Source organism: Pongo abelii, chromosome 1 (genome assembly GCF_028885655.2).
Source record: "Pongo abelii isolate AG06213 chromosome 1, NHGRI_mPonAbe1-v2.0_pri, whole genome shotgun sequence".
In the NCBI taxonomy this organism is placed as follows: Eukaryota; Metazoa; Chordata; class Mammalia; order Primates; family Hominidae; genus Pongo; species Pongo abelii.
Window position 1 is genome coordinate 58,898,225 of NC_071985.2, and position 288,358 is coordinate 59,186,582.

The window sequence follows — 288,358 nt, forward strand, 5'->3', positions numbered from 1 at the left end:
CCTATAAACTTAAAATGAAAATAATTGCCATTGGCTCAAGTGTAACAGCAGGAAGTGCGGGTCACCCTTCTAGCACCTTTGACTTTCTACAGTAAAGTCAGGGGCAAAAAGTACATGTGACTCTTAAATGTGAAAATGACTATATTATTGATGTTTCACTTAAAACAAAACCAGAAAGGAACCTTAAAAGTGCATTTGTACCTTCGGGGACTGTTGTGGGGTGGGGGGAGGGGGGAGGGATAGCATTGGGAGATATACCTAATGCTAGATGACGAGTTGGTGGGTGCAGTGCACCAGCATGGCACATGTATACATATGTAACTTACCTGCACATTGCGCACATGTACCAGAAAACCTAAAGTATAATAATAATAATAATAATAATAATAAAAGAAAAAAAAAGTGCATTTGTAAAAAAAGTTTTTTTAAAACTTTTAACAAAGTGTTCCTTAATATTTTATCTCACGACAAAAAAAGTGTTAGCATTTTTATCACAAATTTATTTAAAATAACAAAACCATAGGCTACTACTAGTAGAAATCATACATGCCACATACTAAATGAAATTAACCTTACCTTTTATAGATCATGTACCTACATTTAAATCTGATTAAAAAATGTATTAATTGCTTAATTAATATAATGATTTTTATATTCTCTGTGACTTTATAAGCAAACAATATATCAGTAGAGGCCTGCAAATACTTTTAATCATTCATACCTTATTTATACAACAGTAGATTAGTGATTTAATTGACTTGTTATCTAGAATTAACTAGGTCAGTGGTTTTAAACACAAATATTCACTCTTTTCTGGCCAGTAATAATTATTTTACTACCATTAGATAGTCCAGGCTTTGGAACATAAAGATGAGTATTTATGTTTGCAATAATTCTTACAATTATAATTTATGTCTGATCTATATATGAATCTTGAATTTTAATGGTTATAAATTTAGTAATTTTTTGTTAAGTTGAAAAGTTTTGGTAAATGTAAATGCACAGAGGCCTGGGGTATGTTTTTTACCTAATTATATGGTTATCCTACATTTAAATGCAAATGATTTTTCACAAAACTATAAACTGTCAGAAGTAGCTTTTATGATTTTATATTTCTGGCACCTAGCATAAACCCTAACAATAGTAGATTTTCAATAAAGAGTTGCTTTAATTAAAAATAGTAAAAGCACATGGAAAATGTTCAGCTTCATCTATAATGTAATTGCATGTTAAAATAAAAACAATAATATTTGTGTTTTTTTAACCAATCAATTTTCAGTAAAGGTAAAACCAACTTGGAATGAATGATTGCACTTCAAATTATACTACAGAGCTACAGTAACTACAATTTAACAAATTGTAGTTAAAATTATTGGTGGGGAATATTAATCAGTTTAGTACCAGAGGGAATGCCAGCCACATGGGAGGATGCAATAATACTCTGGTTAAAAATTCAGTCGAGACCAGGCACGGTGGTTCACGCCTCTAATCCTAGAACTTCGGGAGGCCAAGGCAGGTGGATCACCTGAAGTCAGGAGTTCAAGACCAGCCTGGGCAACATGGTGAAACCCCATCTCTACTAAAACTACAAAATTATCCAGGCATGATGGCGGCTGCCTGTAATCACAGCTACTCAGGAGGCTGAGGAGGGAGAATTGTTGGAACCCGGGAGGAGGAGGTTGCAGTGAGCCGAGATCACACCACTGCACTCCAACCTGGGCAACAGAACGAGACTCTGTCTCAAAACAAACAAAAAAAAATTCAGTGGAGTGAATGGATAAATAAAATATGATATGGTAAGAAAATATACCAGACTTTTTATCCCCTCATACATACCAACACTGCATACACAATGCAAAATTGAAGGAAGGAAATACTGGAGTGTGCAAACATCGATGAACCTGGATGACATTATGCTAAGTGAAATAAGCCAGACACAGACACAAATAGTGCATGATCTAATTTATATGTGAAATCTAAAAATGCAGAGAGTAGAATAGGGGTTACCAGAATATAGGGGGCTGGAGGAAATGGAGAGATTTGATCAAAGGGCACTAAGTCTTAGTTATACAAGATGAATAAATTCTTGAGATCTAATGTACAGCACAGTAAGTGTATTTAACTGCCTGGCATACTTTCATCACACAGTAAAGTGTGTTCTTACCACACAGTAAAAAAAAAAAAAAAAAAAGTAATCATGTGAGGTGATGGATATGTTAATTAGCTTGATTGTGGTACTTATAGCACAGTGTATACATATAACGTAAACATCAAAATATTATATTGTACAACTTAAATATATATAATTTTAATTTTTCAATTATACCTCTATAAAGCTAGGGGAAAATATTCAGTAAACTGAAGTTTAGAGCAGAAATAAAAGATCATGCAGTGTGGAAAATAACTGACGATTTTATTTTCTTTTGGTCTATTCTCATTTAAGATCAAAGTGTTAAACATGGCAGTACATAATTTTGGAAAACCCAATGAGCAATGATGAAGGTTCTAAGAATAACGGGAGAGGAAAACAGTCTGAATTCCTGCATGTTCCTGTTTATCTTTTGTTTGAATCAAGAGAAGCTAACCTGTGTGAATCCTTTAAGTAATTTTAGAGTGTTCCCTTAAATATTCTTAAGAGACTATGGAAAAATACGTTGTCATGTTACAGTCTTATGATTGCTACTTCCTGAAATCTCTGGTTGGCAAAGACTTAAAGGCATGCGATGGGGTCTGATTAATTTGCATGGAAATTCAGTCTTAGCTAGAAAGAATATATGGGTACTATACAAAATTCTGTGTCCTGGGATTGAATGTTAACTTAGAACTGGATGGTCTCCATTTAGGCACAGTGTTAAAGGTGGACAACAAATCTCTTAATATAAAATTACCAAAGAAAGAAAGAAATGTATAAGCTTGTGATTCTAAGCTAAGGTAAGAAGCCAGTGATCTGAGGAGAATCACATTTGGACACAGAAAATAACTGATACAGAAAACTTACTCCAACCTTGTCATAGGGCAGAAATCCTGTACTTAGAAATGTAATGGTTAACATGAAAGATTCTTGAAGCATGGATCATTTTGGTGTGACTTTGGTGTAGAGGACTGAAATGGTTCTTACTCAACTATAGCTCTCTGTGCAGGGAATATGCAATAGTGAGGTATTGCTATGGGATAAATTGGCAATGACCGTGGAGCTATAGATGAAAATATCATGCAGTGTTGACTAGGCAAGTCAGAAATACATTATAGAAAATTTGATATTAGTTACATTGTAAATAACAGAAACTGATTTTGCATAGTAAAATAAAAAAAATTTATTTGTGTAGTAAAAATAATTGCAAAAAAAAATTGAATTACCAAGATTCTAGAATGTAAGTAGTCATGGAATTTTAAGAGGCCTCAGAAGCCATGTTACTGAAGTTTATTCTAGAATGTTAGAGGATATAATTTTCTCATGTTATTATATTTTGTCTAACAGATTATAACTTAGTAATACTATAATTATGCATATCAAAACGGGATAAGGATTTATATTCATGAATTGATTTTCTGGATACATATAAATACAGATCTAATTTGGCTTTCAGATGTGTACATTTAATTTTATAAAATATTTATTGTGATATAATCAATGTATCTTAAAATACACTCTTTTAGAGCATACAATTCAGTGGTTTTTAAGATAGTCGCAGAGGTGTACAACTCTGGCAACTCTAAAATTTTAGAATATTTTATCTTCCAAAATAGAAATCTTGTACCCATTACAGGCAGATTCTGTTCTCTTCAAATTTCATACCCCTGGGAACCAGTAGTCAACTGTTGGTCTGTATGAATATGCTTATTTTAAAAATTTCATAGAAATGTGATCATACGATACATGGTCTTGTGTCTTCTTTCAATCAGTCTATTTTCAAGGTTTATCTATGTTGTTGCTTGTATACCACTTCATTCTTTTCATTGATTAATGATAATATATAGATATGTAATATTTTGTTAATTCATTAATCATTTCATGAAAGTTTTCATTGTTTCCACCTTTTGGCTATTACAAAAAATACTACTAAAATCATTAGCATACAAGCTGCACACAAGGACATTATGAATTTCTCTTGGGTATACGCCTAAGAGTGGGATAGCTGAATCACAGAAAAGTCAATCCATTGCAGTAAGTATGTTAACCAACTCTAACTATCATGTAGTTCTGATGACCATAACATTATACATATACTTGGAAAAGCATTTTGGTAGATTCTTACAAAGTTGAATATATACCCACATATGAACCAACAATTTTGCTCTTAGGTATTTAAGATAAATAAAAATATATGTTCACAGATTTTTACACAAATGTTCACAGCAGCATGATTTATAATGGCCCCAAGTAGAAATGCAGTGAATTGACTATTTATGTCCCCTAAAGTTCATACATCGAAATCCTAACCCCTAAGGTGATGGTGTTGGGAGGTGGGGCCTTTGGAAAGTGATTAGATCATGAGGATGGAGCCTTTATAAAAGGTCATGAGAGTGATGCTTTTATAAAAGATCCCAGAGAGATCCCTTTCCCCTTCTGCCATGTAATATTATAGCAAAAAGACTGCTGTCTAGGAAATGGGCTCTCACCAGACAATAAATCTATCTTGATCTTTTACTTCCCAGCCTCCAGAGCTGTAAGAAATAAATTTCTGTTGTTTATAAGCCACCCAGTTTATGATGTTTTTGTTATAGCATCTCAAACAAAGAAAGACAAGAAGCAAACTAAATGTAAATTAATAGTGAATGGAGAGGACACCCTAGAAGCTGGGAAATGACGGCTGACTAGAGACATCAGATGCCAGTTCTTCTAAGAAAGACCCAACTTCCAAGTGAGCAATCATGGTCCAAGTAGACTACTGAGGGAAGAATTCCAGAACCTATCAGAGAATCTGCGGGAAGAAGCTAGGGCATAAAATACAAGGAAGCAAGAGTTTTGCAGAGATTGAATCCCAGGGAGCTTGAAGCCTTGTGAAAGGGGGGTGGGAGTGATTTTTGCTCCCTCGTCCCTGTGGCAGACTGCCGACTGCAGAACTGTTGGAGAGGCCCTCTTCCCTTGTAAGCTAAAGCACTTTTGTGGGAGGTGATGTGGGAAATTATTGAGGACAAAGCACCATGTGGCCGGCTTACACAGGTTCACTCACAAAATACCCAGACCCGAGCCAAGGCCACAAGTGCCATACTGGGTGTGCAAGCATTGTGGAACTTTATCCTGCCCAGGGAGTCTCAGCCCGTGTGTCTGCATCACTAGATCCTTGCAAACATTCCCCAGATCCTGCTCAGACTGCAGCAACCACAAATCACTGGGACCCTGAGGAGCCACAGGATTCCCAGATATCTGATTCTCAGGATGGGCTCCTTTTAGGTGAAGGGAGAGTGCAGTGCACTGAAGTGTCCCATGGGACAAAGGAAAGCAGATCATATACTCTTCTCTGCCCAAGAGCTCCCTGCTAGCGAGCAGAAGTTTACTGTGCCCTTCCTCGAGAAGATGCAGGTGTGGTGCTAGATTCTGTAGGGAAGGAATGTGGTTATGTCCCAGCAGACAGGTGGCACTGGTGCCTGGGAGCATATCTGGAGAGAGGAGTGCATATCTACAACAGTGGAGGCAGCTACCCCTATTCCTGCTGGAGCTTGGAACTGGTGTGCCTAGAGACAAACTTTCCAGGACTATTGGGAGCAGCTGCACCTCCACTGACAGTGGGCCCACTGGCCTGGGCTTGCATGAAGGGTGGGGCCAATAACTCTCACTGCATGGAGAAGCAGCGTTCCTGAGTAGAATACAGGCAAACCACAGAGCTGTCTGTTTTGAGCTGAGGAAAGAGGTCCTGCCTCAAGGCCAGTTTGGTGGTAGCCACAGGGCAGGTGTTTTCCATGGCCCTCAATGCATTGCAGCCTAAAGATAAAAGAGTTTCTATCTGAACCAAATAAGTTAAGAGACCTGGGACAGGGGTGCGATAATAAAGCAAATCATGTTCCCGCCTGCCCAGAACATGCAGCTGGTATAGCCCCATGCACTGAGAAGGGTTATTTTTACAAGTTCATAGGCTTGTTTGGGACCTAGGCATGTCTGTTTCCAAAAAGCTGGTCCAGAAATGTTGTGACCTATCTCCCTAATTGGACCTCCTCCCAAGGGAGTCCCATGGCATGAAACACCTAGAAACAACAATAACAACAAAATAACAACAACAAAATTGTTGGCACAGTGCTAGTGATCACAAGTAGCTTGCCCACTGCCCAGAAATGGACTTGATGAGGAGTCTTCTATCTCCCCCTTGCACCATGGAACACAGCTGCAAACACCAGGAGACACAAAAGAGCCAAGCAGCTAAGGGCCTATCTATTGCCTATTGTTTTCAAATGCCATCTACTGGATCACAGTTCAAATGACAACACTCAAAAACACTTGACTGATTCCACCTTCTGCAAAACCAAGGTCAAGAATTCAACAATGAATAAAGACCCTGTACAGAGGCTTAGCTATCTGAAAATTTTCAGAAGTGAAGCCAACTGATTATATTCAATTTACACCACAGTTAAAGCAATACAAACCCTCCCAGATGGAAAAGAATAAGCACAAGAACTCTGGAAATTCAAAAAACCAAAGTGTCTCCTTCCCTCCAAACAAGCCTACTAGCTCCCCAGCAATGGTTTTTAGCCAGTCTGAAATGAAGGACATAAAATTCAGATTCTGGATGGCAAGGAAGCTCTTTAAGATTCAGGAGAAAGTTGGAACTCAATTTAACGAAGCAAGGCAATTCAGTAAAATGATTCAAGAGTTGAAACATGAATAGTCATTTTTAAAAAAGATACAAACTGAAATATCTGAGCTGAAAAATTCACTCTGGAATTTCATGCTTCAATCACAAGTATTAACAGCAGAATAGACCAAGCTGAGAAAATCATCTTTAAGACCAGGTCTTTGAATCAACTTAGATAAAAATAAAGAAAAAAACCACTTAAGAAAAAGGAACATAACCTCTAAGATATACGGGATTATGTAAAGTGACCAAATCTATGACTTATTGACATTCCTGAGAGAGTAGGAGAAAGAGTAAGTAACTTTGAAAATGTATTTGAGGATATAACCCATGAAATTTTTTCTAATCTCTCTAGAGAGATTGGCATGCAAATCAAAGAAATACAGAGAACCCCAGCCAGATTATATACAGTACAACCATCCTCAAAGCACATAGTCATCACATGCACCAAGATCAATGAAGAAGAAAAATTCTTAAAGGCAGCTAAATAGAAGGTACCCTATGAGGCTACCAGCAGACCTCTGAGCAGAAATTTTAAAAGTTAGAGGAGATTAGGGACATACTTTTAGCATCCTTAAAGAAAAGAAGTTGCAAACAAGCATTTCATATCCTGCCAAACTAAGCTTCATAAGTGAAGGAGAAATATTAATAAAATCTTTCTCAAACAAGCAAATGCTGAGGGTATAGGTTTACACTAGACAAGCCTCACAAAAGGACCTTAAGGGAGTGCTAAATATAGAATCAAAAGAATGACACCTTCTACTACAAAAGCACACTAAAACACATAGCCCACAGGCACTATAAAGCAACCACATGATCAATCCTACATAATATCCAACTAACAACATGATGACAGGATCAAATTCACACACGCCAATATTAACCTTGAATGTAAATGGGCTAAACTCCTCACTTAAAAGACAGAGAGTGGCAGGATAGAAAAAAAGACCCAATCATGTGTTGTGTTCAAGACACCCCTCTCACATGCAATGACACCCACAGGCTCACACAAAAATGGTGGAGTAAGATCTATTATTGCAAATAGAAAACAAAAGAGCAGGAGTTGCTATTATTATAACTAATAAAACAGACTTTAAGACAATAAAATTAAGAAGGACAATGAAGGGCATTGCATAATAATAAAGGATATAATCCAACAAGTCTTAATTATCCTAAATATATATGCCCCTAACATTAAAGCACCCAGATTCATAAAACAAGTTTCTGTTGGCATACAGAAAGACAGACAACTATACAGTAACAGTGTGAGACTTCAACACCCCACAGAGAGTGTTAGACAGATCATGGAGGCAGAAAACTAATAAAGAATCCTTCAACTTAAACTTGACACTTGACCACTTGGACCTAATAGACATCTATGGAACACTCCACCCAACAACCACAGAATATACATTCTACTTATCCACACATGAAACATAATCTAATATGTATCACATTCTCGGTGTGTTAGCCTGTTCTCACAATACTACAGAGTAAAACCTGAGACTGGGTAATTTGTAGGGCAAAGAGGTTTAATTGGCTCACAGTTCTCCAGGCTATACAGGGAGAATAATGCTGGCATCTTCTCAGCTTCTGGGGAGCACTCAGAGAATTTACAATCTTGGCAGAAAGTGAAGGAGAAACTGGAATATCACATGGCCAGAGCAGGAGTTTGAGAGTGAGTGGGAGGTGCTATACACTTTTAAATGACTAGACATCATGAGAACTAACTAACTTTCTGATATGTCTTGACTGTGTCCCCACCCAAATATCATCTGGAATTCCCATGTGTTGTGGGAGCAACCCAGTGGGAGGTAATTGAATCACGAAGGCAGGTCTTTCCCATACTGTTCTCATGATAGTGAATAAGTCTCATGAGATCTCATGGTTTTAAAAATGGAAATCTCCCTGTACAAGCTCTCTTCTCTTTTCTGCCACCATGTGAGGCATGTCTTTCACCTTTTGACATGATTGTGATTCTCCCCAGCCATGTGGAACTGAGTGGCTTAAACCTCTTTCTTTTGTAAATTCCCCAGTCTTGGGTATGTCTTTATCAGCATGTGAAAATGGACTCATACAGTAAATTGGTACCACAAGAGGGGTGCTCCTGAAAAGATACCTGAAAATGTGGAAGCAACTTTGGAACTGGGTAAGAGGCAGAGGTTGGAACAGTTTGGGGGGCTCATAAGACAGGGAAATGTGAGAAAGTTTGGAACTCCCTAGAGACTTATTGAATGGCTTTGATCAAAATGCTGATAATGATATAGACAATGAAATCCAGGCTGAGGTGTTCTCAGATGGAGATGAAAAACTTGCTGGAAACTGGAGCAAATGTGACTCGTTATGTTTTAGCATAGAGACTGGTGGCATTTTGCCTTTGTTCTACAAATTTGTGGAACTTTGAACTTGAGAGAGATGTTTTAGGTTATCTGGCAGAAGAAATTTCCAAGAAGCAAAGCATTCAATATGTGACTTGGGTGCTGTTAAAGGCATTTAGATTTAAAAAAGAAATAGAGCATAGAAGTTTGGAAAATTTGCATCTTGACAATGTGATAGAAAATAAAATCCCATTTTCTGAGGAGAAATTCAAGCTGGCTGAAGAAATTTGCATAAGTAACAAGAAGTCGAATGTTAATCATCGAGATAATGGGGAAAATGTTTCCAGGGCATGTCAGAAACCTTTGCAGCAGCCCCTTTCATCACAGGCCTGGAGGTTTAGGAGGAAAAAATATAGTTTCCTGGGCCAGGTCCAGGGTCATTCTGCTGTGTGCAGTCTAGGGACTTGGTGCCTTAAGTCCCAGCTGCTCCAGACATTACTAAAAGGGGCTAAGGTCCAGCTTGGGCTGTTGCTTCAGAGGGTGGAAGCCACAAGCCTTGGCAGCTTCCCTGTGGTGTTGAGCCTGTAGGTGCACAGAAGTCAAGAATTGAGGTTTTGGAACCTTCACCTAGATTTCAGAGGATGTATGGAAATGCCTGGATTCACAGGCAGAAGTTTGCTGCAGGGGTGGGACCCTCATGGAGTACCTCTGCTAGTGCAGTGCAGAAAGGAAATGTTGGTTTGGAGCCCCAACACAAAGTCCCTACTGGGGCACCACCTAGTGGAGCTGTAAGAAGACCAAAGTTCCCCAGACACCAGAATGGTAGATACACTGTCCACTTGCACTGTGAACCTGGAAAAGCTGCAGACACTCAACACCAGCCTGTGAAAGCAACCAGGAGGGGGTGCTGTACCCTGCAAAGCCACAGGGGTGGAGCTGCCCAAGGCCATGGAATCACCTCTTGCATCAGCGTGACCTGGATGTGAGACATAGAGTCAAAGGAAATCATTTTGGAGCTTTAATATTTGACTGCCCTGCTGGGTTTCAGACTTGCATGGGGCCTGTAGCCCCTTTGTTTTGGCCAATATCTCCCATTTGGAATGGCTGTATTTGCCCAATGCCTTTATTCCCATTGTATCTAGGAAGTAACTATCTTGCTTTTGATTTTACAGGCTGTTAGGCAGAAGGGACTTGCCTTGTCTCAGATGACACATTGGACTGTAGATTTTGAGTTAATGTTGAAATGAGTTAAGGCTTTGGGGGACTGCTGGGAAGGTATGATTCGTTTTGAAATGTGAGGACATGAGATTTGGGAGGGGCCAGAGTTAGAATGATATGGTTTGGCTGTGTCCTCACTCAAATCTCACCTTGAATTCCCACATATTGTGGTAGGGACCCAGTGGTAGGTAATTGAATCATGGGGGCAGGTCTTTCCCATGCTGTTCTCCTAATAGTGAATAAGTCTCATGAGATCTGATGATTCTGTGAGGGGATGCTTCTCTGCACAAGTTTTCTCTTTGCCTGCTGCCACCCACGTAAGATGTGACTTGCTCCTCCTTGCCTTCTAGCATGATTTTGAGGCCTCCTCAGCCATGTGGAATTGTAAGTCCATTAAACCTCTTTCTTTTATAAATTGCCCAGCCATGGGTATGTCTTTATCAGCAGCATGAAAATAGATTAATACACTATCATGAAGACAGTACAAGGAGGGATTGTGGTAAACCATTCATGAGAAATCTGCTTTCGTGAATCAATCATCTCCCACCAGGTCCCACCTCCAACACTGGGGATTACATTTCAATATGAGATCTAGGGAGGGACACACATTCTAACTATATCATTCTGCTCCTTGACCTTCCCAAATATCATGTCCTTCCCACACTTCAAAATACAATCATGCCTTGCCAAATAATCCCCAACATCTTAATGCATTCCAGCACTAAGTGACAAGCTCAAAGTTCAAAGTCTCATCTGAGGCAACGCAAGTCTCTTCCACCTATGAGCCTATAAAATAAAAAAGAAGTTAGTTACTTCCAAAATACCATGGGAGTACAAGCATTGTGTAAATATTCCCATTCTGAAAAGGAGAATTTGGCCAAAAGAAAGGGGCTACAGGTCCCACACAAGTCCAAAACCCAGCAGGGCTCTCAATAAATCTTATTTATAAATCTATAGTAATATCATTTGGTTCCATGTCCCAAATCCTGGGTACACTGATGTGAGAGGTAGGCTCCCAAGGCCTTGGATGGCTCCACTCCTGTGGCTTTTCAGGGTTCAGCCCTAGAGGCTGCCTTCACAGATTGTTGAATGCCTGCAGCTCTTTCATGCAAAGAGTGCAAGCTGTCAGCAGATCTGCCATTATGGGCTCTGGAGTGAGGTGGCCCTTGTCTCATAGCTCAACCAGACAATGCCCCAGTGGGAACTCAGTGGGGATGGGGGTTCTGGCCCCACATTTTCCTTTGGAATGCCTTAGTAGAGGTTCTATATGAGGGATCTGCCCCTAGAGCACACTTCTTCCTAGACATACAAGCTTTTACATACATCTTCTGTAATCTAGGCAGAGATTCCCAAGCCTAATTCACTCTTGCACTCTGTATACCCGGAGGCTTAACACCATGTGGAAGCTTCTAAGGATTATGGTTTGCATGCTTTGGAGCTGTGGCCCCAGCTGTACTTGGGTCCTTTTGATCTATGGCTGGAGGTGGAGTGGCCAGGATACAGAAGGCCATGTACAAGGCTGTGGAGGGGTGAGGGTTCCTGCGACTGGCCATGAAACCATTCTATCCTCCTATGCCTCAGGGCCTGTGATGAGAAGGGATGCACCTTAGATTGCTGAAATGCCTTTGAGACCTTTTCCCCGTTGTCTTGACTATTAGCACTTTGCTCCTTTTTCTTATGCAAATTTCCACAGCCTGCTTGAATCCCTCCCCTGAAAATGTGCTTTTCTTTTCTACTACATGACCAGGCTACAAATTTTCCAAACTTTTATTCCTTGTGTTTGTTTTAAATATAAATTCCACACTGCTCAGAGAAATCAGCAATGACACAAACAAATGGAAGAATATTCCACACTCATATATAGGGAGAATCAATATTATTAAAATGGCCACACTGCCCAAAGCAATTCATAGATTCGATGCTATTGCTATCAAACTACCAATGGTATTCTTTACAGAATTGCAGAAAGCTATTTTAAAATTTATATAGAAACAAAAAGAGTCTGAATGATCAAAGCAATACTAAGCAAAAATAACAAAGCTAGAGGTATCACACTATCCAACTTCAAATTATACTACAGGGCTACAGTAACCAACACAGCATGGTAATCATACAAAAACAGACACGTAGACCAATGGGACAGAAGAGAGAGCCCAGAAATCAGGTCAGACATCTGCAACTATCTGATCTTTGACAAAGCTGAAAAAAAAAAGCAATCAGAAAAGAGCTCCCTATTCAGTAAATGCTGTTGGGATAACTGACTAGCCATACACAGAAGATTGAAACTGGACCCCTTGCTTACACCATAAAGAAAAATCAACTCAAAATGGATTAAAGACTTAAATGTAAAACCCAAAACTATAAGAATCCTGGAAGACAACCTAGACAATGTCATTCAGGACATAGTAATGGGCAAAGATTTCATTATAAAGACATAAAAAAGAATAGCAACAAAAGTAAAAATGGACAAATGGGATCAAATTAAGCTAAAGAGCTTCTGTACAGCAAAAGAAACTATCCACAGAGTAAGTAGACATCCTACAGTATGGGAGAAAATATTTGCAAACCATGCATCTGACAAAGGTCTAATATCCAGCATCTGTAAGGAACTTAAACAAATCTCCAAAAACAAAAAATTAAAAAGTGGACAAAGTACATGAACAGACACTTCTCAAAAGAAGATATACATGTGGCAAAGAAACAAATAAAAAACTCTCAATATCACTAATCAATAGAAAAATACAAATCAAAATGACAATGTACAATCTCACATCAGTCAGAATGACTATTATTAAAAAGTTAAAAAATAACAGGTGCTGGCAAGGTTGTAGAAAAAAAGGAATGTTTATACACTATTAGTGGGAGTGTAAATTAGTTCCACCATTGTGGAAAACTGTGGTGATTCCTCAAGGACCTATAAATAGAACTACCATTTGACCCAGCAATCCCATTCCTTGGTATATACCCAGAGGAATATAAATAATTATATCATAAAGACACATGCAAACATATGTTCATTGCAGCACTATTCACAATAGCAAAGATATGAAATCAACCTAAATGCCCATTAATGGTAGACTGGATAAAGAAAATGTGGTACTTATACACCATGGAATACCACATAGCTATGAAAAATAAGATCATGGCCTTTGCAGGAACATGCATGGAGCTGGAAGCCATTATCCTTTGCTAACTAACATAGAAACAGAAAACAAAATATTGCATGTTCTTACTTATAAGTGGGAGCTAAAAGATGAGAACACATGAACACATAGAGGGGAACAACAGACACTGGGGCCTACCAAAGGGCAGAGGTTTGTGGGAGGGAGAGGATCAGGGAAAATAATGAATGAGTATTAGGCTTAATACTGAATGATGAAATAATCTGTACAACAAAACCCCGATGACATGAGTTTACTCACATAGTAGATGTGCACAAGTACTCCTGAACTTAAAATAAAAGTTAAAATAACCAACTAACTAACCAACTAAATAAATAAATATGAGTACCAGCTTTAAGTCATTTCTTTGATGCTGCTTTGAGCAAAGGCTGTCAGAAGCATCCAGGCCACATTTTGAATGTTTTGCTGCTTAGAAATTTATTCTTCCAGATACCTAAATCATCACTGAAAGTTCAAAGTTCCACACGTTCCTTGGACAGGTGCACAATGCAGTAATATTCCTTGCTAAGACGTAACAAAAATTACCTTTGTTCCAGTTTCCAATAAGTTCTTTATTTACATCTGAGACCTCATCATCCTGGCCCTCAGTGTCCTTATCACTATCAACATTTTGGTCACAACCATTTAATCGGTCTCTAGGAAGTTCTAAACTTTCCCTTATTTTCCCATCTTTTTCTGAGCCTTTCAACGACTTCCAACTTCTGCCTGTTACCTAGTTCCAAAGCTGCTTCCATGTTTTCAGGTATCTTTATAGTAATTTCCCACTCCTTAATTCAAATTTTCTGTGTTAGTGCATTCTCACATTTCTATGAAGAAATAGCTGATATTAGGTAATTTATAAAAACAAAGAGCTTTAATTGGCTCGCAGTTCTGCAGGCTGTACAGGAGGAATAACGCTGATGTCTGCTCAGCTTTGGGGAGCCCTCAGGAAACTTACAATCATGGCAGAAGGTGACAAGTGAGCAGGAACATCACATGGCTAGAACAAGAGTGAAAGAGTGAGGTGCTACACACTTTTAAATGACCAGACCTTAGGAGAATTCACTCACCATCATGGGGACGGTGTAAAGAGGGAAGGTAGTAAACTATTCATGAAAAATCTGCCCCTGCCTCCCATGATTCAGTCACCTCCTACAATGCCCCACTTCCAGTTTGGGAATTACATTTTAATATGAGATTTGGGCAGGGACACACATCCAAGATATATCACTTGGTCATAAAGCAAGTCTCTGTAAATTCCAAAACAATGAAATCATAGCAAGCACACTCTCAGACCACAGTAAAAGAAAAATAGAAATCAATATCAAGAAGAAGATCTCTCAAAACTACACAAATACATGAAAAGTAAACAACACGGCCTGAAAAACTCCTGGATGAATATAAAAATTAAGGGATCTAGAACTAGAAATACCATTTGACCCAGCAATCCCATTACTGGGTATATACCCAAAGGACTATAAATCTTGATGATGCTGCTATAAAGACACATGCATACGTATGTTTACTGCGGCACTATTCACAATAGCAAAGACTTGGAACCAACCCAAATGTCCAACAATGATAGACTGGATTAAGAAAATGTGGCACATATACACCATGGAATACTATGCAGCCATAAAAAATCATGAGTTCATGTCCTTTGTAGGGACATGGATGAAACTGGAAATCATCATTCCCAGTAAACTATCGCAAGAACAAAAAACCAAACACCACATGTTCTCACTCATAGGTGGGAATTGAACAATGAGAACACAGGGACACAGGAAGGGGAACACCACACTATGGGGACTGTTGTGGGGTGTGGGGAGGGGGGAGGGATAACATTAGGAGATATACCTAATGTTAAATGGCGAGTTAATGGGTGCAGCACACCAACATGACACATGTATACATATGTAACTAACCTGCACATTGTGCACATGTACCCTAAAACTTAAAGTATAATAATAATAAAATTTAAAAAAGGAAGAAAAAAAAAGTTTGTTGTGTTGTTTGCTGATGATTTGATCCCAGAGGAAAGAATAAAATAACAAACAAAAATTTGTCATACATTTTATAGAATTGCTTCTCATGGTAGTGAACCACAAAAATTAAATATCAATATTTGAAGTTTTCACAAGCCTACTTAAAGGAAAAAATGACTAAAATACAGAAATAGTAATTAAGTTTTAAAATATTTGTTTTAACAATTATTTCATTGTTTTTCTTATAATAAATTAACTTCTTGTAAAAAAAAAAAAAGAAATTAGTAAATATAAAGACCAAACTTGCCAAAATCTCTGGAATGCAGCCAAAGCAGTATTAAGAGAAAAGATGATAGCCCTAAAATGCCTTCACCAAGAAGTTAGAAAGATCACAAGTTAATAATCTAACTTCATCTAAAGGAACTAGAAAAAATAACAAACTAATTCCAATGCTAGCAGAAGAAAATAAATAACTAAAATTAGACAATAACCTAATAAAATTGCGATGCAAAAACCTATACAAAAGACCAATGAAACTAAGAGTTGATTCTTTGGTATAATAAATAAGACTAATAGACCCCTAGCTAGATTAACAAAAACAAAGAAAGAGAGGATCCAAATAAGCACAGTCAGAAAGAACAAAGACAATATTACAACTCATCCCATAGAAATACAGACGACCCCTAGAGACTACTACTGTGAACAACTCTATGCATATAAATTCGAAAACCTAGAGGAAATGGCTAAATTCCCTAGAAGCACACAGTCTCCCAAGATTCCAAAGATTAAATCAGGAAGAGATGGAAACCATAAATAGACCAATATCAATGTGTGACAGTGAATAAATAGTAGAGAACCTATCAACTTATAAAAGCCCTGGACCAGATGTATTCAGAGCCAAATTTTACAGGACATACAGAGAAGAACGGATACCAATCCTTAGAAACTCTTTTAGAAAATAAAGGAAGAGGGGCTCCTCTCTAACTAATTCTATGAAGCTGGCATCTGTCTGATACCAAAATCTGGCAGAAACACAATAAAAAAATGTAAACCTAAGACCAATAGCCTTAATAAATATAGACGCAAAAATCCTCATCAAGACATTACCAAACCAAATTCACCAACACATCAAAATTTAATTTACCACAATGGAGTAGACTTTCTTTCTTTGATACAAGGTTGGTTGAACATATGCAAATGAATAAATGTGATTCACCACATAAACAGGATTAAAATCAAAACCATATGATCATCTCAATATATGCAGAAAAAGCTTTCAATAAAATTCAATATTCTTTCATTACTAAAACATACTTGAAAGTAAGCACCATCAATGACAAGCTCACAGTCAACAGCATACTAAATGAGCAAAAGTTCAAACCATTCCCACTGACAGCTGGAACAAGACAAGGATGCCCACTCTCACCACTCTTATTCAGCATAGTACTTGAAGTCCTAGCAGAAGCAACCAGGCTATAGAAAGAAATAAAAGACATCTAAATAGGAAAAGAAAAAGTCAAACTATCTCTGTTTGCTGATGATATGATTCTCCATACGGAAAATCCTAAACATGCTCCCAAAAGACTTCCATAACTTGTAAATGACTTTAGTAGAATTTCAGTATACGAAATCAATGCACAAAAATCAGTAGCATTTCTATACACCAACAATGTCTAGGCTGAAAGTGAAATCAAGAACACAGTTACCCATAGAATAGCCATACAAAAAATGAAACACCTAGGAATAAAGCTAAACAAAGAGATAAAAGATCTCTGCAAGGAGGATTATATAGCACTGCTGAAAGAAATCAGAGAAAATACAAATAAATGAAAAAATATTCCATGCTCAAGGATTTTAAGAATCAATATTGTGAAAATGGCCATACTGCCCAAAACAATTTACAGATTCAATGCTATCCCTATCAAACTACCAATGGCATTCTTCACAGAATTAGGATAAACTATTCTAAAACTCCTATAGAGCCCAAAATGAGCCTACATAGCTTAAGCAATCCTAAGCAAAAAGAAGAAAGCCAGAGGCATCACATTACCTGACTTCAAACTATACTACAAGACCACAGTAATGAAAAGAGTTGGTATGTGTATAAGACAGAAACATAGACCAAGAGAACAGAAGAATACCCAGAATAAAGCCATGCACCTACAACCATCTGATCTTCGACAAGTCCAACAAAAACAAGCAATGGGAAAAGGACTCCCTATTGAATAAATGGTGCTGGGGAAACTGGCTAGCTATATACAAAAGATTGAAGCTGGACCCCTACCTTTCCTCCTCCACAAATTAACTCAGAATGGATCAGAATTTAAATGTAGGACCTTATACCATAAAAATCCTGGAAGACAATCCAGGAAATACTTTTCTCAACATTGGCTTTAGCAAAAAGAATTTTATTAAGTCCCCAAAGTCAATTACAACAAAAATAAAAATTGACAAGTGGGAACTAATTCAACAAATGAGCTTCTGAACAGCATAAGAAACTATCAACAGACTAGATAGACAACCTAAAGAATGCGATAAGATATTTGCAAATAATACATCAAACAAAGCCCTAATTTCTAGAATCTATAAGGAAGTTAAACAAATCAACAAGCAAGAAAAGAAATATCCCCCCCAGAAGAAAACGGGCAAAGAACATGAAAAGACACTTCTCAAAAGAAGTCATACAAGTGAGCAACACACACACTGAAAAAATGTTCAGCATCACTAATCATCAGAGAAATGAAAATCAAAACCACAATAAGATGCCATTTCACACTAGTCAGAATAGCAATTATTAAAAAGTTAAAAAATAACAGATGTTGAGAAAAGGAAAAGGGAAAGGTAAAGAAAACACTCATACACTGTTAGGGGGAATGCAGATTATTAGTTCAGCCACTTTGGAAAGCTTTCTGGAGATTTCTCAAGAAACTTAAAACAGCACTACAATTTGACCCAGGAATATTATTACTGGGTATACACTCAAAGGGAAATAAATCATTTTACGAAAAAGACACATGTACTCATGTGTTCTACTGCACCATTCCCAGTAGCATACACGGAATCAACCCAGGTGCCCATGAACAGCAGATTGGATAAAGGAAATATGGTACATATACACCACGAAATACTATGCAGCCATAAAAAGAGCGAAATCACGTTCTTTGCAGCAATATGGATGGAGCTGAAGGCCATAATCTTAAGAAGATTAACACAGAAACAGAAAAGCAAATACCACATATTCTCACTTATATGTGACAGCTAAACGTTAAGTACACATGGACATACATATAGAAACAATAGACATTGTACACTACTAGAATGAGGAGAGGAGGTAGTGGGTTAAAAAACCACCTACCAGGTACTATTCTCACTTCTTTTGTGATTCATACACCAAACCTCAGAATCACACAACAGTCTTGTGAAGAAACCTGTGCATGCACCCCTGTATCTAAAATAAAAGTTAATTAAGAAAAGAAAAAAATGTGGCGCATATATCCCATGGAATAATAGTCATTAAAATAGCATGAAAGCCTGTCTTTTGCAGCAACATTGATTGAACTGAAGGTCGTTATCTTAACTGAAATAGCTCAGAAACAGAAAGTCAAATACGGCATGTTTTCACTTAAAGATGAGAGCTAAACCATGGGCACAAATGAATATACGGTGGGGAATAATAGACACTGGAGACTCCAAAATGTGGTAGGGTGGGAGAATAATAAGCAATAAAAAATTACCTATTAGGTACAATGTACACCATTCACATGATGGATTTATTAATAGCCCAGACTTCACCACTACACAATATATCCATGTAATAAAACTGCACTGGTACCCCCTAAATATATTTAAAAAATTGAAAGCATGCATCAATTCCGTCCAAAAAATATATGGTGAATGGATAAGCAAATTGTGGTATATGCATAAATTAGAATATTAGTAATAAAAACGTCCAAAAGAAGAATAAATGTAAAAACACAGATGAATCTCAAAAGTAGTATGCTGAATCAAAGAAAGTAGAAACAAAGAATCCACACCTTCTGATTCCATGTATATTTGAAATTCTACATAATGCATAATAATCTAAGGTCACAAAAAATTAATGAATCCATATTGCATGAGGTTGGGGTGAGGGAAAATTTGCATCTAAACAATCATCTATCATCATTTTGGGAAGGTAGAAACATTCTAAATTTGATTGTCTTTGTGGTTAGAAGGAAGTATATATTGGCAAAATTATTTAAAACGCCCATTATACATGTGTGCAGAATATTTTATTAAATTATACTTCAACAAAGTTGATTAAAATCAGCCAACTAATATCAAAATAACATAAAAAAATAAAACTAACAGTTTGAATACATGCAGGGGAGGCATTTGTAAAATTTAAGATAATTTTAACAAATTAGTGGATAGTGCTTGTTGATAAAAACTAGAAGAAACACATTATTTGGTGATATTTAATATAATTTCAAGGTAAAAACTAACAGTGAACTATAAATATAAAGGCATATCATATATAAAGGACAATTATACACAAAAAAAGACAAAATACTACACTTATTAAATATTGAAAATATTTTTCCTGAGATTAAATAAAACAGGCAAGAAGGTTTTACTTTGATTGCAATACCTCCACTTCTATTCAAGGCCAAAATAGTTTATGTAAGTAAAAAGATGGAGCATGAAGAAGGTATAAAGTGTCCTTCTCACTGATAGAATTATGTTTGTAAGAAATGTCAATGAAATCTATGAAAACTCCATGAGAATTAATAAATAAATTAAGCAAGGTATATGAATGTAAGATCAATACACAATAATTAGTGTGCTTCTATATACCAGCAATGAATGATTACAAAATCTACTATGAAATTCTCACAGTTATAAAAATTATAATTTTCAAAATTTAGGAATAAATATAAATATATGCAAGTTCACTAGATAGGGTCACAAGATATCATTAAAAGAAAATTTTTAAAGGCAAATGAAAAGAGCTATAACATGTTTGAAGTTTAGGGTGACTGATCATTTTTATATTAGGAAATATCCTTAAATTGATATATTAGATGCAATGCAATTTTAATCATCATCCAAGTAGGGTTTCATTTATGGGGTGTGTGTGTGTGTGGGTGTGTGTGTGTATTGCAAACTGACAAAGAAAATTAAAAATAAAGTTGAAGATGAGAACAAGGTTAGAGGACTTACATTTGCCAATCTCTAAAACTTGTAATATTGCTACAGTAATTAAAATTATATAGTATTGGTAGAAAGATATCTAAGTGGACCCATGGAAAAGAATGTTGTACAGGAATATATATATATTTACCTGATTTGTGCAAAAAAGAGCCATTGGAATCCAGAAAAAAGGGAATCATATTTTCAATAAAAGCAGTTTGACAATTTGACTATCTATATGCAAAGAAGGAAAAATTAATCTCATTTCCTAGGATCTTATACTGTATATGAAAATCAATTCCAGATGAATTGTAGACTTCATGTGAGACATAAAGTAACAAGTTTTCTAGAAGATAGTATAGAAAAATATGATCGTGAACTTTACATAGGCAAACATTTCTTAAACAGGAGGAAGCAAACGTTAATGCTGAACTAAACATTGATGAATTTTACTTTATTAAAATTAATGACCTCTGCTCCTCAGAAATCATTATTAAAAGAAAGAAAATGAAAGCCAGAAAATGGCAGATGATAGTCTCATTGCATAAGGCAACAAAGACTAGTATCCAGAATATATAATGAAGAGTAAAAACCTGTCTAGAACTGAAGGAGTGAAAATCAACTTGAACTGAAAGCAGAAAAAGCAACTTTACTATTAATCACTACAGAAGGGCAGACCCAGATAAAGCCAGCACAAAATTAACTGCAAGTGCTGTTTGTCCCAAAGTCCTGCAGCAGCTGTGAAATGCCGCAATAATCCTTTCTTTAATGCCTAATGCTTTTTTTTTTTTTTTCTCAATGACATCTTAGAGCCACTTTGCCAGTCCCATCTAATACTGGTAATACCTAATCACTAAGCTGTCCTTGCCTCATGACAGTACCCAATCCATAGTTAATCTCTGCTTCTAAACCCACCTCAGGTACAGAGACGAATCAGAATTGACTCTTACTTTCCTTAGATCCTCCTAAGAATTATTTGGTGAGAAGCCAAAGCTTACAAAAGAGGTTTCCCTAATCCCTCTTGTGGAGTGGGATTTTGTAGTTCCTCTGGAATTCCCATCTTGCTTTATCAGGTCAGTAAATCTAACTTTGTCAGACTATGTTCTTGTCTCTTGTGGACTTTGATTTATTAGGCTTTTGCAAATAATAATCACAGAAAAAAAATCAATGATAAAAAGTGCAGACAACTAGAGATATATTCATTACTCATTAGGAAAGCGTAAATAAAATCCACAGTAAGATACAGCTATGCACTCCCTAGGATAGCTAACGTTTAAAAGCTGAAAATACCAAAAGTTGGAGGGAGTGTGGAATAACTGTATCTTTCACACTGTTTTGGGGAATGTGAATTCTCGCAGCCTTTTTGGAATGTTGATTAGTATTATCTTCCCAGGTTGAATATAGGCATGCCCTATGATCAAGTGATTCCAGTCCCAGCTATACCTCTAATAAAATTCTCTCTCTCTCTCTATATATATATATATATGCAAAAAATATATTCATGTAAAACAATACTTATGACAGCAATAGTTATAATAGCCTCACACCAGAACAACCAAAATGTCCATCAATGGTAAAATGCATAACTACATTATAGGATATACATAAAACTGGACAATAAAGGTCAACGAACTGCTGTTACTTGCAGCAATGTTAATGGATATCTCACATATTTTAATGAGTAAAAGAAGACCAAAGTAAAGGTCTACTTTATTCCTAACAACCCAGTAATCAATGTTTTAATTGCAGAACAGGATACCATGGAGAATGTATAGCTCCATTTATATGAAAGTTGATAGCATATAAATCATATTTATGTTGATATATGTTTGGTTCAATAGTGATTATGAAGAAAAGCATGACTTGTGAGGTGCTGATTATCTATAACAATCTAGGAAGTTGTAATAATGATGTCTTTACTTAGTGACAATTCTTTGAGTTTGACATTAATAATTTGACAATTATCTGAAGTTTAAGCATGTAAAAATACTTGTGTTACATATTAAATAATAAAATGAGAAAGATTTAAAAATTATTAGATGGTAGCTACATGATGAATAAATAATACAATGTTTTGGAGTTTCATAAATGATGGCAACTTTATTGTTTTCTTTTTATTCAAATGTCTCACCTATTCAATGTATTATAGCAGGTATTTAACTTTAATAAGTATAATGCATTAAGAAATAAAACGCAGCATGAAGTTTTCATAAGTTTCATCCATGAAACAAATTAAAGTTATTTTGTTAAAGGCTCTTACAATAAATTATATAATAGTGTTAAAGGGAAGCATACACTTAGGGAAATTTGTTATAATTCACGGCATCAGGAAATTACAAGGCAGAATTTTAAAACATGTCACTCTAATCTTTATTATTATAGCCATTAAATATTTGTGATTCTGAAATTCAACTTTATATTTATTTATTTATTTTCTTTCCAACTTTTATTTTAGATTCAGGAGGTACGTGTGCAGGTTTGTTGCATAGGTAAATTGTGTGTCATGGGCTTTTGCTATACAAATAATTTTATCATGCAGGTAATCAGTGTAATACCCAAGGGGTAGTTTTCCAATCCTACCTCTCTTTGCACCCTCCACCTTCAAATAGGCCCCAGTGTCTATTGTTGGGTTCTTGGCATCCATATGTACTCAGTGTTTAGCTCCCCCTTTAAGTGAGAACATGTGGTATTTGATTTTCTGTTCCTCAAAGGCCATGATCTATTTTTTTCTAATACTTGTGTAGTATTCTGTGGTGTATATGTACATTTTCTTTATCGAGGCCACCAGTGATGAACATCTAGGTTGATTCCATGTAAAATGCCGAATAGTGCTGTGATGAACACACACGTGCATATGTCTTTATGGTAGCACGATGTCGATTACTTTGGTTATATACTCAGTATTGGGATTGCTAAATGAAATGGTATTTCTGCTATAAGTTATTCGAGAAATCTCCAAAACTGCTCTCACCAGTGGTTAAATGAATTAACATTCCCTCCAACAGTGTATGTTTCCCTTTTGTCCACAAGCTGTCCAACATCTGTTATTTTTTGACTTTTTAGTAATAGCCATTCTGACCGGTGTGAGATGGTGTCTCATTGTGGTTTTGACTTGCATTTTCCAACTGACTAGTGATATTGAGCATTTTTTAGTATGCTGTTGGCCACGCATATGTCTTCTTTTGAGAAGTGTCTGTTAATGTCATTCCCCCTTTTTCTTTTCCTTCCTTCCTTTCTTCCCTCCTTCCTTCCTTCCTTTCTTTTTTTTCTTTTTTTTTTTTTTGTGACGGGGTTTCACTCTTGTTGCCCAAGCTGGAGTGCAATGATGTGATCTCGGCTCACTGCAACCTCTGCCTCCCTGGTTCAAGCGATTCTCCTGCCTCAGCCTCCTGAGTAGCTGGGATTATAGGTGTGTGCCACCACACCTGGCAAATTTTTTTCATTTTTAGTAGAAACGGAGTTTCACCATGTTAGCCAGACTGGTCTCGAACTCCTGACCTCAGGTAATCTGCCTGCCTCGACCTCCCAAAGTGCTGGGATTACAGGCATGAGGCACCATGCTCAGCCCATTTGCCCATTTGCCCATTTTCTAATGGTGCTGTTTGTTTTTGCTTTTTAATTTGTTTTGAGTTCCTTATAGATTCTGAATATTCAACCTTTTTTGAATACATAGTTTGCAAGTATCTTCTCCCATTCTGTAGGTTGTCTGTTTACTCTGTTGGTAGTCTTTTGTTGTTGTTGTTGTTGTTTGTTTTTGCTGTGCAGAAGCTCTTTAGTTTAATTAGTTCCCACTACTCAATTTTTGTTTCTGTTACAATTGCTTTGTAGTCTTCCTCATGAAGTCTTTGCCTGGGCTGATATCCAGAATGGTATTTCCTAGGTTATCATCCAGAGTTTTTATAGTTTTAGGCTTTACATTTAAGTGTTTAATCCATCTTGAGTTGATTTTTGTAAATGGCGAAAGGTAGGAGTCCAGCTTCAATCTTCTGCATATGGCTAGTCAGTTATTCCAGCAGCATTTACTCAACAGAGAGTCATTTCCCAAATTCCTTGGCTTTGTTAGCTTTGTTGAAGATCAGATGTTTGTAGGTGTGAGGCTTTATTTCTGCATTTTCTAACCTGTTCCATTGGTCTATGAGTCTGTTTTTGTACCAGTACCATGTTGTTTTAGTTACTGTGGTCTTGTAGTATAGTTTTAAGTCGGGTAATGTGATGCCTCTAGCTTTGCTCTTTTTGCTCAGGATTACTTTGGCTATTTGTGCTCTTTTTTAATTCCAAATGAATTTTAAAATGTTTTTTTTTCTAATTATGTTAAAAATATTATTGGTAGTTTGATAGGAATAACATTGAATCTCTAAATACCTTTGGGAAGTAGGGCCATTTTACTAATATAAAGTTCAACTTTAAAATAATAAAATTTTTGTATGTATTTGGTTTTATCTAAGTGAGAGTAACTAACAAAACTTAGAGAGGGAATATATATAATAAGTCAAAATAATGCAATATTTTACTAAACTTCTTGGGGTAATATGAAAAGGAATTTATTGTCATATTCTACAATTTATATTAAAAGATAATCTCAAAGTTATTTTTTCAAAAAAGCTTTTACAATGCTGGTGGACATTTTTTGGGGAAACATATTCTATATTATTCTTATTTTAAAAGAACAACTTTCATTTGCTTTATTCAAGTAAACCATGAATACTACAATATATATTCTCATTTTGCCATTTTATTTTATTTTATTTTATTTTTTAATTTTTTTATTATTTATTATTATTATACTTTAGGTTTTAGGGTACATGTGCGCAATGTGCAGGTTAGTTACATATGTATACATGTGCCATGCAGGTGCGCTGCACCCACTAACTCGTCATCTAGCATTAGGCATATCTCCCAATGCTATCCCTCCCCCCTCCCCCCACCCCACAACAGTCCCTATAGTGTGATGTTCCCCTTCCTGTGTCCATGTGTTCTCATTGTTCAATTCCCATCTATGAGTGAGAACATGAGGTGTTTGGTTTTTTGTTCTTACGATAGTTTACTGAGAATGATGATTTCCAATTTCATCCATGTCCCTACAAAGGACATGAACTCATCATTTTTTATGGCTGCATAGTATTCCATGGTGTATATGTGCCACATTTTCTTAATCCAGTCTATCATTGTTGGACATTTGGGTTGGTTCCAAGTCTTTGCTATTGTGAATAATGCCACAATAAACATATGTGTGCATGTGTCTTTATAGCAGCATGATTTATAGTCCTTTGGGTATATATCCAGTAATGGGATGGCTGGGTCAAATGGTATTTCTAGTTCTAGATCCCTGAGGAATCGCCACACTGACTTCCACAATGGTTGAACTAGTTTACAGTCCCATCAACAGTGCAAAAGTGCTCCTATTTCTCCAAATCCTCTCCAGCACCTGTTGTTTCCTGACTTTTTAATGATTGCCATTCTAACTGGTGTGAGATGGTATCTCATTGTGGTTTTGATTTGCATTTCTCTGATGGCCAGTGATGGTGAGCATTTTTTCATGTGTCTTTTGGCTGCATAAATGTCTTCTTTTGAGAAGTGTCTGTTCATGTCCTTTGCCCACTTTTTGATGGGGTTGTTTGTTTTTTTCTTGTAAATTTGTTTGAGTTCATTGTCGATTCTGGATATTAGCCCTTTGTCAGATGAGTAGGTTGCGAAAATTTTCTCCCATTTTGTAGGTTGCCTGTTCACTCTGATGGTAGTTTCTTTTGCTGTGCAGAAGCTCTTTAGTTGAATTAGATCCCATTTGTCAATTTTGGCTTTTGTTGCCATTGCTTTTGGTGTTTTAGACATGAAGTCCTTGCCTATGCCTATGTCCTGAATGGTAATGCCTAGGTTTTCTTCTAGGGTCTTTATGGTTTTAGGTCTAAGGTTTAAGTCTTCAATCCATCTTGAATTGATTTTTGTATAAGGTGTAAGGAAGGGATCCAGTTTCAGCTTTCAACAGATGGCTAGCTAGTTTTCCCAGCACCATTTATTAAATAAGGAATCTCTTCCCCATTGCTTGTTTTTCTCAGGTTTGTCAAAGATCAGATAGTTGTAGATATGCAGCGTTATTTCTGAGGGCTCTGTTCTGTTCCATTGATCTATATCTCTGTTTTGGAACCAGTACCATGCTGTTTTGGTTACTATAGCCTTGTGGTATAGTTTGAAGTCAGGTAGTGTGATGCATCCAGCTTTGCTCTTTTGGCTTAGGATTGACTTGGCGATGCGGGCTCTTTTTTGGTTCCATATGAACTTTAAAGTAGTTTTTTCCAATTCTGTGAAGAAAGTCATTGGTAGCTTGATGGGGATGGCATTGAATCTGTAAATTACCTTGGGCAGTATGGCCATTTTCACGATATTGATTCTTCCTACCCATGAGCATGGAATATTCTTCCATTTGGTTGTATCCTCTTTTATTTCCTTGAGCAGTGGTTTGTAGTTCCCCTTGAAGAGGTCCTTCACGTCCCTTGTAAGTTGGATTCCTAGGTATTTTATTCTCTTTGAAGCAATTGTGAATGGGAGTTCACTCATGATTTGGCTCTCTGTTTGTCTGTTATTGGTGTATAAGAATGCTTGTGATTTTTGTACATTGATTTTGTATCCTGAGGCTTTGCTGAAGTTGCTTATCAGCTTAAGGAGATTTTGGGCTGAGACAATGGGGTTTTCTAGATATACAATCATGTCATCTGCAAACAGGGACAATTTGATTTCCTCTTTTCCTAATTGAATACCTTTTATTTCCTTCTCCTGCCTAATTGCCCCGGCCAGAACTTCCAACACTATGTTGAATAGGAGTGGTGAGAGAGGGCATCCCTGTCTTGTGCCAGTTTTCAAAGTGAATACTTCTAGTTTTTGCCCATTCAGTATGATATTGGCTGTGGGTTTGTCATAGATAGCTCTTATTATTTTGAGATACTTCCCATCAATACCTAATTTATTGAGAGTTTTTAGCATGAAGGGTTGTTGAATTTTGTCAAAGGCCTTTTCTGCATCTATTGAGATAATCATGTGGTTTTTGTCTTTGGTTCTGTTTATATGCTGGATTACATTTATTGATTTGCGTATATTGAACCAGCCTTGCATCCCAGGGATGAAGCCCACTTGATCATGGTGGATAAGCTTTTTGATGTGCTGCTGGATTCTGTTTGCCAGTATTTTATTGAGGATTTTGCATCAATATTCATCAAGGATATTGGTCTAAAATTCTCTTTTTTGGTTGTGTCTCTGCCCAGCTTTGGTATCAGGATGATGCTGGCCTCATAAAATGAGTTAGGGAGTCTTCCCTCTTTTTCTATTGATTGGAATAGTTTCAGAAGGAATGGTACCAGTTCCTCCTTGTACCTCTGGTAGAATTTAGTTGTGAATTCCTCTGGTCCTGGACTGTTTTTGGTTGGTAAGCTATTAATTATTGCCACAATTTCAGATCCTGTTATTGGTCTCTTCAGAGATTCAACTTCTTCCTGGTTTAGTCTTGGGAGAGTGTATGTGTCGAGGAATTTATCCATTTCTTCTAGATTTTCTAGTTTATTTGCGTAGAGGTGTTTGTAGTATTCTCTGATGGTAGTTTGTATTTCTGTGGGATCGGTCGTGATATCCCTTTTATCATTTTTTATTGCATCTATTTGATTCTTCTCCGTTTTTTTCTTTATTAGTCTTGCTAGCGGTCTATCAATTTTGTTGATCCTTTCTAAAAACCAGCTCCTGGATTCATTAATTTTTTGAAGGGTTTTTTGTGTCGCTATTTCCTTCAGTTCTGCTCTGATTTTAGTTATTTCTTGCCTTCTGCTAGCTTTTGAATGTGTTTGCTCTTGCTCTTCTAGTTCTTTTAATTGTGATGTTAGGGTGTCAATTTTGGATCTTTCCTGCTTTCTCTTGTGGGCATTTAGTGCTATAAATTTCCCCCTACACACTGCTTTGAATGCATCCCAGAGATTCTGGTATGTTGTGTCTTGGTTCTCATTGGTTTCAAAGAACATCTTTATTTCTACCTTCATTCCGTTATGTACCCAGTAGTCATTCAGGAGCAGGTTGTTCAGTTTCCATGTAGTTGAGCGGTTTTGAGTGAGATTCTTAATCCTGAGTTCTAGCTTGATTACACTGTGATCTGAGAGATAGTTTGTTATAATTTCTGTTCTTTTACATTTGCTGAGGAGAGCTTTACTTCCAAGTATGTGGTCAGTTTTGGAATAGGTGTGGTGTGGTGCTGAAAAAAATGTATATTCTGTTGATTTGGGGTGGAGAGTTCTTTAGATGTCTATTAGGTCTGCTTGGTGCAGAGCTGAGTTCAATTCCTGGGTATACTTGTTGACTTTCTGTCTCGTTGATCTGTCTAATGTTGACAGTGGGGTGTTAAAGTCTCCCATTATTAATGTGTGGGAGTCTAAGTCTCTTTGTAGGTCACTCAGGACTTGCTTTATGAATCTGGGTGCTCCTGTATTGGGTGCATATATATTTAGGATAGTTAGCTCTTCTTGTTGAATTAATCCCTTTACCATTATGTAATGGCCTTCTTTGTCTCTTGTGATTGTTGGTTTAAAGTCTGTTTTATCCGAGACTAGGATTGCAACCGCTGCCTTTTTTTGCTTTCCATTTGCTTGGTAGATCTTCCTCCATCCTTTTATTTTGAGGCTATGTGTGTCTCTGCATGTGAGATGGGTTTCCTGAATACAGCACACTGATGGGTCTTGACTCTTTATCCAATTTGCCAGTCTGTGTCTTTTAATTGGAGCATTTAGTCCATTTACATTTAAAGTTAATATTGTTATGTGTGGATTTGATCCTGTCATTATGATGTTAGCTGGTTATTTTGCTCGTTAGTTGATGCAGTTTCTTCCTAGTCTCTATGGTCTTTACATTTTGGCCTGATTTTGCAGCAGCTGGTACCGGTTGTGCCTTTCCATGTTTAGTGCTTCCTTCAGGAGTTCTTTTAGGGCAGGCCTGGTGGTGAGAAAATCTCTGAGCATTTGCTTGTCTGTGAAGTATTTTATTTCTCCTTCACTTATGAAGCTTAGTTTGGGTGGATATGAAATTCTGGGTTGAAAATTCTTTTCTTTAAGAATGTTGAATATTGGACCCCACTCTCTTCTGGCTTGTAGAGTTTCTGCCAAGAGATCTGCTCTTATTCGGATGGGCCTCCCTTTGTGGGTAACCCGACCTTTCTCTCTGGCTGCCCTTAACATTTTTTCCTTCATTTCAACTTTGGTGAATCTGACAATTATGTGTCTTGGAGTTGCTCTTCTCGAGGAGTATCTTTGTGGCGTTCTCTGTATTTCCTGAATCTGAATGTTGGCCTGCCTTGCTAGATTGGGGAAGTTCTCCTGGATAATATCCTGCAGAGTGTTTTCCAACTTGGTTCCATTCTCCCCGTCACTTTCAGGTACACCAATCAGACGCAGATTTGGTCTTTTCACATAGTCCCATATTTCTTGGAGGCTTTGTTCATTTCTTTTTATTCTTTTTTCTCTAAACTTCCCTTCTCGCTTCATTTCATTCATTTCATCTTCCATCGCTGATACCCTTTCTTCCAGTTGATTGCATCGGCTCTTGAGACCTCTGCATTCTTCACGTAGTTCTCGATCCTTGGCTTTCAGCTCCATCAGCTCCCTTAAGCACTTCTCTTATTGGTTATTGTAGTTATACATTTGACTAAATTTTTTCAAAGTTTTCAACTTCTTTGCCTTTGGTTTGAATTTCCTCCTGTAGCTCAGAGTAGTTTGATCGTCTGAAGACTTCTTCTCTCAACTCGTCAAAGTCATTCTCTGTTCAGCTTTGTTCCGTTGCTGGTGAGGAACTGCGTTCCTTTGGAGGAGGAGAGGTGGTGTGCCTTTTAGAGTTTCCAGTTTTTCTGCTCTGTTTTTTCCCCATCTTTGTGGTTTTATCTACTTTTGGCCTTTGATGATGGTGATGTACAGATGGGTTTTTGGTGTGGATGTCCTTTCTGTTTGTTAGTTTTCCTTCTAACAGACAGGACCCTCAGCTGCAGGTCTGTTGGAGTTTGCTAGAGGTCCACTCCAGACCCTGTTTGCCTGGGTATCAGCAGTGGTGTCTGCAGAACCGCCGATTTTCGTGATCTGCGAATGCTGCTGTCTGATCATTCCTCTGGAAGTTTTGTCTCAGAGAAGTACCCGGCCCTGTAAGGTGTCAGTCTGCCCCTACTGGGGAGTGCCTCCCAGTTAGGCTGCTCGGCAGTCAGGGGTCAGGGACCCACTTGAGGAGGCAGTCTGCCTGTTCTCACATCTCCAGCTATGTGCTGGGAGAACCACTGCTCTTCTCAAAGCTGTCAGACAGGGACATTTAAGTCTGCAGAGGTTACTGCTGTCTTTTTGTTTGTCTGTGCTCTGCCCCCAGAGGTGGAGCCTACAGAGGCAGGCAGGCCTCCTTGAGCTGTGGTGGGCTCCACCCAATTCGAGCTTCCCAGCTGGTTTGTTTACCTAAGCGAGCCTGGGCAATGGTGGGCGCCCCTCCTCCAGCCTCGCTGCCACCTTGCAGTTTGATCTCAGACTGCTGTGCTAGCAATCAGCGAGACTCCGTGGGCGTAGGACCCTCTGAGCCAGGTGCGGGATATAATCTCCTCATGTGCCGTTTCCTAAGCCTGTTGGAAAAGCGCAGTATTCCGGTGGGAGTGGCCCGATTTTCCAGATGCCATCTGTCACCCCTTTCCTTGACCAGGAAAGGGAACTCCCTGATCTGTTGCACTTCCCGAGTGAGGCAATGCCTCGCCCTGCTTCGGCTGGCGCATGGTGCGCTGCACCCACTGACCTGCGCCCACTGTCTGGCACTCCCTAGTGAGATGAACCCAGTACCTCAGATGGAAATGCAGAAATCACCCGTCTTCTGCGTCGCTCACGCTGGGAGCTGTAGACCTGAACTGTTCTATTTGGCCATCTTGGCTCCTCCCAATAATTAGATATTGTCTTGCATTTAAGATTTCATTCTAGTGGGAGGTAGAGAGAAGATACATTTTCTGAAATATAACAATAGAAGACAGTTTAATTCATATGGACAATAAAAAGGATATAACAAATTTTCTAGGGATTTCAACAAGATAAAAAATTAGGTGAGAATGAGACAAGAGATGTCTGATGTTTAACGATGCATAGAAAATAGAAAAGAGAAGTCCAATAAGCTAATAAATTTGAATTGAAAAGATAAAATATTGTTACAAATATTTTATACTGTGTGACATTTAACATTTTTATTGTCATAGAATCAAAGCACAGGTCAACTTTTAAAAATTTTTTGATATAAGCAAAGAAACACCCGCTTTTGCCATTTTGTTATTTGGACTTGAAATCAAATTAAAATGTATCCATATAAATATACAGACATTGATACAGACAGAAATGCACATAGGACATAGATATTGTAAGAGATTCATTGCAAGAATAGTCTATTTTTCATTCCACCTCATATCTATACCACTTGACACTATCCACCCACACTAATTCTGGACTTCATTATTGAATTATTTTGGCCAGTCAGAAGCCTGATAAAGCACTTTTGCTTTTACATTTTTTTTTCTTTTTGAGCTCCTCACAACACTATGAGTACCTACTGAGAGCAGACTAATGGAGGAATGTGAGCAACAAGTGGAGTCATTTCAGCTAGGTCATCCTAGAGCAACCAGCCTACGCCAAAGAGTCAACTTCTGCAAATAACTGAATGAGTCTAGCCAAGATTAGCTGAGTCCAACCCATGCCACTGTACCCTCAGAGTCCACCAAGGCTCACGTGTAAAAATAACTTTTGTTGTTGTAAAGCACTAGGTTTTAGGTGGTTTGTACTATGACATTATTGTGAAAATTGATAAAGTAGTCCAGAAGTGAGAGCAAAAGTTCAGCAAAAAATGAGCTGGCAGAAGAGTATGCTAAGGAAAAGAAATAATGTTTTGTAAAGACTCATGTGGAGGAAAGCTTAGTTTGCTGGAGGAAACCAGACCAAGGTATGTGGACCATGTTATGTGATTTGAGATTGGGAGAGATTCATTACTTTCCTGCATAGGTGCCATTAATTTACAGATTTAAAAGCCATTTTTGATTCCTGGAATATGATAACCTGTTAATTGTTTGAATCCCAAGTTGTTAGTAGTCACATGATTTAAATTTTCTACCGAAATTTCAAATGTGATAGGAATCTCCCCAAAAAGTTACATTACTGCCTCAGAAAACTGTTCTCTGTAATTGGGTTGTCAAATGTAGGAGGAATAATTATTTATAAAGTCTCTTGGAAGCAACGACACTCCTAAATGAATATTTGAAATTCTCATTTGACTTTGCAAACTTCATACAGTCACAATAAGCTCAGGAGTCCTCATAAGATATTGAAGAAAACAAAATGTCCAACAAGATTTGAAACTGTATATTCTTTAAGATGAATACACTGAAGTTTCAAAAATAAACACAAATTTATTCATTCACTAACATAATTTTTTAAAAAATAATACTTTTTTATGCCTTTGTTTAACTATTATTCATTTATTCTTACATGCTTAGGCATTATGGTAGCCACTCGAAATATGGTGATGAACATAATAAAACACTGACAAGAATTTACCATGAACAGCATAATTACATGCATATTGTCTCATTAGTCATGACAAGCAAAATGTGGCTGTAAGTGGTTGTAAAGTCCTTAAAAATGCAAATGTAAAACTTAGATTTTTAGGAAAAAAGACAATGTAACTATTACCAGATTAAAATATGCATTATCTACTATAACTGTACCCTGGCCACAATAATTATGGAATTGTTGAACTTTAAAAATTATTTTTAAGCAACACATTTAGTATTTAAATTGATAGTGTAGAAATGTAATTATAATTTCCATTAATATGTTGGAATATAAAACTTTATGTCTGTGCATTCTTTCAACATCAATGCAAATAAAACACACATACCCACAAATGTCAGGACCTCAGCTAAATGTCCACTCAGAAAAGAATATGTCTACTTTTATTTACATAGAGAATAATCTGTATTGTTATAGGCAAAAGTTTTATCCTGTCAAACATGATTTTGAATGGTGTTCTTCATTGTGAAAAATGATAGGAGACACAAAGTTCAATACATGTGTTTTATGTGAGAAAAAAGCAGAGAAAGAATTAAAGAAAAAATTTTGCACTACAGCCAAAAACAGACTAATAACCCCAAATCAGTGAAAAATTCTGGCAACAATGCTAACAGTATTAATCAATATTATGTGCAAAATATATTAATTCACCTAATTCTATGTGTTGGTGTTTTATCTCATTGTATATTTGAATAAGCATTAATTTTTTAAAAAGTGTGCAAAATTGTATTATAATAAGGTTCAAATACGATTTTTTTATGCTGCTCTAGTCTATTTGGAACAATACAGTGTAAAAGAGGCCAGAATAAGGATTTATTACTTATTATCCATTGCTACTTTTTTAAGTTAGCCATTAGCATTTGTTCTTCTCAATATTTTTACAAAAACTAAATGAAATGATAACGAGAAGAAATGTTTTTGTTTTGATGCAATACTACTTAGAACTGTAAGATTCAGGATACGTTTTTGTATTTTTTCATTTCTTTCTTGAGGATAGTTGTTTATAAAAATAAGCATTAAAATTTTAGAACAATTTTATTTACAGATTCAATGCAATCCCTGTGAAATTACTAATACTATTCTTCACAGAAATAGAAAAAAGAAACAGTTCTAAAATTGCATGGAACACAAAAGACTCTTAAATGCCAAAGCAATTCTGGGCAAAATGAATAAAACTGGAATCATCACACTATCTGACTCCAAAATATACCACAAAGCTATAGTAACCAAATTGGCATGGCACTGGCATAAAAATAGACATATATGCTCAACATCACTCATTGTCAATGAAATGCAAATCTAAATCCCAAGACAGCATCTTACCCTATTTGAATGTCAATAATCAAAAAGACAAAAAAAATGCGATACGAATGAGAAAAAGAGAAAAGGGAATTTTATATACTGTGCTTGAAATGTAAACTAATAGAGTCATTATAGAATACAGTATGAAATTTCCTTCAAAATTTTAAAGTAGAAATACCATATTATCCAGCAATCCCATTACCCAGTACTGGGTACATATTCAAAAGAAATTAAATTATTATGTCGAAGAGATATCTTCATCCCCATGTTTATTGCAGCAGTATGCATGACAGGCAAGATATGGACTCAATCTAAATATCTATCAAGAGATGAATAAAGAAAATGTAATATATATGCACAATGGAATATTACTCATCCACAAAAAAAGAATGAAATTCTGTCATTTGAGGCAATGTGAATGAACCTGGAGGACATTATGTTAGGAAAAATAAGTCAGCCACGGAAAAATAGATACCAAATTTTCTCATTCATGTGGAAGTTTAAAAGTTAATCTCATAGAGGCAGCTACTAGAGGCTGGGAAGAGTAGTAGTAGTAGGAGGGATAGGAACAGATTGGTTAACACACACGAACTACAGCTAGATAGGAGGAATAAGTTCTAGTGTTGTATAGCACTGTAGGATGAGTATACTTAACAATAATTCATTATGCATTTTCAAGTAGCTAGAAGAGAGGATTTTGAATGTTCCCAATACAAGGAAATGATAAATGCTTTAGGTGATATGCTAATTCCCTGATATGATCATTTCACACTGAATATATTAATATGTACCAAAATATCACACTGTACCCCATAAACATGTATAACTTGTCAGTTAAAATAATTTACAAAAATAAAAAAGAACAATTTTATATTTTTGTGAAGATAGCACAGAGTTATCATACACACTGCATCCAGTCTCTGTGATATTATCTTACATTACATCTTACTTTAGTATGGTTGATTTGAAACAATTAGTGAAACATCAATGAATTTTTCTCAACTAAAGTTCATACATTATTCAGATTTCTTCAGTTTTATTCCATAGTTTAAAGCTAATGTTCATTTCCTGTTTCAGGGTCCTATCCTAGATACCACATTAAATTTAGTCATCATAACTCCTCAGGCTCTGTTTGGCAGTGACAGGTTCTCCAGGTTTTCTTTCTCTTTGATAGCTTTGACAATTTTGAGTACAAGACCGGTATTTTGTAGACATATCAGTGATTTTCACTGTTGGTGTTTTGATTGCCTTGTGGAGGCAGGGTTTGTCAGGTTTCTCCACTGTAGAGTTATTCTTTCTGTCCACAAATTGTACTTTCTGGAAGGAAGACACTAATTGCAGCCCACACAAAGGAGCATGCAATTATGCACCAGCTCCTTAAGGGTGAAATTTCCTCTTGTTTGGAATTCCTCTACACAGCAGACTTGTGTCTTCCTCATTTATGTATTTACTCAATCATTTATTTATATAAGTATGAATTCATGAGTATTTATTTTACACTTTGGGATACAAATCTAATACTATTTTAAAATTATATCTTAATTTGTATAATTTTAGGGGAACAAGTGCAATTTGGTTACATATGTAGTTTGAATAGTGGTGAAGTCAGGGTTTTTAGGCTATCCATTGCCCAAATAATGTACTTCGTACCCATTAGTAATTTCTCTTCATCCACACCACTCTCACTCCCTCACACTTCTGAATCTCCATAGTCTATTGTTCCACACTCTATATCCAAGTGTACACATTATTTAGCTTTCTCTTATAAGTGAGAACATGCAGTATTCATCTTTCTGCGTCTGACTTTTGTCACGTAAGATAACCTCCCGTTCTATCCATGTTGCTGCAAAACACATGATTTCATCCTTTTTTATGGCCAAATACTATTCCCTTGTGCATATGTATCACTTTTTCTTCAGCCAACCATGTGTTGATGGCAATTTAGGGTGATTTTATGTCTCCACTATTGTGAATAGTGCTGTGATAAACATATGCGTGCAAATATCTTTTTTATATAGCAGTTTCTTTTCTTTTGAGTAGATACCCAGTAGTGTGATGGCTAGATCAAATGGTAGTTCTATTTTTAGTCCTTTGAGAAATCTTCATGCTGTTTACTGTAAAGGTTATACTAATTTACATTCTCACCAACAGTGTATGAGAGTTCTCTTTTTGCCACAATTTTAATTTGCTGTTGTTATTGCTCAGATTGTTCTATTGTTAACCATTGGGTGAATTTTCAATTGGTTCCTGTGTCTTTGTGACATAACCTTATTAATATGGGTATTTTATTTATCATTTTCTTACATTCCGGTACTACAAGGTGCTCTAGTTTCATCTAGTTTCCAGTGCAGTCTTATAATCAGCCATTTCTCTAAGGAGCCCTATTTCCTTTTATTAGAAAATGGTATTAGAAACCAAGAACTGGGTGCTATTGTGTTCATTGTTTTTGGAGTATTCTTATATCTTCTCAGTCTAAAGAAAAAGGAACTCTATGTGGGTATACGAACTCGTGCATATGCATACATCAATAAATAGTTTTATATGTAAGCATCTCTATTCATATTAAGCTAAACATAAGTTTATTCTGTGGTCTCCAAGTAATCCGTTACTATGTGAATTATTTTAGCTGTTTCACTTGACATTCATTTACTTCATTGTTCCATTCCAGTATGCAGCTTTGGCAGCCTCAGAATTGTTAGGCTGAAATCTCCTGGAAAGCAACTTGATCACCTAGAGTTTCATACTTCTGTTCAGGTTTCCTTTTATCCTAAAGTTTTACAGACTCCACTTATTTCCAGTTACTTAGAGATCAGTAGTTTCATAAATTTGTAATACACATAGATTTTCTTGTCACAGTCTACATTCCTTTCTGGGATATTCAACTTCCTGACTTTAAAATTTGCATAATTAAAGCTCAATCTTTAACTTGTAATATACTATGGGTTTTAAGAAATGCGTAATATATTGTATCCACCATTATAGTACCATAAAGAATAATTTTGCCTTCTTAAAAGTTTTCCTGTGCTTCTCAACCTTCTCTTTTCTGCCTAACTCCTGGTTACCACTGATATTTTTACCATTGCCACAGTCTGCCTATTCCAGAATGTTACATCATTGGAACTGTACAATTAACATCCGTTTTAAACTGGAGTCTTTCATTTAGCAATACGCAATTAAGGTTCATCCATGTCTTTTTGTGGCTTGAGACTCATTATTTTTTTACTGCAGAATAACATTTTATTTTATGGCTGTGCCACAGTTTGTTTGTCCATTAACATATTGAAGGCTATCTTTGTTACTTCCAGTTTTTGGATACCATTAATAAAGCATCTATACACATTTGCATGCAGGTTTTACATTGATATAAATTTTAAAAAATCAGTTGGATACATACCTAGGAACATGAATATTGAATTGTATCATAAGAACATGTTTTACTTTAGAAGACAGTGCCAAACTGTTGTCCAAGGTTATGGTACCATTTTGCATCTCCACCAGCAATGAATGAGAGTCCCTGTAGTTCTACATTCTTGCCAAAGACTGGTATTGTCAGTGTGTTATTTTATTATTTAACCATTCTAACAGGCATATACTGAACTTTCACTAGAGTTTTAATGTGCAATTCTCTAATGACAAGTGACGTTCAGTATGACTTTGTATGTTTATTTTCTATTTGTTTATGTAAGCTGAAGTGTCTATTTAGATTTTTGCCCATTTTTAAATTGGGTTGCTTGTTTTCTAATTGTTGAGTTTTACAATATTTTTTGTATATTTTTGATTCAAGTCCTTTATGGGATATTCGTTTTGAAAAAAGCTTATGCGTCTGTATTTTAAATTTTTTAAACAGCATCCTTTGCTACTAAGATGCGTTATGAGCAGTAGTTTTTAATTTAGTAATATCTAGTTTATCACTTCATTTTTTCTGCCATGGGTTATTCATCTAGAAATATACTTAAAAGCTCATACAAATCTAAGACCACCAACATTTTCTTCTGCAATTTTTTTTAATTTTATGTTTTACATTTAATCTGACAATCTACTATGAATTAATTTTAGTGAAAAGTATAAGGTCTTTTTCTAGTTTTTTGTTTCTCTGTTTTGTTTTGCATAAGGACACCCAATTATTCCAACACCATTTGGTGAAATGATCAGTCTTCTTTTATTGAAATGCCTTTCCTTTTTGTCAGGTGACTGTATTTCTGTGGGGCTGTGTCTCAACATTTTTTCCTGTCTTAATGCTTTATTTATCTGTCTTTTCACCAGAACCATGCTGTCTTGTTTGCCTTAGCTTTGTGGTATGCCTTGAGATTGGGTAGAGTGTGTCTTCTTTGTTCTTCTTAAGCGAAGTAGTATTGATTATTCTAGGTTTTTTGACTTTTCTTATAACCTTTAGAACCAGTATGTCTATACCAAGAAAAGTACAATTTGATGGGATTTAGAGAGAGATATTGTTGAACATATGTATAATTGTTAAGAGTTGATATCTTAACAACATTGGGTATTCTGATCCATGAATAAATTATTATCTATTTATTTAGATTTTTGTGTATTGTTTTTATTAGAGTTTTATAGTTTTCTACATGTATATGCTGTACATATTTTGAAAGACTTATACCCATTTCCTTGTAATGTAATGTATTTTTAAATATCAAATTATAATTATTCATTACTGGCATATACAAAAGCAATTGACTTTTATATTTAAATCCTGTACCCTGTGATCTTGCTATACTCAGTTATTCACTCCAGAATTTCTTATTGTCATTTCTTTGGAGTTTTCCTCATTGATGTTCATGTTGTCTGCAAACAATGCAAGTATTTTTTTCTTGCTTTCTAATACGTAACCTTTATTTTTTTTCTTATATTGTACTATGTAGGACTTCCAGAATATTATTGAACTTCCTTCCTTCCTTCCTTCCTTCTCTCTTTCTTTTCTTTCTTTTTCTTCAGAGTCTCACACTGTCATCTAGGCTAAAATGGTGTGATCTCGGCTCACTGCCACCCAGGTTCAAATTATTGTTGTGCCTCAGCCTCCTGAGTAGCTGGGATTACAGGTGTGTGCCACCACACCCAGCTAATTTTTGTATTTTTAGCAGCCACGGGATTTCACCATGTTGGCCAGTCTGGTCTCAAACTCCTGACCTCAGGTGATCCACCCACCTTGTCCTCCCAATCCCATGCTGGGGTTACAGGCATGAGCCACCATGTCTGGGCTCATGATCTTTATAAAGCTGAGAAATCTTCTCTCTACTCACAGTTTACTGAGAGTTTTGTTTCTTTGCTTGTTTGTTTGTTTTGCATGATTGAGTGTTGGATTTGCCATTTTTTTCCTCTGTCAATTGGTATTGTCATATGATTATTCTTCTTTGTCATGTTCGTCAGTGGTGGATTACACTGATTTTTAAATATGGAACTAATATTGCATATCAGAAATAAATCACACTCAGTTTTTTTGTGTGTAACTCTTTTTATATATTGTTGAATTCAACTTGCTAATACATTATTAAGCATCCTTGCATCAGTATTAATGAGACATATGGGCCAATTGTTTTTTTTTATGATATCTTTACCTGGTTTGGATATTATAATAATATTGACTTTAAGAATCAGTTAGTAAGCATTTCCTCTATTTTCTTTTTCCGGAAGAGATTGTGAAGAATTGTTATCACTTCTTCATTTAGTGTAGGTAAAATTCAACAGTCAAATAATCTGAATCAGGTGCTTCCTTTCTTAAAATGTTATTAATAATGGAATCATTTTCTATAATATTAATAAATCAATTCAGATTACCTATCTTTTCTTGTGTGAATTTTTGTAATTGTTTTTTCCAAGAAAGGTGTACCTTTTATTAAAATAATCAGATTTGAGTGGACCAAGTTGTGTGTGGTAATTCTCTTAATATGACAATTCCTTTAATACATGAATAGTGATAACCTACCTTTCATTTATGAAAGTGATGTGTGTTTTCTGTTTTATTTTTGTTTTTAATTTGGTTACTTTTGCTAGCAGTTGCTTTTCTTAATCTTAGTAAACATATAATAGCCTCAAAAATTTATTTGTTATATTTCTGTTTTGTTATTTATTTAATAAAAAATTAAATACAATTTTTGTTTACCTCTAATATTATTTATATTTATTTTCTGCTGCTTAATTGAAGGTTAATTTTCTCCATTTTCTCTAAATTCCTAAAGCAAAGCTTATATTATTGATTTGAGATATTTTTTCTTTTCTAATGGAGTTTATGCATTCGACGCTATAAATTTCTAACTAAGTGCTTTTGTTGCATCTCTCAAATTTATGCAAGTTAAATTTTTATTTTTTGGTAAATTCAAACTGTTTGAAAATAATTTTTGTGACTTACCCTTTGACTCATTTGCTATTCAGAACTTTGTTGTTTAATTTCAAAATATGTGTAACTATGCATTTCAATAATATTTCTTTTTTCCATTTTTAAAATTAATTTTTATTTTTAATGTTTATGGGTACATGGTAGGTATGTATATTCATACGATACATAAGATATTTTGATACAGAAACACAATGCACATTAATCACATCAGGGCAAATGGGGTATCCATCAACAAAGCCTTTATTCTTTCTAGGTCCTAAAAACAATCAAATAATACTCTTTTAGGTTATTTTAAAATATACAATAAATTATTGTTGACTGTAGTCACCTTCTTGTGCTATCAAATACTAGATATCATTTGTTCTATCTAACTAGATTTTTGTACCAATTAACCAATTAACCCTTCCACCCTCCAACTAACCTTCCCAGCCTCTGGAAATTATCATTCTACTCTATATCCATAAGTTCAATAGTTTCACTTTTCTTTTTTTAGCTCCCACAAATAAGTGAGGACACGTGATGTTTGTCTTTCTGTGCCTGGCTTATTGCACTTAACATAATATCCTCCAGTTCCATCCATGTTCCAAATGACAGGATCTCATTCATTTTTAGGGTTGAATTGTATCTGTTGTGTATATGTACCATATTTTCTTTATCCATTTCTCTGCTGATGGACACTTAGCTTGCTTCCAAATACTGGATATTGTGAATAGTGCTACAATAAACATGGGACTGTAGATCTATTTTTGATATACTTATTTTCTTTATTTTGGGTATATACCCAGAAGTGGAATTGCTGGATCATATGATGGTTCTATTTTCATTTTTTGAGGAAACTCCAAACTGTCACCACAGTGGTTGTACATTGTTTTTACATTGTACATTACATTTCATTTACATGATTGCACATGTAATTTACATTCTCACCAACAGTGTATGAGAGTTCCCTTTCTCAAAAACCTCACCAGTATTCATTATTGCCTGTCCTTTGGGAAAAAAAAAAATGTCATTTTAACTGGGGTAAGATGATTGTAGTTTTGATTCTCATTTCTCTGATGAACAGTGATATCAAGCATTTTTTCATATATCTCTTGCCATTCATATGTCTTCTTTCGAGAAATGTCTATTCAGATATTTTGCCAATTTTTAAATAAGATTATTAGATTTTTTTCCTATAGAATTGTTTGAGAACATTATATATCCTGGTTATTAATCTCTTGTCAAATGAATAGATTGAAAATATTTTTTCCTCTTCTGTGGGTTTTTGATTGTTTTCCTCACCCTGCAGAAGATTTTTAACTTAATGTGATCCTATTTGTCCATTTTTGTTGTGGTTGCCTGTGCTTAGACCAATGTCCTGGAGAGTTTCTCCAATGTTTTCTTTTAGAAGTTCTATAGTTTGAGGTCTTAGATTTAAATCTTCAATCTATTTTGGTTTGAAAGTTGTATATAATGAGGGGTGTAGTTTTATTCTTCTGCATATAGATATCCAGTTTCGCAGCACAATTTATTAAAGAAACTATCATTTCCCCAATATATGTTCTTGGCATCATTGTGAAAAGATGAGTTCACTGTAGATGTGTGAATTTATTTCTGTGTCCTCTATTCTGTTCCATTGGTGTGTGTGTCTGTTTTTATGCCAGTATCATGCTGGTTACTACAGCTCTGTAGTATAATTTGAAATTAGAAAATGTGAATCCTCCAGTTTTGTTCTTTTTGCTCAGGATGGCTTTGGATATTCTCGGTCTTTTGTGGTTCCATACACATTTTAAGATTGTTTTTTCTATCTCTGTGAAGATTGTCATTGGAATTTTAATAGGAATTGCATTTAATCTATACACTGTTTTGGGTAGTATGAATATTTTAACAATATTAATTATTCCAATTCATGAACATGGAATATATTTCAGTTTTTTGTGTTTGTTCTTAAATTATTTGTATCAATGTTTTATAGTTTTCACTGTAGAGATCTTTCACTTCCTTGATTAAGTTTATTTTCAGATATTTTATTTTGTTTATAACTATTGTAAATGTGATGACTTTCTTGATTTCTTTTTCGGAATTTTGCTGTTGGCATATTGAAATGCTACTGATTTTTGTATAGTGATATTATATCTTGCAACTTTACTTAATTTGTTTATCAGTTCTAATAGTCTTTTGGTGGAGTTTTTAGGTTTTCCCAAATACAAAACTATACCATTTGCAAAAAAAGATAATTTGACTTCTTCCATTCCAATTTGGATGATCTTTATATCTTTCTCTTGTCTCATGGCTCTTGCTAGAACTTTCAGTACTATGATGAATAGCAGTAGTGAGAGTGGGCATTCTTGTCATGCTGCATGTCTAACAGGAAAGGTTGTGAGATTTTAGCCATTTAGCATGATACTAGCTGTGGGTCTATCATGTATACCTTTTATTATGTTGAGGTATGTTCATTTTATATCTACTTTTTTGAGAGTTTTTATCATGAAGGGATATTGCACTCTATCAAATGCTTTCAGCATCAATTGAAATGATTACATGGCTTTTATCTTTCATTCTGTTGACAAGATGTATCACATTGATTGGCTTGTATATGTTGAATCATTTTTTCATCTCAGGGATAAATCCCACTTGGTCATGATGAATATATTTTTAATGTGTTATTGAAGCTAGTATTTTGTTAAGGATTGTTGCATCAAAGTTCATTAGGATTATTGGCCTACAGTTTTTTCTCCTTTTTTTTTTCTGTATCTTTGCTTTTGGTATCAGAATAATACTGTCCTGGAGAATGAGGTTGGAAGTACTACTTCCTCTTCTATTTTCCAGCATTGTTTGAGTAGGACTGGCATTAGTTCGTCTTTAAATGTTTAGTAAAATTCAGTAGTGAAGCCATTGGATCCCAGGCTTTTCTTTGATGGAAGAATTTTTTATTACGGTTTCAATTTGATTACTTGTTATTGGTCTGTTCAGGTTTTGGATTTCTTTATGGTTCAATCTTTGTAGGTTATACATGTTTAAAAATTTATCTATGTCTTCTAGGTTTTCAAATTTATTGGCATATAGTTGCTCATAGTAGCCACTAATGATCCTTTACATTTCTGCAATATTGGTTGTAATATCTCCTTTTTCATCTCTGATTTTATTTATTTTGGTCTTTGCTCTTTCTTGGTGTGGCTAAAGATTTGTCAATTGTGTTTCTTTTAAAAAAGCCAATTTTTTGTTTCATTCATATTTTGTATTGTTTTCTTTGTTCGGTTTCATTCACATTTGCTCTGATCTTTATTATTTCTTTCCTTCTGCTAACTTTAGGTATGGTTTTCTCTTGCTTTTCTAGTTCTTTAAGATGTATTATTAGGTGGTTTATTTGAAGTTTTTCTTCTTTTTGATATACATGCTTACAGCTATAAACTTTCCTCTTAGTACTACTTCTGGTGTATCCCATAGATTTTGCTGTGTTCTGTTTCCATTATCATTTGTTTGAAAAATGTTAAATTTTCTCCTTAATTTTTACATTCACTCACTGGTCATTCAGGAGTATATGTTTGATTTTCGTGTGTTTGTATAGTTTCCAAAAGTTTCTCTTGTTATTGATTTTTAGTTTTATTCCATTATAGTCGGAGTAGATGCTTGATATTTCAATTTTTTGAATGTTTTAAGACTTGTCACCTGTGATTTCGGAAATCACAATTTCTAACCACATTAGTAGAGATGTATCAAGAATAATTTCATCAGCATGTAATAACAAAAATAAATAATATTTCTTCAACTGTGACTTATCTATTGCTTATATACAAAGAGGTCATCAGTTAGGCTGTCCCAGTTTGACTAGGAGGTTCAATTGGGTTTTTAACAGCCCAGAGTTTTTCAGACTTCTCATTTACAATTTTTATTGATTTTACATCTTTTCCCATTAAAACTAAAAAAGAAAACCAATGCATATAAGTAGAGTTAAAATATTTAGAGCTATAAATGTACTTAGCAGAAGAAACAGTTAATAGAATGGAATTTGTTTAACATTAGCTAATGGAAATTATGGGTAGGGAGACCAGATTGAGTGAAATATTTTCTTAAATGTAAACACTTTCAAACAACTTTGCTTTCATTTGTGCACATTATATAATTGTAATACAATAATTACTAAGATTAAATAAAAGATCTATAGCTTCAGTGAGAGAAGCAGGACCTTGGATCTCATTCTGCTTGTCTAAATAAAGACCCAGATGTGACAAGCCCCGTCTATTCCTAGCTCAAAGTACATCCAAGCTCAGTGTTTAGAGTACTGAAATTCTTTGATCTTTTTAAATTATTATTTTAAAAGTAAATACTTTTAAAAAGAAAAGAAATATGGTGTGGGTATTTAAGTCATCCCTAATTCTGCTATCTAGCAGGAACAACAACACATATATTACTGTATTTCATTACACACTCTCTAACTAGTAAATACATATGTACTATGTAGGTAGGTAGACAGAATATACTAAATCAAATTTTATTTATAATATTTAAATACTTTAAGGTTTATCACATATAATCAAATATTTTAAATAGTAGAGCATGCAGCCAAAAATTAGATCCACATATAGTCAATTGATTTTTGACAAAGGGATAAAGGCAATACAATGAAGAATAGATGGTCTTTTCAACAAATAGTGCTGTTAACAACTAACCATCCATTTCTGTGCCTAGATTCATTTGTTGCAAAACAAATGAATCTAGGCACAGACCTTATGCCCTTCATAAAAACTAACTCAAAATGGATCACAGACCTAAATGTAAAATGTAAAACTGTAAAACACCTAGAAGTTAATTCAATATTTATTATTTAAGGATAATTTTAGGATTATTAAATATTTGTAAAATATTATCCCAAAAGTTTTATAATGTATTAAAAAGACAATGTTTACTATTTTTAAATACTCCCACTTCAAACTTGTGTTTTATTTTAAAGCTTCACAATTATTAGAAAATCTGGAATTAATACATTTGTATAAAAGTGTTGAGATTATTTTTCTCCTTAGGATAGATTTTTAGAAATATTATTAGTTATTTGAAGGATAGTAACACCAGCCTCCAGTATATTTTACGGTCTTGTTTTGCCACCTGGATACTGATGTACCTACAGCTGGATATATTAGAGACCTCACAAGATAAGTAATTTGCATTGATAATTGGATGTCATCAAATAGTTTGTACATCAGAATGATGAGATATGAATGATCCTTACATTTTTAGCCTAAATTGTGACCAATGTTTGGTTGTTTAAATTGGCTGAGGGAAGTCAGCACAGGCCTGAATGAGCAGCTGGGAAGGCTTAATTGGAGCTAATTGCTGATTGGAGACTGGCAATTACTAACTACTCTCACCTGTATAAATTGGCCTATTAAAAAATTAGAAAAGTTAAGTAGAAGAATCCAATGTAATAGCCTCTTACAGCGAATCTTTGAGCAGACAAAGCAAGTGATTTGAACCTAAGGGAAGAAAGAATAGAAAAGACAATAGTAAACTTGAACATCTTCACTTGATGGTATATTAGCTGAGTCTATGCTTATTGTTGCCTGTAGGGTAGGCTTTTGTTATGGCGCACAAACCAGTTCCAGTTGTGTGCTTACTAAAAAAAAAATTACTCTAAGAAAGAACATTTCAGAAAAGATGAAAGCTTTTAAGATGTTTTTAATAAAATAAAATTATAAAAGAAAAATTAACACAAGCATGATTTGAGATAGACATATTTTGGTAATGTCACTTAAAACTTAGTTTTGGAGAGAAATTGATTCCTACTATTTTTTTTTTTTTTTTACTTTTATTTTAAGTTCGGGGTACAGGTTCAGGTTTGTTATATAGGTAAACTTGTGTCATGGGAGTTTGGTGAACAGATTTTTTGTCACCCTGGTATTAAGCCTATTATCCATTATTTTTTCCTGATCCTTTCCCTCCTCCCACCCTCCACCCTCTGATGGACCCCAGTGTCTATTGTTCCTCTCTATGTGGCCATGTGTTCTCACAGTTTAGCTCCTAGTTTTAAAGAAGAATATGTGATATCTAGTTTTCTGTTCCTCTGTTAGTTTGCTAAGAATGATGGCCCCCAGTTCCATCCATATTCCTGCAAAGGACATAATCTCATTCTTTTTTATGGCTGCATAGTATTCCATGGTATATATGTACCACATTTTCTTTATCCAGTCTACCATTGATGGGCATTTAGGTTGATCCAATGTATTTGCTATTGCGAATAGTGCTGCAATAAACATACACAATTTTTATTTCTTTTGGTATATAACCAGTAATGGTATTGCTGAGTCAAATGGTAGTTGTATTTTCAGGTTTTTGAAGAATTGCCACACTGTTTTTCAGAATAGCTGAATTAAACTCCCACCAACAGTGTATAAGTGTTCCATTTTCTTTGCAACTTTGACAGCACCTGTTAGTTTTTGGCTTTTTAATAATAGCTATTCTGCCTGGTGTAAGGTGGTATCTCACGTGGATTTGATTTGCTTTTCTCTAATGATCAATGATATTGAAATTTTTTCATACGCTTGTTGGCTGCATGTATGTCTTCTTTTTAAAAGTGTCTGTTCACGTCCTTTGCCCACTTTTTAACAGGGTTGTTTGTTTTTTCTTGTAAATGTGTTTAAATTTCTTACAGATTCTGGATATTAGACCTTTGTCAGATGAACAGTTGCAAAAATTTCCTCCCATTCTGTGTGCTGTCAGTTTACACTATTGATAGTTTCTTCTGCTGTGCAAAAGCTCTTTAGTTTAAATAGATCCCATTTGCCAATTTTCTTTTTGTTGAACTTGCTTTTGGCATCTTCATCATGAAAGCTTTGCCTGTTCATACATCCAGAATGGTATTGCCTAGGCTGTCCTCCAGGTTTTTAAGGTGTAGGTTTTACATTAAAGTCTTTAATTCATATTGAGTTGATTTTTGTGTATGTTACAGGGAAGTGGGACAGTTTCAATCTTCTGCATATGCTAGCCAGTTATTCCAGCAGCATTTATTGAATAAGGATTCTTTCCCCATTGCTTGTTTTTGTCAGCTTTGTCAAAGATCAGATGGTTATAAGTGTGCAGCCTTATTTCTAGCCATTCTATTCTGTTACATTGGTCTATGTGTTTGTTTTTGTACCAGTACCATGCTGTTTTGGTACTGTAGTATAGTTTGAAGTTGGGTAGCATGATGCTTTCAGCATTTTTTTTCTTAGTATTGCTTTGATTATTCAGACTCTTTTATTTTCCATATGAGTTTTAAAATAGTTTTTATTTTTAGTTCTGTGAAAAAGTCCTTTGTAGTTCGATAGGAATAGAATTGAATCTATAAATTGTTTTGGTCAGTATGGCAATTTTAACAATATTGAATCTTTCTATTCACGAGCATGGAATGTTTTTCCATTTGTTTGTGTCATCCCTGAGCAGTGTTTTGTAGTTCTCGCTTTAGAGATCTTTCACCTCCCTGGTTAGCTGTATTCCTAGGTGTTTTATTCTTATTGTGGCCATTGTGAATGGGATTTTGCTTCTGATTTGGCTCTTGGATTGACTGCTGTTGTTGTACAGGAATGCTAGTGATTTTCGTACATAAATTTTGTGTCTGGAAATTTTGCTAAAGTTGCTTATCAGTTGAAGGAGTTTTTGGGCTGAGACTATGGGGTTTTCTAGATATAGGATTATGTTGTCCGCAAACAGTGATAGTTTGGATTTCTCTTCCTATTTGAATGCCTTTTATATCTTTCTCTTGCCTGATTGCACTGGTTAGGGCTTCCAATACTAGGAAGTGGAGAGAGACATCTTTGTGCCAATTTTCAAAGGGAACACTTCCAGCTTTTTCCCATTTATTATGATGTTGGCTGTGGGTTTTTCATAGATAGCTCTTACTATTTTGAGGTATGTTCCTTCAATAACTAATTTATTGAGAGTTTTTAATATGAAGAGGTGTTGACTTTTATTGAAAGGATTTTCTGCATCTATTGAGAAGATTATGTGGTTTTTGTTTTTAGTTCTATTTATGCGTTGGATCATGTTTATTGATTTGCATATGTTGAAACAACTTGGCATCCCAGTGATAAAGCCTACTTGATTATGATGAATAGAGTGTTTGATGTGTTGTTAGATTCAGTTCACTAGTATTTTGTTGAGGATTTTTGCATCAATGTTCATCAAGGATATTAGCCTCAAGTTGTTTTTGTTGTTGTTGTTTTATTGTGTCTCTGCCAGATTTTGATTTCAGAATGATGCTGGCTCATGGAATGAGGTAGAAAGGAGTTCCTCCTCTTCAATTTTCTGGAATAGTTTCGGTACGAACAATAATAACTCTTTCTTATACATGTGGTAGAATTCAGCTGTAAATTCCTCTGGTTGTAAGCATTTCTGATTGGTAGGCTATTTATTACTGATTGAATTTTAGAGTTCATTGTTGGTCTGTTCAGGGATTCAATTACTTTCTGGCTCAGTCTTAGGAGGACATATTTGTCCAGGAATTTATCCATTTCTTCTAGATTTTCTAGCTTGTGTGCATAGAGGTGTACATAATATTTTCTGATACCTATTTTTATGTTTCTGGGGTCAGTGCTAATATCTCTTTGGTTGTTTGTAATTGTGTTCATACGGATTTTCTCTATAGACCTAGAGGTCTATCTATTTTATTATTTTTTTAAATAAATCAACTCCTGTAATTGTTAATTTTTTAAATGGTTTCTTGTGTCTCTATCTCCTTCAGTTCAGCTCTTATTTGGCTATTTCTCATCATCTGCTAGCTTTGGGATTGGTTTCCTCTTGGTTCACTAGTTCTTTTAGTTGTGATGTCTGGTTGCCAAATTGGGATCTTTCTAACTTTTTGATGTGGCTATTTAGTACCATTAATTTTCCTCTTAACACTGCCTTAGCTGTGTTCCAGAGATTCTGGTATGTTTTATCTTTGTTCTCATTTGTTTCAAATAATTTCTTGATTTCTGCCTTCATTTTATTATTTACCCAAAAGTCATTCAGGAGCTGGTTATTTACTTTCCATGTAATTATATAATTTTGAATAAACTTTTTAGTCTTAATTTCTAATTTTACTGCTGTGGTTTGAGAGAGTGCTTCTTATTATTTCAGTTCTTTTGCATTTGCTAAAGAGTGTTTTGCATCTAATTATGTGGTCAATTTTAGAATATGTGCCACATAGTGATGAGAAGAATCTTTGTTGTTTTTGTTTAGAAAGTTCTGTAGATGTCTGTTAGGTCCATTTGATCCAGTGCTGAGTTCAGGTGCTGAATATCTTTGTTATTTTTCTGCCTCAATGATCTGTCTCATACTGTCACTGGGGTGTTGAAATCTCTCACTATTATTGTGTGAGAGTGTAAGTCTTTTTAAAAGCCTCTAAGACCTTTATTAATTTGGGTGCTACTGTGTTGGGTGCATGTATATCTTGGATAATTCAGTCTTCTCAATGAATTGAACTGTTTGTCATTATGTAATGCCCTTCTTTGTCTTTTTTGATCTTTGTTGGTTTAAAGTCTATTTCATCTGAAATTTAGAATTGCAGCCCATTTTTTTTTCTGTTTTCCATTTGCTTAATAGATTTTTTCCATCTCTTTATTTTGAGCCTATTGTTGTCACTGCATGTTTGATGGGTCTCTTGAAGACAGTATACTAATGGGTCTTATTTATAACTTATCCATCTTGCCACTTTGTGCCTTTTAGCTGGGGCATTTAGCCTATTTACATTCACGGTTAGTATTGACATGTGTAGATTTGATCCTGACATCATGATGTTAGCTGGTTATTATGTAGCCTTGTTTGTGTGGTTCCTTTATGGTGTCTGTGTATTTCAGTGTTTTTTTTAGTGGCTGGTAACAGTCTTTTCTTTTCATATTTAGAGCTTCTTTTAGAAGCTCTTATATTCCCTTAGCATCTGCTTGTCTGAAAAGGAGCGCATTCTCTTTTGCTTATGAAACTTAGTTTAGCCAGAAATGAGTTCTTGGTTGGAATTGGATTTCTTTTAGAATGTTGAATATTGACCCCAAATCTCTTCTGGCTTGTAAGGTTTCTGCTGAGAGGTCTGCTATTGGTCTAATGGGCTTCCCTGTGAAGGTGGCCTGACCCTTCTCTCTAGCTGCCTTTAACTTTTTTTTTTCGTTTCAACCTTGGAGAATCTGATGATTATGTGTCTTAGGGTGATCTGCTTGTGAATTATCCTACTGGGGTTCTCTGCATTTCCTGAATTTGAATGTTGGCCTCTGTAGCTAGGTTGGAGAATTTCTCATGGATAGTATCCTGAAATATGTTCTCCAAGTTGCTTAAACTCTCCCAATCTCTTTCAGGGACACCAGTGGGTCATAAATTTGGTCTCTTTACATAATCACATATTTCTTGGAGGTTTTGTTTGTTCCTTTTTATTCTTTTTTCTCCATTCTCATCTGTCTTATTTGAGAAAGCCAGTCTTCAAGCTTCGAAATTCTTTCCTCTGGTTGCTCTATTCTGCTGTTAATACTTGTGATTGTATTATGAAATTCTTGTAGTGTATTGTCATGTATTTTTCAGCTCTATCAGGTTGGCTACATGATTTTCTATACTGTCTATTTTGTCTGTCAGCTCCTGTGTCATTTTATTTTTCAATGCACTCCTGCATCTCAATGATCTTCAGCCTATCTATATTATGAATTGTATTTCTTTCATTTCTGCCATCTCAGCCAAGTTCAGAACCATTTCTGGAGAGGTAGCGCAGGCATTTGGAGGAAAGAATGCATGCTGGCTTTTTGAATTGTCAGTTGTTGTGTGGATTCTTTTTCATTTTGGTGAGCTGATGTTTCTTCATTATTTGAAGTTGCTGACGTTTGGATTTTTATTTTATTTTATCCTATGTCATGACCTTGAGTGTTCGATTGTGGTAAAAGGTAGGTTGACCTGAAGAGCTTCGTATCTTGAAGATTTTAGGGGGCCAATGCCCATTCTCCTCGACTCCATTCTCTAACTCTGAGAAACTTGTATCAGGCCACGACTTTGTCCTTTGACTCCTCTAAGTTAAGAATCCAAGGCACTCGGGTGCAGAGGAGTTTCGGGACCAGTAGTAACTATACTCTGAAGGTTACTGTCAGCCCATCAGAGTAGTGCGTTTCATAGTGCGATGGCAGGAGGATCCATCCTCTTTTGCACATGCCTGATGCAGTGGCAGTGGCAGTGGCAACACAATAGGGTGTACATGTTGGCTGCAGCAGGGTGCTAGTAGGTGTCAGCGTGCCTGCCTCTGTGCTGATGTTCACCACAGTGGTGGAGGTAGCACAGGTTGGGGGGGTAAGGAGAAGAGGGCCTGCATGGTTGCACTAGTGATGGTGGTATTGGGACGGGGGTGGGGTTCTGGTGGGTTCAAGTCTCTGTACACTCTCAGTGTGCCATAGGCAGGCGAGGTGGGTCATGATGAGGAAGGGTCCGCTGTTCTTTGTGCATTCCCTGTATTTTTGGCGCAAAGACAGGGTGCTGGCAGAAGTGGGGCTTGCTGGCTCTGTATCTGTCAAGACTTTGACTGCAATGGTGGTCTGGCAGCGGGAAGAAGAGCGGAGTGCATTCCCACCACAGCAGTGTCAGGGCAGGGGGCTGGGCACACATGTGCACTGGTGGGGCAAGAAAGGCAAAACCTGCCATACACACATGTACTGGAAAAGTGATGTTTGGGGTGGCTGTGGGACTGGAGGAAGCTGCAGTGTTAACAAGGAGCCAGTGGGCTAGTGTATGGTCGGGGCCACCCCGCTGGAGCTGTCTGCTGGTCAGGCATGGTCCTCCAGTGCAGTAGCTATGATGCAGGCCCCCAGGGTAACCAAGGCTGTCCTTCAAGTAGGTGGGGACAGGAGACGTCAGCAGCCCAGGGGGTTCTCAGGTCAGACAAGCCAGTCTGATGGGCAAGACCACTTTCCAGAGTTCAGGTCCACCAGTTCCCCTGGGACTAAAATATCCTTCAAGAGCAAATTGAGTCCATGGGTATGAGTATCCCTGCCCATGCTCCACTATAGAAGCTCTCTCACCAAATCGTGTAGGCTCCTCATCAGCTAGTGTACTGCCCATACCACTTTAAGCAGCTCTCCCTGTCAACCTGAGTGTCTGTGGTGGTCAAGGGGTTTCCTCCTTCTGCAATTCTAGAAGCCCATGATGAGAGCAGGTTGCTCTTGCCAGTTCAACTAACCTATTCCCCCATAGTCAGGAGTAAGGAATGAGTTCTGGTGCCAGGCAGCCCCATGCAGGGTTCCCAGCTTCCTCCTCCTTCAGCCCAGCTTCTATGTCTTCCCCTCAGTACTATCCTTCTGAAGCTCTTTACGAGTGCCCCAGTCATCTCAGTCCCTTACCGGCAAGTGAGGTTTGGGCACAGCTGGGGCCTGGATTGCCGATTCCTACTAAAATTTTTAAGCAAATTTTCTTGTTTTCTAAGAAACCTAGTTATATGCCACCAAGCTGTCAGGAATCTTACGATCTTTAACCATATATATTTTGTCTTATAGTTAATGTAATAAAAATATTTAAATACTTTCTCTGTCCATATAATGACCTAGAATATTGGGTTTTTTGAACTAACTTATTCAGAAGGTTCTTCTCTTGTACCAGTGTGCAATAGGACTTCGTCTTATGTTTATCGTTTAATTTTCCAAAAAAAAATGTAGTACTCAAGGAAACAAAAGTGTAAGGTACCTAATTCTATACAGAAGGGCACATTGGTGATTAAAAAAATAGTGAGTAAAATAATACCCAAGAGGAAAGAAACTGTTAAAAAATTAAGTAATTATTGAAAAATGTAAACACCTTCTTGAAAAGAGACACATTTCCATGCTCTAGAAATAAAGAAAAAAAAATCTAATCAGTAGCACATTTGGGAAAACATTATAGATACCCTGAAGAAAAATAAGGGTGGTTGGACAAATTAAATTTGTTGTGGAGAACATGATTTTGGAAAATATTACAATAATGTTTTGTCTAAGAAGAAGTAGATTTTAATTTGACTGATTGAAATGTCTCTAGTTGCAGATGTGTGTGTATATCCAATAAAAAAGTATTCAATTTTTTGTGGAGGGTAAGAGAGAATGATGAAATAATACTGTCAACTGCTTATTATGAAAGATAACATTTTACAGAAAAGCAAACTTATCATGATATATATTTGGTACCATACAGGAGAAAAAAAATTGAAAGAAAAAAAAGCAATTAGTATTTCCTCACCAATGCTATACTAACAGGTCATCGGTCATAATATCATCTTTAAAAATCAAAACAGGTAGTTAAATATTTCTCCCAAATGGCTGGATTTCTAGTGAAATTACTGCTTTATGATTAAGGAGTTCTATTTGAAACAGAAGAATGCTCTATGTATTCAAAAATTAGCAGAATTGTGTGAGCATGTGAATGAGCATTTAGATAAGAGTAGATGTCTAAACACAAAAACTAAAATATTTGTAAGTACATATTGAAGGTCATTTGGAAGAAATGCCAGAAATGGGTACTGTATTTTTTAACAATGATCTCAAGTAACCACAGAAGAAAAAATATAGTAATGATGGAGGTTGTTAGTTATTAATTTTTATTCAACTAGTAATACTTCAGCTAAATATAACCCATCATTTACCATGTATTTAATAGTCCCATAAAATTGGCTCAAAGCTTCATCCTGAGCATGTGAGGAAATCCAGTGCCTCTCTGTTTATCATTCAATTTCTTGGCAAGTGGCAAACATTACTCAGCTATTTCTCACTTCATTTTCTTTGTTTCTCTAAATCCAATCCAGTTATACCATGATAACTGAAACTTTATTCTTAATCACAGTGTTCTGACACAAATGTTCAATAGAATGTATGATTTCAATGTTTCTTAAAAAGAGCTCAAAAGAGTTACCACTCAACAAAGCAGAGGAACAGAACCCCTGACTGTACCTGTAGGAGTTTTACTGATACTCATTTTTATCACTTGGCTGCGCCCTTCCAACCTTTTGCTCTTCCCTTTTCTTTAAATTGTATTTAACTTTCGATCTGTATTTTCGTAGCATTCACTGAAATTCTTTAAGATGACCATTATGGATCCTTTGTCAGTAATCTTATAGATCTCCATTTCATCTAGGCACTTTGTTGGAGCTTCATTAGTTTATTTTGTTGTTGTCGTATTTCCCTAATTTTGAAAAATAATCCCTGTTTATTTATGTTGAGGAGGTAGCCACTTCTTCCATTTTTTGCAAGTGTCTTTTGGAGGCGATAAACCTTTACTATTTAGTCTAGCCTGGGATCACGGATGGGCTGGCTGGTAGCAAGTCTGGACAGCAGACCTTACTACGGAGTCCTCTTGTTAGACTGGGTTGCTTGTGAGCTCTGAGGTCAAATGGTACTATTAACTGTGCTTCACACTCTAATGAGACCAGTAGCTGGACTCTGCCATCATGTGGAGCTGCTGGCTAGGCTCTGTAATTTTCTTTAATTCAGCAGAGCTGTAAGTTATTTCCTCTAGCTAGATAATATTTTTATTTAAAATCTGTATTTGAGCAGAGCTATGTGCTGGGCATCAGGGTGGGTGAGGTCTCTGGGGTTGCTTCTCAGCCACACGGGGGTGAGTAAAATCAATGGCTGTGCTCATTGCTATGCATGGTGTTGGGCTTGCTTCCTAGCCTGAGGTAGACTTAAGCAGAGCAGCAAGGTTTGTTACAGTCACCACTCAGCAGCTAGGGTTGGGTGGGACAAAATTCTCTCTCCACGGGTAATTGTTGACCTGCAGTTGCCAGCCAGTCTGGGGAAGATTTAAAGGGAGACTTAGTTGGTTTACTTATTTCTGTCTGGGTTTAGGCAGGGTAAATGCGCACTCTGCAGGTAATCACTGACCCGCAGTTGCTGCTCAACCTGGGAATAGCTGGAAGATGGTTACAGATTGATGCCTGAAAGACCTGTGGACTATGTTTCCTGCAGTATGATGTTGGCTAGTTTCTCTGGTGTGGAACCTCTGTTGGTTCAAGTGCAGAGAAATTGCCATGGTCTGCACACTGGTCACTGTGAACTGCACCTTCATTCTTTGGTTCTAACTGACCACAGTTAATCTAACCCTGTCAGTATCCCAGTGTTTCCTGTGGGATGAGACAGGAGTGAAGTGTTCTGTGAAGGGTCCCAGAATGGTGGAGAAGCTGATGTCTGTCTCCAACACACTTTTCCCACTGTACAAACCATGGATCCAGGCTAATTTTCTATGTGTGGTTCAATGCCAATTTGTGAGAGGGGCTGTGCAATCAAAGAAATCCATTTCTCTTGCCATTGGATCTAAGAGGGAGTGAAGCCTGGGGACTCCTATCCTGCCCTCTTGCTGATGTCACGCCCCATTTCTTTTAACTTTAAATGAATGGCAAATTATTTATTTAAAAAATGTTTGACATCACTGAATTAAGATAATACAGTATGTGGAGCATTCTCTTTGTCTTTCTTTCTGAAGCCAACCCAAATAACAAAGTGATTGACAAAATATTTTATATGTAATTAAGGAACATCTATACTCTTTGAATACAACATGTAAAGTTTGGCTTATAGTTTGGGTAAAATCGGATTGGGATAAGGTATATACTTACGAGTTCATTAGGCTTTGGAAAGAGCTAAAAGCATTCAGACTTTGGAAAGAGAAAGGGCAAAAGTTATCAAAGCAGATGGTTAACTCTTAGGTGTAAAACCAATAAGCCCTTATTTTGGAACAAGATCAATGTTTGACACATTAGTGGGAGAGAGAATGTGCTTGAATCTTGATTATGTAGTGACAAAACCACCTTTGAAAATAAAAAAAAAAGATAAAGATACAGTGTCAGGGAAAATATGTCGCAAAAAGCTCAATAATTGTTTTCTGTCAGAAAACAGAAAAAGGAAAGACTAAATTAAGAACACAAATTCTATATGATATGGAGTTTACTGAGCCTAAAAAATACCTTGCAAGATTGCCTGTGAGTTATATCTGCAGATATGGCAGTTGATAAGAAAGTTTCCTATAGATTACAGCTCAACCCTAATGCATGCCCAATATAAACAGATAATGAATTCACAATATTTCACAAATAACTTGTACAGGAATAACTTATAATATGATTAAGAATCACAACAGACACTGGGCAAATCCAAAAATGCATGAAGAATAAAAATAAAGGGAAAATAATTAGACTAAGAAAAGGCAAAAGAAGAACATTAAAAAAAATGAACACATCACAGTGCAATACAGCGTCTTCCATACAATTTAAAAAATACTCAAATGAAATCTGGCTTTTCTGATATACTGCTAATGTCAAAAGATCAAAGGACTCAGAAACAAAATGCTGTCAGGAACAGATAAACAGCAAACTGGCAAGGATTGGTGGGAAAATAGAAACACAAAAAGAAAATGAGGTTTGCATCATAAGTAGTAAAAAAAAATCATAGGCTGCTCAAAATGTGGCAGGGTCATTGAGGACAGTGTCATAAAAATTGATCACAGTTATATTAAAGATAAAAAATAAAGGACAATTTTACTTTTTATGAACTACTCAAAGGAGAGATCCAACCTGTTTAGTGTTGCTCTTAGAAATGAAAATGGCCTCACAACTGTAATCTCAGCACTTTGAGAGGCCGAATAAACTTCTAAACATGCACGTGATGAATTTACCTGAGTCTAGTAGTTCCCTAAGTTGTCCGTATAAAATGTACAGATATATAGTTATAGTAAAGACTATATCTATTTATAGTAATTTTAAGAGGAATAATATGTATACTTTTTCTAAATTGGTTGGCATGTGTAATTTTTGAATGAGCTATTGCGGCTAGAAAGAGAAAACCTATTATGGAGTCATTTGAGTGTGTGATAGCCACCTTCCTATATTAAAACTTCAAAATAATGAGTGATTTATGAAGATTCTAGAGGAACACCATCTGTAGATTTGAGAGGTCACTTATGCTTTTTTGTCCATTAGCTTTGTCGCCCTCTTTTGCACCTAAGTACATCATTTTTCTTCTTTATCTCAACCTTCCATAAAAAATCATGATTTTTATCACCATTTGAAGCATTACACTATGGGAAATATCCTACAAAAATTATTTTAAGAAAACTACCAAATTTACTTAAAATTTTTATTGGAAAGAATAATGTAGCAATAGATACACTGAAGTTTTGCTCAGCATAGAAAGGCTTAAGTAGAAATATTGTTTGATCAATTGAAGTTCACATGTATTTACACAAATTATAGCTAGGAAATTATTTTTCTCTTTCATTACTTTAAAACTTGCTTTATCTATATGAAAGCAATTACTTTGATCAAGATATATAAGTAAAATCTGGCTCTGTTCATATTTTGTTTTTCTAAGGTAGCATATTTTTAAAATGAAAACTGTGTTGCTCGCTAATGGGCTAGACATATATAACTTTATCCTATCACGGATATTACTGTATTTGTTATTTTTTTGGTTTTGGTTTCATTTAATTGTCCTTAGTAAGTGAATTCTGTAATTTCTATCATTATCTTAAATTAATTTTTGAAATTGTAAATATATGTGTGTAGGGGCATAATGCATGCATTTTTACTTTCCCAATAAAGAGAAAATTAGTAATTATAACAACTGAATTTGCTTTTCATTGTAATATCAGCTTCCACCATCATTTGTGATATACCTCTGCAGGATTTGGAGAGAGCACTTCAAAATGTTATAGACTGAAGGTTTCTATTTAGCCTATTTAGTAGGTTCTCTGAAAGTAAAAATACAAAAATTCTTACATTTGAGCTTGTGAGATTCCCAGCAAAATTTTATTAGTTGTTTGTAATTCTGGAACAAGAGACATGTAATTATTAACAACTTTCATGCAGACTTGTAACATTTGTGAATACAGTCACAAATGAATAAAAATTAGTTAAATAACTTGAAATATTTTTAATAAAAAAAACTCTTCACAAAAATTATAACTCAAAGTAAATATGTTACCTTGTCCCTATTTTCTTAAAAAAGTTATTCTTGAAAATTCTACTATTTTATATTTTATTTATTTTTATTGATATCTAATATTTGTACATATTTATGGGTTACATGTGATATTTTGTTACATGCATAGACTGTGTAATGATCAAGTCAAGACATTTAGAGTATCCTTTACCTCTAGTATGTATCATTTCTATACGGTGGGAACATTGCAAGTCCTCTTTTCTGGGTATTTTGAAAGATTAATACATTACTGTTAACTATAGTCATCCTACTCTGCTGTTAAACACTAGCACTTATTCCTTCTATTTAACTGTATGTGTTACCTATTAACCAATCTAAAAGGCATCTCCTATTATTTGGCTACTCCTATTATTTGGGGAATAGGCTTCACCCAGAGCAGACGCAACAGAATGCCTAGGAGTAGAACACAGGATCAGTATGTGGAGAGCTGGATGCTTCCCTGCTTTTTGTGAAGAGCCACTTTGCCTTTACATCATTCATTACCAGTGGAGTTTGAATCATTTGGTTAAGTTTCCCAAAGTTAACATGTGTTCATGCTTGACTGCTTGAGATTTAGAAGTAACAACCCCTAACTGAAATTGCAAACATCTATCCTTAGCTTTGTCATCAAGGTTAATGATGACATGAAAATATGAAGTATCCAGTTTTAAGAAGATGGAAATTCAGGATATGTTTATTTTGTGCTGACTTGTTCAGAAGTATATTTTACAGAAGGCTTTGTCTCACTTTTTATTGTTGTAGGGAAAAACTATATGAATTGCTTTAGTTTGAATACACAATAATGTTTATTTATTAGGGTTTATTTTGAAAAGTTGAGTCAGGTTAAATAACAGCCAATAACTGTTAGAATGAGATAATAGAGATAGTTGTTTCTGATCAGAGAAAATTTCTTCATTATTCACATTTTAAGATTCTTTATTAATAACTGTCTTTGACTTAAATTTAACCAGAAATGTGATGTTATCTGCCAAAACTATATTAGCATCAAGAGCATGAATTTTCCTAAGCCAAATAGGAGGCTAGGGGACAGTGAATCAAGCTTCTTATAGAAAGCAATTTTGAATCTTTAATTAATATGTATAATAAGCAATTATACATATTATACAAACATATGTGAGAGCATCATAGTAACATTTTTGCATGTGCAAGAATTCCAAAGGTTTTGTTTTCATATACTTTAGCCAAACAAGTTAATTGAAGGTGAATTATAACAAATAAGGAAGAAAATTGCAAACAAAAAATATAGAAGAGAAGCTCTAATCCATGAGTTCAAGGAAAACAAGTCACAGGAAAAGATATGCATTGCAGCAGGCATATAGAAAACATTCATTCTGAAATAAATAAAAAGCAGTAATTAGAGTGCTTTGACAAAAAGGGAAGTTCTATGTGCTAGATGATAAGAATATGGTAAAAGTGGATTAACCTTAGATCAAGGAGAAAACTATTAGAACTCATGAATGGAAAAATAATAAACTATGAAATAAAATATATCCCAAATATAAAGCAAAATATAATGTGGCATTAGATTGAACAATTTTTTTTTTTGAGACAGGTTCTCACTCTGTTGTTCAAGGTGAAGTACAGTAGAGCAATCACGACTCATTACAGCTTCAACTTCCTGGGCTCAGTTGATTTTTCCACCTCAATCTCCTGAGTAGCTGGAACTACAAGCATGCACCACCATGTCCAGCTAGGCTAATTTTTGTAAATTTTGTAGAAACGGGGTTTAGTCATGTTGCCCAGACTGGTCTTGAATTCCTGGGCTCAAGTAATCCACCTGCCTCAGCCTCCCAAAGTGCTGGGATTACAGGTGTGAGCCACCAAGCCCAGGTAGATTGGACAATTAATTATATACCAGTCAAGTTATTTCTGCCAGTATTGATATTAACATCACTCTCTTTTAAGGTACAAGGAGGTTTTACATGGTATACATAGAGAAGGAATTATAATATAAACACACAATTTGGATATTTATGAAGTCAGAATACTGTTGTTTGTTGCTTATAATATTTTTAGTTACACTGTTGTTGGAAAATATTGATGGTTGATTTTTAATTCTACAACTGGGCTTTAGAATTTTCTTTGGTATGGCTTCCATATTTCTTGAAAATTTCACTGCCTGCCATAACTATATTCGTTCATTCTTCTAAAGAAATATTAGCTTTCTTTCTAGCCACATTTGTTACTATCTTAGAGCTTTTGTGCCAGCTACTCGTTTAGTGTTTAATATTTTTCCTAGATTTGGCATGGCTTGCTTCTTCCTGCCAATCAAGCTTTAAGTTAAAGCATTTTTATACAAACTTTCTCTAACAACTAGATCAAAAGCAGAGATTCTTTTTTTCCATTGTGGGGAATGTAAGTTTTGTGTGGATATAAGCTTTGTATGGATATTTTTCATATCTGCTGGGTGGATATCTAGGAGTTTAATCACTGACTGTTTATAACTGTATCATTAACTTAATAGGAAACTGCTGAACTATTTATTTCCCAGTTGATTGTAGCATTTTATATTCCCACCAACAATGAATGAGAGGTCCAGTTGATCCACACTTTTAACAACTCAAGGTATTAACAAACTTTGTAATTTTAGCCATCTTAACAACTATGTGATGGTGTATTCTTATGGTTTAGTTTGTATTTCTCAAATGATTAACAATTTTGGGTATATTTCCACATGCTTATGCATCACACACACATACACACACACACACACACACCATATTTGGTGAAATGCTGCTCACATTTTTGCACATTTCTTTTTAATCAGGTTATCTTACAAATGAGTTCAAAAATTAGCTATATATATAGGATACACAACCTTTTCCTGATACATGTTTTGCAAATATTTTCTTCCAGTCTGTTTCTGGTCTTTCCATTTTTGTATCATTGACCTAAAAAAGAAATTTGTTCATTTTAGCATTTGTAGATGTCAAGTATCAATATTACTCTTTCATTGTTTCTACTTTTGTGTCGTATCTGAAGCATTTGCAAATATTTTCTCATATTTTCTTCATGAAGTTTTACAGTTTTAGTTTTTATATTTAGATCTTTGATCCATTTTTAGTTATTTTCTGTGAATGTTAAGAGGAAAAAAATTATGGTTTACTTTTTTCCTACTGTTTTCTACTACCATTTGTGCATATTAGGGGGCCGTTTTGCAAAAATAAAGCAACTTCCTTTTCTGTTTTAAACTAGTTTGAATGGATTCTACTGCCTTCAACTAGAAAGTCAGCCTAATAGATATGTTTTACTGAAAAGAGTAAAGAGATGAAGCAGGGGAGGAAGACAAAGCATCCAAGCCAGAAGCCTTTAGTAAGATGGTTTAACTTCATCTTGAAGAAAGGGAGCCAATGAAGAATTTTCGGACAAGAAGATACATGGTTATATTTATACTTTAAAATGTACTCTAGCTTCAGTGAGCAGGAACAATACATATGGCTTGCTGCTATCTCATTTAGAGTGCTAACTATTTATTTGTCCCATAAACACAACAAAGAAATATAAAAGCATTTAAAGAGCCGTTGAAGAACTGATGGTTATAAATGTATCCTCTTATTCTGAGCATTAATCGTTGTCTTGTTACTGTGCTAAATACTCAGTAACTTAGTTCATGTGCTCAAGTCCTATGTCTTCTAGGTGGTAGAGCTGAAGAGGATAAATGAAGATTGCTTTACTAGAGAAAGTAACAGTTAATCACTTATGTGTTTGTTATTGGTAAAATTTTACTTTAATAAAGGATGAACTGCTAAATATAGGCCTTACACTATATATGCATGTGAGTAGGTAAACACTCACAGCAAACTTTTGGTATTTGTGTAAGCATACCATTTTTACTCCTTGGTTGATTTCACATATTTCTTATATATATCTTCATTCATTAATCCATCTAGTTTTTAACGGTTACTCGGTGTCACCTTGATCAGCCAACCCTATTCATAACAAGATTTGTTGACAAGTGCTGGATTTTCTGCAAGAGCTTCTTTAATTTTGGTTGCTTCTCTTGATAGAAGAGAACAAAGTTCAGTAGCAGCTTTCACACTTTCCAATGTCCAAAATCCATTTTATTTGTTTAATTTCGTCTCAATTTCAGGCAGACTGTAATAAACATCTCCCAAAGTTTCCTGTGCAAACCTTCCAACTCCCACCGTTCCAATACCATTTTCCACTGTTACCCATTCATATCGGTCTGCGAATTTATATACTGAGAGCTGAGCCAGGCCATGTACATAGTCAAGAAAGCACTTACCTCACCTTCCAGGGCCACAGTGGGCAGGACAGGGCCAAAGTGGGCAGGACAGTCCCCCAGGGTTCCAGCTACTACCAGTGTCTGGTTCGCCTGGGTGCCAAGGGTAGTTGTTCAGCACCTGGGCAGCCCCAGGTCAGGAGGGCCCCAGGCTGGAGTGAACCAGAACATGTTCTTGTCCGTTTTCTAATTATAATATGACCTGTCAATTTTGAGCAGGAATGGAATTTAATTGGACTTTGAGATTTAGAAAAATATTGGAAGAACTGAGAAATCAAAGTTCAGAAAGTTCACCATTACTATCTCAGCCAAGAGTTTAGAAGCATGTTGTTACCAACAACTCCCTGAGAAACTGCTACATTTCTTCATTTAAAAAACAAAACAAAACAAAAAAACTTTTATTTTAGGTTCAGGGATAAATGTGTAGGTTTGTCATGTAAATAAATTGTGTGTCACAGGGGTTTGGTGTACAGATAGCTTTGTCACACAGATAATAAACATAGTACTTGATAGGTTGTATTTTGATTCTCTCCCTCCTCCTGCCCCCGACCTTCAAGTAGGCCTTGGTGTCTATTGTTCCCTTCATTGTGTCCATTTGCTTTCAAAGTTTAGCTGCCATTTACAAATAAAAACATTTGGTATTTGATTTTCTGATCCTGTCTTAGTTTGCTTAGAATAATGGCCTCCAGCTTCATCCATGTTGCTGCAAAAGATAAGATCTCATTATTTTTTATGGCTGCATAGTCTTCTATGATATATATGTACCACATTTTCTTTACTCAGTCTATCGTTGACAGGCATTTAGGCTGTTTCCATATCTTTGCTATTGTGAACAGTGCTGCAATGAACATACATATCCATATATCTTTATGGTAGACTGATTTATATTTCTTTGGGTTTATACCCAATAATCAGATTGCTGGGTTGAGTATTTCTGCCTTTGGGTTCTTTGAGAAATCAGTAAACTGCTTTCCACAAAGGCTGAACTAATTTACATTTCCACCAGCTGTGTAGAAGCGGTCTCTTTTCTCCACAACCTTGCCAGCATTTATTTTTTGACCTTTTAATAATAGCCATTCTGACTGGTGTAAGATGGTATCTCATTGTGGTTTTGCTTTGCATGTCTCTAATTATCAGTGATGTTGAGCATGTTTTTTTATTTACTTGTTAGGCATGTCTATGTCTTCTTTTGAAAAATGTCCATGTCCTTTGCCCACTTTTTAATGGGGTTGTTTGTTTTTTGCTTGTCAATTTAAGTTCCTTATAGAGTCTAGATATTAGACCTTTGTCATGTGCATAGTTTGCAAATATTCTCTCCCATTCTGTAGGTTCTATGCAGAATCTTTCTAAATGTTCAGAGAGAAATTAGGCAATGACAACATGGGTGGATCTCCACAGCTTGCCAAGAAGCTTATGTCTGATCACAACTACCTCTGAAAAATAATGGCTTATCCATTTTTTTCTACCTTCCTAATCCTGCATTAGTGCCTTTCATTGGCAAATTCTGACCTGAACAGTGTTGGGAAGGATATGGATATGAAGCTCATGCCCTCGTCTCGCTGATGAAGAAGAGATCTTAAAAAATGTGGGTAAAAGAATGTGGTATTGGTTGAAAATGGAAGATTTAAATATTAACTGTTATTTCTGCTTCTAATTAATGGATAATTGAACTAAGTTAACCTGCCTAGAAAAATAATTAAGTAATACTATAAGCAAATATTAAAAACATTATTAACAGAATAATTAAACGTTTAATAATGGTAGTAAAATAGATTATTAAACTATTTTAAACATTTTAATACACAAACGAAATTATCTTAAATTAAAATTTGTCATCAGATAATATTCAAATTATACTAAAAAGCCATTTGTCCTACTTTCTTACACTTATCTCCATTTATATCCTAAACTTAAGTGCTGCCAGTACCAGAATTGCCCTGCTCATATGTTTGCTCATGTTAGTCCTCTGTGTAGATTAGCCTTACAGCTTAATCTCTGAATTTCCAAGTTCTACATTTTATTATTCTTGACAGCCCTGAGGATGGTAAGAATCTTGTTCACTTGCTGAGTCTGTGGCTCTTAAGAGGCCTTCTGGGAATTTCGAAGAGCAAATTCAAATTCTAGACTTTTCAATTGAGTCTATATAAATAAGTCTTTTTCCTTGGTGCACAACCCCCAGTTAGTATTTATTGAATATTTATTACATCTTAGCCATTCTTAGTGGAACTAAGAATTCTTGCCACCAGAATATATCAGCTTGAAGACAACAAGTCAGGGGTTAAATCTAAAATGGTCTTGGTGCATGGCCCTAGACTAGAAGACTACATGATTTTAATAAGGAATGGAGATCTGTTCACTGTTTTATAATTTTCCATTTCATAGACTTGAAGTCCCATTTGCTCATAGGTAGATTTTATTTATTGGTTTATTTATTGGATGTGGTGGGAAATATTTTTCCCAGGGAATTTCAGCTTGGCAGTCCAAAAGATCTTAAGATCTTGAAATGGAGTGAGGTGAGTTGGTAGAAAAAAGCAGCAGGCCCATTTTTATTCCATCCTCTAATTTAGCTTTGTCAGGAAAACAAGAAAAAGAAACGACTGATATTTTATTTTCTAACTGACTCCAGAATGAATTTCTCTGTTAGTTAAATACTTGTAGTTGAAAATAATGCTATTAATTAGCACTCACAAACCTAGCATAACATTCTGTCTTCAGTTACATTTATAATTATGGGAATTATATTTTTTTACTATAGTTACAATGCTTTATGCTGTCTTATTTGCATTTATCTCCAATAACAATTAACATACTGTCCTGTAATTTGTGCATGTAGTATATACAATAAAATATATACTATACATACACATCATATATAGTATAATAATGCGTTATATATGTTACATATATAACGCATTACTATATAGTATATGTAATATGCTATATGATATGTAATAAATTATATATGTAACATAATATATAATACATTACATATGTAACATATAATAATGTATTATATATGTTTCATGATAAACATAAAAAACATATTTACATGTTTATATTCTATGTTCTTTCAGCATATGAGAATGTTCTTAATACATTATATATATGAGTATACATATATAAGAATATTCTTTCAGCACGTATATATGAGAATTTTCTAACTACAGCTTACATAATTGGACAGAAAACCACATTGTGTTTTGCTTATGCAAAGACTAAAATCTTCCAAGAGACCCATGTATTTGGTTGAAAAATTTGATACCTCACTTGAGAAGCGTAGTTACTTATCAGTAGATGGTTGCTGAGCTGCTTTTAAAGGATTTTAAGTTCAACTAACAGAATTTCAATTTTGCTGAATAGAATATGCATGGTATATTTTCTTAGGACAGTACAGAAAGGTGAAGAAATTTGTCTTAAAAGGGAAGGGGAAAACAGAGGTGACATGACTATAAGCCAGTGATGAAATAATTTTATTTTATTTTCCTGAATGTTATAGGACATAAAGTTCTAAGACATATAATGTAAATCTTATGAATTATTAATTAAGCTTGAAATTATTTTTTGTTTCTTTAGTGATAATTGGGGCAAGTGCTAAGGGTAGTTTCCAGGTGGCTGAACTTAGGCCGAACAGGATGCCCACTTAGATCCATTTACTCTCGGTCTAGTCTGTGTGACACGTTTATTGAGCACTCAGAACTTGTTGGAGTGCATATGTGAATGACATTTATTTTTCTCCAATAGCTTCCAACAAATATCTGCTTAATTTCTTTTTAAACCCATTAATACTATTTGAAGTTTATCTCATTAAAACAGATAATTTGCAATGAAAATTGACATAAGGGTGTAAAATATAGCGTATGCAATTTCTAGATCAATCATCCCAATTTAAAACCTCCATTACCTATGCAATCGAACCTTACCTCTCTGTCTGCTTCTAGTACCTGGAGGCTTAGAGGCTTCCATGCATATTTTCACTCTTACTCTTCTTTCAGTCTTCTTCCTGTATCTACTCTAGAGTTAAGAGTGGGGAATGAAAAAATTGGAGAATGTATTAATTTCCTAAAGTTGCCTTAACAAAGCAACTTTGTTAAGCAGTGTACCACAAGCAGTGTAGCTTAAAACAACTGAAATTTGATACGGGAGCATGGCAGGGAAGTGCTGGATAGAGAAGAGCGGGGTCTCTGGCGGGGGCTCCACGCTCGGGCCTGTGCCCAAGAACCTAAGTGAGGAGAAGCACTCCTCTTTTCATGCCCAAATGTTGCACTTTCCAAGATCACCCTGGCCCACCACGCCCCCCATCCTGTGCCCATACAAATTCTGAAACCCTAGTGGGCAGACACAAGCAACTGGACCTCGAGAGGAGCAGAAGAACAAAAGAGCTCACTGATAGACACCAGGAGATGCTGGCAGGCCATCAGATGGCGGGACATGGAATTCTGTTGGGGGCAGTCAGAGGAGAGCTGGCCACTGGGTGGCCTGACTCCAGGGGAAGACCATCTTTCCACTCCATTCCCCTGCTGGCCTCCTCATCCATCTCACTGAGAGCTACTTCCATCACTCAATAAAACCTTGTACCCATCCTCCAAGCTCACATGTGATCTGATTTTTTCCGGCACACTAGGGCAAGAACCCAGGATACAGAAAGGCCTTTGTCCTTGCAATAAGGCAGAGGGTGTAATTGAGCTGATTAACACAAGCTGCCTGCAGATGGCAAAACTGAGAGCGCACACTGTAACACAGGCCTACTGGGGCTTCAGGAGCTGTAAACAGTCAACCCTAAACACCGCCATGGGGTCTGAGCCCCAAAACACTCCGTAGACCTGCCTGTCTGCATGCTCCCCCCAGGGGTTTGAGTAGTGGGCCACCTAAGAGTGGAGCCATACGTCTGTCACATGCCCTGCGAAGGGATGAGGGAACTCCTCCCGTCTCAAATTCACTCTTGCAAACTATTGTGGAAGTTTGATGTCTGAGGCAAAGGTGTTGGTGGAATTGGTTCCTTCTGAGGGCTGTGAAGGAGGTTCTGTTCCTTGCCTCACTTCTAGTTTTGGGTGACAACCAGCATTCATTGTTATTTTCTTAACTTTTAGAGGCAACAGTCCACTCTCTGGTTACACCATCATGAGGTATTCTCCCAGGGGTCTCAGTGTCTCCTTATAAGTACATTAATTATATTGGATTAAAGACTCATCCTCCTCCCCGGTGGTCTCACCTTAACTAATTACACCTACAGTGACCTCATTTACAAATAAAGTCACACACATCCAGAAGTACCGGGTATTAGAACTGCAACATATATTTTCCTAAATACACAATTTAACCCATACCAAAGAAATATACAAACAATGATTTTCTCAATTGATGATGCTTTAGTGCTCTCTTGGCTTTCTGGTAAAAAATATATATGATTCTGTGGGGCAGAATACAGTCTCCCTTCTGTGGCCTGATTCCTTGACACGAAAAATTCATGAACTGACCAATTTCCTAGTCAGCACCCGTCTCTGTGGTCTATGCAAGCCTTTTCCTGTTGGAGTTTCCCATTGAGAAACTGACCTCTCAAATTCTGGTAGGGAACCATAAAGTTAATTACATTTAGCTAATTTTCCACTTAAACTATAGGAAACACACCTATTGCCTGACCAAAGCAGGAAACTATCAGCTGGTTTGTTGTTTTGTCTTCTTTTTGCTTGTCATATTTTTTAGAATTTTTTTCCACTTGCTCAAATTCCTAGAGAAGACTGATCAGCAAATCCATTGAATAATAATAATACATTGGAAATGAATGGCCTGGCTTTCCATCCATCACATTATCTTCAAAAATATTTGTTTTGGAGCCCACCTCTTTGACTAGGCAGTGGGGAATGCTTTATAAGATTTTAAGAGTCTTTTGATGGCATAATACAAACATCAACACTCAATAGATGAAAGACAGGATTTTTATTGTTACTTACAGCTCTGAATGAGAGAAGGCTTCCAGGCAGGGCCACACAAGGATTGCAACCTAGGGACAGAGTAACAGGGAAGCTCATCCATGGACATCAGGGTAGGGTTAGCTAGGTTTTCTGGGCTCCCTATGAATTGGCTAATTTGATAATTTAATAATTTAAGTTGCCTGGAACCTGGCCTTGGGGCAAATAGGGCAAGGGCATAGTAGTCTGGGGTTGAGAGCCCAATAAGGGGAGAGGCTGTTGTAGAATGGGAACAAACTGGCCTCAATACTGGGTCAAAACAGCACAATTAAAAAACAAAAACAAAACCTTATATTACAGGGAAAAACACCACTGTTAACCAGTAAGGAATGATAAAGGCATAATCTCTTACTAAGGTCACTGTACTAAGGTCATTTGTTCTATGGCTTCTGTAATTCCTACGTCTTCTGCTTGTCTGGGATATTTGAGCATATTATATCCCCTCTGAGGTGTATATCTGGTGGCTCTTGGCTGTCTCCAGTAATATTTTGGTGATACTCCACTCCCACTTTATTCAGCTTTGGTGCTTTAGGAAAGAGCTTTCCATCTTTTTGTGACAATAATTAAAATATTCAATTTGATTTTTTTTGTAATGACATTTAGTATGATCTATTTCTTCAGTAAAATAAAGTTATATCAATTAAACCAATATTCTCTGTCAGAACAGGAAATACATACTAATGTCTTGCACACAGATGAATTTACTTCTCTTTAATTTATCTCCTTCAACCACAAGTATTCAAACTCTATTACTCTTCCAGTAGATTGAACAGCAATTCTGGCACACCCATTACTAAATAAATGGTGTGTTTCATTATCTTTGCATGATCACAATTTAAAGCTCCTCTCAGGAGAAGATTTTTTAAATGATTTTAAAATTAGAGGAGGGTATCTCTAAGAATCAGTGAGCATTCTCCAGGAGAAAAAATAAAATACTTAGAAAGGGGTTCCTATTCAATCCTTTGCTCTTATTATTTACCACTACTAGTATCTTAAGAGTTTATATGGCTTAAGAATACACAGGAAATGAATAAATGGTAATTTTTCTTCCTTAACATTAGAACAACAGAGAATAAAAACTAGTATATTCCTTAAATACTAGTTATTTGATTGCTCAAAAAATAAAAATAAAAAGGTATGAGAGAAAGAAAACAGAAATCCCTAGACAGGCAAATTTGTGAAACTCAGCAAAATAAATTCCTCTCTTGCAGCTTCGCAATGTGAATTAACATATCAAAGGATGTGAGGAATTTTGCAGCAAATTAGCTAGACAATATTGATTAATTCACATTTTATTAAAAAAAATTGATCCCAGAAGTTGTTTTCAGCATATAACACTTCAGTGATTCTAGGATATAGTTTTTTAATGTTTAATATCTTTAGAATTGGGAAACATAGAAATTTGTTAAAATCTTGTCCTCGCCTTTGTTCAGGTTGCGATGCAGATATTTTCATCACTGCATATGTTTAAATTTTTTCATGGCTTTTCATGTTGCTGTCACTTCAGTTTGGTTTTGAATTATTGTCACCACATTTGTTAACTTTAATTGCCACTTAAAATGTTTCATTTGCTTTCTAAATACCCATGGAAACCATCTAGTTAGATCAAGAGGTCCCTCATAAGGACCTGTGGAATAACTATCATTAGCTTGAAAGAAGATTTGGAAAACAATAACACAATACTATTTTAAGAAATGCTCAATCACTGGAATTAAACCTATAAAAAATTTAAGAAGTTTTAATATATGGCTATGGTTGTTATTAAAATTGAATTCTCTCTTTCTTTCCTTAAACACATGTGGAATCAACACAGAAATGTTACAGTAAATTGATATACGTGAAATATAAAAACTTCTTAGATTAAATATAATTAATGCAGAGGTCACTTTTATAGCCCATAAAATATCTAAGCTAGTTTTGATTAAACTCATATAGTTAAGCAAGAAAAATAGACACAACTTTATTTTCCACATTGCAAATTACATAACAAAATTTCTTACCACTTTTTCCTCCAAACAACTTTTGATCATGCCTGTCACTTACGCTCAAGGTCCAAGGCAGTGAGTTAGAATTAGAAAGAAGGAAGAAGAGTGGAAATCATTCAAACTGGATGGTCAGAGAGGACCATTGAAAAGTGGGAATTTGAGCAAGCTTGAAGGAAATAAAGGAGTTAGCCACTGAAAATAGCATCGAATGCAACAGAAGAGCTAGTACAAAGTTCTTAAGGTGTAAAACTATTTGACATATTTGACAGAATGCAAAGAGTTCATCATTGCTGGGGTACAGCGTGTGAAATAGAGATTAGTGGGAAATGAAATCAGAGAGGTCATAGGAAACCAATCCTCTAGTGTGAACAACTGTGACAATTTGCCTGCTACTGCACTTGTTTAAGCACTGAAATTCCTTTCTCTCAGGAAACCCCTCAATCTCAGGAAAACTAAGATATCTGGTCACCCTGTAAGAATTCGTGTAAGCCAATTAACAATTTAATAAGAGAAGTCAACAGTATCTTCTGCTTGTTTGGCCTGAGGACTTGCAAGATGGAGTTAATATTACCTAAAATGGACCATGAATGAGATGGGTTTGGAGGAAAAAATTATATTTGGAACATGTTAAAACTGAGATATCTGTAAGCAGTTGGATATGAGTTTAAAATTCCTAGGAATAAAGTTGTCAGTCTTTAGATCAAATGATATCAAAATTATAAAATTAGATATGATAACTAGTGTAGATGTAAAAGAGGGACAAATATTGAGTCCTAGAAGACAGGCTGGAGATAACTGGTGAACTTAAAATAGTGGTTCTAATAGAGTTGGAGATGAAGATTGATTATATTGCATTTAAGAAAGAATGGGGAATGGGGAGAACAACTGGAAACAATCAAAATAAACTATTTCAAGGGTCTTTGCTACAAGTGAAAGAGAGCTATGGGGACATAGCATGAATAAGAAATGAAATAATACATTTTTTTAAAAAGAAGAGAGATAAAAAGCAAGAGAATTCTACACTGAAGGAGGAAAAATTAATGATGCATATTAGAAGAAGAAACTATTGTATTTGTATCCTTAATTTGGAAAGCGGGAATGTGCAGAAATACATTTTATGTAAAAGGATGTTAGTTGATCCTTTGTAAGGTGACTGGAAAAAGTAAGTAAAAAAAGATACAAGTGTAGATTTTAGAAGTTGTGGGTAAATGTGGTGATGAAAATCTATAGAAATTTTTATTATGATCACTTCAAGGCTTTTAGTAAGCAAGGTCATCATCTGAGAATCAGGTTGGGAAAGAAAGTATGGAAAGTTTAAAAGAGATAAAGAAAAAGATGAATTGGTTTTCTAAGAGAAAGAAATATGCTTGAGAGAAACAAATTATTGCCCTTAGGCAGTGCTACAGGTTTATTGAGGTTATATTCATCATTTGAAGTGAGACGAGTCATTATGATTTGGAGTTTTTGTCCAGTTACTTTCACCTACATTAGTGCAAGAAAAGAGTAAATAAATGCTTAGTTTGGTCAGTGTTATTATTTGGGCAAGAAAGCACAGCTACATGAAAAAATGCAAGAATGTTTGAGGGTATATGAGTGTGGTTAAAATGAATGACCGTGAAATGGAAAATGCATAAGCAAGAAAGAGAAAGCATAGAAGTTAGTGAAAACATTGATGAATACACATATTATGGGTCCTGATCGTTTTGAAGGATTCTGTAATGCCAAAAGAAGTCACCTGGAAAGAAGTTGGAAGTAATTAGAAAAATGAGTGCAAAAAATGAGAATATTATAATACATATATAGAGGTTACAACCCTGAGAATAGGTGAATCATTGAGACAGAGGAGATAACAAGATAATGGGTGGAGATAAATTCATGAAAATTAGAGTTTGTGGTGTGTGAGGATTTCTATAGTTCTATAGAAATTGCCAATAATTAAGACTAAATAAGAATAATAAGAGTAATATGTAGACAGAAGCAAAAATAAAGGCCCTTTGCTGTTAGTACATGACACAGAAACAATGAGGTGTAAAGTGTGATACAACATGATGACATAGACTTCAACACGGGAAGTTCGAAAGGAAAGTGAAAAAAAATATGAAGTTGCAATGAGGTACTAAAAAGTCACCCACCCTCTTACAGCCACCCTGACCTGGAGGCTGTAGGAAAGAGAAAAATAACTCTTCTTAAGAAGGGGCAGGATTATCAGTATCCTATGAGAAAAGGCAAGATATAATGTGAAGAAGGCTTTTAGAGCCAAAGTTGAGGATACGAAGTGTTTCCATATTGGTGGAATGTTGAAGGGCTTCCAGAGTCATGGAAAGGCAAGAGAAGGGATGGAAAGGAGATGAACTGTATGGGGTGTAGAGGATGGAGAAGATGATGGATGACCAAGATGACTGTAGCTTCTTATGACAACAATAATAAACAGAGCAAAGGGCATAATCAAATTGACTCTGGTGAACCCAAAGACATTGATTGGTATTAGCAGGCTGGGTCTATTTTCAGGGTAAGGAAATGTAGGGCAGCTTTATCTCAGAGATGTATCCACATCTTTCTTTTCTTCTGCAAATTAAAGAAGTGTGCAATTGCATAATATTTAATTATTAATTTAATAAACATGCTTTAAGGTAAACTGCTATTACCCAAGTCTGAAAATGGCTCTGCAATTATCACTTAGCCTTTTTTGTTATTTTTCCTTTTCCACTGTTTTTTTTTGCTTGCTTTTTGTGTTTTTAAAAATATTTCAAATTTTATTGTAGATTTGAAGAGTACATTGCAGATTTCTAACATCGGTATTTTGCATGATGATGCAGTTTGGAGTATGCATGATCCCGTCGCTCAGGTAGTGAGAATAGCACCCAATAGGTAGCTTTTCAGCCCTTGCTCTCCTCCCTCTCTACCCACTCCAATAGTCCCTGGTGTCTATTGTTCCCATCTGTATGTTCATATGTACCCAGTGTTTAGCTTCTACTTATAAGTGACAATATGCAGTATTTGGTTTTCTGACCATGCATTAATTTGCTTAGAATGATGGCCTCCAGTTGCATCCATGTTGCCGCAAAAATATGATTTCATTCTTTGTTGTGGCTGCTTAGTATTCCATGATGTATATATACCACATTTTCTTTATCCAATCCACCCTTGATGACACCAAAGTTCAGCCTATGTCTTTGCTATTGTGAATAGTTCCGTGATGAATATATGAGCACATGTGTCTTTTTAGTAGAACAATTTACTTTCTTTTCGGTTTAAACCCAGTAGTAAGACGACTGGGTTTACATCCAATCAGTCAAATGGTAGCTCTGTTTTAAGCTCTTGAGGAAATCCACAAACTTCTGAGAAAAGTGGCTGAACAAATTTATAATCATACCAAAAGTGTGTAAGTGTTTCCTTTTATTAGCAGCTTTATCAGCATCTGTTGTTTCTTAACGGTTTTATAAGAACCATTCTGACTGGTGTGAGGTGGTATCTCATTGTAGTTTTGATTTGCATTTCTCTGACAATTAGTGATGTGGAGCATTTTTTTTTCATATGTTAGTTGTTGACTTACATGTATTTTGATGAGCAGTGTCTGTTCACTTCTCATTTGTCCACTTCTTAATGGGGTTATTTGGCTTTTGTTTGTTGAATTGTTTAAGTTCCTTATAGATTCTGAATATAGACCTTTGTCAGATACATACTTTGTGGATATTTTATCCCATTCTATAGGTTGTCTGTTTACTCTGTTGATAGTATCTTTTGCTGTGCAGAAGCTCTTTAGCTTAATTAGGTCCCATTTTTCAATGTTTGCTTTTGTTGCAATTGCTTTTGAGGACTTAGTCATAAATTCTTTGTAAAAGCTGATGTCCAGAATGATATTTCCCAGGTTTTTTCTAGGATTATTATAGTTTAAGGTCTTATATTTAAGTCTTTAATCCATCTTGAGTTAATTTTTGTATGTGGTGAAAGGTAAGAGTCCAGATTCATTCTTCTTCATATGGTTAGCCAGGTATTCCAGCAGTATTTATTAACAGGGAATTCTTTCCCCGTGGCTTATTTTTGTTGACTTTGTCAAAGATCAGGTGGCTATAGGTATGCAACTTTATTTTTGGGTTCTGTATTCTGTTTCATTGGTCTATATGTCTGTATGTGTACTAATACCATGCTGTTTTAATTACTGTAGCTTCATAGTATAGTTTGAAGTTGGGCCATGTGATTCCTCCAGCTTTGTTCTTTTTGCTTATGCCTGCATTGTCTACTTGGGCTATTTTTTGGTTCCATATAAATTTTATAGCTTTTTTTTAATTCTGTAAAAAATGACATGGGTAGTTTGATAGAAACAGCATTGAATCTGTAAATTACTTTGGGCATTATGGTCATTTTAATGATATTGATTCTTCCACTCCATGATGATGGAATATTTTTGCATTTGTTTGTGTTGTCTATGATTTCTTTCAGCAGTGTTTTGTAGTTCTCAATAAATTGTTTTTCTAAGTATTATGTTAGATCAGTATTTTGACATCCTTCTAGCATTTCAATGTAGGCATTTAGCACTATAAACATTACTGTCAGCACCACTTTCCTGGCATCCAATAGATTTTTGTATGTTGTATCTCTGTTTTCATTTATATCAAATGATTTTTTTGACTTCTGCCTTAGTATCATTATTTACCTATCATTTGGCAGCAAATTGTTTTATTTCCATGTAATTGTGCACTTTTAAGAAATCTTCATTGTTTTAATTTTTTTTTCCACTGTGGTCTGAAAGTATGATTGGTATTATTTCAATTTTTTGAATTTATTGAGACCTGCTTTATGGACAAGCATGTAGTCAATCTTAGAGTATATTTTGTTTGAGATGAGAAGAGCGTATATTCTATGGTTGATGGGTAGGGCATTCTGTAGACGTCTATTAGGTTCAATTAGTCAAATGCTGAATTTAAAGTCCAGAATATCTTTGCAGTTTTCTGCCTCAATGGTTGATCTAACACTGTTAATGCAGTGTTGAGGACCCCCCTCTATTATTGTGTCACTAAGTATTTTCTTAGGTCTACAAGTACTTGTTTTATGAATCTGTGTGCTTTACTGTTGGGTAAATATATATTTCAGATAGTAAAGTCTTCTTGTTGAATTGAACCTTTTATCATTATGTAATGCTCTTTGTTGCGCTTTTTTACTGTTGTTCGTTTAAAGTCTGATTTATCTGATATAAGAATAGCAACTCCTGCTCATTTTTGTTTTCCATTTGAATGATAGATCTTTCTCTATCTTTTACTTTTAGCCTATGAGTGTTGCATAGCCATGAGATGTGTCTCTTGAAGATAGCAGGTTGATGAGGTATTTTTTTAACCCCACTTGCCACTCTGTGTCTTTTAAGTGGGGGTGTTTATACTATGTACATTGAAAGTTAATATTGATATGTGCGGTTTTGATGCTATTGTGAAGTTGTTGGCTGGTTGCTTTGCAGTTTCTATAGTGTGGTTGCTTTACAGGGTCTGTGGGCTATGTAATAAAGTGTGTTTTTGTGGTAGCAAGTATCATTCTTTCATTTCCATATGTAGAACTCCCTTAAAGTTTTCTTGTAAGGTTGATCTAGTGGTAAGAAATTCCCTAGCACATAGTTGCCTGGGAAATATTTTATTTCTCCCTTATGCAACTTAGTTTCCTGGGATAAACTTAGTTTGGTGGGACAATTCAATTTTTTTTCTCTTTAAGAATGCCAAAAATAGACCTCCAATCTCTCCTTGCTAGTAAGGTTTCTACTGAAACATCCGCTGTTAGTATGATTGGGTTCCCTTTGTACGTAATCTGCCCATTTTCTCTAAGAGTCTTTAATATTTTTTTTTCTTTAGTGCTAACTTTGGAGAGTTTGGTGACTATATACCCTGGTGAGATATGTTTTGTGTAGTATCTTGCATGTGTTCTCTGAATTTTTTGTATCAATATGTCTACCTCCACCAAGATTAGAAGAGTTTTCTTGAATCATTTCCTCAAATATGTTTTCCAGGTTGTTTGCTTTTTCTCCTTCTCTCTCAGTAACGCCAGTAATTTGTAGATTTGGTCACTTTACATCATCTCATATTTCTCAACGACCATTCATATTCTTAAATTCCTTTTTGTTATTTTTGTGTGACTGGGTTAGTTTGAAAGACTGGCCTTTAAGTTGGGAAATTACTTTTTTTTCTTGGTCTGGTCTATTGATATAGATTTCAATTGTGTTTTGAACTTCCTTAAGTGAGGTTTTCAATTTCAGAAGCTCTGATTAATTTACTTTTAAGATGTTTATCTCTTCCTTCATTTCCTTGGGTGATTTGGAAGTTTTTTTTGTGTGGTTTTTCAGCATTGTCATGGATCTTGTAGAGCTTCTTTGAAATCCCTGCTTTGAATTCTTTCTCTGTCACTTCTGACTTTCCAGTTTGGTAGGAACTGTTGGTGGAGAGAGCTAGTGGGACCCTTTGGTGATGTCACTACACTCATATTTTTCACAGTGCTAGAATTCTTGCATTGGCTCCTCATCTGAAGACACTGGGACTTCCAATTTTTGCAATTATTTTCATGTGGATAGCAAATCATGTCCTTGCCTTTTTCTCTGTGATATTATTGTATTTCATTTCAGTTCCTTGCCTTCCTTCAGGGAGTGACTGTAGAGAATGCTGATTAGGGTCTTTTGGCTTTGCTTCTATGGCCCTATGAACTTCTGTCACCAGTTTTTTACTGGGTTGTGTAGTTTGACCTACAAGCCAATAGATTGTGCTTACAGGTAAGAGTCAACTATGGATAATGGGGCTGGGTATATACTTGATCCTTGTTTACCAGGAGAAGCTCTCTGTTGCCTCAGACAATGGGTTAAGCCATGAAGTGCAAAGTGACCTGAGCTGTGTGCTCAGCCACTGAGTGGGGAAAAGATGGATGAGGAAGGACCATGCAGGCCCACCTACAGGTCCTACAATGGCAGGCACAAACACTAGTGCTGAGGGAGAATCCAGTGAGGGGCCACCAAGCACCCAGAGGTGTGACTAAGTGTGGAGCTGAGAATCCTCCTCAGCCCCAAGTTCTCTGCATAGGGAGGAGGGGCAGCCTAAAATTTATTCCAGGATAATGGGTGTTCAAGATACCTGGAGATATGGCAGGGTGTCAGGTGTAGATAGCCATGCTGCACCACAATCTTTGCACATGAAAGGTGTGGAGGCTTAGCCCGTTGATCCAGGTGAATGGGTATTCCAACTTCCTGGGGATGTGCCTGAGTATGGAATGGTGAGGGCCCTGCTGCATCACAATCTTTGCACAGGAAGGGCAGAGTTGTTCAGACTGCTGATTCAGCCTAGCAGCTGCTTGGAATGCATGTAGATCTGCCTGGGCATGAAGCAGAGGGGGCCCTACTGCACCATGATCTCTGCACAGGAGGGGTGAAGCAGCTCAGGCTGCTAACCCAGGAAAGCAGGTGCTCTGAATGCTTGGAGATCTGCTGGGGCATGGAGTGCGAAGGGCCCCGCTTCACCACAGTCTCTGCCTGGCAATGGTGGGGTGGCTCAGGCTGCTAATCCAGGCAAGCAGACATTTTCCTACTGTTTTGAATGAAGAAATCATTCAAATTCTTGGGCAATGGAGCACAACTCTCCTCTCCCACTCACTTCTATGCGTACAGCAGCATATCTGGGATTGGCAGCACAAAATGAACTATCCCAGGTCACGTAAGAAACCTGGATGTCATCATAGCACTTGTCATTTTTCACTATTTGTCTAAAACATGCTGTTATACCATTCACCTCACGTGTGAGGCTGACATGTCTGAGCTGTCCCTATGGCCACAGAATAATTTGTTGAGAAGCCCCAAGACACCTCCAAATCCTGAGGCTTCTTAGAAAAGAATATTTTAATCTCTTAGCACATTTTTAACATTTCTTCCTTTAAAAAATAATATACTAGGTAATTCAACATTACAGAAGATATATATTCAGCAGAAGAACCAATCTCAAGTTTTAATGGTGTATGACTGATAAAATATATACCAAAATAAAATTGAATTTCAAATTTTTTTTATATAGTCTTTTCATTCTTGTCACATTACACAAATATCCTGATACTTGAAGTAGTTACTAAAATTTCTGGTTATCAAATACACCAAAATGTCCACTGTGTTTTTTTATATTATATATTCTTATTAAAGATGCCAAGCCCTCTTTACTATAAGATTATCATAAAAATAAAATAAGATAAAAGATTTTTGAACATTAAGCACAGTGATTTTTTCTCAATGTTATTTTCTATCTGGAACATTTCTTTCATAGGAAAGAAAACCCCCCAAACAGTTCTTGCTTTGAAATGTGTGTTTAGATATTACAACTTATAAAATTAATGCAATATAATTTACTCATTCTAAAATACCTTAGTTATGCCCATATCTAAAGTCATAAAAATTGTTTCATATACAATTCAATAAAAGGGAGCAGTTTAGGAATTTGGTCTTTGATGGACAGATTGAATAACATAAGATTTATCTTAAATATATGAAAATAGAAAACCAGTGTTACTGATATAATAAAAGAAAAGAACAGGAAAAAAATTATTAGTGAGCAAAGCAGTACTCAGGAGAAAGTGAGAAGAATTGTACTACCATAAAGCATGTTCTTTTGCTTTAGTAGGCACACTAAACATAATATATGGCAGGTCTAGTTAAACACTGGAAGGCATGATTATCAATAATTAATCTACTAAAAATTAGAAATCTTTTTATTCCAAAGCAAAACCAAAATACCCACTATTATAATTTTAGATTAAGATGGAATATATTAGAAAACAATAACTGCTATGGAAATAAATTAAGCAAGGAAAGAAGAGAAGATTGACAAGGGTGTTACAGAGAAGAAAAAGAAAGCCTTCACTGAGAAGGTCCTATTTGGTAAAGATTGAAATATAGTGCTTCAGATGGAGGGGAAAAAAGAACAAGGGTAAAGAACTGAGGGGTATGTTAGGAAAATTGAAAAAAAGCAACAGAACCAAGAAGCTTAGAGCAGAAAAAATAGTCAAAGGTGATGCCAGAAAGGTAAAGGAAGGCCAGACAAAATAGGTTCTATTGGAAGGGCTTTCTTTGCCTGTCATTATGGGAAAACCAGGTGTCACTGGAACATTTTGAAAGGAGAAAGAATAAGATGTATCTTTCACATAAAGAGGCGACAGTAACCTATTAGAGGAATAACACAGGTGAAAAATGGGGTAAGACTTAAGGTTTCCATCAGAGTGCCTGGCATGGGTCATGGTTAGGAGGGGTCAGATTCAAGGAATTTTGAAGAAACAGCTAAGAGAGTTTGCTGATGATTTCATGTGGGGTAAAATAATAAGAGAAGTACAAAATGTCAAAGTTTCTGGCATGAACCACCGGTAGAATACTATTTTTTATTAACTAACAAAGAAACAATCGTAGGAGAAACAGGTTTGGTGAAGCAGGAAAAAAGTAAATCCCAGAATTGTGATTTTTTTAATATATTATATTTTATAAATAATATTTAAGTGATCTTAATAATAATGAATACAATTAAGTCCCAAATTATTTCTAAACAGCTAAATGGTTTCAGAAATTTAATTTCAGGGCTGTCTTAAATTATGTAATTTAGCTTATATCAAAGGTTATAGTTTTCTAATATATAGATTTTCTCTTTCACCTAATTATATAAATATAATTTGCTGAATATTTAGACAGTGAAATACCCACATTATTTTAATTTACTATTATTGCATACCAACTTACCATAATCATAGAGGCTTAAAACAATACTCATTAATAATCTAACAATTTTCATGGGTCAAGATTTGAGGTATGTGTTAACTGCTCAGCGTCTCACAAGACTGTAATGAGGTCTTGACCATACTGTGGTGTTAGACAAGCTGTGGTTCTAAGTGGCTCGACCTGGGAAAGATCCACTTCCAACCTCATTCAAATTATTAACAAAATTCATTTCCTTGTGATAGTATGTCTGAAATGACTGAAGTCCCTGTTTTTTGTCTAGCAGTCAGCTGGAAACCACTTTCAGTTCCCAGAGGCTGCTCACATTTTCACACCATGTCTAATCACTCCTCCCATAGGAAATTTCTAAAATCAATGTTGCTCTCTTTAGGCTACAACGCATATAACTGATGCTTCATCTTTTAAAGCTGTCTTTGATTAAGCCAGATCCAAGCCAACCTTCATTTTTTATTAACTCAAAGTCAACTAGTTAGTTACCTAATCACAAAAATGATATCTCATATATTCACAGGTTTTTTCCCCACTCCGGGGGAGGTGATCACACAGGACATTTACATGGGACCTGTAACCTTGGGGACGATCTAAAAGTCTTGCTTACCACATCTACCACAAAATTTATCATCTTACTCATGAGAATTTAGAATAATGCTATTTGGAACAACAATATAACACACAAGTATATAGGTCATGGTATAGTTATTTCTTTGATTCAATCTTTCTGTAATATTTCCAGTGGTATTAACCAATACTCCATAAATACATTTAGTTGTGAAATTGAGTAAAATAGGTACTTCTTAGAAATCAGAGAAAAAGTTGACCTTTGTATAATTTCCATTGACAAAAAAACAAGCAACATTTAGGACATAATGTATCATTGGTTCCTTCTTTTGTCTGAAAGAACCTAAGAAGGGGATAAAATGCCTTTATTGAAATGCAGTATGAACTTATATTTTTCCTGTAACCTAAGATTAATAAGCATATGAGATTTTGATAAATGTGCCATTAAAACAGAAAAGGTACATAGAAAGAGTGAAAGACAAACATTAATATGAACAAGAAGTTTTTTTTCATATCATAATTCAGGCTTTCATCAGAGACTCCTAATTACAGTCTGTAGACTGGTATTCTTGCAATTCAAACCATTAACCTTCATCTGAAGCACTGGTTTCTGCATAAGGTACATTGTCTTTGCAATGCTCTTTCTCTATGAAAGTCTGTGCTTGCTTGCAGGAGGAAAAGACTACTGAATGGATTTAGGGTTTATTTTCTGTTCCAAAGCAAAAACTGAAAAGATTAAAAAAAAACACTCCCAGAAAACCTCCATTCCCACTCCCCAACAGTTCAGAATGAGGCTAAGCTATTTAGCCATTTTCAAGGAAAAACAGAAATATCTTAATTACAGAATCAGTAATAATGTATTGTTAAAAAATAGTATGGATAAAAGTAAAGAGAAATACAAAGAGAATTAGAGGAATAGTTTAAACAGTTCCCAAAAGAATGATGTACAATTATAACATACAATTAAATTCAAGGCTATTTTTTTCACAAAAGAAAAGAGAAAATGGCATGCCTAAATAAGAGATGCTTTGTTTAAAATGTAGTTTTTGTTTTCTTAATTACTACTTAAGATTCAGATTTTCCTTTTAGTGTTACAAGGGCAAATAATCACTAGGTTCTCTCATTTCTATAACATAAGCTTAATGAGATGGTAGAATATTGCATGTCTTAGCTTATGTGTCCTAGATGAGTCTAAATAAAAGCATTAACAGAAAAATTATTTTATTCATGTAGTCTCTCAATTAACCCTTTAAATACTGTAAGAGAGCTATGATAGCAATGAAACCAAAATGTATTTATATTATTTTCTTGCTAATATAAAGATGTATATATCTTTTCGTAAAACAAATGCATACAATAAAATAATTTTAATAATGCTAATTAAGGTCATAATTTAAATGGAAGTATGATTCTAGATGATTTCTGAGGTTTCTCCTACCTCCAAAATTCTATTTAACTATTTGTAGTTTCCAAAGTATGTATTATCTAAAGGCTTGGTAAATAATGTTTTGTATAAATATTAAAATAATTTTAATATGTTTAAATGATAAAATATCTTCTACATAATAGTTATGATAGAATCTTTCAGTATATTTTTTCCCAAAATGAAGGAGTTTCATTTTAATTGGTTCTTTTTTATCATATTCAAAGTGAAATGCTTTCAGACACCTTTATCCCAAATATTATTGATCACATTATTAAACATTATTTAGTAAACAGCCCTCAGATAATAACAAGTCATCAGATAATAAAGTACATTTGGAAACTACAAATTAGAATTTTAAAGCTAAAAGGAACATCAGAAATCATTTGGAATCATACTTTCATTTAAATTATGAGGTGAACTTGCATCTAAATCAACAAAGTGATTTGTTATAGAAATTACTAAATCAATAAAATAATCTAATTTAAAACCCCTGCTTTTCTAGGGAACAAGTAGAGACTTAGAAAAAACACAGATTCCTGGAAATGAAGTGCAACATTTTTTTATGGCAAATAGTTAAATTTCATGAAGCACTGGCTCTATGATTACTTTCTATAAAGGTTGACAAGCATTATTTTTAAAATACATTTTTAATCTAAACATGTCAGTGGTGGGTTTCTTTTTTTGGTCAAAAATTTAAACTTTATAGGTTATTTCCTAGTGAGATTTAGAAAGGCAGGCCCTAATTTCAAAGGAGACGCAACTGTTATCTCACATGGAAATAAATACTCATAATACCTTTGCTAAAAAATTGTTTATATATTACCTATAATTCTCCCCTCCATATCCCAAACCCTGAGTTCAAATTTTATGAGATTACATTAAAAACAGATTTTAATACCTGCCATTTACTTAGAGTAATGCCTACTTTCAAATAAACTTGGAGAATTAGCAATATTTGGTTTTAACTTTTAGCAGAACAAATCATCATTATTATTTTTGACACTATATCATTTAATATTTTACCCTAAACTTCAAGTTGTAAACTATGTATTTAAATATTTGACAAGTTTATTTAAATCTCATTTTAAGCTTAAAATTTGTACCTGGTATCTGATAATTGGTGACCATTTGCTGGTTTTTAGCACAACATGAGGCAAAGGTAGATTACAGAACAGGATCTCAATTTAAATCAGGATCTCAATTTTCAACTATTTTACATTGTGGCCAGGATATATGCAGAAAAAATAATTACATACAATAAAGAAACGGAATTTTATATTTTTAAATTTAGTCAACAGTAGAGTCTACCTCAAAGTTTGCTGTGAGTACTTAGATAACTAATACACAAAAGCAATTTAGCTCAATGCCATGCATATAGCAAACAATTATATAATCTAGTATAATTATTAAGTCTGATAATGTGGAATGTGATAATGAATAGAATGTTTAGTTTTCCAAGTCCTTTATTATGTGAATGCATTTATTAGTCCTCCAGACTTGAAAAATAAGAGTATATGTTAAAAGCCAAATGTATTTATCAACCTGTTTAAATAAATTTAGTTTAGCTTTTTTAAAGTAAACAACTAAAAGTGTCAATAAATTCTGTCACCTTTAAAACAATGTGTCAATAAAAACAGAATGGCATTGCTTTAAGATAATTGCAGAAGACATTTAATTCCTTCAAAGTACTGAAGTTTTCTCACTTTAATGAATCATGGACATTTCACAGATATCATATTTACTATATTAGGCGACCTTTGCATCAACAAGCAAGAGAAGATTCCTCTAACACAATTCACTTCAGCATATGTAGTAGCAAAGCTATTAACACTAGTGCCTATATTTAATTATCCAATAAATGTGTGGAAATAAGTGAGGATTGAGTGTAAATGTGAAAATAAAAATAAAACAATGCATATTGCAACACAATGAAAAATGATGGAATGAATGAAAATAATGAAGTGTTTTAAGATAATACAACAAAATGGTAATTTTCATAAGCTAGGAAAAAAATAAGTTTTGAAGACACAGTGAAAGAACTTTCTAGAACATGGCAGTACTGTGCCATAACATAATTCTATACCATCCTTCCCTGAAACCTAGAACAAGTGTAAACACTTAGATAGGTGTTGTTCTAAGTGCTTTGCATGTATCTACTTGGTTCATACTATAACCACCTATGAGGTAGGCACAGTTAATACAGCCCATATTTTAAACATGAGGAGTTAAATAACTTACTTAAGGCCACAGAAATTAGAGTTACCAAAATCTATATTCAAACTTGAGCAGTCTGCCCCAAAATTTGAGCTCATAATCACTGTACTCTACTTCCTGTCTAGTATCTTTGTTTTCTATCTGAGTCCTAATATTTTGCAAGACCTAACACATTAAGTCTTCTCAACTACAGCCTATGAATGCAAGACTCAAATCAATACTGAGATACATGATTTTGTCTTTTTGTTTATATTCATTCTTTAATGTTCCCACACACACTCATCTATCATTGTCTATTTTCCTCCTCTTCCTCTACCTCTTCCTCTTCTTCATCGTTACCATTGTCATATATCTATAAGTATTTATTCAAGTGGTCTGGGAGACAAGTGAGGGCAAATAGACTGTCTAAAACTTTATGCTGTATCTTTGTTACCTAATATTTATTTTTGTCATATAATATGCTATATATTTTAGATGAATTATTTATTAGCAGCCATTTTAAATAGACTACTATTCAGTCAAGTTGACACCTAAAATTAAGCTTCCAATTTCACCTCTTGTCAAATTTGCACTCATACACATCTCTTATTCTACATGATTAACAACCATAAAATGTGACTAGTAAAATTTATCTCTATTTAATTTCTAAGAAAATAAGTGTTAAATTAAATTGTTGTCAGAATGTTTATTTTATTTCTGAATTATAAAAAATACATTTAAAAATGTTTTTATCTCTTACCACTTGCATATTAAAAAAACAAAATAATATGTGTAAAGAAATTACACATTCCTCAAGAGAATTCAATTATTCCTATTTCTATCTATTTTATAAATTTACAATTAGGGTGGATGCAGACCAAATGGTGGACTCTTTCCAGTCACAAGTATGTCCTCCACATTTTACAAAATTTCTTGTTAGTGCTCCATTCTGCCATTCCAGAAGCAAGAGCTGACTTCCCTTTTGGTTAGAAATTTAGCTCATCATTTGCATTTAATCGTCTATTAATTCCCTTAAAATGCTAGATGAAATTTACTTTGAGTTTATTGCCTTCTATTAATATTTTCAATTTAATAGTTTTCCAGAAGCCTAAGTGAAATAGACGCATAAGAAGAAAATTTTACTCTCAAATCTTTAAAACTTCCACTATGCAGATGTGAAAGACAGACAGATTCCTGCTGCCTCAGAGTCATAAGTGATGATCAGCCCTGTCTATGAATAATATTGAAATTGTAAACAAAATTAAAACACCACTAACAACAAGACTCACTGAAAATAACCAGGTTTAAAATAATCAACTTGAATTAACAGGAATCTATAACAAACCTTACAGTTCACTGGATTAACAGGAATCCAAGTGATTGATAAGAAAAATACTATGACTAAGAGGAGTTTATTCTGATGGTTTTACTTTCTGTTGTGATTTGAATAACGTTTTATTTTTCAAATTGTAGTTTTCTCTTTCTTCTATGTGTCTTTGTTTCAAAAAGCATAGAAAAAATAAAAACAAAGCAATATAGAAATACTCCTGGAACAATATATTTTAAGTGCTGGATATGCCTTCATAAAGGAATAATAAAGAATAAATTCTTTTTCCCAGGTGAAGCTCTTGCCTGGGGTTTCTTCTCCAAGAGCCAAACGTTATTTTTAAAATTTCAACTGCTTTAGGGAAGTGAATCACTACAGGAGTGCTTGGGTTAGAGCTGATAAGCAGAATGTTACCAGTTATATGCTTGACTTTAAGTCTTAGCCTCCATAAGCATTAGAAGAGAGAATATAGAGACGGGTCATTTGAGAACTCAGGTTTCAAAAGAACAAAAGATACAGCTATTCTCAACAACAAATGGTTCCCTTTCTTAATCCACAAGTGGAAATGCAATTTTTTAAATTTTTTTTATTTGAGACAGAGTCTCACTCTGTTGCCCAGACTAGAGTGCAGTGGCATTATCTCAGCTCACTGCAAATTCCGCCTCCTGGGTTCACACCATTCTCCTGCCTCAGCCTCCCGAATAGCTGGGACTACAGGCGCCCGCCACCACACCCGGCTAATTTTTTTTGTATTTTTAGTAGAGACGAGGTCTCACAGTGTTAGCCAGGATAATCTTGATCTCCTGGCCTCGTGATCCGCCGGCCTCGGCCTCCCAAAGTGCTGGGATTAGAGGCGTGAGGCACTGCACCAGGCTTCGGAAATGCAATTTTTAGGATTCTATATTATGAACAATATAAACAAAACTTAAGAAAGACAAAAGAATTATTGCAATTAATTCCTAAAATCTTCAATCCACTTTTTAAAAGCAAAAGATTAAAGTAATTTTTGCAGGGGATAAATGGTGAAAATATGCAAACTACCAGGCATGGATACTTAACTCTTTAAGGAGGTTTACATAAAAAACCTTCACATTTTAATATGTTGTTTATAAACATTGAACCCTTGCCTTTGTGTATGTGTCTTACAACACACAGACCATGAAAAAATTGTTGTTTTGGTTTACTTCTGAGAAAAAGAAAGGCTTAATTGGAAAAAAAAAATAATGAGTACAATTTACAAACAAGAAATTTAATGTCTTAGATATTTTTAAAATTCTGATGTCACTTAGCACAATTTCTGTTTATATAACACAATTTACAAGGATAGACATTATATTTTAATTGGTAGCATTTTTTGTGTGTAGTATAGAATTGCATCCAAAAGACTTTTTCTCAAATTAAATTTAATTTACAAAATAAATCAAAATATGTCACATTTCTCTTCAAATTCTGCAAAAAACTGACCTTATAGTAATATTAAGTATATCTGTGAATGTTATCTAATTTTGTTTAAATAAGTATATTAAAAATTAGACAATACTGTTTTTAAAACAAATTTATGTTCCACCTATAAATATTTAAATGTGTCTTTTACTACCAATAGGCAAGAAATGCAAATTTTCATCCTAAAAAATTATGAAAACTTAGAAACCAAATACAACACTGCATACACTTGAGAAATTAAAAACAAAACAAAGAAAACCTGTGTTTATGTTTGTGACAGAAATTATACTTCCAAAAAAAAAAAAACTAACACAAAATTGTTAACAAACCACCACAACATAACGAACTACCATATTGATCTTTTTTTTGTTTTGTTTTTTGAGACAGAGTCTCGCTGTGTCGCCCAGGCTGGAGTGCAGTGGCGCGATCCCTACTCGCTGCAAGCTCCAACTCCCGGGTTCATGCCATTCTCCTGCCTCAGCCTCCGTAGTAGCTAGGACTACAGGCACCCGCCACCATGTTCGGCAAATTTTATATATATATATATATATATATATATAAAATTATTATTTTTTTTTTAGTAGAGACGGGGTTTCACCGTGTTAGCCAGTAGCCAGGATGGTCTCGATTTCCTGACCTCGTAATCCTCTCGCCTCAGCCTCCCAAAGTGCTGGGCATATTGTTCTTTTTAAGAATACCTTTCATTGAGTGTATAGTCCTATCTAGCTACTGCTTTTTTACTTTAAACCTCTGGCAAAGCTTCTCGAAAATAATTTTACTATCTCTAAGCGCTCTCAAAATATTCTCCTTTGTTATCTTTTGAACTTATTCTCTTGATTTCCCAAACTTCAGTGAAATCACTCTCATCAAAGTCATTAATGAAATCTATATGGCTAAATCCAACAGCCAACTCTTAGCCCTTATCTTACTAACCTCTTAGTGGCATCAAGTACAGTGCATCTTTCTGGATGTGCTCTTTATTTAGAAATGGCAGACCATAATAGAAACCACATTAGCTTTTCTAGACACTTGTAACATTCTGACTACAGCTTTCTTTCCATATTGAAGAAGTGTTATTAAATTTTTTTTTGGTAGTTTCTTCTATTATTCCTTATCAGTGGCCGCTGACAGTTTAATATTCCTTTCCCTTCTCTTTATATTCTCATTCTCTGGATAATCTCATTCAGACCAATGGCTTACAGTGTGTTCTATATGTTGTATTTTCCGTATATATGCCATATGCCTTGATATTTTCTCTGAAATCAAAACCAATTTATCTGTCTTCCTACTCTACCTCTCCAATTAAATGTATTTATAATATGTGTATACATTATACATATATATATGTGTCATATATAGATTTAGTTCTAAAGATCCATCCGAAAGAAAAAAGGAATATAAAACAGTTTGTTTTCATTCATTAGAAGACAAAAGTGCCCACAAATTCTAAGACAGCTAATGAAATTCCATTAGTTCTCAATGGAGAAAAACAACTAGAACTGAAGAGAAGAAAAAATAACAGATTAGGACAATTAAAAAATGAATACAGGTCAACTTTTAGCATCCATGGTAAATGACTTAATAACCTATTAATTTTTATAATTATTTATGTTTTTCTTAAAGTTGATTAACAGAACACAATTTCAAGCAGATAATTTTTAGTGCCTTGACATGAAAAATATTTTTCCAAATTATTCAAATTAATATCTATTGATATTACTCTTTTCACATTTACATTTCATTCATTTACTTACCATGGAATTGTGTTAAAATAAAACTGGCATAGACATACAGGGAATTAATTATGTCTCAAACTTATAAATGTACATCTCAAATTGTAAAAATAGGATTATACAGGATTTCTAAAATGAAGACTACTAGACACAGGCATTTATTTTGCTGTAGTTGTTTATCAGTATACTTTATATAGGGACTAAAGTCTTGCCTAACAAGACATTGAAGTAAAGAATGGCTAAATAGCTTCTGCAATACAGCCGTTCCCAATATTGGGACAGATGTCACATTCTACATATGTGTTATTTCTTATCTTTAAGTTATTGTAGAAAACAACACACAAAAAAAGAAAGAGAAAAGATGGCAAAACACAAATACGTAACCTGTCCTTTATAGCACCATGCAAATGAAAACAATCATATATATGATAGCTTAAATATCCAATTATAATATTGCTTCATTCTTCTGAAATAAAAGCTAGGACATAAAAAATGTTCCTAAAATAATTAAAATATGTATCTCATTTCTTATTAGTAGAAAATGGCATTAAGGTTAATCAAATATACTTGTAAGGGACTTAAATAGTTTGTGTATAACTCATGTCTTTTGCAGACTTTTTGTTTATTCAAACAGAAGAAAAGTGTTTGTGTAGAATCTTTCATAATTTAAGCCATAAAAATCTCTCCCAGATCAAGATTAAATTGTTCAAGTACAGTGAGATTCATCTATGGGCGATGTCAATAGTGTAATGTCACAAAAGTCCCAATTCTTCTACCTGTATAGTGCACTCGGGAATCCTGTGAATATTAGAACATCTTGATTTCTTCCATCAAAATTTTTCATTCTTACCCTTCTTCAATTTCAACCCCACTAAAATCAGTCTTGCTATGTCTTTCTTCCAAATATTAGTGGACAAATTTTGAAACAACTATCTTTGTTTTTCTTTGAAATCAAATAGATCCCATGCTTTTTCTTAATACTTCTGATATATAGTGTGTGTGCATTAGTACTGGCAGAAATCAGTGCACAGTGTTTCACATTTTATATAAACATGAGTCAGAGTTGCTAAGACTAAATCTAATTCTCTGCACATACTTTCAAAATAAAAATATATGCCTCACAACATTGGTGGAATTTGTTGAGGTTAATAAATAAGAATACATTATAAGTTATTCTAATCTACCTTGTCATTCTTAGCTTTTTCTAAAACTCCAAAACAACAAAATCAAAAATGATAAAAACACTTAGCCAGGCGTGGTGGCTCAAGCACTTTGGGAGGCTGAGGCAGGTGGCTCACTTGAGACCGGGAGTTCAAGATCAGCCTGGCCAACATAGAAAAACCCTCTCTCTACTAAACCACAAAAATTAGCCAAGTGGGTGGTGCGTGCCTGTAATTCCAGCTACTGGATGGCTGAGGCACGAGAATGGCTCAAACCTGAAAGGTGGAGGTTGCAGTGAGCAGGGACCGCACCGCTGACTCCAGCCTGGGTGACAAAGTGAGACTGTTAAAAAAATAAAAATAAAAAATAAAGATTAAAACACAACGGAGTCTCTTTGTAGAAAACAGTGGGTGGGAACTTTTTAAGTTAACTTGTAATCATTTTGTTTTCTGAACTTCACTATGTAATCTAACAAGAGCTTTCTTATACTAGTCTGGTTTATCTTGCAAAAACAGCATGTTGTTCTCTTAAGGCACTAAAATGTTGTATATAATGATGTATTAGTCAGTAACCCCAGAAGCGTAAACTGAGCTGAAGTGCATTTTAGAGCCTCAGAACTTCCTCAGGCAGAGTAAGGTGAACTTCTTTGTGTGAGTTCAATTTATTCTATACTACGAAGTTGGGCTTCATTTTAGAGTATAAATGTGAAATCATCACAAAACAACAATGGGTAAAAGGCCATTTTTCTGTACATAATTATTATAAATTAAAAATGACATAAAATACAAATAACAATGTATTTAAATGAGTAAAAATAATTCTGATTTTTTTTCTTAAATATACATGAAATAATGACTGAAAGTTCCCACCCCAAATTAAATGAATAGGAACAAAAGCTTTAGGGATTTGATGAAAAATCACTAATATTTCAGCCAGAAGAGATATATCAGGGACTAATTTCTTTAGTAGCAAAGTACTTACAAATAAGGGTTTCTACAAAGCTCAAGGGTGCAATAATGCACTACAATATTAAAATTAATTATTTCATTCAAGAAATTCCAGCAAAGCTCTATTAAATTGAATTATGTAATATATTACTCTGTGTTGTCTCTACTTTCTCTTCCTAAATACAAATCTCTGCTTTTTTTTCCTCTACTGCACATATTCAGTTCTCTATTCATCATTCTTACTTAATGTGGTGTAAGTAAACTCATTATTGAGCCTTATGAAGCGCATCTAGGCTCAATAGAAAGACATTTAAAAAACTCTGGGATCCAGGGTTTGGATCTGGACTTAATAGGTGGAAGAGATCTTTTGTTGCATGTTTTGGTGACAGAGGCAAGTAAGTTTAGACATGTATGTTGTACCATTGAATTATAAAAATGGACATATTTTCAACATGTTTACATAAGAAGAAAATATGTTTGAACTTGGGGATCTACTGCCACTCATCTAAAAGTAGCAGTCCGGGGCAACTCGATTTCTTATTCTTATTCCAGTGGCCTGTGCGAGGAACTACTCAGTGATTCCAGGTGTTAGAGGTGACAAAGACCAAAGCCAGGCAGTGCATCACATTTTCCTAAGCCAAGTGGATTTCTTTAGGGACAGACACATAGCCCAAGCAGAGGAAAATAATTCCTGGGACTTTACTTGGGAATACTACTTCAGAGAGTCATCGATCTCCCCACTGAACTTGATGCTGACCACATGAAAAATCTGGGTCTGCTACCACCACCTTAAATACAACATGAGGCCTTAAAATTAAACAAACTTGAAGGGAGATATACTGATGAAGACAGATAAGGTGAGGGTGACATCATTTTAAACCCTGAATTAAGTGGTACTGAAGCCTGCACTATATACTCATGAACTTTGAAGTTTTATATGTCAATATCTGTTTTCCTCCCAAGTACACTTCCTGCCATCTTTTAAGCAAGTTTTTGTTGAGCTTTTTGTCCTTTGGAGCTTAAAAAAGTCTTAATTGATAAAAAAAAAAAAAAGTTAAATCATCTGTCCAGCCACCTCTTCTTTATATACATTGCTAGTTGTGTTAGAGATACTGATTTTCTGATGCAATTGAGTTCAGTAACAGTCTTTCTCTAGGACCTTTTAAATTATAGCTGAGGAAGTCAAGTCTCATTGGTGAGGAGAGTCATCAATTTAAAATTATGATAGCAAGAAACAACTGCTTCCCAATTTGCTTTAAAAGCATGTTTCCAGTGAGATTAGGATTTTTGTTTTAGAAAATGGAATCATGAATGCTAAATAGCAGGATAGTGATTGATAGGGTTTGGATATTTGTTCCCTCCAAATCTCTTGTTAAAATGTGATCTCCAGTGTTGAGATCAGGCCTACTGGGAGGTGTTTGGCTGAAGGGGGTGGATCCCTCATGAATGGCTTGATGCCCACGCCATGGGAATGAGTGAATTCTAACTTTATTAGTTTATGTGAAAGATAGTAGGTTAAAAACAGCATCGCACCTCTCTTGCTCCCTCTCTCACCATGTGATGTGCTCACTCCCCCTTCACCTCCTGCCATGAAGGAGCAGATCAAGGCTCTCACTGGAAGCAACACAAGCTTCTTGTACAGCTTGCAAAACCGTAAGCCAAATAAACCGATTTATTTATAAGTTACGCAGCCTCAGGTATTCATTTATAGCCACACAAAATGTACTAAAACAGTGGCACATGGAAATCATGATTGTATGATATTTGAAAATGGAAAAATATAAGATTATATTTAAGTGCTCAAATAGCAGGTAAGTGAAAAGGGCCTCAAAACCTAGGGAGATGCCAGAAAATAAAAAGGTGAAACTCTCAAAGTTAATTAGATTTTAGAATGAGTCAATTCACATTAGTACTTGAAATGCAATTTTAGATACTGGGCACTGAAGTATTTAGTTATGGGCAAAGTAAATGTGTAATTTCATATGAGATGTGGATATAATTTTATTATGTTGAGGCATAGACACACACTTGATGATACCTTGAGATGAAAACAATGAGAGACATAACAATGACTAAAGATATCTCATTGATTTCTCTAAGTATCTTGTTCATCCAAACACAGGCAATGAAAATAAATTGGTGATTTTAGTAAAAGAAGTTAAACTTCACTTTTCAGTTCCAGTTTGCTGTCTCCTTTCAGTAGCAAAATAGGAATAGAATTACCTGTTGGCTCTCTTGTCTGAAAGAAGAAGTTATGGCAAGATAAAAGAAGACATCACATCTGCAGGAAGAAAATGTAATGCATTCTGTATTGCATTATGATGTTTACTCAGGCATTTACCTCACATTTCAAAGCTGTAAGACATAATAGACATTGCTGTCAGTCATTCAAAAAATTGAGAAGGTCCTTTTAGTGTAATGATTGCACAAGAAAGAGTACTCGCTAGATGTTTATGGGAAACCTATAAGGTTACCTTTGAAATATTTTGGACTCTTAGATGTTCTTCTTCATGTACCATTTTCCGAAAGGGTAGATGGTATTAGATGCTTTTGTGTTCAGAAATATGTGATTGAGACATTTGTAATCATTAATAAAAGTTCCATGATATGTGGTTAATTCTGTAGTAATGATCTGCAGGAAATACCATCAATTACCTTGCTGAACTGCTCTCATTATTACAGGATATAATGAACCGAAAAACTACATTAGTGTTGCTGTGTTTCTCTGCAATTAAAAAATTCTGCATTGAAAAATTTATTTTATAAAGGAAAAATATCCTTTTATCTCATGTATCTGCTAGAGGCTCAGAGCAGAATTTGGGAGGGAAACTGTCTTTGTCGCTTTTTAACTGACTGAACTTGGGCAATTTATTTAACCTCTCTAAGCCTTATTTTCTCTCTTTATAAATATTCCTGATAAAATCTATTTAATAAGCTCATTGAGAAGATTAAAGAAATGACAAAACAATGCTCTTGTTCTGATACCTAACACAGTAATTGCTCAATCTCTTGTGTACAGAATGAAAGTTAATACCTCATAGAACCTGCATGTAAAGAGATGTTTGGTTAATATTTCTAAATAGAAGCCTACATGTATTTAAAGCTATCACTTCTCATTATCAATGGGGTGTGGCCTTATCTTGCATTCATCTTGACTTTTAAAATTTAATTAAAATTATATATTGTTTTAATATAGTTTTAAATCATTAAAAATACAAAGTTTAAAAATTTTAAGTCATACAAAGTTTGGCCGGGCGCAGTGGCTCACGCCTGTAATCCCAGCAATATGGGAGGCTGAGAAGGGCGGATCATGAGGTCAGGAGATTGAGACCATCCTGGCTAACATGGTGAAACTCTGTCTCTACTAAAAATACAAAAAAAATTAGCCGGGCGTGGTGGCATGCACCTGTAGTCCCAGCTACTCGGGAGGCTGAGGCAGAAGAATGGCGTGAACCAGGGAGGTGGAGCTTGCAGTGAGCCGAGATCATGCCACTGCACTCCAGCCTGGACAACTGAGTGAGACTCCATCTCAAGAAGTAATAATAATAATAACAAAGGTTTTTTTTTTCTTTCAGTGTAGTCAATATATGCATTGGTAGTTCAAGAAAATGCAGGCAATAATTTCTTCAATATCAATCAAATGTACTCTCTTTAAAAAATATATTTTTGGCTGGGTGCAGTGGCTCATGCCTCTAATCCCAGAACTTTGGGAGGCCGAGGCAGGTGGATCACTTGAGGTCAGGAGTTCGAGACCAGCCTGGCGCACATGGTAAAACCCCGTCTCTGCTAAAAATACAAAATTAGCTGGGCGTGGTGGTAATTCCAGCTACACGGGAGACTGTGGCAGGAGAATCACTGGAACCTGGGAGGTAGAGGTTGCAGTGAGCCAGGACCGTGCCATTGCAATTTAGCAACAAGAGCAAAACTCCATCTCAAGAAAAAAAAAAAAATATATATATATATATAAAAATATACACATATATATACACACACATATATATATACATATATGTATTTTAATATTACTTCAAGTTCATTCTCTTTTTTGCACTTTAGCAACAAGAGCAAAACTCCGTCTCAAGAAAAAAAAAATATACACATATATATACACACATATATATACACACATATATACACACATATATATATACACACATATATATATATACACATATATATTTTAATATTACTTCAAGTTCATTCTCTTTTTTGGTAACAATAGTCTAATCTGTTTTTCTTTTGTTTCTACCACAAGGCTGACATTGTTGAGGTAAAGGGAATGTCAGTGCATAAAACATAAATTTAATAAGAGCTTTATTCTAGAGATGCTGTTGACAGAATTTAAGTTACACTAGTTTAAGAGATATGACTTCTATGAAATTGCTTTAGGTTTTAGACTGACTTCCCCTATAGTAGAATAAAAGATTCATATTGAGTTCTTTTTGAAGATACTTTAGATTAAACATTATTTTTTTCTCTCTTTTTTCTTTTTTCTTCTTCCTTTCCTCTCTTTTCATGTGGATTTTGGCATAGAATTAACATATTGTTTGTATAACAAACAAGTTTAAGTATATGCTATTTTGTTTATACATTTTAGTTATATTTCTCCTAATTTTGGATTTATTTAACAGAAGTATCTAATTGTCCCATCTTTCCTTGCTTATAATATTTTCACATTTAAATATCATCTTAACTTCTCTGCCTTGCCTTTTTTTTGCTGAAAATATGGAGAATTTTGATAATATAATTGTAATTGACCTGTGATGTCTTTACACATATAAAACAGCATTACCTGAATTATACTGTTATCGTGCTTGAAAGGTCTTTGAAAAGATTTAACTGAAATAGACTGTTAAAAAGAACTAACTCTTAATATTTGCTGGAAGAACGGTGAGACTCTGCCAAACTTCTGTGAAGTCAAATGTATAACTCAAAAGGTAAATTTATAGCACTTAAAGTCGATAAGGCATTTTTAAACTTAAATACATCACTATAGTATCTTGACATTGAATATCATAGTTGACTACTTAAAAATACCCTGCACAATATAAAGCAGGATGTGTCACCTCAGCACTTTGTATTGATTGAACAAAATTTCACTAACTGGAAGTTGAAGCATTTCATCAGGCACATACTGTCCCTATCATGCAAGTTCAATAGACTCACCTGGTCCTATAATGGTAATAGAGTGGCATTTCACCACCTCCATTGTGATGAGAATAATAAAAAGAGTGTGCTACTCAGCTTTTAAAGCCTCTTTCTTAGAATAAGATGAATTTTATTAAGGAGGAAAGTTGATCATGAACAATCATAACCTTTAAAGTAAATAAGAATCATAGATATAGTTGAGCAAAACATATTAAAGATAATATTTTCAAAATGAGGAAAGAGTAATACTCCATAGTTTTAGAATTTTAAGCAAATATCAAATGCTACAATCACATAGAATGATTTAACCCCCAGATGAGGTCATTATGTAGCTTGTAAAACAAGCTAAGCAAATTTTTTTTTTTAAACTAAAACTTTGTATTTTAAACTTTTTTTTTCCTAGTGACACAGTCTCATTCTGCTGTCTAAGCTGGAGTGCAGTGATGTGATCACAGTTCACTGCAACCTCAAATTCCTGAACTGAAGTGATCCTCCTGCCTCAGCCTCCTGATTAGCTGTGATTACAGGCAAGCTCCACCATGCTTAGCTTAAATTGTAACTTTTAATGAGCATTAGTTTCATATTTCTAATGCAATGACTCTGTTATTATGTATAACACTGATGCATGGTAAAGACTGTGAAAATAAATAAAACATAATAAATAATATTGTTCTTTATTTAATTTCCTGTGTACTGGCAAGAAAAAGAGAAAAATTATCCCACAAATATCTATGAATTTATTTTTAAATTCGAATGACCTCAGGCCTTCTAATTGGAATAATTCTTGAGCTGCTTAGCTTATTTTATTCTGTGAATATTTGGATGACTTGATTAAATATAATACTATATTTTATTTGGACCTTATTTAGGCAATGCTTGTGCCTCCTTTTTTCTATCAGTTGCTACTATTCTAATAAAGTTTCCATCCTCCCTCACCTTCACTACCATTATATCCTTTTAACTAAACTCCCTTTCTAATCTTTCCACCTCAGTCCACTCTCTGACGAGTAGCTTGAATATTGTTTTAAATTATTTTATGTGAATTGGATCACTCCTTCCTTACAACCTTTTAAAAACTTCCATTATGCTTACAAAGTTGGGGTTTCTACTTTTAACATAAATAATCCTTAACATTTATCTAATCTCACTGAAGCTTTTCTTGCTGTGTTTTACATTTGCTGCTCTTGCTCTGTCCTTTGAGGTTCTCAAACACACCACGTTCTTGTCTGCCTCAGGAGCTTTATACATGCACTTTCTTGAAGCCTGGTATAGGTAGCTTCTCAGCCTTCTGTTTCCAAATCTTAGATTAATCATCTACCAAGGGATGCCTTCTGAAGATTTTAAATTTAAAGTGTTTTTTTGTACTATTCTTCATACTATTCATGATTTTTCCTTCAATTTATAAAACTAGCAATTAATTTTAATTTTTAGTACATTTATAATTTTTATTTCTGTGCCCCTTCTGACCATAAACTCACTGATGACAAGAAGCATTACTATTCTACCTACATTTTTTCCCCAATCAGCCCGCATCATGGATTATGTGTAGTAAATGCTCAACAATTACTTATTGAGCCAATAAATGATTACTAAATGAATACAATGACATAAGACTACAAGTAAGACAAAGGTAATAAATTTTCACACACAAGCACACACTCTCCAACTCTGCTGGTGTTATATAATTTTAATTGTTCCTATTCAAAGATGATACATTTTATAATCGTTGCAATTTTTATTGAAAGCCTTCTTCCTTGTTGATAGGCCTTCCCATATTATTGAAATAAGAAGTTCTTTTTAACTCTTTTTCTTTGTATATTTCTGTTATCTATCCTTTAAGTTACTAGCCAAACCCCAACTCTCACACCTCTTTCTAACTTATTCTGAATTAATGTTATTTTCATATTTCCTCATGTGTAATGAAGTCCTCCTGTTAGTTTTCCTAACTTTGAATTTTATAGTTTGCCACATACAAAAATTATCATTCCTGACTTTTGATGTAACACTGTCCTAGGTATATATTAATACCCAAGTTCAAATCTATGTCCTGCCACTTACTCACTAAAAGAACTTAGGCAAGTCTCCTGTCTTCCCAGAGTCCTCATGTAAAAGCAAGATAAAATATATTCTATAGTACTGGAGTAAAGAGTAAAATGAGATATCTTATTAAACTACTTTTTAAACTGTCTGAGAAATCGCACCTTCCCAATAAGTAATAACTTGATCAGCTGGGTCTTTCTCTCTCTCTTTCTGCTCTCTGGTATTCTCCTTCCCCATGTGGCCTGTCCAGATTGTCTTTCCACATGATCCCTCCTGAAGACAGCTAGACCTATATGGCATCTCAAGACTCACTAAAGCACAAAAGTGGAAACTGCCAGACTTATCTTAAGACTCAGGCTCAGATCTTGATCTTGTATGGTATCACTTCCACCACATTCTACTGGTTAAAGTGAATAATAGGGCAAGACCAGATTCCAAATAGGAACAGAGCCTTACAAAACATGAATTGAAAGTCATGGACCATTTTACGCTAGCTATTACAAGTCATAATGTTCAATCCAAAGCATAGGCTTTGATCTTGCTAACTTTGTAATAACCCTAGCTTTGCTGTGTGTCCTGCAGCAAGTTGCTCTACCCTCTTTGCCTCTTGATTTCTTTATTTTTAAAGAGATAATGATAACGGAATACAACTGCAAAGTTTGTTATGAGAATCACGGTTGTAAACCACTTAGGTGTTTGTCTGGCACATAATTCAATATTCAGTAAGTGTTAGTTAGCAAATTGCTGTTGTTACTTGCCAGTGAGAGGTTTATACTTGGCTAAGTTACTTAGCCCCTCTTAGCATCAGTTTTCTTTATATATATTTTAATGATGGTTATAATTTCCACCTAATAGTGCGGTTGTGAAACTTCAGTGAGATGTTTTCTGGTTGCCTGGCACAGAATATTTAGATAGTCAATGAATCTTATTTTTCCCTCCCCAGGACTATAAGTCCTGATAAGTTGCAAAACATAAAATAATAATAATAATAATAGTAGTAATAATTTCAAAGTGGAACAAGCACTATATTCTCAATAAATATCACTTAACATTAACAAGTTAAAATATTTTTGAAATGAAATAAATGTTTAATTGGTATAAAAGGTAATAGAATATTTAAATTATTATTTATCAATCAATCAATTTTCCATTTTAAAAATTCAAAAATGTCTCGTGAAAATTATGACTAGTGGTGTAAATTGCCCATAAATTATTGGGAAATTATGAATTTACACTGTGAATAATTGTGCCTTAAATACTGTCACTAAAACTATAATATAAAATATAATTTTTTTGTACTGGTCCCAATTTCATAGCTTTGTCATTTGGATTAAAAGCAATGAAAGTATGCATAAGCCTACACAAAGTAAATTCTTAAGTGTGCACTATGTAAATTCTTAATGGAACTTAAAATATTCATTCAGTATATACTAAATATTCAGTATAAAACCAAGGAAAGTAAACAAAGTTACGTTGAATACTTCTGCCTTAAAAGTTGACATTAAAAAATGACTAGATAGATCAGTAGGGGGACTAGAGTTAACATTAATCTATTGTACATTTCAAAATAGTTAGAAGAGAATTTAAGTTTTCCTAGATTTAAGAAAAGATAAATATTGAAGTTGATGGATATCCCAATAACTCTGATTCCATCTTTACATATTATAAGAATGTGTTACCTAATCATATGTACCCCCAAAATATGTACATTTATTATCAATACAAGCATAAAAATGAATAAATAAAAACAACTTTAAAGTAAGCAGTTGATAGACTTTTCAAAGGAATTTTTTCAAGACGAGGTATTCAATAAACATCACGTGTTCCTTAAATCTATAAGGTACAGATTGACAGAGGTTTTTGTATCTCAGAAAAAGACATACACAAATTATAGTCTGACGCTATATTGAAAATAACATTGGCTGGGAAATCTGATGTATATTTGCAATGGAAATAACATTTTGATATTGGCAACGTTGTGAAACAAGAACATATCATACCTGTTCTCTAGCAAAGCCTCTCTACTGATCGAGAACAGGTATTATATGTTCTCTCAACATTTTTGTCAATTTGTCCTAAATCCTAATCTAGATTACAGAGAGACTTTGTGGCACAGAAATTAAATCTAACAATGTCTGCGTATAATTTTTAAAAAATCTCATACATAAATGAGGCAAAGACTTCCCTAGTGTATTTTTTCTTTGATATTTCCCCCAGTTTGCTTAAACTGGCTCCTTATGGATATATTCCATGCAATGAGCACTTTATTTCTCTACAATGAACATTTATCTTATGTCTTTATTCTTTCCCAGAGCTGAAATTAATAGTGTGTACCATTCTCTAGTGTCAAAATTTCACTTCACATAAAACAGTTAAAAGTAGACATCCTAAAATGGAGAAGTAACACAGCAAAGAGTTATGAACATGGAAAAGAGTATTTCCTAATAACATTTGGTAAGATTTTCCCAATTGAAAACAATCAAAGCCTTTTTTTCTTCACAATTTCCTTGGAAAACATAGCTTGTTAATTAATTTGGCAATTACTTTTCAATCCTCTACTATAACACTCTAGAAGAGACACATAATATAAGCCACATATATGAATCACATATGTAATTTTATATGTTTTAGTAGCCACTTTAAAGATACATGTTCTAAAACAGGTAAAATTAATCTTAATCATATATTTTTGTTTAACATGAAATATTACCATTTTAACATGCACTCAATACAAAAATTATTATTGCGCTATTTTACTTTTTTTTGTATAAAGTCTTTGAAATTGTGCATTTACACTTCCATCTTAATCTTGATTAGGCACATTTCACTTCAAGTGGTCAATATGCTTTCTTAGACAAAAGCAGCCATGGTTGGACCAGAGTTAACAAGAAAGAAATTGGCAGAGAAAGAAATGAACATGACAGGCAGAGGCTAGATCATGTAGAGTTCCATGGATCACATAAGGTGTTTGGATTTTATTCTGAGCATGACAAGAAAAAGTCAGCAGGTAAAGAAGAGAAGACTTATAGGATGACTTGATTAGTCTGACTGCCATGTGCATGTTTGACTGGAGTAGAAGATTGTAAATGTGATGGCAAAGAAATCAGTGAGTTAATGCTATCTATAACACAAAAGAGTCATCACTGTGGCTTCAAAATGATATGGCATTTCAAGATTCAAGCTATAGTTTGTAAATTAGGATTCCTAGCTTGGTTGTTCACAAGCAAAAATATAGTTTCATGTATCCTTACAAGCATTACTGTATTGGTTAGAGTTCTCTAAAGGGACAGAACTAATAGGATATATGTGTAATATGAAAGAGAGTTTATTAAGGAGAATTGACTCAAACGAACACAAGGTAAAGTCCCTTGATAGGCCATCTGCAAGTTGAGGAGCAAGGAAGCCAGTGGTGATTCAAACCTCAAAAGTAGAGAAGCCTACAGCGCAGCCTTCTGTCTGTTGCCAAGGCCCAAGAGATCCTGGTAAACCACTGGTGTAAGTCCAAGAATCCCAGAACTGAAGAACTAGGAGTCTGATGTTCAAGGGCAGGAAGCATCCAGCATGGGAGAAAGATGAAGGCTAGAAGACCCAGCAAGTCTTCTCTTCCATCTTCTCCTGTCTGCTCTATTCTAGCCACCCTGGCAGCTGATTAGATGGTGCCCACCCTGACTGAGAATGGGTCTGTCTCTCCCAGTCCGCTGACTCAAATGTTAATCTCCTTAACAACACCCTTACAAACGCGCCCAGGAACAATACTTTGCATCCTTTGATCCAATCAAGTTGACATTCAATATTAACCATCAATATTACATATTCTTCTATTTCAAAAACTTAATAGCACTTCTTATAAAAATTAAATTTTCTTTCAATCTTATTGTATAGTAGCTTTGGAAAATCCATATACAAGGCCAAATTATAACATTTTATAGACAACTTATATGAAATATATAGATAGATGTTACTAAAATAAAATTGTAGTCATAGTTATCTTATGAAAAGCACTTCTTAAAATTTTTAATATTTTTCCAAACCTGTATACATGGTGTACAAGTGGTGTTAAATTATATTAATGCAATTTATAACATCAACATGTATGTTCAATTTGTTTCTGATTCTCTAATTAACCCTGTAAACCGGGCAAAAATCTAAATCATTTTTCTTATTTTCCTACACAAACATTATTCAAATGCTTGCTTCTTTCTGTAAATAATTTTAAATAAATTGGCCCACAAAACAAGAATTCGAATCCTAGTTTTAACACATAGTAGTTATCCACATTATAATAAACATCTAACGTAACCATGCAGTATACGAGATAAATAATTTTTTTAGAAAAGTCTTGGAACATACTGTTTTAATGATAATTGTATAATCATCAAGTTAAATAATGGATAACTGACTGACTAACAAGTGATATGGATAATTTTAAAAAATAATATACTAGTGAATATAATGTAAAATAAAAAATGATTGTTGAGTGATATGGAGAGAAACATCTTAGAGTCAAAAATTTACCTTAAAAATTCTGGTATATAAAAACTGAAAATGAACTTCTGTGATGATTAAATTTTGTGTCATCCAGATTGGTTTAAGAACAGGATGCTTACATATTTGATCAAACATGATTTCTGGGTGTGTCTGTGAGGGTGTTTCTGATAAGATTAGCATTTGAATCAGTAGGCTGAGTATAGGAGTATAGTAGATTGTCCTTCTCAATGTGGGTGGACATCATCTAATCAGAATAGATCAAAAAGGCAAAAGAAGGTATAATGTATTGTCTCTGCCTGTTTGAGCTTAGTCATTGGTCTTCTTCCACCCTTGGATTGGTACTTACACCACCATCAGTACTCATAGTAATTAGGACTTTATACTCAGACTGGAACTGCACCGTCAGCTTTCCTGAGTCTTCAACCTGCAGACAACAGATTATTGTACTTCTCAGTCTCTATAAATGCATTAGCAAATTCATTATAATGAATCTCTTTGTAGATAAATAGACATACATACACATATGTGCTTGTATATCTATACACATATATACACATGTATGTACATAAACAAATACATACACGCAGAGGGAGAGATTTATAAGATATATAGATCTTTTTGGCTTTGTTTCTCTTGAGAACCCTAACTAGTACAGTTGTCTAAAAATTTTCTTCAGAAAAAAGAATCTCTTGTAGAATAATAGGATTACAAAATTATAATCATATGTGTGTCAATAATTCAAACATATGTATGTAAATAATATTTGAACATGTAGGCCTATATTTTCCCTAAATATACACATATACACAAATCTATGTTTCCACAAATTCTTCTCCAGAAGAGTTATCAAATATTTCAGTAGAAACTCTTCTTGATTCAATAAACTAACAAGCAATAGACTTTTCTGGGCATAGTTCCAAGTAAGTATGATAATGCTGATTTGAAAGATGAAGCCCTCTTGTGGAAAGACAGCTATATACTCATATATTTCCCAATGTCTCATGGAAAGGAAAAAATACCCTAAACATATCTCTTACTGTACTCATTAAATACTGTGAAACGATTAGGGTAAATCATCATTAACATTGCACCTCACTTTGTTTGGCTTTGTTTATAGAATCTATTTAGAAGCTCTTGGAGAAAACATTTGCCAAATTTTTAATCACTTATCAAATTCCTAGCAAGTAGAGTGCTTTCAAATGCTAACAATCTATAAACATAGTTATAAAAAACAAACAAAATGATATAGAATCAAACTGACAACTGGATAAGCACTTCAGCTGCATTTGTTGGAATTATTCCCACTCTCAAATGTTTTCCACTGGAAAAAAAAAAGCACTCTTCCCTTTTATTTGAGCTACTGAGCTAGAAAGGCCAGTCGTCTTAATATCTTACAATATCTTAAAGACTGAAGAATGATAACTGATAGAATTTGACAGAAAATAATGCTTCTAATTTAACATATTTAGGAACCAATTGCCAGAGTAACCAATAACATTAGAATGAACATACAAAAATCGGAACTGTGACAACTGTAATTGGAAAAATTGTGTGTGCAAAAACTCACTAAAAAGTGATTACTTATATTAACCTACATTTATAGATCTTTTTTCATAATTTTAATTATATAAGTATCATATAAGTGCACTGAAATAAAAACAAAACAAGCAAAGAACAATCATTTACACTTATGCATGAAATTAAAAATAACAAGGAAGTTGTGTATCATGAGACTATATATTCTTTTCTATTTTGATTTTTGATAATATATTTTGATCTATTTTGATGATTATGTGGTTATCACATGTTTTGCTCATTTCCTGATGATTATGAAGAATTTCACCCTATTGATTTTCACTATATTCTACTACATTCAGGATCATTTAATCATCATAATTTTGAATAAACATAGAAATGAAAATGTTATCATGGTGTTTTGTAGAGAAGAAATAAACTATCTTTAAGGAGAATTTTGTGGCAATTCTCTGTGGAAAATGAGAGAGTTCTAGATATGAATGATGTCCCTAAAAATGTATAGTCTCTTACTAAAATGGAAACATGTTTCAGAGAGCAATTGTTCCAATTTTGATCTATATTGTTTATTAATTATGTAATAAAGACAACATATAATCAAATACAGTAAAAGTACATATAAAAATAAACATTTAAATTATGTTTCATATAGTTTCATAAATCTCCCAGAACATAAGGAACATTGTAGATATCTTTACATACATTTAATGCAATTCCCAGAAACTATGATATATTTATATATGTGAAAGAGCAAATATGAAATGCACCAAATATATTTTGATGGAATGTCAACTATGTTCAACCTAGCTACAGTCTAGGGAGGCATTAGTAAATTCAGAATTCAGAACACCAAAATCAGACTGTATTTTTAACTTTGTGTTTTAACCCCTGTTCCAGTTGTGCCCTCAAACAGCTGAAAAATATTACAGGTTTAGGCTAGAACCCAAAGGAGCAAATTCTTAATTATAGATTTGGTGCTCAAAAGAAGCAGAAAAATTTTTCTTTTTCATTGAGATCACATTTAGAACAAGCCTGAGACCACTTTGAATAAGTATCCAAACATGCCAGTTTCTTTTGTCTCTAACACCTATATTTCCCTTCTCCCTATTTTAGATTCCGGCGTTCCCCCTGTTCCGCACTTTTTGGTGTTTACATTGGTAGAGCTCAGTTTCAGTCCCTGAGTAAGTCTGAATAAAATTAACAATTAAAAAAATAAATGTTTAAATACCATAACCGGGGAGGGATAGCATTGGGAGATACACCTAATGCTAGATGACGAGTTGGTGGGTGCAGCGCACCAGCATGGCACATGTATACATATGTAACTTACCTGCACATTGCGCACATGTACCATAAAACCTAAAGTATAATAATAATAATAATAATAATAAAAGAAAAAAAAAAGAAAGTAAAAAAAAAATACCATAACCATTATTTCTAAAATAATTACACATATTTTCTAATAAAAATCTACAATCATATGTAGCATGCTATCTAATAATGAATATATCTAAAGATAAATGCAATAGTCATACTATCTGCAACAAATAAGAGTGGCTAAATATGTAGAGGAAGAAACTGATATATTCCTAGAGACCTAGGAAATAGTCCTTAAAATAACTTTTCTGATGAACATTTCAATCTATATATTCTGTTTGCATATATAATTACAAAATTTTCAAGATAAAGCTTTATTTTTTATATATTTTTAAACTCATCAAATATTTTATAGCTATTATGATTTAGAATGAAGTGCTAGAAAAAATATTGACACAACACGGCACAGTATTTCTTGATACTGTCCAAATATAGAGTATCGAAATACATACATTTCCACTGGTCTTAAATTTCCTACCAGTTGGTTCAACCTTAGGAATTTCAAACTGATTAAAGGGAGGAGCACAATATTTCTTGAAATGTGATGAGAATAAGAATTGGCACTGGGCAGCAGAAAAGTGTTGATATCACCATAGGAAGTATTTCACCTGCAATCACGAAATGTGAGCCTGTGGCATGTTAGGTATGGCTGAGATATTTGAGTTTTCCAAGATGAACAGATGGGAAATTTTTTTAAAAAATGTGGCAGAAGGGTACTGCACACATTCCTAATTTGGGGAAAATACTAAGATTATGGTTGTAAAAAGATTTATATACGTTTTTCTTTATTTTATCATCTCATTCAGATTTTAAAATAAAACACTTCAATTTTTCCAAAGAATCTGCTGACTATATAAAATGTTGTCTCAAATCTAGACATCACTATTCACAGAGAATGATCCTCCTTACTAAATCCACAGATTGCTCTTCTGTCTAGTGAATATCCACCCTGCTAGCATGCAATATGAACCTTTGTAACTTTGCTTGACTATTGCTCCGCTGAACTACCAAGTCTTAGAATGTTAGTAAAGAGGAGCAATTTGTCCATATCTAGATCACTGAAGACATACTCAAAGGAAAACCAGGTATCAATATGGCAATTTTTTCTTACATATGCTCCATACATATCTGTCATGGAGTTTAGAAGCAAATGTAAGAAAAAATTGCCATATTGAAAACCTAGCCAGAATTGTTAGGTGACATTAGAAATTCGATTGAATTGCTGTAAAAATAAGGATTATTAAGTCTCTATAGGCTCTGGGGATTCTCAGTGTTCTTGTTTTCCAACTGGATGGTACAATTAGCTTCTGGATGAATAATACATAATTATATGTTGCAACCAACCCTGACACTTACTGTCCTATCCCTAGAATTGACACACCATTAGTAGCTTTGGGAATTACTAGAAAACAGCTTATCTATGGATTTATGTAAGCAGTTTGGCAGCAGCCTTGCATGAAAATCCAGCAAAAATAAAATGGGTGTATCAAATGTAATGCACATGCCAAATAGAATATCTTTAACTAATGACATTCATCATTTTTTCCAAAGGTGGGTTAATAATTTAGACGGGCTTAGAGAACTTCCTTTAAATTTTACTAGTGAGGGTTTTGTTCAGCTAATTTTATATAAACATAAACTACTGTTTATGTTAGTGATGGCAAAATTTACAAAGTTAATATATTTTGAATGAATATTAATGAACCCTAAATCAAGGTTTTAGAATGATAGGATCTAGAATACTAGATGGGAATTTTCTTATGAAAGAAATCACTTATTAGGAATAAGAAATGTGTACAACTGGCCAGGAGCGGTGGCTCATGCCTGTAATCCCAGCACTATGGGAGGCCAAGGTGTGCGGATCACAAGGTCAAGAGTTTGAGACCAGCCTGGCCAACATGGTGAAACCCTGTCTCTACTAAAAATACAAAAATTAGCTGGGTGCGGTGGTGCGCACCTGTAGTCCCAGCTACTCAGGAGGCTGAGGCAGGAGAATCGCTTGAACCCAGAAGGCGGATGTTGCAGTAAGCCGAGATTGCACCACTGCACTACAGCCTTGTGACAGAGTAAGACTCCATCTCAAAAAAAAAAAAAAAAAGGAAAAAGAAATGTGTACAACTAAGTTATATCAAATTATCCTATAAACTCAGAATAATACAGTTGCATGTTATTGTTTTGTCAGTTTTTCTAAAACTAATAAAACAAATATCTCAAATTTTCTTATTAATATGAATTACGAGTTTCAGTTTTGGAAATCCTTTCCTTTTCCAGTTTTTTCACTAGGCTATCCAATGCACTTGCTATCATATTTATTATATGGCTTAAATTTTTAAAAGATTTGGATATTTGTATTAATTTGTATATAACATCAGTACACTGGGCATATTTTTGGTAGAGAAATAAGCATTGTAGAATGTTACAAACTGTTTACACATTGTACAGTAAATTATTTCTTGAAAAGATCGTCAAGATCTAATTTTAATAAATAAGGTGTAGACACTTAAAAGATGTCACAATGATTAATGATGGAACATAATCTTTGTATTTTTGCTGAAATAAAATGTTAAGCATTAATGGAAAATTTTAAAAAAAGAATATAGGGTAAGCAAATGTTAACAACAAAAATTATTAAACGTAATATAAATAGACATATGTTATACATCTGTGCACATAAGCTTGTATAATTCAGCTTAGGCTGACATAGCTCAGGCCGCATGGTGGCATAAACAACAGGAATTTATTTCTCACAATTATGGTACTGGAAATTCTATACTCGAGATGTCAGCCAAGGGTTGTCTTTCTGGCTTACAGATGGCTGCTTTTCTGTGTGTTTGCTTCTATAGCAGAGAGAGAGAGAGAGAGAGAGAGAGAGCAACTCCCTAGCATCTCTTCTTATAAAGGCATTAAATCTTGTCATGCAGGCAGAACAACCTCATCTAAATCTAATTACCTTCCCAGGGCCTCATCAACAAATACCATTATATTGGGGTTGGGACTTCAACATATCAATTTTGGGGAGACACAATTCAGTCCATAGCAATACTAAAATACATTCCAGGATGTTATTTGAAATATAGTATAAGCCTAAATTATGATAATTATTTTCTGGATGAGTTTTTTTTAAACAATTTATAAAGTTCTCTTTTTAAATAACCTTTATTAAATTTAGAGTTGAGTTTCAGTTATCGTTAGAAAAACTTGACAGTCCTTTATAATTACATAGTTAATAGAATAATGAATGGTGTCATCTTTTATACGTATTTGCTTCGTTTATAATTAAATTGTAATATTACTCACACTGATTTTTTAGAAACCATAACAAAGGTTTTTAATTCTTCTCAATTTTTATTCCTTTTATCATGTATGAAAGAGGATGCAGAATTCTTAGGGCCATAAGATACATTTCTTCGGCTGATGTGGATTTCAACTGAAGGCATTCTATACAGCTGTAATGGTCTAAGCAGAACAAATGGAATTTCTGTTGCTGTGGCAGACTGAAGTTACCAACAATTAAGAAAAACAACCAAAATACAATTTAACAATCAGCTGCTGAATGGTTGAGAAAAAAATAAAAAGAAGAAGAAAAGGTGAAAAGCATTTCTAATAGCACATTGATAGAACTATTTGAGCCATACACAAATCCCAGGAATCACCTGAAGTTGTAATAGCTCTTAAAATTGTAGGTTTTAAAACTGTGGGTTAGAAACTATAGAATAAAATGGAGCTCAGATAAAATACTGACACGCAGCCTTTGAGGACAACTTAACAATAATCTAATTTTATTTAGTATATAGTTTTACCTTGCTGTATTAGGGAACAGGGAATGACACAGGTTCTCAAATTTTATTAGAGAAAATTTGTAGGTACTCAAAATTTATAAATCAAGAAATGTGTACTGATGAATATGAAGATAAACATAAAAATAAGTACCTAAGATGTTAAAAGTAGTTATTTCTGTGTTTGTTAATGTAGGATGGGAAATGGGAGACCCAGAAAGGCTTTTAAAAATACAACACTGAGTTACTAATTTACACTTCAATGTCAAGAGTGAATTACATTGACAATATTTATAATTTTAATATAGGAATTATTTTATGTAGCGTTACTTCCCACAGAATGCAATACCTATTAAGCTAAAGTATTTCAAATTGTGTCTTAAAATAGTATTTCAAGTTTCTGCCATTTTGAAGACATCTACACTGTTTGAAATGTTGAATTATTTGATTTTAAAAAACTTTAAAAATTGAATCTGTATATATAATGTAAAATATTTCAAAAATAATATGGATGGGTTCTTGTATAATATATAACATTAAAATTAAACTTTTTAAGTTATTTTAATACATTTATATATTTCTTCTAATTATCTTTGTTAAATATAATTATTATAAATGGGTGTACAGGAGCAGTCATAAATAGAAAGAAATTTTTTCACTATTCAACTGTGCATGTATTAATCAATTGATTTTTAATTTTGGCTACAGTATAGATATTTTAAAACAAAAACAAACTTTAAGTTTTCCCTGCTCCTAAGAAGTGTGTCATCTTGATCAGAAGACAGAGAAATAAACCAAAAATTACAGTGTAGTGTAAGAAGTGCTAAGGTTGTGTAATATATTGGGATCTCAGAGAGGACTGAAGAGGGACATCTAAATCAGTCATGACAACTCCTGTATGACAAACTAAATAGTATTACTATGCATATGTTAAATAATTATATTTTCTAACTGCATTTTTTTACAATCTCAATTTTTTTTGCTTTATACACAAGCAATACACTTTCAATAATATTTTGACCTTCAATAATTAAAACTATACATCTAATAAATAATAAAAGATGTTTCAGTAAGTGATTTTAACGATATTTTCAAAAGAGAGCATTACTGACGTTATGCTCTTAATATTTTTGAAAATACTGTTAGCAACTCAAATGTTTGGACTGCAAAGTAACCTATGACTGAAGAATGGTACTAATTAAATTCAGTAACTCAAACCATGTCTTCACAAAGTACTGGCGGGGTCTTCAGTAAAGAAATAGTTACAATCCTCATAAAACAGAGTTAAGATACTTATAAAGGAAGAGGTGAAGAAAGGATGGTGAGGCATAGAATATAATAGTCCACATTCCAAGTTATGGAGACTTACACACATCATTCAGAATGCTGTTTAAATCAAATGTAAGTGTTTTAGTAGGGTAGCATTAGAATCTGAACTATGCTCAGATATTCTGTTAAGATATTATAACGGTATTCCAAGCAGAGATTTCAAAATCAGCAAGATTTGGCTCACAAATATGTTTCCTTTGGCCAGCACACTGTTTGAATGTGATTTGTTGTTACTGCAATCCCATGCTACAGTTAGTAATTCTTTGTATGAAACTTCCCCTGTTCAAATTACTGTGTGGTTTCTCTCTAGTGATTAGACTTAGATACATTTTCCATTTATCATGGAACGTGCTCTTGATTCCTTTATATCGGACAAATATTTTCCTACAGTATACTATGTCTTTTTTAAAAATGGAAATGCAAAATTTAGATAGACTTGATTTTTTCACTAAAAGTGAGAGGGCATCTTTTCCTGTAGACATACAGTTATTCACACGTGTTTGATGAAAGAAATAAGTAACTATGAGGGAAAAATGTATCTGCCTGAGACCCCAATATAACCCGCACCTGTAGAGAAATATGCTTTTGGGAACACTGGACTGCTAGAAGCAGGGCACTGCTCAGGAATGCTTGCACTCTGATTCTGCTCCCACCTGCCTCAATGCTGATATTATGATCTTACTGCCACTGATTTAAGGTCAATACATACAGGATGCATATTTCTGTAAACACTGTTTTAATGAAAGAAATGAAAGCAAATTGTTGGTTTAACTTTCTCCTTAATATGTGTGTAAGCCTCAGGGATTTTTCTCAGTATAAAATGAAGTTTCTCGTATCTGACAAGACCCATGTTCATAATCTATTCCTGAAAGTATTCCCATTGAGTGGCTTGTGGGGCTCAGGAAGTCTCAGGTGAGCTGCACAGTATTCCTTCTTTGCTTGCATTTCTTACCGGGTATTATTTTTTGTATTTTTATTAAATAGGAAACTTTATCCAGCAATGTGCACATTCATTTTTGCATGTGAGTTTCTTGCCATCACTAGTTAGTTAATATGCAATGCTGCAGCACCATAAGAGGGACCATAACAAATTTATGGAAACAAGAAATGGTGGAAAGCATAATAAACTGAAAAAAGGCATACCTTTTAGTGTTTTCTAAAATGTGAATTAATGGACTTATAGCATTGTGAAATACAGGGATATATAAGGTATAAAAATTGTTTAGAGCCAAATCATTTTACTGGTGGTATATTTAAAATATAAATCTATTGAATAAAATATAAATTAAATGTGGTGAGCCAAAGCAAACATTTTCAAAAGTAATCTAGCTGGAAATAATTGGGGTTACCTGGGTGAAGATACAGCTGAGAACTTAAAGGATGGATGATAATTCTAAAAACCCTAAAACATATGGGTCATATTCTACTGTAAATGACAAAACAACAAATATGCATAAACATTACCCAATTATCTATAGGCTCAATGAAAATATTCATTAGACAGAAGACATTTCAACAGTGTCCATAAGAAGTATATGTGTGTGTACATGTGTATGTGTGCATACACACTGAGAAGAGTTTGAGAAGTTTATAACAGGCTAATTAAAATTAGAAAGCATTGCTATAAAATAAGGCGATCGTTGTGCTGTTTTATATTAATTTTCTACCTGTGAACATTTTTTAATAATATAGTGTGGCAACATTTTTCCAAAGATATGGAAATAAAGTCTGTTTATTTTAAATTAAAACTTTTAAAATAAAAGAAGTCTCAGTTGTCAATAATATATACACCTGTTCTTGTCAAAAACAGAATTGTATACTTCCCAGTACAGTCAAGACAGGTTTTTTTAAAATTCATTTTTAAGTTCAGAGGTACATGTGCAGGTCTGTTACACAGGTAAACTTGTGTCATGGGGGTTTGTCATACAGATCATTTCATCACCCAGGTATCCAGCCTAGTACCTATTATTTTTCCTGATCCTCTCTGTCCTCCCACCCTCCAGCTTTCAACGAGCACTGATGTGCCTTGTTCCTCTTTATATGTCCATGTGCTCTCATTATTTAACTCCCACGTATAAGTGAGACTATGTGGTATTTGGTTTTCTTTTGTCAAGACAGTTTTAAAACTATTTTTTCCAATAACAAGCATACTATATAATCAATGATGTGATTGTTCCTACTTAATAATTTAAGCATTTTCATATTTTTACACATTCTTTATACTTAACACTTTTTTATCTGGATAATATTCACTGGTTTGTGTTGTAAAAAATTATTTAAACTTAACTGTTTAAGATACAAAGTTTATCATCAAGCATTCATTTTTAAACGTAAAACAAGAATTATCATTAATTTATAGAAGGTTTATGTGTACAACAAAATTTTTAGTAGATCTTTACTTCTAGCCAAGGGTATGTATTAATAGTTTTTATCACATCCCTGAGAACAGCTAAAAAAAATGAGAAAATATAAAAATCTATTTGAAGGTCTGTTAGCAACAAAGATATCAGAAAGTCAGGAATTCCTAAGAGGAAAGACTGGTCATTCCACTGATAACATTAAATAGCTAATTCTATGATGAAGGAAAATGATCAAGAAACAAGCCCTTAGGGAAATTAAAACTGAGTCTTAATATAGCTCAAGTGATGATTCAATTGAAGAAGTTTGCCTCTCTTACTGAGACCAGAAACTAAAAATCCAGAACCTTGAATTAACTCTGTAATTTTTCATATAGAGCATCCAGACTTAATTTAAACTTTGCACGTCAGGAGATAAAACCAAACACCAATGAATGAGTAGAAATAACCCCAAATAACACACAGTAGAAATAACCCCAAATAACACACAGTAGAAATAACCCCAAAACAATCCATATATGATTAACATGATGAAGAAAATGGAGAACAAAAAGAGAAAATTGCAGCAAAAACTGGATTCCACAAAAGAGAACTAGGTTTTTGATTCTCACTTCCACTTCCAGTTAAGGGGACACGAAAGTTCTTTGTTCTCACAGTAATAACAACAACAAACAAACAACACACACACAAAAACACCCATGGAAAATAAAAATAGTTTAAAAATATATAATGGTTATGGGCTGAAATGAGTATCCCTGAAATTCATATGCTGACGTCCTAACCCCCACTACATGAAAGTGTGTCTCTATGTGGAGACAGGGTCTTTAAAGAAGTAATTCAGTTGAAATGAGATCATTGAGTTGGTCCTAATTCAATATTGCTGGTGCGCTTAAAGGAAAAGGTGATTAGGGCACAGATACAAGCAGAGAAAGACCATGTGAAGACACAGGGAGAAGATGGCCATCTACAAGCCAAGGAGAGAGACTTAAAAGAAAAAAAACCCTACCAACACGTTTATCGTAGATATCTAGTCTCCAGAATGGTGAAAAAATAAATTTTTATTGATCAAGCCACACAGTCTGTGGTACTTTGTTATTGCAGCCCTAGCAAAGTAATACAATAACCTAGGGAATCATACAAAAGAAAGATTTAAAAGAACTGAATTCCACAGAGAACTGAGTCATTCATAGATGAGTAGGTGTGGCGGGAGCTGTTCCACCTTCCAAAGCTGAGGGCAATGGCTGATCTGTGTATAAGTAAGTCTGACATAGACAAAGAGACTGAAAATGAAAAGAAATCAGTCAGGTCTTGAACAACACGGTGAGCTGTCTAGGCATATTCTAATCTTGAAGAACCAGAAACAAAAGAAAAGATCACTAGATCAAGCAATTATCTTCCAACATCCCCAGTATTGTCAAGAAAGTAGGAGTGGAGGAGGGAGATGGTGGGCAGAGCAGTTATAGTGTTGCTCGTGTTCAGGTGATTATGTTCAGTGGGATTGCAGGAGGAAATGAATATAAATGAGTTGGAAGGGGGTTTCTGGAGTAGTGGTGGTATCTCATAGGTTTTATCTGTGATAGATATTTGAGTGTGCATTTCCTTGGGACATTCATTAATCTACACACTAATAATCTGTGCACTTTCCTGTAGGTAGGCCATACATCTAACAAAATACTACTTTTAGCAACTAATATATTACTCTTTCAAAAGAGGTTTACAAAAATACATATGTGTGGGTGTGTATATATGTATGTTCTTAATTTTGAAAGTGTATTTCTAAATGTGTCCATTTATTCATCTTATCTATTTAGTATATCAATCTATCTTGAAAAACACTGATTATTAACACTCTAAAATATTAAAATGTTATTGCCATATTGTGGAATTATACAATAACCCTCCTTAATAAGTTTTTAGTAATTTCAGTTGCTTACCTGTATTCATTTGAAAATATGACAATTAAAAAATACTTTTCATGATTTTCTATACCTACAAAGTCAGAAGTCTTTAATACAGTCCTCACTTATGGGATATTTTATTCTTTTTATTGACCTCTTTGTATCACTTACCTTTAATTGCTTGGTAACTTCCCTGCTCGGTTTCACAATTACAAAGTTATGTGTGTATTACTCCTCACCTCCTATTCATAGATACTCCTTCACCTATGCTTTTCACTTGCCTAATTATTTTCAACTCATAATGTGTACCTCCTCTCCACTTTTCCCTAATTTTCTATCCCTTCCATATCCCGGAATATGTTAATTATTATATGATCTATATCATAACATCACATACAAGTATCTTTTTTACTATGAATCTTTTTAGGCAGAAATAATCTCTCTCTCTCTCTCTCTATATATATATATACACACACACACACATATATACATACATATACATATATACATATATATATGAAATGTTCATATGTATGAATATATCCTCTCTATGTGCTTAATATAAAGAAAAATACCTTGCAGTAACAGCATATTCTTAAATTCTTTCGAGAAGAAAGAGTATGTTTGAGGGAGGGAAGGAAGGAAGGAAGTAAGGAAGGAAGGGCGGAAGGGAGGGAGGAAGGGAGGAAGGGAGGGAGGGAGGGAGGGAGGGAGGAAGGGAGGAAGGGAGGAACGAAGAAAAGAATAAGGCACATATAAGACCTTTACTTTTTAGATGAGTATGTCAATTCCTTTCTTTGATTTCCGTTTAACAAATTATGAGGTATAAAAAGAAACCATTCTAATTATTTATAAAGTGATCTCAACTTAGTCCACGTGAGTATTGCTTGATAAATTATGGGTCTAGTTGAGTGTATATAGTTATAAGAATATGTCAGATCTTTTTGCATTTTGAGTCAAAAACCACAAAGAAAGTTTGAAAGCTACTGCTCTAGATAACTCTTTTAAAGGATCAAACAACAAACAAACATTTTGGGAATGTAAGTTATAGTCACGTTTAATACTTTTAGTCATGTCTATTATATCTGGATTTACTAATCTTTGCTCATTTTGATTGCTGTTGAATTAGGTCAACTCATAAAAATAGATTCATTGTTCATTGTTAAACAATATTATTTCACATATTTATTAAACAGGCTAATAACAAAAATAATCAAACATATATGTATAAAAGCTCATCTATAAAAAATAAAGAAAAATGACAACTTATATTTACACTATAAAATAAATAACTTTTAATAGACCTATAAGTCATATATACATTCAAACGTGGTGACTGGTTTGGTCATATTACAAATTGTATTGTTATATTTTCTTTTTCTTTTTTTGTTATATTTTGTTTTTACATTTTTATTCCCTTGAAATTTTAATGAAAATAGATTTATCATGAAGTAAAGTCAGGTTTAGAACAGAAAATACATTGAATCTGTTTGATTATTTAATATAATTTACAGTGTCCTACCCTTAACACAATATTCTAAACCTTTCTTATGAAGCCCAGGAGTGAGAATATCTTTTATAGATTTATTTACAAAAATAAACTGAGTGGAAAAAAATCATAAAAAGTTTGAATTGTGGAATATTTAGAGCAAAACACTGAATAATTATTACAAAACCAATGCACTAATTTAAAGTAGACCAATTAAATTTTTATCTAGTTGGGAACTTTAGAGGATATTTCCAAATTAGTAAGTACAGTTCATAGTTGAATTCTTAAATTGTGCACCTTTTATGAGTTCATCTGAAGACATCAAAAATATTTTTTATTTTTCGTGGAGAATACTAATATTTTCTTAGAGAAACTCGGTTTAAAAAAATGGTGAGTGAACAACAAATACTGTAAAGAGAATTGTCACCTAGAACCCTTACTCATTTCCAGCAGGATCAAAAGTTGCTAGGCGCCAAGTGAAAGATAAATATTAACTAGGGCTGTCAATACGTATGAAGGAACAAGAATTAAGACTGTATAAGGTAACCAAGCAGGACTGAAACTTTTTGACAACTATATCATAATTATTTCTTCATTAGCAGTGCAATCATTTCTTCCACGATAGTTAACAAACAAATATTTCTGGTAAAAAATATATCTTTTTTATATATATTCTTTGCAAAATAAGTTATCCTTTCCACTGTCATATAAAGGGATTCTGAATTAAGAGGAAAGGCCTTAATGGCAACATATCTTACTGATAGAAGATGTTGAAACAAATTCATATTTACATAACCTGTATGATAAGTGATGTTTATGTAGGTGCATAGACGAAAGATATAAAATAAACATGTATATATAATTTAAATAATCTACAATAAATATGATAGATTAATGATAAAATTGTTAAGCCAGGCACGGTGGCTCATGCCTGTAATCCCAGCACTTTGGTAGGCCAAGATGGATGGATCACCAGAGGTCAGGAGCTCAAGACCAGCCTGGCCAACATGGTGAAACCCTGTCTCTACTAAAAATACAAAAATTAGCCAGGTGTGGTGGAGCATGCCTGTAGTCCCAGCTACTTGGGAGGCTGAAGCAGGAGAATCACTTGAACCTGGGAGGCAAAGGTTGCTGTGAGCTGAGATTGCACCACTGTACTGCAGCCTGGGCAATAAGAGCAAAACTTCATCTCTAACAATCATAATAATAAAAATAGTAATAAAATTATCTAGGAATCTTAGCTAAGTCTTACCAGGAAGTGTGCTATTGCTTTATACTATTTAATTCTGTCCTCATCACAACTCTCTGAGACTGTTACTAGTATGTCTATCTTACAGGTGAGACAAGGATGTATAGAGAGCATAATTATGTTTTTTAAGATTATGTAGCCGGTGAGATGCACAGATGGGATTATAAACCTGTTGATCCATATCTTATCTGTGGCATATAAATTTACATTAGTTTTTCAGTATGGCAGAGGACATTTGGGATATTAACCATAAAGCAAGCATTAACTACACACCTGTGTGCCTAATAGTAGCAGTGGTTCCTAATATTTATTTTAAATAATCAGAATTGAACAATGAAAGGAAATAAACACAGTTTACTGTTTATATAGTTGCTCTAACCAAGTACAAGCATGAGACTATGCATTTCTATAGAAAAGATTTCAGTAAACATCTTCAAAATTCATGCAATCATGTTCCATATCAAATAGATTAAATTAATCTGTTTGAAAATGGTTAGAGATAGAAAGAACAATAATGCTGTGGTTATTTTGCTCTTATCTATCTCAAGAAAACTATAGCCTTCAAAGAAGAATGCATTGAATCTTTCTTGAAGCATCTCTCTAAAACATCATTTGTTTCGCTTTTTTTAATTTCCATTGTAAACTAATCTTTGCTTTTAAAAACTGTATGCCATGAAAATTAAGCATTTTTTTTATTTTTGTGATCCATGGGCTTTAGATCATGCTATATAAAATAATGCGTGTAATAAAATCATTACTTTTGTTTCTAATCTCTCTACAGATTAAGAGAACAAGAATATCTATTTTGAATGGAAAATTCTCTGTTTTTAAACAAAATTTATAGCCTTCATTTTTTTCCCACTTCAATATAAACTCTACTTTCCATATCCAATACTTTTTAAAAAATCAATGTAAATGAGGTGACTGTGAACACTTGTTTAAAAAAGACCCCTGTAGCAGCCAAGATATCTCACACACTATGTCATTACGTTTAAAAACTGCCTCTTATCTAATCACATTTAAGATGTCACAGAAATATCAGCAAACACTCTTGAAACATTCCCTTAATCGTTTTCTTGCAGTAGTGTGCAAAATGCTGGAAATAATTGAAAACAAATTGTATCTCTCTGAGCAAAAGAAACAATCTGCATGCACTTTATAGCAATTGAAGAACTATTTATTTCCATCAGAAACAAATAAATGTCTGTGACTATCTTAGATAAAGAATTTAGTCAGTTCATATGGAATAAATGATATTTCATCGCCACCAAAAAAGGGAAGAATTTATGTATAAAACTTCCACTTACATTTTTATCAAAGTATACTAGGTTGCATTTAAGCGACATATATAATCATTTTTTATTTCTTTAATAATCATAAATGCAACCTAAAATGTTACTTTTTAATTTTTTAATTGGTAACTTTTAAAAATGTTAAAACTGTGCTAATATATGCAGTGACATAATATAATTATATATTGCTATTAGAACTAGTATGTCTTTATTCCTTTTTATAAAGCAGTTTGACAATATGGATAACGAGCATATTTTTCAAAATTGTACCTGCCATATTTTTTTTTACTAAAGTAGAATGTACAACAAACTACACAAACTATGACCAACCAGGCTAGACAAACATTCGTAAACAAAAGATACCTATATAACCATCACTGAATGGTAAAAAATAAATAAATGAGCAAAACTGTCCAGTTGCTATTTCACCCTTAGAAACTCATACCCTTACTACTTTTAGCAGCATGAACACCACCAAATTATTTTACAAAGTCGATGAAATATTTATATTCCTACCAATAATGTATAAGTCCCACCCTCCGTATTCTTACCAACACATATAATCAGATTTTCTTATTTGAAAATTTGGCCATCCCATTAGTTGTAGCTAATTGAAATTTTATTTTGCATTATTTAATTGAGAACTAATAATGCTGAACATCCATTGATATGTTTTTGAACTATTATGAGTTCTTTATAAAGTCTAGAGAGATAAATCATATATAACCAAATTTATAAATTAATTCAATAAATTTTTCATCTAAAATTATATAAAATATTAAAATTATATTATTCATGTATTTGTAATTATATAAAATCAATAACTATATTATATATATTTTTAATTTCTTTGCTGATTTGCATGGTACATTTTTTACAATCAGTTGCACTACACAAATGTAGATCTCTTTCTGTGGCTTATTATGATTCTTTAGTATTTTTTAATGATTTACTTTATGAAGAGGATATTTTAATGCAGTAAAATACTCCCACTTCATGTAGGTTTTTTGATTGCTTTTTGCAAATACAGAACATGTTACCACAACCACAACCAAAATACAAAATTTTTCCATCATCCCTAGAAGGTTCTTTTCTACCTTTCCATTGGAAAGGTTCTTGAAAGCTTCAAGAACTTGAAATGTTGTTTTCAACCCATCTATTTCCCTGAACCCACTAATCTGCTTTCCATCAAGATTCCATTTTAAAGCGATACCACAGCAAATGTACTGTGGAGAGACCAGCAACGTAAGAAGTAAGTCAGCCAAATGAGGCAAGAGATTCAAGAAGAAAGAGGGCTGATAATTTATGTAAGATGAGAACTGAGTCAGAACTAACCTTTGGCTATATCTATGTGGAATTCATTGCTTAATTTGATGAGTAGTTTCTGTGGCACTGTCGAGGAGAAGGCCTGAATGAAATAATTTTAAGTGAAAATGAGAGGAAGAAGAATGAGGCATAGTGAGTATAATGATGTAACTTTTTGTAGGATATTTTGACTAAGGGAAGCAAAAAAGTTAAAAAATAAAAATAAAAAGGAGGCAACAACTTATCCCAGAATTCATATCCTACTCCTCTTCTCACTTTTCACTGATCACACTGGCCTTCTGCTGTTTCTGTCATGCCAATCATTCTCTCCTATATTGGTTTTTGCCTGTGTCTTCTCTGTGCTTGGAATGTTTTCTTCTATATATCCTTTTCTCTAACTTTCTTCAACTTTGCTTATATATCACCACCTCAATTTGGCTTTCTCTGTCCATTGTTTTAAAAATTCATCTATTTCTCTCCCCTAGCCCTAATTCGTCTGATCGCACTCAATCTGCTCCATTTTTTTTTATTTTCTGAGCATTTACTCTCTTCTAATATACTACAAAATTAATTCATGTATGATGTTTATTCTTGATTGTCTGTCTTCTCCACTAGAAGGTAGCAGGAATCTTGGTTTGGTTCACTGATGTATTACAAGCACCTACAAGAGCGTCTGATACAGGAGGTACTCAAAATACATTTGCCGATTGAATAAAAGGAATCAAGGTGAAAAATAATGGTTTTGAAGAGACAAATAAAATATAGTATTTAATTACAGAATGATAAAAAATGTCATTTGGGGATTCATAGAAGAGTGAATAGGTAAATCTGTGGGGAAGCTATATTATAATTTCTCTTCTTGAAGACTTGCAGAATGAAGGGTATCGCAAAAGAGTCATGCAGAGGTAAGAGGTTCAATTCATGAAGTAATGTTTTTCTATTTGGAATATATTTTTTCAGTTGATAAGCAATTTAATTTGCGGAAATTTAATTTGAAGAAAAATGAACAAACAAAAACAAAACAATGAATTTTAAGAGGAAGACGAGGTAAAGATTAACAAGATTTAGGCAGTGATTCATGTAGAGGCATTTATTCTGCAATAGCACAAAATACATTGATGGGATTAAAAAAGTATGGTTCATATAATAGAAAAATAATGTGTCAGCAAAAATGCTAGAGCAAAATACTATATTCTAACTTCTGTTAGAACAAAGAACAAAGGAAGATTCAAAGAGTGAAGAGCAACACATCAACAAAGTAACAGATACTGCACATTAACATCATGTTCAGAAACAGACATTTAAGCTGCATATGCAAATGGCATATTTTCACATGCCAATGGATATTTAGATTTGCAATTATCTGTTTTCATGTACAAGTATCTCTTTGAGTATGCAAATAAGTGATTTGAATGCATAATGTGGGCACTCATTCTGAATATTGGACCTGTTAGAAGATTGCCAGTGGTAGCAGAAACATCTTACTTTTCGAGAACTGCAAACATCAAAAATTCAGTTTCGTTTTCATGAGAGAAAATGTTCATGACAGAAAAAAAAATCTCAAAATTTTTAAAGTCAAGGATATTTCTTCTTGTGGTAAAATTTATTTTGAGGGGAAAAAATGATCTATTTTGGACAGACCATCATAAATTGTGACAATTATAAACTAAAATGAGTCAAATAAGTCAAAGAAAAATATGAAATTGGTAGAAAGCAAGTAATAGTTTTCACAAATTTGTAAAAAATTATGTATATTATTTCTGCTCCATCTGATTTGTTTGACCTTTTTTGCTTAGTTTTATTACCTGGGAAATTAACAATAAAATATTTAAAAGGAGGTCAATATTTATTTATAAAAATTATGTTTAGGTTATTTTGTGAGCATTGTTATCTAATAAATACTTGTAATACCTAATATGTACAAAAAGTTTTGATACACAATGAGTTTAAAACTAAGCTGTTTCTTCCACCAAAGTGTTTCCCATCTGAATTATGTTATATAGCATTATGTAACTGACAACCACTAAAATAGAAGCATAATGAGGTTGTTCAAATAAGGAAGATATTTCATGTTATTAAGGAGATTAGTAAGAATTACTATTTAAACTGAATCTTGAAGATGCAGATGTTCTTTAGATAATATTTCTTTTAATAGGTTTTCAACTAAATTTCATAAGTAGATGTTTGCACACCATGAAAGGAAACATTTTATGAGAAAATCTATTCATAGGTGATTAACAAGGTGGTATCAAGCCAATAGAAATCAAATTTGTAAGAAAATTAGCATATCATTAAATAAGTATACAAAATGCCCAAATTGAAAACACAAAGGGGCAAATTAGCTAATTTTAACATCATGCTTTAAATTTTTGGTCTGCAGCACTTTTTCAGTGATGTAAAAATTATCAGAAGTATGTCCAAATCTACTTAGAGATAAAGTCCATTTTTAAACTCTCATGATTATAGTTTCTTTGCTTTATATGATTTTTAAGCTATAAAATTCCAAAATAAATATTTTGCTCAATTTCATTACAGCAAAGATCATTAATTCATATGGAGTAAATTAACAAATATTCATTTTTGGCTTATTTATTTCCTTTTAGAAATTTTAATAATAATATGGAATACATTTTATGGACTATTCTCTAAAATTAAAATACATTTTGAATATTTCAAAATAGATATTGTATAAATCAATTTAATTTAATTCAACTAACATTAAAAGGCACCTGTTTGCTTAGTTCTGAGCCAAACAACATAGGAAAAAAGATGTAACATTAAGTCATAAATCTTGACCCTTAAATAAAGTATAATATTAAAGAAGTATATTTATTTTGGATAAAAATATGAGGTTAAGATAAATAGAGTTTTAAAAATCACTGTAGAGGTACTGATTATTCATTTGTTTTACTTTTATAAAAATAATCTGTCTGCTTACATTTAAAACAAAGATATTTGTGCTAGTTTAATAGTGTTTACCTCAAAGAAAAAAATAGTTTATATATTTAAGATCAATTTATATCATATTGTGAATGATTCACTAATCATTGAAAATGAGAAGGAAAACAAATCCATTAACAAAAAAGTAATATTAATAGACTGTATCTTAAAGTTTACTTAGGATTTTTAAAAATTAATTATTCAAATAATTACGGAGACATATTCATTATATAATAATTATATACCTAAACTAAATTCTTGTAAATAAATAGTCATATGAAGCAGTTGAATTATAAAATGATTAGGGAGAAAATATAATATAAAGAAATTCTTTCTGGCTACTGACTTAAAGCACTGTCATGATAATACAAAACTTCCAATAGAATTTTTCTATATCTTAAATACTTAAAAATGAATATATTATGAAAAATGATCAATATCACTAATCATCAGGGAAACGCAAATCAAAACCTCATTGAGATATCATCTCATCATAGATAGAACGGCTATTATCTAAAAGACAATAAATAAATGCTGCTAAGAATGAAGAGGAAGAGGAACTTATGTACTGTTGGTGTGAATGTAAATAAGTACTGCTATTATGGAAAACAGTGTGGAGATTTGTAAAAAAATTAAATTAGAACTACCATATGATCCCACAATTCTACTATTGGGTATTTATCCAAAAGAAAGGAAATAAGTATATCAAAGAGATATCTGCACCCTCATGTTTATTGCAGCACTATTCACTATAGTCAATATATGGAATCAACCTAAATGTCCATCAACAGATTAATGAATAAAGAAATGTATAAAATGGAGTTCTACTCTGCCATAAAAGAAAATAAAATCATGTCATTCACAGTGACATGTATAAAACTGGAGAACATTATGTTAAGTCAAATAAGGCAGCCACTTAAAGGCAAATATTGCATGTTCTCACTAATATGTAAGAGCTAAAAATTAAGGTCAAAGAATTATACAGAAGAATTATGGTTATTAGAGCCTGAGTAGGGTAAATGGGAGAGGAAGAAAGGAAGTTATTTGTTACCAGATAATAAATTATATTTTATTTAATATAATTTTTTATATTAAAATATAGAAATACCATCTTTATATATAGTATTCTATATTTTCATAGTATATAGTAGTCTATATTGTATATAGTATCTTTTTTATATATAGTATTTATTTTAATAGAAATACTACATAGAATATAGAATACTGTATGTAGAAAAATATAGAATAGTACATATAAAGATAGTATTTCTATATTTATAAATATAACACATGAATATAAATATATTTCACATTTTATAAATATAATATTTATAAATTTAAACATTGTATTTAATTGTATAAATATTACTTATCTATAGTACTTCCTTATTTTATATATCATATTTCTATATGTATAGATATTTATATATAAATTTCTACATTATATATAGAAATACTATATATAAAGTATAGTAATATCGATAAATAAATAGATATATTTTATATTAATATGTAAATTTTATATAGATATTAATATAATGATTTATAGATATAAAAATATATCTATATATTTATATAGAGAGACAAAATACAGATTTATATAGTGACATAAATATATTATTTCTATATTTTAATATATAAGTAACATTTATTCATATATAAAATATATACATACTATACATGCCAAAACATTTGTGTAAAGTTTGAGAATGAACATATTATGAATGAGTTAGAGGAAAAAAACTATATAATATTAAAAGGATATTTCCCAGAATATACAGCCAAATTGACAAACAGATTCTGAAGAGCTGCTTTGGGTAAAATTGGAAGGATGGCAAATCTTCTAAATGAAAGTGAGTTATCTTAAGAGTAGAAGGAAAAATTTCACATCTGGAAAAGCTTTCAATGTATTTAGTTTATTTTTTCAAACATTCTGCCTCTAACATGAAAACAAAGATGTATAACTTATTAGAATTTAAACATTTGTTTTACTCCTCTGATGAATAGCTTTTCAAATGTTATTTATAACATGATTTGTCTCTTCTTTTTCTCATAAAAGCTCATACAACAAAATAAGTTTTAATAATGTCATTGATCATATTTTAACTTTTACCATTACAAATTGAGAATACTTGTGTAAATAAAGTAATATTTTCATGTTGGCTTGATACCATTAAGTTAAAGCTGTTAGTTTCATTTTTATTAAATCACAACATTTTGTAAAAAGACTCACATTCCAGCAAGTGTGGAATTGACATTCTGTCTTAGAATTTCAATATTTTTTAAAATTAAAATTCACTTGTAATAAATGATTGGAAAACAACTTAGCAAAGTAGTGGGTTCTTGTACATGAGAACATTGTTGCTAGTCTAATCTTAAGCAATAAGTGACATATATAATGCTAGTAAGCATAAAATGACATATTAAGGTCATAGAAGTCTGGTCCTTGTACAAGATTTAAGTGTTACATTTGGTAAAAATCTTGCTAATATATTAACATACTTATAGTTTGTGGAAAGAATACATCATCAATTGACAATAAAAATTAAATTTATCTGAAAACTCACAGTATTAGGAATCAAACTTTATATTTTACATTATCTTATTCTGTGGTAAGGCAATAACAAGGATAGGGATTGAAATCAAAATCAAATAATAATGTATGGTTAAGTTATTTTCACCTGCATGAAATGTTGAGATGAGGTGTTTACCTGATTGAAAATTATGAGAATTGCTTATAAAATAAATCTGAATAATATTTTAATATTAAAATAGTTGACAAATAGCTAAATTGATAATATTTATGTTGAAGCTTGTTTAAGTTTCAGTTAAATTTAAAACAACAAGATACCACTATTCACATATTAGATTGGACAAAATCAAGAACAGTGATAAAGTAGCCTCTTTGGAAGACAGAGTGGCAGTTTCACACTAAACTAAATATACTCTCACCATACAATCTACGGCCATATTTGTCAGTAGTTACCCATATAAGTTGAAAACTTAAGTCCACACAAATACCTGCCCATGGATGTTTACAGAAGCTCTATTTATAATTGCCAAAACTTGGAAGCAAATAAAACGTCTTTAAGTAGGTGAATGGTTGAATGAAATGTGATGCATCCAAACACTGGTATATTCAGTGTTAAAAAGACATGAACAACTTCCGATTCCCAGTTCCAAATGTAAGGAGCTTGGAAGTTGCCTTTCTATACTACCAATGAGATAAAAGCTGAAAAATCTGCAACTTTTCTTAAATTCATAAGAGAAATAAGTTCATGAGGCAAACTGCTATTCCCAAAACTGAAGAGACAGGCGAATACAGAGAAGCACATGTGGGAGCAGAAACCTCTGTGGGAACCAGTGCTGGGGTAGAAAAACCTGAACTTTAATTTATGAACTGCTAGAGGCTCACAGTAAACAAGTCTGAGAGTTAAAAACTCCAGGAGGACCTCATCAGAGGTTGACCATCACGCTTTTCTGAGTTTTACCTCCAGGAAATTAACTAGGTTCTCACAGTAAATTTTGCAGAAAAATGTTCTTGCGCTTCCAACACAGACAGGGGAAAAAGAGATTATTTTGAAATATGCCAAAGCACTCTGTTCTTATCAAGGTCTGTCTAGGAGAAACTAGTTTACCAAAGCCTAACCTGCTGGAGTCTTATTAAAGCCTACCAGGCCTGGAGGAAGTGAAATACCAAATTCTAGATAGCTTTAGCCGCTCTGTACCAACTTACGGGGAAGAAAAACATTAGAAACATATAAAGATGACAATCCAGAGGCAAAATCTTATTAAAAGCCTGAGACTTAGTCATAGGATGCCTCTTCTCACCCCACACCTTACCACCACATTACTAAAGACCAAGGTACAATAGCTCAGTACCCAGTATATCATGTTTGGCCATCAAGAAACAAATTATGAGGTATATTGAAAGGCAAAAAAACAAACAAACAAAAAAAAACACCATTTGCAGAGACACAGAAGCCATCAGAACAAGACAAGCAAGGTTGTTTGAATTACCAGGCATAGAATTTAAAATAATTATGATTAAAATGAAAAAGGCTTTAATGGATAAAGTAGATAGCTCCTAATAACAGATGGTAATAACATATGGGTAATGTGAGCAGAGAGATGGAAATCCTAGAACAACAACAGCAACAACAACAAAGTGTTAGGGATCAAAAACACTGTAACAAAAATTAAGAATCCCTTTTATGGACTTATTAATAGACTGGACACAGGTAAGTAAAGAATCCCTGTGCTTAAGAGGCATCAATAAAAACCTCCCAAGCTATAAAGGAAAGAGAACACAGAATAAAAAACATAAACTAGAATATCCAAAAACTGTAGGACAACTCCAAATATGTATGATGCATCTAATGGAAATACCAGAAACAAAATTAAAAAGAAGTTCCCCAAATTAATATCAGACACACAACCACAGCTTTAGGAGGCTCACAGAACTCCAAACAGGATTTATGCCCCCAAAACTACATCTAGGCATATTATTTTTGAACTATAGAAAGTCAAAGAAGTAGAAAAACATCCTGAAAGAAGCCAGGGAGGATGGAGGGAAATGCCTTACTTAATAGAGAAGCATCTGATTTTTCAGAGATATGCAAGAAGAGAGTAAATTGAAATATTTAAAGTCTTGAGAAAATAAAAACGCTATAATTCTGTACATTGTGAAATTATCCTTCAAAGTAAAGAAGAAATATTTTCTCAAACAAGTAAAGATTGAGGGGATTTGTTGCCAGTAGACCTGCCTGCAAGGAATGTTAAAATAAGTTACTTAAAAAGAAGGAAAATAACTTAGGCCAGAAATTCATGTCTACATGAACAAAGAGAAAGTGTTGAAGGAATAAGTAATGATAAAATATAAACTTTTATTCTTATAGTCAATAGATCTAACATATAATAGTTTATTCAAAATAATAGCAGCAATGTATTTAACTACATATGTACATATAATACATATGTTTATATGTGTTTATATATATTTGTAAAATGAATGGTAGCAATTATGCAAGAGGCAAGAAAGAGAAGTTAGGATTATTTTGTTGTTTTAAGGTACTCATTCTCCCCTTGAAGCAGTAAATGGTATAGTATTATTTGGAAGTGAGTTTGAATTATTTATAAATGTATATTGTAAACTCTAGGACAATCACTAAACAACAAAAAAAAAGCACAAAGTCTAATTGATATACTAAGAAAAAAAGGAGAGCAAATAATATCATATAATATGCTCCATTAAAAGCACCAAAGGCAGAAAAAGAGTGAAAAATAAAAATTTAAACAAAAACAAGGACAACAAATAAAAAATAGAAACAACTATGTAAGATATTCATTCAGCTATATCAGTAATCATTTTGAATATCGGTAGTTTCAGTGCACCAAAGACAGAGGCTGTCAACTGAAACAACAATGGAAAAGACCCAACTATATGGCATTTATAAGAAACCCATTTTAAATAATAAGGATACATATAGATTAAAGGTAAATGTATGGAGACAGATAAATCATACTAACACTAATTTTTTAAGTAAGAATAGCTATATTAATTAGACACAGAGATATTTCAAAGCTCAATTACCAATGTAATTGTATTGGGAAGTGGAGCTTTTGGGAGATGATTACATCATGTGGTCACAGCCCTTACAAATGGGATTAGTGCCTTACAAATGTGGTCCCAAAAAACTGACTTTCAACCTTCCACCTTCTGACAACACAGTGAGAAGGCACCATCTATAAACCAAAACTGGGCCCTCATCAGATACTGAATCTTCTGGTACTTTGATTTAGGACTTCTAATAATTGACAACCTATGAAGGACATAATTCATTAACACTAAAAGTCTTAATTTTGTAAAAGACAATGTTAAGAGGATGAAAAGATAAGCCACACACTGGGAGAATATATTCACAAAGGGCATAACTGAGAAAGTTATCCAAAATATGCAAAATATACAAAAAATACTCAAAACTTAATAAGAAATCAAACAAGCCAATTAAAAATGGGCCAAAGATCTTAACAAACACCTCATCAAAGAAGATATACAGAAGGCACATAATCATATAAAAAGATGCTCCACATTATATATAATCAGAGAAATGCTTATTTGAATGGCCACAATCCAGAACGCTAAGACCTAATACTAGTGAGGAAGTGGAGCAACAGGAACTCTCTTTTATTGCTATTGGGAATGTAGAATAGTAGAATCAGTTTGGAAGACAACTTGGCAGTGTTTTATAAAACAAAACATACTCTTACATTATGATCCAGCCATCATACTCCTTGGCATTTACCAAAGAAGTTGAAAATTTATGTCGACACAAAATTCTGCATTTGGATGTTTATAGATTTATTTATAATTTCTAAAACTTGGAAGCAATCAAGATGCACTCCAGTGGGCAAATAAACTGTAATATATCCAAAAACTAAAATATTATTCAGCACCAAAGGAAGCACTCTATTAAACCACGAAAAGGCATGGAGGAAATGAAAATATGTATTATAAAGTGAAAGAAGCAAGCCTGAAAAGTCTGCGTACTCTATAATTTCAACTAAATAACCTTCTGGAAAAGGCAAAACCATACAGTAAAGAGATTAGTGGTTGCTAGGAGTTAAGGGGAAGGGAGAGAGAAGTAGGTAGATTTCGGGAGATGTTTAGGGCAGTGGAACTATTCTATGTGATACTATATCTATGTGGATTCATGTCATAATACATCCGTCAAAAGCCTTAGAAAGTACAATACTCTGAGTAAACTTTGATGTAAGCTATGAAATTTGAGTGACAATGTGTTAATGTAAGTGCACAGATTGTAACAAATGTGCCACTCTGATACAGGGTGTAGACAGTACGGAAGGTTGGTGAAGGGGTAGAGAGTATATGGAAACTCTGTACTTTTCATCCAGTTTTGCTATGAAACTAAAAGAACTCTAAAAAATAAATTCTTGCTAAACGAATTAGCACAGTAATGGAAAACGAAATGCTGCATATTCTCACTTATAAGGGGGGCTAAAAACTGGGCACACATGGACCTGACATGGAAACAATAGACACTGCAGACTACTAGAAGGGGTAAGGAGGGAGTGGAACGTGGGTTGGAAAACTACATATTGGATACTGTGCTTACCACCTGGGTGCGATATACCCATTTAACAAACCTGCACATGAACTCCCCTGTATCTAAAATAAAAGTTGAAATTTAAAAGAAAAACAAGTGCTCCAATCTCTCTGATGGAAACAAAAAAAAAATGAAAGGATAGGTAGTAAGATAGATAAACAGGAGCTAAGGAAGCAGAGATGGGCTAGTTTATAACTTTGGGGAGCCTGGCTTAGCAGAAATGGAGATGAAAATAAGGCATTATTTAAACGTTTTCAAAGAGGTCATATATATATACACACGTATACACACACACATATATGTTTTAAACACACACACATATATATGCTTTAAATAAAAATAACATATACTCGTGATAAGAAAAATACTGAAGAACTCAGAAAGCATGGCCACAGCCTCCTGCACTCCTTCGCATCCCTATTAGGACTCAGGCATTTTTGTTTCCTGAACACTGCTCGTACCGTGTTCACCAAGGACCCTTCCTCCCACTTGACAGTTTCCTCCATGATATTTGGTTTTGTTGGTCACCGTTTTTTTTTCTTGAAACTCAAGCTAACTTGGATCCCATGTAACCATTTTCCCTAGAGGAGCTCTTATGCCTCTGACTCCTCTATTCTCCAATTGCTCTCAGGCTCCTTTGCTCCCCAACATTAAAAATATTGCAGCTCCCCAGGCTTTGTCCTCACCTTCTTCCCACTCAGTCTGATTTTCCTGTGTGGTCTTATTTGTTCCCTTGGCCGTAAGTAGCACCTAGATGCCAACAACTTCAAAATGTACAACTCTAATGCAAATCATTCTCCTGAGCTCTAGAACCATCTATTTCTATCTGTTCACTAGACACATGCAAACCCCACAGAAGCTCCAAATTCAACAGGCCCAAAACTAAATTCACAAACCTGACTCCTTAATAACAAAAGCAGACCATGTCATTCCAGAACATTTTATCATAGAAAAATTTCTCTTTTGTAATTGATGAAAAAATAAAATTAAACAAAATATTACCAACTATATTCAATGAAAAGTAAAAAGAATGTAATATGAATAAATTGTGTTTATTTTAGAAAAGTAATATTGATATAACTTTTACAAATCAATTTACCTATGTATCACATTAATTCATAATAGAAAATAATATTTGATTATCCCAATAGAGGCAAAACAATGGATAAAATTGGACAGCTATTCATCAAAATACATTCTAGTTTGCTAGGAATGAAATGGAATTATTCTTAATCTTAATAATCATATTATTCTTAATATGAAATGCTTACATGCCTAATAATAAAGTCATATAAGTCTTCCTCCTGAAATGAAGACATATGAGAAAACTGATTATTCTCACTGTTATTCAATGTTTTACTGGAGGTCATAGCAAAATCAGCCAAGAATAGTTAGAAAACCTAAAAATCTGATAAGCCATTTAAATTGGTAAGGAAATATGGCAATCTCACTGGATAAAAATTTTATATACAAAAATTAATTATTTATCAATGTACACATAAAAAACATTTTAAAAATGAATATTCAGAAACACCAAATATGCAAGAATAAATCCAATGAAATATGTGAGTGGCCTGTACTCTGAAAGTAAAATAAATATCAAAAGAAATTACAGAAGACCAAAACAATGAAGTAGAATGTCACCTTAATGTATTGGAAAACTCAATATTATAAAAATGTTACTTATGTGATATTACTTACTTATATTTAATATTTATATTACATGTAATGCAATTCAAAATTTTAGCACTTTTTTGGTGGGAACTATACAAATTGATTCAAGAATTTACTAAAATTGAAAAATACCAAGAATAGCCAAAAGCTTTGAAGAAAAACAACTATGGAAGATTGTACCACTGTGTAATCCACACTCATTATACAGGTATAGAAAGAGATAACTCAACGTAACATAGAAACAAAAGAGAAATAGATTCGCAGTGGAACAGAATATAGACAGCAGAGAAAGATCCACGCTTGTATGAACAACTCATTTATGAGAAAGCTTCTTTCTTACTTACATCTACATGAAAAACCCCTCTTTATCTCTTATAATATTTCTTGTCTTAAAATAAATTTTGTCTGATATTAACAAAACCACAACAGCTCTCATCCTTAATATTACTATGCTTGACCTTTCCCCATCTTTTTATTTTAAAACTGTGCCTTTATATTAGCAGTGTCTCTTCAATGTATTTTAAAATATCTTTTATACTTTTCCTCGTTTACTTTCATTTCCAGACTTCCTTTGGTTTAACTGGTATTTTGTTTAATATCTATTTTATTTCCTCTTTTGGCTTTTTGCTACATCTATTTGTATCATTGAAATAAAGTTCCTGAAGTTATCACAATCTATTTGGAAATAATTAGTATGTTACAATGTAAAATATGGCATTAAATTAGGATAACTTTATTCTCCTTCCCTTTGTGCTATTGTTTTGTATTTAATTCTATGTGTATTATAAAACACAAAATGTAATAAAGAGCAGAACATTATCACTTAGAAGAAGACGCTTCACAGTATTTGTCTTTGGAAATCCTAGTCATCATGAAGGAATAGACATCAAAATTACGATTTCATCAAAGCATTGCATTGTTTTTTGTTGTTGTTTTGTTGTTGTTTTTATACTACTTGCTATGCTTATAGCTGGAAATTATACTGAAGGAGGAACATCTAAAATGCAGGTTTTTTTGGTATACCTAATGGATAGATTTAGGAGTTTTATGTTAAGTTTGAAAACTTTTATGATTTATCTATACTGGCAGACTAGTTAGTTTGGACAAATCCTTCCACTGAAAATATCTATTAAAACTGGGCAAAGAGTTCAAACACATCTGCTTGTCAGCATTATGGAGTTAAAAAGGAACAAAGCACTTTTGGGTCAAGATATAGAAAAAGGAGGAAACCAAAAGACTGAAAAAAAATAAATAAAAAATAAAAACTGGGCTCTGCTAAAACCTAGATTTTGGACTAGGACCTAAGGGGCTCCACCCAAATATCCGTGTAAATCAGATATGTCAGACCACACAGGAACTGAAGACTAGCAGCAAATCTCAATTTGTGCTTGGATTAAAGTGATTTGGGATTGTCATTGCCACTAGTCAACTCTTGAAGATAAAGGTATAGACAGAATACATGTATTTTTTAGAAAAAACAGAAACTGAGAGCATCTATCACCAACAGTCATACTCCGAATGAAACACTAAAGCTGTTTATTTAGAAGGAAAATGAGTTAACTTGTCCTGACTATGTAATCTTAAGGATTCTACATTCAAATAGGCTTAAGACATATTTATGATTGGTTGTTTAAAGTTTGTCTTTCTCAATATAGTGTAAACACTATAAAAAAGATAGTTTGCTATTTGATTATCATAATATACTCAAATTTTGCCTCATGCTTGACATAATAAATTTCTCAATGATTTTCTCCAGGATAGCTGAATATTAATAAATTTTTTGCTGTGTAAGCATTTATGATTCAAATATTTCATGGCAATTTAACCCTATTAAAGTGAGTTCACCAATTTCTCATTTGATATTTAATTTTTTGACATACAAAATCTGTACATAATTAATACATATAATTTAGTGATTTTGGTGATAAATATGCAGTTAAGCAACCATCACTATAATCTTTGCCATAAACCTATCCATCATCTCTAAAAGTTTCCTTTACCCTGTTAGTTATTATTATTTTGCAATAACACTTAACAAAAAATCTACCCTTTTAGCAAATTTTTAAGTATACAATGCAGTATTTTTATTATACACTAGTTCTCTAAGACTTATTCATCCCACTTTGTTTTACAACCTCATGCCTATTTCAATGCCTAGTTCAACATATTTTAGAATTATTCACACTGTCACACTGTATATTTATTTATTTGTTTATTTAGAGACAGGGTCTCTCTCTATCACCCAGGCTGGAGTACAGTGGCACTATCTTTGCTCACTGTAGCCTTGAACTCCCTGGGCTCAAGCGATCCTCCCACCTTAGCCTCCTGAGTACCTGAGTACTGAGGACTACAAGTACATGCCACCATGCATGGCTAATTTTTTGTAGAGACGAGTTTTCCCCATGTTGCCCACTGTCTTGAACTCCTGAGCTCACACATTCCACCTGCCTCGGCCCCCCAGAGGGCTGGGATTATGGGCTTGAGCCACCGCACCAAACCACACTGGTTTTAGGCTCACTTCTGCTCTTTTCTCTTTCTTGTTTAACTAAATAGAGAGAATTAAAAAATAGCAAGACCACGTAAAGCTAAAACACGTAAGCATTCTTAGGAAGTGGGAGAAGCAGACAAAGAGGGGATTTAATGTTTTAATTTTTATATCATCCATTATATTGTATATATGAGTAATTTATTTTGTATTTTCTGTAATTAAGGTCAGTCTTTGAAAGACGGAAGTAAAGAGCAGCTTTTGTGATGTAATTTGATTGCATGACCAAACGACAGTAAAAATATCCCTTCAACTGTAGTTCATGTGCCTGAAACTCTCTTTTTAGAGAGGCTTGTAGATTTCTTGTATATTATACATTTTTTAAACAAAAATTTTCAATAAAATCTAATCTGTTAATACCTTATTTCTTATTATGCCACTAACAAAGTTTAGAGAAAATATGAACCACCGAAATCTAAAGAATTCTACCAAGTGACTATAATTTAATCTTAATGATTGTATTAGTCCATTTTTATGCTGCTGATAAGACAAACCCAAGACCAGGCAATTTACAAAAGAAAGAGGTTTAATGGACATACAATTCCACACGGCTGGGGAGGCTTCACAATCATGGTTGAAGCCAAGGAGGACCAAGTCACATCTTACATGGATGGCAGCAGGCAAAAAGAGAGTTGATGCAGGGAAACTCCTTCTTATACAACCATCAGATCTCATGAGACTTATTCACTATCACAAGAACAGCACAGGAAAGACCTGTCCCCATGATTCGATTGTCCCCCACCAGGTCCCTTCCACAAACGTAGGAATTCTAGATGAGATTTGGGTGGGGACACAACCAAACCACATCAATGACTAAGGCAGTATCACACAAATAGTATAATTTTGTAACCTTAAATAACAGAATGATCCTTTCCATTTATTTTTTAAGAATATTTTTGGTAGGATTGGGAAAGTACATTTATATATTTTTTGCTTTATTGATTTACCATGCTATATAAAATTCTGCATAAGTGCAATGTTAATGACTGTATAATATAGCAGGATATAAAACTATCATACATATTTAAGTATCTACTTCTCTGCATTTTGGCTATTTTCATTTTTATTCAAATTACTATGCTATGATAAACATTTATGCATATAAATCTGTGTATGAAATCTGTTTCTGTTTTTAAGAAAAATGTCTTTAAGTGGAATAATTTAGTACAAGGGTATAACTATTCTAAATAGCTCTCCAGAATAGCCAAGTTTTTATAATCTTTAGCACTCTAGATTATTGAATATCTCATGTTTTATTTTGTTAGTTTTGTGATTGGGAAAGTTGCATGCTTGTAAACAGACATAGAGTATATATGAGTACTTACTATATATCAGGTAATATATTAGGTATTTTACATTTATCATCTTATTTAATCTTTAATAACACTCATAAATTCAAATATAAATTTATCTGACTGTAAATCTGTGCTCTTTCCACAAGATTATACTTCCTCAATATCTGTATACACACAAATACTGTTGTTTTAGTATTAATGTTATAAATGTTCGCATCATAAATATGCATATGCAATTGCATTTGTAAGTACACCAAAATGGAAAAACATGTATGTGTATATATGTATATGTATATACATAAAATTTTATGCTTAAATTTATTTTTCTTATTGTTTTATGTTTACACGTATTAGTTTTTATGTGAACTTTGGCAGTCATATTATGCTTTTAGGTATTCAATATAATGTAAACACATCAATATTTTAGTAACTATTTAATAGGCATTCACTGACAGCCTTTGTAGTTTCAATCTAATTTGAAAATATAGCAAATGTAGTCATGTTTCCTCAGAGGTTTTGCAATAGAAATAATATTTTATTAAACTTTTGATAATTCTGAGACTGATCATATACTGTGGTGAAACAACATGGCTTAGCGAAGACCCTCAGGTATTTTCAAACAGACAATTCTAGTCCAATGTTTAACTTGACAAACAAGTAGCCTATATGTAAATACTTTTATCTGAATAAAAGAACATCTCAAAATGCAAAATTTTTGCACATATTTAGACATAAAATTTAGCATTAAACTTTGCTGAATTTTTAAATTTCATATGCACTAAAACTGAATTATTTAAAAAGTCTGCAAAGAATCTGAAACATGCTTTCTGAATTTATTCTTAAAGAAATGAAAAATGTATGTTTATTCCATGTAATTACAGACTTTGGTTTATGTCTCATAGTTCAAAGCATATTTATGACAGCTATATCTACCTCATTTGCCACGCCATGTATAGCATGAAACATTTCATCAGTTGATGCTTTGCCAAAAACTATTCTAAAAGTTTATGAGTTTTTCTTCCACTTTCCAGTTCCACCAAGACTGTATTCTGTTAAGATTTTTCTTAGTTCTTGTAGCAGTCATTTCATATAGCCAATCTTGCTTCATATCACCTTCTTCAGGCAAGGCTTTTAATTTTAAAATTAGCAATTCATCTCTTACAGTCATTTTCATGGTTCACACTGTTCAAAACACCCAAAGGCCTGCTTACTATTTCAAACCACAATTTCAAGAGTAAGGATAATTAATAACACTTAAATTCTGAACAGAACCCTAACAAAATTATTTCTTATATAGAAAAAAAGGTAATATGCAGGACATCAAAAATATGCATATGCAACTGTATTTGTAAGTACACAGAAATGGACCCCTTGGTCCATGGCACTTTGGACTCTATCCAGAAAGCCTTAACTATTGAAGTGGTGAAAAGATCTCATTGCAAGATAATTTTACTGTTAATATGGTTTTCTTTCATGGAATTGAGAATATTACATTTCTGAAGTTAGATGTATTTTTTAAATCAAACTACTCCAGATTACAATGCCAATAAATAAATCTAAGGAGGCAAACTTAAAAACTAGCACATCAACAACAACAACAAAAAAGAAACGAGATATTGCACTTATGGTCCAGGTAAAATGATATAGAATCATTGCTTTCTGCCCTACCTCATTAATTAAAACTATAAACCCAGGAAATAATGCAACCAAAGGAGAATTCTGAAAGGTGGAAGTAGGAAAACCAATTGGTTTTGTTCTCTCCAGAACTGGACGAATAGCAAAGTGTTAGAGGCCTTTCATTTCCCACTCAACAGAAAACAATCCAGGCCTGATGTTTCCTGAACCCTAACCTAGCAACAGATAGTGATTGAGTTAAACACATCCCTTGCTAAATGAAATAAGTATTCCACTGACAATGCAAGGCAAAGAGAATTGATCAGGAATCATAGACAATCAGATGATAGGAGAAACCCATTGCTTACCTGGGGGCCTGAGGCACTACATCTCTACCAAGAGGCAGCCTTAGACTAGTGGTACTGGACAGGGAGATTCTGCACGAGAAGCAGAAAATACCTTTATCTCCAGGAGCCCAAGACTCCCCTCCTTCACCTAGTGTCACCAAATAGCCAGGTAGCACTTTCAAGAGGGACACTCCCAGGAGTTCTAAAGGACTGAGAACCTCTTCTCTCATTTTGAACCACCAGGTTGCTTCTCCTGGAGAAAATCCTTGTGACCTCTCAGCAATCAGGATCAAGGAGCATTGGTCTTTCAGCTACACCAATAAACCCAGCAGATAAAACTAACAATGCAAAGCTGCAGAGAACTAAATTTTATTTGAAGTCACAGCCCAAAAAGTAGAACAGGAACCTGTGTGCTGAACCAAACAGGGTGACTGCCAGCAAAACAAAAGATGCAAAGTCTCCTACTGTAATAGAGAAGAGCTAAACAACACAATCAAATAAGATATAATCAATGTATATAAACCACCTCACTAAACAATAGCAAACACCCTTTTTATTTTCAAGCATGTCTGGCATTCACCAAGATGGACTATCCTAGACTATAAAAACAGTGAACACATTGAAAATAATTGAAATTATACAGAATTTATTATCTGACCACAATGGAATCAAACTGGAAAACAATAACAGAAAGATTTTTAAAAATCGTAAAATGTTTGAAAATTAAACAACACATTTTTAAATAATCTAGCTGCCAAAGAGAAAGTCTCAAAGGAAATATAAAAATAACACAGAGAACTGAGTTGAAATGAAAATACCAATGTATCCATCTGACAAAGGTCTAAATCCAGAATCTACCAGGAACTCAAACAAATTTACAAGAAAAAAACAAACAACCCCATCAAAAAGTAGGCAAAGGATATGAGCAGACACTTCTTAAAAGAAGACATTTATACAGCCAACAAACATATGAAAAAAAAGCTCATCATCACTGGTCATTAGAGAAATGCAAATCAAAACCACAATGAGATACAATCTCATGCCAGTTAGGATGGTGATCATTAAAAAATCTGGAAACAACAGATGCTGGTGAGGATGCATAGAAATAGGAACACTTTTACACTGTTGGTGGGAGGGTAAATTAGTTCAACCATTGTGGAAGAAAGTGTGGCGATTCCTCAAGGATCTAGAACCAGAAATACTATTTGACCCAGAAATCCCATTACTGGGTATATACCCAAAGGATTATAAATCATGCTGCTATAAAGACACATGCTCATGTATGTTTATTGCAGCTCTATTTACAATAGCAAAGACTTGGAACCAACCCAAATGCCCATCAATGATAGACTGGATAAAGAAAATGTGGTACATATACATGTGGAATACGATGCGGCCATAAAAAAGAATGAGTTTATGTCCTTTGCAGGGACATGGATGGAGCTGGAAACCATCATCTTCACAAACTAACACAGAAACAGAAAATCAAACACCACACGTTCGCAAGCGTATGTGGAAGTTGAACAATGAGAACACATAGACACAAGGAGGGGAACACTACACTCTGGGGTCTGTCAGGGGGGTGGAGGGAAAAGGGAGGGAGAGCATTAGAACAAATACCTAATGTATATGGGGCTTAAAACCTATATAATGGATCAACAGGTGTAGCAAACCACCATGGCACATATATACCTGTGTAACAAACCTGCACGTCCAGCACATGTATCTCAGAACTTAAAGTAAAATTTTTAAAAAAGAAAAAATATATAATATCATAATTGGTGGCACACAGCTAAATCATTACTAAGAATGATATCACAATCCTAAGTGTATATGTAACAAAAAAAAAAACCTCAATAATGTAAGTTTCTAACTCAAGAAACAAGAAGCGTATAATAGTCCCAAAGGAGGCAGATAAAAAGAAAACCAATGAGCAAAAAAATCCATAAATTGAAAATATGAAAACGAAGGAAAGAAGAAGATGACTCTTCAATAAAATAAAATATAATTGACAAACTTATAACAATACTGATAAGAATGATTTAAAAACAAAAATCTTTAGGGCAAAACATAAAAAGAAAGAAGACACAAATCATCAAAATTTTAAATGAAAGAGGTTATTTTATTACAAATCCTACAGTTATAAAATGGAAGATCAATTCCTTAAAATCTATAAACAACCAAAACACAACCAAAACACAACCAAAATAAACAATGCAAATAGTCCTATAACTTTTAAAGAAATCAAATGCTCCTGAAAAATAAATATCCAGGTCCAGATTGTTTCAGTGGATAATTCTACCAAATATTTGAAGAATTAAGATGAATTTTGTACAGTCTACCGAAGAAAAGAGAATAGAAAGAAACTCCTCTCAACTAATTTTATACAATCAAAAACAATGTCAATACCAAAATCAAACAACAGTAATAGCTACAAGTCAATATATTTTATTAATCTAGACATAAAACATTCTCAACAAAATATTAGCAAATTAAATACATCAAGATATAAAATGACTATACATCAATATATAAATGACTTAAGATTTATTGATGAGTTCATGTCCTTTGTAGGGACGTGGATGAAACTGGAAAGCATCATTCTCAGCAAACTATCGCAAGGACAAAAAACCAAACACCCCATGTTCTCACTCATAGCTGGGAATTGAATAATGAGAACACATGGACACAGGAAGGAGAATATCACACTCCGGGGACTGTTGTGGGGTGGGGGGAGGGGGGAGGGATAGCATTAGGAGGTATACCTAATGTTAAATGAGGAGTTAATGGGTGCAGTACACCAACATGGCACATGTATACATATGTAACAAACCTGCACATTGTGCACATGTACCCTAAAACTTAAAGTATAATAATAATAAAATTTAAAAAAAGATTTATTGCAGATTTGCAAGACTGACTCAACATTTGAAAAAATACTCAAAAAAGGCTAAGGAAGAAAAATTATAAGATTATATTGATTGAGGCAGAAAAGACTTTGAACAAAATCCAACACACATTATGGTAAAAACTCTCAATAAGTTAGAAATAGAGGGGAAGTACCTCCCTTTGGTAAAGAGTATCTACAAAAAAAATAAATAAGTAAATAAAACAAAACTATAGCTAACATCACAACATCGTACTAAATAGTAAGAGACTAAGTGCTTTCCCCCTAAGTTTGGAAACAAGGCAAAGATGTCCTGTCCCATCAATCTCATTCAATATATATTGAAATTTCTGGGCACTGCAACCAGAGGAAAAAAATGCATAACTCAAAATTGATTATGAGCCTAATGTAAAATGTTAAGCTCTAAAACTCTCAGAGAAAAAAAAAATCATAGGAGAACAGCTTTGGGATCTATAGCTAGGCAAAAAGTCATTAGACTTGACACCAAAACACAATCCATACAAGAAAAAATTGAACTTCATCAAAATTAAAAACTTTTGCTTTATAAAAGATCCCAATAAGAAGATAAAAAGAAAAACTATACGCAGGTATAAAATATTTGCAAACACTATATCTAATAATGTACTAATTCCTAGAAAATATAAAGAATTGTGAAAACTCCGTATTATAAAACAAATCAAGTAGAATCTGGGAAAAATTTATGAAGAGACATTACACCAAACAGAATATACAGATGGTAAATGAGCAGCTGGAAAACCCATTCAATGTTATCAGCCATTAGTGAAATGCACCTTAGACCCATAATGTGATGTAATTCTACAAACTTACCTGAATTGCTAAAATAAAATTGGTAACAACACTAAATGAAGCAAGGATGTGAAGACGCTTGATTACTCATACATTTCTGATGGGTATGTAAAAAGGGCATAAGCATTCTGTAAAATATTGTAGTCATGTCTTATAAAACTAAACATCCAACTTCTGTAAGGCTCACCTATTGAACTCTTGGGCATTTATCTAAGAGAAAGGAAACGTTCTATTCATTCACAAAAAAGCCTGCATACCAATGTTCTTAATAGCTTTCTTCATAGCGGCATATAAAGTAAACTACCTAGATGTCTTTCAACAGATAAATCGATAAACTGTGGTACATCCATACCACGGAATACTACCCAGCAATAAAAATGAATGAATTAGTGATCTGCACAAAAATTTTAATTAATCTCAAGAAAATTATGCTGAGTTTTTAAAGCCAATTCCTAAAAGTTGCATACTATTACATACTGTATGATTTCATTTAGATAACATTTAGAAAAGATTAGTGTTTGAGTAAGTATACAGAAAGGAGGTGGTTGTTATAAAAATAAATAAGAGGAATATTTACGGGGATTGCCATGGTCTGAGAGTTTATGTCGCCACAAATTCATATGTTAGTCCTGATCACCAAGGTGACAGTATTAGAAAGTGGGGCCTTTGCGAGGTGATTAGGCTACGAAGGCTCTGCACTCATGAATGAGATTGTTCCCCTTATAAAAGAGGCCCAAGAGAGCCGTGAGGGCAGAGAAAACAATCAGCAGTCTGCAATCCAGCAGAGGGCCCTCACCAGAACTCAACCATGCAGACACCCTGATCTTGGACTGCTCAGCCTCCAGAACTGTAAGTAATAAACTTACGCTGTGTATAAGCTACTCAGTTATGGTATTTTGTTATAGGATGCCAAACAAACTCAAATAGTGAGGGTGATTTTCTATATCTGAAGTGTAGTGGTGAATATATGAACACATGTAATAAAATTGCATAAAATATACACACACACCCAGCACAGGTAAAACAGAAGTATGAAAAGGATTGGTGGATGTAGAGAGAAAGAGAAAGAAAGACAGTTAAAGAAAGAAAGGAAAGAAGAGAAGGAGGAAGGGAGGGAAAAAGGGAGGAAGGAAATGTGAGAGAAAGAGAGGGAGGAGGGGAGGTAGAGAAGAAGGGAAGGAAGGAAGAAGGAAGGAAGGGAGGGAGGGATGGAATAAAGAGAAAAATAAAGAAGGAAAGAAATCCATTAAAATCATATATTATTTCAACAGAACAACAGCGTTTCTTGACATTAAATAATAAAATGATGTATATTTTATTTTCTACAAAAGTTTTTGTAAACTATTCTCTATAGAGAAAACAGCTCATATCTATTTAATCAAATATATATTGAGTATCTGCATTGTTTGGTAGTTTCTTCCAGAAGTAGTTAGGAACACTTAAAATTGTTTCAGTTGCTATTTATTAGCAATGATTAATTCCAATCAATCTACTTCTATCCCCAAAGCCACAAAGCAATATTTGTACTGAAAATCCATTATGAATTTCAGTGACAGAGCAGAATAGTAAACGATAGGGTTATACAAACAGAAGGAGGACTAGGCTGCTCTCAAAGGCAAGTATCAACCTTAATGTCTGTCCTAAGAAGTCCTACAGAAAAAATAACAGGGACATCTTGAAAGACACAAACACATACGCACAGAAATATCTGTACCCACTCAAGCACTAAAGAAAAGAAAATGAATGGAAAAGAAAAGAAGAAGAAAAGGGCAATTCAGGACAAGGCAATGCAAGCAAAGGTGATGAAAACAAATCAAAAGAGCTGAAAGCATTGCTCCTTACTTTATTAGCTTGATAGACACCTTAAAAACTAGCACATTGATTTTTAGAATGCTGTTAAATGATCGCACTGCTGCTGATTGATATGTGGAGTTATGTGCTGCTGGAGTGTTGAGAACAGTCTTGAGTTTCTCCTCAGGGTCTAACTCCATTCTTCAACAGTTTGCTTTCTGTGACCAATACAAGGTCACCCATCTTCTTCAATTCGCTTCACATTTCTACAAATTTCTGCCTATAAATGGCTTCTATTCTCCAAGTCCATCTATTATCTTTGAACTTTCTGACCTCTGAATCACCCTGGCCCCCATACTGTTATAACAACATCATCTAATGAACAATAATTTAGTCCTGCATTCCTCTGGTTGAGTTTTGAAAGGAAACTGGGAGATAAGATACTTGGATATGTCAATCACAGATAAGGGAGAGCAGGAAAGACTTTATGCCATTAGGGTATAGGGTGGGAATCACCACAGGAGAGAGAATCCTGGAAAGGGAGTAGAATTTCTACTTTGCACATCTTGTCTTTCTCCAATAAACAATTTAGAATACAATTATGTGGCAGGTATAGTAAGGTCCATGACCTCGAATAGTATCTGTCACCAATAGATTCCTCTTATGAAAAATTTTAGTTTAGACCACTAATAATATCTTAATTGGTTTCCAAGGCTAGAATAATACCTAGGTATATTTTAGCTGGTACCACTACTTAATTTTTGGGAAACACAAACATTTAGCCCATAGCAGTGAGCCGGGTAAAAATTTGGATAAATGAGGAATTAATTTCCCAAGGTTAAGCTAGGCTGAATTGGAGAGAGAAAGAAGAGAGAGAGAGAGAGAATGGGTTTATGAGAAAGACAATTGTAGGAATTCCCTGCCAGCTTTTCCCACCAACCTTAATACACAAAATACTCTTAAAATTATTTTGTTTTCTCTGACTAATTTCAGAGGTCTAAATGGACACTACATGAAATTCCTTTCTTAGGCTAGGCACAGTGGCTCATGCCTGTAATCCCAGCACTTCGGGAGGCCGAGGCTGGCGGATCATGAGGTCAAGAGATCGAGACCATCCTGGCCGACATTGTGAAACCCCGTCTCTACTAAAAGTACAAAAATTAGTTGGGTGTGGTGTAGTCCCAGCTACTCAGGAAGCTGTAGTCCCAGCTACTCAGGAAGTTGAGGCAGGAGAATCGCTTGAACCTGGGAGGCAGAGGTTGCAGTGAGCCGAGATCATGGCACTGAACACCAGCCTGGTGACAGAGCGAGACTCCGTAATCAAAGAAAAGAAAGAAAGAGAGAGAGATAGAGGAAGGAAGGAAGGAAGGAAGGAAGGAAGGAAGGAAGGAAAGAAGGAAGGAAGGAAGGAAGAAAGAAAGGAAGGAAAGGAAAGAAAGAAAGAAAAGAAAGAAAGAAAGAAACAAAGAAATTCCTTTTTAAAAATGTTTCTTTGTAGGAAGATGAATAAATAATAAATTTCAGTTTAGTACCTAATTTTAACCCCTGCATACTGAGCCTACATATTCTTAACCTCCCTCCTGGGTCCTTGATCAGACCATTACTTATAAAAAGTTTTACTTAATTATTTTGTTTCCCCATTCCACTGCAAGTCTAAAATCAAACCCATTATTTGTCCTTAATATCAACACCCCTTTAGTATTCCTTGCCATAGTTAGTGGCTTTTTTTTTTTTTGCCACAAAAGATTGAAAAATGATTGGAATTTTTGTTAACATCTACTCTCCCTTTCCCCTTGATTCTAATCAATTAGAAAAGGTTTTACTCATAAGTTTATTTCTTCACATATAAATTTTCACTGTATTTTTATAGGCATATATTAACTCTAACTTAAACTACGTCAACCATCTCATTTGTAATCTATTTCTAGTCTCTTTCCCATGAGATTCATCAGACATACTGATGTTGCATTAGGCTTACTATAGTAAAATCTACATCCTCTAGACTGACTTTACAAAGCACTCTGTAATCTGCTCCAGAATTCATATTTTCTGTCTTCTTTTTACCATAGCCAAATTATATCTTTACTCTCCTGTCTTATAACCTTTGCTAGTGCTATTTATTCCTCTTGGTATATCTTGGTTACTACTCTATGACTACAAACCCATGTTTTATTCCAGGTTCAGTTCCATCTAACTCTAGCGAAATTTCCTTGACATTGGCCTATAAATCTTTCATGCTTGTGAAATTCTTCAGTAGAAATGTAGCAAAATGTCCCTCCACATTTGATAATTTTAGAGTACTATATTTTTTATAGTTGAGGACCAGCATTTTCCATTCAACTTTCTGAAATAATTTTAATAGTTACATGCTTGTATATTCATCTCAGCTAGATTTTTGACAGAAATTAATTACTGCACCTAATGTAGCGAGCATTTAGAACAGTAGATTTTCCTAGGTAATTAAGTTAGGATATTTTATATACTTAGAAATACTGATTTAATTATAATTATTTTGATTATCATTATAAAGTTTTATTAGCATCTCTGTTAGTCACTTCTAACAGTTCTTTGTGAGGAGTCTAGTAATAGTCACTTATTTATTTTGGTTTTAGAATTATCCGTGATTTGCCACCTTTTTTTTTATGGAAATCACTTGAAATATATAGACCTTTTCTTTTTTGGAGTTGCAAAAAGACTTTGCTTATTTACTCACATTTTGATATTAAAAATGTTTAATATTTGGGGACATATGTACATATTTGCCTAGTATGTACATCTATTTCTTCTGATGTTATAAATTCTACCCACATTCTAGGTTTGATAACTATCCATTTTTTAAACTTTCATAGGGTTTTTAAATTTGTTTTTTACTCTTTACTCCATCTGGAATTTATTTTTATAAGTGATGTAAGAATATAAATTGACACTTTGTTTTTAGAATAGCTTTTTCAAGCATACCAACACCCTTTGTTGAAAAATAAACATTTTTCTTTTGATTTGAGTTGCCACTTGTAACATACATCAAATTGTTTATTATAATTGCGTCTATAATAAGCAATCAGTTTTCCATGGCAATCTATTTATATTTGAATAAATATTTGAATATTTAGCCTAGAGTAATTGTAAATGTTGGTGATTGCTAACTCTAATACCTTATTTTTCTTTTTTATCTTATTTTTCCACTGCTTAGACTTTGCAGAATATGCTTTTCAAATGCTTTCATTTGATAGCAGAGTCCTTCAAACTAAGCCTGTGCAGCACTCAAAAGTATAGAGCAGATGAAAGCAGAGCTGCTCTGGTTGAAGAAGCCTGGAGCCCTGATTACCAGGATTGCACCGCATCCCATTTGCAGAGTTTTGGGGCTCCTTGAACTCTTATTTAAACCTGTCATTTCAGATTTACACGAATATATTTTTGACAAATTCTCTCAAAATCAAATTTGGATTTAGTTGCAATTGCTTTAAATCTACAAATCAATTTGAACATAATTGACACTCAAAATTGTGCCTATTAATTAATTTATTGCCTCCCAGCTCCAAGCTGACCTTTGCTTCTCCTGCTTATGATACTACAGCATTTCTCCTTTGTCAGTTATCACAATGCTAAGCTTTGTCAGTAAAGAGTGATAGAAGGACCCTGGAAAAGATAAGAAGAGAAGTTTTCTTTCCATTTTGTGTATGCTGTGTTGGCTTGTTCCTGTGTTGTAAAGCACCCACCAATTAACAGAGACCCCAGCAGTGCTCAGCTTATAGCTTGCCACTTACCCTCTGGGTTCTCTGCCTCATCACCCTTTGCCACCCAGCTTCCCAGATGGGGTTTCCTGGCTTGCAGGTCTCCTTTTGCCTGTTTTGACCCAGTGACACCCAACAGACGGTTACCTCCTTGCCAGTCCTGGTCTACAGTTCCCCGTTGACCAAACTCAACTATTTACAATGAGCTGATTGAGGATTTCTGACTGCCAGCTTTGACCTGCCAGCATCCTCATAAGGGCTTTATGTTTGCTGGCCAGTCTCCAGCTCCTTGTCCATTACCTTTAGTCAGATAGCATCCCAGTGGGTGATGTTTTGATTGACAGACCCAACCACAGTTACCCATGCTTCAGCCTCAGTTGGATGTCACACTAATGAGGAGCTTCTAGGTTCAATCCCTGTCCACAGCTCCCTCCTCACCGGGCTCAGTCCAACACTGTGTATACATTCAGACCACCAAGGCAATCCTGCAACTTCTCTGCCATTTAGTAGGCTGCAGTAACATACCCTCCAATGATGGCTGAATTACAGTTTTGAGGAAGAGAGCTTCCTTCCAACTGTTTTCCTTTCTTAAGCCTTGGAGAAATTTTTAGAATCCTTTTTTTTTTCTTTTATTCAGTCTTAATAACCAATCTCAGGAATATGGTTAATATTTCTTTATATAAAAGTTCCTGTCTTCTAATTACTGTGTACTTTTTGTCTTCTAACTAAATATTGATTTATACAAAAAGATATTTTCTCCTTCTTACCTTCTTCTTCTCTTCCTCCACTTCCTCCTTTTCCTTTCCCTCCCTCTTTTTCCTTTCCTAAAGGATACATCTTTCCAGTTATTCAAACCCTTATTCAAAGTATTTTTTGCTTTGAAAAATTTTTGGTTTATTTTTCTTTAGTTAAGTAGCATCCTTTTGTTTTAGAAATACTATGCTGTATTTTAGTCGTTTGGTAGATGAGGTAATTTCCATTATATTATTCCTTGGAATTTAGTGATGCATATGAAGCTAATGCTTTGCTTTTTAATATGTTTAACTTACATCTTGACATATAAGTAAACAGTTTTATAATCAAATGGTTTCATTTTTGAGGTATTCTAGTTTATCAATTTTATTATCTTAAATAATGATTGTTTTGCTTCTTTTTTTTTCACTATCCCTGTATCTGAGAAATAGTCCCTGTCTTTATGAGATAAATCTTTTCTACAGCTATATAAATGAGTAAATAGTAGAGGGAGGGAAACTTCTATTAATGAAAATGGGAGACATCGTATCCCCCAAAAACACTCCTACCACTCTGCCTCTCAAAGAGGACTACACTATTATAAGATCTTGATTAAACTACCGTGTTTAAAATCAAAATTTATTTATTCATAGGTATGTTTGTGCAGCCTGTTGAAGGAAGCCATAAGGAATCCCTACTTCCATTTTTAATTAAGGTACTCACCAGAAATTTACTACCTATCAAGTTTTTCCTAGCTATTTTCCCAGTTGAGCTCACCAGTGTTAAGCATGATAGCAATAGTTCACATTTATTGAGTGCTTATGTGGGACTCTAAGCTTAATTCCATTCTATGTGGTATTTTATATATGTGTACTCGTTGAGTTCCCACAACATCCCTTTTAAATCATACTATCATCTTCTCATTTTATAGATTAAGAAACAGAGAACCAAGAGTATAATTTTCCAAAGTGACACAGTGACAAATCTAAGATTTGAAGTCTGGTGGTTTCTAAAATCTATATTTAATGCTGCTACACATGGCAGCAGAGATCACATTAAACAATGTTAAGCGTATAAATATTCCACAAATTAAGAAACTTTGTTCCATTATTGAGTTTGTGAAAAATTGAAATAGTCAAATTTTGAGGGGAAAAAAAGGGAGAGACCCAAAGAAAATAAATGCTACTCATCTTCCTCCTCCTAAAACTGCCTGTCTCTCATATTTTTATTCTGTTCAATATCAGCAAGAGAGAATCTCCCTCAAGTGTATAGTGGGGATGGTAACACCATAAACAGATGAAACTTGACCTTTCAAAACTGTTCCAAAGTCAATAACACATATTTTATATATTTATAACAACAAAATTTAGCACAAAGTACAATATTTTGATTGGCAGTAGAAAACCAATTGTCTCTGAAGTTGGTTGGAGGTTGGTGATACAAAAAACGGTATACATTTTTAAAAAAGGAAAGAGAAAAGAAAAATCTTGGTTTAAGTTTCCTTAGTGTCCTAGTCAGCCTGATTCTCTGAAAAAAGTGAAAAACATCTCTCATAAGAAAAATAATGTGATATTGTATTTTCTACATGTATTAGGAAGATCCAGTTATATATACTGTCTCATAGTTTGGAGTAGTATTTAAGTATATGTCATAATTTATAATGTAGAAACTTGCAACATACATAGTGAGCCAGTCATACTTCTCTGACTTACTTCTTTCTCTTCGTATCTATCACATTTCCCGTTGAAAAAATATGTTCTAAACAATATTAATGTTGAATTGACATTGGATTATTTCCAGAGAGGCTTAGGAAGGAAATTTATACATTATTGTGATTTTTTAATATATCTCATCATAGAATAAATATGGAAAATGTAGTAATCAAAAACCTTATTAATCAGTTTACTCTTATTTCTTTGGGGAAAACAAGAAGGAAGAGAATATAAGAAAGCTTTCCTAGTTTGCAACACAGGCTAAGAATTCCCTCCACTTATCACTAGGCAATGTCTTCTTTTATCATTGGAAATTTTATTTATACAGACTTTAGTCTATATTGTGTAATTAACATAGGCAGTACAGCTCTCTTTTGATTACTATTGATAAGATACACCTTCTGTTTTCAACCTTTTACTGGTAACAATCTGTCTTTATATTTAAAGTAAAGTTCCTGTAGACATTTTATAGTAGGATTCCGCTATTGTTAAATGAAATCTAAAGATCCCTGATTTTTTACTGTGGTCTTGAGACTCTTTACATTTAATGTAATTGTAATGTAGTTGGAATGAAATCTACCATTCTGAAAATTATTTTCTATTAGATGTATGTTTTCTGTATTATTTTATGTTGCTCTTTTCCTGGCATTTAAATTGAGTATCCTTAATTATACTATTTTATTTTAAATATTGGTATACAGTACTAGATTCTACTTTCCGTGTCTGGTGTAAGAATCTTATGAAAATATACTTCATATTTTCCACTATATTTTATATTGTGGCCTACATTTTATTTCTACATGCATTATTTAAAACCCAGAATACATTATGACAATGGGTGTGCTTCTAAGTAAATTAAAAATAAGAAAAAAGTTCTTTTATTCTCAATTATTTTTAAATTTCTAATGCTTTTTCATTTTTGGATAAATACAAACGATGATCAGATACATGTTTCTTTTGTTTTAGGAACTCCTTCAACATGCCTTACAGTGCACATCTGCTCACAATAAATTTATTATTTCAGAAAAAGACAAATGCTATGTGTTATCACTCATATGTGAAAGCTAAAAATGAACTCATATACATATATGAGTTTAACTTATACTGCACTTACACTGCAAATCTAAACCACAGCTCATAAACATGTGAGTATACATATGTGTGTGAATATATATTCACATTTTATGTTCTTTTCTTTTCAAATGTCTAGTAAACCAACTCATTATTTTAAATCTATAAAATTGAGTTAAAGAATCAAGCATTTATTCTTTGCTTTCGACACAAACTAAGTATCAGTGTAATGAAAAATTCGATGAGGCATAATTGCTCTATTGAAGAATTCTACCTACCAAATTGAAAACAAATAAGTGAATTAAAATATTATGACTTTATTCTGAAGTTTTCAATGAATCAATAAATCCAAGCATTGAACATCAATGGCCACTCACATCAGAAAAGAGAGGTATGTACATGCTACATGTCGCCTGATGAAAGAACATAACACCAACCTCTGAAATTGAATTTGATCAATCTTTTAACTACAATTAAACATTTTCAGAAACAAAACTGATACTGCACAGCATAGATGAGAACCACAAAATTCAGGTTGTGGGAAATTCCATAGTAAAAATAACGCAATTTCTTCCAAAATAAATTGCTAAAAGCAAAACAAAACAATGACATGGAAAGAGAACCTATAGATCAAAAGAGCCACAAGAAATGTCAGCCAATCACAATGTGTGAATATTTTTAAGAATTGCAATCAAAATGAAAACTGTGTTAAGATTTATATACATACATACATATGTATACATGATTTATTTAATTAGAATTTTCATAATTAGATATTTGAAGTTTTTAACAAAAAAATGCTTTTTTGTGTGATGGTGGTATTGTAAATAAAAGATAAATTGATAGATGATAGATAATTATAATAGAATATATATGGATAAAATAACATATCTGAAATTAGCTGTAAAATAATATGAGGGTGGAGAGAAATATAAATGAATTAATTTATCATGACATAATTATTGCTTAATCTAGGTGATACCACATGAGTATTTATTACATTACTTTGTCTATTTCCTATATATCCGAAGGTATCTAATAAAGTGTCAAATGGAAATAATAAGGATATTTTTAAAAAGTGACCCAGCAAAAATATCATAAAGGATATTACAAAGAATTTAGCGAAGAATTCTCTACAAAAAATAAAGATAATATAAAACAACAGCAAGAGTTTGGTATTATAAAATATTAAATAAAAAAGTATCATAGTTCCCAATTTTTAAAACGATTGTGTGATGATGTGTTTAAAAGGTTGTGCTAGAGACGATGGCCTGCATGGAAAAGTTTCTGTTTCAGTTTGTTCTCACACTGTTATGAAGAAATCCCCCAAACTGGGTAAATTTATAAAGGAAAGAGGTTTAATTGACTCAGAGTTCTGCATGGCTGGGGAGGCCTGAGGAAACTTAGAATCACGGCGGAAAACACCACTTCACAAAGTGGCAGGAGAGAGAATGAGTGCTGAGTGAAGGGGTAAGCCCCGTATAAAACCAATAAACTTATCAGATCTCATGGGAACTCCCTCACTACCATGAGAACAGCATGGGAGAAACTGACCCATGATTCCATTATCTCTATCTCATCCCACCCTTGACATGTGGAGATTATTACAATTAAAGGTGAAATTTGGGTAGAGACACAGAGCCAAACCATATCATTCTGTCCCTGCCCCTCCAAAATCTCACGTCCTCACATTTAAAAACACAATCATGCCTTTCCACGAGTCCCTCAAATCCTTAATTCATTCCAGCATTAACCCAAAAGTCCAAGTACAATGTCTCATCTGCGACTATCCAAGTCTCTTCTGCCTATGAGCCTGTAAAATCAAAAGCAAGTTACTTACTTCTTAGACACAATGAGGGTACAGGCATTGGGTAAATATATCTGTTCCAAATGTGAGAAATTGCACAATGCAAAGGGGCTACAGGCTCCATGCAAGTCCAAAATCCAATAGGAAAGTCATTAAACCCTAAAAGTTCCAAAACGATACCCTTTGACTCCATGTCTCACATCCAGGTCATGCTGTTGCAAGAGGTAGGTTCCCATGGCCTTGGACAGCTCCGTCCTTGTGGCTTTCCAGGGCACAGCACCCCTCCCAGCTGTATTCACAGGCTGGCATTGCCTGTCTGTGGCTTTTCCAGGCTCAAGATGCAAGCTGTCAGTGGATCTACCATTCTGGGGTCTGGAGGACGGTGGCCCTCTTCTCACAGATTTACTAGGCTGTGCTCCAGTGGAGACCCTGTGTGGGGGCTCCAACACGACATTTCCCTTCTGCACTGCCGTAGCAGAGATTCCCCATGAGGGCTCTGTCTCTGCAGCAAATTTCTGCCTGGACATCCGGGCATTTCCATACATCCTCTGAATTCTAGATGGAGGTTCCCAAACCTCAATTCTTGTGTTCTGTGCACCTGCAGGACCAACAACACACGGAAGCTGCAAAGGCTTGGGGCTTGCACCCTCTGAAGCCACAGACCAAGCTGTACCTTGACCCCTTTTAGCCATGGCTGGAGCGGCTGGGATGCAGGGCACCAAGTCCCTAGGCTGCACATAGCAGGGAGGACCTAGATTTGGTTCACAAAACCCTATTTTCCCCCAAAGCCACCAGGCCTCTGATGGGATGGGCTGCCACAAAAGTCCCTGACATGTCCTGGAGACACTTATTTCATTGTCTTGGTGACTAACATTTGGCTCCTTGTTACTTATGCAGATTTCTGCAGCTGGCTTGAATTTCTCCTCAGAAAATGGGTTTTCTGCAAATTTTCTGAACTTTTATGATCTGCTTCCTCTTGAACGCTTTGCCACTTAGAAAATCTTATGCCAAATACCCTAAATCATCTCTCTCAAGTTAAAAGTTCCACAGATCTCAAGGGTCGGGGCAAAATGCCACCAGTCTCTTTGCTAAAACACAGCAAGAGTGACCTTTATTCCAGTTCCCAACAAGTTTCTTATCTTCATCTAGGACCACCTCAGCCTGGACTTCATTGTCCATATCACTATCAGCATTTTGGTCAAAGCCATTCAATAAGGCACTAGGAAGTTCCAAACTTTCCCACATCTTCCCTTCTTCTAAGCCCTCCAAGTCTCTAGGAAGTTCCAAACTTCCGCACATTTCCCTGTCTTCTGAGCCCTCTAAACTGTTGCAACCTCTGCCTGTTACCCAGTTCCAAAGCTGTTTTCACATTTTGGGGTATCTTTATAGCAGCACCCCACTTCTGCAGTACCAATTTACTGTAGTAGTCTGTTCTTACAATGCTATGAAGAATTGCCCAAGACTGGGTCATTTATAAAGAAAAGAGATGAAATTGTCTCACAGTTCCACGTGGCTGAGGAGGCCTCAGGAAACTTACAATCATGGTGGAAGGCACCTTTTCTCAGGGTGGCAGGAGAGAGAATTATTATTGAGTGAAGGGGGAAGCCCTGTATAAAACCATCAGATATTGTGAGAACTCAACTATCATGAGAACAGCATGAGGGAAACTGCCCCCATGATCCAAATATCTCCACTTGGTCCCACCTTTGACACGTGGAGATTATTAACATTCAAGTTGAGATTTGGGTGGGGACACAAAGCCAAATCATATTAGTTACTTAATATCCATAAGCTATAGTTTTCTCACTTATAAAATATGAACAATAATGGTACCTATATGAGAGAACATATAATAACCACTGAGAAAAATGTTCAATAATTCAAGTAATGTTTAAATAACTATCACTGGTATTGATATCATCTCACCTCCAATATCAATATCATTATTAACAATATGTGCACAAATGGTACTATTATAATAGTAATGCTGTGTTGCAGTTGTATCTAACTCTTAAAAATAATTGTTTTGTTTTATATGAGAATATCAACAAACTTCAATGATAATGAGGGCCATACAAATAATATTTTTATAAGACTTTAACTTAAATAACATCAGTGTAAAACAATTTGGCCTATGTAATCAAAAGATACTGATCAATATACCATTCATCAATTAGGATGCAGATCAATAAAACATGTAGATTAATAGCAAAAGTATTACTTCTATAATGAATTAGTTATATAAATTAGTAAGAAAAGATGTAGTTATTTCATATAAAATTTTAGATTTATGTATTTTAAAGCATTAGATTAAGAGTTACCTGTTACAGAAATGTTTATTATACAATTAACTACCATTAGATTTTATAAAATAATTAAAAACCAAAAGAATAACGCTGAAAATGTTAGTGTACAGGTGCTTCTAAATGATAGTACAAAGATATCAGTGAACTATGCTTTTTTTATCTGTAAGTCAGATACTGAAATGTAGTCCACAAAATTTTTTTATTAGATGTTAGTATCCATCATAGTATGTACTGCATTTTTATAGTTTATAAAGTTAGTATATACCACAGACTGATTTATAACCTTGTTTGCTCTGGCAGTATTAAATATCCTACGTATGAATAGATGAACATACGGACATACCTTGCATAGTTTTTAAGCTTGTTCATGTGGGAGTGGATGTAAATGTATGGAGAAAACCCAAAATTACAAAAATTAAAATATTTCATTTCAAAACATTGTAGTAAGACTTTAACATTCAATGTAGTTTGAATCATGAACATTAAAATATTATTGCGGCCTGTTCACTTTTGAAAAGCACTTATGGTGAAGCAATCTTCATTCAATTAGGTCTTATTCAGCTTTCAAGCCATTATGACAAAAGACAACTTGTAACTAGGCATAGAAAATAAAATTTGCAATCTATCAAAGGGTGATTAAATTTTCTATCAGACCAGCTTCATTTATCCCTATTCTTCAAATATCGCCATTTTCTTAAATGTAGACAATTGAAAGTAATTTTTTAAATTAGCTTGGTTGAGATTGCTCTAATTTTGACCTTTATTACCTTAAAGAATGAACTATAATGGATGAATTCCATTAAACTACTTTTTTTTTTTCCAATTTTACCTAGTTAAATAGGCCATAAGAAAAAATTATTTAGTTAGTCACTTTACAAAAAACTTTTTACCTTTATGATTCCAGTTTAATCGTATATATGTGTATATAATCATCTATGTCTTTATTCAACATATATTAATACTGTTGTCCTCTCTGTCTCAAATAACACATTTTAGGAAGCTGTATTGCTATTGTTTCTAAAGCTTAAGATAAATAAGTAAAAATTGAATTATCTGAAACATTTCACTCTCAATCATATAAACTGAAGAAAATGTGATAAAAAGTGCTTATGCTGATGAATTACACAATTTTTCATAAGTTCCAGAAAACCTCAGATTTGATTATATGTTTTTTAATATGAAACTTGGATATATATTTGCAAGAACTCACATTCAAAAGATAATATTTTATAAGAATCTATACATTATAAAATTCAATATTAACTATCAAAGCTTAAATTAAATTATGAATATGCTTTAGTTTTTGTTTTATAGCTTCAATATTTAAAACTATATCTTTTAAAATAAATTTATATAAATGAATAATTATTTTTTCAAAATACTATTTTTATTTATAAGTTTATTTTTCCCTGTGTCTTAAGACAGAGATTTTATTTTGGTAAAGAGACAAAGCAAATAGTTTTACTTAAATTTATCAAATGCTGAAAAAACATATCTATCACTTGTAATCTCACCAGGTTGTGATTGACTCGTACCTAGAAAATGATTTTATTTACAGATAGCTAGATATTCTTCAATGATTTTCAGCTTCAGAATTACAACCGTCAAATTCTAAATATGAAGATAATAAGATGGAAACCAATAGAAATAGTGGAAAGGAAGTGTGATCATCATGCTTCATATATATGTATATATATATACATATATATGAACCTGATTAATTAACTCAGATATTTATATATAAATATATCTAGTCTTCTTCCCCTTTTCTTTACATATAGCTCTGAGAATATGTGTAATCTTCAGAGTGATAAGAGTGTCTTTTGTATGCTAGTAAGATGAATGGTCACTGACAGCCCTTTGATAGCTTCAGGATGAGGGCTGGTCACAGGAAATGCTATGGTATGATTAGAATGTTGGGTCAGCCATACCTTCTAACCTTCAAGTAAGAGAGAGAAGCTGAAGTTAAAGTTGACCATTCCATTCATAGCCAATAACTTAACCAATCATGCTTATTTAATTAAGCTTTCATAAAAACCCAAAAGGACAGTATTTCAAGGGCTTCTAAACAGCTGAACATGTGGAGGTTCCTAGAGGATGGTGCTCCAGGGAGGGCATGGAAGACCTTCCCTGCCCCTTCTCCCACACCTCACACTATTCATGTCTTCATCTGTTGTTTATTGGTATCCTATGTAATATCCTTTTGATAAACCAGTCAATGTAAGTAAGTGTTTCACTGAGTCTTGTGAACTGCTCTAGCAAGTTAATCAAACCTAAGGAGATAATTGTGGGAACCCTGATTTATAGTCAGTCAGCCAAATGCACAGGTTATAATCTGTGCTTGTGACTGGCATCTGAAGTGACAGAGTTATAATTGAATAGTATAAGAGGATACCGAGATGGTGTCCCCTGCAGAACTGACTGGTTGCTGATGGAGAAAAATCCACACAGATATTTTGGTGATCAGGGTAATGGTGTTGATTGTTGAGTGTGAAAGTAGAAAAAACTTTTGGATTTTCAATATCCTTAAAGTAAGGTATAAGTATTTTGCCTTCTATTAAATTGTAGTTAATCACCTGTAGACCACAAGTGATTAATGCAAAACTTCTAGTGTAAAATTTTTGTCACATTTAAAAAAATTACCTGGTAGATTTTGAGGGGAAGTTTCAGGGTTATAGAAAAAGTGAGCAAAAAGTACAGAGTTTCCTTATACTACCCTCCAGTTTCTCCTTTATTAATATTTGCATTTGTATGGTACATTTCTTATAATTCATGATCCAATATTGCTAAATTATTATTAATTAAAGTCCAAAGTTGACTTCAGTATTTATTTTTGTGTTGTACACTCTATGGGGTTTAACAAATGTATAATGACACCTAGCAGGCATTACAGTGTCATTGTGCGAAAATGTCCTAAACCTATACATTCTGAGCCAAATTTAGAAATTTGGAGCCAAGGGAAAAAAAAATAAAGCTACATTGTCTCAGCATGAAAATTCCAATCAGGTATCTTCTATTTGCAAACATTTTGATTCCATAACACCAAAGAAGTTAGCAATGTATTTAATTCTTTTTTTTTTATTATACTTTAAGTTCTGGGATCCATGTGCAGAATGTGCAGGTTTGTTACATAGGTATACACATGCCATGCTGGTTTGCTGCACCCATCAACCTGTTATCTACATTAGGTATTTCTCCTAATGCTATCCATCCCCTAGCCTCCCATCCCCTGACAGGCCCTGGTGTGTGATGTTCCCTTCCCTGTGTCCATGTGTTCTCATTGATCAACTCCCATTTATGAGTGAGAACATGCTGTGTTTGGTTTTCTGTTCTTGTATTAGTTTGCTAAGAGTAATGATTTCCAGCTTCATTCATGTCCCTGCAAAACACATAAACTCATCCTTTTTTATGGCTGCATAGTATTCCATGGTATATATGTGCCACATTTTCTTTATCCAGTCTATCATTGATGGGAATTTGGGTTGGTTCCAAGTCTTTGCTATTGTGAACAGTGCTGCAATAAACATACATGTGCATGTGTCTTTATAGTAGAATGACTTATAATCCTTTGGGTATATACCTAGTAATGGGATTGCTGGGTCAAATGGTATTTCTGGTTCTAGATCCTTGAGGAATTGCCACACTGTCTCCCACAATGGTTGAACTAATTTACCCTCCCACCAACAGTGTAAAAACATTCCTATTTCTCCACATCCTCTCCAGCAAATGTTGTTTTCTGACTTTTTTGTGATCACCATTCTAACTGGTATGAGTTGGTATCTCGTTGTGGTTTTGATTTGCATTTCTCTAATGACCAGTGATGATGAGTTTTTTTCATGTGTTTGTTGGCTGTATAAATGTCTTCTTTTGAGAAGTGTTTGTTCATATCCTTAGCCCACTTTTTGATGGGTTTTTTGGTTTTTTTTCCTTGTAAATTTGTTTCAATTCTTTGTAGGTTCTGGATATTAGCCCTTTTCTGGATAGATAGATCGCAAACATTTTCTCCCATTCTGTATGTTGTCTGTTCACTCAGACGATAGTTTCTTTTGCTGTGCAGAAGCTCTTCAGTTTAATTAGATCCCATTCATCAATTTTGGCTTTTGTTGACATTTCTTTTGGTATTTTAGTCATGAAGTCTTTGCCTATTCCTATGTCCTGAATTGTATTGCCTAGGTTTTCTTCTAGGATTTTTATGGTTTTAGGTCTTACATTTAACTATTTTGTCCATCTTGAGTTAATTTTTGTAAAAAGTGTAAGGAAGGGATCCAATTCCTGTTTTCTGCATATGGCTAGCCAGTTTTCCAAACACCATTTATTAAATAGGGAGTTATTTCCCCATTGCTTGTTTTTGTTAGGTTTGTCAAAGATCAAATGGTGTAGTTGTGTGGCACTATTTCTGAGGCCTCTGTTCTGTTCCATTGGTCTATATCTCTGTTTTGGTACCAGTACCATGGTTATAGTTTCTTATGGCATACATAATTGATTTTACAAGATTTAAAACTACAGGTTTAAAAGTTTTTTCCAATTCTGTGAAGAAAGTCAATGGTAGCTTGATGGGGATAGTATTGAATCCATAAATTACTTTGGGTAGTATGGCCATTTTCACAATGTTGATTCTTCCTATCCATGAGCATGGAATGTTTTTCCATTTGTTTGCTTCCTCTCTTATTTACTTGAGCGGTGGTTTGTAGTTCTCCTTGAAGAGGTCCTTCACATCCCTTTTAAGTTGTATTTTTAGGTATTTTATTCTCTTAGTATCAATTGTGAATGGGAGTTCACTCATGATTTGGCTCTCTATTATTGGTGTATACGAATGCTTGTGATTTTTGCACATTGATTTTGTATCCTGAGACTTTGCTGAAGTTGCTTATCAGATTAAGGAGATGTGGCGCTGAGATGGTGTTTTCTAAATATACAATCATGTCATCTGCAAACAGAGACAATTTGACTTCCACTCTTCCTATTTGAATACTGTTTATTTCTTTCTCTTGCCTGATTGCCCTGGCCAGAACTTCCAATACTATGTTGAATAGGAGTGGCGAGAGAGGGCATCCTTGTCTTATGCCAGTTTTCAAAGGGAACAAAAGGACGAGTTCATGTTCTTTGCAAGGACATGTATGAAGCTGGAAATCCTCATTCTCAACAAACTAACACAAGAACAGAAAACCAAACACCACATGTTCTCACTCATAAATGGGAGTTGATCAATGAGAACACATGGACACAGGGAGGGGAACATCACACACCAGGGCCTGTGGGAGGGTGAGGGACTAGGGGAGGGATAGCATTAGGAGAAATACCTAATGTAGATGACGGGTTGATGGGTGCCGCAAACCACCATGGCCCGCATATACCTATGTAAAAAGCTGCACTTTTTGCACATGTACCCCAGAACTTAAAATATATAAAAAAAGAAACATAAAACAAAGTTTTAAAAATATTGTGATTTAAGCACATTATTTTTTATGTATCAGTATATCCAGTTGTATTTTTGGTAATTAGGCGGGCATGAAGGAGATGTGACATCTGGTTGTTTAACAAAGGAAAACAAAAGATGGTAATAAGTTTATTTCTGGGCATAGTAAAGTTATATTTAAGAGCTCTTCCAGCATAGTGGTTCTTAATTAAACATCAATAAATGTGCTCTCCTATAACCAAGAGTTATATACAATGTTACATCCTGTTATATATCAAGTAGATTTATCCACTCGTGCTTATTAGACTTATAGATTATCATGTAAGCTTTGTTAGAATTCAGAATTTTCGGTTAGGTTAGCTGCTTTATAATGGATTATAAATTAAATAATTGCTAAAATCTAATGTGGGAGAAAACCAAGGAAATATTAATATATCTTATTATTTCATCATTCTAGCTCTATTCATTACAGTGGCTTGGAAACATTTCCACAAGTTATACTGATATTTATCTCTAAAACTTAACTTTTTATTTCTAATATTTTCTTCTAAAATGAACCTGAGCTTATCCGAATACCTTACTGCAATAAAGCAAGATTATGTAAATTTTATGAAAGTTTTGTTATTTAAAGAACACAGCTACTTCATCTTCCATTGGTGGGTTTCTGATAAATTTCACTTTAAGAATATCATATATATTCAATTGAAAATCAGTTACACTGGCCACAAACCAATCAAAATAAAAGCTATGTGGTCATGTTACCCCTCAACAACAAAAAAAAAGCATTACTCTACTTTCATAGTACTATACTCAGACTGATTTTACGAGGAATATAAAATTTGTTAATGTTTGTTAGTATTTATCTTTACCAGCTTATAAAAATAATCATACATGTTTACCCTCAGAAACAAACTTAATAGTGTTTCAGACTCCAAATGGTTTTGTCCATCAATTACAACAAAGGCTTATGCTATCCACTCCAACTTGTACAAATGATAGGTGTAGGAAGGATTCTCAAGCATCTCTTTACAAATGAAAAAATAAAGAAGAATGCATTAATGAGGTATGTTAAGACATTTCATTCAATGCTGCAGTGATTAGGGTAGTTCATAGTTATTCCATTTGTTGTCCTCTGGGCTTGTGGTGGATATCCTTTTCCACTTCCTTCCACATAACTTTCCATAGCCAATGATGTGTGTCACTTCTGGAAGAAGCCTTTAAGATCTAGTATGCAATTTGGTGCCTTTGCTTTTATTATTGAGTCAATAATTCTCGGAACATGGGAACAGAACCTCCCTAATTGGAACAGTATGGGACAGATCCCTCTAGGGATGACAGATATGTGTACATTGTGAGTTAAATAAAACAAAGATAAAGTAATTATATTTGTTGCTACAATATAATTTACCCATACTCTCTATACAGTCACATAAGCTAGAGTTTCTACTGGTTAAGTTATGGAGTAAACTGACAACAGTTGGGCTACAAATAAAATCAATATAAGTAAAAGAACAAGCCAGGCTTTACCCATAACAACTACAAAAAAAGTTACGAAGACCTCCCCTCCCAGGTAAATTCTTCACAAAGTAAGAAAATGTCTACTTTAGACAGTGTCAGTTCTTCAAGGCAACTTTGTGGGTGTTCTTTGCATTGGGGTACATCATGCTTTTTTTTCTTGACAATTAGCCAGACTCATCTTATGAGTAATGTTAAAACTGGAAAGATAGAGCAAGGGAGACATAAAGCTCTAGTCCTCAGACAAAACAACAAAAAAATTACTTAAATAACAACCACTCAAGTGATCCATGTATGGTAGTTACTTTCAAGATTCTTTATTGCCGACACCAGTATTATATACTAGTGAAAATATGTGTTTAAAGAACGAAAGTTTGCCAAAACAGAGAAAACTACTAAATTTGAATGCATTAGCTATCATAAATGCTCTGTCTTTTATCTGACATTTATTATCAACAGAGAGACCTAAGTATAAACACGTTAATAATTGAAACATAGTTAAATAAAGGTGACTCCAAGTGAAAAACTATTTTAGTCATGCTAAATATGGAACACATAAATCTTTTTCTATGAAAGTGCTCATACCCACAACAGAGATAACAAAGCCAGCTGTTTTGACCAAATGATAGAAGAAATAATGCAAGACAGTAATGCTCTTTATATAATTTCATCCTGCAAAACAGTCAAACCAGTAAAAATAGGCAAGAACTTTAGCTAAAGTATATAATGTACAGAATATTCTTTTGATTAATCCTCCACATTTTTTTATAAAACAACTATTTAAAGGCAATGTAAAGTAACCCAGAAAAGAAAGAAATTGCCTCAAAAGAAGGTAATCCCACTACATTTATGTTTTTTTCCTCTAAGGAAATTCCCCAGTCAGGTAATGCAAAGCAGCCAGATTGATGCTACACCAGAAAATAATTACATAATTCCTAGCAACCAAAAAAACAGAGACCTTAGAGTAATGTGATATGTTGTCAATAAGACATAATTGCCCTTGAAATATTGGTCATTCTTTTTTATCTATATATGCATGTTTTACGGCTAAATTTCTTTCCCTACCTAAGTAATTTAAATATTTAAGTTAAAGGGGCATTTAAGAGAGGATCAAGATATCATCATTAGTGTAACAAAGATCAAATTGAAACAAGTGGTTTATGTGTAGATCAATAATGGACTAACTAAGTAAGAAGACTTACTCAAGCATTCATTGCAACTCTCTAATACTGAGCTATTCCATGGCTGTAACTAGACCAGTGAATATGTTGTGAACTGACAAAAATCTCCATCCTCCCCGCTCTCGCAAAAAAAAAAGGGTTAAAGAGTGACTGAGAGGGTGAAGTGAGACTCCCTATAATTGGTATAAACATTTTTGCTGAGACACTTTCTAATTATTAATTAAGCCAGTCATATGAAAAACAAATCAGTAATATAAAACAGAGAAAACTTTGCATATATGTACAAAAAATTGTGAAAGAATATTTAGAGCAGATTGTCTTTAATATAAAATATATATATTAACTTGAGAATAGATAAATATACTTAGCATATCTACACAAAGGAATACTATCCACCTTTGGATATATGTGAATAAATAAGTTGTATGTAAATTGAATGTATCTCATAAATGTTATAGAGTGATATAAATAAGTTGCAGAACATAATTGCCATTATTTAATTTACGTAATATATAAAGGAGAAAAATAAAAGTATAGATTGTTTAAGAATACATATATATATGTAATATGAGAAATGCATCAGAATAATCTAAACCAAATTCAGAATAGTGGTTGCTTATGATGCAAATGAAGGAATGAAATCAAGGAAATTTATACAGAAGCCTGTAATGATATTGGAAAGTGAGTACTTCTCTGCTTAATGTTTGTCAGATACATTTTAAATACTCTTTAAAAAATACAAATAAATAATTTAACCAACTGTAAAGGAGAAAGTTAGAGAATATCTGTTATCATAAAATACAAGTTTAAAGCTGTATTTATTTTCCATTTGATAGTGGTTTATTTATCATTTTATGGCAGAATATTTATTTGGGATTACTATTACATAGGTCATATTTTGGAAAACTCTAAGTAAGTAACTTACTCCAGTAAAGTCTTATGAAGTTCTAAAAATATAGGCCAAGATTAGTAGCATATTCTACAGAGAATAGGAGCCACTTAATATAGGAAGAAATGGTCCTAGAAGGCATAATAGCTCCTGAGGGTGTCACTGTACTAAACCATGGCACAAAACTTGCCATAAAACTGACCAGCAAAATATCATGCTGTAAGTTACCTTCTTATGTGTTTCCGAGGGGACATTATAAAAAAGGTATTGGGAGGCAGTAGAAAGTGATGGTTAAAATGAGGATTTTCGAATCACAGTGCTTGATTGTGAATCATGGTTCAAATACTTGTTTGTTTTCTGATTTGGGGAAAGTTAATTATATCGTCGAGCCTTAAATTCCTGAGCAATAAAATGAAGTTAATATAGTCTCTAAGTCATAGGATTATTAAAGGGTTTCCATGAGATAAGACAGAAAATTCTCAGTGCTTCTGAAGGCACTTTAATGAATTGCTCAATACATGTTTATTTTTATTATCAAGCTTCTGTAGAGTTGATCTTTAACATAATTATGTAGAGGTGTTTCACTTTTTTAATTTTAAAATAAATATACATTGTAATTTAATTAAATACATGTTTTACTAAAAATATAGTAATTGTCAGTCTTGGGATTGCTCAAAATGAATCACTTCCTCTAAACGTGCCAACCAATAACCTGCACAAATTCGATCACATTCTGTAAAATGGTAGTATTATTCCGCTTTTTAAAAGTCAAACTTCTGGTCTCCTGACTAGACCAAAAAGGAATCAAGAGCAAACGACTGAGAAAAACTGCATTTGGATAAATAAAGTAGAGAATAGTTAACCGAGAACAATTACCCTTATAGTTACACTCTAAAGCTCCACAGAATTTAATCGGGAAAGAAGAGCTCAGGCCCATACTTTTAGACTACTTATTACATTAAATACTAGCAGGCTTGTTTTTTCTTATTTTACAGTCCTTATATTATTAATAACTGTTCATTATAAGATCACAACCATGGGACATATTTATGGTAGTAAGAAGCTTGATAGATCATACAACAAGATGGATACATACAAAGATAAAAGTTGAGGCCACATTTAATTTGTCTTTCTAGTACCCAGTATTAATTACCTGAAATACATGAAGTATAAGCAAGTATTTTATAAACACTTTTTGGTAAATAATTGTGATGTAAATTTTAAAATTAAAGCAGAGAAAGCCACAAGAAATGATCTGAAAGTAATAAATGTCCAGAAAATAGCAATATATGTTTTTATACCCTGAATTCATCAAAATGTTATATGCAAATAAATATTTAAAATGCTCACATGTTTCAAGAAGTGGTGAAATGGAAGTCAGTGAACTCTGTATTAGGAAGCAATAGTAGTTGTTAAAGAAAGTTTACTTAAGTAATTTATAAAATCTGAAACAAAGTTATCTGAAGATTCTAGACAGCAGAACTTTCATACCTAATTATTTGATTTATAAAACTAATAAAATAAATTTAATATTATGGTATTAAAGTGGCATGACAGCTAGCATGGGGAATAGATTACTATCCTTTCTGCAGTCTTTCAACAGATAACAGTTGTCTTACAGGTAGCTAATGCATTTCTTTCAAGTTAGAAGTCTTTGGTTATGAACAGATAATAAATGAATGCCTTTGATATGAACATTAAGAATAGGCTTCATACTCAAATATCCTTCATTCTTTTACTCCAGTATTTACCATCCAGTAATATAGATGTCCCTTTCTAATTTTCTGAAGACATTACGTTTTTACTTCAAAATATTGAATATAATTTGCCTTCAGTATCAGCTTCCCATATGCTCGCTACAACTGCACTTGGTTAGACATTTCAAAGGTGCTATTATCAGTTTGGACGTAAGCTTGACTTCATTTTTTTTTAAAGAAGAGACCTCTGCTTTCACCTGTGATATACACAGAACTTGAATATCCTCACATAACTTGAATATCATTGGAAATCAGTGAGTTTTCCTGAATCCATTACAGAACTGAGGTTGCAGTGCAAACCTCACTACAAACTCTGGGGAGACAAGTGAATCCTGAAATTCACAGTCAAAATCTGTAGAAAAAGAAAGACCTAAAATCAACTACCTAAGCCTCCACCTAAGAAAACTACAGAAAGAGAAGCAAATATATCCCAAAGCATGTAGAAGAAAGAAAATATTTTTTAAAAAGGAGGAAGTGATGATATTGTAACAGCAAAACAATAGAGACAATCAACGAAAAAAAAGCTAATACTTTGATAAGTTAAATTAAATTGATAAACTAAAATAATAAGAAGAACAAATACACACACACACACACACAATTACCCATATCAGAAAAAGACGTGGGGACTTCTGATCCGTAGAAATTACAAGGGTTGTATGGTAATACTATAAATAATTCCATGCCGGAACTTTTGATAACATAGATAAAAATGACTGGTTCAATGATAAAAAGTACCAAACCTTACTCAAGGAAAAAAGAGATAACCTGAATAGCTTTATATATATTAAAGAAATTAAGAACAAACAATCTTCCCCCCAAAAAACATAATGCTTAAATATTGGTGAATTTTCTCAAACATTTAAGAAAAAATAATAGCAATTTTTTATAATATCTTTCAGAAAATACAGAGGGAACAATTCCTAAACCTTTTTATAAGCTGACATTACCCAAATACCTAAACCAGATAAGCACATTATAAGAAAAGAAACTAAAAATCAATATTTCTCGTGAATATAGAGGTAAAGTTCCTTAATCCAGTATTAATAAACAGAATCTTGCAGTACTTCAAAAGGATTAAATAGCATGCCAAGTGGAGTCATTTCAGAAATGCAATACTACTTAACCATTCAAAATTTGATAAATATAAGATTAATCTCATTAAACTAAAATAAATGATATGCTATATCAATAGATGGAGAAAAAGTAGTGGGCAAAATTTAAGATACATTAATAATAAAAACTCCCAAAAAACTAGGAATATATTGGGAACTCCTTGAACCCAATATAAGAAAATATAAAATGCTACAGTTAATATCATACCTAATGATGAGTTAAATACTTTCACTCTAAGTTTGCAAAAAAGGCAAGGATGTTCTTTCTGATATTCCTCCTTATTTAAAATTGCAATAAATGTTTTAGCTAGTGAAACAGAAAAGCTAAAAGAAGTGAAAAATATACAGGCTGAAAAGGAAGAAATACAACAGTCTTCATGTGTATATAACATGATTGTCAAAATGAATCAGACTTAAGTGTAAAATGAAAAACTATAAAACTCCTAGAAGAAAATACAGGAGAAACTCTATGTAACCTTGTGTTTGGTTATCTTTATTTTTAATCTAAATCAAACACATAAGCTGTGAAAGAAAATACTTCTGAGATGGGCGCTGCTAAAAAAGTCACTGCAGTCTTATTTCAGAAACATAATAAAGAAAAACTAAGAAAACAAACCACTCTTTGTAGCAAAATTTTCCAAAATAATGTCAACATTTATTCCATAGATCTTATTTTAATCTATTTATAATTAATATGCTTATTTATATATATGTTTGTATTTACTCATTTATGTTTGTTTTTCTTCTTATTTCCTCATGTAACTCAGGTAACTCATGTACATATTGACTGACTTCTGATATTAATATGTACAGACCAGTCGTATTAAATTTATTGCTTAGTAATTGTGGTAATAACAAATGCTATTCTTTAACAATTTTCATTCTCCTATCTGTAAATGATAAAAATGAACTCTATACTTGGAATTAATTTTTGGATATATGTCTTGATTTGAACAATGAAATGTAAAAAAATAAACTATCACTTCTCAGTGAAAACTTCAAACACATTGCACAATTAAGTTCTTTCTCTATTGATAACCCAATGTCCTTATAATGTGTACTGAAATCTACATAATCTTGGCCTTCTTATCTCTCTAGTAATATCTGCCAACTGTTCTCCCCCTTGGTCTCTCTGTTCAGCCATATGATTATCTCACTCTGCGTGTATATGAAGTTCTGCCATATCAAGGCATCTGTGATTGTTGTCTTCGCCTCTATTGCTTCCTTCAGGTTTCTTCTGAAGTATCACATTATCAGCTTTATTTTCAGTACCATTCCATGTGTATTAATTAGTGATGATTTTCATATATTTTATTTATTTTTCTCTCTATGTTATATTCTGGGAGAATTTATCAATATTGCCTTCCTAGTCAATACTCCTTTCTTTAACAATGTCTAGCCTTTAAAATTATTTGGTCTCTTGAGTGCTTTTATTTTTTCTTTTTAAATGTCAATGTCTGCCATTTTTATTTTGAAAATTTCTTAGATTATTTTTGTACTGACTTATTCTTGTTACAGCTCTGCCTGTTGTAATTTTTTGTTAATATAATGTCTATTTTAGTGAATACTTATTATATCCCATGCCCCTATCTGAACATCCTAAATATAGTTTATTTTAAATCTTTATCTGAGTGCTATGTAAAATTAATATGATTTAATGTACTAATAACTAATTTTGTTGATTGTCTTAGAAATAAATTTATTTTGGAGTTTAGATATATTTGCTTGGTTATAATTTCATTTTAAATTATGTATTGTTTATTATGTGTAACTATGTAATTTTCTGCCTTGTAGTACCTGAATCTAAGTCGAAGTTCACAAGGAGTTTTAGAGCTCCTTCTCAGCTTGTTCCCAAGAACATTACAGATTCAATCACTGACTCCACAGGTGGTGTGGTAGGCAGAATAATGGCTCCCAAATGATACCCACATCCTAACCTCTGCAACCTCTCATTTTATATGACAAATGATGATTTTGCAGATGAAATTAACGTTGTTAGTAAATTGACCTAAGCAGAAGGAGATCATCCTGGGTTATCTGATGAGCTTAATATCACAAGGCTATTATAAGTAGAAGAGAGTGGCAGAAGAGAGAACCAGAGAGACGATAGTGTGAGAAGGACTCAGCCAATTTTGCCGGCTTTGAAAATGAAGAAATGGTGTCATGAACAATAGAATTTGGCATCTTTGAAAGCCAAAAATTTGGTGGGGGGGGATAAGTTTCTTTCCTAGAACTTCCAGAAAGGAATACATCTTGGTTTTAGGTCAGTGAGACCCATTTTCAGATTTATGATCTCCAGAACTATAAGATAATAGACTTGTATTGTTTTAACCACAAAGTTTACGTTAATTTGTTACAATAGCAAGACAAAACTATTATATTAGATGTAGCATGGTTTAGATTCTGTCTGAAAGGCTGCTCCCTTCTCAGTAGCTGTCCTATCTCCCTAGGTGCAGAGCTTCCATTTTCAATTGTAGGCATCAGCCGATGGCAATTTCCTAGCACCCATTATTTCTCTAAATTCATATAACACTTTCAATTAGTTGTGTACCACTTCTCATATATTATGAATGAAGACACCGAAGCTCAAAATTTCTTGCCAAAATTTCAACATTCAGCAAAGCCTAGATGCAGAATTTTAACTCAGGTCTTCTAATTCCAAGTCCAAGTACCCATTGCATCCATTTCCCTACTTTGCAAAATAAAGTTCCAGCTTGTGCAAAAAAGTTAAAAAAGAAAGAAATTAAAAAGCTGACATTTTTACTCTCTTGTACTTTCTTCATGTTTGTTATCAAATAGCCATACACTTGTGTGTAGCACTAATGTGAAAAACTATAATGTTGTTATTGTGTGATGATATGAATTTGATTAAAATTATTATACATTTATTTTCTTTTTCATTTTTTACAGATACTCAAATATCATTTTGTAGAACTACAACTGTATTCAAGAGGTACCTTTAACATCTCTGTTCCTATTTCAGTGAGCCTCAGGATTCACTATGGACTTCTCACCTCCTCCATTTCAATGAATTTCTGTGATTCGTAGGATGCCCACAGCAACAGATAAGAAAACAGGTGCAGAAACCAAAATACTTTTGCTCTGGGATAAGAAGTCACAATTATTTCTCATCAGTGCTGCTTCGCTAGCTCCCGTTTTTTCCAGAGCTCTGGAGCCTGCTTGTTTACCTGGACTTAGAGGAGTTACAAGTACTTAATAAATTATAAATGCCTGCAGGGAAAGACAACGTGTTAATCAATTTGTATTCTCTGAATCTAGTTCAGTGCTTGAATAAGGTGTCCAGTGAAAGTTGTAAAAAGAATACATGTTGAAATCTTGCTCCTGTGTGTTTTCGATGAACTATCATGTGGACTTCCTGACTAAAGAGCAATATTATGTATAAGTCCCTGGTTACTTAGCAGGACACTGATTACTAACGCTGTGTTTCTGACTATGGCAATATGACCTGAATTTAACTTGTATAATTGAAAATTAATAGCATGGCGTGAAACAATGCTTAAGCATAAACACAAAATTAGCATTTGTCAAACTAAATGGGAAAAGAAAAAAAAAATCTTTTTCTAATTTGTTCTAGTGAACAGAATCCCTAACTTTTCTTTTTCTGCTTTTTCAATATTGCAAGTGAACAGAGATTTCCTAGAGAGCAGCGGGAAATATATAAAATTGTAAAGTTTCATGCTGAATTTAAATTTTGACCAGCTCCTATAATATTTATTATTGTTGTCTGAACTGCCTTGTAGCTATGAAAACTGGTTTCTCATTTGAAGGTAGCTCGTAGTCAGGAGCTGATTTTATGATTGAACGCATTAGGAAATTCAACGTCATTAGTATAATTATGGAAAGGTGGTTCATAGCCTTGGGATATTTTTCTTTGTTCAGAGAAGACAGTGTCTCTAGGAGACAAACATATAAAGCACATAGCTCGTTTTAACGAGTAAATACTTGTGAAATATTGAAAACTGAAAACTTTTGGATATAAGTGTAAGAATTGTTCATTGTGTAAAAAGATGTACTTTTACATCTAATTATTGATATTTTTCTCTAAAACGTAAAATGTGAAATGTGATACAAATAATTTTTTGAAACAATCAATAGTAAGGAAAACACAATGCTTAAAACAGGCAGAGAAACCAAAGAAGTACCTAATAAATTCTCACACAATATCATTTTTATTATTCATTTTCCTCTTGAAGAATAAGTATCATTTATTAAGTATCATAAAATAAAACATTACTTGCTGGCCTGACCCGGTGACTCATGCCTGAAATTCCAGCACTTTGGGAGGCCAAGGAGGGCAGATTCCTTGAGCCTGGGTTTCGAAACCAGCCTGAGGAAGGTAGTGAGACCTTGTCTTTATTATTGTTTTTTTTTTTTTTTTAATTACTTGGAGCTTCTTTCTAATGGCTTCCTTACTTTTAAAAAAGCCAAACATTCCTTCATTTATACAATATGGTTCTAAATTCCTTCTGCAATTTATTTTTATTCCCTAAAAACGTAGATAGTAGCTATTAATAATAAGAAATCTGATTTTTCTTCTATTTTGTATCGGTTAAAAATATCATTTTAAGAACTTAATGAAAGGTATTCAATATATAGTTATCAGAAATTTTTACACAGTTTTAAAATGAACAAATACCATTAGTCTAAACTAGCAGAGGGAGAACAGTATTAGGGGATTAAATTAACATCTTACTTTTCATTATTAGACACACTTACATGAGAAAAGGCAAATAAAGCAAAACATAAGTAAAGAGACTCTTCCAAAAGTCAATGTCTACGACCTAATTAGGATAAGACAAGTGAAGAGAAACAAATGAATATAAATAGCAGTTGTGTGCTTCCATATAAAATATATGGAAACAGATTACTAGTACTTTGCTCTCCATTAGGATAACATGTAAAGACACAATCACCTTCATCACTCAAATAATAAAACCTATATTTTATCCACAGTCAGTTTCTATCAATCCCACTTCATAAATGGATTTCAAACTCTTTCCACCCTCTGTATCTTCACCACCACCATATTCTTAGCTACCATAATTTTCAATCTTGAGTAGTAATGCAGTGCCCTGATAAGAAGCATTTTATAGAGAAAAGGGAAAGGAGTTTGAATAACTACTTATTTATCTTGACAGATAAATAAATAAATCTTAGACAAGGATGAATATAAAAAATAACATCTAAATGTGTTCTTATAAGGTTTTTACATACAAAACCTAAAGGTCTTTTTGCTTAATTCAGTCAAAATGAATATAGATAACACTGCATTTAGTCAACTATAAACGTACGTTTTTCTACGTTTTTAACACCTCTGAAATTGAGATGTGTCTTATAATTAATGCTATTATATTCTGTAAAGTATGCTAACTCAAGTAGTTGCATATCAACTTGGCTCACCTGTTCTACCTGCTAACATTTCCATCTGGAAGAAATATTTTATTGTCAAATGGCAGAAATAATTTTCACAGTGGCCACATAAATAGGCTTTGGATCACAAAAATCATAAATTACTCGCATGTTGACCTTCCACTATCAAAAAAGTTTTAAACCCTCCCAGAAAGTTTAGTAGAAAGAGAAAGAGTCAACAATACGGTGGTAAGAGTATGCACTCTAAATCATGTTGCTTAGAATATATACTGGATGTGTCAAGTGGCAAGGCACTTAACCCTCTGTGCCAACAAACTGCAGATAACAATAATTATTTCAATGTATTTTTGAAGATTAACAGATATTGCATATCACAATGCCTAACGAATAATATGCACTCCAATAATTATATTATATTTTGATGCTGATCAGTCATGTTCAAGTGAGGGGTTAAGGCTTATTAGAAATTAGGCAATTGGTTAATCCACTTCTCTATTCAATCAACATATAGTCAGTGCTATCTATATGTGCTGAAGGCACAAACCACAAGTGCTGAAGGCATAGTATTTGCCCTGCTTTAGAGTAGCAATGTAATGAGGGAGCCAAAGTTAAAAAGCAAACAGAAGTGAATTTTAATGTTGGTAAAATCATGCTATAATAAGAAATGTGCCTATATTAAGGTAAAGTAATAAACTGTAAAGTTGTTTAACAACACTTTCATTCCACTTTTTTTCATTCCAATTCCTTATTGAGTTAAAACTTGTAAAAACTGATAGGTTTGGGTGGCTCATGCCTGTAATCCCAGCATTTTGTGAGGCCAAGGTGGGCAGATCACCTGAGGTCAGGAGTTTGAGACCAGCCTGCCCAATATGGTAAAACCCTGTCTCTACTGAAAATACAAAAATTAGCTGGGCATGGTAGCATGCACCTGTAGTCCCAGCTACTAAGGAAGCTGAGGAAGGAGAATCACTTGAACCAGGGAGGAGGTGGTTGCAGTGAGCCGAGATTGTGCCACTGCATTCCAGCCTGGGTGACAGAGCAAGAGTCCGTCATAAAAAAAAAAAAAAAGTAAAAACTATTAACATAAACTTCATAGTGTTTTTTGAAGAAGCTACACATACAAATTCTTAGTTTTTTCATTTTTAATTTCTGTATTAAAATGCTTTTACACTGCTATAAACAATACCTGAGACTGGGTAACTTATAATGGAAAGAGGTTTATTTGACTCACAGTTCTGCATAACTGAGGAGGCCTCAGAAGACTTACAATCATGGCAGAAGGTGAAGGGGAAGCAAGACAAGAAAGGCTCTCTCGTTTTTAAACCATCAGATCTCGTGAGAACTCATTATCACTAGAACAGCATGGGAGAAACTGCCACCTTAAACCAATCGCCTCCCACCAGGCCCCTCCCTCCACAGGTGGGGGTTACAATTAGAGATGAGATTTGGGTGGAGACACAGAGCCAAACCATATCAATTTCCAAGACCTTAACTTCTCTGTATTTTGCGTAACATATAAGGCGCCCCAATGTTACTTTTAGTTAATGTTTACATCACATAAAAAGTTACTAGTCTTTTCTGAATGTGAACTTTATAAGCATAACATTTTTATCAACTTTGAATGTGCATTTTAATTTTACTAAGAGTTTCAAATACCTTCAGTGTTTCTTCTAGAAATAAGTCTAAACATTTCCACATGCTCACATTTTTATTAAGGAATTAGGCTAAATTAATTGTGTTTATATACTCAAAACTCTGTAAAAATAAGCATCTTATTAGTAATTAGGGTAAAAGAAAACAAGATACAAACAAAAAAGCACATTTGTCATGTCTAAGAAAACCACATTTTCTATGCTCAGAGCCCAGTGATTTTGCTGAGCAAATTTAGGTTTTTGTTGTAATTAGTTTCTATTTTTATTTATTTTGATATTTAGAGTTCTTTTTATCTACATTAAGAACTCATTGAAATCAAATTGTTAATCATGATGTTAAAAAATATGTGAAAAAAAATTTTGTATTCAAATATGGTTCTGCACTAAACTTATGAGGCAACTAGCTTCTAAGAAGCAGGGTTTATGCCAGGCCATTGCTTTGGAGATCATGAATTCAATTGTGAAAGTATCATTCAAATTTAAATATTTAATATTCTTAGTAATCTTCATTTAGTTCAGTATTAATTCTATTGAGGAAAAGTCCAAAAATGTATCTTTATTGTCAAATTAACAGAGCTAAATTGACATATCTAAATAATAATCTCTTAATAAAGCCTGAGGTAATACCTATTATGCCTCAAAGGAAAGCAATCAAATTGAAAAAGGCAATATCCTCAATATCCTCCTGGGAACAACTTTTCTTTTCTTTTTAACCCTATTCCCCAGAGTCTCATTCTTCTTATTATAATGCAAACATAAATTGCATAAACAATAAAGGAATGCATGCTTCCAGAAAAAAACATGAGAATAAAAGAAAATCATGTGGGGATATAAAACATACAAAAACAATATTCATCCTGACAGACTGTTAGCAAAATGGGAGTCCTCCTAGTCGCCTTTGGAACTTAGTATTTGACCATTTTGTTAGTAACTTTTTCACAAGTGTGATGCTTAATACTGAGTGTCAACTTGATTGGATTGAAGGATGCAAAGTATTGATCCTGGGTGTGTCTGTGAGGGTGTTGCCAAAGAGGTTAACATTTGAGTCAGAGGGCTGGTAAAGGCAGACCCACCCTTAATCTGGGAGGGCACAATCTAATTAGCTGCCACTGCCACCAGAATAAAACTCAGGGAAAAGAATGTGAAAAGACTAAACTGGCTTAGCCTCCCAGCCTACATCTTTCTCCTGTGCTGAATGATTCTTGCCTTCAAACATTGGATTTCAAGTTCTTTAGCTTTGGGACTGGGACTGTCTTCCTTGCTCCACAACTTGCAGACAGCCTATTGTGGAACCTTGTGATCATATGAGCTAATAATCCTTAATAAACTCTTCTTTATATACCTATCCTACTAGTTCTGTATTTGTAGAGAACCCTAATACAGATTTTGGTAACAAGAGTGGTTCTAAAGGAACAGAATATTAAGGATGGAATTCTTCATTGATTTGGGAATTTCTGGAGTAGGCTGCTTATTATGATTAGACCTCAAATGCCAAGGACTCTACTTCTAATAGAATGCAGAACACTGATAGTCCTTGGCATAACCTGTTTAGAGAGTTATGCAAAATAAGTGCATATGACATTTCTGATTCACTATTCATGAGAGGTAAGGAGTTTAGTGACTCTATACATAATACCTTTGACTATATATGGAGAACAAAGGAACATAATGAAGTTGGTTGTTCTTTCTAAGTTCTCTAGACAAATTAATGGAAGAAAATGATGAACTCAGGGGTTCTAACTCCCGGCCTTGGAAGCAGATACTAAGCATCAAATCTGCTAAGATTGCCCTGAGTGAGAGTCTTATTGCCTGTAGAGAAAGAGCTGAAAATTTGGAAAATCAGACACAAGCGTTTATCATTCAAGTGGCTGACCTGCAATGAAAGGTGCATGCACACCCTCACCAGGTGTCTACTGTTAAACTGAGGGCATTGATTGGAAAAGAATGGAACCCTGCAACTTAGAATGGGGACATTTGGGAGGAACCTGATGAAGCTGGGGAACACTGAACTTGTAAACTCTGATGAACATTTTTTGCCAGAAGAAATATCTTTCCCATCTCCAATAGTGGCAACATTCCCTCCTTGACCCATGCTGCCATCAGCCTTTCCACATTTGTCTGAGAAGATAAACCCTATGATGTCTGAGGCAACAGTGATGGCCTTCCCTGAGGCAATTGCCAGGCAAGGTAATGTTGGTTCTCCTCAGAAGCCACCCCCAACATCCCTGTTCACCTCTAGAGCTGTAACTAAAGTCCCAGTGGGCCCATAGAGATGAGGTCGAGAGTGTGACCTATGATGAGGTGTGCTACACTTGAAAAGAACTGCTTGAATTTTCTAATTTATATAAGCAGAAATATGGAGAACAAGCATGGGAATGGATATTAATGGTGTGGGAAGATGGTGGAAGAAACATAGAGTCAGATCAGGCTGAATTAATTGATTTGGATCCATTAAGTAGGGATTCTGCATTTAATGTTGCAGCTCAGGGAGTTAAAAAAGGTGCTAATTGTTTATTTGCTTGGTTAGCTGAAATATTAGTTAAAAGATGGCCCACTGTGAGTGAGCTGGAAATTCCTGATCTCTCTTGGTTTAATGTAGAGGAAGGGATCTCAAGGCTTAGGGAGATTGGGATGGTGGAGTGAATTAATCACTTTAGACCTGCTCATCCAAGCTGGGAGGCTCCAGAAGATATACCCTTGACCAATGCATTATGAAATAGATTTCTGAGGGCAGCAACTGCATCTTTGAAGAGCCCTGTAATTGCTCTTCTCTGTATGTCAGATTTAATAGTGGGAACCACAGTCACTCAACTGCAAAATTTAAATGCCATGGGAATAATTGGATCCCAAGGTGGCAGTGTCCAAGTGGCAGCACTCAACCATCAAAGGCAAGGTGGGTGTAGCTACTGTGATGGACAGCAATGGCAAAGTAGCATTCAGAATAATCAGACTCATGCAGAGCTCTTGCACTGGCTAATTAATCACAGTGTTCCCAGAAGTGAAATCAAGAGGAAGCCTACTGCATTCCTATTTAATCTATATAAGCAGAAACCAGCCAGATCGAGTGGAAAAGAGACAAATCTGAATTCTAAAAACAGGGAATTACAGCCCCTCAATCAATTTCCAGACTTGAGCCAGTTTACAGACACACAACTCCTTGAATAAAGGGAAGGCTGGATTCCCTTGAGAATGGACCCCACTACACTACAGACAATTTATGCTGTTACTGTTTTTCCCATTCTTCCTCAAGGAGACCTCCAACCTTTTACCAGGGTAACTGTATATTGGGAAAAGGGAAATGATCAGATATTTTGGGGACTACTGGACATTGGCTGTGAGCTGATGTTGATTCAAGGGGATCTAAACATCATTGTGGTCCTCCAGTTACAGTAGGGGCTTATGGAGGTCAGGTAATTTATGGAGTTTCAGCTCAGGTCTGACTTACAGTGGGTCCAATAGGTCCCCGGACTCATCCTGTGGTTATTCCCCCAGTGCCAGAATACATGACTGGCATAGGCATATTTAGCAGCTAGCATACCCCCACATTGGCTCCCTGATTGGTAGGGTGAGGGCTATTATGGTGGGAAAGAACAAATTGAAACCATTACAGCTGCCTCTACATAGAAAAATAGTAAATCAAAAACAATATCTCATCACTGGAGGGATTGTGGAGATTAGTGCCACCATAAAGACCTGAAAGATGCAGGGGTGGTGACTGCCACCACATACCTGTTAAACTTTCCTATTTGAACTGTGCAGAAGACAGATGGATCTTGGAGAATGACAGATCTGTACCAGATCTGGTTTCATTGCTTGAGCTAATTAACACATCACCTGGTGCCTGGTATGCAGCCATTGATTTGGCAAATTCCTTTTTCTTCATTTCTGTTCATAAGGCCCACCAGAAGCAATTTGCCTTCAGCTAGCAAGGCCAGCAATATACCTTTACTGTCCTACCTCAGGGTTATATCAACTTATGATTTGTGTCATAATCTTTTTCCAAGAGACCTTGATCCCTTTTTGCTTCAACAGGGTATCACACTGGTCCATTACATGGATCATATTATGCTGATTGGATCCAGTGAGGAAGAAGTAACAAACACACTGGACTTATTGGTGAGACATTTCCATGTCAGAGAATGGGTAATAAATTCACATAAAATTCAGGGAACTTTTACCACAGTAGAATTTTTAGGGGTCCAGTGGTGTGAGGCCTGTCGAGACATTTCTTCCAAGGTGAAGGATAAGTTGCTGTGTGTGGCCCCTCCTACAACCAAGAAAGAAACACAGAGCCTAGTGGGACTATTTAGATTTGGAAGGCAACACATTCGTTATTTGGGTGTGTTACTATGGCCCATTTATTGAGTGACCTGAAAGGCTTTCAGTTTTGACTGGGTTCCAGACAGGAGAAGGCTCTGCAACAGGTCCACGTTGCTGTGCAAAGTGCTCTGCCACTTGGCCCATATGATCCAGCAGATCTAATGGTGCTTGAGGTGTCAGTGGCAGATAAGTTGTTGTTTGGAGCCTCTAGCAGGCCCTCATAGGTGAATCACAGTGGAGGCCTCTAGGATTTTGGAGCAAGGCCCTGCCTTCTGCAGATAACTACTCTCCTTTTGAGAGACAGCTCTTGGCCTGTTAATGGGCTTTGGTGGAAAATGAATGTTTGACTATGGGTCATCAAATCACCATGCGAACTGAACTGCTTATTATGAACTGGGCACTTTCTAACCCATCTAGCCATACAGTGTGTCATGCACAGCAGCTTTCCATTATCAAATGGAAGTGGCATATATGTGATCAGGCTTGAGCAGGTCCTGAAGGCACAAGTGAGTTACATGAGGAAGTGGCTCAAATGCCCTGGTCTCCACTCCTGCCACCATGCCTTCTCTTTCCCAGCCTGTATCTATGGGCTCATGGGAAGTTCCCTATGATTAGTTGACAGAAGAAGAGAAGACTAGGGCCTGGTTCACAGATGGTTCTGGATGTTATGCAGGCACCACCCAAATGTGGACAGCTGCAGCACTATAGCCCCTTTTTAGGACACCCCTGAGCAACAACAGTGAAGGGGAATCTTCCCAGTTAGCAGAACCTGAGGAGTGCACTGGTTGTGCACTTTGCAAGGAAGGAGAAATGACCAGTTATGTGATTATATACTGATTTATGGGCTGTAGCCAATGGTTTGGCTGGATGGTCAGGGACTTGGAAGAGGCATGATCAGAAAATTGGTGACAAAGAAGTTTGGGGAAGAGGTGTGTGGATGGACCTCTCTGAGTGGTCAAAACTGTGAAGATATTTGTATCCCATGTGAGTGCTCACCAAAGGGTGACCTCAGCAGAGGATAATTATAGTAATCAATGGATAGGATGACTTATTTTGTGGACACCACTCAGGCTCTTTCCCCAACCTCGGTCATCACCCAAAGGACCCATGAACAAAGCAGACATGATGTCAGGGATGGAGGTTACGCATAGGCTCAGCAAAATGGACTTCCACTCACCAAGGCTAACCTGGCTACAGCCACTGCTGAGTGCCCAATTGGCCAGCAGCAGATACCAACACTGAGCCCTCGATATGGTACCATTCCTTGGGATGATCAGCCAGCTACTTGGTGGCAGGGTGATTATATTGGACCTCTTCCATCATGGAAAGGGCAGAGGTTTGTTCTCACTGGAATATATACTTACTCTGGATATGGGTTTGCCTATCCTGCATGCAATACTTCTGCCAAGACTGCCATCCATGGACCCACGCAGTGCCTTATCTACCATCGTAGTATTCCACAAAGCATTGCCTCTGATCAAGGCACTCACTTTATGGCTAAAGAACTGCAGCAGTGGGCTTATGCTCATGGCATTCACTGGTCTTACCATATTCTTCATCATCCCGAAGCAGCTGGATATATCGAATGGTGGAATGGCCTTTTGAAGTCACAATTACAATGCCAACTAGGTGACAATACTTTGCATGACGAGGGCAAAGTTCTCCAGAAGGCCATGTATGCACTGAATCAGCATTCAGTATATGGTACAGTTTCTCCCATAGCCAGGATTCACCAGTCCAGGAATCAAGGGGTGGAAATATAAGTGGCACCATTCACTATCACCACTAATGACACACTAGCAACATTGTTGCTTCCTATTCCCACGACATCATGTTCTACTAGCCTTCAGGTCTTAGTCTTAGTTCCCCAGGAGACAAAACAACAATTCCTTTAAACTGGAAGTTAAGATTGCTACCTGGACACTTTGGGCTCCGCCTACCTTTAGGCCAACAGGCTATGAAGGGAATTACAGTGTTTGCTGAGGTGACTGACCTGGACTATCAAGATGAAATCACTCTACTACTCCACAACAGAGGTAAGGAAGATTACGCATGGAATACAGGAGATCCCTTGGCACAACTCTTAGTATAACCATTCCCTGTGATTAAGGTCAATGGGAAACTCAACAACAGCTTTATCCAGGCAAGACAACAAATGTCCTAGACCCTTCATGAAGGAAGGTTTGTGTCACTCCACCAGGAAGAAAACCACAACCTGCTGAGGTGCTTGCTGAAGGCAAAGGGAATACAGAATGGGTAGTAGAAGAAGGTAGTTTTCTTTTGTTAAAAACATGTTCGTGCATGTATACACTTGTACTAAGACAATACCCTCATTTTATTTCCTTTTTCCTTTACTGTGTGACATAAGATTTGTTGACTTCGTATCAGCATTTAAGTGCTGTTAACTTTATGTAATAGCATTTAGATGGGGGATTGATGCATTTCTGGTTGTATGAAGAATTGTTGTATTGTGTCAGGCATAATGATCACCTTATTTGAAGATTATGTATTAAAGATTGTATTAAAGATTAAAATTAAAGATCGTCTTTATTTGAAGATTATGTATGATCTCAGGAGATGTGTATGGGTCAAGGTGACATGAGGTGGACTCGTGATGGTTAATACTGAGTGTCAACTTGATTGGATTGAAGGATGCAAAGTATTGATCCTGGGTGTGTCTGTGAAGGTGTTATCAAAGGAAATTAACATTTAAGTCAATGGGCTGAGAAAGGCAGACCCATCTTTAATCTGAATGGGCATAATCTAATCAGTTGCCAGTGTGGCCAGAATAAAAAGCAGGCAGAAGAATGTGAAAAGACTAGACTGGCCTAGCCTCCCAGCCTACATCTTTCTCCAATACTGGATGCTTCCCACCCTTGAACATCGGACTTTAAGTTCTCCAGCTTTGGGATTCAGACTGGCTCCCTTGCTCCATAGCTTGTAGATGGCCTATTATGGGACTTTGTGATTGTGTGGATTAATACTCTTTAATAGACTCTGATATATATATTCTATTAGTTCTGTATCTCTAGAGAACCCTAATACAACAAATATTTGAAAATAATTAAACTTGATTTTAACCAATATTATATATATTTCTATTATACTAAGTATTGATTATGTTATCCTAATTATCTGTATTCTTGCTTATATCTTAATTATTTTCTGTTGATTTATGAAAGTTTTATGAAGTAAATTCATTTTTTAATATATTTCTGTAAGTTCTGACTTAAATATTTAAGTGAAAGTTTTTAATGCCTCAGTATGCTCAACTGTTGTGTTCATGGTGGACTTCTCTTTTGTAAATATAAAAGATATGTGTTGCACTCACTTAATAGATTCATCTTCAATGTTTATTATTAGTATTATAATTATGACACTCCTTATTTTTGCTACCAATTTCATGTTATACATTTTTATTTTTCTATCTTGTTACCTGTTGTATTTAGATATGACACTTCATTCCTTAGAAGTTTTAGTTTTGAGTTTGAAAGTTTTTGATTATAGACATCAGAAATTTTTATTATTTTCTTTTAGCAAAATTATTATTTTATGAACGTTATTTTTTTTAAATAGTGTTCTGATTCTGCATTGTTTCTTTAGTGGTAATTGTTCTTTTTTAAAATTTATACTTTTTTCAATTTATAGTTACTGATTTTCCTTAAATATTTAAATGTTGATGAATATTTTGGGATCTCTCTTATGAGTCAGAATCTGTGTAAATCCCTGAGAGTAAAATGTGCAACTCAAGTGCTAATTTCCAAAGGAGAAAATCTCCAAAAACAGTAGTCCACTGTTAAGATTGCAGGTAATGTTCTAAAAGTGAAGCCAGGTTACTTGTGCCGTTGAGGGAAGCTGCCAACTCTTTCCAGGAACCATTAGTTACCAGGAGCTCTCTCCTCCTTCCCAGCTCTCAGAGAAATGCCTTAAAGCACATTTATTCTCAGTATGGAAATACTGAAGTTTTTTCTTTTGTGTGTTTATTTGATTTTCTTGGTGTCCTTGAGGTCCAGTATTGCATCAGGCTCTGCTCTGTCTCTTTCTAGGGCTGTCATTCAAATTTCCCGATAAATCTTCCAGTTTTATTTACAAAGCAAATACGAAGAGTTAGCCTGTGGATTGGAAATGGGAGGGAAGTGGGAAGAGGAACCTGCTGCTAAGTCTTAGTATGTGTGAGATGGTCTACCAAAAGGGGCTGGACTTACACATTATTCTTAGTATTAGTTGATGCTACACATATTTCATGTGAGTTTGGAAGCTTCTTTGGAAACACAATTTCCTCATTGCATGTCAAGAAGATAATTTTAACAAAGGTAATATACTTTCCACTTATGTCCGGCACTATAGTTTTGTTTGTTCTGGTTTCTCTGTTAATTTAAATCAATTGGCTTTATTATCTTCAGGGAATTTCTTCATTATTAGCCAGTATCATCATAACTTTTTTCTGCAAATTTTTACTTCCATTTCAAGTGATTTCATATGAGAAAGGAAGTAGATCCATGTACAGTGTTTTGCTTTGGTTACCAGATTACATAAAATTCCTGTTTATTTTATTTTATTTTACTTGAAGTTCTGGGATACATGCGCTGAACATGCAGGTTTGTTACACAGGTAGACACGCGCCATGGTGGTTTGCTGCACAAAAATTCGTTTTTGATATTAAAAACATAATACGCTACATTCTTATAAGTAGAATGTAGATATATTTTTTAAATGAGCTAATACAAAATTAAAGTTTTAAAAATATATCTGAGAGTAACATTGAACATACCTCAGAACAGAAATCACAAGTTAATTGCTTTAGGAATTAAATATTTAAAGAAATATAAATTACAAATGCAGATTCTGTTGTTTCAATCCTGTCTTCTGAGAGTGATTGAAATCCAGTATAATTTTTGATTCTTAAAATAGCATATATGGTGTGACAGACACACAGCAAAGTGACCTGAGTCAAGGGCAGTAAGCCATGTCCTTGGCTGTCAATGGAACTAGCAACTCGCTTCTGGCCAATAAAATGAAGATGGTGGAATGTCATTCCCTTGATTAGGCTATGTTATGTATAACCTAATACATAACTACTTTACTGTATGTTATACAGTAGAGTTTATTTAACTCTTGTCACTCCCATGATTATACTACCTCACGTAAAACTTCATCTTAGGCCAAGCATGGTGGCTCACGCCTATAATCCCAGCACTTTGTCACGAGGTCAGGAGATCGAGACCATCCTGGCTAACACGGTGAAACCCATCTCTACTAAAAATACAAAACAATTAGCCGTGCATGGTGGCGGGCGCCTGTAGTCCAGCTACTCTGGAGGCTGAGGCAGGAGAATGGCATGAACCCGGGAGGCGGAGCTTGCAGTGAGCCGAGATCGCGGCACTGCACTCCAGCCTGGGCGACAGAGCGAGACTCCGTCTCAAAAAAAAAAGAAAAAGAAAAAGAAAAAAAAAACTTCATCTTAGTAGACCAGAGCAACAGGTTATCCTGTTAGACTTAAAGAAGCAAAGTTACTTTATGAACTGCCTTGAATGATTTCCTCATGTAATTCCTATTATTATTTGCTGTGAATGAGTAGGTAAAATCAGATTTATTTTGCTTTAATCTGTACCAAGACTTCTTGATACATAAGAAAAACTAATCTACTTATTTAAGTAACTCGAGTGATTTTGTAAGAGGCAGCTTATGTTATTCCTGTTAATGAATTCAGAGCCTGTTAGTAGTGTGCTGCATGTAGTTAACAACTTCAAATTTAAAATGATCTATGTAGAGAAAGAAAATTTAGGCAGGAAAGACCTACTTACTATAAGTCAAAAAGGTGGAATCTCATTTTACACTATGGCACAAGATTTGGTTACGCTATTGCTTGCTGTTTTGTGACTCAGAGCAAATGGGACAAAACATTTAACATTTAGAAAGTTGTAAGCTGTTTCCTTTTTTGTGAGCTTTAAAAAAAAAAAAAAAAAAAAACTCCCATAGAAGATGAATTAACTGACAGTAGAGCTGACTAGTTCATAACCAAAAGATAGAAAAGAACACAGCTATACTAAGAGAATAATTTAACCTTTGTGGAGAGAATGTATATTTCCTCTCCCTTGCTAACCACCCCACAGGTTATACTTTCCATATATAATAAGAAATCTAGAGGAAGAGTTGGTGCACATATTCTTCAAAACCCATCAGGAATTCAGATGCCTTCCATCTTTATGCTCTGATCTCCTTAGTATATGAATTCAATCCTCTTAGTTAAAAAATTAAATATTTTATTCTGAATTCTAGGCAGAGAAAAGAAATAAATGAAAAAAGCCAAAGGATATATGCCTGCTGGGTCAATGCTTTTTAACAGATTTCCCATTCTGCTATTTCTACTTGTATATTACAGGCTAGAAATGCCTCACATTGCTACCCTACTTAGTAGGGCAGCTGGAAACCTGAGCGCTTCAGCCCACAGATATTGTTACTAAAGACTATTGTACGGTTTTGTTAAGGGAAAATGTTGAGAACAATAATTGGACACCACTCTGTCCACAACTTCTAAATTTCAGATTTTTTGTGTGTATAATAAAGGATTGAACTAGAAAACATCTAAAATTTCACTCATCTCTAAAAGTGCATCTTCTAAACATGTGTCTTTAGCATAACATTTATCTTTGAGATAATAGTGAAGAAGAGAAGTGAGGAGATGTAATTTTAAATGACTACAATTGAAGCCATTTGCTTTAGTACTGCTTTTTGCACTTCTGCAGATAACACTCCTCCATGGATTTCCATTAACTTTTTCATTTCCTAAGTTTTGTTATTGCTAATAATTGTGTCACATTTTTTTAAAATCCCAGTTTCAGCATCTCATTTGTTGACCACCACCTTCAAACTTTTCAGCAGACATAATCTAATAATGTTTCTCCAATAATTATTTTACTTCAATCAGCACTTTTAAATCGACTGACCTCATGAAATTATTGTTGCTTCTTTCTCATGAGGTCTCTTTTCTCATTACCAAAGCCCAACATTATTATAATTTGATTGAATTCACCCTTAAGTTAATTTACCTTACCTCTCTCACTTATAGACACCTGGAAAAAAAACCTTACTCTTTACTTCCTCTGAGCATACATTGTTCTGAAACCCATGGTATAGGTAAGCATGGCTGGAGAAAACTTCATAACCATTCTGACCAGGCCCTTAAAGATACACAGAATACTTAACATGTATCTCCGGTGAGTTGTATTTAAGTTAATTATTTCAACATTTTTATTCTGTACTTAAATATTCAACTAATTCTTCTCACTTTCAATGGATTACCTACCATCTTATTTCCCCGAGAAACTAGAATTAGCCCAATTCACAAACCTACTTCTATACCACAATACCCCAAAGTCTATTCTCTTCATAACTGCCAGAGATATTCTGAAAATCTGAGTTCAATAACTCCATATTAAAAACCCTCTAGTTATTCCATGACATTGAAAAAAATGAATATTTATCACTACCACTTTTGATAGCTGCTCTATGACCTCATCTCTGATCATCCATTGCTTATTCTGCCCTAGGCACGTGAACCTTTTTTGTTGTTCCTGAGACAAGCCAAGTTTGTTCAAGCTTCAGAATGTTCATCCCTACAGTCCCTTATGCCTGAAACACTTTTCACATAGACCTTTGCACTGGAATTGCTTTGCCTCATCATTCAGATTTCTACCCAAATGACATCTTCTTCAATGGGTTCTCCCTGACTATCTAATGACTCTGCTGTTTGGCATGTTTTAGCCTTGCATCTGCCTTCATATCCTTTCAAAGTAATACCACTACCTGATATTATTTTATTTTTATTTCTGTCTCACCAGGCTTTAGGCTCCTATGGGTCAGGGCCTCAATCTTTTTCCTCTTATTCTCCAGTTTTCTTAGGAGCACCTGACACAGAGCTGGCACTCAATATATATTTGTCAAATGAATGAATGACAGAGTGAACACCAATAACAACAGTGACTAAGATAAACAGCTTACCATACAGCGTGGACTATTCTAAGACCTTACACGCATCAGTTCACTCAATTTTCAACACCACTTTGGAGATGAGTAATTATTCCTATTTTGTATCTGAGAAATTGAAGCTTAGAGAATTTAAATAACTTGTCCTTTATGAAATATAATATGAATTTGATCATCTGTTACTTAGGAAAACATCCTTATAAGCTTTTTATTATGAAAACTCAATCTCTCTAAACTGGTTCAGTGAGGCAAAGAAGTGAAACAAGGTTTCTGGTCTCTTCAGCATAAGACACAATGAGAACATTTCCTACCAGAAATCTAAGGAGAGATTATCTTGAAATTTGGAGAAGCGCCTGTACAAAGAAAACTGACTCCAGAAACATAATGAGAATGTATATCTGAGCATGGAATGCCAAGAAAAATATCTGTAAAACACTCAAATTTATTTTTTCTCATAATATAATATATAATAACCTTCTATTTCTTTCAAAATTTTAAAGACAACTTTACACATAATATATTTACGTTAGTGGTAATTTGAAGGAAATAAGAAGTAGACACTGACAAGTTTAGAATTGAACATTTAAGAGAGAAATCTTTATTTCTCACCCCCTGTCCACTTTGAAGCCTGAGGCCAGTGAGACAATCTTTGCAATTTATCCTAGGAGGGCAGCTTTCTTGGGTTTTCAAGAGAGTAAAGAGATGCCTGAGGTGGGCCTATGAGTAATGCTTTGAAGCCAGGGGGTTGACAGCAGGGGAATTGACTTTGGAGCAGACACAGAAATTCTTGTATCCCAAATGATTATAGATGAAGATCTTCCTTGAAGGGGGAATGATAGCTAAGTCTCTATACATAATGAAAAGCCCAAACAAAGCCAGACAGCCTACAGTTGGGTTAATTCTATTTAATTAAGGTTGGGGGACTGATTATCTTTACAATTTTAAAACTTCTTATGAAATGTGCCATTCTACCTTATGGTTTTTCTGGTGTTTATCTGAGGGAAAGACAAGTTTGATTATTAAAATGTTGGCAATGCAATCTCATATATAAGAGATAGCAATTTGTGCTAAGATTAACAGATGTGGGGTGACGGCTACTCAAATAGATGTAGCTTCTTGGAAGAAAAGCAAACAAAAATAGAAATGTGAACATGTGCATTTTAGATATAAACTTAGTAACATTTCTCTTTTAAATGCTCCATTAAAATTATAGTGTATAGCATAATTCTTTTTGTCAAAATATAAAAATAATATGTTTAAGTAAGTTGTGAGCATATTTTTATCATCTTCCAGAGAGTCCAAAGCAATATTTTTTAACATACAGACCAAATGCCCCCATTTGATATTATTTTGCTCTTCAATTCCCCCCCCCCCTTTTTTTTTGTTCTACATGACAAAGAGACAAAATAAAAGAAGCTTTGTTACATAAAAGAAAAAAATGGTGACTGGAACTAACTTTTACTAAGTACCTTTTGTGTTCTGTATGCTATAAAGTATTATTTAACTCTTTAGATAGTTGCATTATATTCATTTTTAGATAACAAAACAAATTAGACTTTACAATGATCAGTGATTTTTAAAATGTCACTGAGCTGAAATTACCAGCCTAATTTTGCACAAGATTGGCTTCCTATCCATTCCTGCACACCAGAATTTCTCAAAATTATATAGACACTGTTCTGGTTGACATTAATAGAAGTGCCTCATAATAAAAGTTGGTGAAAAAAAACTGTACACACTTTCTCTTTTAAAAATTAAACACAAATAATATGTAAAAGAGAATTTGTTTTAAATTATAAATAGCAGTTTAAAATTATTTAAGCCCAGTATTTTCTTGTTTATATATTCTATGAAACTTATATGAAAAGGCTTTGTAACTCCATATAGGGAAACACACCTCTGTACCATACTATTCGTCAATCTTAAATCCATTTAGTGATTTCAAAAGCATATCTACCATTTAGTATTGCCTTATGTGATAGACGCTGTTCATTGCGCTTCACAAGAATTATATTACCATCACAATACAGATATCACTAACCTCATTTAACAGAGGAAAACTGGGACCCGAACACTTTCAGTAACTTATTGAGGCTACACAGATCATGACTGATGCCTTGAGCCCAAGTCTTTTTTATTCTAAGGAAGACTGTCAGGATTCCGTGTGTCTATACTACTTCCTAAGTGTTGCCGTTTTATTATAGGTTGTAAGTATATTCAGCTTATTTTATTTTCAGATTTATTGCTTCGTGAATAATAAGTCTGATCATTCTAATAATGAATTATTTCCAGGAAAAAATCAATCGTAACATTTATGCAGAAATGGCACTATAAAAGGCAATTTAATAGTTCACTTTTAATTTTTTAAAAATATTTATGGTGACAAATTGTAGTTGTTTATATTTATGGAGTAAAAACAGATGTTAGTACAAAGCCTCATTTAGATAGAAGTCAATTTCGACGTTGCCAAATGCTAAAATTTAAAGTGTTTTTGTTTGTTTTATTATTTTTTTCTTTTTTTTCTAGCTAATGCATGCATTAAATGTTCTAGACTCTCTATTTCTGATGGTCAGCTAAATTTATAAAACTTCTTATAATACTTCTAATTCTCATTTCATGAATTTCTATCCTATATTATTTTTTCTAGGTACATGCAACTTTTATAATTAATGAAACATTAAGTCATTCAAGAACTGAGAGTCTTGAAAATGAATTTTATTAAATAACAAAGTATATGCATATTTCTAAATATTGAGAAAAATATTAAGAATTTAAGGAAAATGTATTTTATAGTACGAAACAACATAAAGGAGTTATGTTGTGAGCTATGGAGTAAATCCTTCTTACTTGCCTAATGATGTCTAAAATAAATTCAATCCAATAAGTATAATTACTTTAAATGAAAACGTAAATTGTGGTCAGAAAAATTTGTCTTACGTTTTACTAGTAACCTTCTAAATTTAAATTTGTACTTGATATCTTTTAAACGATATACCTAAAAGATAAAAACTTACATCAGTTAAAAAATAATTTAAAAAAATCAAACCTAATTGCCTAAATCTGATGTTTACACATAGTTAAGAAAAGAAAGAGCTAAATTGATTTTAAACGAGCAAATAATGCTTTGATTTATGAAAACAGCAGTATTCCTGCTGATCAGTAAGAAGTTTGGAAACAATCACTCTGCCACTATTTGCCTAATGCTAGAGACCAAGTTTTGTATTACTCACCATATTTCCACATTCAGAGAAAAGTCTCACATGTCAGAAGCAGAAAGTTAGGCTTGACTGGCGAGACTATATTACGTTAGCTCCTGGTAGGTTTAGGTCCTTTAAAATAGGTGATGTAGTTGTGGAGAGAGATTTAAAAATAATCCTAGTGGTAATACAGGCTAGGAATTTAAGATTTTAAATAAAAATTTTTCAACTTGACGGAAAAATTTAAAATGACATAGGAAAAATGTCACATGAAAAGGACAGCCCATGAAAAAGAGAAATCTACAAGAGATTGAAGGATTCAAATCACAGCAAAGACATAAAAGTGAAATAAAATGGGAGGCAGTAAAGAGTACCAGGAGCTTGTGGGAATTTTAATGCTGATGTTAAGAGCACACCTGAGAGTATGAGTGTACTGAAAAAGCTGAAGAGCTGAAAACAAGGAGAGAAGAGCTGAAGAAACAAAGATCCATCTGCAAATTACAGGTGTTTCAAAGGAGTGATTGCTATAAAAACTAAAATCAAACTCAAAATTGAGGGAAATTTTACTGAGCTGAAAATAGCACAAAATGTGTACATTTAAGTGAAATTTGGAAAAAATAAAAAAATAAAAACAAAGAAAACAGAACCAGACATATTCTGGGCACTTCTGTTACTTGAAAAAGAGCCAGCTCAATAACCTAAGAACCCAGATGCAACAAAAGACCTAGAAATGCTTATTAAAACCTTTTAGACACATGGTTGAATGTGATAGATTGTGATATAAATTCTGGGCAATAAACCATCATCATGACAAAAAGTGGAAAGCAGGGTCTTGTGTTTCAGTTGCACAGAAGGTTCTCTTTGGGGCTCAGGATGATTGTCCACCAAATAATCAAATGGAATTTCAAAAGTGAACATTTTATTTAATGTAACATTGATAAAGATGCACAAATCGATGAATTTCTTAAGATGAAGTAACCCCAAATAACTAATAGCCTGATTAAGAAATAGAATGTTATAAGCACAACAGTAACTCCTCATAGCAACAATCCAGTCCTTAAAAATCACAAAGGAAAAGTAAATTGAATTATCATTGATTATTATCATTATTATTTTTGAGACAGAGTCTCGCTATGTTGCCCAGGCTGGAGTGTAGTGGCGCGATCTCGTCTCACTGCAACCTCCGCCTCCCAGGTTCAAGCGATTCTTCTGCTGCCTCCGGAATAGCTGGGACTACAGGCGTGAGCCACCACGCCCGGCTGATTTTTGTATTTTTAGTAGCGACGGCGTTTCACCATATTGGCCAGGCTGGTCTTCAACTCCTGACCTCATGATCCGCCCTCCTCGGCCTCCCAAAGTGCTGAGATTGCGGTTGTGAGCCACCGCCCCTGGCCCTATTATTTCTGTTTTACAATGTTAATAAACTGAATTCAAAAACTGTATGTTTTCTTTTGTTTGGCTTGTTTGCTCGTTCTTATATTTGGGGAATCTACCCATGTTATTGTATGCATTTTTATTGAATAAGTATATCATAACTTAATTATCTTTTGAATACTAACGATATTTCGCTTGGTTTAGTTTTGTTATATTAAATAAAATGCTGTTATAATCATTTTGTGTACATCTGTTTTTAAATATATATATGTATATGCATTTCTGTTGAGTATATCTGTAGAAGTAAAATGTTGAATAATGGAGGTTAGATACAGAAGACCCCCTTATTTATGATTTTTGCCTTCCACGGTTTCAATTATCAGTGATCAACCACAGTCTGGAAAAATTAAATGGAAAATTCCAGAAATAAACAATTTATAAATTGTAAGTTGCATATATTCCAAATAACATGATTAAATCTCATACCGTCTTTATCGGTCCCTCTCAGGATGTGAGTCATCCCTTTGTAAAGCATATCCACACTGTATGTGCTAGGACTTTTTGGTCACTTAATTGTCACTAGGCTTATAAGATGGAAAAAAAAGGAATATATAGGACTTGGTACTACCCATGGTTTCAGGCACCCACTGAGGGTCTTGAAACGTATCCCCTGCAAATAAGAAGGAATAACTGTATTTTTAAATTTTGTGATAACTGACGAAGAGTTTGCCAAAGAGGTTGTGTGCATTCACGTTATCCTTAGCTTTACATAAGAGTTTCTATTGCTCCATATTCCCAACCAATACTTTTTATTGTCATTTTCTCCCACCGTGGTTATTCAAGGCATCTCTTTCTAGTTTTAATTTGCATTCATTAATTAGACAATAAGTTAGATAATTAGTAATTGAGATTAAACATATTTCTATGATTTATAGGCCACCTGGGTATTCAAAAGGGAAAATCGTGTATATACATATATGCATCTTTGCATATATATATGTGTGTGTATATATATATATATACACATATATATAGTCTTTCAAAACTTGCTCATTTTTTATTAAAATAAAGAGTCCAAGAGACTTACTCATGCATGACCACTTGTTTTATGACCAAGTTGACAATAAAATGTGTTGAGAAAAGAATTATATTTTCAAAAAATATAGCACTAGATGAGTTGACCATTGATACGAAACATAAAAAGAATCTTGACTCGTATCATGTCATATACACAAAACAGTTCTAGATGGACAATAAACTATAACATAACAATTCTAGATGGATAATAAATTATACCATAACAATTCTAGATGGATAATAAACTATACTATAACAATTCTAGATGGATAATAAACTATACCATAATTAATGCTCTAGAAGAATAACATAGGGATATGTCATTATGAACATATATTAAGGAAAGACTTTGTATCCAGGACAAAATAAATATAACCTATAAAGGAATATTTTCATTTTAAAGAGTATGTTTAAACAAATAAATTTAAGAGGTTGAAAAAGCTGCTACTATATATAGATACAATTATTACTTATATTAATCTCATATAATAAGAAACTTAGCTGTTTATTAATTCTAAAAGCTGAAGTCATTTATATTATAATGTAAACAACCATATTGTGATTTAATTCTCATTATCAATCTTTTTCTACAAAATAATCTAGAGTTTAAGGAATGTTATATAAAATAAAGTTCCTTTAATTTATATAAAAATATAGTTATAGAGAGGTAGCATATAGTTATGGTGAGGTACAAATATTATTTGTAATGCCTTTTTTTGTCTCTGATTATATTTATTTTACTCTACTCTCTTTTTTTAGCCTACAAAAGTTTTGTAAAGTTTATCTTTTTAAAAACCAACTCTTTTTTGTTGATTTTTGTACTGTTTTTCAAACCTTTATTTCTTTCTGCTATAATCCTCATTATTTCTTTTCTTCTTGAGTCTGGTTTATCTTATTTCTCTAAATTCTTGCATTGCAAGTTGCTTATTTGAAATATTTATACTTTTATGTAGATGTTAATTTCTATAAACGTTCCTCTTAACACTGATTTTGCTGGTTACTGTAAGTTTTGGTATGTTTTTACCATTACTTATTGCAAGAAATGTTTAAATTTCCTTCTTAATTTCTTTCTTGATCCATTGGTTGTTCAGGAGCATGTTGTTTAATTTCTGTAAGTTCGTAGAATTTTCTAAACTTTTCTTGTTATTGATTCCTAGTTTTCTTACACTGTGATTAGAATGGATACTTGATATGATTTAAGTTTTTAAAAATTTGTTAAGACTTGTTTTGTGGCCTGCCATTATTATCTATCCTGGAATTATTCCATGTACTGTTGAAAAGAATGCATATTCTCTAGCTGTTGGGCGAAATGTTCTGTAGATGTCTGTTAGGTCCATTTGGTCTAGGGTGTATTTTAACTTCACTGTTTCTTTGTTGAAATTTTGTCTCAATGATCTAACCATTGCTGAAAATGGGATGTTAAAGTCCCCTACTATTACTGTTTTGGAGTCTATCTCTCCCTTTAGTCTATTAATATTGAAGGGGGGAGAATCCTCCCTTACTTATCCTATGAGGCCACTATTACCCTGATACTAAAACTAGACGAGAACACAACAAGAAAAAACACAGATTACAAGCCAATATTCCTGATAAACATAAATTCGAAAATTCTCAACAAATACTCGCAAACTGAATTCAACAGCATACCATAAAGACTATTCAGCACTTTGGCAGGTAGATCACTTGAGCCCATAAGTTCAAGACCAGCCTGGGCAACACGGCAAAACATTCAGCCAGGTATGGTGGTACAAGCTACTTGGGAGGCTGAGGTGGGAGTTTCCCTTAAGCCGGGGAGGTGCACTCCAGCCTGGAAGACAGAGTGAGACTGTCTCAAAAAAAAAAAAATAATAAGTGCTATTCAGCCTTTAAATAAAAGGAAATCAAGTCATTTGCAACAACATGGATGAACATAGAGGATATTATGATAAGTGAAATAAGCCAGTCATACAGTCACAGAAAGACAAATAGTTCATGATCTCACCTATATACAGAATTGGAAACAGTTGAATTTGTAGAAGTAAGAGTACGGAATAGTAGTTAACAGTGGCTGGGGAAAGCGGTGGATGACAGAAGTAGAGATTTGAGTCAAAAGGTACAAAGTCTCAGTTAGAACAGATAAATAAATGCTATTAATTTATTGCATGGCATAGTGACTATAGTTAATAGTAATGTATTGCATATTTCAAAATTGCTAAAACAGTGGATTTTAAATGTTCTCATCACAAAGAAATTATAAGTATGGGAGGTGACATATATGTTAATTAGCCTGAATTAATCATTTCACATGTGTACATGTATCATAAAAATTTTACCCTATTTATATATGCTATTAATCATTTAAAATACATTTTTAAAAGTAATAAATAGAGTTAATATTTTTGATGACATTTCATTCGGATTATGTATGGGATAGTGCATAATCCCTTGTTTATGGGATTATGTTTGTTTTTAGAGTGACCTTGTTTTAGTGAGTGACTTCTCAGTTAATATTTGACCATTATAGCAAACAGCATATGAAGAGTTAAATTTAATTAATATTTTCATCAATCCTAAAATATTTGAAGGGTAATTTTATATTATTTTAGACTTCCATAGTATCCCAGTATAATTTGGAAATGAGTGTGGTAACAGTATTTTGAAAAGTGATAGGTGTACTTTTACCCTTTCAGAAAGAGAAACAATAGATACTTTACACTTTTATATCATTAAAATAATGTTTGAATTATTGTAACAATATTAATAGAAATTAAAGCTAGTAGTCTGCCAGATTTTCTGTAAAATATGGAATATATGAATGAGAAACACATAAAGAACAAAACACACAAGAAAGTAATGTGAAACCAATCATAAGTTATGGCTATAATTTTTCCTGAGGCCCCATAAAATATTTTATGATTCAGGAAAAGCAAGTTCTTAAAATAAAATTCATTAATTATTCAACAACCTGTCTATACACAAGGCCAGACTTGTCAAATCCCAAGGTCAGGCATTCTTGAGGATTCAGGATATCGCTTTTTGTTTTGTATTTATACTGGATATGGGTAGTGGATATTTAACTAATGGAGTCCAGATTGCTTGTTAGGAATAAACTGATCTTGGTTTGACTTGCACTTACCATAACCATTTTTAGTTTATTAAATAATAAATCTTGTATTTAATGTTTCATATAAAGTACATCTCTATTTATTCGATTTTTTAAATAATTATATTTCCCTGTCTTCTTCTAATATTTTAGAGAAAAAGTTTGCCAATAACATCACAAAAATGGTGATCAAACCTGCTACATATTCCATAATGGAGTACTTTATTTTCCTCTGTCATTCTTAATATTCTTAATATTCAAGTATTTAACACTTGCAGAATACTTACTTATGCAAAATCACATTTAATTCTATTTAAACAATCAGCTATCTTGCTGTAACTCTTTCTCACAGTAGTATATGGTCATCAACATTTCAGTTAAGTCACAGTTTGGTTACGTAGAAGGTATATGAGACTCTTAGCACTTAGATTCTCTCCAATGTCCCAGTGAAGTTATTAATTTATTGGCTACTGTATGAAATTGTGAGTGTATTAAAATGCTACATGGCACTTTCATATTTAGTGTATGTCTTTTTAAGATAGATTGCTCTTTTGGATTTCAGAAAGATTCGCTTTAAATCCATTCAGATCCCAGGTGTTCATCAGTGATGTATGTCTCAAAGGGGAAAATACGTAAGATTATTTTAATCGTCATGAGCAATCATTGAATAATTTGTGATATGCTAACAGAATGTAATAATGGCACATTTGCAAAATCATGCCTCCTCACCTGAGTCTTTTTCTCTCTGCTTTGCCAAGTTTATTTTTTCCTCTTAGGCTTTTTTCTTCATTAAACTTTCTTATAACTTAATGGGGGAATAATGATATCTACTTAAGATATGCTCAAAATAATGACTTCAATTATCCTACTCTTTGCTTTTCACCAGTTTATTATTTTTGGCTCACTGTGGAGTAATGCAGAGGAGTTTAAGACAGATCCTGAAATAGTATCTCTATTCACTTCAAGTTTTCCAGCTGTGACAGTGAAGATGTTTTTCACTCAAGCGAACCCTGTTTTTCTATCTTGTTGTTGAAGCCTTGTGGGTCTTTCTATTTAGACTATTGCAATCTTAGTTTGTTCTGGATGCCCAACACATATGAATAACATGCCACCTGCTGTAAAATTACTTAACTAGAAATGCTGCTGCAAACCAGCGGACTTCACAACTATGGAGTTAAATAGTATCACTGTCCATACTGGCACTTTATAATTGAAGATGCTTATCTTGACCAACAATATTCTTCAAAATCCTGTTGTAACCCATTACCTATTTCTGTGTTTAACCTTTCAACGTTAACTTTTTAAAATTCAGATTATCTTTGTGTTTTCCTAATGTAAAAAGAAAACTGTAAAATTTAGTAGACGAATTAAAAATGATATGAGGATTCAGAAGTGCTACCAATGAGTCTTGAGTCTTCCTCTAACACACGTTATCATGAGGGGAGAAGGTAGTCACGGAAAACTTTTTTTAATACAAAGAAATACGTTTATTTCTACTTACTTGATATGGTGTACAATGTCCATTATCACTTATAATTTCGGTGTTTGTCTTTATAGAAGCAATGTTACCAACATTTTAATAGATATGAAAGTACATTGATAATACTTAACATTTGTGCAGCAATTAATATTTTTAAAACTATATAATGTTTAACCCATTTGTTTTCCAGAAACAATTTTAGGAAATACTGTTGTCACTGTGTTGAAGGAATACTGACAAGTTTGTATTACTTCAGGACAGTAAATATTAATGACCCAATTTTGGGTGAAAAAAATGTGAAGTTTTAGGATTTTTTTCATTATAATTAATTATATTTAGTATACCTTTCTGGCTTTATTAAGGTATAATTGACAAAAATCATATGTATTTATGGTCTACAATGTGATATTTTGATATAGGTATAAATTGTGAAATGATTAACTCAAACTAATTAATAAATCCACTAACTCACATACCATTTTTTGTAGTGAGAGTATTTAAGGTATACCCTCAGAGATTTTCAAGTATACACTACATTGGTCGTTGCATTATTATTAGCTATAGTCACATAATATGCAACACATCTTGACACTACTCATCTTGTAAAAACTTTTACCCTTTGACCAACGTTTTCCCATCACCCCCTACCTCCACCAGCCTCTAACAATCAGTGTTCTATACTCTTGATTCTGTGAGTTCAACTTTTTTAGATTCCACATATAAGTGGGATCATGCAGTATTTGTTGTTCTGTGCCTGGTTTATTTTACTTAGTTTAATACCTTCTAGATTCACTGATCACTGATGTTACAACTGACAGGATTTCTTTCTTTCATAAGGCTGAATAGTATTCCACTGTGATGTATATATAATTTTTTTCTTTATTCGTTCACCAGTCAGTATACACTTAGGATGATTCCACATCTCGGCAAATATGAATAATGTAGTAATGAATATGGGAGTGCAGATATTTCTTCAGCATACTGATTTTGATTCCTTTGTATATTTACCCAGAAGTGAAATTGCTAATTAGGTAGTTCTATTTTTAGTTTTTCGACAAACTTTCACACTGTTTTTCATAAATGTTGTACAAAACTACATTCCCCCCAACCATATGGAAAGGTTCCCTTTCTCTACATTCTCTTTAACACTTGTTATCTTTTGTCTTTTTGATAACAAACATTTAGCACATTTGAGATAATGTCTCATTGTGATTTTTATTTGCATTTATCTAAGGATTAGTAGTGTTGAGCAATTTTTCATATACTGGTTGGACATTTGTATATCTTCTTTTGAGAAATATCTATTGAAGTCCTTTGCCCATTGTTTTAATTGGGTTATTTGTTTTCTCCCTTTGAATTTTTGGAGTTCCTTTTGTATTTTGAATAGTAATCCCTTATCAGACATATGGGTTGCAAATATTTCCTCTCAATCTGTGGCTTCCTTCTTCAGTCTGTTGATTGTTTCTTCTGCTGTGTAAAATCTTTTTAGTTGGATGTAATCCTGTTTATTTTTATTTTTGTTGCCTCTGCTTTTTGTGTTATATCCAAAAAGTCATTGTCCAGACCAATGTCAAAAAGCTTTTTGAAAATGTTTTCTTCTAGAATTTTTGAAGTTTTGGGCCTTATATTTAAGTCTTTAATCCATGTTGAGTTGATTTTTGCATATTGTAAGAGATGTGTTCAATTTTGTTCTCCATGTGGATATCATCTTTTCAGCACTGTTTATTGAAGAGACTGTCCTTTCTCTATTGTGGGTTTTTGGTCCCACTGTAGAAGATTAATTGACCATGAATGTGCAGATTTATTTCTGAGCTCTCCATTCTGTTCCATTGGTCCATTTGTCTGTTTTTATGCCAGTACGAAGAGGTTTCAGATAATCTGAAAATATTTTCCAAATGTTCAACCAAAGATGTGGGTTGTCTTTTCCCTTTCTTGACAACATCCTTTGAAACACAAAATTTAATTTTGATGAGGTCCAATTTTCCAATTTACGTTTTCTTCGACTTCTTATGCTTTAAGTGCCATAGGAAATAAACCACTGTCTAATTTAATGTAACAAGGATATATACCTAAGTTATATTTTAAAAGTTTTATAGCTTTAGCTTTTTGCTCATGACATTTATTTCGTGTTAACTTTTGTATGTGATATTAGGTAGAGGTCCAAGTTTGTTTGCACGTTGATATACATTTGACCTGGCACCATTTGTTGAACAGACAATTCTGTCCTCATTGAATGGTCATGGCACCCCTGTTGAAAATCAATTGACCATTGATGTACGGGTTTATTTCTGGAATTTGAAACTTACTCTGTTGATCTATATGACTATCATTTTGCCAATATCACACTGCGTGGACACTGTAGCTCTGAAGAAATATTATATGGCAGGAAGTATAAATGTACTTTATTTCTTTTATTCTATATGTTTTTTTCTGGATTTTTTGACATCCACATGAATTTTAGGATCAACCTGTCAATATGAGCAAAGAAGCTATCACCAATTTTGACAGAGATTGTGTTAAATGTGTAGTTAAATTTGGAGAAATCACCATCTTAACAACATTAAGTCTTGCAATTCATAAGCATTACTTGTCATTCTATTTATTTAGTTCTTTCATTTATTTCAAAAATATTTTGTATTTTACAGGTTATAGTTTGTGAAATTTATTTAACTTTAGTCCTATGTATTTAATTTTTTATATTATTGTGAGTGGAATTGTTTTCTTAAATTCTTTATTAAACTTTTTATTGTTCGTGTATAATACAGTTGATTTTTGTATATCGATCTTGTGTCCTGTAACCTCTCTAAACTTATTTACTAGCTCTCATAATCCTGTAGTTTCTTTTTCTTTTTCTTTCTCTTTTCCTTTTTTTTTTTTTTTTTTTGGTGGACACCAGTATTTTCTCTATATAAGTTTATGTCATTCATAAAAAGTGATAGTTTACTTCATCTGTTCCAACACAGGTGCATTTTAATTTTGTTTATTTTTCATTCCAAATTACCCTGGCTAGAACCTCCAGTACAATGTTAAACAGGAGTGGCAAGAATATTCATCATGTTTGCTTTCTGATCTTACAGGGAAAGCTTTCAGTATTTTGACATTATGTATGATCTTAGCTGAGGGGTATTTGTTGATGGTCTCTACCAAGTTGAAGAAGTTATCTTCTATTTCCACAGCGTTAGAAGTTATTTTGCATTTGAGAAGTTGTTCTATAGCTCTGTTTTTCCAAAGATTGTTTGCACCAGGTAGTATTCTTGTTTCTTAGGAATTTTAGGAGGAAGAGAGAGGAAATTAAGATTTAGTTTGCGGTGGCTCACGCCTGTAATCCCAGCACTTTGGGAGGCTGAGGCAGGCAGATCACGAGGTCAGGAGATCAAGACCATCCTGGCTAACACGGTGAAACCCTGTTTCTACTAAAAATACAAACATTAGCCGGGCGTGGTGGTGGGCGCCTGTAGTCCCAGCTATTCGGGAGGCTGAGGCAGGAGAATGGTGTGAACCCAAGAGGCAGAGCTTGCAGTGAGCTGAAATCATGCCACTGCACTCCAGCCTGGGTGACAGAGTGAGACTCCATCTCAAAAAAAAAAAAAAAAAAAAAAAAAAAGATATAGTTTGCAACTATTTTTCTTACCAGTGCCACACTGTCTTGAAACTATAGTTTTGAAGTAAATCTTGAAATCAGGACGTGTGAGTACTCCAGCTTTGTTCTTTTTAGAACTGTTTTAAAAATTGGATTTTAAAGACTGTTTTTAAAGATCGTATAACCAGAATTATTATATTTAGAAATGTTACTAAAGCTGTTAATCTGTATAGCCTAAGTAAACGTAATTTTTAAAGCAGTCCTGATAATAGATAATTCTTTGAATGGAGAAAATTTTAATATTTTGGTAAGAGTGTTAAGCAGTATGTTAAGTGATTATCCATTTTTTTTGTCTTTTCTAAACTACTGAATTTAAATAGCATTTAAACTTCTGCTTCTACCTCATTTTCCAATGTATAACAATTTATCAGATATCAGAAATGATGTCAATTTAGTAGTTTATTAGTTTCCCAATGGTTGTGTGTTAACACTGCTTTAGAATTGTGTGTACGTCATTGATTTAAAAAACAGAAAGAAAGGAAACAAGAAAATAAAAAGAAGGGAGGAAAGAAGTAAGGAAGGAAAAAATGAAGGAAAGAAGAAAGGAGAAAGGAAGGAAGAAAAAAAGAAGGGAGAGAGAAGAGACAAAGAGGATGAGACAAAGGAAAGAAGGAAAGGATGAAATAAGAAAGAGAGAGAAAGAAAGAAAAAAGAAAAAGAAAAGAGAAAGAAAAGAAAAAAGAAAAGAAAGGCAAGAGGAAAAGGGGGAGGAAGGAAGGAAAGAAAGGAAGGAAGGAAGGAGGGATGGAAGGAAGGAGGGAACGAAGGAAGCAGGGAAGGAAGGAAAGAAGGAAGGAAAGAATGAAGAAAGGAAGGAAGGGAGGGAGGGGAATTTTGGGGAAACCTATCCAAATTTGTTACACTTTACAATTTTTTTTGTATGAACACACATTTTCTGTTTTCATACTGAGTTATCTAAATTAATTGACAATGGTGTTGTAATTCTCAATATAGAATGGTAGTTTAAAAACATATTTGAGAAAATCCTTATGTTTTCTTTAGAATTATAAATTTCTGTTCCATTTTATTTTCACTTTGATATTTTACACTATTGGCATATTTTGAAAGCTATACTTTTTTCACTTTGAATGGAGAACTTATGCAAAGATTTTAAATGTATACAGTAGATGGGCAACATTAATAGAATACTAAATGAAATATTTTAAATTGGGAATGTTAGCAAATAATAAATTTTAATAATTGAGAACTCTAAAATTTAGGGCATTCTGTATTATTTAGGACACCAGTAGTAATCTTTTTTAATAAATTATTTTTTTAATTTCTGTAAATAGGGTAAAACTACTTACTTCCATGATAGTTTTTCAATATAATATCAAATTCATATTGACTATGTAGGCATTCAAAACTGAATGTTTTGAAATATGATTTGTCTGATTTTAAAATATAATCTCAACATTTTATTGACTATGCAAGTATTTTTTAACTAAATATTTTGAAATATGACTTCTCTGGATGCTGCTTTTGCACCATAATTTTTTAAAAAAATCATATTATTACACAAATTTGGAATAAATAGATTAAATAAAGTTAAACATTTTTTGTTTCATGATTTCTGTGCTAATTTATGTATTTATAAGAAAGGTGAATTGCCAAGAAAATATATATGCTGCTTTTAGATGTCTTTGATCACAGAAATTTTTTTTCTCACCTTTCAAAAAAGTCATATGACATATAGAATTTGGAAAAAAGTTTATGTCAGGCTATATAGCACTTAACCATATAGAAAATACTTGTTTTGAGAAAGAATGTTTTACTAGTTTGGGAAAAAAAATTGATTAAACTAGACATTAAAAGAGGGTTTGTCACCATGTGGCCAACTGCGAACATATTTAAATTGACTTCTGAGACCTATTGCTTCATAAGGTAACTGGCAATGTAATACATTACAGTAACTTGTTTTAAAACTATTTTAAAATATTTCACTAGAAACTGTAAAAAATGGAGGCAAACATTGACTTGTGACACTTAATTACACTTAGTTACCAATACCTTTTTTTAATTAAAAATGCTGACGAATTTAATAACCTAGCTTTCTGTTAATGATATAATTAGTTCCCAGATTCTTGTCATTCAGGGAAAGCAGTAGGGACCACTAGTAAGAACGAATTTTATGACCTTGAACAGAAAGAATTTCAGTAATGTACAAAATAACTGGGTTTATTACTCTGTTTTCATGTTGCTGATAAAGACATACTCAAGACTGGGAAATTTACAAAAGAAAGAGATTTAGTGGACTCACAGTTCCACGTGGTTGGGTAGCCCTCACAATCACGGTGGAAGGTGAAAGGCACGTATCCTGTGGTGGCAGACAAGAGAAGAGACCTTGTGCAGGGAAACTCCCTTTTATAAAACCATCAGATACCATGAGACTTATTCACTATCATAAGAATATCACGGGAAAGATCTGCCCCCAAGATGCAATTCGTCCCATTAGGTTCCCTCCCATGACACATGGGAATTATGGGAGCTACCATTCAAGATGAGATTTGGGTGAGGACACAGCCAAACCATATCACTGGGCTAATATATTTCCTGTCTGATTGACCTTAGATACCTTATACTAAATAATATGATCCGAAATTGCAGATTCTAGATTTCTGTTGGTTGCTTTTTGAAGCAATAATATTGACTTTTGGACAAAATAACTTGTTTTTCTCATTGAAAAAATCAGGTTGAAGATTGAGAATAATGGAATCTTAAAGAATTTTAAGTCTTGTTAAAGTAAAGGAAATATTATTCTGGTGTTGTGAGATATGATAACAGATTTATCAGGCTTTTTAAGAGTTTGTCTTTCACAGATGCTAAGTTATAGAATATCTTTCACTGATATTATTGTTTCTATTTTAGGTTTGACACACACAAATGCACGTGTATAGATCCAGCCACACACATATACACAATGCAAAATGTACACACTTTTCAAATATATACATCATTAAAAATGTATTTTGTGTTTCAACTTATTTTTTACTTTTTGAAGTTAAATGGAGATTTTATTCTTCCTGACATGCAGTCCCTTGAAATTTATCTCTCAGAATTTCTCTGAACTCCTTAAGACATGATATCAAGAAAAGTACATAATATGTTGAGTTTATTGCGAAATGTATAAAACGAGGAGATGGAATCACCCTTGTCATTCGGAAGATGCACCTTTTTACGCAGCCAAATGACACATTAATTTTTCTGACAGTCTCTAATAACATGACTAAATTATGTATTGATATTTTAATCAAGCTAAATCTTAATGTAGATAATTTATTCATGTGTTAGTTGTTTAGTTTTCTAAGTTTTAAAGCATATTTCCCAGTTTCCAAAAATAAAGTTATGAAGGAATCCTTAAAAATTTTGATACTACCAACATAAGCATAAATTTTCTTGATGTTATATTTAAGGGGGACTTGGTTAAAAATTCTAAAATGTTTTTCCTGTTGAGATTGGATACAAAAAAAAAGACCTAGAATATGAAATGAACCAGCATCTCTGTTGACATTTTGTAAGTGCACAAAAAATAATAGTTGGATCTTGCATGGCATTAAATAGCCTATCGAAAGAAAGTAACTGATCGATGAGAATAGGCTGTGTTATATGAAAAAAGGAGTGGGACTTTAGGCATTGGTCTGTAAATACGAGAAATTATAGAGACATGATAAAACCTTTCAGACACATTAAATTAAATCCTATAAAGGGAAGACCAGACTTCAAAGACACGGGTCAAAATGAAGAACAATACAAAAAAACTAAATGATTATTTCAGAGGACTACACACAAAAATTTGGCTACAAAGATTTTCAAAAGGAGAACAATATTTTATTTTATTTTATTTTATTTTAGAGTTGAAGTTCTGCTCTGTTGCCTGGGCTGGAGTACAGTGGGACAATCATAGCTCACAGCAGTCTTGGGATCCTGGGCTCAAGAAATCCTCATGCTTCAGCCTCCTGAGTTGCTGAAATTACAAGCTTGAGACATTGCACACGACTTATGAGAAAAATCCTTCTAAAAAACTATGAAGTTGTTCATGCAGTAAAAATCTGGAATGTTGCAGAAGGATTCGAGTGCTGGTTTGTGGAGTAGATTTTACGGCATCAGAGCTCACCAAATCTCGGCAAACTTTTGATTCAACAAGACAGCACCACAGACATGAGAGATATTTCAGTAGAAACCAGATATTTGCATTTAATTTTTTTCCAATTCCATAAACTTGGGAGATTCAACAGATGGAATCCTAACAATTATATTTTTTATGAAAAATAAACTAAACATAAAATCTACTACTGAAAAACTCCTGCTTCTTACAATAAAACAATATACAATCATCTGACCCATAATAACATTACAGTCAAGGATATACTGCATATAAGATTACAATGAAGCTAAATATATTCCATTACCTAGTGTCATTGTAGCTGTCATAATGTCCTAGTGCAATGCATTACTCACACATTTGTAGTGATACTTGTGTAAACAAACCTACTCACTGTCAGTTGTATAGAAGTATAGTACATACAATATATACACTACATGGTACTGATAATAAATGGCTATGGTACAGGTTTATGTACATATTGAACTACACTTTTTGTCATTATCTTAGAATGTAATCCTTCTACTTACAAAAAAAAATACAACTGTAAAACAGACTCAGGTAGGTTCTTCAGGAGGTATTCTCGAAGGAGTCATTATTATCACGGGACATGACAGCTCTATGTGTCTTATTGCCCCTGAATATCTTCCAGTGGGACAAGATACCTTCCAGTGGTAATACTGATTATCTCGACCCTGTGTAAGCCTAGCCTAATGTGAGTGTTTGTGTCTTCACTTTTAACAAAAAGTTTCAAAAATAAAAAAATTAAAATTAATAGTAGAAAAAGCTTATAGAATAAAGGTATAAAGAAAGAAAACATTTTTGTACAGCTATAAAATGTGTTTGTGTTTTAAGCTAAAAGTTATTACAAGAGTCCAACAATTTTTAAAAATTAAAGAGCGTATAAAGTAAAAATCTTACAGTAAACTAAGGTTAATTTACCGTTGAAGAAAGAATATTTTTAGATAAATGTAGTGTAGCCTAAGCGTACAGTGTTTATGAAGCCTACAGAAGTGTACAATAATGTCCTAGGCCTTCACATTCACTCACCACTTACTTACTCACTGACTCACCCAGAGCAAGTTCTAGTTCCACAAGCTCTATTCATTGGTAAGCGTCTTATGTATGTGTACTATTTTTTATCTTTTATTCTATGTTTCTACTAAACCTTTTCTATAGTAAAAATATAGAGGGTACACAAATACTTACCATTGTGTTCCATTTGGCCACAGCATCAGTACAGTAACATTCTGTGTAGGTTTGTAGCCTAAGAGCCATAGGCTAGACCGTATAGCATACGTGTGTAGTAGGCTATAGCATCTAGGATTCTGTAAGTGCCCTCTGTGATGTTCACACAACAACAAAATTACCTAACAACACATTTCTCAGAGGCTATCTCCATTGTTAGGTAATGTATGAATATACTGTTTCCCAATTTGTTTTTTACTATTTTAGTTATTAACATTTCAACAAACTACAACCTCAACTACATTAATTTATTATACTTAAATTGCCTTTTGTAATCATGTTAATAGTCTCCATAATAAAATAAAATAAAATGTATTCATTTTTTCTTACATTATCTGAAATTATATTAAAATAAAATTTTAAGCACCTCCCATATACTCCAATATTGATCTATGATATGGTCCCTAGGGTCAGATAGATCGAATTTGAATTAGTTTTACTATTTACTAGTTTTGTGTTCATGGAGAAAATGTTATTCTATCAAAATCTTCAGTCTTTTCAACCTTAAAACAGATATATTAATAACTACATCAGAATGGTGTCACATGGATTAAATGAGACTATGCATGAATGATAAGTATTATAGAGTAAGAACCTTTGTTCACAATTAAGTGGTAAAGTTGACCATGCAGTCAGACTTATAGCTGAGAGAGTGAAGTAAACACTGAGAAGACTCATAATTAAATTCAATCAAAATATTAATTCATAATGTGGTTTTTTTTTTGCTATTGTTCCACTATTTGACTCATACTAATAATTGATAACCAACACATACTTTTATTCTTAGTTATTTTTAATTGGCTTTAGTGGTGTGTTATCTAGTACATACATTTCTTTATAGTAAAAAGAATAACAGATCAAATTTTAGTCACGTATTTCTGAAATAATGAATACCATTTTACTGCATAGCACTTTAATTTAGTGAATGCCTTGCTAAAAAGATTCCCAGCAAGTATCTTGCCCCATTTTTGAAGGAAAATATCACAATGTATTCGTTTTATTTAATTACACATTGTCAAACTAGGTGATCTCAGGATAGGTATTATATAATATGACAGAGTGTTTCAAAGTAGATTTCATTGATATTGTAAGAAAAAATAAGAAATTTTCTTTTGGAGAATAAAACTTTTTTCCTAGAAATCATTGGTGGCAGGTGTGACTTTAAAGTATTATTATAATAGTATTTTGTGTAGGTTGATTGACTCTAAAATTATTCAATTATTCATCTGCAAGAATATAGTTTAATCAAAACAATTGCTAATTCCTCAGATATTTCTAGGCTTTATATTAATAAGTAAGTCTTCAGTTATAGCTTCTAATTCAAATTAAAAGCTCTTGCCTCAGGTTTAGAAAAAAAACTATATGGAATAGCAAAATAAAGGTAGTTGAATTACTTCTAAATATTTATTTCATGTGGCAGGAATTTTTTTATAATAACTAGTATTAAGAATACTAATGAGGAAAAGAAACCAAAGACAGAGAACATATTTAGTCAGAAATGTAGGCATATAATTTCTAGATTCTGGAAGGAAATCAACAATACACATCAAATGAAAAATAACTAGTGGAATACAGATGTATTGTCATTTACAAATTTTCCCACATTGTCTTTTATACAAAGGAGAAGTAAATATTGTAAACATATCAGAATTACAGTTTAGTTCATCATGTGCATAGTTTAGAAGGTTTAAACATTGACTTATGTTTAAATGGTTGCCTACCATTTCACTTCTCTACTTAGCCAATCTGGGATGCCCCTTTCCTTTCATAATTTTCATTTACATACAAGGCTAGTATCTGCCACTAGGTTGAATATAGCTACAGAACAGTGTTTAGTGTTTAGATGTTTAAGTACTTTTAATTCTGTTTGCAAAGTTTACTAATGGTTGCAAAAATCTAAAATTAAGTTGATAATACAAAGACATTAGTTCAAGTTGTGGAAGGTTAAGGTAACTTTTGTTAATGGCTACCTAATATACTATGAGTTAGATTTGGTTTATAATAGAAATAATAATAAATAAAATTCTCAGGGGATTTTAAGGGTTAGAAAATATTTTAATGTACTCAATTTTATTTCATCAAATTGAAAGACAGAATGAAAGATAGAATTCATTAACATTAAAATGAATAAATGATATACATGAAATTATCTATTTATTAAGTCTGCAAGTCACCTAATAGTTTGCTGCTCTCGTAGTTGTTGTTTTTTAAAAAATAGGTAATGGTGATGAGAGCAGCTGTTGGTAGACCTTAGCGATCAATGAGTAAACCAATGTAATATCAGGGCAGTGGTGGGCTATATTGTAGCTTTTGCCCACTGCTCTTGAGTGTCCCAGTCCTGGCCAGGAGGTTGTGGACAGCAGGTAGCTGGGCAGGCAACTAGGTGCCATTATTGATGGTAATTGTCATGGCCCAGGGCATATGGGAAGTACAGGCATCCAGGCGTGTACCTGGCTATGAAGTGTAAATACTTGGTCTAGTTGTCCTTTTATTGCAACAAAATGCAGAGATTGAATAGTTGTCACAATAAGTGGGTGTCTTTCTCTGTGAGGTCATAGCTAATCATCTAATGAGAGCAGCATTAAAGAGTGATCACATGAATATTTTCTAAAACTCAGCTAATTATTTAAGAATGCTTACACTGGTATAATAAAAGGCTTATGCTTCATAAGACTTTATATATTTGACTATATCTGGTTATTTTGTGATAAAGTTTATTTTAGTTAAATAATTAAAGTAGATGTCTGAATTTTGATGTTTATATAATTTTATTTTGTTTGACAAGTTTTCTTGTATATGCACAAATTTAGCCATGTGTAGGCTCCTGATTCATTTTTCTATTACTTGTTTAAAGGTGAGCTACTCTCAGAGTATAGCAAGCTGTGTGTGTGTGTGTGTGTGTGTGTATATGTGTGTGTGTGTATGTGTGTGTATATATACATACATATATACATATATACACACAATTACATGAATAAGAATATGTATATGTGTGTGTGTATATATATATACACACAATTACATGAATAGGAATATGGAAATAGTGGAAGAAAAAAGTGGGATTTTTCTGTTATTCTTACTGTATACCAGCCATGAAGTAAAGTGTAGATTCATCTACACATCATGTCAAGTACAAACAAGTTTCAATATTCTCCCTTTTAATATAAATTTTTTAAACAGTAAAACAAGCAATTACAAGTAGGAATGAAAGAAGAGCAATCCTTAATATTAGTTGTCAAAAAGAATGAAAAATTAGGTGAAGGAGAGTAGATAAATTGCACTTCTCCAGATAAACAAAGTTTACAAAGATCCATCTAAGAAGATATACAGTGCTTCCCTGATTGGTTACATTTGCTCCTAAGATCTCGCTTGGTTTTTCTATTTATCAAAGAAAGCTGAAAGGAATGTCAGTAAAATTTACTTTTTAGTGACAATTGGAAAATGGTGGCTGATTTTTTTGTCAATTAAATATTTTGTCGACTTTGATCTACTTTCTGTTACTATACAGATGAGTACTTTCACTATTTTGTATATATAGTGCTGCCAGGCAGATTCTAGTGACAATATTATTATTTATTAAGTGAAATAAAAGTGAGCTACATGAGAAAAATAAAGTCCAGGGATAGAACAATATTGGTCTAAATAGGAAAAGTCAATTATGAATCTACCTTTGAGATTGCAAGTTCCCGTTTGTATTATTATGAGATAACATAGTAAAATTGTAAATAGGGCAAATGAAATATATTTTCCTTTGGTATAACTTTGTAAAATTTTAAAAAAGCAATAAAAATTTTAAGAAATACTAAATGAATATAAAACTAAATGAAATTTAGCCCTTGTACCCTTTTTTTCTGTCTTTGTGTTATAATGCTATTTCCAAAGAAGGTCTATGTGACAAGGTTCCCCTTCATTACATGGATGGAACTTCCATATATGAGCTTTATCAGAAAGAGAACAGTAGTTTGGCATTGAGTACTACCTGCATTGCAGTCACATGCAACTCAGAGATGTTAAAATTGTCCCTGTTTTGCTGATACAAGTGAGATACGAGTGATTAAAATTTTTAATTTTAATGCTCAGTTTTACTTTTTAAAATTCCTATGGGTACATAGTAGGTGTATATATTGATGGGATACACGAGATGTTTTGATACAGGCATGCAATATGAAATAAGTACATCATGGAGAATGGGGTATTCATTTCCTCAAGCATTTATTCTTTGAGTCACAAACAATCCAATTACAATCAAAGTTATTTTTAAATGTACAATTACTATTGACTATAGTTATTCTATTATGCTATAGAATAGTAGGTATTATTCATTCTTTCTAACTAAATACAGGAGTTAACACAGCTAGGACCACATAGACTTTAAAACCAGATCTATTTTAAAGTAGAATTTGAAGTAGTGTATCACAGGAATGCTCTATTGGGTGTCAGAGAGGAAATGTGTAATTCATGGAAGTTGAATTTCCAACATAGTATTTGATTGCTTCCAGTAACACTTTGACTGTATTTTCATAGCTTGATATCTTTTCTTTCCTACCCCCCATATAAGCTGCTGTAGAAATAATGTAAACACAGCTTAGCATTGATCATTTCCTGACCTTAAACTAAATTATTTAGATTTTTTCTTCATTGATTTCCAACATTTCAAAGTCAACCTGGCATTTAACTAATACACATCTGATACCTTCCTTTCTCAAATGTTAGCGAACAGGTTCTACTACCCCAGCAGACCTTTAATTCCAGTTATATTAATCTACCTATTTGTCCTCAACATCTTCTTTACTCTTCATATGTCCCTGTATTCATTCCACCTTTCCTTTACCCTGGAGCACATTTACTTAGCCATATATATTTATTAAAATTCTTCTAAAACTCAAAGGCAAATTGAATCCTACAGCCTCAAAGAAAACTTTCTAGATTCTCATAAGAAATGTTTTTTACCACTGAATCATTCTGAAGAGTAAGAATAAAATCTCATTTACCTGTGTCCATTTATTTACTCCCTACACCTCCTCGCCCCAAAAGGAAGAGTGGCAAACAAACTTTACAGTTTTCTTTTCTTTTTTTAACTTTTACTTTAGGTTCAGTGGTACACGTGCAGGTTTTTTAGATTGGTAGATTGTGTGTCACAGGTGTTCAGTGTACAGGTTATTTACTTTCCCAGGTAATAAGCATAGTACCTGAGAGGTAGTTTTGTGATCCTCTCCCTCCTCTCACCCTCCACCCTCCAAGTGCACATGTGTCAACGTGTACTCAATATTTAACTCCCAATTATAAGTGAGAACACGTAGTATTTGGTTTTCGGTTTCTGTTTCTGCACTATTTTGCTTGGGATAACGGCCTTCAGCTCTACCCATGTGGCTGCAAAGAACAAGATCTTGTTCTTTTTGTGGCTGCATAATATTCCGTGGTGTATATATACTACATTTCTTTTTTATCCAGCCTACTATTGATGGGCATTTAGGTTGACTCCATGTCTTTACTATTGTGGATAGTGCTGTGATGAACATATGCATGCAGGTGCCTTTATGGTAGAAGGATTTATATTCCTTTGGATATGTAGCCAAAAATGGGATTAATAAGTGGAATAGCAAATCTGTTTTAAGTTTTTTGAGAAATCACCACACTGCTTTGCACAAAGACTGGACTATGACAGTTATTACTCAACTATTTGACATGTTGAATCTGGTAAATATATCACGGTTTTGAAGCTGAATTTAAAGTTCTTATTCATATATTAATATAAAGTTCTTATTCATATATTAATATAAAGTTCTTATTAAAAGACATTATATAGTGCATTGCTATATGGAAAATATGCAATATGATATATGTGGTAAATATGCTATATTTATTCTATTTCCATAAATACTTTATTTCAAAATGAAAAACTTCAACAATGAAAATGACAATTTAAACTGTTTCCTAGCTATGTAAAAAGTTGGCACAACCAATTAGTTTAACAAAAGCTTAGCTTTGAAACTATTTTATCCAAAGTAATAATTGCCTTCAGTGCTGGTTTCCAAGCTGTGCTCCTGGTAGTCCTTGGAATTCTGTGAAGCTCTTTTAAAGGCCACCATAGCCCTATTCTCTTTCTATTTGGTCAAACTACTCTTATCTGAATTTTTTAAATAATGTGTCATAGTAAGATTGTCATTTGAAATTATGATTTTTTTTGTAAAACCTAAATAAATATCTTATTTGAAATGTATTGGTTAAAGTCAACCATGAGAGTATAAATAGTCCATTACTTCATGTCTTTGCCTCTCTTTACAACAATATATTAAATTTTAAAAAGCTGACTAAAATTGTTTCTAGAAATCATCTTTGGATAAATATAAACAATGCAAGAGCCCAGAGGTTTATATCAAAACTTTTAAAATGTTTTTTGTTGTTGTTACATATGTAATTCACCATAGGATAGTTTTAGGGCAGTAAGTATTTCTATGCTATAACTCTTTGTTTAGGAGTCTTAGAAAGTATGAACATTTGTTTCTTATAAAAAAAAGATGAGAATAATATCTTAAATTCCTGTATTCATAAAATAGCTCTTTTTAAAAATAACATTTATAAAGTCTATGCTATTAATATGACTAGAATATATAATGGGATTATTTTATCATGAAATTATAAATATTAACAAACATGATATACGATTAAACATAGTTGTTAAAGTTTTTTCTGTTTACTTTTATTCATTAAGTTTAATCAATAGTAATAATTTATATTAACCTGATTTTTCAAATGAAAATGCTAACTTCTAACACATTTTGCTGTCGACTAACAAATACAAATGATGATTAAAGCCCACTGATTCAGAAGTGAACTATAGTTTATACTTTAGTCATATGAATTGATATGTTATGTGAAACTGCTTTCTAGTAAATCCATTTTCAAGCAAGTTGCTAGTTAAATTTTTAAGAGAGGTTTGATATAAAAGGGTAAGAAAGAAACAACTGACTGGCTTAGTAGATATCAAAGTGAAAAAATACTCCTAGACAAAAATATATTTAGCAGAGATTTGAAAAATGTATGAGGTAGAAGTTGATATTCAGACCCGATTGAATTTTAGTAAAACTATTATTTGTTTTGAAAACAAACACAGATCAGAAATCTGGATTTAATAATGTACTGGCCCTTAGACCAGAATTTTATAAACATTACAAAACAAGTTTATCTTCAGGAAGATTTCATGCTTTCTTCTTGAAAAGAGAACCACACATCCACAGAAAGGGGAACTAATGATTTGGGGAGAAATAAGGTATTTAGTGGAGAATATTTAAGTAATTAAGCTTGTAAGACTTTTGCTATGCCTGTAGATGACAGGACAAGAAAGAAACCCAAAATGGAATCAGATTTCTTCCTTTATAATCACTTAACATATAATTTAGATTAAGTCATTATAAGTAAAGAACAAGTACTATTCTGAAATAAACAAAGAAGTAAGGTCAAATTTGATCAAATGAATTGATAAGACAATGGATGAAGTTTTACCATTAAGAATCCTGGTAAGACCTTTTTATGTATAGAAATGCCATAGGTAAACTGCAGGTTTGAATATAGAAAAGTGTTATACTAGTCAACTGACTCAAATCTGTGTTAAAAATTATTAAGATGCCTATCCGTGCTTCCAACTCATATTGACAAGGCTTACACTTGATGTAAAGAAAACTAATTCTTATATACCAGAGTAGTTATATTAGTAATTTTTAACCAAAATTATTTGACTGAATGATAATTGGTTGCAAGTAAAAAGACATAATTCAATTAAATCAATTTTGACTTAATAAAAATAAGGTACACTATATACTTGACATATGGAGTTTGTGATAAATTATGGGTCAAGACATTAATTTAATATGTTCTATTCCTTACCTCTGAGGCAAATATCACATATAGTAGCATTTTAAAAAAACTGGACATACTGCATAATATATTAATATTAGATGTATTTTAAATATCAAATTAATACTTTCATATGTATAATAAAAATAGATTGTTTCATTATTTTCATGAGTAAGGCAAAGGTAAACCATTAGATCTTTGTATTATAAGATTACAACTTGTGATAATAAAATAATTAAGGTCATTGAAGATGTTTTAGAATTTCATAGTTATTTACTTTCAAATAATTATTATGGGAGTAGATTGTGCAAATGATAATACGGTTCTAGTAGAATATTAAAATGACTACTGCCTGTGGTAATTATTATGGATGGTGATTAAATTGAGTTTGAAGTGGTATTGTTTGCAAATATATGGTTTATGATATAACCAATAGAAAGATACATTAATTAGAATTACTAAGAGCAGTTTCATATTTATTATAAATTTCAAATCAAATATTGAGAAAAAAGTTTACTTTTCTGTTCTGATTATTTTATATTTAGTAAAAGGGATCTGCAGAACTAATGTATTTCTTTCAAACATGAAATGTCTAACAAAGACATTTTAAAATATTTGTATTAAAACCATAAAAATAAAATATTTTTAGATCTTCTGACATATGCCTTGCCATGCTTCTGTGTATAAGAACTTTTTCTCCTCTTGTTAAACACATGTAAAAAGAATATTTAAAAGTAAAATAAATTAAAATCATTTGTATAATTTCTAATTTATGACTGTGTATGCAAAGGAAATTATTCTAATTCCTGTCTCAGAAAATTACAAATGATGGACTAGAAAATAAAGCAGACCATTTACACTGGCAGAGAAACAGAATGTGTCTTCTAACTATATATCAGCAAGTATTTTCATTTCAGATACCGAAAGAATATGATAGAGACGGAGGGGAGGGAGAAAGGTGGCCAAATAGAGGCCTCCACCAATTGTCTTCCCCGTAGGAACATCAAATTTGACAGCTATCTACACAAAATAGCACCTTCCTAAGAACCAAAAATCAGGTGAGCAATCAGCATACCTGGTTTTAATTTCATACTGCTGGACATGGCACTGAAGAGGGTAGGAAAAACAGTCTTGAAGCACTTACATCACAACTTTCTCATCCTCTAGCAGTGGCCCATTAGCATGCAGAGAGAATCTGTGCACTTAGGCGACAAAGAGTTCAGCAATTGCGGGAACTCAGTGCTATTATCATGGGGCAAAATGTGGAGGGAGCCCACAGAGGGAGCATTTATGCCAGCTCTAACCAGAGAGGATCAACCTATCCAAGAAGTTGGAACTTAAGTTTTGGTAAACCTCGTTGCCATGAGCTACACTGCTCTGGGATTCTAAATAAGCTTGAAAGGCTGTCTAGGTCACAAGGACTGCAACTCCTAGATAAGTCATAGTGTCATACTGGGCGTGGAGCCAGTGAACTTGTGGGGCATGCAACCCAGTGAGACTTGAGAAGTGACAGTTAAAAAAGGGCTTGCACCACTCCTCCCCCAACCCTGGCAAATCAGAACACAGCTCTGAAAGATAGCCCTTCCTTCTGCTTGAGGAGAGGAGAAGGTAGAGTAAAGAGGACTTTGTTTTGCAACTTGGATATTACTTCAGCCACAATAGTAGAGGGCACTGGGCAGAGTTGTGAGGACCCTATTTCAGGTTCTAGCTCCCAAACAATGTTTCTAGATACACTCTGAGCCAGAAGGGACATAACTGCCTTGAAAGGAAGGACTCAGTCTTGGTGGGATTTATCACCTGACTGAAGAGCTCTTGGGTCTTGAATAATCAGCAGTTGTAATTAGTTAGTACAAACCGTGGGCCTTGGGTGAGACTTGGAGGTGTGTAAGCTTCAAGCATGACCCAGCATATTCACAGCTCTGGTGGCTATTAGGAAACACCCCTTCTTCTTGAGAAAATAAGAGGGAAGAATAAAGGGAACTTTGTCTTACAGTTTAGGTGCCAGATTGGCCACAGTGAGAAATAATACTAAGTGGGCTTTTGGGGCCCCCAATTCCAGGCCTTGGCTCTTGGACAGCGTTTCTGAACCTACTCTGGGCCAGAGACTAGCCCACTGCCCTGAAGAGTGAATGTGTCACTGTGTCACATGCCCCACAAGTTTACTGGCTCCAAGCCCAGTACGGCACTAGAACTTGCCTAGCAGTTGCAGTCCTTGTGGCCTAGACAGCCTTTCAAGTTTATTTAGAACCCCAGAGCACTGTAGCTCATGGAAATGAGGTTTGCTAAAACTTTAGTTCCAGCCACTGGGATAGGTGAGTCCTCGCTCGTTAGGGCTGGCATAAATGCTTCCTCTGTGAACACGGGTTGAGTTCTGCCCAATGATAGCAGGCCTAGCAACATTCACCACAACCTGACTGAAGAGACCTTGGGCCCTAAGCAAACATCAGCAGTACCTTGGCAGTAGTCCACATGGGCCTGAAGTGGTGATAGACACAAGTGGAGACTTCACTGCCCGAGGAAATGGGAGGGAAGAGTTGGAAGAACTTTGTCTTGTGATTTTGATGTCAGCTGAGCTGCAGTGAAATAGCACATCATGTGTTTTATTTGGGTTTCTGACTTCAGGTACTGGCTCTCAGAGAGCATCTCTGGATTTGCCCAGGACCCCAAGTAACTTGCTGCCATGAGGGAAGGACATAAAGACATCTGAATAGCTCTTAGTACCAGCTGATCATACAGCCCTAGAGTCTTCAGCAAACACAGCTAGTAGTAGCCAAACAGTGGTTACAATGGGCTTTGGGCGAGACTCAGTGCTTTACTGACCTCAGGTCTGACCCAGCACAGTCCTAGTGGTGGTGGTCACAGGGATAATTTTGTCACCCCACACCCAGCTCCAGGCAGGTTGGCACACAGAGAGTTTCCATTTTGCGGGAGAAAGTAAGGGAATAGAACAAGAGCCTCTGCCTGGTTATCCAGAGAATTCTTCCAGATTGTATCCAAGACCACCAAGGTAGTACCTCTACAAGTCTGCAAGAACTGCAAAATTAATGGGCTTGAGGTGCCCTCTACTGCAGATACAGCTGCAGTGACCAAAAACTTAAATCACAACACCCAAGTCCCTGCAAATACCTGCAAAGCCTTCCTAAGAAGGAAGGGTACAAACAAGCCAAGACTGTGAAGACTACAACAAATGCCTAACTCTTCAATATCCAGCCACCAGCAAACATCCACAACCATGAACACCATCCAGAAAAAGATAATCTTACCAAATGAATTAAATAAGGCACAATGGACCAATCCCGGAAAGCAGAGATATGTTACCTTACAGATAGATAATTCAAATAGCTGTTTTGAGGAAATGCAAAGAAATTCAAGAAAACACAGAGGAGGAATTGAGAATTTTATCTGATAAATTTAACAAAGGGATTTAAATAATTAGAAAGAGTCAAGTAGAAATTCTGGAGTTGAGAAATGTGATGAACATATAGGGTCTCTTAATAGAAGAACTGATCAAGCAGGAGAAAGAATTAGGAAATTTAAAGACAATCTCTATGAACATACACAATCAGAGGAGACAAAAAAAAAAGAACAAGAAACAATGAAGTACACCTACAGGATTTAAAAACATAGCCTTAAAAGGGCAAATGTAATAGTTATTAACCTTAAAGTGGAGGTAGAGAAAGAAACGGGGGTAGAAAGATTATTCAAAGGAATAATAACATAAAACTTCCCAAAACTAGAGAAAAATATCAGTATTGAAGTACGAGAAGATTATAGAACACCAAGCAGATTTAACCCAAAGAAGACTATGTCAAGGCATTTAATAATCAAACTCCCAAAAGTCAAAGATAAAGAAAGGATCCTAAAAGCAACAAAAGGAAACAAAACAAAACAAAACAAATAACATAGAATGGAGCTCCAGTACTTCTGGCAGGAGACTTTTCAGTGGAAACTTTACAGGTTGGAAGACAGTGACATGACACATTTAAAGTGCTGAAGGAAAAAATAATACATTTACCTTACAATAGAATATCTGGCAAAAAAAATTCTTCGAACATGAAGGAGAAATGAAGACTTTCACAGACAAACAAAAGCTGAGGGATTTCATAAACACCAGGCCTGTCCTACAAAACAATGCTAAAGGGAGTTCTTCAGTCTGAAAGAAAAGATGGAGCAACAAGAAATTATTTAAAGGTGTAAAAGTCATGGGTAATAGTAAGTGCAGATAAAAATACAGAAAATTATAATACAGTAATTGTGGTGTTTAAATCACTCATATCTTGAGTAGGAAGATGAAAGATAAACTAATCAAAAACATTAACTATTAATACAACAACTTTTTAAGACAGCACAGTAAGACATAAAAAGAAACAACAAAATGCTAAAATGCGGGGAGGTGAGTTTAAAATATGGAGTTTTTATTTGTTTTCATTTTGCTTGTTTGTTTATTTATGCAATCAGTGTTGATTTGTCATCAGTTTGAATAATAGGTTATAAAATAGTATTTGGAAGCCTCATGGTTACCTCAAATAAAAAAAAATACAACAGATACAAAAAATAATATAAATAAATTAAAACATAACACCTGAAAAAAAATTACCTTTACTAAAAGGAAGACAGGAAGGAAGAAAATAAGGGAGAGAAAGAAGACCAGAAAACAACCAAAAAGCAAAGAAGAAAATAAGAGGAGTAAGTCCTTACTTATCCAAAGCAACATTGAATTTAAATGGATTGAATCCTCCAATCAAAAGACATAGAGTGGGTGGCTAAATGAACAACAACAACAAAAAAGAGCCATTTATCTGTTGCCTCAAGAAACACACTTCGCCTATAAGGACACACAGACTGAAAATAAAGGGACGGAAAGAAGATATTCTATGCAATTAGAAACCCAAAAGGAGCAGGAGTAGCTATGCTTATAACGAACAACATAGATTTCAAGATAAAAACTATGAAGGCTATTATATAATGATAAAGGGATCAATACAACAAGATGATATAACAATGGTAAATCTATGTGCAACCAACACTTGGAACACCTAGGCATATAAAGCAAATATCATTAGAGCTAAAGAGAGAGAAAGATCCAAATACAATAATATTTGGAGACTTCAGCATCCCACTTTCAGTATTGGACAGATCATCTGGACAGAAAATCATCAGACTTAATGTGCACTGTAGGCCAAATGGACTTAGTAGATATTTACAGAATATTTCATCAAATGGCTACAGAATAAACATTCTTCTCCTCATCACATGGTTAATTTTCAATGATAGGTGATATTTTCAACCATAAAACACGTCTTAAGATATTCAAAAATATTGAAATAACATCAAGTATTTTCTCTGACCACAATGGAATAAAACTAGAAATTAACAACAAGAAAAATTTTGGAAACTATAAAACACAAGAAAATTAAATGGTATAAACCTAAATGACCAGTGGGTCAATGAACAGATTAAGAAGAAAAATATTTTAAATGTCTAAAAAAAATTATAATGAAAACACCACGTACCAAAATACATGGGATACCACTAAAGCAGTAGAAAGAGGGAAGTTTATAAGTGCCTACACCAAAAAAAAAAAAAAGAAAAAAGAAAAAACCTAATAGCCAACCTAACGTTCATCTGAAAGAACCAGAAAAGCAAGAGCAAACCAAATGCCAAGTTAGTTGAAGAAAAGAAATAATAAAGAACCAAGTGGACATAAATAACATTGAAACAAAGAAAAATACCAAAGATCAACTAATTGAAAACTCATCTTTTTAAGAAGAAAATAAATGAGAGAGAGAGAGAGAGAGAGAGAAAAGACCCAAATAAATAAGAGATGAAAACAGACATTAGTGCTGTTAGTGCAAAATTTCAAGTGATCATTAGAGGCTACACTATATGCCAATAAATTGGCATACCGTTGCTCAAATTAGTCTCTAAAGAGGAAATGGATAAATTCCTCGACACATACAAGTGAACTGTGAAGAAATCCAAACCTGAACAATCCAATGACAAGTAGTGAGATCAAATCTATAATAAAACGACTCCAGCAAATAAAAGGCAAGGACCCAATGGTTTCACTGCTCAATTTTATCAAATATTTAAATAACATATGCCAATCCTACACAAACTATTCCAAAAAATAGAGGCAGAAGGAATACTTTCAAACCCATTCTATGATGCCAGTATTACCCTGATATCAAAACTAGACAAGGACACATAAAACAAAAAACTACAGGCCAATATCTCTGTTGAACATTTATGCAAAAATCCTTAACAAAATACTAGCAAACAAAATTCAAAAATACATTAAAAGATTCTTCGTCATGACCAAGTTGGAATTATCCCAAGGATGCAAGGATAGTTCAACATAGGCGTATCAATCTGTGTGATATATTATATCAACAGAATAAAGGACAGAAAACAATATGATCATTTTAATTGATGTTGAAAAATTATTTGATAAAGTTAAACATCCTATCATGATAAAAACTCTAGAACTTAAAATATAATAAAAATATATATTAAAAAAACTGTAAAAAAACCTGGGTTTTTTTACAGTAGAGAATGAACACATACCTCAGCATAATAAAAGCCATACCTGACAGACCCAAAGCTAGTATCATACTGAATGAGGAAAACTGAAAGGCTTTCTTCTAAGATTTGAAACATGACAATTATGTCCACTTTCATCACTGTTATTCAACATAGCACTGAAAGTTCTAGACAGAGCAATCACGTAAGAGAAAGAGATAAAGGGCACCCAATTGAAAAGGAAAAAGTCAAAGTATCCTTGTTTTCAGATTATATGATTTTATACTTGGAAAAACCTAAATAATCCACGAAAAAACTATTAGAACTGATAAGCAAATTCAGTAAGGTTGAAGGGTACAAAATTAACATATAAAGTCAGTAGCATTTCTATATGCCGATAGAAAACAATCTGAGAAGGAAATCAAGAAAGTAATAGCATTTATAATAGCTGAAAATACAATTAAATACCTAGAGATCAACTTAATCAAAGAATTTAAAGATTCCTATAGTGAAAACTGAAACATTGGCAAGAGAAGTTAAAGTGAACGCAAAAAAAAAAAAAAAATGGAGAGGTATTCTATGTTCATGGATTGAAAGAATCAATATTGTTAAAAATGTCCATACCACCCAAGCAATCTACAGATTCACTTTAATCCCTATCAGAATACCAATGACATTCTTCAATAAAGTAGAAATAACATTGTAAAATTTGTATGTAACCATAAAAGACCCAGAATAACCAAAGTTATAATGGGCAAAAGCAACAAAACTGGGGAAATCATATTACATGACTTCAAATTACACTACAGAGCTATAGTAACCAAAACAGCATGGTACTGGCATAAAAACAGACACATAGATCAATGCAACAGAAAACAATACCCAGAAACAAATCCATACATCTACAGTGAACTCATGTTAGACAATGGTGTCAGGAATATACAATGGGAAAATGACGGTGTCTTCAATAAATGCCCCTGGAAAAAGATTGATATATATATATGCAGAAGAATGAAACTAAATCCGTGTTTCTCACCATATCCAAAAGTCTAATTAAAATAGTTTAAAGACTTAAATCTAAGATCTCAAACTATGAACGTAAAATAAAACATTGAGTAAATTCTTCATTACATTGGAGTGGGCAAGGACTTCTTGAGTAATATCCCACATGCACAGGTAGCCAAAGCAAAAATGGACAAATTGAATCACATGAAGTTAAAAAAGCTTCTACATAGCAAAAGATACAGTCAACAAAGTGAAGAGACAACCCACAGAATGGGAGTATTTCCAAACTACCCATATGACAAGAGATTAATAACCAGAATATATGAAGAACTCAAACAACTCTATTAGAAAAAATCTAATAATCTGATTTTTAAACTGGGCAAAATATCTGAATAGACACTTCTCAAATGACATACAAATGATAAACAGGTATATGAAAAGGTGCTTATCATCGTTTATCATCAGAGAAATGCCAATCATAACTACCATGAGATAGCATCTCACTCCAGTTAAAATGGCTTTTATCCAAGAAAACAGACAGTAACAAATGCTGGTAACCCTCTTCACAATAGCTAAAATTTAGAAGTGACCTAAGTTTCCATCAACAGATAAATGGATAAAGAAAATGTGATACATACACACAATGCAGTACTACTCACCATAAAAAAGAATTAAATCCTGTCATTTGCAACAACATGGATAGAATGGAAGCCATTATGTTAGGTAAAATAAAGCAAGCACAGAAACACAAACTATGCATGTTCTCATTTATTTGTGGGACCTAAAATGAAAACAATTGAACTCATAGACAATGAGAGGAATATGGTGGTTTACAATGGCTGGGAAGTGTAGTATGGGGTCAGGGGATGTGGATATGGATAAGGGGTACTAAAAAAACAGAAAGAATGAATAAGATCTACTATTTGATAGCACAATAAAGTGAATATAGTCAATAATACTATCATATACTTTTAAGTAACTAAGAGTACAATTAGATTGTTAGTAATATAAAGAATAATTGCTTGAGGTATTGGATACCCTGTTTACCCTAATATGATTATTACATATTGTATGCCTGTATCAAAATATCCCATGTACCCCATAAAAATATATACCTACTAGGCACCAAAAAAATTAAAAGTAAAATTAAAAAATATATATATAATAGAAATTCTAGAACAACATATAAAAATCTATGTGCATTATAAAGCTGATATACCAAATTACTAAAGCAGAGATAGTCTTCTTAATACATGATATTGGGATATAAGTGCATAAATGTCTGGAAAAAGATGAAATATGATTCATCCCACGTCACAAAAAAATGAAGGAGTAAACTCCAAATGTGTTTATCAGAGATCTTAAAAGAAAAATAAGTTTATAAAAATACTAAAAATAATTATTGGCTAATTCTTCTACAATCTGGGAAAAGACCTTCTAACTATGATGGTAAATTCAGATGTAATAAAAGAAACTATTGATATATTTGATTATATAAATACAAAAGAAAACTTTCGCAAAGCAAAAACAGCACAAGTGATTTCAAAGACAAATGACGAACTATGAGAAAATATTTGTGACTTTTTGCACAGGTAAAGGCTAATATCCATAATATTAAAAGAATTTTTAAACATCAAAGGGTAAAAAGAATAAATATGTAGCAATATCAACAAAGGTTACAAACAATTCTAACAAATAATATAAGACTGACTCAAACATATAAAAAGACTTTCAACTTTATTAAGATAAATGCAAATTAACACTGCCTAGAGTACTATTTCCTACTCATTAGATTGGCAAAAGTGAAAATCTTGACAATCCACTGTTTAGTGAAGTCAAAGGAAAAGAAATAATCTCATTTAAGGTTTGTGGAAATGCAAAATAGTATAACTCCTGTGGAAGGCAATTTAATATTACTTAACATATCTGCATAGGTAATGTATTAATCTGCTGGGACGCCATAACAAAATATTGCAGAGTGGATAGCTTAATCAACAAAAAATTCTTCTATTACTGTTCTGTAAGCTACAAGTCCAAGATCAAGGTGTCAGCGATTTAGTTTCTCTGAGTCCTCTCTTTTTTGGCTAGAAGGTGGCCATCTTCTCACTGTGTCCCAAGTGGTCATTTCTCTCTGTGTGTACACTTTTTGTGTCACTCTGTGCTCCACTCTAAGGGCCCCATGTTAACTTTATCACCTCTTTGAAAGCCCTAATATAGTCATATTCTGAGGTACTTGGGGTTGTGCTCCCGCATATAAACTTTGCGGAGTAACAATTTAGCCCATAAGAGGTAGACAGCTACTTTTCATCCCACCTACTCCACTTCCAATAATTTACCCTGGAAAACATCTCTAATAATGAAAATTAGATACGGACAAGATAGTCACTGAAGCATCATTTACAAGTAATCACAAAATATGTGAAACTATGTAAATGTCCAGGTATAGAAAATCACTAGAATCTATTGTAGTGTATTAAGTGTAGAGTTCAGCCTGGCTATGAAAAAGAAGAAAGAAGATCTCCGTGAATGATTTGGAGTGAGTTTTAGGAGATATTGTTAAGTCCAAAATGCAAAGGACATGTACAGTGTACTAAATATTCTGTCAGAAAATGGGGGGAAATATATAGTTATATATGAAGATAAACATCCACACATATTCACACACACTTACATAAACATACACATATGTGCATACACCCATCCATACATACCTTTATGACCATTACAAAAGGATACACAGGAAGGAAAAACCAGAAAACAATGAAGTCAAATACCTGCAAAGGTTGAAAATAAGGGTGAACGATATATGAGAAAGAGTAACAATTTTTTGGGTTAAACTTTTTCCATGTTTTGACTTTTAAATTATGTCGTATGTATTTTTAAAGGAAAATTAAATCAACTAGAATGAGAAGGGAAAAAATAAGCTGGAACAAACACTGTAATTATATTTCAAAAAGAATAGCTACACTGAAAAAAGTAACAGACGGAAGAAAAGGAAAAAGGAAATAAGAAAAAGTACTTTAATCTATGAATAAAATATTTAACTATATGCCTTCAGTCTTAGGTAATCAGGAGATGACAAATCTCTAATTTGTGTGTGTGTATATATATGTATATATATATATGTTTGTATTCATATGAATGAAACAGCTCTGAAAACATTTCAGATGTCTTATCAAATTGATCTAACAAGTAAATGTGTTGATTTTGTCTAAAGTTGGGTTTTCACCGAGAAAGAAGAGATATACACACATGAAATAGAGAAAGGCAACAAGAACTCCATGGGGATAGACTGAAATTGGTGGGATAGGCGTGAACTCATGATTCTAAAATATCCATATATATGTGTACATGCATTTATAGTTATTTATGTGTCTCTATGCACATATGTATGTATGTTTATGTACATATATATAAAAGTATATGCACACATTTTCTTCCACTATCTGGTAAAAAGCCTAGATGCTAAGACACTCCAGTAACAATGGGAGCATATGCTCAGGTCTTATTTTCTAATATCTTTTTATTTTTTCTTTTTTTGAGAGGAAGTCTTACTCTTGTTACCCAGACTAGAGTGCAATGGTGCAATCTCGGCTCACTGAAACCTCTGCTCCCGTGTTCAAGCAATTCTCCTGCTTCAGCCTCTTGAGTGGCTGGGACTACAGGCATGTGGCACCACACCAGCCTAATTTCTGTATTTTTAGTAGAGACGGGGTTTCACCATGTTTACCAGGATGGCCTCGAAGTCCTGACCTCAGGCGATCGCCCGCCTCGGCCTTCCAAAATGCTGGGATTACAGGTATGAGCCACTGTGCCCGGCCTTAATATCATTTTTAAAAAGAAACCAGGGCTCCACAAAGAGTGGTAGATTCCAGTCAGAGTAGAGTAGAGACCAAAAAAAACTTGAAATATGTCCAAAAGTAAGAAAATACTAAAAGAAATGATATTACCTGTCCTAAGGATAATAGCTAGTCCTAAAGTACAGACATGGGACAATTTGAGCATGAAAATAAAGACAGCAATCAATTGTAAACACTTGAGTAAAAAAGAATTCTTAAATCTTCAGAAATCCTAAATATATACATGCATAAATGAGACAGGAATACTATTTCTTACCTTGAAATGCTGAGTGCTTCTTGATAAATGCAGATTAAGTGATGCCATTTAAATATTAGGTTGGTGCAAACCTAATTGCAGGTTTTGATATTAATAAAAATTATTTATTTTTTGGCAAATTAAAGGCTGGTGAAAGAAGTATAGTCACAAACGGTTAAAAACTTGGGGAGGGAAGTTCTGAGCAAAAAAAAAAAAAAAAAAAAAAAAAGAAAGCGAGAGGGAGATATCTGCATGAACTTAAAGTGTGTTTCCACAGACTACAAGGAAACGAACAGTAACTACAAAAGAAAAACAAGCAACTGAAATTAATATCACTGATGAGCAACAGGCAGACATCACATGCTTCATGAAGTGATGTTCTGAAAAGCACACAACATACCTTTTATAGTATTCTGGCTGAAAATATATAAACTTGTTTAAATCATGAGATTGTATCAAACAAAATCAAATTGAAGATTTGTTTTTATTATTAAATAAGGGGGAGTGGATTTGGAGAACTATAACTGAAAATGTCATTGTCGATAAAATGGCCTTGGAAATACTTCAGGTTAAAATACACTTGAGATATATGACAACTTAATGTCATATGTAATCTAGCCTGGACATTGCACTGGAGGGGAGAAAAAGCTATTAATGGACAAGCTAACAAAATTAGAATGTAATGGCAGATTACAATACTATACCAATAGTAAACATACTGAAGTTGATAACTAATCTGTAATTATGCAACTGAATGTGTTTATTCTTAGGAAATACATATGAAAATATTTAGAGAAACATGTTACCTGCGACTCATTCTCAAAAGTTCATTTTGGATAAAGAGAAATAAAAGACACATGCTAGGATAGAAAAGAAGAGTGAGAGAGCATAAATGTTAACTTAGCAACTGGTCCAAATGTTAACATTGGGTAAATCTGAGTAAGAGGACACAGGTGCTCTTTGCATTATTTATTTTTGCCATTTTTTTGTATATTAAACATTATTTTCAAATAACCTTTTAAAATATGCTTTAGGTCGGACGTGGTGGCTCACGTCTGTAATCCCAGCACTTTGGGAGGCCAAGGCAGGCGGATCACTTGAGGCCAGAAGTTTGAGACCAGCCTGGCCAACATGGTGAAAACCCGTCTCTACTAAAATTACAAAATTAACCAGGCATGATGGCAGGTGCTTGAAATCCCATCTACTCAGGAGCCTGAGGTCTGAGGCAAGAGAATTGCTTGCACCTGGGAGGCAGAGGTTTCAGTGAGCTGAGATTGTGCCGTTGAACTCCAGCCCGAGAGTGAGATTCCGTCTAAAAAAAAAAAAAAACCTTTCTTAGACATAGGATTATGAGGAAATATGCTCTTCTCTGTGATCCTAAAAGAGAAAATAGATCCAGAGCCACATTTTAATTCATTTATACTATTCAAGAATTTTAAAAATAAGGATTTTGGATCCCTCCTGTCCTTATATTCAATATATTTCCTACTTGATTCCCTATGTCGTTAATTAATTCAGATACCTTAATCTGAATTTTGCTGTGTTTTAATTACACCTCAAGTCTTTCTAAGAGAAAATAAAACCAGGCTTCTCTTTCTTTTCTCTCATTCATTCAACAATTCTGTATATACGACAATTTTGTGCCTCTAATGATTTTATATTAAGAATTTACTTTCTGTTCAATTATATCTTTAAAAAGCTGAAATTCCTTTTTTAGATTTTTTACAAATGATATTGGATGTCACTTGTCTAACATAGGATGTGTCATGGACTCTATTATTTTATTTTATTTTATTTTGAGAGTTTTTTTAAATTTTTTATTATACTTTAAGTTTTAGGGTACATGTGCACAATGTGCAGGTTAGTTACATGTGTATACATATGATATGTTGGTGTGCTGCACCCAGTAACTCGTCATTTAACATTAGGTATATCTCCAAATGCTATCCCTTCCCCCTCCCCCTATCCCACAACAATGAGAACACATGGACACAGGAAGGGGAACATCACACACCAGGGCCTGTTGAGACAGAGTTTCACTCTTGTAACCCAGGCTGGAGTGCAGTGGCAAGATCTCAGCTCACTGACGATCTCAGCTCACTGACACCTCCGCCTAATAGGCTCAAGTGATTCTCCTGCCTCAGCCTCCCAAGTAGCTGGGATTACAGGCGCCTGCCACCACACTGGGCTATTTTCATGTATTTTTAGTAGAGACGAGGTTTCACCATGTTGTCCAGGCTGGTCTCGAACTCATGGCCTCATGTGATCCGTCCACCCTGGCATCCCCAATTGCTGGGATTACAAGTGTTAGCCACCACGTCCGGCCCATAGACTCTATTCTTTTCATATATTTTCTATTGTACAGTTTTGTCATTACAATTGTCTGATTTTGTAAAATTGAAATTTAAGTTTTATGAGAATTTGCAAAAATATGGGATTATAAGAACAAATGGAATTTCAATTAAACAGAATATTGTGAAAACCAGTGTCTTAATTTTTCATCAAATAAATGACATTAATATTGTTAATATATTGAATTGTATTTTATGCATTCAAAATTATAAATCATGTTTATTTTTATTTTGAAAGATGATCTCTAGATAAATTTTATAAAAATTTGAATTACACTTATCTGACTGTTTTGTATGCTCTTGAGATAATTCTTTAGTAGAAGTGATCACTAAATTGGCCTTGAAATAATTAATGGAGTTTAATATTCCTTAGCGTTTCATTCTAGTTACAAAAATCTGATTAAGTGTTTAAGAATAAAATAAATCAAGTGGATAGTTGAGTCTTTTATAATTCCTATGAATTGTCCACCTGTGGACTGTCAGCTCTATAATAAATAGTTTCTCCCAATTTTTAAAATATAAAATTATTACCATCCAGGAAATGCCAATGCAATAAAAATAAAATTTAAATTATTTTAATGTTTTAAATGTCCCTTCAATTAAAACTCTAGAATTAATAGTTGGCAAAATCATAGGCATTGAAAATTGCAGTATATAACAGTAGAAATTAAAGTAGTATTTAATGCACTAGTGACTGAGGTTTTACACAAAAAACTTGTGAAGGTATATTGCTTTTATACACACACACACAAAAAAATAACTTGTGAAAATATTTTCATCTTTGTTATGGACTGAAAGATTGTGTCTTCTTCAAATTCATATGTTGAACCCCTCACCCCCAGCGTGATGGTGTTTGGAGATGGGGGCTTTAGGAGGTGGTTAGAGTTAGATGAGGTCATGGAGGTGGGACCCACATAATGGGACTCGTGGCTTACTAAGTGGAAGAGATCTCTCTTTCTCTTTCTCTCTCTCTCCCCTACCCTCTCTCCCCCAAGACCTTCCCCTTGCTCAGTGCACCTAGTGAGAAAAGGAAATGTGAGGACATAGCAAGAAGTTGGACATCTGCAAGCCAGGAAGAGCCTTCACCAGGCACTGAATCCGGTGGCACATTGACTAGACTTCCAGCCTCCAAAATTGTGAGAAATAAATCTCTGCTGTTTAAGTCACCCAGTCTATGGTATTTTGTGATGGCAGCCCTAGCTAAGACAATCTTACAAAAAAAGTCGTGAAAATATTTTGCCTTAAGTTAAAATAGCAATTTAATGTAATATTTTGATCCTCTTTATCAAATGTGATCCATAAACAATTTCTTAAAAAGATATTTTAGCGAGAATGTAGCTACATATATATATAATATATATTACATACATACAGCTAAGTATATATACTACAATAAATGCTAACCAAGGAAATTGATTCACATGGTGATTAATTCTAAGAGGAATATGAGAGGTGATAGTTAACTAGAGAATAGTTCTAAGAAGAGAACGATTTTTTGTTTTGTTTTGTTTTGTTTGTTTGTTTTTTGTGACAGGTTCTCACTGTGTCACCTAGGCTGGAGTGAACAAGGCTTACTGCAGCCTTGACCTCAAGTTCAAGCGATTCTCCAGCCTCAGCCTCCTGAATAGCTGGAGCCACAGGCACTGATCACCGTGCCTGGCTAATTTTGTTTTTTTTTTTTTTTTTGATAGACACTGGATTTCACCATCAAATTGCACCATGGTTTCACCATGTTGCAATGCTGATCTCCATTTGCTGGTATTAAGGAATCCTCCTCCCTCAGCCTCCCAAAACGTTGGGATTACAGGCATGAGCCACTGAGCCCAGGCAACAGTTATCTTGAAGTTTGCTCAGGAAAGGACTCTATTAATCAACAATCATATTTAAACACAAGCTTCACTGATGAAAAGTAGGAAGCCATATGACCACCTGGGGAAAAGGTTTTACAGTAGATGGGAGAACACCAAATGCAAAAGCCCTGAAGAGTTTCTACTACCTATGTTTCCAGAGATTTTCAAGTATTTTAATACTGTATTGGCGTTTACTGTTTTATTGAGAAATGCAAATAACACTTGTTAAGCAATGCTAGGCTTAAATTCAATTACCTCACCTATACCTCACATCTGTGTGAGGTAATGACATTTTTATTCTCATTAAAGATGAGTCTTTAGCTACTGTGCCAGTATCACAGAGACAGCAAGCACTAGACCAGCAACAGCATCTCAGCTGTGCCCTGCCCCGAGGCTCACCTCATGGCCTCCTCTTTCTGTTGCACACTGCCCTCCACACATTACCTACTGAGAAATTTTATAGACAACTTTTACATTCTAGGTAAATAAACGTATTCATTTCATTCTTTGAATTTTAGTAAGTGCTTTGACATAATCTAAGATATTCTAGAGCATTGAGAAAATATAAAGATCTTCCTAGCAATCACAATCTTATCAGGCATATGCATTACATGTTATGCATTAAGGTAAAATAGTTCAATAAATGGTTTTGATGAAGGTGGCTCTAAACATTACATTGGTATTTTAGACCTGAAATTATTTTCAAAATAACATGACTTTTGTGTTCTGATGAAAATATGATAAATGTCCAATTGAAGAATTCTTCTTCCTTCAGTTAAATGCATTTAAAAAGAATTACATACATGATCTTTGATTCTCACAAAACTCCTTTGAGATCGACATGGTAAACATTCAAGCCAAGTTTATGAACTGACAGTGGCATTTCATGCTTCCTTTTTACCACCCAAGAATGTAAGAATGTAAATGTAGATGCAGAAAAATGACTGTAAGAATCCTACACACTTGTAACATTCCAGATTTAGCTTTTGTATCAACCCTTATCTATTTCAGTTATTAAGAAAACTTCCTTCTTCTTTCAGGTTCAGAAGAGAAGTGGACTACAGGGTAGATCCTTTCCAACTTCTCAGATTTGAAAAAGAAGATAAGGTAGATAATTTGTTTTCATGCTTTTTATAAAGAAGCAGCATCTGAGCGTCAAATACATGCAGTATTTTCCCTGGTGAAGCTTACCTCTATTTAACTTATTCAAGTTCTGCATTTTCTACTTGATACTCTGAGAGGCATCTCTGTGAGTTCCTAAGCTTTCAGTATATTTTAAAGGAGCTCATGTTCCAATGAATATATTAATTCTATCTAGATATTTAATGTATAAAGATGGCCTAAAAGTTCTTATCTGTTAAATGTTGGTTAGAAATAAAATAACACATTCGTGATAAATAAATCTATTTTAAACTACAAAGTACTTAATTTTCTAAGTGCGCATTGATTTTTATGACACACCCTTTTTTGTAATCAATTTATTTCATCTTTAAAAATTTTGCCAGACATTTGAAGGTATGAAAACAAAATGTGTTTTATAGACTACAATTTAATCATGTTTTTCCTATGAACATAAGATTTAGAAAACATTTTTATCAATACCAAGTAAGACACCTCACCAAGTAAAAAACCTCCCCAAAGCTTGATATATTAAAAAAAAAAAAAAAAAGTTTCTTCTAATGAATGTACGGGTCAGCAGGGCTCAGTAAGGACAGGCCTGACCCAGGGGACATTTGGGCAATGCAGACTGGTGTCTTCTACTGTATCTTCTAGATTAGTGGGCAGCTGGGGCAGCTCTGCTTCACATGCTTGTCTTAATTCTTAGATCATCAGGCTGCACAGGCTGTGTTTTTTCATGGAAAGCTGAAACACTTAAGAGTTGACGCCTCCTCTCACTTTGCCTATATGCCATCGCCGAAGCAAGTCATATGACCAAGCCCTACGTCGGAGAGGTGGTGAAAACACATCCATTATGGGCCCATAGCAAAGACACAGATGCAAGGACAGGTGAGCAGTCAGCTCACCTGAAAAACGTTTGATTACGCATATATATATATACACATATATATATATATTCCTAATAAAAATATTAAAACAGAATAATAAAGTTTAATTCATCGGGAAATGTAAGTTCAACAGATATAATTAGATTCTATTAACCATTTGTGCTACAGAATATTTATGATTTGATATTTCTGAAATAGATAAAAATCTAATATAATGGTAGTTTGTTTATTATTAGGTTGGTACAAAAGTAATTGTGGTTTTTCTGTTGGAATTTGCCATTTGATATGGGAATACATTCTTAAATAAATGTGATTATGTTATACATCCTTTTAATGTGCATTTCTTGCTTCATGGTTTTTTTGCTAATGACATTACTATTACTTGCTGTTTACTTCATGTTTATTTTAGACTAAGGAAATAACGTTAGACAAAAAGCAAATTTGAGCGATTTTCTTATTCGAGTTTAAAATGGGTTGTAAAGCAGCAGAGACACCTCACAACATCAACATCACATTTGGCCCAAGAACTACTAAGGAACCTACAGTGCAGTGGTGCTTCAGGAAGTTTTGCAAAGGAGACAAGAGCCTTGAAGATGAGGAACGTAGTGGCCGGCCATTGGAAGTTGACAAGGACCAATTGAGAACAATAATCAACGCTGATCCTCTTATGACTATACGAAGTTGCCTAAGAAATAAATGTAGGCCATTCTATGGTCATTTGGCATTTGAAGCAAATTGGAAAGGTAAAAATGCTTGATAAATGGATGCCTCGTGAGCTGAGTTAAAAAAAAAAAAAAAAAAGAAAGAAAAAAATGTCGTTTTGTAGTGTCATCTTCTCTTATTCTATACAACAATGAACCATTGCTCGATCGAATTGTGACGCATGATGAAAAGTGGACTTTATATGACAACCAGCAATGACCAGGTTAATAGTTGGACTGAGAAGAAGCTGAAAAGCACTTCCCAAAGACAAACTTGCACTAAAAAAAAGGTCATGGTCACTGTTTGGTGGTCTGTTGCCAATCTGGTCCACTACAGCTTTCTGAGTCCTGGTGAAACCATCTGAGAAGTACACTCAGCAAATTGATGATAAGCACCGCAAACTGCAAGGCCGGGTCAACAGAAAGGGCCTAAGTCTTCTCCATAACAACGCCTGACTGCACGTTGCACAACCAGTGCTTCAAAAGTTGAATGAATTGAGCTAAGAAGTTTTGCCTTATCTGCCATATTCACCTGACTGTTCGCCAACCAACTATCACTTCTTCAAACATCTCCACTTTTTGCATGGAAAACACTTCCACAACCAGCAAGATGCAGAAAATGCTTTCCAAAGGTTTGTTGAATCCCAAAGCATGAATTTTACGCTACAGGATTAAACAAATTTATTTCTCGCTGGCAAAAAATATGTTGATTATCATATTTCCTATTTTGATTAATAAAGATTTGCCTCAGCCTAGTGATAATGGTGTAAAATTCAGGAACCAAATCTGCAATTACTTTTGCACTAACCTAAATATTTCTCAACAAATAAATACTAAATAAAAATTATATGCCATACACTCTTCCTGTTTTTAAGATTAACAACTTTTTAAAACACGTACTATATACTAAGTACTGGGTAAACATTTTTTTTCGAAACTAAATTGATATGGTTTTTCTGCGTCCCCACCCAAATCTCATCTTGAATCCCACATATGGTGAGAGGTAATTGAATCATGGACGCAGGTCTTTCCTGTGCTGTTACTGTGATAGTGAATAAGTCTCATGAGATCTGATGGTTCTATAAAGAGGAGTTTCCTTGCATAAGCTCTCTCTTTTTTTTTTTTTTTTTTTTTTTGCCTGCCACCTTCCACGTAAGATGTGACTGAATCCTGCTTGCCTTCTGACGTGATTATGAGCCTTCCCCAGCCATATGGAAGTGTAAGTCCAATTAAACCTCTTTATTTTATAAATTGCCAAGTCTCAGGTATGCCTTTATAAGCATCCTGAAAACAAAGGTCCAGGCTGAGGTGGTCTCAGATGGAGATGAGGAACTTGTTGGGAACTGGAGCAAAGATGGCTCTTGTTATGTTTTGGCAAAGAGACTGGCAGCATTTTGCCCCTGCCCTAGAGAATTGTGGAACTTTGAACTTGGGAGAGATGATTTAGGGTATCTGGAGGAAGAAATTTCTAAGCAGCAAGGCATTCAAGAGGTGACTTGAGAGCTGTTAAAGGCATTCAGTTTTATAAGGGAAGAAGAGCATAAAAGTTCAGAATATTTGCAGCCTGACAATGTGGTAGGGAAAAAAAAAAAAAAAAAAATTCTGAGAAGAAATTGAAGCCAGCTGCAGAAATTTGCATAAGTAAGAAGGAGCCAAATGTTAATTCCCATGACAATGGGGAAAATGGGCATGTCAGAGGTCTTCATGGCAGCCCCTCCCATCACAGGTCCAGAAGCCTAGGAGAAAATGGTTTTATTAACCAGGCCCAGGGTCCCTGTGCTGTGTGCATTCTAAGAACTTGGTGCCGTGTGTCCCAGCCCCTCCAGCCATGACTAAAAGTGACCATGGTACAGTTCAGGCTGTTGCTTCAGATGGTGGAAGTCCAAAGCCTTGGCAGCTTCCACGTGTTGTTGAGCCTGCGGGTGCACAGAAGTCAAGAATTGAGGTTTGGGACCGTCTGCCTAGATTTCAGAAGATGTATGGAAATGCCTAGATTCCCCGGGCAAAAGTTTGTTGCAGGGGTGGGGCCCTCATGGAGAATCTCTGCTAGGGCAGTGCAGAAGGGAAATGTGGGGTTGGAGCTCCCACACAGAGTTTCAACTGGGACACCACCTAGTGGCACTGTGAGAAGAGGGCCATTGCCCTCTAGACCCCAGAATTGTAGATCCACTGACAGCTTGCACCATGCACCTGGAAACGCCGCAGACACTAAAGGGCAGCATGTGAAGGCAGCCAGGAGGGAGGCTGTACCCCGCAAAGCCACAGAAGCAGAGCTGCCCAAGACCATGGGAACCTACCTCTTGTATCAGAATGACATGGATGTGCGATGTGGAGTCAATGGGGATCATTTCGGAACTTTAAGATTTGACTGCCCTGCTGGATTTCGGACTTGCATGGGGCCTACAGTCCCTTTGTTTTGTTCAATTTCTCCAGTTTGGAATGGCTCTGTTTACCCAATGTCTGCACCCTCATTGTATTTCGGAAGTAACTAGCTTGGTTTTGGTTTTACAGGCTCATAGGCAAAAGAGACTTGCCTTTGTCTCAGATGAGACTTTAGACTGTGGACTTTTGAGTTAATGCTGAAATGAGTTAAGGCCTTTGGGGGACTTCTGGGAAGGCATGATTGGTTTTAAGATGTTAAGGACATGGGGTTTGGGAGGGGCCAGGGATGGAATGATACAGTTTGTCTGTATACCAACCCTAATATCATCTTGAATTCCCACATGTTGTAGGAGGGACCCAGTGGGAAGTAACTGAATCATGAGGGCAGGTTTTTCCCATGCTGTTATCCTAATAGTGAATAAGTCTCATGAGATCTGATGGTTTTACAAGGAGAAGTTTCCCTGAACAAGCTCTCTTTTTCGGCCCTGGCACCTTCCACATAAGATGTGACTTGCTCCTCCTTGCCTTCTGCCATGATTATGAGGCCTCTGCAGCCACATGGAACTTTAAGTCTAATTCAGCCTCTTTCTTTGTAAATTGGCACATCTTGGGTATGTCTTTATTAGCAGCATGAAAACAGACTAATATATAAATTAATCTTCACAAAAATATTATGTGTATATTTGATTAATCCCATTTTAAGGAGGAGAAAACTGTGACAGACAGTTTAAGTTCAGGGTCAAAGGTCTGATTTAAACTTATACACTCCACATTCATGGAGCATACATTCTTGTAAATATTAATTTGTGTGTAAATATGGTCTTTTTTTTAAGTACTTCTAAAATAATGCCAAATATAAAAATTGATTTAATATAACAATGTGTTTAGAAAACTCAAAAATATGTATTTTAAAAAAGCAAGAATGACTACTCCTAAAAGTTCTAGAACAGTTTAATTTCCAAATCAAAAATCAAGCCAGGAGGAGTGACTCACACCTGTATTCCTAGTGCTTTGGGAGGCTGAGACAGGAGGACCACTTGAGGCCAAGAGTTCAAGATCAGCCTGAGCAACATAGTGATACTTCATCTCTACAAATAATTCCTGAAGTTAGCCACGTGTGGTGGCATGGACTTGTAGTCCTATCTACTTTAGAAGCTAAGGCGGGAAGACCACTTGAGCCCAGGAGTTTGAGGCTGTGGTGAACTATGATGGGGACACTGCACTCCAGCCTACATGAGAATGAGACTCTGTCTCTGAAAAAAAAAAGAAGAAGAATTAATTTGGTCTTCCCTTAGAAATTCATGTAATATCTTTTTATTGAGTTCAGCTTCTATTAAAATAAAATAGATATAGCATAGAACATTTATTGTACATAGTTAATATGTGTAGGGTAACTTGACTCATTCTAATTGCATAAGTTCACAGCAATATTAATGCATATTATTGCCAATAATATATTGGTTTAATGTTGACAAAAGCACACTTTATATTCTATATCTAGACAAATTTGCTAATGAATTCAATAATGTAATTCTATAATTTATCATAAAGAAAGAAAAAATAAACATAAGCCATAAAGTACTCTGTTGCATTTTGACACCCTTAGGGAACACAGCCATTCTAAAATCATATTCAGAATTTTTGCAGAAGTAAAGAAAAAATAGGGAAATATTGCTTTCAAATGTTCTGTGTATGTATTCACACAGGAGCATTTTAATTCAAATCATAGCTGAACCAGTGGTGTGGGTAGGCTAATGGACATGTCTAAACTATCATCACATTAACTTGAACAATTTCCTGTGACAAGCATTTTTAACACTCAATAGTATATGGAGCTAATTTTAGTTCGACATTCTATTTTGAATTTAGAAGTTCCCATATTCTCAAATCTGTCACAAAATTCTTAACTCTCCTAGAGTATACTCCAAAGCTGCAATAAAAGTTCTGCTTCAAATTTATCTCTGCTGACAAATCCTATTCTTATCCCTGACATGAGTGCTTTGGCAACTTCTTCAAATGGACCTGTACCTTCTATTTACAGAATGGCATGTCAATGCCTAGATTTTCTACAGAGACTCTTAGTTTGAGGTGCTAGTAGAACATGCTGGTTTTTCTAGGACCGTGAAATCTTTGGGAATCCAGAACACCAGTGAGAAAATAAAAATATTCAGACCAGGCGGTAATTCATCGCATCCCTATGGATCCATCCCAATGGCCTCTGAGGATTGAATCTTAGATTTTCTTAATGCATATGAGCAAATTCAATCCACTGCCCCATCATTACACCATTAATTCTCAACATGTACACCCACAAGTGACATTCTCAATTGTATTTATTGAGTTTAATCTGCAGGGGAGAAACAGAGGCTTACCAGAAAACAGTTTAAAAGGCACATCTTGATTTGCCTTTCTATATAAAAGGAATTTTTTAGTTGGAATGTAAATCTCAGCTAAAAACATTTTTCTTTACAATATTATGTTTTCATTACTGATACGGTAAGTACTGTTTTTCAAAATATGACGTATCTAGATGAATTTCCAAATATCAATGCCATGCAAAAATACTAAAAAACTGATATCTCAAATTTTTTATTTTTATTTATTTTTTAATTGACAAGTATTATATGTATTCATGGTGAACAACATGATGTTTTGGTATATGGATATTGTGAAATGGCTAAATTAAGTTGCTTGACATATAAATTACCTTACATACTTATCGTTTTTTCATGGTGAGAACACTTCAAATCTACCCACTTAGCAATTTTTAAAGTGTACAATGTATTGTTATTAACTGTGGTCATCATGATGCACAATAGATACCTTGAACTTATCACTCCTGCCCAACTGAAATTGTGTGTTCATTGACCAACATCTCCCCAGTGCCCCCACCTCACTCTTGAATCTTCTTGAATATCTTCCAGCCCTAAGAGTATATGCTTTGCTTTGAATGTGTACCAAACACTTTTAATTTTTCAAAGTCTATTTCTATTATATCACTTCTGGCTGCAGCATTTCAAGCAATTTATGCTTTGGCAGAAAGAAAACAAATACAATTACAGCCAACTTATTAAGCCACAGATTAAAAAATAAATAAAGCTAGTATGGTGATGACATAGAGGAGAAGATATAACTGAAGTTCCTTCTTCCTGGTGGCCATTTTCCCTAACTATGTGATCATTTCTCCATGGAGAGAAATTATCAGAGTTGATAAAACAACATAATATTTCTTACACAGTGTCATATCTTGTAAATATGGGCTTACAACACTTTATCAGAAGAAACGTTGGGAAAATATGTTATTTTCATTTAAGCATTTTCAAATATCTGGCTTTCCTTTCTCTGAAACCAGTGTAATATCAGCAAGGCTACATTCTCATTCAGAGAGAAAGTAAAGCCTGTCCCTGGGTGTCACAAGACAATATGTCTTCCTCATCTCTTCAGTAACCCAGAAAGACGTTTCATTCAGCCCAAGACCTGATGCTGGTTTAATTTTCTTCTACATGGGTGGAATTAACAGAGAGTTTTGCTAGGGTCCTCAATCACAAATTTCATTTACTGTCCATAGAAATAACCAACTTTTAAGAAAAATCAAGTAAGTATTATTATCATTTAAATAGTGAAAAACTGAATTCCATAGAAATAAAGCGATATGTCTGAAGTCATAGATGTAGTTATAGGTGCATCAAGGACTATGATTTCTCATGCTAAGTCAGATGGCTTTCCATACTCCAAACTATATTTTCATTAAGAAATTAAAGCTACATAAATATTTCTGGAATCATGACACTGAAAAAGCCTATGTAGAAATAAAATATAAAGTTCATAAGAATATATACTACAAAAGAAGATACGTGCCAATAACCTTTACTATTTATCTAGTGTATTTCTATAAGGTGAAGAGAAAGACTGGATTAATACTCTTTTTAATGTAATTGTAAAACCAAACTTCTAAATTTTTGGTAGGTGACAGGAATCTACCAGAAAACTCCTTTTTAAAGGGATTAGGATTTAGGTATTGATTGAAAGAAATAGTTATATTTCTGAAATATAGTCTTCATTATAGCAGTTGCATAGAACTAGTATACTATTTTAATCTACAAATAGTAGAAACAAAATAGAAAAAACAATTAACAAACAAAAAAAGAGACCATTTTCAGTATCAGAGGGAGCCATGTGATTTTTAAAACGGGGGAAAAGTGGGATGATCAATAATTAAACACAGGACTCCCATATAATACACTAAATTCTACAGAATATTGAGGCTTTTTTCAGAAGAAAATCGATCGAAAATACTTCTGTATTAAAACGTAAAATGAGCCAGAACTCTTTCCATTAACAGAATTCAACAAAGTAAGCAATGCTTACAGGCAGAGTGAGGTAGGAGAGATTAGTAGCATTGCTAAGGAGAAAAAAAAAAAAAAAAGCCAAGAGTAGTTTTCTCTACTGGCCAATTTCACCATTAATTTTTATCTTCTAAATTGTTCAGGGATATTGCCCTATCTTTCATCCCTTTCTTCCAGAGTCTCTTGAACTTCCCTCTTTTCCCACTAGATATGATTTATTTTACTTAATAAAAATTTTTGCACATTCTTGCTAACTTATGAGAGGGTGACAGAGAGAAAGAGAGAAGAGAGAAAGGCAGGGAGCGAGAAATAATGAATAAAGTAGGGGAACACACGTCACTCAATTTCACGTCCCATTTGTAATACTAATTATTAAATATCTCCTCTATTTCTCATTAGGGCAAAGTCTCCTGACGTAAGCATCTATACTCTGTGAGTCTGTTGTCACCTTCAATTCACCACTGAAATGTGATTTCTTCACTCATCCATCCTGAAATTGTTGTGGCTAGTGTCACCAATGGCCTAGATCCTAAATCTCCAGATAAATCCTCCGACTTCTTGACTTCTCTAAAGTTTCTTTCCCCTTTGCTGCATAGTGTTTATTTGTGATCTGATTTTACTCCATTCTATGTTACCTTCGTGTTTCTATATGTTATTCAAATTCTGCCAATGAAAGGTATTTAGATAATTTTAGAAAGCAGAAGTAAAATGAGTTCATTTCTGTGGCAGTGACAGCAGCAGAGACATGGGTTTTTGACAGACATATGTGTCATAATTCATTTTTTTGCGGCGGTACCAGAAAACTAGAGATTGTGTAATATAAAAACAGTAGAAGTTCATTTGATTCACAGTTTCAGAGGCTGGGACATCCAAGATTGAGGGACCACATCTGGTGAGGACCTTCTTGCTGCATCATAATGTGGCAGCAGGCATTTCTTGATGAGAGAGCTCACGAGAGAGAGTAAGCCTCCAGCTTTTTTATATTGGGCATTAATCCATTCATGAGAGAGGAGCCTTCATGACGTAAATACCTTTCATGAGGTGAGTTTGGAAGCATTTTTTCCTCTTCAGGATTGTGAAAGTTTTTGAGAAGGATTGGCATTAATTCTTCTTTAAACAGTTGGTAGAATTCACCAGTGAAGGCATCTGGTCCTGGGCTTTTTATTGTTGGGAGGTATTTGATTTAAGATTCAATCACTTTACTTATCATTGGTTAAAATGTGCTGATTCTTCATCAGTCAGTCTTGGTAGCTTGTACATTTCAATGAATTTATTCATTTCTTCTAAGTTGTCTAATATGTTGACATTTAGTTGTTTATAATAGTTTCTTATAATCCCTTACATTTCTGTGGCATCTCTTACAATGGCTCCTGTTTTATTTATTGGAGTTCTCTTTTTTGTCTCATGGTTAGCCTAACCAAAGACTTTTCAATTTTGTCTTTAAAAAAACAAAAACACTTTGGTTTTATTATTATTATTATTATTATTATTATACTTTAAGTTCTAGGGTACATTTGCACAACGTGCAGGTTAGTTACATATGTATACATGTGACATGTTTGTGTGCTGCACCCATTAACTCGTCATTTACGTTAGGTATATCTCCTAATGCTATCCCTCCCACCTCCCCCTACCCGACGACAGGTCCCAGTGTGTGATATTCCCCACCCTGTGTCCAAGTGTTTTCATTGTTCAATTCCCACCTATGAGTGAGAACATGCAGTGTTTGGTTTTCCGTCTTCACGATAGTTTTCTCAGAATGATGGTTTCCAGCTTCATCCATGTCCCTACAAAGGACATCAACTCATCCTTTTTTATGGCTGCATAGTATCCCATGGTATATATGTGCCACATTTTCTTAATCCAGTCTATCATTGATGGACATTTGGGTTGGTTCCAAGTCTTTGCTATTGTGAATAGTGCCACAATAAACATACATGTGCACGTGTCTTTATACCAGCATGATTTATAATCCTTTGGGTATATACTCAGTAATGGGAAGGCTGGGTTAAATGGTATTTCTAGTTCTAGATCCTTGAGGAATCGACACACTGTCTTCCACAATGGTTGAACTAGTTTACAGTCCCACCAACAGTGTAAAAGTGTTCCTATTTCTCCACATCCTCTCCAGCACCTGTTGTTTCCCGACTTTTTAATGATCGTCATTCTAACTGGGGTGAGATGGCATCTCATTGTGGTTTTGATTTGCATTTCTGTGATGGCCAGTGATCATGTGTATTTTTTCATGTGTCTGTTTGCTGCCCAGTCTTCAAATAAAAGAAAATATAGGGAAAATCTCTTTGACATTAGTCCCTAAGTACAGACAATAACTTCTTGGGATATGACAGCAAAAGCACAAGCAACAGAATCAAAAATAAATGTAAAACTACATCAAACTAAAAATCTTACACATAGCAAAAAAAATAGCAAAACTAAAAAGTAGCATGAAATTGCAGACCTAGCAAGTTGCTTAATACATGTTTTGCATTTATGAATTATTTGATGAATAAATAAATGATTTCATACCTTCTCTAAGAAAAATATAATCATGGTTCATCTGCTAGTAATGAAAATCATGGACTTGTACTTCAAATTGTTTTCATGTTACATTATCAGAAAAGCCATAATTAGAATAGTTTGTATGAAGTTACTAAAATCATGTATTTTTTTTCCTTTAAATCAAGCAAGGTCCATATTTCTGACGACCAGAAAAAAATTTGGTTTTTTTTGAAACAGAGTCTCACTCTGTCACCCAGGCTGGAGTGCACTGGCGCGATCTTGACTCTGCAACATCCTCCTCCGAGGTTCAAGTAATCCTTTCACCGCAGCCTCCCAAGTAGCTGGGATTACAGGCATGCAGCACCAGATTTGCCTAATTGTTTTATATTTTTAGTAGAGATGAGGTTTCACCATGTTGGCCAGGCTTGTCTTAAACTCCTGACCTCAAGTAATCCACCCACCTCGGCCTCCCAAAGTGCTAGAATTACAGGCATGAGCCACAGTGCCTGGCTGACTAGAATAATTTCTGAAAAACATAACATCACAAATTTATCATGGTCAACTTTACATAGAGTGCCTTCAAGAATACTCTAAATGCCTTTGTTAGAAGTGCCACATAGATCCTCGTCCACATTAACTGTGTCTTCAATGATTTTCCAGTAGTTGTTCAGGCCAATCTATATGCAGTATCCAGGAACTTCATTGACAGAATTTGCACTTAAAGTAAGTAAATAATGTATATTTCAATCCTTGATTATGGAGGATATTTTAACCTTGGGTTAAATATCTTATGTAGGTTAAATATCTTTTTCTTCCAATGCAATATTTAAAAATGCTCTTTCAGTCACCTATGATTAGTAATAGGGTTGTTATAGAAAAAAGTGTTTTAATGGAACATTTCTACAGTGACCATTTTTTGTGCCCTCTTCCTCCACCCCCATTCCCCTTGGATCACTTTCTCAGCTCAGGGCCCCTCTGCAAGCTTCTGTGTGCTTTAAGCTAAGAGCTTTCACTTATACATTTCTTTACATGAATGCCTTTGAGCACTGGAGCTGCCTACGTATGAAAACCCAAAAATGCTTAGAAAATCTTGTACCCATATTTATTTCTCCAAGAGTGATTATAGACAATTACTGATAGTTTTGGGATTATAAAACCCAGGTCCTTTTCCTCTAGGTAGGACACTATGGGGTCTAATTTATGCTTCAGAGTTTCCTGAGTGATGAGTTTGCAACTGGAATTTCATCAGAAATTACAACTTTGTTTAATGACTTCTCTTCTTAGTTACAGTAATATAATATTTACATGTAAAAATAAGTTCAGCTCTATTTATGTAAACTAAAACTGTATTAGATGTATAATCTAAGGAATTTTCTAGAAGCTTAATTTAATCTTTTTGGTAATATTTTGTTTTAGTTTTCTCATGATTTAACAATAAAGAATATATTTGTGAGTATCTCCATGTCCTACTAGGTAATGGCCAATTTTTTTTTTTTTTTTTTTTGAGACGGAGTCTCGCTCTGTCACCCTGGCTGGAGTGCAGTGGCGCCATCTTGGCTCACTGCAAGCTCTGCCTCCCGGGATCAAGACATTCTCCTGCCTCAGCCTGCTGGGACTGAGCAGTAGCTGGGACTACCGCCCGCCACCACGCCCGGCTAATTTTTTGTATTTTTTTGTAGAGACGGGGTTTCACCGTGTTAGCTAGGATGGTCTCAATCTCCTGACCTTGTCATTCACCCGCCTCAGCCTCCCAAAGTGCTGGGATTACAGGCGTGAGCCACCGCGCCTGGCTGGCTAATTCTTTAGAGCATGCAGAGGCTAGGATTATTATGTCTTCCGATTTTTATTCTTATCTTTTTTACATTACAGCTCTAATATATAAATAAACTATTTGCTCTAAAGTCAGTAGCCAATATGGTTGTGCTGAAGCGATAAGGTTTAATTTAAAAATATACTTCTTGTTTTGAAGTAGGTGTTCATTTTCACCCTCATTATTTTGGAGAAATATCAAAATATCTTCTTGCTATTTGCTTTTCTCTCTCCTTTGACTAGATTGGGCAGATTTCTTTCTTTTTTTTTTTTTTTGACATGAAATAACCACAGTAGTCAGCATGTTCAAATATTTTTAAAGTCTCATCAATTTAGGTTCGATTGCTTTAAACATCTGACAACTGTGCATGTAGTTATATGGAAACTAACAGAAACTTGAAAATCAGTAGTCAGTAGTTAAATAAAAGTTTTACTCTAAAAAAAAAGTAATGCTAACTTTTGATGATCGTTTTGAAAATCTGGCAAATACTCAAGAGCAACCAGTGGAAGCAAAAAAAGCATACAGTAGCTTCTTAGATATTTCCCCATCTCTAATGTTAAATAAAACCAAAGTATTTTAATAGTAAGCTGTTCTTCATGTAAGATTTTGATCTCACATACTAATGATGAACTTTACTGAAGTTCTACTGAAATTTATATACAAGATGATAGATATTTTCAAAGGTAAAACAAAATGCATGCTCTAAATTTCATTGTTTTCTCTAACCTAAAGGACTATGGACAACTTACATAACTTTCATGTCTTTAATTTTTCACAAATTTCTGTGAGAATGATACTCACTTCATAGAGATTCTACAAATATGTCTCAATGTCGGGGGGAGGTCTCCTGATGTTGTTTAGGCTGGTATCAAACTCCTGTACTCAAGCGATCCTCCTGTTTTACTCTCCGAAAGTGCTGAGATTCTAGGCATTAGCCACTACACCCAGTCTTTTTTGAAAAAATTCTACATGTAAGTGAAATCATACAGTATTTGCCTTTCTGATTCTGGCTTATTTCACTTAGCACAGTGTACTACCAGTTCTATGTTGTTGCAAACAGCAGAATCTCTTTCTTCTTATAGACTGAATAGTATTCCATTACATATGTACCACAATATGTAAAATGGATAAAGAAATTATGATGTATGCATGTGCATCTATATGTATGCATGTATGCATATGTGCATAAATACACACACACACACACACAAATATATCCATCAATGGAAACTTTGGCTGTTTCCATATCTTGGCTACTGTAAATAATGCTGCAGTGAATATGGAAGTACAAATATCTCCTCAAGATAGTAATTTTATTTCTCTTGGATATATACCCAGAAGTGGGTATATAATGTTGTTAGTTTACATTCTCAGTTTAAAATAAATAATGAAGGCTCAAACTAAACTATGGCAAAGAAAAAGATGAGATGTGAGAGATATTTGTGAAGTAGATTTAACAGATATCTATGACAAATGGACAAGATGGTGAAGGTCAGAGGAAAGTTGAGAATTTAAGAGAATTTAAGAAGCATGTATCTATATGCACTTGTGAAAATGTTTTCATAAATATCTCATGTGAGTTTCACACTACTTCTCTAATACAAATCTTATTATTCCTATTTTATAGGTGAGGATAATGAGGTCTACAAAGAGAAAGTAATTTGCTGAAGATTTTATGTTTACTAATCGTCAGAACCAGTATTTGAACTTCAATTCTTTTATTTATCTGTACTTAGCTTGGTTCTAGTTTGAACTTTCTTTCTCAATGGCTATAATCCTTGATGTTTAAATACCACAGAAATAATAAGTTCAAAGCACTTTTAAGCAATAAAAACATAATTTTAATCACGGCACAGTGGCTTACATGTGTAATGCCAGCACTTAGGGAGGCCGAGGCAGGTGGATCACCTGAGGTCAGGAGTTCCCGACCAGCCTAGCCAACATGGTGAAACCCCGTCTCTACTAAAAAGACAAAAAAATAACTAAGCGAGGTGGCGGGTACCTGTAATCCCAGCTACTTGGGAGGCTGAAGCAAGAGAATCACTTGAACCCAGGAGGCAGCAGTTGCAGTGAGCTGAGATTGCACCATTGCACTCCAGGTTGGGGAACAAGAGCAAAACTCCATCTCAAAAAAAAATATATATATATACACATATACATATATATACACACATATATGTATATATAATTTTAGACTCCAAAGATGACTAAATGCTCTGCTAATAACTGCTATTTACGTAGTGGGTTACAATATTCAGAACACTAGCAATAGATTGGCTTGTGAATATATAAGGCAGATTCCATGAAAGGAACACTGCTCCTTGACCTACATCCCAGCTCTTTAATACCCACCATCATCATCTCTATCTCACCCCCTCTTCATTGGATATTTGAATAACACAGGATTGTATTGGCCTGTTCTCATATTGCTATAAAGACATACCTGAGACTGGGTAATTTAAAGAGAAAAAAGGTGTAATTGGCTCATGGTTCTGCAGGCTGTATAGGAAGCATATGGGCTTCTGCTTCTGGGAGGCCTCAGGAACTTACAATGATGGCAGAAGGCAAAGGGAAAGCCGGGACTTCACAGGGCCAGATCAAGAGGAATAGAGTGGGGGGTGGGCTACATATTTTTCAGCAACCAGATCTTATGAGAACTAATTCACCATCAGGAGAACAGCACAAAGGAGAGTGGTGTTAAACTATTCATGAGAAACTGGCTCCATGATCCAATCACCTCCTACCATGTCCCAGCTCCAACACTGGGAATTGCAATTTGAAGTGAGATTTGGGCAAGCACACAGATCCAAATCATATCAAACATTTACCAGTTTTCATGGAATTACTAAACCTGAGAACTGTAAAGACTTAGAAGGTATCAAATCTAATTCCCCCATTTAAAAGTAATACAAATTTGACCAGCTGATGTAAAAAATTCATTCAAATTTATAAACTAAATTCAGACCCTTGAATCTGCTATTTCCTTTCTTATAGCTAGCTTCTGTCTATCTCTTTCATGAACCATTCCTTGTTCTGCTTTTAATAACATTATCAATAAACTCTAGGTTCTCCTGTTAAGATTTGCCTCTTCAAAGGAGACAAGCCTATTTTATTTTATTATTTTTTTTCTTTTTATTATTATTATTATTATACTTTAGGCTCTATGGTACATGTGCGCAACGTGCAGGTAAGTTACATATGTATACATGTGCCATGCTGGTGCGCTGCACCCACCAACTCGTCATCTAGCATTAGGTATATCTCCCAGTGCTATCCCTCCCCTCTCCCCCCACCCCACAACAGTCCCCATAGTGTGATGTTCCCCTTCCTGTGTCCATGTGTTCTCATTGTTCAATTCCCACCTATGAGTGAGAATATGCGGTGTTTGGTTTTCTGTTCTTGCGATAGTTTACTGAGAATGATGATTTCCAATTTCATCCATGTCCCTACAAAGGACGTGAACTCATCTTTTTTTATGGCTGCATAGTATTCCATGGTGTATATGTGCCACATTTTCTTAATCCAGTCTATCATTGTTGGACATTTGGGTTGGTTCCAAGTCTTTGCTATTGTGAATAATGCCGCAATAAACATACGTGTGCATGTGTCTTTATAGCAGCATGATTTATAGTCCTTTGGGTATATACCCAGTAATGGGATGGCTGGGTCGAATGGAATTTCTAGTTCTAGATCCCTGAGGAATCGCCACACTGACTTCCACAAGGGTTGAACTAGTTTACAGTCCCACCAACAGTGTAAAAGTGTTCCTATTTCTCCACATCCTCTCCAGCACCTGTTGTTTCCTGACTTTTTCATGATTGCCATTCTAACTGGCGTGAGATGGTGTCTCATTGTGGTTTTGATTTGCATTTCTCTGATGGCCAGTGATGGTGAGCATTTTTTCATGTGTTTTTTGGCTGCATAAATGTCTTCTTTTGAGAAGAGTCTGTTCATGTCCTTTGCCCACTTTTTGATGGGGTTGTTTGTTTTTTTCTTGTAAATTTGTTGGAGTTCATTGTAGATTCTGGATATTAGCCCTTTGTCAGATGAGTAGGTTGCGAAAATTTTCTCCCATTTTGTAGGTTTCCTGTTCACTCTGATGGTAGTTTCCTTTGCTGTGCAGAAGCTTTTTAGTTTAATTAGATCCCATTTGTCAATTTTGGCTTTTGTTGCCATTGCTTTTGGTGTTTTAGACATGAAGTCCTTGCCCATGGTAGCAGAAGGCAAGAAATAACTAAAATCAGAGCAGAACTGAAGGAAATAGAGACACAAAAAACCCTTCAAAAAATTAATGAATCCAGGAGCTGGTTTTTTGAAAGGATCAACAAAATTGATAGACCGCTAGCAAGATTAATAAAGAAAAAAAGACAGAAGAATCAAATAAATGCAATAAAAAATGATAAAGGGGATATCACCACCGATCCCACAGAAATACAAACTACCATCAGAGAATATTACAAACACCTCTACGCAAATAAACTAGAAAATCTAGAAGAAATGGATAAATTCCTCAACACATACACCCTCCCAAGACTAAACCAGGAAGAAGTTGAATCTCTGAATAGACCAATAACAGGAGCTGAAATTGTGGCAATAATCAATAGCTTACCAACCAAAAAAAGTCCAGGACCAGATGGGTTCACAGCCGAATTCTACCGGAAGAACAAGGAGGAGCTGGTACCATTCCTTCTGAAACTATTCCAATCAATAGAAAAAGAGGGAATCCTCCCTAACTCATTTTATGAGGCCAGCATCATCCTGATACCAAAGCCTGGCAGAGACACAACCAAAAAAGAGAATTTTAGACCAATATCCTTGATGAACATTGATGCAAAAATCCTCAATAAAATACTGGCAAACAGAATCCAGCAGCACATCAAAAAGCTTATCCACCATGATCAAGTGGGCTTCATCCCTGGGATGCAAGGCTGGTTCAATATATGCAAATCAATAAATGTAATCCAGCATATAAACAGAACCAAAGTCAAAAACCACATGATTATCTCAATAGATGCAGAAAAGGCCTTTGACAAAATTCAACAACCCTTCATGCTAAAAACTCTCAATAAATTAGGTATTGATGGGACGTATCTCAAAATAATAAGAGCTATTTATGACAAACCCACAGCCAATATCATACTGAATGGGCAAAAACTGGAAGCATTCCCTTTGAAAACTGGCACAAGACAGGGATGCCCTCTCTCACCACTTCTATTCAACATAGTGTTGGAAGTTCTGGCCAGGGCAATTAGGCAAGAGAAGGAAATCAAGGGTATTCAATTAGGAAAAGAGGAAGTCAAATTGTCCCTGTTTGCAGATGACATGATAGTATATCTAGAAAACCCCATTGTCTCAGCCCAAAATCTCCTTAAGCTGATAAGCAACTTCAGCAAAGTCTCAGGATACAAAATCAATGTACAAAAATCACAAGCATTCTTCTACATCAATAACAGAGAAACAGAGAGCCAAATCATGAGTGAACTCCCATTCACAATTGCTTCAAAGAGAATAAAATACCTAGGAATCCAACTTACAAGGGATGTGAAGGACCTCTTCAAGGAGAACTACAAACCACTGCTCAAGGAAATAAAAGAGGATACAAACAAATGGAAGAACATTCCATGCTCATGCATAGGAAGAATCAATATCATGAAAATGGCCATCCTTCCCAAGGTAATTTACAGATTCAATGCCATCCCCATCAAGTTACCAATGACTTTCTTCACAGAATTGGAAGAAACTACTTTAAAGTTCATATGGAACCAAAAAAGAGCCCACATCGCCAAGTCAATCTTAAGCCAAAAGAACAAAGCTGGAGGCATCACGCTACCTGACTTCAAACTATACTACAAGGCTACAGTAACCAAAACAGCATGGTACTGGTACCAAAACAGAGATATAGATCAATGGAACAGAACAGAGCCGTCAGAAATAATGCCACATATCTACAACTATCTGATCTTTGACAAACCTGACAAAAACAAGAAATGGGGAAAGTATTCCCTATTTAATAAATGGTGCTGGGAAAACTGGCTAGCCATATGGAGAAAGCTGAAACTGGATCCCTTCCTTACACCTTATACAAAAATCAATTCAAGATGGATTAAAGACTTAAATGTTAGACCTAAAACCATAAAAACCCTAGAAGAAAACCTAGGCAATACCATTCAGGACAAAGGAGACAAGCCTATTTTAATAAAAAAAAAGTTTTCATTTTTGAAACAAAAAGATTTTTCTTAAAATCATAGCATTTTTCCCCATGAAATATGAGTCTTATGTAGCACTGTACTATACTAGATGAATTAAATTATACTAATATTATGAATCAACTATCATCCAAGCCCATGAAAATTTAACTTAGTCTGTGTGCCTACCTTGTTTGCTGGGATAATTGGCCTTATTTTGGTCTTTTCTGGTTTTCACCTTAGCTTTTTGAGAGTATTTCAGTTGAAATTGAGGTGGTTTTACTAAATGACAGATTTAGAAGTTTTCTCATTTTAAACCAGATTGTATTGCTAACAGTGTAGATAAACTAATAAGAGAGCTAACATGTATGATATCTAACATAAGTATTTCATTTTCTCCTGAAGAAAATTTTGCTAGAGAACATATATCTCTCTAAACTGATTTCTTATTTAAATCCATGAGTCTTGATTTTTTGGCTTTACTGATATTTGCATTAAAATGACTTCCCAGGCTTTAGTTTTGATATGTATTACTTGCAATTAGATATTAATAATGTTCACATTTGTTTGTATTTGTTTATTTTCAGAACAGTTGGTATCATCAAGGAAATATCATACCCCTTATGTATAGGTAGATTATAGGAAATTATTTTGGAAGCAATTATTTGCTCACCTGCCACTTATTCAGCAACAGCCCCATTAAAACAATCCCACAAGTTGATGAGAAAATACCAATGCCATCACATAAGTAAGAATCTAAAATACAATTTAAAATTTGAAAAAAAGGATTTCCTGGATAAAGTACCAAATTAAACTGACTCATCATAGACTGGATGCTTTTATGCAAGGATCAAAGTGGCAGGAACCAGCAGTTAGATGAGGAAAGAAATAGTATTCAGCAAAACCAAAACAATAATGATGTAGGAAACCAAAGGGCAATAGAGTGAAAAGATCTCAAGCAGCTCAAAAAGACTTGTTTTCAATCTCATTTTAGACTTTAACAGGTCGCAGTATGTGTTTGAATTTCTTCCACAAATAGCCCTCTTTTGAGTGAAACTAAGTTTTGTAAGTAGTTGTCAAATGTGACATTTTCTGCCATTTTTCAAAAGTAGAAATTGCTCACTAGGGATGGAAGATTCTTTGGTAGGTTAAAGCTCAGAAATTGGTGTTTTGAGAATTAGGCCTTAGATGCATGTCTAGTGAGAATAGGTTTGAGGATGTTTGAGAACTTTTCTTCTCATGAAATAGGAAGATAAAAAAGTGTCTAAACATCATTTCCCCTATCTTAGGTGACACACATATTTAAGCAGCTTTTCTCATTTATTTCTAGGAAGTAGGCCATCTAAATTACACAGAGTCTCTATCATTCTGCTGCAGTGAACAGGCTATTCTAATCACTTTCGATTGCCTAGTTTTGCTGAAAAGAGATTATTTCTTTTCATTTACAACACACACATTTCTGGTTTGTGTGTGCTTTTGTTACTTAACACACCTTTAAAATATTGATCTTCATTTATGAACTAGAATTTCAGATTAACAAGACCGTAAAATAGACTATCAAACTCTTCTGTCAGTTACTGAGTAGGTGAAAATTGTGACTAAATTTATATAACAATCCATTATACTATATAACTATAATTAAACTTTTATAGCTATGAATGAATAATCATTGCAACTATATTCATTTCACAGAAGAAATAAAAAAGTAAATAAAAACATTGAAGAGTTAACTATTACATACAATAGAGTATTATACAGCTATTAAAGGTAATATTTAAATGTAATTTTAAGCAAAATAATAATTATTAGAAAAATTCATATATTCTATGATTTCAAGGCATTGAAGAAATAAAATGTATAGAGAGAATTTGTAAGAAACCATATCAAAATTTAATATTATTCATGACCTGAGTGGTGAGATTATGAGTGATTTTTATGTCATTTTATACAATATAGAGCATTTCAAATTACTATGTGTGTATGATACCTTGAAAATCAATTAGAAGCCATAAAAGGTTTAAAAAATAGGACAAGTTAAAAATCTAAAATATATACATTAATGTCTTACTTTTCTTACTGTTTTCTCATTCACACTGACAACTTTAAACCCTATTTATAAGCTGATGAATCTCAAATGGGATACAGTCTTTGAACTCCAGACCTATATATACAACCACCAATCTAGCATCTTAATTTAGATAGTTAATAGGCATCTGACATGCTACAAACGCAAAACTGAGCTTCTGACTTTTGCTAAATAAAGTTCATAAAGTCTTGCCCTTCTTTGCTAATGGTTACTATAGCCAAAATATTGGAATGACTTTTATTTTTACACTTTTCTCATATTTCTTATGCAGCCCATCAGCAAATATTTATGGCTCTGCTTTCAAAATACAATTTGAATATTTAAACTCCACATCACTCTCACTGCTATCATGAGTTATTGTCTAGCCTCCCAATGCATTTGTCCTTGTCTAATCTGAACAGCAAAGCCAGCATGATAACATAAAGTATAATTCAGATCATATCAGTTCTTCTCAGCACCCTGCAATGTCTAACCTGAGAGCGTAAACCCAACTTCTTACTATAACTCACAAGACCCTACATTCATCGAGCCATTTAGTTTTCCCTCTTACTTAATTTCCCACCATTCTCCATGTCACTCATTTGATCTGCAATGTACTGAAGGTTTGTGTCTCCACAAAATTCATGTTGAAATCCAAGCCACAGTGTGATGGTATTAGGAGGTAGAAACTTTGGGAGGTGATTAGGTCACGAGAGTGGATCTCTCAAGAATGGGATTAGTGCCCCTATAAAAGGGGCCCCAGAGAGCTCTCTCATTCTCTTTGTGCCACATGAGGGTACAACAAGAAATCATCAGTCTGCAACTTGGAAATAGGTTCTCACCAGACTCCAACCAGCCTCCAGAACTGTGAGGAGTAAATTTCATTTTTTACAATGTTTATAAAGAACCCAATCTATAATATTTTGTTGTAGCAGCATGGACTTACTAAAACATCATCCAAAACACATGGCCCTCTTGTTCCAGGAATAAGCTAGACGTCTTCCTTCAGAATTTTGTCACTAACGCATTCCTCAGCCTAGAAATTCTTCCCCCAGTGTGATGGTCAATATTGTCCATCAACGTGGTGAGACTACAGTTCCCAGTTACCCAATCAAACACTAATCTAAGGTTGCTGCGAATATATTTTCTAAATGTGATTAAAGCCCATAACATGCTGACTTCAAATAAGAGAGATTATCCTCAATAATCTAAGTGGTCTGATTTAACAAGTTGAAACACTTTAAGAACAGAATGGAGGCTTCCCAGAAAAATAAATTTGGTCTTTGGATAACAAGTGTAGCTCTCATATCCAAGAGTTCTGCAATGCCCTTCCTGATGGCCTGCTCTATTTATTCCAGGTTTTCTTAGCCAGCCCTCACAGTTCATAACCCAATATCTTGCAATAAGTATCTCAATATTTTTCACCTACTGGTAATTTTTCTCCAGTTGAATACTGATTCATTCATCAGGTGTCATCCCTTCGAGTGTTCACTCAAACCTTTTAGCAAGGTCCTGGTCACTCTGTTATATTTAAGCTTCCTGTTCCCTGCTTTATTATGATTTATTCTTATCACGTACAACTATCCAGTGTAATATGTTGACTTATCTTTCCTCCGGTGCCTTTTTCTTCCAATAAAATATGCATTCTATAAGGCAGATACTTGTGTATTTGATTTGTTTTATGGCATTTCTAATAACTGCAATGGAGCCAACATGTAGTAAGTTCCTTCATAAGTATTTTCTGAATGTAAATCCTGATAATAAAATGATGCCTGAAATTATGCTATTTTTTCATGTGGATTTGTTGAATTTGCATCGCATCATTAAGCACCATCACTTTTCTTGTGTCCTAAATGATGTGTGCTTAGTGATACTATCACTAAATATATATGTTTTGTCATATGGTGTGATGCAGTATCATGTGCCATTAAAGTAGGTGACAGAGGTTGGGATATTAGCCAAATCATCCTCAAGCTGTGAGATATTGGAAAACTCAATGAACCTTCTAAAGACTGTCTTTCTGTTTTGAATAGCTAACACAGTTGTTATGATAAGTACAAAGCAATATATGGAAAATTTCATGAAGTATAAATTATTGAAATATACTAATAATTTGGGGATGTTTATAAATATTTCATTCAGTAATTAATTTCACAGTGTTTGGCATAGCATGCTAGTTTGTAATTACATAAACAGACTGTCTTTAAAATTACAATAATAATACACTTAATATTTTATATATATATAAAATAAAAAACATATCCATAATTACTTAAAATAATAAAGGTTGATAATTGTAATTATTTTAATATAATCTCTGATATTATAAATAGTTTGTATTTTAATGCTCATAAACATTTTCCATTAAATGTCATTTTTGTTTGGGTAAAATATTTCTTATGAATCTCAGGTAAGGAGAAGAGTTTTATTCCAAAGTGCTAAATTGAAATAGTGGGGAGAGTGGCAACTCACAGTATCTTCATCATGGACATTCTCTTTTTCTTTATTGATGTCCCTTGTAGCTTCTGATATCATTGTCAAATCATGTTTATTCTACTATCTGACATTATTTTTATCATTTTCTTAGTAAAAATTATCTTTCTTCTCTCTCTCCCCCCTACTACACACACACACACAACCCTTCTCAAGTCACAATTTTAAACATATTATCATACTACTTGCTCTGTGTCAGAAAAAAACTTTCAGCTTAGATTCAGCTTAATGGCATAACTTATAAATACATCTCACAATTCAATAATAGTTAAGGATTATTCCGCAAACACAAATAGTTGCTATGATTAATATAAGTCTAGCTTTAAAATAAAAATTAGAAGTGATTTTGATTTTCAAATTTCAGACAGTAATATTATGTAAATTATTTATATAATTCACGATGCTTTCCAAATTTATTGTCAAGAAAACAAATTTTACATAGAAACTACAAAAAACATAAAATAACAAACTACACATTTCTTAATCTATGCCTACAATAACCAGACTGCTTTTTTTCCCCCCCTAGAGAAATGCTTCCTGAAACATTTTTATTGAAGTTCCATAAAACAACCCAAGTTTTGTGGTGGAACATTCAGCTCTTTATGTTGTTAACTAGTCGAAATGAATGTATTAAGAGGAGAACAGTTTCTCTTTGTTTGGAGACCTGGAACTAACTCTTTGTTAGCATATTCCCTTCCACTCAGTAAATCTACACCAGTGGTGGAGAGGTTAGAATCTGAATTGTCAGAACTTACATTTTGATTAGGTGGCATTTATAATTGAGTGATATTACTTGTTCTAAAAGAAAAATTATAATGCTATGTCGTAAGGCCTCCTCAAGGCCATACCACCCCTCTCAACGTTAGCAATCTATAAAATGCAGGGAAACATGAACCTGGGGCAGCACTGAGGACAGAGTAAAGGGCCATCCTTAGTCTTTTTTAATTTTTTTTTTTTTTTGAGATGGAGTTGGAGTCTCACTCTGTTGCCCAGGCTGGAGTGCAATGGCCCATTCTCTGCTCACTGCAACCTCTGCCTCCTGGGTTCAAGCAATTCTCCTGCCTCAGCTTCCCGAGTAGCTGGGATTACAGGCACCGGCCACAACACCCGGCTAATTTTTCTATTTTTAGAACAGACGGGATTTCAAAGGGCTAATATCCAGAATCTACAATGAACTCAAACAAATTTACAAGAAAAAAACAAACAACCCCATCAAAAAGTGGGCGAAGGACATGAACAGACATTTCTCAAAAGAAGACATTTATGCAGCCAAAAAACACATGAAAAAATGCTCACCATCACTGGCCATCAGAGAAATACAAATCAAAACCACAATGAGATACCATCTCACACCAGTTAGAATGGCGATCATTAAAAAAGTCAGGAAACAACAGGTGCTGGAAACGATGTGGAGAAATAGGAAAACTTTTACACTGTTGCTGGGACTGTAAACTAGTTCAACCATTGTGGAAGTCAGTGTGGCGATTCCTCAAGGATCTAGAACTAGAAATACCATTTGACCCAGCCATCCCATTACTGGGTATATACCCAAAGGACTATAAATCATGCTGCTATAAAGACACATGCACACATATGTTTATTGTGGCACTATTCACAATAGCAAAGACTTGGAATCAACCCAAATGTCCAACAATGATAGACTGGATTAAGAAGATGTGGCACATATACACCATGGAATACTATGCAGCCATAAAAAATCATGAGTTCATGTCCTTTGTAGGGACATGGATGAAATTGGAAATCATCATTCTCAGTAAACTATCGCAAGAACAAAAAACCAAACACCGCATGTTCTCACTCATAGATGGGAATTGAACAATGAGAACACATGGACACAGGAAGGGGAACATCACACTATGGGGACTGTTGTGGGGTGGGGGGAGGAGGGAGGGATAGCATTAGGAGATATACATAATGCTAAATGATGAGTTAATGGTGCAGCACACCAGCATGGCACACATATACATATGTAACTAACCTGCACATTGTGCACATGTACCCTAAAACTTAAAGTATAATAATAATAAAATTAAATTAAAAAATAAATAAAATAAATAAATAAAAAAGAACAGAGGGGGTTTCACCATGCTGGCCAGGCTGTTCTTGAACTCTCAACCTCAGGCAATCTGCCCGCCTAGGCCTCCCAAAGTGCTAGATTACAGGCGTGAGCCACCGTGCCCAGCCATCATTAGTCTTGAAACCTAAAGCTGACAAGAATATTTGAGCAGGCATAATGAATTTGCAAGTTATCTTCTTTTTGCTATCATTATCTAAATTGTGTGGCAGTAGTAGGTGTCAGCATTAAGACATGATCCATGCATTCACAGTCTCATAGAAGTAACAGCATTCTCTAGCACCCAAACTTCAAACTTAACCCATTTACAGTAGTTTCAAAATACTAAGTGTATCCTTTAACCTTATTATATTGGCTGATTATTTTCCCAATTTTGAAGAGAGTCCTGTTTATACATATGTGTATGTTTATAAAATATGAATTTAACAATGTTGTTATAGTATAGTTTATACCATAAATATCTATACACATTGTAATAGAGTTTATATTTTTATTTTAAAACACCTCACCTCATATCTCTTTAAGCATATGCTCTGGCAAAAGAGGGCAAAGTCTCTTAGAGTTATCAGTCCCTTCAAAGGCCAGGCTATAAAGATAATGGTGACATAAAAATCAGAGGTGTCATGGAAAGTTTAGTGTGCTTAAATTTACTACCAGCAATTTTAAAGCAGAAATTTAACTCCTCTTCCTGAGTTATGAGCAGAGAGCTAAAAATATACCTGTTAGATCAAGAACAAATGTTGTTTAAAGCTGACTGTAAAGGCTTCCGATCCTGTAGCCTGTTGGTTAAAAATTGGGAACTGCTGCTTCCAGGGGATATGAAAGCACATTACCCAGTGTACAATGGGAAATCCATTGTTATTTACACTCCAGGAAGAAAATTTATTCTTACAATCAAAAGATTTTAAATGACACTCCCATCACCAGAGTAAGCTGGCTCTGGCAATAACGTATATCCAGAGTTCTTGGGTAAGATGGGTGAGATAAAAAGATAGAGAATTGCAGCATCAATTGGCACTTACATTAAGAAATATTGTAAGCAGAAAGTGTTCTCTGAGAAATCAAGTGATAAACACACTAAAGAGAAGAAAAAAATTCAAACACACATGTTAGAGACTGAGTCCATTGGGCCTCAAGTTAAAGTAAAATGGCATCTCCTGTGCTTACATAGCTATCCTTAAGAGAACAAGCTCTCTAGCCACACAACTTGGGTTTGAATTCAGGCTCTGACACTTGATGGCTGTTTCAGCCCAGTTCCCAAAAAGAATCATAAAGTATGCTCCAAAGGGTTTAACTGAAAATATTATAAAGAAATGGTTATTTTCAGAGATGTAGGCAAGGTTGATGAAGAAAGATGGAAAGGCACCTGAGGATGAGCAACAGTGCAAAGCAGTTATCACTGCAATTCCAAAGGAGAAAGTAGAGGGCCCCAAGTTAGCTGCTACCTGCACCCAGTGAAGGCTGAAAATGTAGACAAGGAACTACCCAAGAGGAGTTTTGACTGTAGAACACAGGCCGTGCCAGACCCACAACCAATCAAGGAAGAAGGGTAGATGCAAAGCCATACTTCTGTCTACTACATCCACATCTATTGCCAGTGCCTCACATCAGTCAAAGAAAACTGAAAGCCAGAAGCCAGGACATCCTGTATGATGAAGTTCCTGGAGATTTTCTTCTTGGAGTAGAAAGAACAATAATGGATCTACATGGATGGTTCTTTGTTGGATGGTGGGTAGGGAGCAGGGAAGATACAAAGCTCTCTGTTTTAAAGAACATGTGTATTTCCTTCATATGGAATCATAAACTTGAATTTAAACCCTCTTATTAAGAAGTCAATAATCTTCTTGTTTTCATTGTATCTTCTCCAGGACAAAGCAGTTGCAGATTACTACTATATTATAATTTCAGGTCTGAGTTTCTCCCCTCAATTTTTTTCTGATCATTTTATCAATTGTAAACTTATAAAATGACTCTTTCTCTGAGCTTGGTTTTCATCTTGATAGGCTTTAGCTTACGTTTGTGAAATTATATTTTCTTTAAATCAACCTTTGTTTATAAAATCTTGTCTCTTAAACAGTTTCCAGAAAGGATTTCAGTATTGTTTGAGATTTACTTCAGGTGAGTTTTCTAGAGGAAGGAAGAGGCATTGTTTTGTGTTAATTCTGTAGATGGAAAATTGAGTCTAGAATAAGCCAGAATAATAAGAGGTAGAGAGTGAATGATTCTGAAGAAATCCAGGGTTATCTGATGCCTTGCCTCAGTCTTGGTTTGGGGACTCATGTACCTTAATGAGCCTTTCCCTAACCTTATGGTTTTAATGCATACATCTGCTCTCAGTGGTGCTCACCTAAGAGGGCCATAACTTCTGCTGATGTTTGGTTCAGAATAAGGCTCAATTCTGGTAATGAACTAAATTCTCTCCCTCACTTATTTAGAGCTAACCAATTAAATGTTATCATCAAGATGTTAATATTAATTTTATTTATCAGTTAAAAATAATCAAAGAGGAAAACATAGCTCACTCTCTTATTCTCCTATGCCCCAACTTAGGCAGGTTATGTTTATAAAATATACATTTCTCCTCATTGTTCTGTACTGATAGCATCTGTACATGATTCTCTAGACAGAGAAGTGACTATTCTGTGACTTCATCTGTTCTCTTATGTAGTGGAGTCATGAAAGTCCAAAGAGAGCAACAGACATCTTCCAAAATTAGCAGAAAGTATCTTCTTTCTAGCCTAATGTTCTAGCATATCTTTGCTAAATTTTTGTGGTTAGTCTCCAAGACTTATATTAAGGGTAGAAACAAATGTTTATAAGATATTGTGAAAAAATATTTTTCTGCTTATATGAGGAGATTTAAAAAATATATTGGATAAATTTTCTGCATTTACTTTGAAATCATTATGTTGATTTTTAATAGTTTAAAAGAGTATTTTCGGATCTAGCTTCTACTCTAGGAAGTAAGGAGATAGAAGGAGTGTTGCTCCTTTCTTCTCCATGAAAAGCAGTCAGATTAATTTCAAATTCATTACTTTTCCAAACTAATTAAGGAAATGAAGTCATTGAGAAAGGACCATGCTCATTTTGTATAAAGAAACAACAGCAAAAAGAGGTATCCATCTAGAATAGTTGACTAACTGGTGATAGCCATGTTCTGGCTGGAAGAATAACAGAGAATAATTAGGGGGAGGCATGGAGAAAAAATGTGGTGTCCCTGTGCTCGTTAAGGCTGCTTTTCCACAATCTGCATTGAGAACTCACAGAAAAGGTGGAAAGAATCCTGTGAAGTAACAATTGTGGTTATTTTCTGGGAGAAAAGAACCAGAACCATGTGGGAGGGTTCAGAAATAACACCTGGAACCTACTGGATTAAAAACAAAATTCTTAAATTAAGAAGCAGGCAAGAATAACACTAATTTAAATGAAATAGACCAATTCCTTGTAACATGCAAACTACCAAAATTGACTAATGAAGAATTAGATAGCGTCAATAGTCCTATATCTATTAGAAAACTTATATTCTTAGTCAAAACCTATTTAATAACAAAATTCCAGTTCTAGCTGGTTTAAGTGAAGAATTCTACCAATTATTTAGATAAAAAATAATACCAATTACATTCAATTTCTTCCAGAAAATAGGATAGATGGCTATTCAACTCATTTATGAAGCTAGCATTACTCAGTTACAAACCAGACAAATATATTAAAAGAAGGAATTACTGACAAATATCTCTTATGAATATAGATGTAAAAATCTTCAACATAATTTAGCAATTAAAGTACTATAATAAATAAAAATAACAATACATCATTTTGGGTTATAGTTCATTCCATAAGTGGAAGGCTGATTCAACATTTGAAAATTAATAAAATTTATCATTTTAGTGTAATAAGACAGAAAAGCAATATAGTCATTTCAATAGGACACTCCGCAAACTAGGAATAAAAGGGAACTTTCTGAACCTTATAAACAAAAAGCTACCTAAAACCATAGCTAACATCACATCTGCAGGTGAAAAGCTAAATTATTTCCCTGTAAGATTGAGTAAAATGCTAAGATATCTACTTTCATTATTCCTATTTAGCATATGGAAGTCCTAGCCCATGCAGCAATAAATAAAAGAAGAGGCTTATATATTTGAAAAGAAGAAACAAAAATGCCTCCAATCATAGGTTGCATTATTGTTTATGGAGGAAATTCTGAAGAACCTACAAAAGACTCCTAGAACTATATGAGTTTACCACAATTGCAGGATACAGTCAATATGTAAAATCATTTGGATGTTTATATATTAGCAATGAATAATTAGCATTCAAAATTTAAAAAGCAAAAACATAATTTACAACACCACCAGAAATAAAATATTTAGTTATAAATCTATAAATCTCTTTTGTCTTTATTTCCCTCTTTCTCTCTGGGGAACACAATTTCTATGTTTGATTAGCTACATTTCTATAGTTTGCATTGAGTAGCATATTATTTACTATCATGTATAAATGATCCTCTAAATACATTTCTTGTTACTATTAGAAATACAAACTAACATGTCAGTTTGCTTTCAGAGAGCTGTAGTTGATTTCACATCATTGCTTCATAAGGTGACAGTTGCAAACCATTAAGTACATTTAAAAAGTTATTTTCAGAAGAACATAATAGGATGCAAGTCTACTCTTCTCATGGCAGAATATGGTTCTTATTTATTTATTCAGATTTGCTTTATTCCATGAGCAAACTACAAAAAGCATGGGGATTTTTAGATGATGTTTTAAACCATTACCACATAAGATCTGCTAAGAAAAAACGAGGGGGTCTTTTTTCTTTTTGAGATGGAGTCTTGCTCTGTCACCCTGGCTGGAGTGCAGTGGTGTGATCTCAGCTCACTGCAATCTCTGCCTCCCAGGTTCAAGCGATTCTTCTGCCTCATCCTCCTGAGTAGCTGGGACGACAGGCTCCCACCACCACACCTGGCTAATTTTTGTATTTTTAGTAGAGACGGAGTTTCACTATGTTGGCCAGGCTAGTCTCAAGTTCCTGACCTTGTGATCCACTGGCCTCGGCCTTCCAAAGTGGTGGGATTACAGGCGTGAGCCACTGCACCCAGCCAGAGGTCTTCTAAGTAGGCAGAGTTCAGCCTTTTATTGTATTTCCTTTTTTACATACTTCTTCCCAATGTTGTCAAGGTGGACATACCAGTTTTCTCTGGCATTCAGGTTAGACTTCCATTAAGAACAATGAAGAGGCTGATATCTCTAGAAGAGGAAATAAAGAGATAATGTTAACTATGGGCCAAAGGAACCAGATGGTTATGAAGCATGATATTGGCTAATGAGTGCAGAAAGACTTTGAGGTGGGTAAGGGCATCACCAGTCTTATAGGTTAAAGTTTCTATAACTGTTTTGAAATTTTGGAGAACAACCTTAAGGTAGGCAAACCCTCTGCAGGGAGCTAGGAGACCACCTACTATCTCAATGCCAACTGGGATAAGCCAAGTCACCCATTTATTTCTCAGGTGACAGGAGGATAGGAAATTATTTAAAAACTTTGATTTCCCTGGAGACTATGTATTGTGTGAGCACACCTAGAGCTGTCCTCTGCTTTTCCTGGAAGGTGGAAAGACCTAGAAAAGTCTAGCTATCTCAGGGAAGGTACAGGAAGCAGCCTGTGAAGGCCTATGGCAATATCTCAGTCCATTTAAAGGAATTATTATCTTTCCCTTTTAGTTGCTTATATTGGGGCTTATCTATAACCCCCAAATTGGATATCCAGATATGGCAGAATTCTGCCATGCCCAGAAAATTCTGTAGCTGCCTCTGATGGGAGAGGAACTGGGCTAAGCATAGCCTCCATTATCTTTTTGGGTAAATTCCTCCTTCCATTTTTTTAAATTGTGAATCCTGTAATCCAATAAGCAACCCTAATTTTAGAGATTTCAGCATTGTTCTTGAAACCAGGTGGCCTCTTGAAGCCAAGTGACTTAAAGTAATTTGAGTATGTATTATAAGTCTGACAGCTCCTAAGACAGTCTAGCAAGAAGAATGTCATCAACATATTTTAACAAAGATTCCTGATCAATGTTATGTCCTGAAGGTTTCCCAGTAATGCTCCGCCAAACAAGATGGGGACTTTTTTGAGATCTTGTGGCAGTACTATTCAACAGATCTGCTGTTTCTGTTGTGTACCACCATCACGCCATTCAAAGGCAAAAATCTCCTGTGACTCAGGCACCAGAGGAATGCAGAAAAAGGTATCTTTTAAATGTAGTACAGTATACCAGATTCTACCTGGCAGTATAGTAGCCAGTAGAGTGTATGGATTGGGCACTACGACGTGAACATCCTCCATGGCATCATTGACCATCCGGAGATCCTGCACTATCCCCTACTCCCCATGTGGCTTTTCAATAGAAAGAATGGGGGTGTTACAGGAAGATTGGCAGGCCCTCAGGAGTCCTTGATTTCTAATCTCATTAATCATTGGGGTTACCACTTTTAGTGGCTTTCATTTGAGCTAGTTTAATTTTAGGGGCTCAGTAAAGGGGCTATTTTATGCCTTTCTCAATACTCCTATAATCCTGCATTTTTTGTGGTACCCAGTTTACCCCTGGAGGTGTTCAAAACTGAGTGTGTGGCCCGTGTGTTGACCAAGAAGTCAACAACAGACTTATCCCCTGTGTCCTGTGTCAGCCAGGGCTTCATGGGGGTGCCTAGAAGGCAAATTGAGAAGCCTCCAGGCCCCATCAACTTTTTCTTCTACTCAGATTATCTGCACTGTGAAGTCCCTGGGTGGTAAAATCCCACTTTTTCCTCCCTGTGGAGGTGTAGGATATAGTCCCTTTTCCAGTGACCTTTCTTCCTACAGAGGGAACATTCATTTGATCCTAGTCTCTTAGGTCTTTGAGATCATTTCTGTTGGCTAGGGGAGCTGAGGGTCTCTCAGCAGAGCTGTGGTTCTTCATAAATAGATATCCCGTGAGTTATCTGATTGGCACTAGAGGGCAGCAGCCAGTTTGTGGGCTTTCTGCTTGGCCTTTTTGTCTTTACATTCTTCTTCCTTATATCAGTTGTTAAACACCTTATGGCCAAGTCTTCTAGTCTGGAGATGGGAGCATCAAGCTCTAAATCTATTTTTTGGAGTTCAGGTCTAATGTCTGATATGCTCTGAAAGAAAAAATCAGATTTTAGAATTGCCTCTTCGTCTTCTGAATCAGAATTAAGAGGAGTATACATCCTTATATTTTTCCTCAATCTTTCTAGGAAAATAGACGGTCTTTCCTGGGGTCCTCAGTTAATCTCTTTTAGTTTATGCCAGTTAGTGGGTCTTTTCCCTGTAGCCTCTATTCTCCTTAACAATAGCGGTTGATAGTGCCTGAGTCTTGCCTTCCCCATCCCTATGTTAGAGTCCCAAAGGGGGTCAAGGTCTGTCACAGCCTCATTCCCTGCACTCTCAGCAGGATTGTTTCCCTTGTACCTATGGGCTTGGTTTGCTTCTTCCCTATTCCTTCTCATAACAGAGATTTCTTTCTGTTCTAGGGAGGAGAATGTTCAAATATTCAAATGGAAATGAATGTCTTCCCAGTGGGGGTCTTGGGTCTGAATGAGGTTTTGAAACTCCTCAGGTTCTCTTTCTGTTCTTTAGAATGAGGTTTCCGGTTATAAAGATCTGAAGTTGCAAAGGGAACATGTACAGTAACCATTCCTCTTTCCCCATTGGGAACCTACTGGTGGAGCATCAAAGAGGAAGGCTGGTAAGATATTCTGCCCCAGGTATTGTCCAGACTGATTTCCTCTGAGGAGTCTGAGAGTGATTGGCAGGGAGAGAGTGTGTTGATAGCAGAGGTTATTGGAGATAAGGGAGCTGTATGTAAAAGGTTATGGAATTTAAAAATTGGTGAAATCCTCTTATAATTTTGTTAAGAGCAAATCAATATCTGAAGTAAACCTTGTTCTAACACAGAGGAACAAAATTTAGAAAGACTATTATAATTTTCTTTCAATTATGGCCAACCTGATTACGTACAAAATTTCTTTCTTTTTTTTTTTTTTTTTGAAATAGGATCTCACTCTGTCATCCAGCCTGCAATGTAGTGGCATGATCTTGATTCACTGCAACCTCCACCTCCTAGGTTCGAGCAATTCTTCTGCCTCAGCCTCCTGAGCAGCTGGGTCTACAGGAGCATGCCACCATACCCAACTAATTTTTGTATTTTTTGGTAGCGATGGAGTTTCACAGTGCTGTCAAGGCTGGTCTCACACTCCTGGCCTCAAGAGATCCACCCACCTCGGCCTCCCAAAGTGCTGGGATTATAGGCATAAGCCACCATGCCCCGCTGAAAATTTGTCTTGAAACTTATCACAATTTACACAGACTATTTACAACATATTTGAACTTTTTAACTGGTCTGATACTACCTGTTTTCTAAATACCAGTCATTTGGTTTCGGAACAACAGTTTACCATATGAGATCCTTTCTCATGCAAAATTATTCTCTTTTCTTCATAACTTTTCTTGCCCAAAGCATATCTTTATATCCATAACTTTCTTTGTCTTTCTGTCTCCTACTTAGTGTTTATTCTACATTGTTTTATAAATAACTTTTAAATAACCTTCAAACTACATATAATTTTTAATTTTTTAATTAAAACATAACTTACTGAATTATATATTCACTAGAATTATTATTCTTAGTAACCTTAAATTTTAGTGAAAACCTCAGAAGTAAAAAATCTTGAACTGTTTACTGCATATTAGTATTTTATAGATGAAATCCTTCTATAGTTTTTAGAAACATGGTTTTCCATATCACATTTGCTTTTTAGTTGGAAATCTAACTAGGATCTATTAATTAATTCAAAATAATTTTAAGATTTTAAATTACACAAAAAATTACCTACAAGAATTTATCCCATTTATCTTTATACAATTCTTCTATTTTTAACAGTTTATCTACATTACTTCTGAAAACTGAAATATTACACAAAGCTAGTCATCATTTCAAGTTATTTTTCTATTTACTATTCCTTATAGCCTGTGAACTTCAAGTGTTAACCTAAGTAAGACCTTAAAGTTAAACAGTTAGGTATCTTTACCACTAACCCAGAAGATTAAGTTGTTTTTTATTGAACCAGCAATATTATTAGTCTTATTTGTCAAAAAATAAAAAGCCTAAAGATTATTTTGTTTTTGGCTTGGTTTAGAATCTTATAATCTTCAAGCCAAATCCTCACACCTTAAAATATCTAGCAAAAGCAAATATAAAATAATCAGTAAGCCCAGAAAAAAAGTATGCTAACAATTATGAAGACATTTTTAGTTTTATTTTACCAATAACTGTAAAGCTATTTTATTTGCCAAAGATTACTAAATTCACATGAATTTGAAAAGCATTTGGGCTTAACTTATGAGTGCTCATTTACTTATACTCCAATTTGGTAGCATGCTAGAAACAACATAACTTGATGCACGTACGTGCACATAAATACATCTAAACATGTATATACACACAAACTATAATCCAGTAACTTTGATCTTTGATTTTAGACATGATATAGCAATAAAACTCACTATTTTATAAAATATATCTAGATCTAAATTATTTTTCTGACAAAACTGGAACCTATTCACATGGTTAAACTTTGTTTGCCTCAACAGATAATCCAAGGAAGGCTTTTGACCAAAGTTTGGGTACAGCAGTCAGTATGGTAGTTCAGTTTTTAAAAGCGTTTCTTTACTTTTTCTTCAGTTTCAAACAAGTTTCCAGTGTGTACATTTCAGGTAAACCATAAATAATAATTCTAATAAGTCTTACCTCAGCACCAGCAGCTTGGTAACAACAGATTCAAACCAGGCAGAGAAGAAAAGAGAAGAAGATAGAGAGCTTTAGACAACTCTACTTAATTCTATAGTAGCAAATTAACCATTTGAACTGTGCATTGTCCTTACGGTGCATAAAACCAATACTGATTGTCACACCCAGATGTCCCAATGCCTTCCTGAAGGCCAGCCAGGAGTCCCCGGAACCCTGTCTCTGACAGTCTCCTCTACGTGCCTTAACTTCATGATGGAGATTTCATCCAGTCCCCCAAAACAAAAGTGGTTCCTTAAGCCCCACAGCCTCTGGATTATTCTCTTCTTGGAAGAGCAGCCAAGGCCATTTTGATCTTTGGCAGGGAACAGAGGTAGAGGCAGGAGGGGTTATTTTTGAGAAGAGAGAAACTCAAGCTCCTCTGGTGCAAGAAAATTGGCACAGAGGAGGTTTTTACTGGCATAAGAAGACACACACTACGAGGAATAAACAGGGAAGGACACATGCACACATTTAGCAGTAGGGAGTCTCCTGATCCTGCGGTCCAGACTGTAAGTCATTTCGTTCCTTTCTCCCTCTTTCAAAGACTTCCAATGGACTCTCTACTCAGGACAGAACTGCTGGTCCCTCTCTCACACTTTCAAGCACTCTTGTAGGTAGCTGCTCTTTACTGAGGAAGAGACTGTGATCCAGTGCCAAGCATCCTCATTACAATCGTCATTTTTGGCAAGCGTCTCCACCATCCGTAGCACAAGGGGTCCTTTCCAGCACAATCCTTTGCCTGCGTACTTATGATCTGACAATAACAAGAGGTTACCTTTCCCAAAGTTGATCGCTGACACTGAGAATCAAAAGGAATGTGCATCCTTTGCTTGCTAATGCCGTCAAATGCCAGCTGCCAAGTCTCCACAGAGGTAAGAAGGCTTTCCAAACAAGGAGGTGGACTATGTAGTCCAGGGTCCCATCTAGGATGCCGGTTATTTCACTGACTGAGTCGTTTTTCTCCCCAAAGATGGGATTCTTTTCAGTCCAGTGTCATGAAGCCAACACATAAAACTGAAAATGAGGGGCAAGAACTGTGGCTTTATTCAATGACCAGAGAATGGAGGAGTAGAAGTGTGGTTCACAAACCAACTTTTTGTTCTGTGAGAGGTGATTGGGTTCAAATGTAAGATTTTTAGTTGTAGCGATATGGGAGTTTAAAAGAAATTATTTAGGCAGATAGTGAGGGTAAGGAAGTCCTCAGTAAGGTTTTCCTTTCAATGAAAAACAGCCCCCAAATCATTTTCTTTTCTAACAAAGAGCAGCCTATATTGAGCTGAAGACATAGAAAGGCAAGCTAGAAGCTTGCATGGGTGAATGATCGCAGCTGAGCCAATAGGAAAAGGCTACCTGGGGCAAGGCATGTTCAACATGGTGGCTCCATTTTCTCTTTTCCTTGCCAACCACGTGTACAGTAAGGAGCACAGGACATGGTTACCGTCCAAGTAGAAAACCATTTGCATAATAAGATTAGGGAGGGATGACCAGCTTCTTTGCATGCTATATAAACATCACACCTGGTCCAACCAATGTTTGGGTCCCATGTAAATTAGATACCGCCTCCTCAAGCCAGTCTATGAAACCTGATGCATTCCCCCAGAACCCTGAAGTCCCACTTGGGCACCCCTCTCTCTCAAAAGAGAGAGAGCTATTCTCCTTTCTCTTTCTTTTGCCTATCAAACCTCTGCTCCTAAACCCACTTCTTGTGTGTCCATGTACTCAGTTTCCTTGGCATGAGACGACGAACCTTGGGCATTTACTCCAGATTACGATGCCACTTCAGCAGGACCTGGGAGGAGGGAGCAGTGTCTTTTGAGCAACAGGAGGAACTTGTAGTGCCTTTTTGAATGTGCGTGGGAAAACCCAAATTTCAACATTCCAAGAAACTGTGTGTTGGTGGATGTGAGGCAGCTCTGTCTCCCTCTGAGACCCCTCTAGGCCACCGTGTGCCACTTAGTGCCAACTCAGGCACTTGGTAAGGACACTTAGGCTCTACCAGGCCCTGAGCCCCATGGCCCAAGTAACTCTGCCTTCTGGTTCGAAGAAATTTGCAAAACCCACTGGAAGCATGCAGAATCCAGGGCCTGCCCAAGCTGGGCAGTCCTGGCAACCTGGTCACGCCCTTATGCACCTCCATGAAGATGCAAGCTTGGGGAGGGAGCTTTCCGGGGCCGGGGTGGGGTGGGGTCTGGCTCCAGGCCCATTTATGATTCCATAAAAAAGGAAGGAAGTTTAGAGCCCATCACCAAACTAGATGTGGTAGCTTCAGAAGAATTAGCAGTCAGCAGTAGAGTCTTCAGGAACAGATTATCTGGGGAAGCCAAACATGAAGGGGACTGAGAGTAGAAGTCCTCAAATAAAGAGGCTTCTGGAAAATGTCCCAGGTGCAGAGACTTGTATTTGGCAGGTGTGTGGGACCAGAGGTAAAAGCAGAGCTCAGAAATGACATCTGCAAACCCTTGATCTGTCTTGAAGCCCATTGGAGCCTGTCACCAGCTGGTTTTGCCCTCACAAAGGATTCCCTGGCCTCAGGTGGTCATTCCTGAGAACTCAAACTCTTATTCCCTCCTCAGGGCTATAGACATTCTGAGGGTGAGGGGCTGTGTGCACCACTTACTGCCTGCCTTAGGTTCCCTCATCCTGGGGAAATAGGAATGGCTGCTGAGAATCCAAAGCATACAGAATCCAGGAGTTGGTTTTTGTGTTCAGGTTTGGGTGTCTTTGTCCTCCTCCAAAGGGTACTGTTCCACTTCTCTTTACCTTTCCATTTTATTTATTGTAAGAACAGAATTTCCATATTAGTCATTGCCTGTTTAAAAAAAATAGTTTTTTTTCTTCTAATGAAAGGGTTGCACATTAAAAACAAGGGAAATATTCGTGTCCTTTCTGGGAATGGGCAGCAAACTTCTCAGAACCAGAGTACTGCCTTCCTTTTGCCCGTTTATGGTTTCCTCCAGTCCTTATCATGGTGATTGTCAACTGTGATGACATTAAAGGAAGGGTCATTTAGCATGAAATTTAGGATATAATGAAATCTGAGGTCAATTTGAGGCCATTCAGTCAATCATCTTAGTTCTAACCAGTTTTTACCTGGTTCTCCTGAGGAGGAAGTTCTGTCTGCATGCCTTCCTGTTTTTTAAAGATAAGCAAAGTTAGAGCCCAGTAGAAATTCAACTACTTCACATAGGCATTAAACTGGGCTTGCCTTTCCACATGGTCTTATTCCAGGACCAAAAAGGCTGGATAATACTGAAAGACCAATGTTGTACCCAGTGCTTTGTTTCTTTATTTTATCCCAAGAATAATATTTAAAACACTCTTTGATGTACTCAAAACCATAATAGAAGACAATTTGTCTAGGGGACAAAGGATCAACAGAAGGGTGATATATTTCTTCCTCAAGCTCAGTAAGCTGCCATTTTGGTAGATTAGTTGACCCATGCAATACATTAAATAATCAAAACACTAAAGGATTAAAACACACTATTGTCCTATAAGAGATATTTGATGATTTCAGCAGACTAACCAAGCATTATGAGTTCACTTTGCTTAAATTTTATTTGTTTGTATATGCATTTTTTTCAGTCTCTTTCGGAGCAACTAAAGTCTTAGTCTAATTACAGTAATGAAAAGTTGAAAAATTTTACACTGCATTTCCCAATACAAAAAAATATGATGCTAGATAGATATATAAGCAGACCGATAGATAATGATATGATTTGGATGTCTCACCCAAGTCTCATGTTGAAATGTAATCCCCAGTGTTGGAGGTGGGGTCTGATGGGAGGTGACTGGATCATGGATTTCTCATGAATGTTTAGCACTGTTCCTCTTGGTACTATTATGATAATGAGTTCTCCTGAGATCTGGTCATTTCAAAGTGTGTAACACCTCCCCGTGCCCCTTCCTTGCTCCTGCTTTTGCCATGTGATGTGCCTGCCCCCTCCCTTTGCTTTTTGCCATGACTGTAAGTTTCCTGAAGCCTACCCAGAAGCCAAGTAGACATTGATACTGTGTTTTCTGTAAAGCTTTCTGAACTGTGAGCCAATTAAACATCTTTTTTTTTAATAAAGTACCCAGTCTCAGGTATTCCTTTATAGCAATGTGAGAATAGCCTAATACAGATACATGTGTACATAAATGCATACATACAACAGTATACATATAGGCATAGGAGTGGAGGTAGATGCACGTGCAGACATACATATGGATGCATACATACATAGAAGTTGTGAGTAGTTTCTGGATTAACTTAAATAATGTCAGCCAATTTCAATTTTAACTCTTCCATTAATATAGTTCAATTGAAGAAAGCATTTTTGTTGAAGACACTTACAAATGGAAACAAAACCCATTCCCTTATTTCAAGACAAAAGAGTCTCAAAATCTATGCAAACTTCATCAGCATGAGTGTAGCTAAGGAGAGATTAATCATGACCCCTTCTGTACTTAGAATTTATTCTTTCCAGGCGTCCATTTTTCTGCTTATTATTACTGGAGATGTGCAGTGGGACTTTATGTTGGGTCTCAAAACATCAACTAAACAAGCAAAATTACATGGTGACCCCCATATATTGCATTGTAATCCGTATTCTTAAGAGCGTCTCCCTCAGCTCCTGTTCCTTATATACACAAATACATGCAAGCTTCATTCTCTCCAGCATTACTCCCCTAAGCCATTTCATCTGAAGCAGATGGAATTGCTTATTTTTCATTAGCTAAACTATTTTCTTACCTAGGAAGGAAGATTGGCAATACCAGAAAATACAGTATTTCTATGAAAGATCATTCTGTCCAGTACAAACTCGTAACTTTTTCATTGTAATTTTACACCATTACATATTTACTTTCTAAACAGTAAAAGCTGGCATGGTATATGGTTTCTTTTCAATGCAGGTCGAGAAGCGATGAAGCAATTTTCTGTAAAGGAAATTTCTAAAACACAGACTGATAAACTAGTTTTTACCTTTCTTAAGCTGAACCCAGTTTATATAATCACAAAAGAACTTTAGCATGTCATTTACAAAACAGAATTAATCAATGTGAATACTTTGGCAAAGAAGGGCTTGGGAGAGCAATCTGCTAAGCAAAGACCAGAATGTTCTACTCAAACTTAATGAAATGTCCATAAAATAAAATAAATTGCTATGAATTATTTCAGGTCAAATATACAAACGTTCCAATAGATGCAAGAATATTTAGGAAGTCTTTTGAGTACAAAACCTTGAAATTTATATCTTGGTTTCATTTAAGTACTGACTTTACAAAAAAAAAAGAATGAATATAATAAATATAATAAAAGAACTTACTGGTATTTTATATACAAAGCAAAATGTTTTCTATGCCCAAATCACTCAACTTAAATTAGATGTTTATTTGGTGTGCTTACTTGGTAGATTGTTGCCATTCCATCTGTTTTAAAAACTTTGTAATATCTACTAAAATAACTAAAAGTAGAGTATTAGATAGCTAAAGTGAAATTTATTGGCATAGTAACTAAATAATCGTAGGAATGAAGGAGGTAAGCAAAGCTTAGATGTGTGTTTGAAGAATCTGTAAATTTTAATATTAGCATAAAGCTAAATTAAATTTGCATTTTCCTTATAGATTCATATCCAGAATTAAACCTGATTATGCATTAGGCTCTTAAAAGAGTAACTGGTACATGGCAAGCATTCAAAAAACGTGAGCTATTATTGATGTCATTTTTACTCCAGGTTTGAAATAAATTTATCCTTAAATTTTCTCACATTCAATCTAGATTTGAAAGTAAACTACTTTTTGAAATAAATATTTTCGTGCATTTAAAATGATTACAATTTATTCACTTAAGCCAAAATACATATTTCATAGGTCATTCATTTATTTATACATTCTTCCTCTTGCTATTTTATTATTTTATTCAAATTTTTATTTATTGCTTACTTTTGTTAAAAGCACTTTTTCTTAGGCTATGAAGTTACAAAGATAAATATGACTTTGTAGTTTTATATCAAATAATTTATAGTTAGAATGTGGAACTACAGAAAGAGCAACATAAAGATATTAGCAATGCTTTACTTGATCAAATTTTCCTCACAGTAATAAACAATATATTTTTTGTAATAGGAAATACTTTATTTTCAAATTCCTTATTCTTTCTTGTCACGTAAGCACAAATCCATAACAATGAAACAGAAACAAAGAAAAAAAGTATTTCTCATTAAATGCCATCATATGTTAGATGTTATATGTGATCATATTGTTTTCATTCAGATAAATAATCACTAAGGGTTTGTTTCTTTTCTTTCAATGCCTTATGCAACTGATTTCAAAATAAAGGATTCTTTCCAATTAATTAGCACTAACTTAGATCAGCTGGCCAAGAGAGTGAATAAAATAGAAATAAGAACATAATTGGAAACCATTGTGTATTGAACTATTAACTCTCAATTACTGTACAGTTTCTAATAATAGTTAGCTTTCAATTATCTAGTTATTCTTATCATTTACCCCCACATTATGTATTGGAGCACTCTCTTAATTATGAAAGACATGATGTCAGTAGTCTTTGTTTAATAACTGATAATTTAACTTCATGCATTAATCATGCCATATACAATTATGCCACAGGATCAATATAATTTAATGAACTCTATCCAGTCAGTGAAATTGTTATAAATTATTCATGTCTGAAAATGAATTGTATTAAGTTAATCAAACTGATAATTTTCTAAAATAAATTATTACACAAAGATAATATATCCTTTAAAAAATGAGTGATCTCTACAATAACAGCTGACACTTGTATGTACATAGGGCATTGGAACAAGAAGAAAATTTTCAACTATATTGTTTTAAATGCTTTAGTTCAAATGTATCACAAATATATGTATCAGTATTAATATTATTTTTAATTAAATGTATTAATGAGTATTTCTATGGCAGTTTACTAGTTTTTAAAGTGATCTTTTAGAAGGTAAAACTTTTATTTACATATTTGTATCCTGTATGCATACAGAAAAGCACCTGGAATATGCTGAAGTTTGCTGAAATTATAGATTTCAGTTCAAAGTTAAATTAACTTAAATAATACTGTTATTGTCTATCTTCAGATATTATATGTAAGTTTTTATAAGAACATTTCTGAAGATAATACCAAAGAGAGAGGCACAAATTTTTATAGTGGTTATGTCTTTTAATTGCTCCCACATAGCTGAATTTGATGTGTTTATTATTATTATTATTATTCATCTTTTTATACAAAGAGCTATCACAAACCACATGTAAAGTAATTTCTGAATGGAAAGTCTTCCCCTTTTTACTCTCTTTTGTTTTTCAACTATAATAACCTTAATAAAACACACATAAATATGAAAATGTTAGATGGCTAGAAGACAAATCTCAGTGTTAGAATTAAAAGTTGAGCATTTCAGAATCAAATTCGAAAGAAAAGAAAGCCCAAATAGGATTAATACAAACAACTATTATGTGAAGTTTAATCATATTTTATTAAGGAAGACTTATGAATAAGATTTTTATTTAGAAGCAGAAATCAATCTAAGATAAACAAGACATTCTACTGCTGTATTCATATTTTTTCTTTAATACAATAGGAAGGATGATTATATCCCCAGGTTTTTTGCATTTTGTAATTGTTATTCAAAACTTGCAATTAAAGTATGTGGTAAATATGTATGGATGAATTAAGCAATTCACAACCTAATAGCCATAATAATAATAATGACATTAAAAAGACAATACTCTGGTTTCTTTTCAGATTGTATTAAAAAGACAAAAATACATAACAGATGCTGGCAAGGATGAGGAGAAAAGAATACTATTATATACTGTTGATGAAAATGTAAATTAGTATAGCCATTCTAGAAAACGCTATGGTATTTCTCAAAAAACTAAAAATACAACCACCATATGACCCAGCAATCCCACTACTAGATATTTACCCAAAGGAAAAAACAATAAGTATATCAAAGGGATACCTGCACTCACATGTTTATTGCAGCACTATTCACAATAGCAAAGACATAGAATCAGCCTAAGTGTACATCAACAGATGAATGAAGAAAATGTGTTACATATACACAATAGAATAATATTCAGCCATAAAATGAATGAAATTATGTTATTTGCAGCAACATGGATAGAACTGAAGGTCATAATGTTAAGTGAAATAAATCAGGCACAGAATGACAAATACCGCATGTTCTCACTCATATGAAGGAACTAAAAACGTTGATCTCATGAAGTTAAAGAAGGATAGATACTTAAGGCTGGGAAGGCTGTGTGAGTAGGAGTGAGGGATAAAGAGAGACTGTTAATGATTACAAATGTACAGTTAGAAGATATACGCTGTACTGTCTGAAAGCAGAGTAGGGTGACTATAGTTAACAACAATGTACTATACGTTTTAAAATTGCTAGAAGAGAGGACTTGAATTGTTTCCAACACATGAAAAATAATATTCGAGGTTATTAATTTCCCAAATACCGTGACTTGATCATTACACACTCTAGACATGTAACAAAATATCACACATACCCCATGAATATGTGAATTGTACTCCCAGCACTTTGGGAGGCCAAGGCCGTCGGATCACGAGGTCAGGAGATCGAGACCATCATGGCTAACACGATGAAACCCCGTCTTTACTAAAAAATACAAAAAAAAATTAGCCGGGCGCTTTAGTCCCAGCTACTCGGGAGGCTGAGGCAGGAGAATGGCGTGAACCCGGGAGGCGGAGCTTGCAGCGAGCCAAGATCGCGCCACTGCACTCCAGCCTGGGCGACAGAGCGAGACTCCATCTCAAAAAAAAAAAAAAAAAAAAATTTTATTAAAGAAACTCAAAAATTTTTTTAAAATAATAAAGTGTTTTGAGGACATAAGATGATAATCTTTAGTTTTATACATTTTACCATCTCTCCTTTTTCTTTTAAAAAATTTATTAATATTATTTTAATTGAAAAATTATAATTATATTTATTGGGTACAATGTATGATTTGATATATGTATACAACGTGGAATGATTAAAGCAAATTAATATATTCACTACCTCATTATCATTTTTTGTGGTAAGGCATAACTATTTTAGTTATTTTTAAATATATAGTAGTTTCTTTTTAAATATAGTCACCATGTTGTGCAATAGATCTCAAAACTTATTACTCCTGTCTAACTGAAATTCTGTACCCTTTGACCAACAACTTCCCATCCCCCATTCCCCTAGACGATGGTAACCACTATTCTATTTGCTACTTCTTTATATTTAACTTTTTAAGATTCCACATACAAGTGGGATTATGTGACATTTATCTTTCATGCCTGACTTATTTCACTTGCTGTAATGTCCTCCAGGTTCATCCACACTGTGAAAAGTGATAGAATTTTCTTCATTTTTATGGCTGAATAGTATTCTATTGTGTATGATTCTGCTTTCAAATTCCTTCCCCAATGTAAATTACTTCCCTTTCTCAACATTTCTACTGAGTATATTTTCATTTTGATTTTTAACTCTCACATTTTAAAAAGTTATAGTTAATTGTTTTCTTCATATTTTACTCATTTGTAGACTCAAGTTTATATTACATTTTTCATTTACATTATTTTCCATGTGACTCATATTAGTTTCTGAATTTTGATTAGTCAGACACTTATTATATAATCTTTAAATATTCTTAGATATTTTTGTGAAACTGTAAATCTTTGATTAAATAATATACACTAATGTAATAATCTATGTCCTTATGAATTTAAAATCAGGTTGATTAACATTGAAAATAAAGTTTATTTTTATCACTCATTTATTTACTGGTTGACAAAATGCATAAATGAATTTAGTATTAGAAATTATAAAATTCTTTCTTAATTCATCATTTATGCTACCATTCAGAGTTTTTTCTATATTATCAAAGAATATCCAAACATGACATTTTGGTGTACACCAATAGATGATCAAGTTATTTCAGCATCACTGAAAGAACTTCACAATGGTCACTGTGGCATATAAAGCAGAATATGTTTCATTCACGCGTAATTAAGCTCCACCCTTAACTCAAAGGTAAGATTAGTCAACATGATTAAGCGTAGTACTGAATATTAATACAATACCAGGTCCTGAGACTCATACTTGTGGCTCTCTCACCATAGGCCCTTTGCAACGCTGTCTTCTTTAGTGTCATCCAGGTAACTCTTTTCTTTCCCAAGATCTTGGCCTTCAACCTCCACTCTCTTTTCAGTAGCATCCCAAGGTTGAACTAATTACAATTACTATCATTTTATATTTCTAATAGAACAATTATTTATCCTTCTATTTCTTACATACCAACTGTGATGGTTAATACTGAATGTCAATTTGATTGGATTGCAGGATGTAAAGTATTGTTTCTGGGTGTGTCTGTGAGGATGCTGCCAGACTGGGAAAGGAAGATCCACCCTCAATCTAGGGGGGCATCTAGTTAGCTGCCAGCACAGCTAGAATAAAAGCAGGCAGAAGAACATGGAAAAACTAGATTGGCTGAGTTTTCCAGCCTTCATCTTTCTCCTGCGCTGGATGCTTCCTACCCTGGAACAACGGACTCCAAGTCCTTCAACTTTTGGACTCTTGGACTTCTACCAGTGGTTTGCCAGGGCTCTCAGGCCTTCAGCCATAGACTGAAAGCTGTACCGCCGACTTCTCTACTTTTGAGGTTTTGGGGCTGGAGCTGGTTTCCTTGCTCCTCAGCTTGCAGACGGCCTATTGTGGGACTTCACCGCATGATCATGTGAATCAATACTCCTTAATAAACTCCCTTTCGTATATACCTCTGTCCTATTAGTCCTGCTCCTCTAGAAAGCCCTGACTAATACACAAATTATTCCTGGACTTTTACTTTCTTACCTAACTGCCTAATGTACATTATTCTAGCAAAAGTGTAGTTATACTCCTATGATAAAAATCTGCCAATTAACAACAGTACAGATACAGATGCAATAGCAGGTTGTCTTTTCCTGTTTAGGAAAAGCATTTTTTTCTCCTATGTTGCTTTTCTCTTCTCCTAGTGAAATTTTTGCAGGCTTAGCAAAGATTATGATGTACAAATTATTTTCTGAAATGAGTGTTCGAAAAATGGTTTCCAAAACAGTATCCAGTTGTAATATCGGGCTATGTCTCTCACAATGATGATCCTTTATAGACAGTGGTTTCTACAATGGAATCAACATTAATACACATGAATTATGCTCTCTCTGGAAAGCCAAGAGTAATGTGTATAGGTCTGTTTATGAGGGGCAATGCCCTCACCCTTGCATTCTGGGTAATAGTCCCTCTCATAGTGTCTTATTTCACCTCTAAAGTGTTCAGTGTGAGAAATATGAGGTCCAATTGAGTTAAGAAAAATCTTCACAAACTCTTTGGTGACTAAGAAATGAGATTCCTTTTTTAATTCACAGTAACAACTTCAAAAATTAGTTTCAGGTAAGATTAAGTGATCATGTTTACATCTTTTACATAGGCTTTTAATTCAAATGTCTTAATCCGAATTCAAATCTCAGACTGGCTGCAAATGTATATAGTTCTTTTACTCTCTGGTGAATCTTTTTTGCCTATCATAGTTATTCTGTGACTTACAGGGTATGAGTATTACACTTTCACCAATTCTTAACCTGATTCAGATTGAGTTTGGAGCTTTGCCAAGCTAATATTCCACAGATTTTCCAGTTCTACCTGCTCATTTTAAGATGAGAGAGTGCTCACCCCAAATTACCCTAGTCACGGGAACAAGAATTTCATTATTCAACCACCAATCATTTTCTCAATCCTACCAGGCATATATGGAACTAATTAAATCCAGCTTCTCATCATGCCCAGAAAATTGGCATTTTATCATCAGTTTTGTTTTACTAAATATCGGGACTCTGCTCACAATTACCTTCCACCTGCAAATCAACAGTGTTCCCTTTTCAATTGGTACATCTTTCAACTACTTTTGGAACACTGTTGCAAGCCATTGTTCAAACCAACACACACACACACACACACACACACACACAAACACATACATATATATATAAGTATATATATGTGTATATATATACTTAAGCACACACAAGGACACACATAGACATACACACACGTGCATGCACGCTTAACATAGACAATATATATATATATCCATTCAAACTTCCTTTATTTTCCTATAGTTAATTATAACTTTTGATGTTATATTTGCAACAATATTTTCCCTTTCAATACAAGGTCAAGAATTTTACAAAATTGTTTCTTTCACTCATCGAACTGGTTAATGTGTACAAAAAATAGAAAGAATGAGTAAGACCTAGTATTTGCCAGCACAACAGGATGACTATAGTCAAAAATGATTTAATCATACATTTTTAAATAACTATAAGAGTATAATTGGATTTTTTCATAACACAAAAGATAAATGCTTGAAGTGATGGATACCCCATTTATTCTGATGTGATTATCATGCATTGCATGTCTGTATCAAAATGTCTTATGTAACCCATTAATATATCCACCTACTATGTACCCAAAAAAATTAAAAATCAATGTTACTGTGAAATCACTCACAGATACTAGTCCATTTGACAATTTGAGGACAATCTCACATTATGCCATTGTGTCAGATGTGATCAGATAAAGGTCGTAATTTCAGATGTTTTCCATCAACCTCTTTACTTTTCAGTTTCAAAGACTTTTTAGGCTTATCTCAGTGGTGAATCCAAAATAACATAAAAATATATCTCTCAAAACCTGTACATTACACTTTCTATAACTCTTCCTAATATTTGATAGAACATGACTTCTCTCATGGGATCCATTACTTATTCATTTGCCTAATACAGAGTATGAATGTAATTTCAGGGGCTTTTCCACACATGGAAGAACAATGTAATTTTAATAAACCAGTGTTTCCTATTATCAGAACAGACTTTAATTTTTTTTACAATTTCAGTTCCTATAAATGGCTTGCATAAGCATTAATCTTTATGATTCTTCTTAATTCCTTACATCCCAAAGAATACAGGGGTTTGATCTTTCTGAAAGTTTTAAAATTCACATTCCAACTTTATTTCTGATATAGTTGATCATGAACAGCTTGTTGTTCCCTGAAAGCTACAGTATTAATATAAGAGTTTGGCATCATAGTTTACATTAACAGAAACCAACTCCAGCTTGATCAAAAAAAGGAAGCTTTATAATTATACAAGTGTTTAAGCATAATACAAGGGCAAGGACATAGAGAGACCACAGTGGATACTGTGATAACAATAGAAAATGAAACTGAAAACAATAATTCCTTGTTTTGCTGCAGACTGATATCTCTGTTTCCAAGAATACATGTTGAAAAGTAGCCTCCAACATCTTGCAAATTTACATTTCTTCCACTCAAGAAACTAGCTATTCTGAGGCTAAATGTTCACATTCCAACATACAAATTCCAAGCAGAGGACACAGATTGGCGCAGTGTACATGGGAACCTGGTCTCTGGACCTGTTATGCCTCCCTTGGATCTGTATTTTGCTATCTAGGCTTCCCAGAACTACTGCTGTAGCATTACATCTAGAAATAGGGGATGGTCACACTAAGAAATGGGCAAGGAAAAACATATCTGGGTAAACCATCCACTAGTTAGGTACTACACCTTATAACTAAGTAGTTTCAATAATTTTATCACTTACTGTTGAGTATTTTTCAGAAATCGATTCTGATTGAGTTTAGCAGATCTTTCCTCTCTCACTCCACACATCTATAGCTTGGCTGTTATAATCAGCATGAATTCTTGGTACAGTAAAAAGTCCAGCAGTTAGGTGGCTATTTCACCAGAATTCAGAAATTAAAAGAAAACAGCCACATCTGAGCAAGTAACCTAGGCATTCTTTCCTTTAAAAATCAAACAATATATCCAAATTATTTTGCAATCCAGGTATTTTTTCCTGACATAGGTATAATTTTTGGTGGCTTTAAAAATATTTAATAAAAAATAATTCCATTAATAAAATATATTTTTTAAAACATCTACTCCAATAGTTTATTTTAGGAAGATTAAACTGTTAAGAATAGAATTGTAAAGCCAACTTGCTCTTGATAAAAACAGTTGATGTGTAGGTTTAGGTAAAATAATAGGATATGAAGCTGAGATTTCTAAGTTAAAATCCATCAAATACTTATTAGCTATGCGGATTTGACAAACTGACACAATTTGTCTCAATTATTGCAGATGAAAAATTGAGATTATAATTATGTCTATTCTTTATGATTGTGGTGAACATATAAATGGTTAACAGAGATAAGAATCTGTGAATGGCGGTTGGGATATGAAAATTATTCTGTAAATATTAGTAATTCCACTAAGCTACTGTGATGAATGACAAATACATATAACTACCACTGATGATTTACTTGAGGTCTAGTTTCATGTTCGTGTCTTTCTGCCATTTCAAAATAAACCTCAAAGCTGAACATGTTTTCTTCGGCTCCCTCCCCGCAGCAAGCTGTTTTCCTCAAGGGTGCCAACATTGTGTCTGCCAGTACATTTCAAGCATCCGAGTCCTGTTTGTCTCTTTCTTTTCCCTCTTTATCAAGTCATATGAATTCTCTGATGATCACAGTGATCTTAAATAGTACACGGCACATTTCAGGAGATCAGGAAATGTTTCTTGAACGCATTGAGGAAATATTTTTTAAAAATCTTTCCTCAGTGTATCTTAATGTCAGATTCCTTATGTAAATCTTAAATCTTGAAATTGACCCCAGATTAATTGCTGACATAAAGAGCAAGTTGTTCCTATTTTGAACATTGTGTAAAATACAAAGGCATTTCTATAGTAGTTATATTTTGGTAAGGGTTAATCAAAGCACTAAGGGAAAGAAGGTAAAAGTGGTAACTTCTCTCTCCATCACTCAGACCGAAAACTGCCCGATTTTTCACACAAACAACAGAGGGGTAGTCAATGTACAGTGTGTTGTGGTGATTACTTTATGGACTCTAATGAATAACAGATGGACTGAGCAGTGAGGGTTCTGTAATGAGGGTATTCAGGTGACAGGCAGTCACGCAATGCCATGAGCACTCACAGGAAATGAGTGTCATGAGGGAAGATTTGTCAGAATAGACAAAAAATTTTCTTTCTGTATCACTTAATTATGTGATTAAAAACCCTATTTCTAATAATATTTTGTAAAATACTGAAAAAGAGGGTTTATCTCTTTTATCCAAGAGATGTAATTATGGATATTTATGGATAATTATGTATTTAGTAAATATATGTAAGTAAATTTAAAGGAAACATAATTAATAAGACTGAAAATATGTATCTATTGATCATTCTATAGAGACATTACTAAAAACTTATTTAATTGTAATGATTTAACTACCAGAAGAACTCAAACATTTATCTACAAAAGATTGTAAGTGATTCTAAGGCAATCAAAAAGCATTGTAGGGGTAAGAGATAAAGACAATTAAATCCTCTCAGAGAGTCTTTCTGCAGAAGATTACTAGAAAACTTTGTCTTTATTATGAGAAACTAAAGATTAAACATTAAAGATTAAACATCTCTGTCTCTCTCAGCCAGTAGATGATAGATAGATAGACCGATAGATGGATAGATAGATAGATAGATGATTCTTAGATAAATGATAGAAAATACAGATGTAGATACAGATAGCAGGTAAAATTTATGTTTTAAAGGAATGGGGTCTGTTTTAAGCATTTTAATAGCACATAAATCCAGTTGGCAGGCCTATAAATGCCCTAAAGATGAAGGGATTTGCAACTGCTAGGCTACAAATGATCTCACTGAGGTTTATCAAGAAATTTAGAAAAGAATTAGAAAGAAATTGCATTTCAATTTTTATATGAAAATGTTAACAAGGAGAATATTTATGTGATTGACAGTGTCTTACATGCAATTTTAGGGAAATAACTTTATAAGTATACAAACTTAACCTCAAAGATTGTAGCTGATAGAAACTTAAAACACCAGAAAAAAAACACACACACACACACACAAATCTAAAGTGTCTTAGCTGATTCTAAGATATACAGTATTTAATACAGCAGCAGAAAAGTTATCTAAAATTTACCTATCCCATGTATTATAAGGAAAAAAATTGTGTCAAATGAGTCACTAGTGGATGAGAGATTTGACATGCATCGGCGGCAAAAATGAAATGTCTTTTCAAGATGCTTATCAAGTTATGATAGTGGCTTCTTAAAGAACGTGACACTTTCAATGTAGTAGTCCCACTTTCTTTAAAAGTCAGGAGTGCACTGCATATGTAACCCTGTGGGACTCTTTTATATCTTTATTTCCAAAATAGGTCACTTTCTTTAAAAGAAATAAAAAACAAAAAATATTGTATTCTACTTTGGGTGCTTCATATTTTGACTCTCTTTACTACTTCAATAATACAAGCTTTAAAATGAACCCACATATTTAAATTTCTTCTGAAATTCACTGTGCAGGAGTGAATGTGCCCTATTAAGGCAATAATCAGTTTTATTTCTTCGTCCTTTTATGTATTGTAGTCAATGTAGAGGAAATGGAGCAATTGAGACGCATTTGTCATTCTTTAACACAGAAATCACCATGTTAGATTCTGAATCCAAAAAAAGGGTTGCCAACATTTTTACAAAGTTGAAAAGTTCAAGACGTTTATACGAATGCTGGAAATAATTTAATTAAGCTGGTTCCACAATGAACAGCAACAATGATAACTTCAATAATTTAATTTAGCTTATATCATCCCCCATTCAGCTTAATAAAGGTAAAGTGCATTCTCGTAGCATTTACAATTTTGTAAACATGTAACTGAAACAAAAACAAGTTTTTACATAGATGTGAGAAAAACAATGAACTCACTAGAGACTTTAACAAGAGAGTGATTATTTATATAATATGCATTTTGCCATTTCATGACAATATTATAATTCCCTTTTCTGAAACTAATATTAGGGAGTAAAAATAAATTTAATTTAATATAAATATAAAATTGCTACTTCTAACACACGTTATAATGAGAGATGGTTGACAAGAAAATAAAAAGCTTTATTTCTATAGAAAGAACAGTTTAATAATGATTAATTTGTTTAGCAGGCAAGGATCTAATTTCAAACAGGTGAAAAGAGAAAGACAATTTGACAATAATAATATATCATAAAATAGATACAGAATCTTATTATATGTTATTTTTGAGAAGTTTCTTTAATAACATTTATTTTTACATGTATCAGAGTATATACAATGTGATTTTATAACAGTGCTGTATAAACAAACTATTAACTATTTCAACTCAACTTTAATTAAAATTTAATCTAGAAAAGAGCTGGCTATAAGCTTCAGTAGTAAGAAATTATAAATATGTATTTGAGAACACAAGACCCTAAGTTAAAATCAAACTCGTTTAGATTATAAAGAATATTAGCAAATATTTATATAGCAGTCATAGTTATATGTGAATATAAACCGTCTCTGTTTCTTATTATCATAAAGGAGGATTTCTGTTTTTCTGTTTGCTAAATCTATTCCCATAACATTGAAAGATTGATTTTGATAATTCCAAAGTCGATTATCTCACAATTTTGAGGTAATAAATGTTATTTTAATAGCAATGTTTCATCAAGATGGGTGTAGTATGAACATGCTGTAATTTAATTATATTTGCAAAGCATGGTTAAGTTTATCAATGACCTCACTATGAATAACTGACACATATTCAACAATACTCATAAAATAGGATATCTGGTATCTGCCAAATGCTCTTTTAGGCTCTGCTGATACTGTAGTTTAAAAATACGTAAGGATGGAGTTGATATTCTAGGGAGGCAAGTAATAGTTACATAAATGCGTAACATATCAATGGGAAAAATGCTATAAAGAAAAATAAAGCAGAGGAAGAGAGAGAAAGTGAGAGGGAAACCATGCTCTTCTATGTAGGATAGTCAAAGAAGGGATCTCAGAAGAGGCAACACTTAAACAAAGACCTATTGAAGGCAGGGGAGGAAATTCCAGGTAGAGTTACCATCAAGTGCACAGCCTCTGCCAAAAGAACATGCTTGACATGTTCAGAGAACCACAAGGAGGACAGAGAACGTGGACCAGTGAGAGCTATCAGTCTGTGGTGGCAGCAGTGGAATGGGCGATGAGAGTTGAATTATAGAAGACTATAACCTCTCTGATAGAATTTAAGATAAAAAGACTAGACAGAATCACTCAATGCCGACGCTCAATTTCCCATGACAGTTTGCAATTACATTCACATATCAACTGACTTTGGCCATTTAATGAGAAACATTTTCAAAATTATACTATTTAAAGTTTTTTAAAAGTTGCAAATTGAAATGTTTCTAAAGCCAACCTCCATTTTCCAGTTCACTCCCAGAGCTCAGTATCAGTTCATTTAACCAGCAAAGGCTCTGTCATTAAATTTGGAAGTATATATACCCATACCATTTGGCGTTATTACTTACATGCCTAATAGACATTTTATGCTTTTCTCATTATAGGAGCACAGAAAACTCTTGGTTTACTCTACAAGTCTGCTTCTTCCTCAGGATTTTCTATCTCTGAAATTGGTACAGTTCTCCACCTAGTTGCTTAGGCCTAAAACCAGGAAACATCATTGACTCATAACTCTCTCATATACTCAGCATCTAATCCATCAGCATATAATTGTAATTATCTGTCTCAATTCTATTTCTCATCATATCCACTGCCAACCTTCTGCTAATTCTGGCCTATTATCAGGTTTTTCCTGGACTGCAAAAATAGGTTCCTTTCTGATTTCCCTGCATCTGCCTCTCCTCACCTGCCACCCATCAGGCTGTTCTTCAAGTTCATCTCACGCCAAAAATGGTCATGCTTCCTATTGTGTACTGAGATTTGATGGTTAAGCACCTGTTATGGTTGAATTGTGTTCACGAAAAATTCACATGTTGAAGTCCTAACACCCAGTACCTCAGAAGGTGAACTTATTTCGAAATAGTGTCTTGCAGATATAATTAGTTAAGATGAGGTTATACTAGAGTAGGGTGGGCTGGGTTCCTAGTCCAATATAACTGGTGTCCTTATAAAAAGGGGAAATTAGAACACACACAAAGAAACACACAAGGAAAATGTGAAGATGAAAGCAGGGATTGGGGCGATGCTTCTGAAAGTCAAGAAATGCTAAATATGGCCAATAAGCTGGCCAAAGCCAGAAGAGAAATGTAGAACGAATTCATCTTTACAGCCTTCAGAAGGAACCAAGCCTGAAGATTATCTTCTTGGAGTTTTAGCCAAGACAACTGGAGGCAATACATTTACTCTACTTAAGCCACCAGTTGAAGATACTTTGTTATAGCAGCCCTAGCAAACTGCTACTAAAATTGATGCATAATAATGATCTCAGTATTTAGTTTAAATCCATCATGACTCTTTTCCCAATGGCACTCCTTGGGCATATTATAAAGGGAGCTAAATAAAAAGTTGAAGAAAAGAATAAACATACCTAATAAAATATAAAACATTTCAATTCTTAATAAGCTTATGTTAGAAATTTTCAAGAGGAAACTCATAGATCATTTTCCCTCTGTCCTTTAAAGAAATGTATGTTTTGCCCTCAAAGGTATTACACAGTAGGAGCAGTCCTCTACCTCCATATTGAAGAAGTACATTTTTGAAGGGCCGGACAGAAAGTGATTTCCTTTCAGAAAAGCAAAAGATCTGAATTTGGTGTTTTTTCAGAGCTATAGAAAGTTGTAAAATATATGTTATATTTTGAACTCCCTACAGGCATATTTGCTATATTGTTTAAAGGTCATGAGAAACGTTAAGACAATCATTCTTTGCAACGACCAATGTCACGAAGCTTTATCCCTGTTTTCTTTTCTGAGTTTTACAGTTTCAGGTTTTAAGTGTAACTTTTTAATTCATTTTGAGATTTCTTTTGTGCATGGTATAAGTAAGATAAGGATATCCAGTTTTCTCAACACAATTTTTTTGAAAGACTGTTCTTTGTTCATTGTGTATTCTCAAACCCCTTTTTGAAGATAAGTTAACTACATATGCATGAATTCATTTTTGGACTTTCTATTCTGTATCGTTGGACTACATGGATAGGACACCAAAACCATAGGCAACCAAAGTAAAAAAAAAAACAGGCAAGTAAGATGACATAAAACTGAAAAGCTTCTGCACAGCAATGAAAACAATCAGCCTTGAATTGAAAAATGAGCCTTCAGAATCAGAGAAAATATTTGCAAACCATGAATCAGATAATGGGTTAATTTCCCATATATATAATGTATTAGTCCATTTTCTGTTGTTTAAAATAGAATTTTTGAAACTAGATAATTTAAAAAGAAATCTGTTTCTTACAGTGATGGAGCCTGCAAAGTCCATCGTCAAGTGATTGCATCTGGTAAGAGTATTATCCCTGGTGAGAACTCGCTGCAGAACACTGAGCAGGTGCAGAACATCACATAGCAATGGGGTGACCATGCTAACATGCTCAGGTCTCCCTTCCTCTTCTTATGGAGCCACCAGTCACACTCATGATAACTTATTAATGTGTTAACCCATTAACCAATTAAGCTTAATCCATGAATAGATTATTCATGAAGACAGAGACCTTACGACTCAAATATATCTTAAAGGTTTCATCTCTCTATATCGCCACATCAAGTATTGAATCTATGTGACTTTTGGAAGAGACAAGTGCTTAAATGAGTGCATATAAAACAACTCAAGAAAACCAGTGGCAAAAAACTAATAAATTAATTTAAAATGTGTTAAAACTTGAATAGACATTTCTCCAAAGAAGATATATAAATGGCCAACAGGTATAGGAAAAGGTGCTCATATTACTAAACAGCAGGAAGTGCAAATCAAAACTGCAATGAGATATCACCTTACACCTATTAGAATGTCTATTATTTTAAAAGACAATTGTTGGTTAAGGTGTGGAGATATTGGAACATTTGTGCACTATTGGTGGGACATTCAAATGGTGCAGCTGTAACTGGAAACAATATGGGAGGTCCTCAACAAATTAATATAAGAGCTATATATGATCCAGCCATCCCACTTTGGCGTACTTATCCAAATAATTGAATTCAGAGTCTTGAAGAGGTATTAGAATTCCCATGTTCATTGCAGCACTATTCACAATAGTTAAGTTGTGAAAACAACATAAATATCCACCAACAGATAAATGGATAAAGAAACTGTGACATAAATATACTATGGAATATTATTCAGCCTTAAATACAAAAAGAAACCATGCAATATGTGACAACATGGTTGAACTTTGAGGACATTATGATAAGTGGAATAAGGCAGATTGGACATAAAATCTTAATTATGCAAGATGAATAAATTCTGGAAATACACTGCAACATTGTCCCTGCAGTTAAAATACTGTATTGTGCATTTTAAAAGAATTTAAGAGGGTGGATCTCATGTTAAGTGTTCTTACCACAAAAATAAAAATTTTTAAAATAAAAATTCTCTCATTTTGACTTGTTTTGTACACATTTAAAAATAAAATTTTATTTTGAAGCATGAAAGAAACATCACCACCTTGGAAAGTATAGTATAGAATACACAATACTGTAAAGTATAATAATAAACATAATCTCACTACTCATAGATAATCAGGGATAATAAAGGGGTAAACATAATAGTTAATCGTTTTATATCCATCTGGTAAATGTCCATAAGTTTTTTTAAACATATGCCTGTGAGTTTACAGTACAAATTTTTCAACTTTTCTGGAATGTGGATAAAGTTTGTTTTAATATCAATGCATTAAGAATAACTGGGATATTGTCAACAATTATTTTCCATCTAACCTATTGAAATTGTGTAATTATTAGGGAAAAAAGCACATTTCAAGAATAAATAAAATTGATAAACTCTTATATCGATTAACTGAGAAAAAAAGAGTTAAGAAAAATAAGAAAGCAGAGACACTGCAACATGCACCTCAGAAATAAAAAAAGTTTATACAGGAATACTATGAATAATTACATGTCAACAAATTGGATAACCTAGAGGAAATGAATAGATTTCTATAAAAATACAACCTGTCCTGATTAAATCAGCAAAAAATGGAAAGCCTGAACAGATCAGCAAATAAAGAGTGAAGAATAAAATATGTCTGAACCAGATTGACATAATTAAAATTGTCTCTATTTTCAGATGACATGATCCTAGAGAAAGATTCAAAATTTCCACCAAAAAAACCCTGTTAGAACCAATAAATCAATTTAATAAAGTGCAGGTTACAAAATCAACATATAACAGTCAGCAGTATGTTTATTCGCAAACAACAACGTAGCTAAAAATGAAATCAAGGACTAAATCCCATTTATGATGCCAACAAAACCAATAAAATACTTTAAAATAAATGTAGTGAAAGAGGTGAAATATTTGTACTAACACTACAACATGTCGATGGAAATAAACTGAAGAAGACACACCAATAATGAAAAAAAAATATTTTTTTCTCATGGATCAGAAGAATCAAAAGTGTTAAAAATTTCCATACTACTCATAGCTATATACAAGTTCAATGCAATACCTATTAAAATCTGAGTGGCATTCTTCACAGGAATAGAAAAAAATGATCCTAAAATTTGCACAAAGCCACAAAAGACTCTAAATA

The 288,358-nt window shown here is 34.2% G+C and overlaps 1 long non-coding RNA gene across 1 annotated transcript; it reads right to left on the reverse strand.

Moving 5' to 3' along the window:
* Positions 1-59,832: 59,832 nt before the first annotated feature.
* On the reverse strand, positions 59,833-225,247 carry LOC129060201 (uncharacterized). Its single transcript, XR_008526731.1, has 5 exons — positions 225,100-225,247; positions 120,804-120,876; positions 68,978-69,027; positions 66,950-67,040; positions 59,833-61,677 (listed from the first exon to the last, which is right to left on the reverse strand). It is a non-coding gene; the product is annotated as an uncharacterized LOC129060201 (long non-coding RNA).
* Positions 225,248-288,358: the final 63,111 nt, after the last annotated feature.